This window comes from Populus trichocarpa, chromosome 5, assembly GCF_000002775.5.
Source record: "Populus trichocarpa isolate Nisqually-1 chromosome 5, P.trichocarpa_v4.1, whole genome shotgun sequence".
Taxonomy (NCBI): domain Eukaryota; kingdom Viridiplantae; phylum Streptophyta; class Magnoliopsida; order Malpighiales; family Salicaceae; genus Populus; species Populus trichocarpa.
This window is the reverse complement of record NC_037289.2, coordinates 23,672,733-23,902,882: the sequence shown is the minus strand read 5'-3', so window position 1 is coordinate 23,902,882 and position 230,150 is coordinate 23,672,733. Positions and strand designations below refer to the sequence as shown.

The 230,150-nt window shown below is 33.4% G+C and overlaps 24 protein-coding genes, 3 long non-coding RNA genes and 3 other non-coding genes across 49 annotated transcripts; 12 read left to right on the top strand and 18 right to left on the bottom strand.

Annotated features, from left to right (window-relative positions):
* Window positions 1–3,185: 3,185 nt before the first annotated feature.
* On the bottom strand, window positions 3,186–4,781 carry LOC7485607 (probable BOI-related E3 ubiquitin-protein ligase 2). The gene is made up of 2 exons (XM_002306910.3): window positions 4,200–4,781; window positions 3,186–4,070 (listed from the first exon to the last, which is right to left on the bottom strand). Exons 1-2 carry the CDS (start codon window positions 4,503–4,505, stop codon window positions 3,570–3,572), a joined length of 807 nt encoding a protein of 268 aa, XP_002306946.2. The 5' UTR covers window positions 4,506–4,781; the 3' UTR covers window positions 3,186–3,569.
* A 4,683-nt stretch (window positions 4,782–9,464) lies between these two features.
* LOC7493986 (uncharacterized) lies at window positions 9,465–12,602 on the bottom strand. Of its 3 annotated transcripts, none has more exons than XM_052452743.1 (6): window positions 12,195–12,602; window positions 10,994–11,128; window positions 10,749–10,827; window positions 10,417–10,511; window positions 10,031–10,272; window positions 9,465–9,949 (listed from the first exon to the last, which is right to left on the bottom strand). In XM_052452743.1, the coding sequence occupies exons 1-5, from the start codon at window positions 12,517–12,519 to the stop codon at window positions 10,076–10,078; spliced, it is 831 nt and encodes a 276-aa protein (XP_052308703.1). In that variant the 5' UTR covers window positions 12,520–12,602; the 3' UTR covers window positions 9,465–9,949; window positions 10,031–10,075. The 3 variants fall into 3 exon arrangements, with proteins under 3 accessions (XP_052308703.1, XP_024456538.1, XP_002306945.3); XM_024600770.2 differs by having other exon boundaries at window positions 10,105–10,272; window positions 12,195–12,601; XM_002306909.4 differs by having other exon boundaries at window positions 9,465–9,989; window positions 10,105–10,272; window positions 12,195–12,598.
* Window positions 12,603–14,830: 2,228 nt separating this feature from the next.
* Window positions 14,831–16,652, top strand: LOC7493985 (protein ALP1-like). The gene has a single exon (XM_002307703.4). It carries the CDS (start codon window positions 14,929–14,931, stop codon window positions 16,480–16,482), a length of 1,554 nt encoding a protein of 517 aa, XP_002307739.2. The 5' UTR covers window positions 14,831–14,928; the 3' UTR covers window positions 16,483–16,652.
* A 4,984-nt stretch (window positions 16,653–21,636) lies between these two features.
* On the top strand, window positions 21,637–25,619 carry LOC7493984 (uncharacterized). 2 transcript variants are annotated; one of them, XM_002307701.3, is made up of 4 exons: window positions 21,637–22,772; window positions 22,856–24,416; window positions 24,606–24,858; window positions 24,945–25,619. In XM_002307701.3, exons 2-4 carry the CDS (start codon window positions 24,363–24,365, stop codon window positions 25,343–25,345), a joined length of 708 nt encoding a protein of 235 aa, XP_002307737.1. In that variant the 5' UTR covers window positions 21,637–22,772; window positions 22,856–24,362; the 3' UTR covers window positions 25,346–25,619. The 2 variants fall into 2 exon arrangements, with proteins under 2 accessions (XP_002307737.1, XP_002307738.1); XM_002307702.4 differs by lacking the exons at window positions 24,606–24,858; window positions 24,945–25,619 and having other exon boundaries at window positions 21,639–21,893; window positions 22,472–22,772; window positions 22,856–23,586.
* A 557-nt stretch (window positions 25,620–26,176) lies between these two features.
* Window positions 26,177–29,293, bottom strand: LOC18099688 (protein kinase STUNTED). Its single transcript, XM_024601840.2, has 9 exons — window positions 29,149–29,293; window positions 28,998–29,053; window positions 28,695–28,809; window positions 27,740–28,437; window positions 27,412–27,598; window positions 27,167–27,327; window positions 26,840–27,025; window positions 26,582–26,731; window positions 26,177–26,329 (listed from the first exon to the last, which is right to left on the bottom strand). Exons 1-9 carry the CDS (start codon window positions 29,291–29,293, stop codon window positions 26,177–26,179), a joined length of 1,851 nt encoding a protein of 616 aa, XP_024457608.2.
* A 1,549-nt stretch (window positions 29,294–30,842) lies between these two features.
* LOC7485605 (vacuolar protein sorting-associated protein 35B) lies at window positions 30,843–37,696 on the top strand. 2 transcript variants are annotated; one of them, XM_002307700.4, is made up of 22 exons: window positions 30,846–31,134; window positions 31,212–31,308; window positions 31,376–31,499; window positions 31,590–31,775; window positions 31,933–32,020; window positions 32,224–32,280; window positions 32,374–32,463; window positions 32,587–32,709; window positions 33,087–33,161; window positions 33,236–33,295; window positions 33,592–33,708; window positions 33,896–34,135; window positions 34,215–34,280; window positions 34,427–34,516; window positions 34,912–35,001; window positions 35,425–35,514; window positions 35,791–35,859; window positions 36,225–36,305; window positions 36,447–36,554; window positions 36,655–36,758; window positions 36,953–37,066; window positions 37,164–37,696. In XM_002307700.4, exons 1-22 carry the CDS (start codon window positions 31,042–31,044, stop codon window positions 37,372–37,374), a joined length of 2,373 nt encoding a protein of 790 aa, XP_002307736.2. In that variant the 5' UTR covers window positions 30,846–31,041; the 3' UTR covers window positions 37,375–37,696. The 2 variants fall into 2 exon arrangements, with proteins under 2 accessions (XP_052308702.1, XP_002307736.2); XM_052452742.1 differs by lacking the exon at window positions 37,164–37,696 and having other exon boundaries at window positions 30,843–31,134; window positions 36,876–37,003.
* A 329-nt stretch (window positions 37,697–38,025) lies between these two features.
* LOC7485604 (rac-like GTP-binding protein ARAC1) lies at window positions 38,026–41,169 on the bottom strand. The gene is made up of 7 exons (XM_002306908.4): window positions 40,696–41,169; window positions 40,017–40,104; window positions 39,819–39,928; window positions 39,676–39,739; window positions 38,860–38,924; window positions 38,679–38,744; window positions 38,026–38,590 (listed from the first exon to the last, which is right to left on the bottom strand). Exons 1-7 carry the CDS (start codon window positions 40,792–40,794, stop codon window positions 38,489–38,491), a joined length of 594 nt encoding a protein of 197 aa, XP_002306944.1. The 5' UTR covers window positions 40,795–41,169; the 3' UTR covers window positions 38,026–38,488.
* Window positions 41,170–42,985: 1,816 nt separating this feature from the next.
* LOC112327449 (uncharacterized) lies at window positions 42,986–44,285 on the top strand. Its single transcript, XR_002981650.2, has 2 exons — window positions 42,986–43,933; window positions 44,047–44,285. It is a non-coding gene; the product is annotated as an uncharacterized LOC112327449 (long non-coding RNA).
* Window positions 44,286–46,703: 2,418 nt separating this feature from the next.
* Window positions 46,704–48,270, bottom strand: LOC7493982 (uncharacterized). Its single transcript, XM_024600841.2, has one exon. It carries the CDS (start codon window positions 47,802–47,804, stop codon window positions 47,034–47,036), a length of 771 nt encoding a protein of 256 aa, XP_024456609.1. The 5' UTR covers window positions 47,805–48,270; the 3' UTR covers window positions 46,704–47,033.
* A 13,528-nt stretch (window positions 48,271–61,798) lies between these two features.
* On the top strand, window positions 61,799–66,926 carry LOC7493981 (synaptotagmin-2). Of its 2 annotated transcripts, XM_052452741.1 has the most exons (13): window positions 61,800–62,085; window positions 62,598–62,690; window positions 63,157–63,255; window positions 63,360–63,410; window positions 63,519–63,642; window positions 64,138–64,256; window positions 64,414–64,515; window positions 64,611–64,685; window positions 65,070–65,146; window positions 65,230–65,476; window positions 65,698–66,048; window positions 66,271–66,399; window positions 66,594–66,926. In XM_052452741.1, the coding sequence occupies exons 4-13, from the start codon at window positions 63,390–63,392 to the stop codon at window positions 66,720–66,722; spliced, it is 1,374 nt and encodes a 457-aa protein (XP_052308701.1). In that variant the 5' UTR covers window positions 61,800–62,085; window positions 62,598–62,690; window positions 63,157–63,255; window positions 63,360–63,389; the 3' UTR covers window positions 66,723–66,926. The 2 variants fall into 2 exon arrangements, with proteins under 2 accessions (XP_002307735.1, XP_052308701.1); XM_002307699.4 differs by lacking the exon at window positions 62,598–62,690 and having other exon boundaries at window positions 61,799–62,085.
* A 13,764-nt stretch (window positions 66,927–80,690) lies between these two features.
* Window positions 80,691–84,180, top strand: LOC7493980 (receptor protein kinase CLAVATA1). Its single transcript, XM_002307698.4, has 2 exons — window positions 80,691–83,394; window positions 83,669–84,180. The coding sequence occupies exons 1-2, from the start codon at window positions 80,826–80,828 to the stop codon at window positions 84,019–84,021; spliced, it is 2,922 nt and encodes a 973-aa protein (XP_002307734.2). The 5' UTR covers window positions 80,691–80,825; the 3' UTR covers window positions 84,022–84,180.
* A 5,945-nt stretch (window positions 84,181–90,125) lies between these two features.
* Window positions 90,126–95,860, top strand: LOC7485602 (uncharacterized). Of its 2 annotated transcripts, XM_024601156.2 has the most exons (3): window positions 90,126–90,429; window positions 90,669–90,733; window positions 92,280–95,860. In XM_024601156.2, exon 3 carries the CDS (start codon window positions 92,386–92,388, stop codon window positions 95,401–95,403), a length of 3,018 nt encoding a protein of 1,005 aa, XP_024456924.1. In that variant the 5' UTR covers window positions 90,126–90,429; window positions 90,669–90,733; window positions 92,280–92,385; the 3' UTR covers window positions 95,404–95,860. The 2 variants fall into 2 exon arrangements, with proteins under 2 accessions (XP_024456924.1, XP_024456923.1); XM_024601155.2 differs by lacking the exon at window positions 90,669–90,733 and having other exon boundaries at window positions 90,127–90,429.
* Window positions 95,861–96,589: 729 nt separating this feature from the next.
* LOC7485601 (DEAD-box ATP-dependent RNA helicase 28) lies at window positions 96,590–104,330 on the bottom strand. Of its 3 annotated transcripts, none has more exons than XM_002306906.4 (19): window positions 103,943–104,328; window positions 103,678–103,860; window positions 103,525–103,593; window positions 103,307–103,413; window positions 103,129–103,207; window positions 102,735–102,908; window positions 102,201–102,349; window positions 101,901–101,996; window positions 101,393–101,495; window positions 101,154–101,216; window positions 100,778–100,839; window positions 100,525–100,621; window positions 99,359–99,477; window positions 99,229–99,271; window positions 98,884–98,985; window positions 98,277–98,378; window positions 98,088–98,171; window positions 97,508–97,788; window positions 96,590–96,914 (listed from the first exon to the last, which is right to left on the bottom strand). In XM_002306906.4, exons 1-19 carry the CDS (start codon window positions 104,246–104,248, stop codon window positions 96,899–96,901), a joined length of 2,235 nt encoding a protein of 744 aa, XP_002306942.1. In that variant the 5' UTR covers window positions 104,249–104,328; the 3' UTR covers window positions 96,590–96,898. The 3 variants fall into 3 exon arrangements, with proteins under 3 accessions (XP_002306942.1, XP_024457364.1, XP_052308699.1); XM_024601596.2 differs by having other exon boundaries at window positions 98,277–98,375; XM_052452739.1 differs by lacking the exon at window positions 96,590–96,914 and having other exon boundaries at window positions 97,551–97,783; window positions 98,082–98,171; window positions 103,943–104,330.
* A 1,280-nt stretch (window positions 104,331–105,610) lies between these two features.
* LOC7493979 (uncharacterized) lies at window positions 105,611–106,384 on the bottom strand. Its single transcript, XM_002306905.4, has one exon. It carries the CDS (start codon window positions 106,226–106,228, stop codon window positions 105,920–105,922), a length of 309 nt encoding a protein of 102 aa, XP_002306941.1. The 5' UTR covers window positions 106,229–106,384; the 3' UTR covers window positions 105,611–105,919.
* Window positions 106,385–121,371: 14,987 nt separating this feature from the next.
* LOC7484925 (endoplasmin homolog) lies at window positions 121,372–126,630 on the top strand. The gene is made up of 15 exons (XM_002307696.4): window positions 121,372–121,546; window positions 121,644–121,764; window positions 121,856–122,009; window positions 122,107–122,187; window positions 122,280–122,391; window positions 122,481–122,607; window positions 122,708–122,846; window positions 123,418–123,535; window positions 123,647–123,846; window positions 124,085–124,300; window positions 124,415–124,580; window positions 124,783–124,921; window positions 125,028–125,178; window positions 125,337–125,741; window positions 126,130–126,630. The coding sequence occupies exons 1-15, from the start codon at window positions 121,480–121,482 to the stop codon at window positions 126,403–126,405; spliced, it is 2,472 nt and encodes an 823-aa protein (XP_002307732.1). The 5' UTR covers window positions 121,372–121,479; the 3' UTR covers window positions 126,406–126,630.
* A 2,322-nt stretch (window positions 126,631–128,952) lies between these two features.
* LOC7477685 (thaumatin-like protein 1) lies at window positions 128,953–131,173 on the bottom strand. Its single transcript, XM_002306904.4, has 3 exons — window positions 130,795–131,173; window positions 130,009–130,681; window positions 128,953–129,628 (listed from the first exon to the last, which is right to left on the bottom strand). The coding sequence occupies exons 1-3, from the start codon at window positions 130,892–130,894 to the stop codon at window positions 129,412–129,414; spliced, it is 990 nt and encodes a 329-aa protein (XP_002306940.2). The 5' UTR covers window positions 130,895–131,173; the 3' UTR covers window positions 128,953–129,411.
* Window positions 131,174–140,360: 9,187 nt separating this feature from the next.
* On the bottom strand, window positions 140,361–142,880 carry LOC7477683 (thaumatin-like protein 1b). The gene is made up of 3 exons (XM_024600453.2): window positions 142,663–142,880; window positions 141,879–142,569; window positions 140,361–141,106 (listed from the first exon to the last, which is right to left on the bottom strand). The coding sequence occupies exons 1-3, from the start codon at window positions 142,724–142,726 to the stop codon at window positions 140,911–140,913; spliced, it is 951 nt and encodes a 316-aa protein (XP_024456221.1). The 5' UTR covers window positions 142,727–142,880; the 3' UTR covers window positions 140,361–140,910.
* Window positions 142,881–150,110: 7,230 nt separating this feature from the next.
* Window positions 150,111–152,751, bottom strand: LOC7477682 (uncharacterized). Its single transcript, XM_002306901.4, has 6 exons — window positions 152,335–152,751; window positions 152,190–152,238; window positions 152,020–152,071; window positions 151,483–151,646; window positions 150,927–151,040; window positions 150,111–150,505 (listed from the first exon to the last, which is right to left on the bottom strand). Exons 1-6 carry the CDS (start codon window positions 152,682–152,684, stop codon window positions 150,332–150,334), a joined length of 903 nt encoding a protein of 300 aa, XP_002306937.3. The 5' UTR covers window positions 152,685–152,751; the 3' UTR covers window positions 150,111–150,331.
* A 4,672-nt stretch (window positions 152,752–157,423) lies between these two features.
* Window positions 157,424–158,242, bottom strand: LOC7493978 (chaperone protein dnaJ 11, chloroplastic). Its single transcript, XM_002306900.3, has one exon. The coding sequence runs from the start codon at window positions 158,164–158,166 to the stop codon at window positions 157,639–157,641; it is 528 nt and encodes a 175-aa protein (XP_002306936.1). The 5' UTR covers window positions 158,167–158,242; the 3' UTR covers window positions 157,424–157,638.
* A 7,826-nt stretch (window positions 158,243–166,068) lies between these two features.
* On the top strand, window positions 166,069–166,175 carry LOC112327673 (small nucleolar RNA Z279/snoR105/snoR108). Its single transcript, XR_002982097.1, has one exon. It is a non-coding gene; the product is annotated as a small nucleolar RNA Z279/snoR105/snoR108 (small nucleolar RNA).
* A 7,548-nt stretch (window positions 166,176–173,723) lies between these two features.
* Window positions 173,724–184,634, bottom strand: LOC127905292 (uncharacterized). 2 transcript variants are annotated; one of them, XR_008059159.1, is made up of 3 exons: window positions 184,338–184,634; window positions 179,764–180,439; window positions 173,724–173,906 (listed from the first exon to the last, which is right to left on the bottom strand). It is a non-coding gene; the product is annotated as an uncharacterized LOC127905292 (long non-coding RNA). The 2 variants fall into 2 exon arrangements; XR_008059158.1 differs by lacking the exon at window positions 184,338–184,634 and having other exon boundaries at window positions 179,764–180,501.
* Window positions 184,635–187,211: 2,577 nt separating this feature from the next.
* LOC112327572 (uncharacterized) lies at window positions 187,212–192,869 on the bottom strand. The gene is made up of 3 exons (XR_002981882.2): window positions 192,252–192,869; window positions 187,969–188,029; window positions 187,212–187,767 (listed from the first exon to the last, which is right to left on the bottom strand). It is a non-coding gene; the product is annotated as an uncharacterized LOC112327572 (long non-coding RNA).
* Window positions 192,870–193,195: 326 nt separating this feature from the next.
* Window positions 193,196–198,595, bottom strand: LOC7477678 (protein PSK SIMULATOR 2). Of its 3 annotated transcripts, XM_006383681.3 has the most exons (12): window positions 197,889–198,590; window positions 197,464–197,789; window positions 197,267–197,359; window positions 197,092–197,182; window positions 196,562–196,655; window positions 195,955–196,052; window positions 195,542–195,611; window positions 194,571–194,674; window positions 194,352–194,468; window positions 194,140–194,216; window positions 193,904–193,948; window positions 193,196–193,813 (listed from the first exon to the last, which is right to left on the bottom strand). In XM_006383681.3, the coding sequence occupies exons 1-12, from the start codon at window positions 198,147–198,149 to the stop codon at window positions 193,348–193,350; spliced, it is 1,842 nt and encodes a 613-aa protein (XP_006383743.2). In that variant the 5' UTR covers window positions 198,150–198,590; the 3' UTR covers window positions 193,196–193,347. The 3 variants fall into 3 exon arrangements, with proteins under 3 accessions (XP_006383743.2, XP_024458090.2, XP_024458092.2); XM_024602324.2 differs by lacking the exon at window positions 194,140–194,216 and having other exon boundaries at window positions 193,635–193,813; window positions 197,889–198,595; XM_024602322.2 differs by lacking the exons at window positions 195,542–195,611; window positions 195,955–196,052.
* Window positions 198,596–204,216: 5,621 nt separating this feature from the next.
* On the bottom strand, window positions 204,217–204,937 carry LOC7493977 (peptidyl-prolyl cis-trans isomerase). Its single transcript, XM_002306896.4, has one exon. The coding sequence runs from the start codon at window positions 204,896–204,898 to the stop codon at window positions 204,380–204,382; it is 519 nt and encodes a 172-aa protein (XP_002306932.1). The 5' UTR covers window positions 204,899–204,937; the 3' UTR covers window positions 204,217–204,379.
* Window positions 204,938–206,420: 1,483 nt separating this feature from the next.
* Window positions 206,421–213,495, top strand: LOC7493976 (putative E3 ubiquitin-protein ligase LIN-1). Of its 5 annotated transcripts, none has more exons than XM_024602239.2 (17): window positions 206,421–206,613; window positions 206,690–206,721; window positions 207,022–207,998; window positions 208,163–208,223; window positions 208,307–208,693; window positions 208,786–208,871; window positions 208,979–210,271; window positions 210,498–210,642; window positions 210,730–211,002; window positions 211,095–211,404; window positions 211,489–211,613; window positions 211,702–211,821; window positions 211,924–212,055; window positions 212,289–212,411; window positions 212,512–212,766; window positions 212,853–213,104; window positions 213,199–213,495. In XM_024602239.2, exons 3-17 carry the CDS (start codon window positions 207,061–207,063, stop codon window positions 213,214–213,216), a joined length of 4,518 nt encoding a protein of 1,505 aa, XP_024458007.1. In that variant the 5' UTR covers window positions 206,421–206,613; window positions 206,690–206,721; window positions 207,022–207,060; the 3' UTR covers window positions 213,217–213,495. The 5 variants fall into 5 exon arrangements, with proteins under 5 accessions (XP_024458007.1, XP_052309265.1, XP_024458003.1 ...); XM_052453305.1 differs by having other exon boundaries at window positions 206,690–206,856; XM_024602235.2 differs by having other exon boundaries at window positions 206,690–206,949.
* Window positions 213,496–213,940: 445 nt separating this feature from the next.
* LOC112327666 (small nucleolar RNA Z105) lies at window positions 213,941–214,012 on the bottom strand. Its single transcript, XR_002982090.1, has one exon. It is a non-coding gene; the product is annotated as a small nucleolar RNA Z105 (small nucleolar RNA).
* Window positions 214,013–214,079: 67 nt separating this feature from the next.
* Window positions 214,080–214,177, bottom strand: LOC112327675 (small nucleolar RNA Z161/Z228). The gene has a single exon (XR_002982099.1). It is a non-coding gene; the product is annotated as a small nucleolar RNA Z161/Z228 (small nucleolar RNA).
* A 2,723-nt stretch (window positions 214,178–216,900) lies between these two features.
* On the top strand, window positions 216,901–221,011 carry LOC7493974 (uncharacterized). 5 transcript variants are annotated; one of them, XM_024600313.2, is made up of 13 exons: window positions 216,901–217,126; window positions 217,242–217,267; window positions 217,431–217,620; window positions 217,714–217,804; window positions 217,991–218,026; window positions 218,154–218,252; window positions 218,404–218,534; window positions 218,643–218,691; window positions 218,787–218,876; window positions 218,961–219,014; window positions 219,715–219,780; window positions 220,373–220,470; window positions 220,577–221,011. In XM_024600313.2, the coding sequence occupies exons 1-13, from the start codon at window positions 217,056–217,058 to the stop codon at window positions 220,641–220,643; spliced, it is 1,068 nt and encodes a 355-aa protein (XP_024456081.2). In that variant the 5' UTR covers window positions 216,901–217,055; the 3' UTR covers window positions 220,644–221,011. The 5 variants fall into 5 exon arrangements, with proteins under 5 accessions (XP_024456081.2, XP_024456079.2, XP_024456080.2 ...); XM_024600311.2 differs by having other exon boundaries at window positions 216,901–217,158; XM_002307692.4 differs by having other exon boundaries at window positions 216,902–217,126; window positions 217,242–217,332.
* Window positions 221,012–222,148: 1,137 nt separating this feature from the next.
* LOC7477677 (tubulin beta chain) lies at window positions 222,149–225,602 on the top strand. Its single transcript, XM_002307691.4, has 3 exons — window positions 222,149–222,705; window positions 224,231–224,500; window positions 224,600–225,602. The coding sequence occupies exons 1-3, from the start codon at window positions 222,303–222,305 to the stop codon at window positions 225,274–225,276; spliced, it is 1,350 nt and encodes a 449-aa protein (XP_002307727.1). The 5' UTR covers window positions 222,149–222,302; the 3' UTR covers window positions 225,277–225,602.
* A 2,175-nt stretch (window positions 225,603–227,777) lies between these two features.
* LOC7477676 (uncharacterized) lies at window positions 227,778–229,860 on the bottom strand. The gene is made up of 4 exons (XM_002306895.4): window positions 229,235–229,860; window positions 228,925–228,987; window positions 228,644–228,718; window positions 227,778–228,502 (listed from the first exon to the last, which is right to left on the bottom strand). The coding sequence occupies exons 1-4, from the start codon at window positions 229,646–229,648 to the stop codon at window positions 228,017–228,019; spliced, it is 1,038 nt and encodes a 345-aa protein (XP_002306931.3). The 5' UTR covers window positions 229,649–229,860; the 3' UTR covers window positions 227,778–228,016.
* Window positions 229,861–230,150: the final 290 nt, after the last annotated feature.

The window sequence follows — 230,150 nt, the reverse complement described above, 5'->3', positions numbered from 1 at the left end:
TTCTTCTTAGGGGTTTTTTTTCTTTTATTTTTTATTTTTAATTAATTTTATTTAGTTTATTTAGTTTATTAATATTAAAGTTTTTTCTAAGTAGTTCTCCGCTTATGCCTTTAGTTTTTCTTTTTATTTTTTTGTTGTTTTTATGCATTTGACTGTGGACTGCACAGTACAGTCCATAGTGAAAAGGCTCATTCTTTTGTTTTTTTTCTTTTTAATTAATTTTTTTTGTTTAATTTAAATTGTTAATGTTAATTTTTTTTCTATTTAGTTATCAAACTTTCATGACAAGGATTCCGGGTTTGACAGGTTAACCTAGTTTGACGAGTTAACCCAATTAATTTTGGGTTAACCCATTAGTTTGTTTTTTTTTCCTTTTTAATTATCAAACTTTCACTATGCGAATTCAAGGTATGACGGGTTAACTCAGTTAATTCATATTTTTTTTTCTTTTTCTTCATTAGTTTTTATTTTCCTGTTGGTTTTTTTTCTTTGTTTTTTTTCTTTTTAACTAATCTATTTAATTATCACACATTTATGACACGACCTTGCAGCTAGACCCACATCCAATGCTATTGGGTCTGGTGTTGCAGTCAAACCCACTTAAATTTAGGCCATGCAAGTTTAATGTTATTATTAATATTATAAATATTACTCTTCGATTAGACGTTGCAACTAAACCTAAGACTCTTGGGTATAACTTTGCAAAAAAACCTAATATTTTTAGATCTTAACTTTTTATAAAATGCAAAAAATAATTGACCCGCGGCATCACGCGGGGCATGTAACTAGTATCTTTCCTAAAATACTCAGACATATGATAATATGTTTGTCGTTAATTAAATAATATATTAGTTTTGATTAATTTTAGATGACTCACACTCGTATCTCCATTCTACCCTCTACCATCAACTATATTATACACACACAGAGAGACGTCTATCAGTTGTATAGTCACACCATTTTGTAATTTACTAGGTTTCTGGCCCATTGAGGGCCCACATATCACAGAACAAGTTCCAAGCCAGGGAAGCTAGTTGGGCTGGCAACAGCACCAACCTAAAAGCTGGGCCATGATAGGTATACGTGACCACTGCCCAATATGGCTCGCCCATCCGCATGACACATCGGTAATGCCAGCGAGGCCCACGCCAGCCGAGCCAGATATGACCATCTGACTTCCTCGATCAAGGGACAATCTCTAGTCCCTCCAAACCACTTCTTTTTTACGTAAGTCTGTGTGTATAACAGACTTTAAGATGTGAAAATATATATAAAAAAAAAACAGACTCCAGGGTACAGTAAAGTTGACCCAGATAAGTCTTTTAAGAATTTTTATTTTATTTCTAATAAATATAAATAAAGAGTTTGTAGATACAAAAAACAAGATAAAAAGATTGTTTTCTAACTTATTTTATCAATATTATATTAATATTTATAAATAAAATAATACAATTTCATATCAATATGCATGTATAGTTTAAATGCATATCTCTTTAGTGTGCTTGTGGAATTTAAAAACATATATCTTCAAATCAATATATTTATAAAATTCAGAAGTCAACTCTTGAGTCAAATTGACTTAATAACCTGGCAAAAAGTATCATGTATAATTAATTAGCTTAAATTAATTAATTTTAAAAATAAAAAAATATTTATTTTATATGATGCAAAGTGCTTAAGTGTCAGGTGTCATTTTATATATATATATATAGATTTTGGTTTTCCCTTTAATTTTTCCCTCCAGCATCTAAATTTATCAATATAACATCATAAACTGGCTATTTTATAACACAAATCCTTGGTATCTTGTACATGCTAAACCTTTTTCTTTGCCTTCAATTTTTGTTGCATTACAATGCCATGTCATTTTAAGAGGATGTTTGGGATTTTGGTAGATAGTACTTTTTAAAATAGTTTTTTTTAAATACATTAAAATATTTTTTTTATTCTTGACATTGACTTATAAAACACTAAAAACATTAATATTTTTTTCAAGTCAAAAACACTTTTAAAAAAGAGAAAATAAAAAGTTTTGTCAAACACCCTTTAAATTATTGTTATTAAACTTAAATAGACTCAAGTTTATTAGCCTCCTAATTTAGTTTGGGTCCAAGTAAAGGTTAATTTAAAATCCATTTGGTTTAACCTTGTTGACCTGGCATATCATTATATGATCAACAATATAGAAAACATGTAGATCTTTTGGCAGTGAATGTCTCATTTGTTTTTTAACAATGCTTGTGATCTACTTTGATTATCTTTGATGACATTATCTAGTGTGTTAAATTTATTTTTTGGTAATATTGGAACTATCGTTGCTAGAGTTTCAATGGCACTTTATTTATTTTTTATTTTTTTTATATCTCCTCTTTTTTAAAAAAATTATACGATTTTATTATAAAAATTATTTTTCAATGGTCATTTGGGTATTGCAACATTAATTATTTTTTAAAGTATTTTTTTAATTAAAAATGAATTAAAATATTTTTTATTTTTTAAAATTTATTTTTGATACTAGATATTAAAATGATGTGAAAATAAAAAAAATTAAAACAAAGAAAAAAATAATTTTTAAAATGTTTTTCAAAAATATTTTTAAAATATAAAAATAAATATATCAAACTATATTATTCTACCAAAAAATTTATACACAAACACTTCTTCCAAAACATGTTAAATAACCTTTCTTTTTTTCCGATGGGAGAAATCATGCCGCTGCCGTCCCATCACGAGTTCCAACTCAGAAAATCCCGACCAAACAGTCATTCCACTCCCTCGTAAACGCTTCCCTGGTAGCAGACAGAAGAACACTGTAGGACCCCCACGATACAGATAAAAACCAACATCAAAGTCCGCATCTGCAGTTTTGAGCCAACTCTTTTTTTCCACAGAGAGGGCTATGCAACGCGTAGCTTCTGTTGTTTCGCAGGTATACCCAATAAGTCTTCCCTTTGGTTTCTCAAGTAGAGGACAGCTAGATTTTTCCGTGTTTAAATTTCGGTACTGAGACAAGGCGTGTGCAGATCAGAGCAGTCATTTATGGTTAGGTAGTCAGTTTTTATCTTAGCTAGCTAGCTAGCTTTAATGGATAATTTTATTGGAATTAGCAAAAACAAGAAAAAAAACGTATAAATTTGTGGCGGTGACAGTTCAATTCTTGTGTCTTGATGGGTGTCAAACATGGCTTTCAAAATCTCTCTGTCAGTTAAAGTAGAGTACATTGTTACTGCTACGGAGCTGGCATTGCTTCCGAGTAAAAAGAACCAAATAAATAAATCAAAATAAACATAGAAAGTTTTTCCTTTCTGCTCAAGCTAAATCAGGCAAAATGTTAATTAATCTAGAAAGGATTAAAGCAGGGATCCTTTGCCATGCCTTGTACCAGATATCATCCATATTTGATTTCACTTCTATACGGGTCTTAGCAGTACAAAATAAAAAATCTGTAAACAAAGACCGAGAAAAGCCAAAAACATCATGTTGGACACTGAAGGTATGAACAGCATGTGATGTTCCCAAAGATTTTACCCTTTGACTATTCTGTTTTGCATTACCTTGTGCCCTCCTTGTTAGACCCAAAAAACCTCCATGCTTGCTTCCTTCACTGATTTACAGACAGGACAGGAGCCAAGAAAAGCGTCGCAAGACTTGCACGAGCAGAGGTGCCTGCAAGGGAGAAAGATAATGCACGAGCTCCTGGAATTGCACCCTTTGCAAACCATCCTTTTTTGGCTTTCTTGATCCTGCTCTCTATCACATGTGCCACAACAAAAGGACTCTGCATCTTGGACTTCATTGCTGGCCATGACCAGTCTTCCTCTGAGTTGTTCAAGCGACTTGCTTAAATCAACGACCATTGCTTCCTTTTCTCTTGCTACTCTCTGACATCGTTCACTCTCCAGCTCTACTTTTCTCAGGCAGACCTCAAGCTCCATGGTTTTCTTTGTTGCTTGTGCCAAGTCCTCTTCTTTTTGCCTTATCAAAGAGGATACCTTTGATTCTACACTCTTAAGTGTGATTCCAAGCTGTTGCTTCCTTTGCTGTTGCAAAATAGTTCTTAATCTCCCAGCCTGCATTTGATTAAGAAAATTATCGTTAGTTTTTAGAATTTAACCTTCATTTCAATAAAATCACACAAAAAAGAAACCAAAACCAGAACTTGGAAAAGACGAAACAACGAAGCCCAGTTACATTCTTACCTGAAATTGAAGCATGCAATCAACTTCTCGCCTTTGCATGTCAAGCTGGACATCCAAATATTGAGAAAGAGACATGGAGAGAGAACTATCACGAGTCGTAGAAGAAGCAGCGCCAATATTACAATCAAAACCAAAGTTTTGAGAGCTATGATGTTCAAGGAAGAGACTCTGCTGTTGAGTCTCTTGAAAAACAAAACCAAGACCAGGCTCAAGCCCTGAAACAGGATTATTAAAGAAGCAATCCTGCATGCCACACATAGGCAAAAGGCCAAGTCTTTCTGGATACAACTGTGCTTGAACAGCCATGACAATTACTAGTGAAAGAAATTGAGAAAGGAAACAACAAACACCAAAAACGTCCCCTTCAATTCACAGCTTTCATGACCAAGCTATTAATAAATAACAATACCATGAAATCACAACGGATACGCAATGAGGGTAGGTTAAAGCTAGAGGGTTCTTGCTTGCTGTTATATCAGATGAGATGCATGATCTTTCATCTCTCTCTAAAGGCACGCTCTCTCTTTATGGCATAACCTTTGCCTTCTTTTTTGCTTTGTTTTTTCCCCCCTCTGATTTAACTGAAAGAGACCATAAAGATTAAAGAGAGGAATCCGTGGATTGTTTATATATATATATATAGAGAGAGAGAGAGAGAGAGATAGAGACTCGAAAACTGACCAAATCTAATTAAATTTGATTATAATTAATTAATGAGCTTTATGGATATTATTTGTTTGTGATGGTGTAATTAAGGAACTAAAAATGGAAAACCAAAGAATTGATTGAAATAAGTGCCCATTCGGGAATCATTAATTTAACTAATATCATACTCTCTTATTTGTTATTCTCATAAATTATAATTTGTAGTCTTCAGAAACTATATCCAGCTAAAAATTATCCTTACAGCTAAAAACCACAGCCACAATATAGCCTATAACTTTCCCAAATTTAAGTTAAAACCTAAATAATTGCAAACCATGAATTCTTTAGGGCAGTGTTTAATATTGTGTTATTAATTATTTTTTAAATATTTTTGTTTTAAAATGTATTAAAATAATATATTTTTAAAAAATTATTTTTATATTAGCATACTAAAATAATTTAAAAATATTAAAAAAACTAATTAAAAAAATCTAATTTCTGTTAAACGCTACTTAAAAACTAACAACTTTCCCGGGGAGTAGGGGCTCTGGGATGATTAAAAAATTAGTTTTTAGGATTGGGATGGAGAGAAATGATTTAGAAAAAAAAAAAAAAAACATTAATGAGAAAGAGGGGGTGGGGGGGCGGCGCTAAGCAACAACGTACACATGCAGTTTTTTGACTCGGACAGGGAGTCGCAGAAGTATCGGGCCAGAGGAGAGAGGAGACGAGGTGGTGTTGAGGGAGAAATTCACTCCGATAAGGCGTAAAAGAGTCAGACTTTACGTTACTAGCTATTTGACATCTGTTTCATCGGGTCAAAAAAAAAATACTTGCATTTTTTTTACACATTTTTTTCATAAAAATATTAAATATAAATTAAAAAATTCATATATACAAATGATAAAATAAATCAAGAACTATATATATTAATAATATATATATACATATACTAGCGATACTAAAAATAAAATTGAAAAAAATCAAAAGACAAGTATAGATCAAGATATTTAATCTTGAAAAAACATGATATTCATCCAATTATGTTTATTGAATTTATTTATTAAATTATTTTTTTATTTAGTCAAATGATATTGAAAATAGACGTACATATTAAATTGAGTAAATAAAATAAAAATGAAAAAAATATTATATAAGACTAAACATATCAAAACTATTATTTCCAAAAATAAAGTTCTTATATACAAAATAATAATAAAAGATTATAGACAAATCAAAATGATATTTTCAAAAATTAAATGCACACACTAACACCAAAAAACAATATATATATAAAAAAAATAAGAAACAAATTCACATATGAGGGATATTAATCAAAACATAAATTTGAAGATTATTTCAAAAATATATATATAAAAGATATCCGTAAAAAAAGCAATATAAAAAAATAGTTCGATTGTCGTGGCTTAACTTATGAAACTCGTGACTTGAACCATGAATTCAATCAGGTTCAATATTTCTTTCCCTTAAATTTATATTATATATATTTTTTTAAAAAAGGAGGCACTCAAACTTGCGGGCCTATGGCCCAGTGCCCAAGCCACTGGAATGAAGAGTCCAAAAGCAGGGCGTGAGCTTATTTTTTTTTAAAAAAAATATTTTAAAGGGGTTGATGACTATTTTTTGAGAAATAAAGCAAATAGTTGACATGTCGCCTATCAAGGTATATGACGTGTCATTTGCAATCTCAGAATTCGACCACCACAGTGGTGTCTGAAAAATCATGCAGCTAGTATTTTGCCTAAAAAACCTAATCTTCAAGTTGTTTCAACAAAAAAAAAAAAATTTTATTAACACCCTTATAACACTCACAAACAATTCCATAAACTCCAAATACTCGAAAAAATAGTCAAAAAAACCTAGAATCAAACCGATTTAGTTGTCTTTCTCGATTCAGATCTAGTCTTTCATGCAACATCGAGACTCTTAATAACCACCATGAATCCTTTCTCATTTGACGGAACTCGTAGACACCAAGAAAACCCGTTTTGGTGGTTAGAAATTGAGTGAACAATGACTTTTCCTCTTATCAATGGAATTCAACAATCTCACTCTCCCCCATTTATTTGTCCATGAACCAAAAAATAACACAAGTGAATTTATGTATAACTTTTTTTTAAAAATAAAGGGACTAAATTGTAAACACCGTGTTATTTTTAAACACTGAGGACCTTGATGTATTTTTCATCCAATCTCTGGCATGCCACTAATGTATGATGTCTTTTTCATTCTGGTCCCTCTTCTTTTAGTTCCACCATTGACTGAGAATTCAAACGCAATTGGCCTTATATTAGGATTAAATCGCACAGAATAAAACTTTAAGGACCAAAATGAACTATTAAAAATGCATAGTATATCAACAGTGTGTTTATGAGTTTGTAAACAATGTCGGCTCAGCAATAAAACCCCATGCCTTTTAGGTTTTTACCTGACAAGGAGGAATCAAATATTGAAGAATTTTTTAGTGCCTTTTTTCATGGTGCTAACTTCTATTTTTTCAAAGCATTTTTTAAATTGTTTCTCATATAGAAAAGATATCAAAATATTTTTTTAATTTTTTTTTTGATGATCTCGATGTGTTAATATAAAAAATAAAAATAAAAATATTATTTTAATATATTTTTAATTAAAAAATATTTTTTAAAAATACATGATGCTAAAAACAATTCTCCACGCTAGCTTGTGGAAGTATTTTAAAAGTATGGTTGTGGTTGCTTTTCAATGTGCTTTTTCGCTCGGAAATGCATTAAAATAATATTTTTTATTTTTTAAAAATTATTTTTGTTATCAGCACATTGAAATGATTTGAAAACACCAAAAAAATATTAATTTGAAATAAAAACACAAGTCAATTTAGATTATTACCTTTTTCCAGTAATCTTATAAATACATTTTCTAGCATCAGACATTACATTAGCCGGTTAATTAATTAATCATAAGCATGTTTTAATTAATAATCATGTATTAGATATATCAAATCCTTTTATACGATTACAATGAATAATAATAAAAATTAAGAATTATGATTAAAAAATTCTCTTAATTTATTTGAATGTATACTGTAACCTAATCTTTTATTATAAAATCTTCTTGTAAATGGATAACATACAGATCTTAAAAATTATAAATAAAAAGGAGTTAATTATAAAAAATAAATAAAAGGATTTTTTTATTTGTTAATGTGCATTAATTATGTAAGTAAATAAAACACGCTCTTTTTTAGGATAAAAATAAAAACATGCCTAGTTGTGCATTGTGCATCAATAATGTAATAGATACATGAATTGAATCTTATAAATACAGAACCAACAATGATTTGAAAATTCTAGAAATACATTAAGTGTCTCTGATACGTGATGTATAATATTTTTTAAAATTATTTTTTAGTTAAAATATATTAAAATATTATTTTATTTTATTTTATTTTATTTATTTCTTATATCAGTACATAAAAATTAAAAAGTACTACAAAAATATAAATTTAATAATTTTTAAAAACTAAACATATTTTTTTAAAACATCCAAATAAATATTTAAACACAAAAACAAACCATGGCCACCACCAATGACATGATAACAGGTAATATAAGTCCGTGAGATGTGCAAGATTGGAGCTACTTGCATGAGTTGTCCGTTACAATAACTCTCGAGGAGAATAACAGCTGTGATGATGCCGCTAAGATAACGAACAGTTAATTGCCAGGATTCTTGTTTCTCGGTTTTTTTACTGAGAATCAATTCTGGCCTTCCCTTGATTATTACTGCATCGACAAGGTAATTATGAGAGAGCGTTCAGATAACACAGGTAGCTCAAGGCTCTGTAAATTTTTGTAAAGAGCCAGATGGCAGTTTTAACCGATGAATAGAATGGTGTGTTAGGCCTTTAGCTAACCCTTTTACACGCAAAGGCAAAGCTTTTTCTGTGATTAGAGTTGCCTGCCTAAACGGTGTTTAGCTGTAAAAGCACTCAATGATGTCGAACTGGAAAGTTGATTGACCAAGGTGAAAAGCTGGAGTGTACGGGTTTTCCAGAGTATCGTTAAGGCCTTAACAGAAACGCCGGCCCAACTGGCAGTCAGGATTAGCGTGGGTAAATTAATTAAATTACCCAAAAATATCTGCATGAATGTGATCTGAGATAAAAAAAAAAATTAATTTTTTTAATAACAGCATATCAAAATCATTTAAAAATATAAAAAACTTATTTAAAATAAAAAAATTTAAATTATTTAAAATATATTTTTAAAACACAAAAACAAATCAAATTAATAACCCGAATCCATAATATGATACATAGCTTCCAAACATACTCCAATCTTATTCACCACCATAAGCTTTTAGTCCTCTCCTCTTGAATTTAAAAAAACTAGAAAATAGAAAAAATAAATTATTAAAATTGAATTTTTAATAACTAAAAGAACTTGATCACCTATATTAAAAAAAAACCAAAATAATTTTTTTTTATAAAATTCAAAGTTACAACTTATTTTTCAGTTTTTTTCACTTTCGTTTTATATCTTTAAACCCAATCATCTCTTAAAAAAAATACAATTAGATGCCAATTTGAGCTTAAAAAAGCTCAATTGTGCAAAATAAAAATTTAAAAATCAAATTACAATCAACAATGATATATATGAATAAGAGAGTAAATAGTGCATCTTCAATAGTAAAAAGGTTACAAGGTTTAGTTTTTTTTAATGAAACAAAATAGTTCCTTCATGATAGTATATGCCTCTTGCTTGATGGATGGATGTTAGGGGAACTACCACGACGATGATCACCGAGAATGGCAAATTTATTTTCCCATATCCATAACATAATGATACGGTTCAAGATCTGCAATTTTTTAACTAGCAGTAAAACCAATTCTTTGTGTGTTATTTTATCTCATTTAACTCCCATCTGCGCCCCTAAGGTCGAACATCATTCATTCAATGAATAAAATCAACCATCTGCTATGCCTTTATGCCTTAATTCTACTAGGCTCGCCAACTGCATTTTCCATTCGAGAGTACCACTCACCGATACGGGTATGCTCCACCATATCTTTACCGGACTTCAAGTATCGGATGGGCCTTAGGACGCTGAAAACAGCAAGATCAGCTAGGTTAGGTTTTAAGCCACCTGTTAAGAAGAAATACAACAGACCAGTCAATGGTTCTCGCCAGAGAAAAATCTCACACTGTAACAAATTAGAATGCCGAGCAAGATCACCATTGATGAAAAAAGAAACACTGACCAAGATATTGGCGACCCTTCAAAGCATCCACCCATGTCTCTGCAGCACCATACAAGGCTGCACGTTCATCAGTAATGTTATGTCTCTTCTTCAGCTTCTTCGACACAAAGTACATTGCTGTAGCACCAGCATACTTGGCTACCAACCTCTCCGTGAAGCTGAAATTGCCTGGATTTGATGAAAGCATCATAAGAGAGAATCAGTTAGCTAAACTAAGGATTCATAACAAAATGATGTAAAAACTTAACCAAATGAAACATTATCGAGATGGATCAAGTGAAGAGTTATAATGAGATTAGCCTGCTATCCTACCATGGGTGGTGATATAGTCAAATGATTCAAGAGCTTCAGAAACTGATCGATATATGTTTGGTGACAAAACATGCACCAAGTGATTGTCCACCCACCTACATCACAAATTTTTGCAATATCAGTTTCAAGAGATTGTTTGCCAAAGCAAAGCGTGGCAACAAACGAAAACATGTAATAATACTAGAATGTTTGAAAATATGGCAACAAGCAATTTGTACAGACAAGGTACCATAGCACTGAGAAAATAACTTGTATATATAGTCAATTCTCATTTATGTATATTTTAAGCCAGTAATTGCCTAAAAAGTTAAGTGTAGGAAATGCAACCATACCCACGCCATTGCCTTTCTTCATCACTGTCTGTGACAGAATTGTCTGGATGTATCCTTTGAAACAATTTATCAACTATATCTGTAAGAGTATAAATAAAACATATAAGTTTACAGTTATAGTAAAAATAAATATGGCACAAATTTGGTGCTTGTTTTCTCTGCCATGCACCACACAGAGACTGAGCAGTTTAACCACAGACATTCTAGAAAAAAAAATAGTAATTGGCAAGGAAATGCCCAGTGACCTGAAGAATCAACCATCTGTTCTCCATCAATTTTCAGTATAGGCACCTTTTTGTAATCAGACCACTTGATCTCCTTTTTGTTGATGGGGTTGACTTCCACAACTTTGTATGGTATATTGTAGTAATCCAAAAACGCTGAGAGAAGAAAAGGCAAACAAAGTTAAGAAACTATGTACACAGTGTAGATAATAATTAAGGAGACAGAACTTAACAGCTCTGCCTAAACCCTTAAACCAACTCTATTACCTGCGTCAGGACAGAAAATAACTACCCTGTAAACCTTTTGAACTTGCATTCATCTTGCTCAATATGCTACTATTCATGGCAAAAAACTGTCTTAAGTATACTCAATTACCTCCACAGGAGTTCAGCTATATGCATTCGTTTCATAGAAATCCATTGTCTGTAAGAAGGCAAAATACTTCACCCCAACAAAAGCCTTTTAGTATATCTATTGCAAAATAAACCAATAAAAGCGAGTTTTAGTGTGTGTTTAACATTGCATTAGCTTTTGTAGCTGTGGTTTGAAAAAATAGGTTTAAGAAAGAGTTTTTTCATTAGGACTATGCAAAACTATGGTTTGTATTAATTAACCAACACTTTCAAAAAATTATGGTTGTGGTAAAATGCAATTTCAACCTCAACGGACTACAATGACTAACACACCCTTATAGTACTCAATTTTACCACATTAAGCCCCTGTTCGGAAGTTTGATCCAAACAAAATCGGCTAAAATTAATTTTTTTATTTAAAATTATTATTTTTTATGTTTTTTAATTATTTTAGTGTATTAATATTAAAAATAATTTTTTAATATATTTAGAAGCGAAAAACAAGAAAAACCAATACCACTGTAACACACTCCAGACACCCCCTACAAATCCATCCCTACCTGACAATTTGGCTGAATAGAACTGGAAATTGGATAGTGTATCAAATCGTTTATCCTCATTAATTCCCATCAATGAATCAGACCTAATTTTTAGTGAAAAAACTGGAAAAATCAGAACTAAAGAGGAAAATGAAAAGAACTCAAATTTTCAACACTTTCATGTTCTAGAGAATTTTCCCATTTTCTTAATGTAAGCTAAAAGCTCAAAACTTTAATTCATTTTGCTAGGAAAACGAAACAAGGCAAACGATTTTCCAAATTCTCCAATTGCAAAACCAATTATAGAACATAGCAAAAAAATAGAGTACCTTTCACCTTGTTGCAGAAAGGGCAAGCTTCGTACTGGTAAAGAACGACGTCCTTCGGCATCAACTTCTCCACCGGCGGCGCTTCCTTAGCTTGCGCCTCTTGGGCCAAAGAGGAAGCCGCAACAGAGAAAAACATAGTCCCAGTAACACCGCGTGCGACGGGGGGATTTGATATCCTAAAACTTTCAGCGATTCTTGATGCAAAACACTGAGAATTTGAAGCTGCGTATGTGCTTATCATTGCTGCTCCTTGAACCAGCCGCTGATGAGAGGCCGCGCCGGAAAAGGCTCGGCTCAGGGTGGCTAGGTGGTTAACTCTTCTCATCGTGGCAAATACGATGTGGCTTCTCTCGCTCTCTAGAAGCTCATAAATGATTAGGTCTTTGGGTTTAAGCAGGGTTTTGGACTTTTGGTGAGGGGTTTAAATTTAATAAATATTATTTTTTTACTATTTTTTGTGGTTTAATTTCATACACGATTCATAATTTACTTCCACAAAACAAAACAACTCAAAAAAAAAAAAAAAGGAAACGTTTTTCCAAGTAATTATAATTTAATCCCTCTAATTCATCAAAAATAAATAATCAATCCCTACTAATATTAACAATAATTGCACGGACCTTTGACCAATATCGACCATACTTAATTTTTTTTTTAAATTCAGAAATGACTCTTTTTTCTAATAAAACTTTACCACGTCACCTATTTCTCCTCGAGCTCTATTTTTTTTATAAAAAATATTAATTAAAATGTACGGAATAAAGATATAATTTAAGAAGCAAGGAAGTTAATTAATAAGTTTCATCAAATTAGGAAAGGGCTAACAATTGTAAAGATAAGTACACAACTATGTAAGGTAAGTTTGTTTAAAAAGTGTTTTTGAAAGAATTTATTTTTTTTTATTTTAAATTTATTTTTTTTTAGTGTTTTCAAATTATTTTGATGTGCTGATATTAAAAATAATTTTTTTTAATATTATTTTAATATATTTTCAAATAAAAAATATTTTAAAAAATAATTGCAATCACACTTTCTAACATCAAGCACAATCTCATACCATGAAAATGATAAGTCAATTGAGAGGTTATCTCTTTATGTGTATTCATCAAGATACTTCCCTGTCCTTTACTATTGCAGTTATTATTATTGATACCGAAACGTGTGGTGTTTTTTTTTTTTTATATATATATATATTATTAATATTAAAATTACTAAAATAACATTAAAATAACATTTTTTTAATGCATTACTAAATCGGAGCTAGAGACCTAAAAGTGCTTCTAGCTTTAAAAAAAAGCCTTTTGATTTGACGGTTTCAACCAACAATCATAATTGTCAAGTTCTTTTGGGAACTAACTCGGAAAAAAACTAAACCTGAATTAGAGCATGTTTGTCTACGTTGTTGCGTCTGCGTTTTGCTTAAAATGCAGATGCAACAATGTTTGGTAATAAAAAAACGTAAGTTTCTATTCATGGGTCTCACCAAATTATGCGTTTGAAACGCATGGAAATCAAAAGCAGGTCCTACTTGCTTCTCGCGGCTGCACCATGCTACACTGTTCAGTGAACAGTGCAGCATCCCTCTAACAGTGCGAGTGAATTTTAATTCACTCGCACTGTTCACTTAAACATGTTTTTTTTATAGAAAAACTAGTTAACAATTTTTTTTTTGAAAAATCAGTGCAGTTAATTGATTTCACTCGCATTGTTCACGTGAATGTGATAGTAATTTTTATTTTTTTTAAAAAAAATAGTTTAAGTTGAATTAAATTTATTCGTACTATAATCTCAATTTTATTCCTGATAATATTTTATCTAATTTTATTGCACGCTCTAAAAATCATTGAAATTGTAGTTCTTGTCGGATGAATTTTGTATGTAATAAAATTATAGATAGTTTAATGGAACAATAATTTTTTTTATATAAAGTATAATTTATTTCACGATGTAATAACAATAGTTAAATCTACAATATTTAAATTAAAAACCATTAATATTAATATATATATATATATATTAAATTATTTTATAACCTCAATTTCAAAAGCATTCTTAACCAAACACATTAAACTACTTTTTGTTCAACCTCAATTTCAACCACAGTTTTAACCAAACACCTATTTTTTTAAACCAACTTCAACTAAAATTACTTTTTATGAAATAATTTTTTTCAAACCACAACCACAATAGCTACCGCAATACCAAACACGCTTTTCATGATTCAATCCAAATAAATTATTTTTATTAAAAATGATATTATTTTAAGGATAAAAGCCTTTCCTATTCCTTAGAGACCATGCCACTGGGCCATGCCAATATACTGGGCTACAAGCATTCGGCCATGCCATAGACTGGGCTGGAGGAGGGAGGTTTTAACCCATCAAGGACAAGCGACGAAACTTCCACAAACCATCCTCTTATTTCCCAACGTTTTCCTTTGCTATTCCTTAGAACATTGAAAATTCTAAATCCATCAACGCACCCAAACGGCCACCAGCCCGCCCTCTAAGTCTCTAACGCGTAAAAACTTAACAGCATAAACAAATCCAAAAGTCAAGTCTCCGTCAAAAGCATCTGTCACCGCGTTCACACGCTCACCGTCCACCCTCCACTACAAATAATCCCTGGATCCCAGTCTGAAAACATCTGAATTCACATCTCTTTTCTCTCTATCGGTCAAGCATTTAATCAAACACTATCTAATCTTTTTTTCTCGCACCATCTCTTGTTTGTTATGGAAATATCGCCTTTCCCATTTCTTAATCAAGAAGAGATTTCACATTTGTACAGTCTCTTCCAAGACATTGACAGCAACACCTTGGCAACCAACAGCAACGCTCATTTAAAGAGGCGAAGAAAGGATGGCGAGGAGGATGAAAGTGGATGGAAGAAAATCAAGAGCAGCAATAATAATTCAGTAATGAGCGACATCCTCAGCTCTCTTATTTTATTGGATGAGGAGGAAAAACAAGAATACCAGCAGTGGGCCATTGAGTCGCAACTAGACAAGGCTGCTCTCGATTGGAATCATAAGCAAAAAGTTGTAGCAATGAATGACTACCGCTCTGACCTGGAGGCCAATTTTTCCGATCTAGACGAGATGGATCATACAAGAACTAAACGTGCTCGCCGTGCTGCTTCTGAGGTTGCGACTGCCGCGGCTGTAACTGAAACTGCACTGCCTTCAAGTGGGCCGGGAGGAGGAGGGTCAGGCCAGCAGCAACAACATCGGCGTTTATGGGTGAAGGATAGGTCAAAGGATTGGTGGGACAAGTGTAACCACCCTGATTTTCCTGATGAGGAGTTCCGAAAGGCATTTCGGATGAGCAAGGCCACGTTTGATTTGATTTGCATGGAGTTGGATTCTGCCGTGACCAAGAAAAACACAATGTTGCGTGATGCCATTCCGGTTCGCCAACGCATTGCTGTTTGTATCTGGAGGCTCGCTACCGGTGAGCCTTTAAGGCTTGTGTCCAAGCGGTTTGGATTGGGGATCTCTACTTGTCATAAGCTGGTTCTGGAAGTTTGCTCCGCCATAAAGAATGTCTTGATGCAGAAGTTCGTTCAATGGCCTGATGAGGAGAAAATGAAGATGATCAAGGGAGAGTTTGAATCAATGTCAGGGGTACCTAATGTTGGTGGATCAGTGTACACTACTCACGTACCAATTATTGCTCCGAAGGTTAACGTGTCAGCTTATTACAACAGGAGGCATACTGAGAGGCATCAGAAGACATCGTATTCTATGACAGTTCAGGGAGTTGTGGATCCTAGAGGTGTTTTCACTGATGTTTGCATTGGTTATCCTGGTTCAATGCCCGATGATAAAGTGTTGGAGGAGTCTGCTTTGTTTAAGAGGGCTAGTAGAGGGGATTTGAAGAATGTTTGGCTAGTTGGGAATTCTGGACTCCCTTTGATGGATTGGGTTCTGGTGCCTTACACACACCAAAATCTGACATGGACACAACATACTTTCAATGAGAAGATCGGGGAGATTCAAAGGGTCTCTAAAGAGGCATTTGCTAGATTGAAAGGGAGGTGGTCATGCTTGCAAAAAAGAACTGAAGTTAAGCTCCAGGACTTGCCTGCGGTTCTTGGAGCTTGTTGTGTGCTGCATAACATTTGTGAGATGAGAAACGAGGAGATGGGTCCAGAGCTGAAGTTTGATCTTTTCGACGATGTTATGATCCCTGAGAATAGTCTTAGATCCGCTAGTGCAATACAGGCAAGGGATCACATTTCTCATAATCTCTTGCATCATGGCCTTGGCGGCACTTCTTCTCTTTAGCCACCTGAATTACATTATGGTCTCGTAGCTGCTTAAACTATTTGTATTCTTTTTTTTTTTTTGTGGTGGGAGAGCTTTGGTTATCTTGTTGTCTATTTTTTTGACGGGTTCTTGTAAAATATAAATTTGCCCGTCCTAGCTAATAAACAAAACAAGTGTACTTGCTTCCATTTTCGTTTTTGCTTGTTTTGTGCATAATAAATGCTCCTCCTTTTGAAAATGCAAGGCAACGGAACAATAACAGACCTCCCTAGTTCTGATCAATTTTGTAATGGAGACGATGAATGGCTGGGCTTGTATGATGGGCCTGCTCTGTTGGCCTGTTCATGCGTCTGCATTGCTGCTGTGCTTATGCTTTTCAATTGCTGGGACCTTGAAATACGCCAAGCTGGTGCTATTTGCCTCGTTGGAGTTGAAGATGACAGAAATGGGAACATGCCCAATCGGCTCCTCCCCATCCTTTTCTTCTCATTTCCCAGATGTTTTAGGAGAGGAGACAATGCCCAATTTCAGAAATGCAATCTCACTGTACCTGTAGTTCTATCAACTTGACCTTCAAGAACTATTTTCTGGCCATGTTGCCTCCCCTTCTCGACATGCACCTCCATTGCCTTCTTTTCTCGAGTTACTATATTTCCTCTGCATTGGTGGCAACGTGGCAATCATCCCTCTCACTAATGAGCTCAAAAGATACATTCCAGAAAGAAAATATAGAAGAAGGAAAAAAAAGGAAGCAAAGAACTTTGTTTACAGAACACATGCTGCATTTCTTGGACCATGCCGAATTCAACCTGTTGTCCTTCAACTTCAATTCGTGTACCTCTACATAACTGACACAATCTTGTAAGAACTTTACAAGTTGGTCAATCTGGTGAACCGCGAGCCGCTGACTTAGAATATATCTTTTCTTATGAATGTAAAAACTTTCTTTTATCAAAACAATATTATTTTGGTTTACTTTTTTAAATTAAAGGTTGAGTTGACTCGGTTACTCCTCAACCTGCAATGAAAATTTTAGAATAGTCAAATCTTATAATTATGCCATGATATGTCCCAGATGTTCCACTCTTCTCTCCTAAAGAATTAGCAAGAGAAAAATAAGTCAGCAACACTGAAGACAATTTAAGATCTAGAAAAAAACAAAATCAGGCATCTAAAAGCATGACAAAAAATTGAAACACAAAGTATTTCCATATATGATAAGAACTACCTCCGTAAAAGGTCAGAAATTGAAATTCTAAATGTTTTTTTTTTCATAAGCCAAGATTTGTATTATCAAAATCAAAAAGTAGAAGCCCCCCCTCAGTATCTAGAGAGTAGGTTATAGATACAATGGTTTCAACAGTGAAGCAGCAGCAATCATCCAATAGACAAAAAGAAGAAATAGCCTATGAAGCAAGAAATACAGTGGAATGTGCAGGTTACAGAAGGAAAGGAAGGCAGATTAACTATAGAAGAAATCCGCTTTAAGAATTCGGGTAGAACAAGTATGATTTCTAACAGAAGTCATTGTATCAAATCAATTTGCATATATCAAAATAAGCAGCTGTGGAACTTGGATAGGGCAATAGTGCAAGTAACAACAGAACATGAGTACAATAGTCAATACCAGGAGTTCATATTTGCGCATCAGCATTGTACAAAGATGACATTATTTCCGTAGGCAGAGAGAGCAGAATTGAAATCAACAAGAGAGTTCGGGAAGGGCAATCAATTGTGGGGCAGCATAAGAACATTGGGTTATGACTTATGATCACAACAATAGCATTAGCTACCATTTCAGATGAGAAAAATGGAGCAATATGATGTAAAGATCGTTTTAGATACCCAGAAGAAAAAAAGCAAGATCTAGCAGAAGCCTAGAGGAAGTTTATGATGCCATCGACATGCTTGGAGATAGGCAGTTTTGGAAGAGCCAGCAGATTCTGGATAGAAATCGATGGATTTACATGCCTGATCATATGTGATAATCACAGCAACATAACTTCAAGATTAAGGGCAAAACAAAGGTAGAACCATTAAAAGAAGTAGAACAATTGAACCAAAGTAAATGGCTAGTTAGGATCTCCATATGCTCTCCTGAAGTGAAGTTAATTCACTTGTTTGTGTCCTCATCCCATTCGATATCAAATCTGTCACACCATCCTCTAAGATCAGCACATGAGATTATAATGAAAAAAGAAGAAGATTAAAGCTAGGGGAATCCCTTGTGAATCATAAGCTGAGAATTTTAACACCCGTTTACACAGTTTTACTGATCCAAACCACATGATGCACAAGCAAGCAGCAGCATGGTCGTAAAATGAAAAGCAAAACTAATTATGCAAACCAGAACCAACATTGCATCATGGCTGATTTTACCTTTCTAAGTGATAGCCTGACGTGAATTAAAACGTTCAAATAAAGTGATGTTATAGGGATCACCTGAAAAGGCATCATCACGGGTTAGCTCAAGAGAACATTACTAGCATGGCGGGACGCCGGGACACTCTAATAACTAGTCATTAAGCTTGCCTTCATATCTTCTGTCTTACAACATTTTGTACCGTGCAAGCTATTGTTTTTGGAAATATTTTTTGTTTGGAAATGAATTGTAGTAATATATTTTTTTTAAAAAAAATATTTTTAATATTAGTACATCAAAATAATTTTAAAATATAAAAAAATATTAATTTAAAGAAAAAAAAATATAAAAAAATTATTTCTTTTCAAAAATGATTTTGAAAAGAAAAAATAAACGGCCTCTTAAAGGAAACGTAGCGGGTCATAGAAAAATTCTTTTTAAGTGCCAAAAAAATCTAAATATCGGTAATATGTCTTCTAAAAAAATATTTTAATTGAATGATATTTTAATTTAATATTGAAATGGAAACAAACTTGATTAACTTGGGTTAACTCAGGTTGACCACCGAAACTTTGGGGACAATCTTGGAAAAAAAAAGAGAAGCTAAATCCTTGATTCATTCAAGATGAAATTGGTAAAAAATAGCAATTGATTTTTTTTAAAAAAAAAACTTAAGTAAACTCGAGTCAACCAAGCAAGTTCGCAGCACTATCAGATTCAATAATTTTTTTTTATCTCATTTATTTTTTTTCAATTAATTATATGATAATAAAGTGTATAAGAATTATTTTTTTGTACGAAATAATTTTTTAAAAGAAAAAACAACCATGGTAGGCGTATTGGACCAAGATAGCTAAAACACATCATTGATACTAAATGATGAAATTATAATTTTTTAGTTTTGAACTAAATAAAAAAAATAGATCATCAATAACAAAGGGTTAAATTGAATTTTTTATAAATTGAGTGACAAAAAATATATTAAAGTAAAAACAAATATGCCAGATGCTACACATTAATCCATCAAACCTGCAGCTTAACTCACGAAATCAATTGGATTCAATAATTTTTATTTTTTTCACAAAAAAAACAAAAAAGACAGATGAGCCCAGATGCATAAGCCTAGTGGCCCAATATGCCTCAGTCTTCATAAAAAAAACTAGGAGGTGGGCCTTCTAGCCCAGCTCATAAATCTAGGCCTAATTTTTTTTTTTTAAGGATGGACAACCTGTCATCCATTTTTTTAGGATAAATAAGCAAACGGGGACTAGAAATTGTTGGAAAAAATAGGGTCTCAAGTTTATTTTTGCTAAAAAACCTACTTTCAACCTAAAACACGTAGAAAATACATTGAACACTTTGATAAACCTATTAAAAGTCTTTAAAACCCCAAAAAATAGCTCAAGAAACCAAAATCAACTTGAACCCAAAATTATTTTCTTAGTCAAATCCATCTCCTTGGGTAAGGAGGTGGAAAAACACCCAAGGAGGAGGAAAAAACACTTATGTTAAACTTCTCTCATTAAATTAAACCTATGACACCCAAATCAATTATTTTTGTGGTCAGAATTGTCATCAATTATGACTTTTTCTCTCTATGCTGGAATCAACAAGACTCCCTCTATTATGTAACCAAAAAGGTCTGAAAAATAAGGGGAATAAATTTTGATATCAAAATTAAATCTCTGATAACTAAAGGGACCAATAACTTAATAATTAAAAAAGATGAGGGACTAAAATAAATTTTTTAAATAAAATTAAAAAAATACCATTTATTTTACCCGTCCTTTTCACTTTAGTTCTCTATTTTTCAATTTAACATTTTCTTTCAAAAAAAATTATTAATTAGGTGCTCATTTGAACTCAAAAGAGCTTAATTATGCAAAAATAAAATTTAACTTATTTAAAAAAATTAATTATTTTAATTCATAATAATTTGTAAGAAAATAACCTGTCCAAACTATACACAAACTCAACAATAAAACCACCCCATGATTTTTCTTTTTAACCACATAATACAAAACTCTGGTGTAATCTATGCAATTGTTATACATCCACAAAAATATAAGTATACTCAATCCAAAATTTGTAATTGTGATAATTTCTAGAGCCTTTTTGTGAACATGAACGCATGACGCAAATGTGGGGCAACATGTATTTTTTTTTTTTATAAATAAAATTATGCCTTTTGGTTTGGAAATGTAAATGGCATTGTAACTTCACCGATCAGAGATTAATCCTAAAATAAGTATATAGATACTTTAGTTTAAAATAATTATATAAATCCAATTAATTAATATAAAAATAATTTATAATTATCTAAACGAGAACTTTTAATAGAATAACCAGTAATATTTTACTAGTTATTATTTAAAACAACTGTAATAAATAAATAAAATAATAAAAAGAAATCTTAAATGAAATTATTCTTCTTTGTTTTTGCGGGTTACAGATTTTATTTTTTTGACCTTTTTGCTGTTTTTTTTTTTCAATTTAAGCTACTAGTTATTCTACTGGCCTTGTAAGACTTTTCAACACGGAGAGGTATCAACACGTGGTTCTTTTTCAATGGGTTGCCGTTTCTTGACTTGGTTTTGCTGTGAATCCGTATGTGACACGCTCCAACTGAAGCGCGTGATTAAACTTTTTGTTGTTGGAGATGGATCCCCAATAGTATCCCTGAAAGAGCAAGGATAACCAATTAAAAGAAGGGTATTATCGGTACAGAAGAGCACAAGGGTATTATCGGTACAGAAGAGCACATCAAGTAGGCGTCTCAAGTCGGCCTATATATATAGAGCACCCGCACCGTTCTTCGTAGTTTACAATTGTTAGTCAGAAGGGTTCGGAGGCGACGCCGTCATAAAAACCCTAGCGATTTGGTTCGATTCAATTAGGGTTTTTCTCTTAGATTTCTAGCGAAGCAGAGAAACAAAATTTATTTTATTATTTGTCAATACCCATTTGATATTCGGTCGGGTAAATCCGGTTTCAGATCCAGATTCATTAAACAATGTCTCGGTGCTTTCCTTACCCGCCTCCGGGCTACCAGATCGAGTCGATCAAGGTTTGTTGAGCAAATTTGATTTTTCCATCTAGTGCTCGACTTGCTTTCGTTGCAAAATTGCACTTGTAATTGTATTCTTGATGTGTACTAACCCTTTTCGCCCTCAAGACGACTTATCACTTAATTTGACCCGCTAGTTTAACTAATTTAGTTTAGTAATTAAACCATGTTTAAATGTTGTAATCTTGATTATTGCACAATCGTGTTCCTGATTCATGAAATCTTGATTGGGTTTTTCGCTTGTGGCTCTAGGGTTTGAATAAAAAGATTGTTAAGAAAATTGGTTCAAAAATAGTTCATCGGATAAAAAACCCATCATATTTTAGCAAATGGGCAAGTGATTTAAGCCTTGTTTTCTTGAAATAAATTTTAACCTAGCTTCTAACCTATAATGCTGTAGCTTTTCATTTCTTGAAATGAATGAGCAAGTGATTTGGATTTACAAATGAGCAAGTGATATGCATTTACAACTGAGAAAGTGGTTTGCATTTTGTGGGAAGGTGGAAGATTTTTTAATTCGTGAGTTGGGTAATTCATAGTACTTTGATTCCTAAAATTGTTCTTTTGGTACACAAAAGATCCGAAAGGAAAAGGAGAAGTCTATAACAGAAAGCCATAAAGATATAAAGAAGGAGAAGAAAGAAAGAAGGAAGCATAGGAAAGAAAACAAGGACCAAATATGTTATACTGTGGGTAAGTCTCATCAAAAGGGGAAAACCTTCCTTCCAAGGGAAAAAAAGGAAGAAGCTGAAAAGAGTGATCTTACTGAAGAACACAATGAGCCCGTATGCCTTCAGAATATTTGCTATTTGTCTGATGATGGCATTCGGAGCAACAAGAAGAGGAAATTGGAACAAGCAACTAATGATGACAAACCCCGTGAGTTGCTCTTTTCGTTTAATTAATTGGTCTTGTTATTTCTTGCAGACTCGTTTAATCTTTAACTTATGATCATCAATCAGGTAATGTCTTCCGCATTAGGTTACCCTTGACAAGGCATAAAGAGCCAGATGTGCCTCTCAATAGTGAAGGGTTGTGTTCTACTTCGGGAAGGGCAGATTCTGTTTCTGGGCAGAATGAAGGTGTCCATTTATCCCATCAAGAAACTGTCAATTCAAAGGCAGGTACTGTTGTCGGGGAACTTGCATCTCCAGAAAAAATGCCTTGCATTTCAGTTTCAGAGAAGAAGAGCACTGTTTGCCATGAATCTGGGATTTCTCGGTTCAAATTGCCCAATAAGAAGATGCGGAAAGCAGACTCACCATACAAAGTCTTAATTGAGGATTGGGTTTCACCACCTCCTCAGTTTGAGCTTAATGATTCTGATGATCAAGAATGGCTTTCTGAGGCCTCAAAGCGAGAAAGGCATGGGAACAAGATACTAAATGCTTGCCGTGATGTCTTGTGTCACGAAAGTTCTTTGTTTCCACGCGGGCATTACTTGCCTGAAGCTGATGTATACGCATTACCTTATACTATTCCATTTTGATGTGAAGCACTGAGCAACTGTAATCTGTTCATGGTCTGAAATTTTTTTGTGAGGTGGCCATGAGCCAATTTTGAATATGTAGTGCAGATGTTTCTATTGATAGGATAGGCATAGGATGTTGTTTAGAGAGGGAAACATGTACAGTAACTTCTAAATCATGGCGGTTTTTCTTATAAAAAATGTGTGCATCTCCCTTTCTAGCAATCTTTGCTCTTATTTCTTGCAATGACTGAAATTCATTCGGTTGGCCAAGCAAGCAGTAACAATCTATCTGAAATTCACACAGTTGCCCCCAAATTCAAGGCTGAGTTATGAAGGAGTACACATCCCGAATGTGATGTTCTGGAATAGCGTTTCTGTACTGCTCACTTTTTCAATGTCTGATGCAGAGTTTTCGCAGCCAGAAACATTCTATGCATTGGAACGTTTGTGAAGCCCCATCTGACTTGCGATCTTGTAAATCTTTAATTTGGCCATTAATCTATGCTTGTCTGAAGGGATTGGCTGCATCTTTGGCTTGTTTGCTTGGTTCTCAATTCTATCCCACAACTTGCACGAGAGTGTTTCGGAGAAAAAAGAAGTTTTCGGCAAAAATTAAATTTGCAACAGTGCCCCTCGATCTAAACACTGGACGATGGAAAAGCACCCCTAAGTGAAGGGCATTATCGGCATAAGAACCGATCTCACGCCTTTATCTATTCACCCTTTGCTCTCTGTTCTCGCTCGATGCTCGGACGTTTAGGAGGTTAAACGAAAGCCATTTTAGAAACCCTAACCCTAACCCTCACTCTGCGATTCGATTAAAAATCCTCGAGCGAGCTCGAGTGAGGTTAGCCCATTTAAGTTTTTTGTATATTCAATCAGTTTTCGATAATTTGCTATCGATTGATTAAATAAAGAGAACAGTTTTCCTTTAATACCCTTTACAATATTGGAGGATTGGATTTCAGTCACCAAGCATATATCTGGTGAATTAAGCAATGTCTCGGTGCTTTCCTTACCTGCCTCCGGGCTACCTTACCGAATCGATTAAGGTTTGTTTGAGAAAATCTGGTTTTCTTGTCAACTACTTTTATTTTTGCACTTGGCATGATGTAACCTACAGGATTGTATCAATTCATATGGTATTTTTTGGAATCTACAAACTTATTTCTGAGAAAAGAAAGGGGTTTGAATCGGGCAAGTGATTTCTATTCTAAAATTGTTATTTTGGTACACAAAAGCTCCAAGGGGAGAGTTTCGAGAAGGGAAAGCATGAAGGGAGAAAGAGGGGGGAGAAGAAAGAAAGAAGGAAGCATAGGAAAGGAAACAGTGAGGAAAGAAGTCGTGTTGGTGATAAGTTCCATCGAGAGGACAAAAGGTTCCTTCCAAAGGAAAGAGGAGGAGAAGATGAAAAGAGCGATCTTACTGAGGAAGATAAGCAACCTCTGTCCTCTCAGAGCCTTTGCTACCTGTCTGATGGTGGTAAAACTCATGGTGAGTTTGTGGGTTTTAGACTTTGGTGGGTCTTGTTATTTGCTGCAGCTTTTTGTAATCTTTAAGCTGTTGAAATGATCGATCAGGTACCATCATTCGGATTCAGCTGCCATTGAGAAGGCATAGAGAGCACGATGCACCTGTTAATGGAGCAGGGTTGTGCTCTTCTTTGGGAACAGCGGATTCTGTTCCTCAAAAGAATAAAATTGTTGAAACTTCTTTGAGATCATATGATAAGGAGATGCGGACAGCAGAATCACTTTACCAAGATTTGATTGCGAATTTGGAGGAATCTTTTCAGTTTGAGCTGAACAATCTTGTTGATCAGGAATGGCTTTTTGGGACAACAAAGCAAGACAGGCATGGATACAAAAGATTGAAAGTGTGCCATGATGTCTCGTGCCATGCTGATTCTACTACGAGGCTGTGTGCGCAATACTTACCCGAGGCAGATGTTTATGTATTACCTTATACAATTCCATTTTAATTTTGAGGAAAATATTAAGCATAGTCAAGAACTTGTAAGAAGTTCGTGGTGCCTAGTGCTTTTTTGTTGAGGTGTCCATGAATGAGCCTGATGGGGCAGTATTTAGAGTCGATGCAGGAATTGCTAATTTTGAGACAATAGGAGTTGGAAGCTGAGATAGCCGCTGTCATTTACTTGTATTTCATTTACATCTGATACAAGTTTCTTTCTTTTCTTTTTACGTTGTTGTGTTCATTTTTATTGAACCATCTTATAAAATTCATTATTTTGCTAATCTAACACGCCATTTATGATCAATCTTACTGACAGTTTAAAGACCATAGAGGCTTTCAAATACAATCAAGCCATTGTAACAATCTGGAGAGTATGTGCGACTCTTGGCTCCTCTTGGAACCAATTTGAATTCTCCCGCCACCCGTTGGTGACAATCCCCCCCAATCCATTCCTAAGTCTTGATAAACACTCGACTCACTCAACATGTCTTCCGAATGTACTTCGCAAATTCTTTTTAATGCTGGCCACTTAAGTTGCAGTGAATGGGATTGGGATTTTCTCATTTTAAAAGAAAAGGGAAAAAATTTTCTGTATGCAACAAAATTCGTGCTTTCGACTTCAGTCATCAACCAGCTTCCCTCCACTTGCGAACTCCACAACCTATATGCCAGCTTTTGGTCGCATTGGAATTAAGCATGAAGGGAATGTAGCAAAATTACACAAATACATTATGATCCATCCTGCTCTTCTTTCAGATAGTCTCTCAACATAAAACGGCTCTTTCGTCCTGCGCTACTTGGTGTAGAGACATCAACACTATCAGGTGATGCATCAACATCATCTAATTCCAGAAATGAAGGCTCCCACGCATGGTTTGCAGCCAAATTCCAGGAAAAGGTCATCAAATTCCTCATCACTTGACTTTTTTAAATCATTAGCATAGCTATTCACCCAGTCTCTTTCACCTTTCTCCCCTCTCAATAGCTCAAGCTTCAAATCTTTAATTGGCATGGTTAAAACGATCTTTGAATTAAAGTTTGTCATGTCTACTGTTTGTCAAGAAAAGTATGCTGGAGAAGAAGAGTGCAGGAAACGTTTGGCTGGCAATTCAGCCGGACGAGTCGGCGATGTAACAGATATATGGGTTATTGAACTAAAATTGCATGTGGTTTACAGGTTAAGTTAACTTGGAATTAATCACAATTATAACAGTACTATATCACAGTTCAGTAGCCGGCTCACTTTAGGACGTACTCTAGCTGTCTGTCCGACGCAGAGAGTTGCTGCAACAACTATTCTTTGCATTTGAACAATGTCGAAGTCTCTCTGCCCATCTTCGGGTCCAGCAAAGCTTTTAGATTCCCGCTCTCTAATAATGGCGTTGCCTGCAGGCTGCATTAGAGTACTTTGGTTATTCATTAATTTCGTCAGGTCTGGTCAGGGGACTAAGAACATAACTAAACATCGTCAACAATTCAAAGAGAGTGAGAGAACTCTTACCCACTTAACAAGGTTCTCTTGTTCTTTCAGACCTGTGGAAATGATTGGTTTCTTTCCGGTTAACAATTCAAGGCGAACTATGCCATAAGAGTACACGTCAATTTTGTCACTGACCCTCCCATACATGAAATATTCAGGAGCTATATACCCAAAAAGTTCCAACAACATCATTATGTGCTGCATAAGCTGAATCAGTAGGTCCCCATGTGGCAAGCCCAAAATCATATAACTGATAGACAAAATTAGAGCAGCATCGAGACTATGGTACTTAGAATTCAACTGCCTTAAAAGTTGTTTTCAGATGCAATAATTTGCTTACAGTAGTACCTGTGGCTGAAAATGATTTGATAGGAGAATGTTAGAAGATTTAATATCTCTGTGAATAACAGGCTGAGGACGTTCATTGTGCAGGTGATTTAGAGTCTCGGCTATCTCAATAGCCATTTTGAACCTCACTTTCCATGGCAATACAGACTTCCTGCTATTACCTGCATCACCATTGATACTTGAATAACGACACTGATCCCTGCATCGTTTCTAAAGAAGCAACCTAGATGCTCAAATACACTTGCCTTGTAGCCTTTCCTCTAAGCTCCCCTTAGACAAGAAATCGTAGACCAGAATTAAATGATCATCCTCGACGCATATGCCAATTCGAGGCGTAATGTGCTTGTGCTTTAACGAAGACATGATATCAACTTCCAAGGAGAAGTCATTCCTAGCTTCCTTGTAGTGTTTTAGGATCTTCACTGCCACTTGCTTACCACCAGGAAGATATCCTTAGTACACGTTGCACACCCTCCCTCCCCAAGGAAGTTTTCTGTTGCAAACACGTCAAAGAAATAAATTTATATCTATATGCCTTATCTAGCTACCCCTTTAAAAAGAGAGAATCAAAACTGAGGAGAAATGATGAGTTTCTCTCCTCAGCTCCTCATAACTGAACTGCTTGCAGCCGGATGAGCACAATTTAAAGAAACAGCCCAGCTTCTTCGGCAGCTTCATTGATGCTGCTAAACAAGCCTCACTGTGCTTATCCTCGTGTCCACATATATTGTTTTCAACGTAACTCTCTGCTTCTTTGGAAACAACATCAATTTGAATATTTGTAGTTGCTTCTTTGGATCGATTGGGTAGACTCAAAACCCATTGAACCACTGAAAGTCCATCAGCCTGAGATTCTTGCAGAGATTCTGGAGATGCAGAAGTTTTTATGCGGAAAAGAAGCCAGCCAGGCCCTGATCGTGTGGATTCTTTGGTATGTAAAAAATCAAAATTTGAAGAAACTTTCTGTTTAAAGCCAAAATTCTCATGTTCTCTATTGCTGCTACCATCTCTTGACTCAGTTTCAGAGGCATGAAACAATTGGATTACAGTCCCTTCAGTCTTGCATTTCTTGACTATACAATCATCTGTTTTGAGATCAGAAGAACTATTGTTTTCTTTTGAATTCCATTCTACCAGTGACATAGTCCTTACTTCTGAACTTCTCAATGCTTCCAGAGCTGGACGATTGGTTCTTTGAAGAAGAGGCCAGCCAAGAGCTGACTCTGGCAGCTCTCTACGGATTACAGAATTGATCTCAAAGAAAGGTTTTCCTCGTAACCAGTGCTGTCTTTCAAATGAAAACTGTCATCTCTTGGTGCTTCTTCAAATCTTTGACTTGTATCGAATGTGATTTCATGAACATCAGATGGCTCTTCTCCTGTTAAACTGTAATGGTTTATAGCAAGACAAGACATTGGATTTAACTTGAAACCTGCAAAATAATGATTGAAATTAGAGACAGACAGGTTTTTTTTATCATTATAACTTTCACGGTTATTTTTCCAGATTTAAAGGTGATGCTTCAAACCTTCTATCAGGTTAAGTAAATCCCTTTTGAACATAGTTTTTGCCTCTCGAACAGACAAAATAACCATAGTTGCTGGTAAGTGATGGGCAAAAAACTTATCCATGAATGCCGGTTCCTGAAAGATAAAATATCTACAAAATCAGAGAGAAATTCACAAACTAAGCCATTTTTTTGGGTAAATCCTCTATCTCAACTCACCTGGGAGAGTTTTCTGAGTTTATTTCCGTTAGCACTGACAAGGCTGCACAATGCTCCTCAGCTTTCATCAGAACCTTTTGGACAGAACTAAGAACTTGCACCAACCTTTTCCACCAAGCCCTTACAATCTGAACAATCTTTTGTGACTAAGCTGTCATTATCTTGAGAAAAACACATGAAAAGCAAAGAAGAATATCAGCCAGCATCAATCAAAAAGTAGTCAAAACAAAAAACATGTAGAAGTTGCTCTTCATACCTGAACTAACAAGTGCATGATGCACAAGTTCGGCAACCCTAGAAAGGTCAAAGTTGAGACATTCTACATAATAGTCATTGCCCTGTTTCTTTTTCTTCAACCCTTTTCCTGGAACTGCCTTACGAATGCTTAGTTCTCCTTTCATTGCGTTCAGGCCTCCCTAGTTCCAGCCTAATCTTACAACTCCCCTTAGCAAATTACGTATGTTTCACATTTCTGCCATCTATGACCATTCAGTCAAAACATTAGAGCACCGCATAAGCCCGCCATTACTATTCATTCCATCAATATTGTATTCTATCTTGTATGAATTCAAACAATAACTATCTGGAGAATTACAGTAGGAAAATAAATTCTAAAGAAGCCTCCTAGTCATTTCATGGTTAGATTAAAAAACCGTTTGGAACGCGGTGCAAACCGTGTTCTCAAAAAATTTAATTTTTATTTTTACTAAAATTTAATATGATTTGTATGTTTTGGATCGTTTTGATGTGCTGATGTCAAAAATAATTTTTAAAAAATAAAAAAAATCATTGTTATTCATCTCAGCACAAAAAATTATTTGAAAAATAACCACAACCACACTATAAAACATATTCTAGGAACAATACTAAGAAGTACAGAAACCCATATGATTAGATTCTTTGATTTTTTTTTAAAAAAAAACCATAGATAGTTTGAATATTTGACCATGTTATTTGTTTTTATCTAATCTTAAAGCATTTTTAAAATACACGGGCAGCAAGGCAGGAGATTGCCTGTGGATTTATGGCACCTCTTATGACTGAAAAAAAAAAAAAGAACTTGGCTTCACCAAAATTATAAAAGGTATGGACAGCATGACTCATTCATTTTTAATGCAAGTCTAACTATCTTCTGTTTTTGACTATCATGGCTTTTGTAACTATTTTTAAAGCCAAACTTGTTATCAAAAGTTTTACTTAGAAATGTGATTTTTAATTAAAAAAAAAGAAGACATTTTCCCTACCTCCAAGAAAGACTCACCTTGAACTATCATGACTCTGATAGCTTGTATGTAGATATAAGATAATTTATATTTGGGTATCCACGGAGCAATCTCAAGGTAGAATAAACTAATATATTATTATTAATCTTGATGGATATAACTCAACTGGTCAGGCTCTAGATTTATTCTTTAGAGATCACCAGTTCGAGTCTCACAAACCTCAAAGTCATTAGAGATTTATATAGTCGTTAACTTCAGGGCTCGTAGGATTAATCGAGATGTACACAAACTAGTCCGGACATCTACGTTAATATATATATATATATATATATATATATTATTGTTGCATCCATTATAAAAATTGAAATTGAATTTGTGGCATGCTTGGAAAAATCATAATTCAAGCCAATTGACTACGAAACTTCATTTTTAGACCTATAAACCTATAGTAGTTGATGATATTGTCAAGCTACTTAAAATTTATTGTAATAATTCCGTAGTTGTTTTATGACATTTTCTATTTCCTATTTGGTATATATAAGTGAATTAGCGTGATGATAAAACAAATTATTTCCTATTTGGTATATATTAAATCATAAAAAAGAAGAAGAAAAAAACACAATGTCACGTGAGAAAAGTAAGAAAATGTAAGACAAGAAGACCCTTATGGATGAGATAGTAAGCTCTTGTATGATTTAATAAATATTAATGGTAAAATTCTGTTAGCTAATTAGGAGAAGTAGTTTTCCATTTATTTATTATACAAGGAGATATTACTTCAATTACATTTAGAATTTCGTTCTTTTATTGAAAACTTGATATAGATGATGAAGGCACGTTTTTCTTAAATAATTATTCGAACTTGAAAATATTCAAACTCTTGCTCACTGCAACTTCCTGATCCAAAGAGGAATCGCAGAGAAGAGATGATCTTAGCCGGAATAGAAGACGAAGACAAATGGCTAGCAGAAGGAATCGCCGGCATTCAACACAACGCCTTTTACATGCATCGCGCTTTGGTAATCGATTAAACTTTGCAATTTCACATAATTTCCGATACAAAACCCCAATTCTTTTCTCAATTTCCAAATCTCAGGACGCCAACAATCTCCGAGACGCTCTCAAATGCTCAGCTCTAATGCTATCAGAGCTTCGAACTTCTAAACTCTCTCCGCACAAATACTACGATCTCTGTAAGTTTCTAATCTTAATCTCTGAATTCTTCGAACTCAATTCAATTGAATTTTATATATATTTTAGATATGAGAGCGTTTGATGAATTGAGGAAACTAGAGATGTTTTTCAAAGACGAGAGTAGGCATGGCGTTTCGATTGTTGATTTATACGAACTCGTGCAGCATGCTGGCAATATATTGCCTAGACTGTAAGTTACATAAGTAACTGCTGTTGTGATTATTTTTTTTAATTTATTGTTTGGTTAAAGTTGGCATTGTTGAACTTTTTTTTTAAATAGGTATCTACTGTGTACGGTAGGATCAGTGTATATCAAATCGAAGGAAGCTCCGGCTAAGGATGCGCTTAAGGATCTTGTAGAGATGTGTCGCGGTGTTCAAAATCCGATTCGAGGATTGTTTTTGAGAAGTTATCTTGCTCAAGTTAGCAGAGATAAATTACCCAACCTTGGGTCCGAGTATGAAGGGTAAGAGATGTTTGTTTCAGGAATTAGCTGTTTAAGTTTAGCTAGTCTCTTACTGTCATTGTGTTAGCAGTGTCTGAGGAATGGGTTTATTCATAATTTCGCATGGTTATAAGTTTTTATCAGCTTTCAATTTGAATTCAACGCTGTTTTTCTGCAGAGGTGAGGACACAGCAATGGATGCAGTAGAATTTGTGCTGCAAAATTTCACCGAGATGAATAAACTTTGGGTTCGGATGCAGCATCAGGTTTGATGTATATCTGCCAACACCTGTGTTCCTATGTTTTTATTTTTTAGACATGCATAGCGCCACAGTACTTGCACGCCATATGGGTAAAATGGATCATGAGAGCATGATTTTTGGCCATGCAGGTGTTTTGGTGTTTGTGATTATTCATACTCTTTGGTGATCCTGAGTTGAGGCCTTCAATTGGGCTTTCTCGTCTGCAGGGGCCTGTTAGGATTAGAGAGAAGCTGGAAAAGGAAAGAAATGAGCTTCGTGATCTTGTAAGCTTTTAATTTTTATCTATCAATGAAGAAGCACTCTTGTTGAAATGAACTTATAAGAATTACACGCATCTTATTTTCCTTTCTTCTTAGGTAGGGAAGAATCTCCATGTTCTTAGTCAGATTGAGGGCGTGAACCTTGAAATTTACAGAGACACTGTTCTTCCCAGAGTTTTAGAGCAGGTCTGATTCTGTCTGTTTTCTTTTGTAGGTTCATTTTCCCTTGTTTTGAAATCTACAACATAAATACATCTCTATGTCGTATCTGATGATATGTTGAATTTTCATGTAAATATGCTGTTACAGATTGTCAACTGTAAAGATGAGCTGGCACAGTATTATTTAATGGACTGCATAATTCAAGTCTTTCCAGATGAGTACCACTTGCAGACCCTTGAGACATTGTTGGGGGCCTGCCCCCAGCTTCAGGTAGATTGTTTTCCAGTTCAAGGACTGTTTTGTTCACAGACAGGACTAAACATTTCTAATCTGTGGCCCGTGACCATGATTTAGTTGCCTCAACTATTATATAATGTACAAGCAAAATAAATTCTTCATAATGGACATTTTTAAAGTCTGGATAGAAGTACTTTATCATGTAGTTGTGCCCAATTTCAACATCCACCCGCAACCCCAACCATGGCTGGGTGCCACATTGGTATCTATTTATTTAGTTTTTAATGATTATTAAGTTTAATAACTATGTTATTATAACAATGCAAACGTTGTATTTGCCTTCTCATTCCTCTTTTATTTAAGGTCTACATGTTGATATATTTTCTCTACGCAACCTTTTGTGGTTCCAGCCAACAGTTGACATTAAGACAGTGCTATCACGGTTAATGGAAAGATTGTCCAATTATGCTGCTTCAAGTCCGGATGTGAGTTATATTTATGACCCTGACCCTCATAAGTCATGCTTTTGCATTTTTGTTAATGATGCCTATTCTTCCAGGTTTTACCCGAGTTCCTGCAAGTAGAAGCTTTTGCTAAATTGAGCAGTGCTATTGGAAAGGTAAATTTCTCCTAAGTAAAAGTAACAGAACAGTGCTTTGCTGGTGTTTAATAGGACTCCTGAGCAGTGCTTTGAGAAATAGAATCATGGGTTGGCCTCTTGTAAAGGTGCAAGACTAAAAACCAACAGTAATGTATCATAGTGACAGAAGTGAGTGAATTTGATGACAGCCCCAGAAGTTAAACAGAAACACTTAAATCCTTTAATATTTCTCTTTTAAATTATGTGTTTATTTCTATTGGTCTTTAATCTGGAATTAATCCTTCACAAGTTGACTGGCAAGATTTCCATGGCAGGTGATTGAAGCACAGGTTGACATGCCTATTGTTGGAGCCGTTACTTTGTATGTGTCTCTCCTCACATTTACACTACACGTTCATCCTGAACGCCTTGATTATGTGGATCAAGTACTGGTATGCTTTCTTTTAATAAATGTGAATAATACACTCATTTGGGCACATAAGATATTCCCCGTTCTGCATGTTTTTTTAACATGATATCAGCTGGTCCAATTACCATACAAGCATACAGCATTCAAAATTGATATCAAAAGATGTATTCCATTGAACAACTTTTAATATTTTTTAAATTTATTTACAGGGGGCATGTGTTAAGCTCCTCTTTGGCAAGCCAAAGCTTAAAGAGGGCAGAGCAACAAAACAAATTGTTGCACTTCTGAGTGCTCCATTAGAAAAGTACAATGACATTGTCACTGCCTTAACGCTGTCTAATTACCCTTGTGTCATGGACTGTCTTCATGATGAAACAAATAAAGTCATGGCAATGGTTATTATTCAGAGCATTATGAAAAATAATACTTGCATTTCTACTGCTGACGAGGTAAAGTATTCCTACTTATTCAAATCTCATACATTATTTTTTGAAAATATGGTAACCTTTGCTGTTTTTCTCATTTTAGATTGAGGTGTTGTTTGAATTATTAAAAGGACTGATAAAGGGTTTGGATGGGACTGCTGCAGATGAGGTGCATGTTGAAAGTTTTTGCAGTATGAATTTCATGTTGTGGATACATGGTTTGCATTATGAATTTCATTTTAGAAAGATGTGAATGGTTACTATTATATTGATAGGCTGCTTTCTAACACTCCCTTGATCTGCAAATATAAATAGCTCGACGAGGAGGATTTCAATGAAGAACAAAATTCTGTCGCTCGCCTTATACATATGCTTTATAATGATGATTCGGAGGAAATGTTGAAGGTAAGCTATTGGTTTAGAGGTTTCTTTGCAGGCTTATTATGATGTTAACTTTTCTTCAATAGGTTTATAAATTGTTATAATATCGCATATATTATTAGTAAAGTGAGGAGCTTGGATGAGCTTCTCCTGGACAAATGTACCTTATATTTATTTAGTCTTATTAAAATTGAGAAGCCGATTGATTGCTGTGAAATTTAAATGTTTGGAGCCTTTGGATGAACTTCTCCCAGACAAATGTACTTTATATTTATGCAGTCTTATTAAAATTGAGAAACAATTGATTACTTTGAAATTTAAACGTTTGGAGCCGTGAGGTTTATACTGTTTAGGCCCTGTACTTTCATACAAGTTCACCTTATTGATTTTTTTTAATAAATAAGTCTCTTTTCATTCAGATTATCTGCACTGTGAGGAAGCATATAATGGCTGGAGGGCCAACACGATTACCTTTTACAGTTCCTCCTCTCATATTCTCCGCACTCAGGGTACGTTTCTTCCATTTGCAGATGCTGTAGGATTAATCTCTTCACTGTCAATGTATGCTTGTCTCTAGCGAGCTTGCCAGATTGTATGCCTGATTTCAAATTAAATGAATCAATTTAGATCTGAATGTGTGACATTGCATATTGCAATCTTTTCAAACCTGCTATGGTTATGTAGCACTTTGCTATTCACATAGGACAGGCTTTTGGATGGAGAAAAATTGGTCTTAAGGATTCTAGATTTCTGAGACTTAAGAGTTGTGGATGTGGTTTAAATTCGTGATCTCTGATCTTACAACAGGAGTTTTCTTTAGTGACTTTTATGTTTCTGCATAACCCTAGACAAACAATGCGGATGTTTGTCTACAGGAGTACTTAATATTCTCTTGAACTGAACTGTTCATCGAAATTCTGTGTGGTTCGCAGTTGGTGAGAAAGTTGCAAGCTCAGGATGGAAATGTAGTAGGAGAAGAAGAGCCTGCAACACCTAAGAAAATTTTTCAGCTCCTGGATGAGGTAAATTTATATCAGCAATTTTTTATTGCTGTTAAGATGTGCCATGACTGATGTCTTTACATGTTCCCTGCATATATTGTTTTTCACCCTGTTGAGTTTACCCATTATGGACAATTTCCTTGCCAAAAGCGTGCTCAAATTTTTTTTTTTTTTTCTTGCTTTCTTATCAGCCCATTGCTTCGTTGCTTGTCACATGTTCAATGTTATACGCTAATGTTCCTTTCTTTGATTTAATTCATCTTCTTGATGCTTATAGTATGCTATCTTTTTTATCAGACAATTGAGGCTCTTTCATCAGTTCCCTCACCTGAGCTGGCATTAAGGTTGTACTTGCAATGTGCTCAGGTATACCATGGCTAAACTTGGTATTTCAGAAAATAGACCTGGAAATGATCAAAGGAAAAAAAATATTTATGTTCAAAGTCCAAAAAAATAAAAAATAAAAAAACAGTTGTAAAATTCATGCACACGTGTATCCCTTACACAATGACATTTGAAATACGGCAAAAAAGGGCTTTTCTTTATTCTTTGAGCCATTTTCTGGTTTGAAAGGCTATAATGTCCCCTTACCTCCCTGGTTTCGTTACTAATATCACCATTGCTTTTACCATATCTTATAAGGGATAGCTTTTCTGCTCACACTTGTGTGCAAACTTATGCTTAATTATGCATTTCTGACCTCTTTTTTGTTGTTCTATGATCATAATCAGGCTGCCAATGACTGTGATCTTGAGCCAGTTGCTTATGAATTTTTTACACAGGCATTCATATTATATGAAGAAGAAGTTGTGGTAATTACTTGCAAGCCATTTCCTTCCACTCGAGCCACACACAAAGAGTGACCGTCTGTGCATGTTCTTGAAATAAAGAGTGTCGTGGGTCACATTTACCTAATTAATTTGTTTATTAATTACATCTATACACTGTTTCAGGACTCAAAGGCCCAGGTGACTGCAATGCATCTAATAATTGGGGCTCTCCAGAGGATGAATGTATTGGGTGTTGAGAACAGGGACACTCTAACACACAAGGCCACAGGAGTAATAGTGCTTGCTTATCCTGTTATTACGGTGTCATTTCCATGCAGATTTTTTTCAAAACCCTTCCTGTCTCCTTGACTTTTCTTTCGCCTTTTGCCAGTATTCTGCAAAGCTTTTGAAGAGACCTGATCAGTGCAGAGCAGTGTACGCTTGCTCACATCTATTTTGGGTTGATGAAAAGGATGGCATCAAGGATGGGGAAAGGTGCTGTACCTTTTTGCTTAAAACCATTGTATTCTACTTGAATAACTGTACAGTTTTGTCCATAAATCAATTGGTCCCCAGCCAGGTGTTCTTACTTTTGAATCTACATTATTCCAGGTTGTAACAAGTTTTAGCTTCTTATATATGTGAAGAACTCTTGAGAGTATGACTCCAGATGCCTTCTCTAATTGCAGGGTCCTCCTTTGCCTCAAGCGTGCCTTGAGAATTGCAAATGCAGCTCAGCAGATGGCCAATGCAGTAAGTGGTACAAGTGGGCCGGTCACATTGTTTGTTGAAATACTGAACAAGTGAGCAGCTTGAACCTGTAATTTTAAATTTCTGATCCCTATGTCACATATCGTCTGGCATTATACGGTAATTATGGACCCTCTGCACATGCTTCAGGTACCTGTACTTTTTTGAGAAAGGAAACCCACAGGTTACCAGTGCTGCAATCCAGGGGCTGGTAGAATTAATCGCTAATGAGATGCAGAGTGACTCCACCACACCAGATCCAGCATCAGATGCCTTCTTTGCCAGCACAATCCGGTACATTCAGTTCCAGAAACAAAAGGGAGGTGTCGTGGGTGAGAAATTTGGGCCTATCAAGGTGTAAATAAGATGTCCTGGAGTTGTTTGGGATTCGACGGGAGGAGTCGTCCAGGAGTGTTGGTTTTGTGTTCTTGAAAGAAAAAAAATCCGAATTTCTGAAATTATTATCTTTGGTGGATTCTTCTTGGGGGAAATGTTTCAAATAATTATTGGTCAAGGCGTCGTGGTGCCCAAGTGCCTTTTTTTCTCCGGGTACGTGTCATCTGTACAAGTGCCTATTATTCGGCTAAAGTGACTGAAATATTTCATTGCATGTATACTATACATTGGAAAAGTATCGGGTGGCTAAAAAACTAATGTTACTGCGAGTCACGTTTGCTGTGTCATATACCTTCTGAGGGAGACATTCTACTTGCACACACGAATTTTGTCCCAAGGCAGCATGCTTATGAAAGAGGGCAGGGTCGTTGTTTTACATGCACGCATTTAAAGCTTAAAAGGAAAGGGAACTCGAAATTACACGCTCCATGTTAACTGGAATGGCTCCTACTATGCTCCTTAGCACCTGTACGCTGGAATAAAATACCTTTCGATGAAATAATGATGTTTTTGACGATTCCATAACAATTGCCATGAATTATGACCTGTCATGGCCATTTCTTGAACTAAATTCAGTATCGGAAACTCTTAAAGTGTTTAATTCAATCCCAGTACAAGAGGTAAATAGCATGGAATTCATTATAGCTTAAACGGAATACAAAACAACAATCATATTGTCGTACAAATCTACTGCAGAATAGGGTACGAAGCAAGTGGCCAGAGATTCTGCGACCCTCGTATAGGAGGTCAGCTACATAGATTAATCACATCATCTCATGCCAGGATGTTAATACGCGAGACAAATTTAGATATTACAAGCCGAATTTAACCCAAAAAAAAACAGCGCATTTTGGACAAGGAATGCAATTCAATTACAGACCACGAGATTGAGGAAAACACGAAACAATCAATCTGGTGTTTTCATGGAAATCCCCAGAATGTCAGTCGGGACTATACAAGACTTCCTGCTTCCTTGAGGGGGCCAAAGAATGGAAAGAGGTGACACAGCAATGACTGACTGCAGTGAGTGGCAGGCAGGCCATCTTCTATTCTGTCAAACCTAATCATGCCTTTCTCAATTACAATATGGAGCAAGCCTTTTGCCCCTTTTTCTTCTTCTTCTTTTGCTTTGGAGGCTGCAGCACCACCTTTATGGCCGCATCAAAAACCCCCTTCACATTCTGAAATTACAAAACAAATCCCATCAATGGCAATGGCAAAACACAGTGCCCATGGAGAACAAAAAAAAAAAAAAGAGGATGTGTATACCTGCTGTGTTTTCGAACTACATTCAATGTAGAAAGGAGCTCCAATAAGTTTTTTCAGTTCCTCCCCCTTCAACAAAGGCAAAGCCAAGGCAAGAAATTAATTAAAAGGAACCTATACAAAGAAAGTTTTGGTGCGTGGTGTGTTGGGGGAAGGGGAGACACTCGAGGATGGTCATATTTACCTGAGCAGTAGTAATTGGCACTGCACCAGGATGGTCAACAAAGAACTGCTTGTCTTCTCGAAGATCTACAGATGGAAAATGATTATAACCGTAAGAGAAGTTTCGCTTTGAAAAACATTAGTTTGAGACAAATTTTAGTCCTCGGTTGATAATGGGAAGCGTCTCTCGAATTTTAGTCCTTTATTGGAAAAGAGGATTGTTTCTCATTTTCAACAATTGTGCATAACATAATCAAGAACCAGTACAAAAAACAGTACTTGATGAAATTGTGCATAATGGAAGCAAAGAAAGAACAGCTGCTAACTCTAGCTGGCAAACTCAGCTAATACAGAGTCGTTTTGCATCTCGATAAAAGATGATATAGAAAATGGATGCAAATAGTTTGGATGAGAATAGAGTACTAAAACCTAAAAAACATTGAGCTCCCAAAACAGTTGCACAATCAATGCCTTGATCCTAGATTCATTGCAACCTAACATTCTCAAAAGGCATTAAATAAGTACATATCAAATTTTCTAAATACATGCCAAAATGAAAAGAAAAAAAAGTGCACAAAGGAAAATAAGCAATGTGTTGTGCAGTTATTGATTGTAGTATAAGCTAGGACACGGTTGATGATTACTGATCAAGGTTAAGACTGGGCCAAGATCAAAGCCAAGTTGAACTGGTATGTTGCACAAAGGGACAGTGATTAGTCGGTTTAATATGATGCAGAAGTCCTATAACAGTAGCTTAGCCTAGAAAATCCAACCAGCTAGTGAGACAATTCAGATATTCCATTTTGCGATTAAAATGTGGTGATAGAGATAGTCTTACCAAGTTTTGTTCCAACGAGAATAATTGGAACCCCGGGAGCATAATGCCTCAGTTCTGGAATCCACTGAAATGGAAAACCAGCAAAAAGAAAATTATCAGTACAAGGAAATTAATCAAACAATTATTCATAGACGATCCATAACCTTTTTGGCAACGTTTTCATAGCTGGCCTTGCTGATTAAAGAGAATGCAAGAATAAAGACGTCTGCCCCACGATAACTCAAAGGTCTTAATCTATTGTAATCCTCTTGACCTGTTCAATGAAATTCTTTAAACTCAGCGCAAGAAAGCACCTCAACTTATAAACAAATGAATAACAAGATTTTGTAAAGAAAAATTACCAGCTGTATCCCATAATCCTAAGTTGACAGTGTTTCCATCCACAACCACATTCGCACTGAAGTTGTCAAAAACAGTTGGTACATAGTCCTGTTTCGCATCACAATAGCCAAAAACCAGATAATGACAACATTAATAACTGGTTATGTGTCCCCGGACATTATTTAACGAAAAGCAAAAAACACACTACAATACACACCATATAGACCTCTAGACTATTTTAAACTCCAAATCATTTCTAAAAATTCACCAACAACATCAATGTACATTGAAATCTGCCCAGGGATTCTTCGAAATTCAGCAATGAATAATTACCAATCTAGATAACCAAAATGACTAATTCTTACAAACACAATCAATTCAATGCATTTATCATGAAAAGTATACAACAGAAGCCCTAAATTTCAAGTTCAAATCTAATTTTGTAGCCTCAACTCTATACCAGATAAAAGAACACTAAAAACTGGAAGAAAAAAAAAACAAGAAAAATTCAGTAAAATTGCTAAAACGTATTTTCACAGATCAAAACAAGATAATCTCAGAGAATGATGCTTCAAACTAAATTCTACGATCAAGCAAGATAAAAAGATCTCCCAAAAAAGACCGAAATTACGAAAACGTCCATAGACAATGTGCAAAGTTACGATAGAGGACACACGGAGAGAGAGAAAGAGAGAGTACCGTAGGGAAAGTATTGCTGGTGTAGGAAATAAGCATACATGTTTTGCCAACGGCGCCGTCGCCAACAGTCACGCACTTAATGAACCTGGACGCGCTCATTTCAACCGTCCGATCTCTTCACTTATCACTACAACAACTACTACTTCTTCAATGCCTTCGATTTCTCCTTTGCCTCTCTTTTCTCTGATCAGAAATTGAAGCCGATGATAGTAACCTAGAGTTATGGTTGTTCATTACCAGTTCAAGAGTTGAAATAATCGTACGCAAAGACTCGATAAAGAACCCTAATTTGAGGAGTGAAGAAAAAATTGGAGAGCTAAATAACCCTAATTTTTCAATGCGAGAAGAGAGAGTGAGGAAGATAGGCAACGAAGAGAGAAGAGGAGAAGGGACACTATTTTTGCGGTAGAAGCGTATGTGCTGGGATTGGCTTACCTAGACAACCTTTTGCCAGCTAATCCCTATCCAAAAGTCTAACCACTCTTCCTTTTCTAATTGCCTAAAGTTAATAGCAAATCTTTTCAGTTAAAATATCATTAATGTTTTTCTTTTCCATCTATTATTATTTAACTTTTTTTGAATTTATTTATTTTTGTAACAGTTTTTATATATAAAAAAGTAATATTTGATTATTATCTTATAATAAAATAAATAGAAACAATTAAGACGGAGGGCCGCGTCTCTTCGTTACTTTATGTTTTGAAAATATAAAAAATTATTAAAAATTATTCTAGAAATAAATTTTCTTATATATTTTTTTAAGCCTTTATCTATTTGATCAAATATATTTTTGTTTTTATTATTTTTATTTATTATATTTTGAGATAGTAAATAAACACTATACAAGATACTATTATTTAATTTTTTGGAATTCTTTATTTTTTACAGTCATTTTTAAACAATTTTTGTATATGAAAAAATAATAAAATACTTTTATTTTTTTTAATTGCAGTTTAATTATTGTGAGTAAATCTATTTATGTTTGTTCGGGTATGTTAACCTAGGAGATTTCCGGCTTAATGTATGATTCGGGATTGGATTTCAAGTTGAGTAAGGAAAGATATTAACTTGGTAAAATTAGATTAACTTGATAAAATTTTATTAAATTTAGTTGGATCAAATGATATTATTTTAACTAAGATAGTTGATGTAGATTGATTAGTGATTTGCAAGTTAAATTGATAACTTAATGATGAAGGTTTTTTTAAAGTTAATACTGTGTGTGTGTGAATATATGTGAGTGATTGACTATGTGAAAATGACCAAATTCTGAATTTAAATTTTTAAAAATGGCGAAACCGATATATGTATGATTAACGTCTCATTAATGGTGTGGACGGGCAGAGCTGTGAAGGCAATAAATAGTAGTGATGGCAGCATTCAAGGTGCTGATAATGGTAGATCGATCTCTCGGAGAAAGCACCCACTCAAGCACCAAGTACCTAATGAGCAATTACGTTAATAATTCATCAAAAATCAATTCTGCCGTTAACAAAATAAACCATGCCAGTTAAGCCTCGAGGGATCAATGGTTGAATGGTTTCTAATAGAAAGTTTAAGTTCAAAAAACTCTAAAAAAGGATTTTTGTGTCTTTAGTATTAAGATATAAAATATTTTTCAATTAAAAATTTATTAAAATAATATTTTTCGTCCGTTATAATAATGAGCGAAGAAATTGCTATTTAAATAGGACCAAAATGAGAGTTCTCTCCATGAAAAATTTCTTGCCTTGCAAGGGATGCAACTAGACAAGATGATGCCCATGCTATAATGTGGTTTAGGTGGCATGGCCCTTCATTTTCCAGGCTGTTTGACTTGACAAACTCCAATCAAATGACTGGCTGTAACCACTAGTGCATGATCAATAAGATAAAACCACTAGTGCAAATAATGCAATAAGTGTAAAATTCATATGAATCTCCTAGCTAGTAGTATATATTCATGAAGACGGCATGCTTTCTCACGAGAGATTGGAAAAATAAACTTAATAATATCTCTCCATCTACAGTACCATTCACTGTAAAATCTTAGGTAGATTAATTAAGATTTAAGTCCCGTTTAGAAACGCGATTCAAACTACACGTGTTCCATTAAAATTTAATTTTTTTTGTTTAAAATTAATTTTTTTTTATATTTTCAGATCGTTTTGATACGTTGATATCAAAAATAATTTTTAAAAAATAAAAAATATATTATTTTAATATATTTATAAATAAAAAATATTTTAAATTTCATACTACCAAACCCTTTGTAACATTGCTCGGAGCCAAACAATGACCGATTAAACTAGTACATATCATCTTGGCCTTCTCGAGTCGGGTAAAATGAGCTGTGCTTTCAGCTATTTTTTGTCTCCAAAGTTTCAACCAAACAAGGAAAATTCTCACAGAAACAAAGACAAGGATATGGAGTGGCATGGAATGTCAATCAACGTGTCTGGCATTTTTGTACCATCAAATGGGTAGCGTTAAGGAATCAAAAAGACGTGGCCAGGTCTAATCCAGCCCCAATAGTCTTTGTACGAACATCATCTTTTATTCCACGTCAATAATAAATCAACAATCACAATTATGGATGCCCACAAGTTCTTGCATTTTCCTTCTGGCAAAAAAAGAAAAGAAAATGTTGTTGGAGTTTCATAGATCATGGCATCATGTCAAGAATTTTTGGTGATTTGATTTATCCTCGAAAGAAAGCAATCCCGCTCCACTAATTGCGTAATCAAGTATAATTTACCCATAATCTGCAAAGCACATGGGGAGAATTCTATTAGCAGATTCGAGCTTGTTGGATCGTGGCCTACCAAGTACCAACCCCTCCAACAACTTTCTTGTAGCTAATATATCTACTTTAATTCTAGTTTCTTTTGTATATTATATTGCTGGCGAGATTCCATAAGCTGATTACTTTATGCCCTTGAAAGTAAAAAGAACTTGAACCAGGGGAAAAAAATCAAAGATTGGAGCAGGTGTACAAGGTTGCTCGAAACAAGAAAGAGAGAGCTAGTATATGACTAGGATTCGGTGTAAGAACTTTTTCAGGCCTGAATCTGGACACGCAATCGCTCAGAAAACCAAACTGGGCACATCCAGCTGAAATTCCTAAGTTTCTGGCTGGTTTTAGCCCCAGCTTCTGTTCTAGGATGTGAATGAAAATTGGTGATAAAATGAGGCTTAAGCAACTGTCAGCTGATTCAAAATGTCTGCACACTTTCAGCTTGGTTAGGTTAAGTTATAGGTAGACTTTTTTCTTCTTTTTTTGGCTTAGATTCCTTGTAAAAGGGCCTATTGCTTATAATTATGTGTTCTTTTCCTGTTATAAACTGACTAGTTGTTTATAAATACCACCAGGTTTTCCGATGAGCTGGTTATGGCTTCCGATTTCGACCACCCTCCCATGTTGCTTGCAGAACTGCAATACTGTCAGCATCGCGAACAGTTGATAACCTGTGTGCGACCAGAACTGTGGCTCTGCCTTCCATAAGCTTATCTAAAACCCTCTTGGACAGACAAACTTTTCAGATTTTGTATCCAATGCACTTGTAACTTCATCCAAGAGAAGAATAGAAGGGTCTTTAAGTATTGCTCTAGCAATTGCTTTCTCTGTTTCTATACGTACGTTCAGTATATCTTGAGTAGAAAATGGTTAAAAACTTAATCAAGTGACGCCAACGGACAACAGGGAAGAGAGACAGATTTGAACTGACTTGGATTATAGATATCGGACCGGCTAGGGGTTTGACTTGACTCGAGGTCCAGATCGTGAGACCCGGTTCATCATAAATTAATGTTTTTTCATTTAAAAAAAATAAAACATCACCGTTTTGGATAAAAATTATAAAATAAAGTCTTTGAAATTGATCCGGTAAAGTCTCATTTAGTTTGATATAATTAACAAAGCTAAATATTAATTTTGTCGAGACATTTAAATTTATTTTCTCGAACAAGGAGCTGTGACATATTTGCCTCTTTGTTCAGGGGTTTATATTTTAAGAATTTTTTTTTTTCAGGAAGTGGAACCTTTACGGGGGTGCGGTTGAAATTTCACAAGATTACGAAATTGGCCTAATGGGCTTCACGATCCATAAGAATTTAATTGGATATCCAGGCCTGCTTAAACTAATTAAGCGAACGGAAGCCCAAACCAAATGTGTATCACCGTTTATTTAGGCCAGCTTAAACTAGCGCTTCAAATAGTTTGATGCTTATAATTTTTATCCAGCCCGTAAAACAATAATTTGATTAGATAAAAAGTTTTTTGTTTTTTTTCGCATTATATCATTCATGTATTTTAAATTTTGGTTTTATAGAAACTAAAATAATATTTTATTTATTTATTTTGCATTAAAAATTCATTTCAGATACTTGTGCTATATTTCAAGTTTAAATCTTGAAAAAAATATAGATGAAACTTGCTCTGTCATATCTAAAATTTTTTGTTTTTTTGAACATGAAAAGATTAAAAATTCATTGCGATTGTGAGAAATACTAAATCCACTTAAGGCAAAAATAGAGGGTGAGCTGCTAAGAATTGTTGTCAAATGGACACTTTAATTTAATATCTTACAGTTTTAATTAAACATATTTTTTAAAAAGTTACAACCTCAAACACCACTACAATACTACACAAATAAATATTTTCTGGTTGTGATTTTCGGAAAATTATATATATTTGACCATTATTCAACTCAAATTTATATAATTTGAGCTCCAATTAAATGTGATTTGAGCTCTTTCATGTATTTTTTATATGTATAGTAGATTGGATGGTGTACATTGAATTATCCGTGATTGAAAATAGAAAGGGACCACACTCGTGATGATTACTTGATTAGAACAAAGTTTATCATCATAGTTATTGATCACGTGACCTTTCCAATTAATCTCCCCGGGAAAAAAAAAAACACCCTACTTAGCTCCCTCGAATTCCTTCATGCTAACTGCTACCTTCGAAACTAGCAATTTGCAGGAGACCTTGCAAGCCGGCATAGAAATTAAGAAGCATGATCCCATTTTGTTGAGATAGTTGTATCCCTGCGTGTATAGATTGATGTTCTGCAATGAGATTCGACTATGATAATCACATACTCTATTATTATTGACCGGTGGATAAAGATATCTCGTTAAGCTATTTCTTTATTGATTTACAACGATTTAAACTCATATGTAATACTCGATTTGATATTGTGTAATTTATTTTTTATTGATTTATAATGGCTTAAACTTGTATATAAAACTCGATGCTATATGTTATTGCAGAAACAAGTCAGCTCAAGTATGAGGGTTGCATAGAGGATCTTGCATTTCAAATTGTTGAAATCGATAAAAGCAATAGTTGATACTTGAAATATTTTTTAATATATGTGTTATTGCAAGATCTATTTCAAGCAAATAAGATTTGCAGCATCGGTTCATATATATTTCGATGTTAATGTATTACTGTTTTTCATTAAAAGAAAAGAATGGCATTAATTTGATGAAATTTTTTAATTTGGAAACGTTGTCCACTATTATATGGCAGCAAATCAAAAGAGCAATTCTCCCCCTCCTTGCTATATCATCCATAATTATATTTCAAATCCCGTCGAATTCGAAGAGCTCGTTCTGGTTTTGTTGCTATATTAAACAATTAAGCTCCGTTATCGAAGTTACTGTTTTTTTAGCGCTTCTTCTTTCCCTTTTGCCATTCCCTTTCAATTATAATCTGGAAGTCGATCCAGGGCAAGTGTTCTGATCTATTATGACATAGCCACGAGGCGCTCAACGGATCAGGAGAAGTGATGAAAAGATGAATCCAAACCTCCTATGAATGTTGACGCTTGACAGAAGTTTCAGACCAATGTGAGTGACAGCCACCACTATCCAATCTTCCACTTGCAATCTCCAATTAAGTGTTTCTAGATAAAAAAAATAACAAGATTACCACTATCCAATCTTCCACTTGCAATCTCCAATTAAGTTTCAGACCAATGCCTCTGAACATTCAATTTCCTGGAAACACTAGGGGGGGAAACAAAATAAATGCTCTTTCAGATTAAAAACTAGGGTACAGATGCAATGCATATTTTTCTTTGTTTTTCCCCCTCTAAATATGGAAAAAGAAAAGGAAAAAAAAAAAGAAAACTACCAAGCTTCTTTCTGCTTGTAACTTGTTTGTGCACCCCAATTCAAAAACGCAGGTGGTGAACACAAACTTCCTTGAGAAACAACAAAGAGAAAAGAAGAAAGCCACAACCAGGCAAGCACATGCCTCTCGGCTGTGCTTTTTATTTACAGATATTAAAAGATCAACCTGCATTATCACCCACCACATAGTAACAAGAGGAAATAACTTCACTTCACCGGAGACGTAAAAGTCGCCGGAGATTATCTGTAGCTCCAGCATCAATCCCGGCAGCTTCAGCAGAACAACTAAGCTTTGGTCTCATGGAAAACTTGGGCAAAGGTAAGCTGCTTGGATGTGGAGATAGTGCAAACGCCGAACCTGAAAACTTCTCAAAATCTTCCATTAAAACAGTACTATTAATAACACCATTACCTGATACTGTCGCTGATGACGATGATAAAACCTTTGAAACATCTTTTGGCAAATCTTTTGGGTCAGGTCCTAGTGGTACAGTAGATCCAATAATCAGAGATTGTTCCTTTGGCTCTTCTACCTTTTTGGTGTTGGGTTGTTTGGATTTCTTCGGAGTGAGAGATTGGTCTCTGGGTCTATTAGTCTTTCTTGTAGCAGAAGGTGGGCAAGAGAGGCCCCAGCTTCGAGAAGGAAGAGAGTTGTGGTGGGGTTTAGAGATCGGAAGAGGAAAAGAAAGTGGCTTGGCATGCCTCTCATGGTAATAATTTTGCTGGTGTGAATTTAAAACGGACTGTGAAGATGGAGGAGGGTAGGAGAAGTAGAGGGAATCATGTCGAGGAGCAAAAAAGAGGACTCCATGGCTGTTGTTTCTGTAGTTATTGTGGTTCATAGGAGGCAAGTTTTCTACGGATCTTGAAATGAAACTGCGACTAGCAGTGTGGTTGATTTTCTTTGCTGGGTTTTTCATTTTCTTGGATGGAGAGATTGATTGATGACGATCTGCTGTTGATGGTGCAAAACGGGCCTCCATAGTTTCAAATTTCTCACCCTTGTTATATATATGCCTAAAGAAGATAAAGTTTATATGCACAAATTTAAACAAGAAAATAAAAAGAGGCAATGATCTTTAAATAACACGATCAATAGCCTTATGGGAACTCCTTGCTGCTGATTCTCTCAAGAAAATTACAGGAACTTTACTGGCAAGGATGAAGAAAAGATTTGCTAGATTAACAAGATTTACACAATTTTAAGCAAAGAAAAAGAAGGATCAATATAGTTTCATGGGATTCTCTTTGAGATTTCCTAGAAACTATCACCAAATAATTAAACAAGACCCTTGATAGATGAAGAACGCTATAACTCAAAACAAATTTTGCTCTAATAAAAAAAAAAAGAATAGTAGTATATGATAGATACACTACGGATCCTGAGAATCCCTGTTAGAATTGGAGGAGATTAATATTTTCTTGTTTGCAAGTTTCATGAACCTTCGGTCATCATAGTACGTCCTTTTATAGGAGGCATGCCGGCAACGGCTACTTTATTTTTTTGAGCAAACCTCATATTTATCCTCCAACTATATATATTTTCATAATTAGTCTCTTAACCACTGATTTTATCAACTGGGTCCTCTATCTATACACTTTCCTCAATTCGATCCTTAATTAAAATATTGGAGACAGCGTATCTCAATTTCAAAGTATTAGATGTTGAGGTACCCATTTTTCCTCCCATTTTGAAGTTGAACGTTCAAAACACACATATAGTTAAGAGTATAAAAATTGTTTTAGCTGTGTTTTAATATTTTTCTAACTTGTAGTAAATTCAAAAAAAAATAGTTGGGTATTTTCGTGTCGAATACTTGAAAAAATTAGGATACCTATACCACACGTAACTAAATTGGTAGTTTTGGGACTCAATCAAGAAACTATAAATAGTTTAAGGACTGATCTGAAATTTGCCTTTTATATAATTTTTTTGATTTTTATATATTTTTTTTTGGTATTTTAATGAAAATGTCCCGATTACTCCTAATTTTACCGACACCATGCGGTCTGCTACCTCTTTAGTCCAAGGCCGGGAAAACTTTTGGGCGGCAACCGCCGATGTGCTGTAAGCCATCTGATCATGATTTTTTGAAATAGCCGTTGAGGAGATTATTACCGTTGATTTCCTCCTCGGGTTCCTCGAAGTTTGTCTCGTAAGACAGTGACTAGAAGAATCCTAACCATACATAATCTAAGCATGGTGAGGTCCTCGTTAAATGAAAAAAGAAAGAAAGGTATTGTATTATTATGTAGTCGTTATGACCTCATGTGCAGAGAGTAATTTTGGCAGCACGAGAAGATTTTTATTATTATCATTAATGTAAATATTTAGATCAGTTTCGATTAATTTTACATATTTTAAAATTAATAACCATATAAACTTTTAATAACTAACATATTAACAATTACATAGCTTAAACTTGAAATTACATTAAAAGCAAATTCTTTAATTTTAAATTTTTATCATTTGAAGATTTTATTTTTACGGGATGGGGTGGTCCTAAAATAATAATACAGTGATAAATTCTTGGCTTGAGTACACGTGGCCAAATGAGATCCACTTGCCTTGGCAATCTGTGATATTTTAGTGCATGATGGGCAGGTCCCATGCCTGTCATTGAAGGTAGTAATTTAATATGATGTTAAATGATGCACGAGATCACTTGCGTTAATTAAATATGTAATCTTTTGATGATTTTTTTTTTTGTGAACGATCCTTGATTAAATATGTAATCTTTTGATGATTTTATTTTTTGAACAATCTTTGAGTTTGCTTTCTTGACATCACAAATCAAGTGAAAGTTTTTGTTAATAGATTTTTGTTATTTGGATTCTTCGTGTTTCAAATTTAATGGCGTCTTTTTTTTTTTCATCTTAAAAATATGGGTGGTGGTTATTTTTTAGCATTTCAAAATAAAATAGTAGTTGATTTTTAAAATATTTTTTACTCGAAAATATATTAAAATAATATTTTTTTTATTTTTAAAAAATTATTTTTTACACCAATGCATCAAAACGACCTAAAAACATAAAATTAAATTAAACAAAAAAAATTAAATTTTGACAAAAAAAAGGTTCAATCGTTCAGCCAAATACACCTTTAAAGTAATTTTTGCTCAAAAATATATTAAAATAATATTTTTTATTTTTAAAAAATTATAACAGCGATACATCAAAAATAATTTAGAAACATAAAAATATAATTTTTGAAGTTTCCAAGCGCTATCTAAATCTTGCAATAAATAAATATAATAAATAATTTATCATTTGCAACATACATTAAATCATGTCCATTCAATTTAAATTGAATTATTTATATTTAATAAACATGATAAAAGTAATGCAATTAAAACCGAATCTAAAAAAGATGACAGGTTGTGGTTCACCAATCTAATCACCACAAGTTACTAAATATATCTTTCACACATTTATTGTATTTTATATTAACGTGGATGTCTTTACCAGTTTATATGTATTTCAACTAATCTTATGGGTTCTGAAATCAACGATCATGTAAGCTTCCAATGGTCTTGGAGAACTTAAACTCGTAATCATCAGAAAACAAATATAAAACCTGATCAGTTAACTATCATTCAGGCTCCAAGGTAATATTTATTGTATTTTTTATGCACAAAGAAGTCTGATGACATTTGATCAAAACAATTGTTAAGCAATTCAATCGAAAAACTAGATTGGCTTAGTTGTGAAAATGAATACACGACTAATATCATAATCTTTGATATCTCAATTATATTTACAATTTCAGAATCTAAATGCTTCCAATTGGTTGGTCTGAATTAATCGTTGAGAAATTGATTACTCGATTTTCAGAACTAGACTCATGTGATGCAAGTTCATATTTTTTATAAAAGTAAATATTTTTATATTAAAAAAACTAAAAAACAAAGTTAAATAGAATGATTAAAAGCAAAACTTTTTTTTTTATAAACTGACACACACGCTTTAATTTCAAAACAAAGCAGGTATTAACTAAATATTACTTTTAAACAAAAAATAATAATTAAAAACAACTGTGTTTTAAAAACATTCGGATACCAAACAAGTAATAGCTATTTTGGTAGAGGGCTCAACAATGCAGGACAAAATACCTGGTTAAGGAATGGATCTCTCAATCAATTGCTTACAATGGAGTTAACTTGGGAGGAGGATTTAATGAATAATTTTTTCCAAACATTTGGTCATGAGAAATTGAATATAGTAATGATTTAATTTGTTAATGGTTTAGTGCATGTTTGATAGGTAATAATTTTTATTTTTTAAATTACTATTTTTTATTTTAATAAACATCAAATTTATGTTTTTTTATATGTTTTTGATGAATTTCACATGTTGATACGAAGAATTAAAAAAGTATAAAAAAAATAATTTTAATATATTTTAAATTAAAAAACTATCTTGAAAAGCATGCTACCAAACACACTTTTATATATATATATATATATATATATATATATATATATATATATATATATATAAAAGAAAAGATGCAAACAAAAATACTTTCACTTTAAGTTTCTTTTGTTCTTAACTTGCCAGTGGTGACCTTTCAAATTTACGCATGGTTGTTCTTTCCTTGATAAAGAGAACAAATCTTCCTTTCTTTTGCTCGACATTTTCTTTCTCGAGAATCACACAAGACACGAGTGATCACAAGACAAGGTATGGATGTCCGAAGCCCGAAGTTTCTTGCACGTGATGTTCCAGCATAATTTTTTTTCCTTCTAGAAAAAGGCTAGTACTAGTACTGCTTCAAATCTTTTGGCAAGGGAGGTATAGGAATATAAATCGCAATTGATAAGCTGTAGTGTAATTGACATAATATTGCAGGTATTTTGACCCGATGAATTACCCCGAACAAGAATAAAAACGATTGATAGTAGTTGGTTAACTTTAAACCAAAAAATTCATCAAAATTAATTTTTTTAAAATCAAATCAAATTAAAATAAATAATCAATTTAAATTAAACAATTCGATTCACTTTAATTTTATATTCAAAAAATCAAATTAGTTGATAAAGTTTTTAATTGAGCTTGTTTTTTACCATTTTAATATAACATGTGAGTTTTTGGGTTTTTATCTATTTTTTTTTTAGTTTGTTCGGTTTTATCTATCTTTAAGAACTATAAATGAAACCAAATTAAATTGATTTTTTTTAAATTTTCTAATCATTTTTTTTTTAATATCCTGGATTAGTTTTTCAACTAATTCAATTATTCAATTGAAGATCTAAATTAAAAGTCCCAACTTCCTAAATCAAGCTCTTATCACAACCTTTTCCTATTTCTTATATACAAAGCTAAACGGGCAAATACAAAATGGAGAAGAATGGTCGCAGCCCCATGAATCTATCCTCTCTTTCATACTTCTTTTTCTCCTTCTAAAATTAATTGCCCTGTTTTCTCAAAATAACAAAGAAAAATAAGAAGATTTTGTTGACTTTATGGCTCCTGTTCCCTAATCATACTACCTTTATAGCATGTTTGACATTACGAGTTTAACGCCCCGTTTGTTTGCTGGAAAGTAGTTTCTTTTTGAAAAGTGAATTTCGAGGAAAGTGAATTCCGGAAAAGTGAATTCCGGGAAAGTATTTTCCGATGTTTGGTAGTGTAATGGAAAATAAGTTGGAAAACACTTTCCAGTGTTTGGTTATGTCATGGAAAATGAGCTGGAAAATAACTTATTAATGTTTTATTTTTCTCAAGTTTATTAAAATAATGAGGAACAAATCTTACAAATTAAAAGGTTGAATAAGAATGAAATTGAAAAAAAATATAATTTCATAAATTATCTCAAATAAAATAAATAATAATCAAAATAATAGAGATCAAATCTAAAAAATTAAAAAAAAATAAAAGGTGAAGAAATTAAAATAATAATAATTAACATTTCATAAATTATTTCAAATAAAATAAGTAACAATCAAATTAAAAGAATGAGAATCAAATTTGATAGATAAAAAATTTCAATAAAAAAATGATAAGGAAAAAGCAAATATCAATTATAAAAATAAGGACCAAAATTAATATAAAAATTAAATTTTAAGAGATGAAATTGAAAAATAAATATTCAAAACAAATTATATATAACAATCAAAAGTTTGAGGATCAAATTTGATATAATCAGCAAATAATGACATTTCTAAATTTTTCACAACTTCCGGAAAGTGTTTTCCGCCCAAATTTTCCAGGAAAACACTTTCCTGAAAACCAAGCCAAATTTTCCTTTGATTGAAAAGTGTTTTCCGTTGACCAACTTTTCTAATGGCAAACAAACACAGGAAAGTTTGGAAAGTGGTTTCCCGGAAACCACTTTCCGGAAAACAAACACAGCTAAAAGGGAAAACACTTTCCTGAAAATCAAACCAAATTTTTCATTGACTGGAAAGTGTTTTCCGTTGACCGAAAAGTGTTTCCGTTGACTGGAAAGTATTTTCCGTTGACCGGAAAGTGTTTTCCGTTGACCAACTTTCCTAATGGCAAACAAACACAGGAAAGTTTGGAAAGTGGTTTCCCGGAAAGTGAATTCCGGGAAACAAACATGGCCTAAGATCACATGGAGTGACGTTCTAGTTACAACCTGTGGCCCCGTTCATTTCAGAAAATCCCACATACTTTTGTATAATATCAGTAATGTTATCTGGAATTTGCTAAGGTTAAATTTTTTTTTAAAAAAAATTATATATACAAGTTATTTTATATATATTTCTATAATTTAAGAAATTTAAGTTCAAATTTATATATATATATATATATAACCACAGGAACTACACATGTCTCTTAATTTTTCAAGTTTTATTTTTAGATATCGTTAATGATTTTACCAGTAATGTTATCTAGAATCTGCTACGGTTAGAATTTAAAAAAAAAAACAAAAAATTTATATACAAGTTTTTATACATATATATTTCTATAATTTTAAGAAATTTAAGTTCAATTTTTTTATATATATACATATATGTGATCACAAGAACTATGTGTGAGAATAAATAAATAAATCATTAATGATATCTAAAAATAAAACTTGAAAAATCGAGAGACAGATGTAGATCAAGATATTTAATCTTGAAAAATAGGACATTCATTTATTTATGTTTGCTAAATTTATTTATTAAAATATTTTTTTCTATTTGAGCAAACGATAATAAAAATAAACATGCAAATTAAATTGATCAAATAAAATAAAAGAGGAAGAAACATTATGCAAGGCTGCACATGTTATAAATATTATTTGAAAATATTTTTTTATTTTCAAAAATAAAATTCATTCATATAAAAAATAAAATAAATAAATATAGATGAATAAGAGAAACTCTGCAAAATTAAATGATCTTCATTTAAAAAAGGTTCTGCAAACAAAATGAAAGAAATAATAAATACTAATTTAAATATAAATTAAAAAAATTTAGAAACAAAAAGGATTTTTTTTATAGCTGAGGCGATTAGGCCCTTAATTTTATTATTATTTTTTTTTTTTGCAATTTGGGTGGAAAACATGTTATTCCCCCTAACATTTTTTTTTTTAAATCAGCAACGTGGACTATATTTTGTCTTTTTTTTCATATTCCGGCTATTGTGGTGACTGGAAAATCAGAGATTAAGTTTTTCTTTACTCAAAAAACTGTTTTTCAACCTATATTTTGACCCAAAACAATTATAAAACACCATAAAAATCGTGATAAACTTGTCTAATACCTCAAAAAACCCAAAAGACCGCCTCAATAAAATGAAATCAACCCAAATTCAAAAACCAAATCAATCTCAAATATGTTTTTTCTCTCCTCGTCAAATAAAACCATTTGATACAAATATCGTCCGTTTTGATGGTCTAAATCGATATTAACAACACTTTTCTCTTTACCACTAGAATTCAACGACCTCTCTCTCTTCTCTTTCAACCAGAGACTAAAAATAACAAAAATAAATTTTTGTACCAAAATTAAATTAGAAAAATATTGAGGTACTAAAATTGTATAAGTTGCATGATTTTTAAAATTTAAGAACCAAAGTGCATCCTTTGTGAGATTTATGATTGTCATCCATACTTGACATATTTTTTTATTCTGATCCCTCTTCTTTCAATTCCAACTTTTTATGAGAAATCAAAATCAATTGGTCTTTAATTAGAACTAAATCGCTGGGAAAAAAGTTTGAGGATTAAATTAAAAAAATATAAAATTTTGCACAACCCATCTATGATAATATGTATATAAAAAAAACAATGTAGCCTTGCACAGGAAACAAACTGACAAGAAAAGACTATAAAATGCTTTTGAATTTGTGATCCGAGTAAAAAAAATAAATTCAATATGTGTTCTTGAAATTTTTATTTGTTTTTCTATGATCTTTTGACTACCAAATAAAAAAGATTGAAATTGTAAAATACATTATCACTTAATCATATCAAACTTCAAAAGTGACAACTACAATTATGAGTGTGGAGGCGAGAAAAAAAATATTATTTATAAAAAGTACTCGGATTATTTACATTGTCTTACACAAGTCGGAATAAGTTGAGCGAGTTTTAAAATCTCAACCCGTGATATCTACTAATTAGTTTTTTATTCATTATAACCTGTAATATTTATGTTATCCAGTTTTAATGGGTTGAATTAAATTAAATGATACAAATATTGTAGTTGAGCTGATTTTTTTAAACTCCCACGTACAAAAAAAAACCATTGAGTATATCAATAGCAAAGAAGAAAATGACTGGTTAGGTGTAGTAGATCTACTAGGTGAATTAACTTGTTTCAATTTATATTTTTTTAAATAAAACTTAAAAATAAAATTATTTTAATAAAATAATTGTGTTTTTTACTGACCAGGTTATTGTCACACCTGTGCCAATGGATTATCGGGTTGTCTCATAGGAACGAAATATCAGTTTCAGCTAACTGGGCCGCATTGCCTTGCCTAGTCCTTAACTGGGCCGTCGTTTTTTCTTGTGCTTGTTCAGTTATGCTTCCTATCTTACTATTTGCCTCAAAGTTGATTACTGGGCCTCAGATACTAACCCAGTTACATTTCAAGCTACTCAACAAGAGAGTGTGAGTCAACAAAGAGAAATCAGGGATCCACCGGCTTCCAGACTAGTTGGTATTCTCGGTTAGATTTCTGTCTTAGAAACACCGATACCAAGTTTACCTTTTTTTGATAATGTCGTCAAGTTATCATTTTATAAGCTGGATTCAATTTCTTTCTGGCAACTTCGGTACCTTGGCATCTTGATTAAGCTCTTATAAGAATCCATGTGATGTCGAGCTTATCTAGCGCCTCATGTACTTAGTCCAATTGGGTTTAGTCTTCAGACTCCAGAAAGGTTTTCCTTCACCCACTGTGTCTGCTTCGTCTCTTATTGCCAATTCCGGAACCCTATCATGCACAGGTAGACATTTTACAGGAAAAGTAGCTGTAGATGACACATGATGACATATCTGCGCCCCTCAATTCTCTCTGTCATCTCTCTTTTATCGTTGCACATGTGGTTGCTTTCAAACTGAACGAAGTTCTACGTGACTTTCTCAATCAATATACACTAAGGGTCCTCTCTTGTCTCCAATCACACCACTACAAGACCAAATATATTTTCATTTCAATGGCCACCAAACTTGTCTTGCCTGAACACACTCGAGGGTGGTCACAACAAGCACATGCTTGACATAGAACTGGCAGGTAACCATGTTGCTGTTGCCTTCAGTGGTAGGGCAAGGGTGAGGGTGAATTGCTACAGTAGTAACCAAAGCATTTCCCCTTTAATGTTGGGCCTAGCCAGATCAGTCCAAAGTACCCACCCAGCCTCCTCCATCTAAGATCATGCAAAAATTGGTCATATACGTTTTATAGTTAGTCCATGCACAGAGTTTTCATAATTAATCGATCGATGTTGCTTTCAAAGACTTTCAAGGAAGCAATTAATTGAGCCCTCGATCTAAAGTAATCTGAGTCATTATCAAAAACAAACAAACAACACGAGAACAAACCAGAGCAAGCAATCTCAATAATTATAGAAACATACATTGAGATGGACATAGAGAATACTATTCGAGTCTCTTGTCCACCTATTTTATAAAGGGACTTTCTTTTCTACTCGAGGACATGAAGCTAATAAATGGTTAGCTTGAACCCTGAGTAGCTTCAATGTCCCATCCAACAACTAGTATTGCTTCAATTCGCTTTGTGTGGTAATTTTTTTATAACACGAAGACAGAACATCATCGGTTTAAAAGTATAAGGGTTCTTAATTTTTTGTTCCAAGATTTTGCGATTTATTATAGGTGTTCTTGTTTTCGAGTTGAATTCTTCATGCTATGTGAGTTTCATTGTCATTAGCCTCAGAAAGTTGAATACTCTAACTTAGGACCAAATCTAGCGAAGAAGATGATCATAGAGAACCTTGAAATTAATTTTACACCAAGTATAGTGTATCGCTCTACGACATAATTCTTTTATCACTCTATCACAAGATATTATTGAATGAATGAATAATTTATTCATTGTGTTTTCCTCCTCCAGTAGGAATTTTGTGATTACTATATTAACAGAGATTAATATGAATTATGTACTGGTTTGTGATTTTTTATTTAATAGTTTAAATTTTTTAATTAAGATAATTTTTTAATATGATATTAAAGTTTTATTAACCAGGTAGTTATGAGTTTGAGTTATACTATCGTTTTATTTAAATTTAATAAAATTAAATAAAGAATATGATTTTTATTTAATAAATAATAATATAAATTATATCTTAAAATCAATTAAAATACAAATTATTTAGCCTAGCAAACACTCTATAATCTATTAAAGAAAAAGTTGTGTGTTAATATATTTTCGTTAACTATTTTTTTTAGCGTGGATTTTATATTATTTTGTGTATTCGTTGCTCGAAGATGGAACATTTCTTTCATACATGATTTAACTTATTGATAGAGTAAGCTTACTGAATATGAACTCATTTGGGTAGGAGCTTTGGTTTTAGGTTTTTCATAACAAAACAAGAGAATTGAGCTCTTACTACTACCCAATCTCATCTAATCTCCACGTATTTTCTTTGGCAGTCTCCATTTTTCTTTTAATTTTGTTCTCTTGAAGATTATTTCATTTTTTTCCCATTAAAACATTCGATCAGTCATGTTATAGACTTCGAACTCTAATTATTTATTTCATTGATTATGAGTACTCGGAATGGTAGGCAGTAGTCTTGCGACCTCTTATTGTACTTCGAACTCTAATTATTTATTTCTTAGTGTGATGTACTCGGTGTGTTGAACATCTTGGCATGATTTATGACCTGAGTTTTTATAACATAATCACCCTCCATTATGTTCAATAAAAGACATGATGTGGAATGTCTCTGGTCATGTCATGAATCAACAAATAATGGGTCCAATATTGTTGGAAAATGGACATAATATTTTCCAGAAAGTCGACAAATTACATGTTACATGGAGCATCATTACCAATATCTCCAACATTTTTTATTTTATTTTTTTTATTTTTACATTTTGAAAGTGCTTTTAAAAGAATTTAATTTTTTTACTTTAAATTAATATTTTTTTATATTTTCAGATCTTTTTAATATGCTGATCTCAAAAATAACTTTTAAAAAATAAAAAAAAATTATTTTTAATATATTTTCAAATAAAAATACACTTTAAAAATTAACCGGTATAAAATTTCCAGCACCCCATGCCACCTCAAGTCCCAACTCTACCTCCCAAAGCTCTCTCTAAAGAAAATGCAGATGTCAACATTGAATGCAAACTGCCAACATACAAGCCTTTTTCTAGGCGAGATCGATATATTAGAGTATTATTTTGAGTCCCTTTTCCAACTATCTTCCAAAAAAACTTTTCTTTTTACTCGGGACAGAAAGATAGTAAAAAGTTGGCTTGTCCCGTGAGTGAGGAGCTGAGTCGAAAAGCAGAGCGTTGAGCCGCTTCTTTGTTTCACTGACAACTTGTATTGCTTCACGTAGTGGGGTAAAGAGGCAATACTGTAGTTAAGAGTTTATATTTGGGATGAGATGGATTGTTTTGATTTGTTGAAGAAGAAATAACGGATTATTTGATTATTTATGAAATAATTATAAGTTTTGAGACAATCTATTCTCTAGGGAAATGAAAAATAAATAAAATAAAATAAAAATTTATGTATGGGTTATAAAAAGGGTTATCATTTGGTACTAGAAAATAATTTACAAACCAAAAAATAACATTAAAACTTCATACAGATCGACGAGTCAAATGATAAAATATAATAAATAATGAATTCAAAAAATATAATAGATTAACGACACTTTGCATGAAAAAGTTTGTAAATTATTTATCCTCTCAATAAGATTTTTTAAACTTATCTATTGATATTCAAATATTTTCACAAATAATCAACCCTAAACCTTATAAACCAGATAAATGCAAAAACTTTATGTGCAAATACGTACGTGATCAATTTCAATGGTTTAACTTGAAAATCTTATCAAAATGATAGATTAAAAACTTAATATATATTTTAAAAAAATTAACAACCATTAATCCCAATATTAAAGAAAAACAAGGCAAGACCGAATCATTAACAAAAACTTAAAAGAGATTGGTACAATACTGTGCACCAAGATAAAAAAATAATATAAAGATGTTTTTGCCTGTCAAAGAACCATCTCAACCCAATAGCTTAAGCTGTTAGGTAAGGTTTCAGGATATGATTTATATTATTCTCTAACACACCCCCTCAAGTGAAAGCCCTTTGGGCTTGAAACTTGCACAGACCCACATTACTTGTGCTTAATTTTTTTATCAAATAAATAGGGATGGTGAGATTCGAACTCATGACCGCTTGGTCATTAAAGCTCTGATACCATGTCAAAAAACCATCTCAACCCAATAGCTTAAGCTGTTAGGTAAGGTTTCAGGATATGATTTATATTATTCTCTAACATTGACCTCCTCAATAAACTCAATGGCCTTGTTATCGGCGTAATACAGTTTTTTTCGTGTGATTCATTGAATATTATAAAATTGATTAAGGTAAATTCATCTTTTTATATTTTTTAGCATGATAAAATTATTTAATCATCCTTAAAAGTTAAAAATTAGAATCCAAGAGCTTCTTCGTCTTTTTATTTTTTAAGCACAATAAAATAGCTTAATTACTTTTAAAATAAAAACTATTAAGCTAGTGTTCATGAGTTTTTTCGTATTTTTCACGTGGTTTTTATTTTTGTTATAGTCAAGTTGATAAAAAAACAATTTGTTATTTTACTAAATATAAAATATTATTTTAAAAAATAATTAGAGCATACGAATCACATACCAGCATGTGGGAGGTGCCCATATCATTCAAACGTTGTGTGAAGTGTCGTACGATAGCTGAATGATGACTTTTAGGATCACGTTTGAATAATCTTGATGACCCTTTCATTTCTAGGTGGTGTGTGTGGCTAATGAGCTCCGGTTTAGTACCAACAGCCTTTTTTATTTTCTATCTCCTTCTCGGTTTTCATACCTCACCTTCTATTTTTTCCAAGCAACCCGTCAATTTATTTTTCTTTAAGATTTGGTTCGTGTTCTTTTGATTATTATTTGTTTTATTTGAAATAATTTATATATTTTTTTCAGTATAACTCTCTTTTTATTTTTTTGTTTGTCATATCTGGTCATCATTTTTTTGACTGTTTTTTTTTTAATTTTATTTTTCAATATTTTATTATATTTTTTTTTCAATTTGGTCTCTCGTTATTTTATTTCATTTAATTTTTATATCAAATTTGGTCTTTATTCTTTTGATTGCTATTTGTTTTGTTTTTAATTTTGGATGATTAAGAATTTTACTTCATGATTTTTTCGGGCTTGTCTTCTATGGGATAACATGGTCTCATGACTCAGATCACGGGTTTTGAAGATTAGCCTAATTTGATTTCAATTTGTTTTTTTTTAAATTAATTCAGGTTAACTCGAGTTTTTTTTTCTATTTTTTTTTAGTTTCGCCTTTCATTATTTATGATATGTTTGAGAGTACGATAGATGTTGTATTTCAAATAGTTTTTCGATTGCAAATGCATTAAAATAATGTTGGTTTTTAAATTTATTTTTGACATCGGCATATCAAAATGATCTAAAAATACAAAAAAATCAATTAATAGAAAAAAAAATTCAAAAAATTTTAGAAACACTGTTTGACCGCACTCCTAAACACACTTTTAGTTTACACGAGAGTTAACACCAATTATTTTATTCCTTTTTTTTCACGAGATTATCCTGACCTCATAACCGGGCCACAAATTTGGCACGATGACTCAAATAAGGTTTTTTTTGTTTTTTTTTAAATTGTTTTTTTTTCAATTTATTTTACAACATTTGATTTACTGGTAATTAAACTTAGATTTTTTTTCTTTACGAAGTTATCTTGTTCTTATTTAATTTTTGTTTTGTTATCAAATAAAATCACTAAGACTTTTAAAAATATTTAAATAGTATTTTTTTATAATATTAGGAAAAAAATAATTTTGAAGTCATTATTGTTTTTTTTGTCATTGATTTTTTTTTATATAATTATACTATTAAATTTATCAAACTTATTGAACTTATTTAAATCAATAATAAATTTTAGATCTTTCTTATTTTTTTTTAAATACTATTATCCTCTCATTTTTTTTATATTAAAAAAAATATTGATTCAGCCCCCGACTGAACACTGGTCTATCTATCTGGTGTATCCCAATTTTGGATAATCAAGATATTTTTCAGGCACAACACCACACTAATGGACTAAAATAGTCAGCAAGGCAACAAAACCTGGCCCTACTTTCTCTAAAAATTAACCAATCAACAGCTCACACCTCATATTTTAATGTCCAAACAGACGTTACCGACAGTGCCTGAATAACAAGTGGGTGAAACTTTCATTTTCAAGCCGTTGTCAAAATACATTAAGTCATTAAAAACATTAAACGTTAAAAGATTGGCCACAAGAATCAATTAATGCAAACTTTATTGCACTTACCTGATAAGACCAAGCTACACTCTATGATCACTGATTTTTTTTTTCCCACTTAGAAAGATTTAGTAGTGTCTTCTACTTCAACTACATTTCTCTTCTCCCCTGTTTACCACACTGGGTTTGATCTGTTAAGAGATGGGAATATTGAGTAGTATATTGGGATTTTGTGGTTTTGGAGTAGGAACGTCAATTGGGATTGTAATTGGGTACTACATGTTTATCTATTTTGAGCCAACTGATGTCAAGGTCAGTGTTTTTCTTCTTTCTTTTTTTGTTTTCTCTCATGTTTTTTCAGTTGTGTTGCATTTTCTTGGTTTTGTTTGGTCTGAATCTTGCCTTTTAAGATTCCATGTTGGACAACAATGTCTGTTCGCTATGTGCTAGTTGTGGAGACATGTAAACTATAGGAAAGAAAACTGCTAGGGCTATTTTAAGCTCTAGCAGGGATGAAAATATGGATAAGGCCATGTGTGGTTAATTACTCTGCAGTTTTATGGAACCAGTTTGGAATTTACCCTGCTTTACTGGGTTTTTTAGTATCTTCATGGTTTATTTTGCCAACATTTTCATTAAAGACGACTAGTGGCAAGTCCATTACAAGGTGGTCTTTTACAGGATTGTTTGTCTACTTGGATTGACTGTTGATGGGTTCTATTTTTTATTAGAGTAGGAGTTTTGCATGTATGGGGCTCCGCATAGAAAAAATTGCAGCAGTTTTTTGTACCTTTTGGATCTTACTACTGCTTTTTTGTATGCAGAATGTATGAGGTGTTGGGCTGTTACGTGGGCATGGCAATTCATGAATTTGCACATGCCTATATGTTTTCATAGTGATTGTAAATAGAATATGAGTGAGAGTTTCATCACTTAATCTGAATCCAGATAGACAGATGGAGCAGTTAATGCAAATGTCACTCTATTTTAGACATTCAAAGATTCGCATTTCTGCATAATTGCCACTAAAATCATAGAATTGGAATCTTAGGCTGCTTTTGGTTATAAAAAACACATACTTAAGGGATAAAAATATGTTTGGTTAGAAGACAATGATAAAGATATAAAAATAAATATTTATAACAGTTTTGTAATGAATTTTTGTTTTTGCAAAACAGAAATAATATGAGGATATATCTTTCTATCCTGACAATTTTTTTTTATATTCAAGACAGGAAATAAACGCACCTTAACTTATGTTTTTTCTAGTTTCTTACCATTAAAGTCACGGATTAACAAGTACTCCAACCATCATATAATTTGATTAGTTGGTATGTTCATCATATTATTTGATTGATTAGTTCTGGCTGTTGGCTTATCCAGGATCCTGTAGTCCGTCCTTTGATTGAACAAGACTCGAAAACTTTACAACGTCTGCTTCCAGAAATACCCCAGTGGGTGAAAAATCCAGACTATGATCGGGTATGCAATTGCCTGCAGCTGTCTTTTGCTTTTCAATTACACTAGAGAAATGCTGATTCTAAAGCAATCTTCTCATAGATTTTAATAAATTTTCTTCTGTGAAGGTTGACTGGCTTAACAAATTGATTGAGAACATGTGGCCTTACCTAGATACGGTATGGATGCCTTGATGATTTTTGGATGGGTTATGCATGGCTTCATTTCTGTTTGTGGGCATATTCATTTGCTTTTATGTACTTTCTTGATGGTTTTTAGTTTTCTAGGCAATCTGCAAGACTGCAAAGACTATAGCGAAGCCCATTATTGCTGAGCTAATTCCAAAATACAAAATTGACTCTGTTGAATTCGAAACACTTACCTTGGGCTCCCTGCCACCAACTTTTCCAGGTTATATTGCCCTCCCTCTCTCTCCACACTTTTATAGGCTCCTGCGTGCACACTTCTTTGTCATAGTGATCTAAGATAACTTTGTTGTTGAAAGAACTATGTGGAAAGTGTCAGCAAATTTCTCTGCATGTCTTTCAATCAACAGGTTTTAAGATTAGAGCTCTGCATTTCCCAGCACCCATTTTCCCTCTCAAGAGTAATCGTAAACTTTTCATTCTAAAGCTTAACAGATTGTAAATGATTTATTGTTGAATATGGAAAATACATTGCCTTCAATCCACTAAGCCAAGCAAAATGGAATCATCCCCTTGCTATTTAACATCATGTTTTTGCCACCCAGTAAAACTATCATACTATAGCATCTGATGCATTGAGGGGACTCTTCTACCTCACACTAATGCGGCACATATATACAATACAAGGTTGCTTTGAGGTACACACAGCATGGTAGTAAAGTCTTGAACAGTGCTGATTCTTGCTTTTACTGGATTCCAGGAATGAAAGTTTATGTCACTGGTGAGAAAGAGCTGATCATGGAACCGGTATTGAAGTGGGCTGGGAATCCAAATATTATCATTGCAGTTAAAGCATTTGGTCTGAAAGCCACAGTTCAGGTATTTTGATTTGTGACCGCTAATAGACAGAAAGACATTTTTGTTTGCCAAAATGAAGTTATTGGTTTTGCTTGAGTAGGCTATGACAACACTTGCACCTGCTCACACCCTCCTCTCTTTACAAGTGACATCATTGACCTCTTTGGACGATTCTCAGGTGGTTGATTTGCAAGTATTTGCCACTCCACGTATCACCCTAAAGCCTTTGGTTCCTTCATTTCCTTGTTTTGCCAATATATATGTGTCTCTGCTACAGAAGGTATGTGGTGTTACTATATCGATTGTTATGCTGAAGGATATTTTACTTGGCAGCAAGGAATCTGGCATCATTATACATTCTTTCTGATTTCGCAGCCACATGTTGACTTTGGATTGAAATTGCTTGGAGCTGATGCTATGTCCATTCCTGGCCTGTACAAATTTGTCCAGGTATTCTTCTTTTTATTTTTGTTTCTCTTTTGATGGTTGGATGGACTGGAGTGAGGTGGTTTCCTCTCATTATTAAGTCTCGAGAAATAATTCTCACGATCATCATTCCTAGGGATGCCTATTCCAACAAACAATATCTGCAACTGTTGATTATAAGTTGAGTTCCCCATTCATGATAATGTTATTTGTATGTTTGTTCGGAGGTTGAAGCGCATGTATTGAGGACAAATATTTGCCTTACAAAAGCATTGCAGCACAAGGACTGCAATTCCAAGGATCATGAAACTATCTATATGGACCAATTGATTAGGGGAATTTTTTTTTTATGAAGGTTTTCCGGTCCCTCATCTATTTTTCACCTCCTTTCCTTTTTTACCTGTTCAGGAGCTTATCAAAGATCAGGTTGCAAGTATGTATTTATGGCCAAAAACCCTAGTAGTGCCAATCGTGGATGCTTCAAAGTAAGTATCATATAACTCCTTTTCTCCATGTTATCATGCAATCTGTTTGCTAAGACCTTCTAAGTTTTCCTAAAAATTGTCAGAGCCATGAAGCGACCTGTTGGGATACTCACTGTGAAGGTTCTGAAGGCAACGGAGCTTAAAAAGAAAGATCTGTTAGGGGGATCAGACCCATATGTGAAATTAAAGCTTACTGAAGATGCGCTTCCTTCAAAGAAAACAACTGTTAAAAACAAAAACTTGAACCCCGAATGGAATGAGGAGTTTAATATCACCGTTAAGGACCCAGAATCTCAAGCCTTGGAGATTCTTGTCTACGATTGGGAACAGGTGTGTATCTTTGTGCATCTTCTTGAGATTAACCACGTGTGCTTCAGAAGTTTTTCCTACCATGAGTGGAAGTTGGATGGATGAGTGGTTTAAGATAGTCGATGACTGAACCATACAGGTCTCTTGCATGAGAAACTCTCTTTTGCTACATGGCTTATCGTTTCTGTCCTTTGGTTTCCCGACATTAATGATTGAAGAGCTGCATGTTTCCTTTTCCTTAGGTTGGCAAACACGACAAGATGGGTATGAATGTCATTCCATTGAAAGATCTGACACCGGATGAGCAAAAGGTTATGACTCTTGATCTGCTAAAAAATATGGATCCAAATGATGTTCAAAATAAGAAATCACGTGGACAGATTGTTGTTGAAGTGGTATACAAACCTTTTAAGGATCTCGAGGCAGAAAAGGATATAGTTGATCCAAGTGCAGTGGGAAAAGCTCCTGAAGGAACACCTGCTGGTGGTGGTCTGTTAGTAGTTATTGTACATGAAGCTCAAGATGTTGAAGGGAAGCACCACACAAATCCTTATGTTCGATTACTTTTCAAAGGGGAGGACAAAAGAACTAAGGTATGCCATAAACTAACATCATCTTACATGAGCATAATTACGCTGATTTTTGCCTTTCCATGGTGAAGACCCAATTTCTATTTACGTACTGTATTTTTGTTATCAAGCTGCTTGATTCTCCAATTATGATATTAATACAATTCTCTTTGTAAATTGGTATGTATGTTCAGTGAAAGAGTTAATGTTTAACAACTAATGATGTATGTTTTGATATTGATACAGCAAGTGAAGAAAAATAGAGATCCAAGATGGGGGGAGGATTTTCAGTTCACGCTGGACGAACCACCTACAAATGAAAGACTTCATGTGGAAGTTCTTAGTTCCTCAAAGATGTCTCTACTTCACTCTAAGGTATATACATTGCGTTAGCTAAATGCCTTGATACCATCGTTAGCATGCCTGATCCAACAATCGAACATAAACAAGAAGTTAAAACCATTATGGTTCCTCTGGAAATTTTGAGAAAAAAGTGTGTTGTATCCTGTTGAATGTTGATCATTGTCTAACTCGTTTATGTTCCTTCATTCTTCATAATTTCCAATCAGGAAAACCTGGGTTATGTGATTATAAACCTAGCAGATGTCGTGACAAACAGGAGAATCAACGAGAAGTACAATCTCATTGACTCCAGGAATGGTCAAATCCAAATTGAGCTGCAATGGAAAACATCTTGAGGGCACACTCATTTTGTTTTTTAGTAGGTATTGGTCAAAACATAAGACATTTCCTTCTGCTTTTTGTTTGTAGTGATTTCAGTACGAAAGTGTGCACTCTAATAATTGACTCTGTAGATTACCGGAGCATGAACTCTGTAAATCTAAGCTTGCCGAAACATTTCCAGGTACTGTATAGTAAAAATCTGTAGCAATTTCCAGCCATGTTCTTGTGTTTGATGAGAGCTATTTTTTTTTCTTTGATGAACATGTATGTATTTTAAAGATATGATCAGCAAAACTTTACAGATACGTAGCTTGTGAGGCTGTGACGAATATTGTAGCTTGAGTTACCATGTCCATCCCTTAAAGTTGGACACAAAATGCTAGACTCTATCAAAGAACTATCTCAATCCAATAGCTTTCTATTCACTAAACACCTCAGATGTTGCTGCTAATAGCAATCCCCCACTTATGAAAGCTCAATTAATTCCTTTTTTCTGTGGGCAACCTTGATGGAACCATTCTCATCCCACCCAAAGAAATTTTCATGGCTAAAACCTGCAGGTTTCAAGATATGATTTATATTATTCTCTAACACATCTCCTCAAGTGAAAGCTTTTTGGGCTTGAAACTTGCACAGACTCACGTTACCTTGTGCTTAATTTTTATCAAATAAATGGGGATGGTGAGATTCGAACTCGTGACCGTTTGGTCATCAAGACTCTGATACCATGTTAAAGAACCATTTCAACCCAAAAATTTAAGCTGTTAGGTGAATTCCAAGATATGATTTATATTATTCTCTAACAGGCTGGAAGAACATATTCAACAAGCCAGCAGCCCAAAAGCATCTGAACAAATAAATAAGTGAAGGCATACCCTCGAGCCCGTTAAACAACACACACACTAATAATATTCCCATTTAGAAGCTCAGATTTGTGGTTCTGCTATCGATTTCTTGTGAATCTTTTCATGTCTCCATGGGTTTTGATCAGTTATGTCGGAGCAATGGCTTCTAACCAAAGTCCGCTGAGTTCTATGGCTTCCTATCGCACCAATTCTTTGAATAGAGCTTTAACGTTCAATGATGAAGGCAAATTGGTGCCTGAACCCACTACAATGTTGCCGGATATAAGATCAATCCGAGATTTACCTGGACGGAAGTGATCTTCACCGAAAGAGCAGAACACCTTCCGTACCTGTAACATTTTTTGAGCGGGAAGGTCACGATAGCTACAAGGACGTGGCAAATGGTCATAGTTATTACTTATTAAACACCATCCGGCCGTCATATCGATCAGTAAATTGCCGACTCATAACCTGGCTACCTGGCTAGAGTCAGCTTTTATTTTGAATCATTTTTAAATATTTATATTTCAAATATTTATTTTTCATGCCGGTCCATGATAAAATCTAAAAAAAAATTAATTCGTTTTTTAAAATAAATAAATTATTTAAAAAACAAGAATGTGTCCTATCAGCTCTTTTTTTCTTCTTCTTGTGAATAAGAGTTTCGAAGTTTTCAATCAATCGGCGATCAGTTCTGCCCTGATATGATATCTTGCCAGCTAGTTGATTTGAAGAGTTGAGGGAAGGGTGGGCGAATCTATCAGCGTAATAAATAATAGCATGGTTGAATAATTACAGAGCTGTGCCTTGAAAAGTGGGCTGATGGTCTATCAATCACTCCAAATTCGAAGAGCAGGCTTCTGGCATTCAGAAGAACAAGTAAAAGCGACCATCATTACATAACAGTAGCTTTCTTATCGGCCCACAGCCTTCAAACTCTTTCATCCAAACAATTATGACACCATAAATAAAAAATGGTTTTCTCAGAATAAACATAGTGCTGATCATCCGATCTTAGATTATAAATTTATCATGCTTCTTAAGTTGTTATTTGGTTTTAGTGTGTAAATTATTTTTTAATTAAATATATAATAAATTATTTTTTTATTCTTATACTTAGATACATTAAAATTATTTAAAAATATTAAAAAATATTAATTTTAATATTTTTTTGAGTGAACAAACTTTCAAAAAAAAATCTAAAAGTAAAATTTACTGCAAATAAGAATATAACTTATTTTAAAGTTCGGATTACATGGTAACCACATTAACTTAAGTAAACCTTAATACAAAGTGGTGTTTATTTTTAAAAAATTAAGATAATCTTTTTAAAATAAAAATTAAAACTACACTATTTTAGATTAAAAAAAATTGACCAAATTAGATTTTATCTAAATTTAATCAGGTGAATTGAATTATAAATTAACTTCTAAGCCAGATAAATTTTATTATCTCATCATCTATCCAAATTAAAAAAAAAACATTAAATCCAAGCTAAAATATGACGAGGGATTTCAAGTTAACAGATATTGTATCAATTTTTTAGGTCATATTTGTTTCCTGAAAAGTGGTTTTCAGAAAATCACTTTCTAAATTTTCCTGTATTTGTTTGTCATTAGGAAAATTGGTCAACGAAAAACACTTTCCGATCAAGGGAAAATTTGACTTGATTTCTAGAAAAGTGTTTTTCTAGAAAATTTGGGCGGAAAACACTTTCTGAAAGTTGTAAAAAATTTAGAAATATCATATTATTTGCTGATTGTATTAAATTTGGTCCTCAAACTTTTGATTGATATATATATTTTATTTTGAATATTTATTTTTCAATTTCATCTTTTAAAATTTAATTTTTATATTAACTTTGGTCCTTATTTTTATAATTGTTATTTACTTTTCCCTTATCATTTTTTTATTAAAAATTTTTATCAATCAAATTTGGTACTCATTCTTTTGATTGTTACTTATTTTATTTGAAATAATTTATGAAATATTAATTATTATTATTTTAATTTCTTCATCTTTCAATTTTTTTATTTTTTAGATTTGATCTTTATTATTTTGATTATTATTTATTTTATTTGAGATAATTTATGAAATTATATTTTTTTTTCAATTTCATTCACATTCAACTTTTTAATTTGTAAGATTTATTTCTTATTATTTTAATAAACTTTTTAAAAATAAAATATTAATAAGTTATTTTCCAGCTCATTTTCCATGACATAACCAAACACTGGAAAGTGTTTTCCAATTTATTTTTCATTGCATTACCAAACATTAAAAAATAATTTATTTTCTTGAAATTTACTTTTTTAAAATTCACTTTCTAAAAAAATATTTTCTAGCAAACAAATAGGCTAAAAAATCTGTAAAGTTTATATGTTTAAAAAGCAGTGGAAATTCCCTCATCATATTGGACAGATCTGGGCACCTCGTTCTTTTTTCTTTTCCCTTGTTAAAAAAAATTGGGCAGTCTTCAGTTAACAATGAATGTTATCATATGCTTACTGCGCAATGTATTCCGATATCACTATAATATAATTAATTTAATCAATATAGAGTAGGACGATTCAACAGCATCTTTTTTTAAAAAAAATTCAATGGTCTTGATATTCTCAAGCCAAACCATGTAATAATATATAAATAAGGCACATTAATAATTTGTTGCTAGGAGCATCAAGTTCCTCGAGCGAGTTGGCTAGGAGTTTTGTAGGCATGGAACTTATTGGTTTATGCAAAAACGAATGTTACTTGTTTATCTTGAGATTTGACTCGGTTGAGGAAGACATCGTCGTGCTGGAAAGCATTGCTTGTGAACTTCAATGGAGATTACCCAGACTTTACTAAAATTCGTTAAAGACTTTACACCCGGACAATAATTCATATCATTTTTTTTTTTAAAAAAAAGCGACCATCATCACATGATCTATAATTATGATATAATTATCACACATAATCATGATCATCTCCGCAGCTCCATCAGACGACAAAAGTCCTCCAAGCACCCATCTCCATTCTTATCAACCAACGCCTGCAAGCCTCTGCTGCCCAACAATTTTGGGTTCGCCAACAAAATTACTAGATTCAATCGGGGGCAAAAGTGCAACCCCACAAGGTATGCCTCTGCTGCCTCTTGAAGTGCTGTCATCGCTAAGACAGTATAAAACCAACTCCACTTACTGTTCCTATATACACAAACACACTAACAACAAGTCACAACCAAAAGAATTGCCTAGCTGGTTAATTGCATGAACGAAGAATCCCCAGCTCATGAATGGAGAAGAAGTTGGGGGGGGGGGGGGCGGGGGGGGCGAAAACTTGGATATTAGCAGCAGGACCTCGGCAGGGAGAAGAAGAAACTTTCAAGAAACTTCCCTTTATTCTTCTACTCTGTTAAGTGTTAACTCACGAAAAGCTAATAGATATATATTTCTTCTTCGATTGTGATTTCAATGAAGAGTAAAGAAAAAAGTTGTGAGTTCATATCTTTTGGATCCCAGCAACAGAATAAAATTAAAGCAAGAAAAGACGATCTGTAAATCGAGGGGAAAACATTTAAGTTTTCTCCTCCTGGGAAACTCAAAGCCACGTAATTTTGAGAGGGACAAGAAGAGGATGAAATGAATCTTAAACAGTTGATTTTTAATTTGTGGACTGTGGAGATGGCGATCCGGGTGGATTGTGTGGTGATCGATAGGATTGCTTCCGTTGATACTGCCATACCAGCAAAGAATCTGTTTTGCAGCAATGGATTTTCAGTTGCTAATATTAAAAAAATAATATATACGCATTCCAGTGCTAAATAAATTGTTCTGTTGCTGAAATCCCATGCTAAAAACCTTAGTAGTGAGGGGTCATACTCCTGGAATGGCTTTGTGCATGCCTTATGGGTATTTGACCTAGTGGGTTCGCTCCTAGCTCCTTACAAGCACATGAAAGATGAGGCCGTGAGGAATGTGTTTTGTGGTCAGGTTATAAATCACAACAGAGAGATTCTCTGGAATATTTGATGGAATGAACTCCAAAGTACATTGAAGTGGAGTTCAGTAGACAAGTAGACCTAGTGCCTTGAGGCACCATGAATGGTAATTGTATCCGTCGAGCACTTGAAAACGTTTCGGAGAGGATTCTCTACCTTTTATCGCCAGAAACATGCAGAGCCCAATCATCGAGATAGTTGTCCTGCTGCATGTTAAAGATCCAATGGAGAGCCCCAGCCATCGAAATAGCATGTAAAAGCAGACATCTTTATTCCCCAAATCATCCACTTAGATACATTCCCCTTAACTCAAAATTCCCTGAGCCTTGATAGGGTTCATCGAAACTCCCACTAATCCCTTCATTAGGAGAATATGAATAAGTTCTCCAAGCGTGTTAACATCTGGGCAAACAAGAATAAATGCTTGTCTTTGTCGCCCAACTTGTGTGGTTCTCAAATTATCCAAGTAATCTACTTGAGAAGTTGGAACAATTTCACATCCACTTTAGGTGCTTTTAATTCAAGCATCCCAAAAAGTCACTTTGCTAAAAAACGGAAGTATATAAGAATACATTAACGTATATCATGGTCCACGGTTGGACTCCCTCGTGCTTTTCAAATAGAAGCCCTTTCCAAGGTTTTAATATTGTTTTTTTATTATTATTATTAACGTGGGTATTCGGTTTACCTTGCGTATACCTCGACTAATCCCATGAATCTTGAAATTAACGACTATGTAAACCTCTAATTGTCATCATATTAATAATCACAAGACTCGAACCTGAATTTAATATTGTTTTTACTCAAGGAGAAAACCTCTCTTGATGATTTTCCTATATTGGTTTTTAACTGAGTCATCAACAAATATACATTTAACTAAATTGTTAGAGATTATTTGGTAGTGCCGCCAAACACACGATTCATGGTTTAAAACGCAGCAAAATTCATAGGCAAACAAACACTTGTTTTTCCAGGAGTATTTAAAAGTATGGTAGTAATTGTATTTTTAAAATATTTTTTTATTTAAAAATATGTTAAAATAACATTTTATTATTATTTTAAATAAATTAATTTCGACATTAATATATTAAAATAATATAAAAAATAATATTTCTTCATAAAATGAAGTTTGAAATACAATTCTAAATAGCGCAAGTCTTATAGACTTATACAAACTCCTATAGATGTATTTAAAAAAAAAAAGATTTTTCATGACCTCTAATTAAACCCATATAATAACTTTGAACGAGAAGTTTAAATTACTTGCACAAGTGCATAATGAAATTTGTTGAGGATGTATGTTTGAAAGGATTGTATCAGATGTTTTTTATAGTATTTTTTTTAGATTTATTAAAAAAATATTTTTAATATTAACATATAAATTTATTTTTTTAAATAATTAAACTTTTAGAAAACATAGACAAAATGAAAGGACAGTACAAGCCATTAAACCCATGGCTCCACCACTGAACGGTCAAGACTGGTGCGAGCCGAGAAAAGAACAGAAAGGGTGGACTTTTAGCTCGCACCCAAAAGGAGTCAGAGAGAAAAGTGTCTGTTTTGGGAAAAGACACAGACAGCCTTTGCAACGGACCCGGCAAAATCACCAAAGCCCATCCATTGTTCATTATCGTTTCTTCCGAAAAAGACACTATCCACATTTATACTTTGTTCGAAAATGAGAAGTCCAGAAGCAAGGAAAAACAAAAAGGTGAGAACTAGATTGTTTTTTTTCCAAGGAAGATATGAATCTAACGATGCCGTTAGACACTGACGTTAGGATTTAAGACTAGTAAATAGCCACTTCAACCGTAGTTATCACTTGGTTCGAAATTGATTTGTAAAACGATTTACATCATTGAATTAACTTACATGTTATCAGGTAAATTTAGATTAATTATTTTTATTAAACTACTAATTTTTTTTTAATATAATCGGGTTTGGTCAGGGAATCAGGACCACATCCATTAGTTGTCGCTCAAATCAATATTTTGCCCTCTTTAACCTAAAATAAAGTACAAATCAAACTTCCAAGTACTAAATCTTTTTTATCCAACTTACCGGGCAAGATGTAACTACCTGAACTGCGATTTTTCTTCCTTTTCTTATTATTTCGTCTGTATTTGTTAACCAGATGTATACATCTGATGTTTTTTAAGAATATTTTTTAATTAAAAAATGTTAAAATATTAATTTTTTTATTTTTAACATAATATATCAAATTCATTTAAAAACAATATAAAATACATTAATTTTGATGTTTTTAAATAAAAAAATATTTTATAGCCAAAATATACACTTATAACGAGGAAACTGGTGCACTGGAAAACTTAACAAGTCATTCACAACTGGCATCGGTTGACACGAGAGCAGAGGGCATTGCAACATCATCATGCGCCTGTCTTTCCACTTCACGACGTCGAAGCACCCTTCAGGTTAATTTGCAAATCTCACCATATTACTCCGTTAACTTTTTTCTGACACCTGAGCTTACTCTTTTGTACTGAAAACTAAAAAGTAAAAACTCGTTTATTCTTATACTAAGATTAAAAATAATTTTTTATTATAAAAATAGACTTAATTTAATATCTAAAACTCGTAACTCATAAAATAAAATTTACTGAAAATTCAATCAAATTTAATTTTAAAAAATAAAATTATAAAAAATATATAAATTTAAAATACTTGATAAAAAAAATACTAATAAAAAGAATAAAAAACAATAGAGATCAAATTTCCATCAACAACCTCACCGGAAGATCCCAGGGAGTTTTTCAGATTTGAAAAAAATAGAACTGGACAATCAATTTCAAAACTAGCTGCACGGTCCAAACCCAGAACTTTTTGGTGATTTTTCAAGCCTTGAGGTGCTTCAGGTTCGGGGAAACAACTTCACGTTTGAGCTTCCTAAAAATCTTGGCTGGAATGGGAAGGTGATGATGCTGGATGTGTCTATTAATCAATCAACAGGATTGGTTCCGCGGGGTTTATGCAAATGAGGGAAATTGACCAAAATTTAGAATTATGTCCTTGACCAAAATTAGATCCCTCGTTATCAAGTTTAAAACTTATAAGAAACATTCATAGCACAATGAAAACACATTTATGGCAAATGTCAAAAATAATTGGTGAGTTAAAAGATGTGTTCTGTGATTAATACCACACAAACATCTAAGAGAGGTGAATTGGATATGCAATATAAAACTATAAATATAAATAACAATTATCTAATAACATACAATTTTAAACACTCAACTAAATATAAAAACAATAAACAATATAAATGTGGTGATTAAAGAGTGAGAGTTTAGAGATATTGCACTAAGATTTATAGAGGTTCAGTAAACTACCTACATCTCTTGAATTTTTGTTTAAAAGTTTCACTATCATACACCAGTATTCTTAGCAGGTGAAACCAAACCGTTATACAATCTTTTTACGGGTACAAGATCAAACCCATTCTTTTTGCGAGCTTATGATCAAACCATTATCCTTGATCTTTTTACGGGCTAAAAACTATAAATCCTTTCATTAATGCTTGTTGAATGACAAGTATTAAACCACTTATAATTTTGTCTCTGAGAGACTTACACAAGTGTTTAGAGTATCACTTACTCTTTTCATAATATATTGTTTTAGTAAAGTTGATTGGAATAACAATCAGACTCTTTGTGAGAATTTTTTTTTAATCCATACATAACCTTGTTTTTTAATGATTACAGGTGAAATAAGGATATTATAAGTTTTTTTAGAGGGAGTATGCTTAGATTTTTATCTTAGAGGTTCTGCACTTATTTTGGGCAGGTAAAATGTTGTTTATATGCCTAGAAAAGAAACTAACTGTTAGACACGGTTTTTTACCCGTTAGCATAATTAGTCAGACCCTTTTAGAATAGGTCAAACTATTTTGAAGAACTCTAATAGTTTCTAAATTCTTTCTAGAAATGAACTAGCTGTTTTGAGAAACAACTAGACCAGTTTGAGAAATAACCTAATCGTTTCTCAAAATAGTTGGATTGTTTTGACTATTGCCTTGTCATTTTTCAGACAATGAGATTGTTTTGGTTATTGTCCATATTTTTTTGTGTTTTGATTTTTTTTTTTTTTATATATATATATATAAGGTATCCTAAACAAGTCTAATGTTATTCGGCAAAACTCTCCTTTTTTGTAAAACTTATTCCCTTTTTGCTTAGAATTTTTGTTTGAAAGATTCTCCCCCTTAAAAAAAAAAATTGACATCAAAATATTAAAACCTTTTTCCACTCCTTTAACTACTAGTTGGGTGATTCTTGTTTTTTTTTTTAATTGATTAGAGTGAGTAAGCGAGGTAGTGTTTAATATTATGATAATAGTTATTTTTTAAAATATTTTTATGATTGAAAATGTATCAAAATAATTTTTTAAATTTTATTTTTGATATTAGCATATTAAAATGATTTTAAAATACAAAAAAATATTTTTTAAAAAAAATTATATTTTTTTTATAAAATAATTTTTGAACTGTGTTCCCAGTATGGCACGAGTATGCCTGGCCCAAACAATGGTAATATACAAAAAAGTTTCGGAAAACCTTTTAATTTATGAATATGAATTAATTTATAATTAATTGGCGCTAACTTCACCTTCACAGTGCCCTGATATGATCTCCTGCCAACTAGTTGCTTTGAAGAGTTGATGAAAGGGAAAATCTATCACCGTAATAATTGTGTGGTTGAACATTTACAGTGGAGTGCGTTGAAAAGTTATTTTTCCTATCTATATATTAATTTTCTACATTTTAATTTTTTTAATTCAGCGATAAATAAACTAGTTTAAACTAAAATCACCTGGTAGCTCCTTTACTGCAATGAATTCCGATATGATTTTTCATTGCTGGTAACTAATATATTTGGTTTAATCAATCTAGAACATGAATATTCAATAATATCTTTGTTTTTTTTATTCAATGGTCTTGATATTCTCGAGCCAGACTATGTAATAATATATAAATAAGGCATATTAATAATTTGTTGCTAGGAGCATCAAGTTCCTCGAGCGAGTTGGCTAGGAATTTTGTAGCCAGGGAACTTGTTGGTTATGCAAAAACGAAATGTTAATTGTTTATTTTGAGATTTGGTTCGGCTGAGGAAGACATCGTCTTGCTGGAAAGCATTGCTTGTGAGCTTCAATGGACATCACCCAGACGTTACAAAAATTCGTGAAAGAACCTAATTATAGCAACATGTAATTAAATGTCAGTTGCAAAAATTGGTTGGTCTGCTAGCCCTCCATGAAGAGGTTGTTTGATGTGAGTTTTTTATCTTTCTAAATTTAAAAGATATTTCCAATATAAAATTGAAGTTATAAGTTAATCGATTTTAACTATTTCAACTAAAAAAATAACTAGATAATTAAAACAATTTAAATGTAAAAGAAACTCAATAATTTAAAAAATAAATATTTATATTCACGGAGTAATTAATATTCTAACTACATCCATAAATTAAAACTTCTAGAAAATACAATATCTTTTCGATATTTTTGGTTTATGAAATTGAAATTATAAATTTATTAATTACAAAAATAATTACAAGTTTACTTGATTATCACTTACTATTCTATTACTTATTTTTATTAGTCTAGAATTAAATGCATACTTTGTAAACAAGTTTTGAAAATCCTGGGAACTTCGATTAAACCACGATGCAGTTGTTGTTATTGTTTTGTTGAGTTGTTATCTTTAATTCCTTTGCCTTCTTCTCTAAATAAAAAAATTCAAGATAACTTCTAGTAACTACCCACTCAATTTATTCAACGTAATTTGCGGTAATTATCTATTCAATTTATTCAAGATAACTTCAACTTCAAGTAATTATTCATTCATCATATTTAAGATAACTATTTACTTAATTTTTGTTTAAGAATCTCGTACCATGTAAACTTTTTATATATTTCATTTGCTATTTAAGTTAGAATCTGAACTTTATCGAGTGTAATTTGTTATTAGGCTAGGCATGTTTTTTCTCTTTTTTTTTTTATATCAATTTTAGTATATAACAAGGTCATACTCTTGGTATGGCTCTGTGCATGCCTTTTGGTTCTTTGACCCAATGGGGTTAGCTCCTAGCTACTTACAAGCACATGGGAGTGTCAATAAAAAAGCCATGAACTCAATTGTGGTCAGGCTAAATCACAACAGAGATATTCTCTGGGACATTAATGGAATGAACTCCGAAGTACACTGAAGAGGAGTTTATTAGACATGAGACCTCCTCCCACGAGGCACCATGCATAGTAACTGTAGCCTCCAAGCACTTGAAAGCATCAAGGAGAGGATTCTCAACCTTTATCACCAGATATGGAGAGCCCCAATCATCGAAATAGTTCTCCTGCTGCATGTTAAAGCAAAGATCTTTATTCCCAAAACCATCCACTTAGATATATTCGTCTAACGCAGAATTCCTACTAATCCCTTCATAAGGAGAATATGAATAAGTTCTCCAAAAAAGTGCGTTAGCATCTGGGTAAACAGGAATAAATGCTTGTCTTCGCCGCACAACTTGGGTGGCTCTCAAATTATCGAAGTAATACTTAAGAAGTTAGAAGAATTTCACGTCCACTTTAGGTGTTTTTAATTCAAGTATAAAGCTGCCCCAAAAAGCCACTTTGCTGAAGAACCAAAGCATATAAGAATACATTAACATTTATCAAAGTCTACGGCTGGACTCGTCGTTTTCAAATACAACCCCTTTCCAATATATTTGTGCCAGTTTGTACACGTATTAACTAATTTTACAGGTTCTGAAATTAACGATCATGTAAATTTTTAGAGGTCTTGAGGTTTGTGAAACTCGAACTGATAATTTCTAATGAACAAACTCAGAATCTGATCAATTAAATTATATCACTTAATTTCTTCGCTGTGTTATTTAATAGTTTCTTAGTGCTTGGATTCATTTATTTTCACGATAAAAATTGTTATCCGGGCCAAAAAAAAATTATTAGTGCAGCCCAACACTAGATTGGTAGAGATTATGTGGTAGTGCGACCAAACATGCTATAATGGTTTAAAACGTAGCAAAATTTATTTGCAATTGTAGACTTAAATTTCCAAGAATATTTAAAAATATAATAGTTGTTGTTTTTTAAAGTGTTTTTTTTTTATTTTTTTTGTAAATTAGTTTTAATTAAATTTAAAATAAATACACTTCTAGCTAAATTTTTTTTATTAAAGTGGGTATCCGAGCCAACTTGCGCGCACCTCGACTAATCTCACGAGTCATGAAGTTAATGACCATATAAACCTCAAGTGATCATCATATTAGTAACTACAAGACTTGAACTTGAGAAAAAAAAAAACAAACTTTTTGATCCCAAACTTTTACCTATATTACTTCTAACTAAATTCTACATGGTTGGTTGTGCGGTCAATCAAGCGGTTGGTTTTCGTATTAAACAACTTCTTAGTATTTGAAATTTAAAAATATAATTTGAAAATACAAATACACTTCTACGGTTTTTTTTCTTTTGAAATGCAATTTAAAATACGTAAACAAAACCGGCAATCACATCCTTGTTCAGTCTTATACAAACTAGATGTGTTTAAGAAAAAAATATTTTTTTCAAATAAAATCAAAATCAAACCAAATCACTCGTAAGTCGTATCAATGAATAAAATAAATTGTTGAGGGAATAGATAAAGATATTATTTGTATTATTAATTGTTTTTAAAAATATATTTTATTTATTTTTAATATAAACACACAAAAATAATCTATATATATAATAGTTTTAAAATAAAAAAGAAATATATTTTTTAAAACACTGCCAACTACGTTGCCAAACATGATCAAAATGAAAGGACAGTACAAGCCATTAAACCCATGGCTCCACCACTGAACGGTCAAGATTGGTGTAAGGCGAGAAAAGAACAGAAGGGGTGGACTTTTGCCTCACACCCAAAAGGAGTCAGAGAGAAAACTGTCTGTTTTGGGAAAAGACACAGACAGCCTTTGCAATGGACCCAACAAAATCACCAAAGCCCATCCTTTGTTCATTATCGTTTCTTCCGAGAACGATACTATCCACAATATTGAGGTTTGATATTTTATCGCTTCTGAAATTGAAATTAAAATTGTTTTTTATTTAAAAATATATTAAAATAATAAATTTTTATTATTTTTAATATAAGTATATTTAAAATATTTAAAAACAATAAAAAAATTAATTTAAAACTAAAAAATAAAAAAATTTAAAACCCAAAATGGCATCATGGGTCAGCTCGGGACTTAGCTGACCTGGAACCGAGATCGATTTAGATCGAAAAAATAGAAAGAGAAAAAAACTTGGCTAACTTGATCAAAAATCTAAGTTGACCCGATGACTCTATAGACCTGTTAACTTTTAAAAAAATCTTCTTGAAATTAAAATGATGTCATTTAAATTTAAAAAAACATACTGGATTGATTAATTTATGTTTTTTTAAATGATCAAAAACTATTTTTTAAAAAAAGAAGTCATCGGGTAAAGTCCGAGTTGATCAGTGCCTTATATCACCTGAATTTCAAGTTCTACATCGAATAACCAAGTTAACCAAGTTATTCTAGATTTTATTGCTATGTTTTTAATATGGTCTTGCATTGTTGTTGAATATTAGTTTTACATTTTACTTTGATGAATCTATTATTATAATTATTTTTCTCATTATTCCATCTTCGAATTTCGATTTATAGATTATATATAAAAAAAGAATAGAATAATTATAGTATTTCACAGGCCGAGTTACGTCTCAAATTTCTCAACGAAATCTTGCTCCTGTAAGATATATTTACGTGCTATTTTTTTTTTTTTTTTGTTAAATTGACGGAATTTATTTCAAAATCCTTTTCTTGGTTTATAAAGTCAGTCAGTCCATGGAAGACAAGCTGAAGGTCTAACTCCGTTAATAGATGGACTTACATTTCTGAGCCATGTAAAAAAATCGACCAATGGAAGCTAAATTACTGTTACTGTGAAATCTTAAACGTACAAAGTGGGACCCTAGCCATGATAGCAGGTGTGGTAGGGTCCAAGGCACACTAAACTCATGCAACCTCTACTACACTCTGTGACCCCAACTTTCTTAGATTTTTTTATTGATTCAAGTTTGATACTGCCAGAGCCAGTCATCGATTGCATACTCTACTTATTATAGCCTGCCATATCCCTGTTTGATTGAACGTAGCCAATTGTACCAAATACACTAGACTTCTACCTTTCCTTCTTCGCTACATTCTCCGCTGAAGAAAAGAGGCAAAAAAAAGCTTGACAAAATGAGAACATTTCTGTGCTTTTTTCTTTTACTAGTACTATTGTTCGCTCCTTGCAGTGGATACAGTGATCTTGAAGTCCTCTTGAAGCTGAAAACCTCCATGTATGGACATAATGGCACTGGCCTTCAAGATTGGGTGGCTTCTCCAGCATCTCCCACAGCTCACTGTTACTTCTCTGGAGTCACGTGTGATGAGGACTCGCGTGTGGTGTCTCTAAACGTGTCGTTTAGACATCTTCCTGGTTCAATTCCTCCAGATATTGGGCTGTTGAACAAGCTTGTGAATCTTACTCTGTCAGGTAATAATCTCACGGGGGGATTTCCAGTGGAGATAGCCATGCTGACATCTCTCAGGATTTTGAATATTTCCAACAATGTTATTGCTGGGAATTTCCCCGGAAAAATCACTCTTGGCATGGCACTGCTTGAGGTTCTTGATGTTTACAACAATAATTTTACGGGTGCATTGCCAACTGAAATTGTAAAGCTGAAAAATCTCAAGCATGTTCATCTTGGAGGGAATTTCTTTTCTGGTACAATACCGGAGGAGTACTCGGAGATTTTGAGCTTGGAGTACTTGGGCTTGAATGGTAATGCGCTTTCAGGCAAAGTACCTTCAAGCTTGTCCAGGTTGAAGAATCTTAAGAGCTTGTGCGTTGGGTACTTTAACCGTTATGAGGGGAGTATTCCACCTGAATTTGGGTCATTAAGTAATCTTGAACTTCTTGACATGGCTTCCTGTAACCTTGACGGTGAGATTCCTTCCGCTTTAAGTCAATTAACCCATCTGCATTCGTTGTTTCTTCAAGTCAATAATCTCACTGGCCATATCCCTCCTGAATTATCTGGTCTAATTAGCTTGAAATCACTGGATCTTTCGATAAACAACCTCACTGGGGAGATACCAGAGAGTTTTTCAGATTTGAAAAACATAGAACTGATCAATCTCTTTCAAAACAAGCTGCACGGTCCAATCCCAGAATTTTTTGGTGATTTTCCGAACCTTGAGGTGCTTCAGGTTTGGGGCAACAACTTCACTTTTGAGCTTCCTCAAAATCTTGGCCGGAATGGGAAGCTGATGATGCTGGATGTGTCTATTAATCACTTAACTGGATTGGTCCCGCGGGATTTATGCAAAGGAGGGAAATTGACGACGTTGATTCTCATGAACAATTTCTTCCTTGGATCGCTTCCTGATGAAATTGGCCAGTGCAAGTCCTTGCTCAAAATCCGAATAATGAATAATATGTTTTCAGGAACTATCCCTGCTGGGATATTTAATTTGCCTTTGGCGACACTTGTTGAGTTGAGCAATAACCTTTTCTCTGGCGAGCTTCCACCAGAGATTTCAGGAGATGCACTAGGCCTTTTATCAGTTTCTAACAATCGGATCACAGGTAAAATCCCGCCTGCTATTGGGAATCTGAAGAACTTGCAGACTCTGTCACTGGACACGAACAGACTTTCTGGTGAAATTCCTGAAGAAATCTGGGGACTGAAGTCCCTCACCAAGATCAACATCCGTGCTAACAACATCAGAGGTGAAATCCCAGCTTCGATTTCCCACTGCACATCACTTACATCCGTTGATTTCAGTCAAAACAGCCTCAGTGGGGAGATTCCTAAGAAGATTGCCAAACTGAACGATTTGAGCTTTCTTGATCTCTCTCGAAATCAACTCACTGGTCAACTACCAGGTGAAATTGGATACATGAGAAGCCTTACATCCCTTAATCTCTCATACAACAATTTATTTGGCAGGATCCCTTCTGCCGGCCAATTCCTGGCGTTCAATGACAGTTCATTTCTCGGAAATCCAAATCTCTGTGCAGCGAGAAATAATACTTGCTCCTTCGGTGATCATGGCCATAGGGGGGGGTCTTTTAGTACTTCAAAGCTAATAATCACTGTCATTGCACTCGTCACTGTTTTGCTGTTAATAGTTGTGACGGTTTACAGATTGAGAAAGAAGAGGCTGCAGAAATCACGGGCCTGGAAGCTCACTGCATTCCAAAGGCTCGACTTCAAGGCAGAGGACGTGCTTGAGTGCTTGAAAGAGGAAAACATTATAGGCAAAGGTGGTGCTGGTATTGTCTACCGTGGGTCAATGCCAGAGGGTGTTGATCATGTAGCTATCAAACGACTTGTTGGTCGAGGCAGCGGAAGAAGTGATCATGGCTTCTCGGCTGAGATTCAAACTCTTGGAAGAATCAGGCACCGAAATATTGTAAGGCTGTTGGGGTACGTATCGAATAAGGATACCAACTTGCTATTGTATGAATACATGCCTAATGGAAGCTTAGGGGAGCTTTTGCATGGTTCAAAGGGAGGCCATTTGCAGTGGGAGACTAGATACAGAATTGCTGTGGAGGCTGCTAAGGGACTCTGTTATCTTCACCACGATTGCTCGCCTTTGATTATACATAGGGATGTTAAGTCCAATAACATATTACTTGATTCCGATTTTGAGGCTCATGTTGCTGATTTTGGTCTCGCTAAGTTCTTACAAGATGCAGGCTCATCAGAGTGCATGTCCTCCGTTGCTGGCTCCTATGGTTACATTGCTCCAGGTCTGTGATGTTCATAATTAAATTACTAATTCTCTTACTTTATTAGCTTATTATGCATGTTTTGACACCATTGCATATGAGCCTGTAGATCCAACAGTTGAGATTTTTTCTGTAGGTCATTAGAGAAAAGATTCAGTAAGATTGAACACAATTGTTTATGTTCATTTACAATAGTCACAGCTTTTAGACAAGCCTTTTGAATTCAATGCAACTACCTAAGATTTGGAGTAAAGGCTCCTTTACTAACATCTCTGATTGGTCTGATGTGCTACAGAGTACGCATACACACTGAAAGTGGACGAAAAGAGTGATGTTTACAGTTTTGGTGTTGTGCTGCTGGAGCTGATAGCAGGGAGAAAGCCAGTCGGGGAGTTTGGAGATGGGGTGGACATCGTGAGGTGGGTCAGGAAGACCACATCAGAACTCTCTCAGCCATCTGATGCAGCTACAGTCTTGGCAGTTGTGGACCCCAGGCTTAGTGGGTACCCACTTGCAGGTGTCATTCACTTGTTTAAGATAGCTATGCTGTGTGTTAAAGATGAGAGCTCAGCCAGGCCCACCATGAGGGAAGTTGTTCACATGCTCACCAATCCTCCACAATCTGCCCCCAGCCTACTCGCCCTTTAGACTTATCTTGATGCGCATGCGCTCGACTCTTGACTAATGTTTCTGGACGAATAAAAGCATATAACCAATTTGTAATAATTTTGTGGCGAAATGGTCGGTAACACGGATTTCGCTGGTGTAAAAATGTCATGTTATGTGTTGGTGTTAGCTGATTTTCTATGCTTCGCTGGGTTATGAGTTGATTTATTGGGTCATTTGAGTTTGATTGGTTAATTTGAAAAAAATACGTGGCCTTTTAAAGGTTATTGTAGATACAGGACACGCACGTCATCTAAAGAGTTTTGGGCCATCAGAAGGTTCATTGGGTCTACAATGTTGTTGGTATCAACATAGTGGTCTATTAATTAGGGTTTTTTAAGAGACTGTTTGATAACAGAAGTAAATCGTGTTTTTAAAAAATTTAAAACCTTTTTTTTGTAAAAATATTATTTGAAAAGTCACAATAACCTCGTCATCTCTTCGAGGATCCAATCGAGGAACCGGTGGATTTGAGAACGAGCTGGAGTTGGGATTGGAATTGGGCCGCAGTCTAGTTTGGCGAGTGAGCTTCATACTCGTTCAAAATCAGGCCTTTTCCTCTTCTTATGCTCTTGGAGAATTGTAACGAGGGTCAACGAGGCATGGACAATCAACTAGTTTCTGGAAACGAAAAACAATGATGATGTGAGGTTTGGAATTGAGATCAAGTGAAACGATCAAAATGATTAGGAGAATCGTGCCTTTTTCTCTGTTGGGCTCGACAATTAACATGACCAAATTTTTTTAAAAAATAATTTTTATTTAAAAATATATTAAAATAATATATATTTTATTTTTTAAAATTTATTTTTGACATCAAAATTATTTAAAATTATACAAAAACAATTAATTTAAAGTAAAGAAAAAAATAAAAAATCAAACTTTCTTAAAAGTATTTTTAATACATAAAAACAAACAAAATCTTTGTATTTCGAGGAATTTTTTGATAAGAGATTCAAGCCAGATGGTTTGGAACTTAGGGCTAATGAGTGGGATGTGCACCTTCACTCAATGTCTATTTCCAACTTGCATGTCAAATTAGATACATCAAGTAAGGCATAATCAAATAAAAAGAGGCTGTAATGACCCTATTGTCAATGAGTTGAAGCTTGACTGAACATCCTTGCAGCGTTGAGTTTTGAATATGATATGAGCTGGGGGGAAAAGAAGTTGCGTAATGGTTATGTCGACAATGAGAATCGTTGACTGAAATAATCAATTTTGACTTGGGATTCTAATAGCCTTCTAAGAGGACTTGATCAACCTCTGATCTAGAGAATATCTTATTTGTGGGTTTGAACAACAGAACATTCTTCAGCGGCTCCCTGCCGATTTATCTCCCGATGTCATCGAATTAACCACTAACCAATACTATTCTTTCTTTTTCTTAAAACCACATTAATCTATATTATTCTTGCAGTGAATAACGCGCTACCTCGAGAGTCAGGATTCAAATAGATTGCACGTTTCGTAGTGTGTGTGTGTATAAATATATATATATATATATTTTAATTTATTTAAAAATATATTAAAATTTTATTTTTTTATATAAACATATTAAAATAGTTTAAAAATATAAAATATATTAATTTAAAGCTAAAAACATATTAAAAATATGGTTGAATCACAGTACCACACACCTTTAAAGCTAATTTAGTTGTATTCCTTAAAAAAACAAGAGAGGTAGGTCTTAGACTTGAGTCCATTGTTTTAAAACTCGAACCAGCTTAATAAGTTGGTATGAACCCAACCAGCCTGAGTGATGGATCAATCCAAGTTAAAAAAAAAAATTGATTAGTTTAGTAACCTAACCCAATCAAAACCCTAATCCGATCAAAACAAAACTATTAAATCATTAATTTATTTTAAAAAAACTAGAGTTAATCAAAGTCTATTCTCCTATATATTGACTGACATGGTTTTAATATTATTATCATTTTTGTAGTAAAAGGTTTTAATATTTGTTAAGTCTAACATGTCCATAAATAACACTACGGCCATGTTTGCTTTCTGAAAAGTAGTTTCCGGGAAATCACTTTCCAAACTTTCATGTGTTTGTTTGCCATTAAGAAAGTTGGTTAACGGAAAACACTTTCCGGTCAAAGAAAAATTTGGTTTGGTTTTCAGGAAAGTGTTTTTCCTTTTGGTTGTGTTTATTTTCTGGAAAGTGGTTTCCGGGAAACCACTTTCCAAAATTTCCTGTGTTTGTTTGCCATTAGAAAAGTTGGTCAACGGAAAACACTTTCCAGTCAAAGGAAAATTTGGCTTGGTTTTCAGGAAAGTGTTTTCCTGGAAAATTTGGGCGGAAAACACTTTTCGGAAGTTGTGAAAAATTTAGAAATGTCATTATTTGCTGATTATATCAAATTTGATCTTCAAACTTTTGATTGTTGTATATAATTTGTTTTGAATATTTATTTTTCAATTTCATCTCTTAAAATTTAATTTTTATATTAATTTTGGTCCTTATTTTTATAATTGCTATTTGCTTTTTCCTTATCATTTTTTTATTGAAATTTTTTATCTATCAAATTTGGTCCTCATTCTTTTGATTGTTACTTATTTTATTTGAAATAATTTATGAAATGATAATTATTATTATTTTAATTTCTTAATCTTTCATTTTTTTTAATTTTTTAGATTTGATCTCTATTATTTTGATTATTATTTATTTTATTTTAGATAATTTATGAAATTATATTTTTTTTCAATTTCATTCTCATTCAACTTTTTAATTTGTAAGATTTGTTCTTCATTATTTTAATAAACTTGAGAAAAATAAAACATTAATAAGTTATTTTCCAGCTCATTTTCCATGACATAACCAAACACTGGAAAGTGTTTTCCAACTTATTTTCCATTACACTACCAAACATCGAAAAATACTTTTCCGGAATTCATTTTCCCGGAATTCACTTTTTTAAAAAAAATTACTTTCCAGCAAACAAATGGGGCCTACATACATTAATTACAAAAAAAAAAAACCAAAATCTGAGTAAAAGAAAACGTCTATGATTAATTAAAAAACAAAAAACTGATCTGGAAACAAATAAAAAATGGGAAATATATATATAAAGACCTAGAACTATTATAAAACCCAAACAAGATAAGAACTCGAACCCTCGTGTATTCAAATTGTTTGGTTTTGTGAGATATTTTAGGTATTAGTTCCCATTAGGAGTCAAAAACAAACCCATTTATCTCCATGCCTTTGCCCACATGATGACTTTACACGATACATTTAACTTCCTTTATATGATTTAGGTAAGGCTGGTTACATGTATTTTTTATGAAATAATTTAATGATACATAACATGGCATTTGCTAGCTCTGGAATTTCTATGGATCCCACTTGTTTTATGCATTTCTGGCACCTTAGGACATGAATATGTTGTCCAACTAACCTTGGAGAAGCGTGAGCTACACGAGCATCTTGAATTCACCACTCACCCCCTTTTATTTTCCTTTTTTTTTTTTTTTTTTTACTTTACGAATCATTCCTTTCTTTTTTCTTTTTTTTTTTTTTTTTTTTTATATTTATTTATGTTTTTGTTTTTTTTTTTTTTTTGTTAATGAAGCAATATCCATTTCCTTTTCTCTTTCATTTTTTTTTTTATGATAATACTCTAGGTTTTGGTTCTGTTTGTTTTTGTGATTAGAGATGTTTTTATATGTTTATAACTTTAAAAGTTATTTGGTTATGATAAGAATTTGTAAAACTTGGTAAAGATTTAAATTAAAAAAAACATAAATTTATAATTTTTTAAACTTATTTTTCTAATCAAAACTTAAAAATTATAACAATATCAAATAAATATCAAATACATACGGTAAGTGCAATTGTGACTTGCAGAAAGGTGGAGCGACATGGAATGGAATGAGCCATGGTGCTTGGCCAGCCCAGAATGATGAAACAAAAAATAAAGGTGTAATAATTAATCCTTGCTTATTTTCATAGCTACTTTTGATGTCAATGTGTAGGTTAATGATCTTCAAATTTCACCTCACATAGCTGCTAATAGGAAGGTCGTCTAATCTCTACCCTACCGAAATCCTGTCTGCAAAAACTAGATCCGTGTTTTGTGTCCTATAAAAGCTTAAATTAGTAGCTAGCATTCAAATCAGAGTCATCTCAACAGGCAAAGAAAAGGTTTTTTTTTTCAAAGAGTGTTTCCCTTTTTTTTTTTTTTTGAGATACATATAATTCTTCCATTTCTTTTTATTTAGTTATTATTGCACGAGTCAAATTTCACTTTTAATCCTTGAATATATCAGGAATCTCACTCTTAAACTTTAAACAAGTTAGGCTTTGAATTGACCGAGAGTCTCGAATCAATTTGTCAAAGTTGGTTTGAGTTTAATATGGCTGTTTTTATTTATTGTATTTTGGTTTTTTTTAATAACCTTTTGTAATGGTTGACATTTTCTATATAAAAAAAAAGTACATGGATTAAGAAAACAAACTAGTTGGTGTCCAAATTCGAAGCGAAAGAGGCATATTTCAATGTCAAACATGATAGGTCAAGCATCTTGGGCCCTAAAATAGATGGATTTTCATTTTCACTCGACACATGGTGGGGCTTTCAAGTTGCACCAACATTAGCATGCAGAGCACATGTAGTAGTCCCTTGCTCGGTTTTCATGAGCTTTGGTGCACAAAATCCCCCCTCTTAACATCATCAATCGTGCATACCACAAGTGACTGATAGAGGGACACAATTGACAGAGACAACGATGTGCCTCCTCTCAATTTTCTGCTTCTACACTTGTCCGTCTCCTTTCCTCGGATCACATCACACATAGCCCACCCGATGTAAGTTGATGTTAGTAAGTTTACGTTATTTCAAATTGTAATAATATTTATTTTAAAATATTTTTTTGTTTGAAAATTTATTAAATAGTTTTTGTTTTTATTTTTTTAAAATTTATTTTTCATATTAACATGTCAAAATGGTTCAAAATCATAATAAAATAAAAGAAAAAATTCAAAAATATTTTTTAATGTAAAAATAACCACTCTTAAACAACTTATACTAAACTTGATTTCAGCCTTCAAAGATGTTATAATTTTCGCCATCACTTCTATACTTAAAATTTTCCTACTTCAACTTCATTATAGTATATAGAATAAAACAACACTTATCTTTAGAATAAATACTATATTTAGTCCTGTAGATTTTATAATGTTATTGTTTTGATTTCTATACTTCGAATTTTCTTACTTCAACTTCATTATGGTATCTAGAAATTTCTAACATGGCATTTGTCATTAGGGCATGACTATAACATCCAGCATGGTGTGCATACTTGTATATCAGAAGCAGCATGTTGATTTTATTGTGCAAACTAAATAAAATAGCTAATATTTAATTAAAAAATAACCAGTCACTCGTATTATCATCAAGCTTGTATAATTGTTCCTGTCAAATTGCTAAAAATGGCCAAATTTTTATCTTTTTCTCGCCATTTCATCTTAAAATCACAACAAGTAGCATTATTTTAAGACCCTAAAATTAAAAAATGAACAACAATTTTTTTTTTTAAAAATTAACACACCATTTGTGTTATCACGAAACTCTCATAATATTAGAAATAATTGTTGTTGTTAAATAGCTTAAAAGGGTCAAATAGAATATCCATTTTTTTTCAAATTTTTTCAAGCATTTATCTTTCTCTCACCCTCTCATCTTAAAATCACAAAACAATTAATACCACTCTAAAACCCTTAAAAAAAACAATAAAATTAAAAAAAAAAACCCATTTTTTATTTGTTGCAGTCAACTATTTGACAACCAAAGGCGTGTTGAATTTATTTCAATATTAAACACTAAAAACACCCAATTAAAACGTTGTAAAAATGAGATTAAAATATAGTTTAGTGGAGTGCTTACGTGTTGATAAAATGTAAGTAACAAAGGACATTCCGTATAAGAAATTAAAACAAGCTGCCATCGTCACCGGTTGACCAGATAAGCTGCCTGGCCCGGTCACTAATAAACCGAACCGGCTCGAAGACATACCGTTCCATCGCACGCATCGCACGTGCATTTACCCAACTTTGAGCTAAAACCAACCAGAAAATTAAACAAAATAATTTTCAAAATTAAAAAGAAAAAACACAAACTCGAAGAACAACATGACTCTTCTGCCCTGTCCTCTCTCCTCTCTCTCAGTGGTAACCTCAAAGAGAACAGCAAGGCGAGGGTTTTATTTATGTTAGAAACCTTAGAAAATAAAGACAAAACACTTCCGTTTTAGGGAGAGAGAAAGCTAAAAGACAGATAATTTTTTAGAGAGAGAAACACACAAAAAAGTTTGAGTCTTGGAGCTGTGTCACTCACCAGCTAGGGTTTTAATTTCATTTTCTCCTTGTATTAATTTATCATCAAGGTAAAATCTCTTTCTTAATTTATTTTTGAAAATTTAATTGTTTTTCTTTTGTTGTTAATCCATTTCCATTTATGAGATTTATTGTTATTTAATTACATATCGATTAGCATTAATCAGGATAATCTTAATTTAGTTCACAAAACCTCCTTAAGTTTACTCCGTATCTTTTAATATTAAGCAATATAAAAAACCTAGGGTTTTCTTTTGATTTCTTCCATTTTTGGTATTTTGAATTCTAGGGTTTGATCTTCTCTCATTGCTGTTACTGGGTTTTTGAAATGTCATGGCTGAAATTGATGGAAAAGTAAGTTCTTTTCTATTGTTTCGAGCTGATTGTCTTTGAAATTTGGTTTTTTTTCCTATTCAGTTAGTGGGTTTTCACTTTACTGTTCCTTTCTCTGATTATGAGTCTATCGGTTTTGAAATGGTGTGTAAGTGGTGGATGCTTTACAAAAGCTTTGATCTTTAGATAGTATTACTATTGGTTTTAGGGTTTGCCATTGTTTTCCTGTTGTTGTTGCTTGTCATCAAGTTCATATACTGATTATTTTATGTTTTCTACATCAGTAGGTTTACGTGATCAGTTCTATCACTTGTGTTTTTATTGGAAATGCTGTTAGTGTGTTCTCTTTGCAAGTGTTGGTGAAGGGACTCCGGTATATGTTGAACATGATTCACTATCTGATCTGTGCACATGAAGCAAATTGCCATACAGCGGTGCTGGTCATAAAACTGTGTTTCTGTTATGCTTCATGAAATACATGCATACCACATACTAGTTGTGGTGACATATGCCAAGCATAATGTAAAGTATGCTATGCATGTCATGCATTGAATTCTCTTTCCTGGTTAGGCATTTGAAAAAGGCTGGTCTGTGCCAAGGACATACGAAAGTAACCATGCGTGCTTTCATAAAGCAATGATGAGTCGATTGATTTTGTGTAGTTCATTGGTGTTTTACCTGTATGTTTGAATCTTATAAAATGTTTATTCGATGAATGTGTTTCTCAAAGTAAAAACAGTGCAAGAAAGTATCTCCTTAATAACCATGTAATCTTTTGTTTTGTACTATTTTTGGGTGCGCGATGAAAGAAGATAATGGTGCCTTACCTTTACAACTGCTATGCACTTTCTGCTTAATGTTCTGATGCTCTGGTGTAAGTCTCCTAGTGTTGGGACAGTAACAAAATACTTATTTGGGAGTGGTGAGTGACCCAGCCCTGCCAAATTCTGCATTAAAAATGGTCAACTGTTTTATTCCACCCTGCACAAACAATATCTATCAGTTTGAGATTCCAAATTCAAACTAATTATATGATTTGCCATGCATTTGCCATTATTTGTCCCATGATTACTAGTCTAAAACTTGTCAGATTCCATGCAATCTACCATCCGCATGTTCTAGTGTACCGTATAACCTGTGTTAGAGGAGGAGGCAAGTATTTGCTAAATTTGATAATGGAATTTATACTCAACATGGAAGGCCGATTAACTTTCCCTTTTTGTATTGTTGTTCTCAGTGGGTAACCATTTACCGTTTCTTTTACATCCGTGCTTCCATTCTCTATGAATAAGAGTATTTTGAACCAAGGGCGAATTATCCTTGACACATTCTCTGGATGTCCTTGAATTTATATTATATATTTTTTCTGGTTTCTACTTACACTGGATGTTCTGTAATGAGTGATTTAGCCCATGTCATGTGTTTATGTGGTTTTAGTTAGTCTTCTTTTAGTTTCTGTGTACATGTTTTTTAATGAGTTCTAATGTGAAGTATAATAAGTGTTTGTCAGCTAATATATACTGTCTCAAACTATCTGCTTAGGAATTCTATTTCATTCCTTTTGCAGGGAATCCTGCAAAAAGTTCTAAAAGCCACCGTGGCTCTTGATGGAAAAGAGCAGATTATTATGCCACAAGGACTTCTTCAATGCTTGGAAGTGCATGTAATTCATTATGACTCTCGAGGATTTCTTTACACTGACTGAGATGAAGGATGGGCTCACAGCCCCATCACGAGTCCATGAGTTGGTTGCTGTAATGAAGAAGGAGAAATTTACTGTTGTGAAAAACATTGGAGATGCAACCAGGCAATGGGCAGCTGTTGCAAGCACAGTTGCTGCTACAGAGAATAAAGATTGTCTTGATCTTTTTATTAACTTAGATGGGCTGTTGTTTTTTGATAGATGGTTAAAGCTCGCTCAGAAGTTCAGTAATGAAACAGGTGAAGGCTCTGTAGAAGAGTCAATTACTGCATTGTTAAGAGCACTGGAAAAGCTGCAAATAGACAAGGAGAGGTCTATTACTTCAGGGGTCTGGGACACTGTCAATAATTTACTTGACCACAATAGTTCTCGGGTTCAGGATAGGGCAAGGGCACTGTTCAATAGCTGGAAGCCTGGTGAGGTCAGTGATGCAATTCACCATGATGTTCAGAGCGTTGGGGCATTTGATAATGTCGGAATGAAAGACAGTAACACTGGCAAAACTGAATGTGTTGTTCTTGATGTTCCCCTTTCAAACAGAAGGGCTGATGTAGAAAACAATGCTGCAGAACAAACCGGGGATGAAAGTTTGCAATCAAGAAGCTCAAATTGTCTTCCAGCAGAAAGCACCCAGGATGTACAAATTCAAACAAATGATTGTGATCATCAAAATTTAGACCATAGAAATTTGGAGAATAGAACACAAGATCCTCTCACCACCTCTGTGGATAGATCATTAGATCCCCGTTCCCCCCCTGTTGTGTCAACATCTGACCAGGAAAGCCCACCATTCAAAGAAAAATCCCAAGTGAGTAGTACTGTAGAAGGGGCTGCTTCTACTGAGACACATAGTTTAGCAGTTCCAAAGGGACACACAGCTGAACCAGACTCGGAAGCTCCAAAGATGCTTACTGATAAATCAGCTGCCTCTAGTAACGTGGAAGCTGCAGTTATTTCCTTGAGTAATGTTGCTGGCAATGCTCAGGAAATTGTGACAGGATCCGCTTTGCAAAATAATATTGACACCAAAGAGGATAATTGCCGTACAAGTGCATCTGGTGATGTGGCAGCACCTTTATCTACATCAAAGGTTGGGACAGATGAAGTGGAGAATAGAAATCAATGTCAAACACCTATGTTTAATTCTACTGCCAAAGATGGTGAATTTTCTCCTGACCCTTCACAACACTTGTCTGGCAACAAGAGTGTGTTGGAAAAACTTGACAATTTAGGGAGTCTCTATCCACGGATGGAAGACATTGCCAGTGATGATGATAGAGAACATGGCAGTGATGGAGCTGAGGATAATTCTGATTTCTCTAAACCAACCACAGATAAACGTAGTCCAGATTTGATTGACAGAAGAAGATCTAATATTGAGCTTGAGTATGGCATAGTTGATGCTCTCGAAGTTGCTCGACAAGTTGCTCAAGAAGTGGAGAGAGAAGTTGTAGATTTCAGAGAACAATCCTGTAGCTCATCTTCGGAGAAAATCATGGAAAGTGGTATTAAGCAGCCAGGTAGCCCAGACTCCATAAATGCAAAACAGGACCTATCCACTGAGATCCCTCCAGAAAACGTGCCAACCAGACAAAATCAGCCTTTTGAGACACATGCTGAACAAGAGGGGCGCATGATTGATTCAAATAATCTGGAAAATGAAGCAGAGAATGGCATGCATGACCTGGAGTCCTCTCAGGTTACTGAAGTGGCCCAAGAACCAGAAGTTAACACACAGAAAGGCTTTTGTGATTTTGATCTGAATGAGGAAGTCTGTTCTGAAGACATGGATCGCCCCGTGAATACCATCTCCACCCCAATTTCTGTTGTTTCAGCTTCAAGACCTGCAGCAGCTTCTGGATCACCTGTAGCTCCTTTGCGGTTTGAGGGGACTCTTGGATGGAGAGGTTCTGCAGCTACTAGTGCTTTTCGTCCAGCTTCCCCACGCAAGACTTCTGATGGGGACAGGACACTTGAGACTGGGGGTAGCGGCAACAGTTCAAAACGAAGGCAGGTTTGCTTTGATATTGATCTCAATGTGGCTGGGTGTGGAGAGGAGAAGGTCATGGATTTGATTTCGTCAAGACAAATGCCAGTCTCATCAGGCTTCCATTCCGGGGAATCTTCTTTGGAAGTGGGTTCAAGAAGACCAGAGAGACCCAACCTGGATTTAAATCGTACCAGTGATGATGGTGATGCTACACCGACAGATTTGAGATTGGAGGGACGGCTCTTTTACCAGTGGAATGGCCATCGCAGTCCATCTCCTGCTTTGTCATCGTCTTCAAGGCAGCCTTCAATGAGGAACTTTGATTTGAATGACAGTCCTTTCTTCCAGAACGACTCCTTGGATCAAGGGCTCTATCATAGCAAGACTTCCCAAACTGCAAGTGCTTATGGAGGACCTAAACCAGGTGATCCTGTTATTTCTATCATGGGTACTAGAGTAGAAGTGGGGAGTAGAATGGAAGTTGACAGAAAGGGTTTTATTCCTCAGACTCCATCCATGCCAAATGGCAAGCCTCTGGAACATGCAATGGACGCAAATCTTACAAGAATGGGAGCTGTTTTGGGTATTGTCCCCTCTGTGTCATACACGCACTCTCCTGTTTTTGGGTTCAATGCACTGGCAACAGCACCTGCCATGCCCATCTCTTCGGCCATGTATGGCCCTACTGGCTCAATCCCTTATATGGTGGATTCAAGAGGAGCCCCTGTCATGCCTCAAATAATGGGCTCTACACCAGCTGTTCCTCCTTACTCCCAGCAACCATTCTTCATGAGCATGAGCGGAGCACCCCTAGGTTTAAATGGTGCTGGGCCCTCACGGCCTAGCTTTGACTTAAATTCTGGTTTTACGATGGAAGGGGGAAGCATAGGTGGTTTGCGGCAGCTACTCATGCCTGGCCAAGGCAGCTCACAGCCTTCTTCAAGCTCTGGGGTGGGTGGGAAAAGGAAGGAACCGGATAGTGGGTGGGAACCCGCTTGATCTTTACAACATAAGCATCCTCAACCTCCATGGAGATAGAAACTTCCTCATTGTCAGCGTGCCAACTCCTGGAATCAGTTGATAAGTCTGATCAAGCTGGTTCATACTTGGATTGCGAACGAGGCATCCTAAGCTGATTGGCCTAAGTGAGGGAAGCAGAATAAAACCGGGGGCATTGTGAATGTAAAATGATTCATGAGATTAATAGCTGAAGCAGGAGAAAAAAAGAAGATTAGGGTTTTTATTTGTTCTTCATTTTGGTTTAGTTTCTTACTTCTCTTTTCTGTGTTTTATAGAAGGCAATTGCAATCATAGAAACTTTGGTACATGTAGCTGTAATTTATCTTCGTCACATAGCACAGAAATTTAAAGGAACTAATTGTCTTTAGCTTCATTTTTTGAAGTTTCTTTTTCCTCTTTTTTTTATATATATATTTTCTAGTTCTCTTGTATAGAAGGGCGTATGTTTAATTTCAGTAGTTTACTATTCCCTGTTTTGACGAACAGAATCAAGGGTACGTGAATTCTTTGCTGATTTTCTATTGCAGAATGGTGCGTGCAGCTGAGGCCCAGATTGGTGAATTACATAAATCTCTTTATGAAGATCTGTGAAAGCTCCCAACGGATTGTGGAGGTGTCAATTTGCAGCGTTCTTGGAGGAAACAAGACTAGCAGCTTCCGTTGATTAATCAAAGCCAAGCAACGTGATATTATGAGCTCAAAAACAGAAAACCCTCGAGGCCACAAATATAAAGACTCAAGTCACGTAGAAAGTTTAGTTCTTACGGGTCGGTATGAGTCACGGTTCAGAAAGATGAACTAAAAAATTGTTCGTTTTTTTTTGTGAAAAAAATAAATCAAAACAATGTTTTAATCAAAAAAGTAATTTTTTTTCTAAAAAAAATTAACGTATTGAGAAGCAAGTTTCGCCCATATCAGAACTAGTTGTGGACCTGTGGCCGAGAGACCTTATAATTCCTGATCCCACGAAAACCCATTAAAAATTCAAATAGAAGAGCAGGTAATACTGACAAGAAACCTTATTAACCGGCTGCTCGCAAGTAGTATTTTTTTTTAGCAAGCATTTCCTGTATCATAAGGTAAGTTGAGTTGCATTGTATCAAAGATGATAATCAAGAAACCAAACGCAAATCAGGAGGAGCAGTTAGGCCCAGAGACCAATCGATACCACAAGGCAGCATAATAGATCAAAACTTTGTGGGCCAAATACCAGAATATTGCGACCCCGGAAAACATTTGTTATTAGGTCTCGATACCTCCTAGTAATTATACAGGAAAAAAAATACAGGAAGGAAATTTAAAACATCGGGGGAGATGATGAACAAGTCCTTTGCAAGGATGCTTTCACATACGCACCATCATCGGTTACTGTCTGCCTGCCTGCCTCTCTTCCTCTAAAACCGGCAGCTAAAGGACAGAACCTTCATAATATAGAGGTAAATGACCACATAATTTGATGGCCGACTTGATGGTGCTACTTGCGCTTATACCTGAAAAAAGAAAATGGGTATCGATGAGTATTGAGTTCCAGTAATTGGAATGATAAAAAAAATATATTATTTTGATACTTGTAGGTAAAAAGTCTGAGAGTATTATTCTGGAATGTCCTCTCTAAAGCAATCCATAACATCTAAAGTCCACTTTTTGAGAATTTCATCAATGCAAGTATCTTTGCTGGCATCGGGAAGTGGCAAATCAGAAATCTATCACTGAGATTAAAGCTGCAGTAATAATGCATTATATGACAACGCAGGTAGCATAGCGTATTTTATGGTTGGGAATCTTAGGATGGTGTAAGCTCCAAGAGTACTTTTATTCACACAACATAGGGCATCTATGACATCACATACATAACGCTTGTGCAAATATTAGAGACCTGTGTTATGTGGTAAACTATTTGTGAGTCACCCTACAGTTAACTGCAAGAGATATTATGCTGCGGCTTAACCAAGACAACCTATTTATCTAGCCTGCGTTGATTGAGATATGTCTCCTGTAGCTTTGATTCTATGCTATAGACAGTATGTAGGAGATCTAGAAACATAAAAGCCAAGAAAAGAAGAAATATTAAGTTGATTTATACCTTGATTTGCTTTTGAATGAATTCTTGGACTTCTTGTTTCCTGTTCCGCTACTTCTTCTCTTCTGCTTTTTCTCACTCATATCGCTCTGGAATAGCTCCTGCATTTCTTCTGTCCTTGATTGAGTTCTTTCAGGAGGCTGCTTTGATTTCTTACTACCCTTCTTCTGCACAAACTTGCCCGCATCCATTGCCTTCTTCACAGCCTTCGCTGCTTTTGCCCGCCGGTAACCCAGATCGACTAGTGATAGTCCAGTCTTTTCTTTCTTATTTTTTCCACTGCCCTGCAGTATGATATAAGCAACACATTTCACTTTGCAAGGAGCATAAAAGAAACTTTTGCAAGTAATAAAATGTTAGCATTGAAATACGTTGGCCTGGTTTAATGATCTTATGAAAACCTGAAAAGCACTGACAAATTGACATAAAAATTGCCACCTCAAAATCCTACTACAGAAACATCTTTGCACATATCTGCCTTATGGTTTGATATTAGCCATTCAAAATATCTAGTGCCATAGACAACAGAACAAGATTATATACATGCATGATATTTGCTCACAGAAAATGAGGGGACACATACTTCTGATTTCTCTGTCAAATCTTCATCCTCTAGCATCTCTCTGGCTGCTTGTAATTTTCGACGCTTTTTACGGGGTAAATTTTTCTGTTCAGCAGAAATTAGTTATGTTTGTGAGAATAATTTTTTTGAATCAGAAAATAATAGCATTAAATTGCAACAACAAAAAAACAAGACAAGAACAAAAATCACCTCACGCTCTCGCTTCCTCTTTTCCTTCATTTTAAGGTCTTCGGCTTGTTGGGCACTCATCACCTCATTTCCAGAACCTTTTTCTTTTTCAACTGATGACTGCTGCATGCAATTGAAGACACCATTTGATTAATAGGAGAAACTAACCTCATACTAAGATTGCTTCATATGAAGTGCTGAGAGTGAAACTGAAAGAGGTAAATCATTTAACACAGGAGGAAATAGCTATGGTTGTGTGTATTCCATTTATAAAGAAGAATAGCATTATTGCTTAGGAGGCATATCTCCTCTAACATAAAAAACCATCTTCACGTGATTCCCGTCCCCATAGAGGATAAAAGTATAAAAGGAGATTAAGAAAATATACTAAATGCATTATCCAGCCTTGCCATATGACAGCAGATAAAACCTAGCATTATTTATCAACACCTTCCAGAAATCATTATGTTGACAAGGTTTGTGTCTTCTTCTGAGTGGCTATGGTACTGGCAGATCTTAATGGCCAGAAAAAATAAATTCAAATTCCAGCTTATGAACATCTGGGACAGATTTGTTTTGAACAAACAAGGCATATAACATAAAACAACCGTGATAGTATATAAAACACCTTTGCTGCTTTTGCTGCGAGCATTTTCTCTCTCTCTGTTACAAACCAAGTCCTTTTGGGACGTGAAAAGATTTCATCCTTGTGTGCGATCATATTTTCTGCCTGCAAGAATCATAAAGTGTATGAACTTAATTTAGTGCTTTCTCAGGTTAACAGTTTCCAAAGTCACAAAATACTTTTACACCAATAGTAAAGACTTTCAACACAATGTGATGGCAAAAAAAAAAGAAATACAAAATAAAAATTAGAAGACTAGTACTCAAGTTATAACTATGGACTATGAAGTACACTATATCTCTGACAAGATCAACAGGCAAGAAGTCTAATTGGAGAAGGGTTAAATACCTTGGTTGCTTCCATTTCAGCTTTTCTTATTGCTCTCTCTTCCCTGCAGGTATTGAACATCAAAAACTTAAGCGTAAAATAAGAAATTTTTTTGTTTAAAAGAACCACGAGAACATAATCCCATCAAGACCTCTCTTGTTGAAGAACATCAGCCACTTGATTTTCCATGTTCTCAATCATCTGAGACCACTTAATAATTGATTGCTCTGCAACAATACGGCTCCTCAACTTTGAACCAGCTCTCTTTGCCTGTTAAATGAACAACACGAACAACATGGCCTCTGGGTGAGTCATATTCCACAACCACATTGGTGAAACTTCTAGTTTTAACATTAGCAACTTCATGCAGAACTAATGAAGAGTTGGACTATCTCCAAATTCTCCTTTCAAAAACCTACTTAAATGAGATCATATAGGATATGGCCTTCTAATGAGAGAATCCATATATAATTTATATGATAAAATATTTAACTAATACTAAGGGATCTGCTTTCAAAATATAACATAATTGAACATTAAGAGCCTATATAACTAAAAACAGGATGTTTCATCCATGTCTCTGTATTTTTATGTCAATTTAATACATTCCTTCCTACTGAAGCCTTGACTATTGTTCTGGGAATATATTCAATTTTCTAAGATGCAACACAATCTCTCGCCCAAACTATTGTGACAGCTAAAGGTTAATTTAAATTTTAGGACCCAGGAAATCCTGGAAAGCCAGTGCATGAAAGTGCAATTTGACATCTCCATGGCTATGAACACACATGTTTCACCCATGTGTGTGTATTTTTATGTAAATTTAACCAGTGATATTTAGTCCAGAAGCCATAAACACGCTTTAATACATTCCTTCCTACTGAAGCCTTGACTATTGTTCTGGGAATATATTCAATTCTCTCAGATGCAACACAATCTCTCGCCCAAACTATTGTGACAGCTAAAAGGTTAATTTAAATTTTAGGACCCAGGAAATCCTAGAAAGCCAGTGTATGAAAGTGCAATTTGACATCTCCATGGCTATGAAAACATTCTCTTCTTAGGTATTTGGTGCGAAAAATGTACATGGTTTCTCCTACAAAGCCAATACAAAACACCTTTCATACACTAAGAGAAGTAATATCAGTATTGCTTGAGTGAATGGAATAGCCAAGAAAGAATTACTATGCCAAATTAATGGTTCCAGATTAACAATATCCAGGACAGGTGGTGGATGTAGACTGTTTATCTCCTGGGGTAAAATTAGCCAGAAAAGTTAAACCAGTCTTAGAAGATGAAAGGAAGAACATGGCTCACAATGGCTTTCAAAAGGGATCGATCATTATCTGTCACAAATGTAACTGCATATCCTTCTCTACCAGCTCTCGCAGTACGACCCACTCTGTGAATGTAACTGCACAGAGAAACAAAGATAGAGGTGATACCACAATGCACTGTGCTCATTCAACAACCCAAAAACAGCATTCAAATGTAGGATGACGAACAAATATTCAGAAAAAGAACAGGCCTGTCATAATCAAGCAACATCAGAAAATAGTTCAGTATTTACCTAGTAAGGTCACGGGGACATGCATAATTGATAACTGTCTGAACACCAATAATATCAAGTCCCTAAAAAAGGCAAGAAAAAGGTAAAAAGGTACACATTATATCATCCAACCTCCAAATCTATAGCAAATAAAAAGAAGAGGAAAAACAAAGAGGTGAGCAAAAGAGCCAGATGTTGACATAGAGGCTGAATTCTCCCAAGTTCCAACGAAAGAAATATTTGTAAATTATTCAAAACTTGCCAATTCTTGAACACCCCAGTACAAAAAAAAAACCCTTAAATCAACAAAATAAAACTAGAAAAGGGCCAAGAAGGTGATATTGATATAATAAAGCAATATGAAAAGGAATGTTTTAAGTCTCATGTTTCCACTCACTCGAGCAGCTACATCCGTTGCAATCAAAAAGTCGACTTCCTGCTTCCTGAAAAGTTCCAAAGCCTACAGCATGTAATCATGAATAAGTCCGGGAGGCAACTGAAGATCTAAAATTACCAAGCTAAGCACTATGCTATCCCCAGAGTTCTAACATTTTGGTAGCACAACAGGGAACAATATCCAGGCACTGCAAAGACCCAAAACTAGCAAAACACAACTTCTCAAATTAAGCAACTCACATCAAGACGCTGGGCCTGTGTAAGATTTCCATGAAGCTCAGCAGCTTTAAAACCCGCTAATCCAAACAAAATCTTCAACCTATGTGCAGCTTGCTTGGTTCCACTGCCAAAGGAAATTGAAATTGATCATTAAATTCATGTAACTGATAAGTCTAAATACAGGGAGGACATGCTTGATCTGTGGAAAGCTAAAGTTGCCAGTCAGCCAGTCAAACAGTATCAACTTTTGCCATGGTCCCCATGTCAAAGACCCAGATAGAAACAGGTGTTTGATTATTTTATTATTTTCATTTGCTCTATTGTGGAATTTTGATAATCTGTTGGTGGTTACAACAATAAAACAAATCCAAATTGCTGTTACTTCAACATTTCCATATGCGCATCAGCGAGACCGCACATCTAGATTCATTACATGATAATTATTGGCATTTAGATAAGCTATTTAAAAAAAAAATCATTCAGAAAACAGAGTTTCATGAAGAAAATGACAATATAATGTAATAGCAACCTGAAGATGATCGCTTTAGATGTAAAAGTTTTTGAGCACAATGCAAGGAGGACTGCCTCCTGGTTGACCTCACGCATCCTGCGTAGTCTAAGCACCCTGTGGAAGAGAACCATGCTTCTTGGTTAGTTAAATCAAATTAATAGAGGGTATATCCAAAAATAAGTTGAAGGCCATTTTCCCATGATAACTTCAGTCAAAAATACACCCTTGCCAATACACATCTGACATACAGATGGCTAACACATTGTAGTCAATATAAAAGAAAAAAGAAATAAAAAATGCAGGGTCAGAATGACTCACTCCTCAGTCAATGCTGCTGGTCGTTTTGCAGATGGATCAGCAGAGAGACGCAGTGGTTTGGTTAGAGAAAGCTTTATAAGCATATCAACTTCTTCAGTCATAGTAGCTGAAAATAGCATGGTCTGCCTCCTTTTGGGACAAAGTCGAACCTGCCAATAAACCAGGAACTGATTATAAAAGACTAAAAGCAGCAATAAGACCTTCAATTGAAACTACATACAACTTACAACAACAAAATTGATTACTGAAATGCAGAAGCAACTAATGGCTTTTTTGTTCTACATGTGCCCAACTCAGTGAGACCTAAAGTGATGTATTCCTAAATTTCAGTTAGCACAATTTTGATGTATTCATAAATTTCAGTTAGCACAATTTTGTTAACTGTAGGAGATATGGATGCTGTTAATTCCTGGAGCTATGTTTTACGAGATCAACTGTGACTCTTGACAATTAAGCTTACTAACAAAACTATTAACAATGACAGAAAAGCCATCATAGATCTTATGTAATAAAAGAAGAAGAGGTCAAAGGTACCAGCTCGTGAATTTCAGCATTAAATCCAAGCTCCAGAAGTCGGTCTGCTTCATCAAGGATTAAAACTGCTAGATCATCCAAATCAACTGACATAGAATTGCGTAAATGATCTATCATGCGCCCTGGAGTAGCTACAACAATATCTGGCATTGATCTCAAGGAAGCTTCTTGCACCTAAACAACAATTACATCACTTCTGATTTGTTGATGAAAGAAGAACAAGGAATTCCCATTTTGCAAGTATATGATATCAAATTAATTGTACACTTCCAACCGTGTCTAATCAAATAATAGGTGTTATCAAAAGCAACAAATTAAAAAACACTGGTGTTATTCCACCACAAACAAAATGTGCATGTTTTTATGCAGTTGAGTAAATTGAAAAGATAAATACCTTTGTAGAAAGCCCTCCAACAACCAAGCAACATCTTATATCCGTAAATTGCGCAATTTTCTCAATCATACTGTGAACCCTGCAACACATGCACCAAGTACAGAATCAAATTCGATCAAATATTTAAAAATGAGATACACACACCTTTAATTAAAAAGATTAGCGCACAAGCACTCACTGAACCGCCAATTCTCTGGTAGGAGTTAGAATAAGGACTCTTATTGCTAGAATACGTTTTGGACGAAACAGTAATCTCTCCAAAGTAGGTAAGGCGAAAGCTGCTGTCTGTAAAATAAAATCATCCAGAATTAGTCCTCGCATTTCTATTCGATCAACTCATTTTTTCACTAAACACAAAATGCACCAATTTTTCAAGTTATTAACAAAAGCTCATACCTTCCCTGAACCAGTAATAGCACTCCCGCAAATATCACGCCCGGTGAGGGCCAACGGTATACAAGCCGCCTACAAACAATCCCTAAAATTCAATAACCTAAACTACAATGTAAGTAAATGTATAACAGTAAAAATTGGGGTGAAATTGGAAACCTGAATTGGAGTAGGCTTAGTATAACCTAAAGCCTCGCAAGCTCGAAGCAGTGGCCGAGATAGATTAAGCTCCATAAACGAATTGGCATGGAAAGAAGTTCCTTCTGAAGGCGCAAAAAATGACTTCCTTTCCTCTACATTAGTATCCTCATCACCCTCGTCATCTTCCCCCTTATACACTTCCTAGAAAAATAAAATAAAATAAATTACATGAAACCTATAAATTCCTTAATAAATGCAAGAAGTTAGTTAGTTAGCTAGTTACTTGTTTGTCAGGTTCGGAATCCGAGGAACTAGCATCGTCGGCGTGTTCAGTTAAAGGAGTGGAGTGTTGTTGGCGAGCTCTTGAGATTTTGTCATCGATGGAAGTTGTGCTTCGACGAGCGTGTTCTTCGGCGACGGATTCGGAGTAGGAAGCAAAGTCCCAAGGCGACTGCTTCTGCCGCCGTTTTGATGGTTTCTCTTCTTCTCCTTCTCCTTCCGCTTCTTCTTCCTCGTCTTCCAGTTCTTCTGCTTCTGACAATTCAACTTCTTCGTCGCTAGGAGGCTCAAATACGAAGCTTGGAGCCATTGATTTGACTGAGAAGAGGCAGGGAAGTTTGTGGTGGTTGCTTTTACAGAAAAGGGTTTTGTGCTGTTTGTTAAGGGTTTTGGAAGGAAGAGGCATTTTCCTGCCTTCTTTAGACGGTGTCGTTTCTCCTCCTCGTACAGTCAATTGAGGCCCAATTAAAAGATACTGGACTTTTTGAAATGGGTTAAACATTGTTATTTTTACTATCGACTATCAAGGGGTCCTTAGGATTTTCTTGGGCTATAAGGCCCGGTGTACTGAGCTTCTCCAGTGGGCCCATATTTCGGACTGGTTATTTTTACTATCAAGGGTCCGCATTTGCTTGAAATTCGTCCTGTGCTTATTGATCTTCAATGATATCCTTTTCAAATTCTTTAGATGATAACAGCAGGATTTGAAGTTCAAACCCAGATCGTCACCTGTTTTTTTTTGGAAAAACTTGTTTCTTTTTCTAGAATTATAAAAATACTTATTTAGTGTGCTAGTAAAAACAAACTAAGTGTTATTAAATATGATTTAACCTAGCAAGTCAATCTATCGACTTGTCGACCTGAAAACTATTGCGAGTTAGGTTTTATATCAAACTAGGTTGGAGTTAATCTAATCAGCCTGATAATTTAATCCATGACACGCTCAACCCGGTTAGAATATGAATGAGATTTGATTTGATTTTTTTAAAACCTTAAAAAACATTATTTTAGATATAACCGGATTAATACAAGTCGACATATATAGTACCCGTAATGAAAAGAAGTGGATAAGCCAGAAGTTAATGGAAAACGTTTTTTCGGCTACCAATTAATAGGGCTAATGAAAGACGTTGCATGGTATTGAAAGCAGAATAGAGATGTTAATAAATGCCATTAAAACTAAGATATAATTCAATGTGAAAAAAATTTAAAACCACAATAAATGTATAATGATAATAGTCTATTAAGGTGGTGTTAGGTTTGGTGGTTAATTTTATTTTTTAAAGTGTTTTTAAATTAAAAATTATTAAATTAATATTTTTAGTTTTTTTTATTTTTTATTGGAAAATGTGAAAAAAAACTTTAAAAAATCACTATACTTTTTAAAAAAAAACACCATGTGACACACACCAGCTACAATAGCCATTCGAGTCTCGGAGAGAAAGCAAAACTTCGCCGAAATTGAGATGCAAAGAAACCCAACCAAGCCACTGGCCCTGGAAATTCACTCCGAACTTTTTTTTTCAGCTGAACAGTTCCCTTGTTTTTGCTGCTGCCGGTATCAAGTATGACCTCCAGGCTCCAAGCCAGGCTTTTCAGCAAATGCAACGGCTCAAAAATAAGTTGACGTGGCAAAGCTTGAAACAGTTACAACTTACAAGAAAACAAGATGTATGACTTATGAGACATTTTTATTTATACTCAAAAATAAAATACTCGTCACTCTTTTAACTTATCTATGCACATTATTGTATCTCCTCCCTCTCTGGCAAACAAACAAACACCTCGTGAGTCACTCTTTCATGGAAAAAAGGCTCATACACCACGGCAAGAACCACCAAAAACCAAGAAAGAGACTCTACCTGGCATTTTTAATCCCTTTTCTTTATTCTCATTCTTCTTTTCGTACTTTTGTTATGGCGCTGTCTCTCAAAATCTGTCTTTTTTTTTACAGAAAACCCGTATTGCTTGATATTAATTGCTAATGCTGAGGAAGTCTAAACCGGACCTGAGAAGCCGGGGACCGGACAGCCACGCCGTGCCAGCAAATACCACCTTTGCACATCTCATGAACATTGACATGATCCCGTGAAATCGCATACGTGGCCTTACGAGAAATATCCCAAGCCAGCGTCCCAGTCAATATCAAACCCACTACGATAGTAGACAGAATCAGCACAAATCCACCACTGAAGCTCCTTCCACAGACCAGCCCATAAACCTTAATTCCAGCTATCACCGCCACGTAGATCGTCGTTAAATTCCCTATCACCGCATCGGATAGCGCCATGACAGAAGTACAATACAATTGCTTTTCTTGTGAGTCTATAAAGGAGGGCAGGGGGGTAGAGGCGAGGAGCTGAGCTTATCTTGTGGCTGTTGGAAGGTAAAGTGGAAGGTATCAGTTTCTTGACGTGCGTCCTCAAAAATTAGCCAAAGAGATCGTACCACGTACATTTCTTTGCTTCGAGATAGAGAAACCTTTAACGCGTCGCAAGATATTTTAGTATTTTTAATAAATTAAATATTTTTTTATTATTCTTTTGATAACGACGTCGTGGTGGATGTGGGGATAGCCATGACAGAGACGTTCTGTCTAATTGGTAGTGGACCGAGTGAATACGAGCGATGGCCAGTTCCAAGGAGTTAGATTGTTATTTAAGAAGAGAGTACAGGGAATTTTTTTAATGCATCGGTCATGTGAATAATTTGTTATGGTCGTGTTTATTTTCGATGGTTTTTAAAGTATTTTTAAAAATAAATTAAAATAAAGAATTTCATATTTTTTTTAACACATTAAAATAATAAAAAATACAAATTTAATATTTTTTAAAAATATAAAAATTTAGAAAATTATGATACAACCGTACTTTCAATGACTTGATATCTTATAAAAAATAACTTGTTTAAACAATTATTCAATAAAAAACTTGATTGAAGAACAATTTATACAATATATAAAAAAATATAATTTGTTTAGACCATAGTTTTGAAACCCGACCCGGTCATTGACCCGGTCCAGTGATCGGGTCACGGGTCAGATGGGTTGACCCGGATTGACCCGGGTCAACCCAAAAAAAAACAAATACCTATATAAAACATTTAATTAGTTACAAACTTACAATGCAACACTAACAACAAGAAATGAAGAGACATATCATTTAAAGAATGAAAAGATTTTCGATCAACAACGATCGATGAGGAAAGAAATGTGAATTCTCATCATTATGTCTCGTGATGTTTATTAATTACAAGACCTGTAACATATGTCAAAATTAAGGGTTTAAAATTCCAAGTGAATTTCATCAAACCATAAGAGGGAAATAAAAAGGAAGACTCAAAACACTTATATATTAACCACAATCATTCATTGATGATCAACTATATATTTATAAGTAAAACAGTATTGTCCCCCTAATTCATCTACCATGCATGTTGCCCTTGCTGGAGGCTATCTACTCTGAAAGATTTCACATACATGTCTTCTTTCAAATCTGAGGATTTCTAGCTAGCATCTTCAGTTGAATGTTTCAAATTAATTAAGTAGGATAAAAATATAAAATATTTACTACTACATATAAATATATAATACAGGGGCTAGTACCAAGTTGTGTATGATAACTGGATAAGGAGCATAGAGACGAAGAATTCAAGAGAGAGAGGAGCTTTCAAAGATTCCATTAATAGACTAAAAATAAGTGAATTAGCTAAATTATGATTCTTAACTGTGGTATCTGCATCAGCAATGGTGACCCAGGCAATTGCAGCAATTCTGCATCAGCGCATCAGTGCATCTCATTGTTTTGGTCTTTTAACCAAAACGACGTAGTGTGACTTTTACACATTAAAAAAAAAAGGAGGCCAGGTCTCATCCGGGTCGACCCGCCGGGCCGGTCCGGGTTTCAAAACTATGGTTTAGACAATTATTCAGTCAAAATTTTGATAGAGTAAAAAAAATTAATTGGTTGTTAGTTCAACTAAGCATGTTTATCAAACCTAAATTAGTTGGTTGACTTACTCACTTAAAGCCTTAGCCAGGCTATTTTTTTCAACTGTCTCGAAAAATTGGTATGGTTTGACTCGAGTGACTCGGTGGATTAATTCTTAACTTAGATAATCTGATCAAACCTAGTTAATTTATTTTTAAAAAATCATGTAAATCAATATCATTTCAGTTTTCTTGAAAAAATTATTCTATATAGCATCGTTTCATTGAGAAATAAATAAATTCATGTTAATATGTCTACTTCCTAGTTAAACTTTCTAGTTCACAATCTAACCCTTAAACCGGATCATCTAATTATATGATTAGGTGTTGCGTGGATTGATTTACTATATATATTCAAGATTTTATTAATTTTTTGAATTCAGGTTACGGATGACAAAGTAAAAAATATATTTATGAATTAATTTATGACATGGCAATGGATGTTTCAATCTTTTAATTCCAATGTATATTTAATCTCCAATCCACTAAAAGTTATGTATGGTGGGCTTAATGCTGATCATTGGCCAAGGTAATCCAAAGTTATCACTCAGAGAAAAAAGAAGGAAAGAAATCAGTGAATGTATAGTGACCCAGCAACCTCCCAAATTACCAGCTTTTAAATTTCGTTGCCTACCCGTACAAGAAAAATAATAACATGACTGACTCCACCAATAGACTCTCCTCTTGAATATAGATCGAGGTGGACCCAAGAAAGAGCGTCTAATACCTTGGTTGAGTTTCGTGGATTGCACCGGTTTTTTTATAAAATTTTATTTTTTTAATTATTTTGATATACTAATATTAAAAATACTATTTTAATATATTTTTAAATAAAAAATAATTATTACCACACTTTTATACCTTTCATACCCCCCCTTAATTTCAAAGGAAAAGAAATCTAATAAACCAAGACAATGATGAAACTAATTATTGTATTAAACTTAATATTTTTGCTCTGTTGATCTAAAACAGGAAATACAAATATAATATTTCAGCAAGAAACAATGTTAATAAATAAATATTATTTTAAATGATTTTTTCTAAGTTCTTACAATAATTTTTTAAAAAAGATATTAACCTACATCATTAATCAAATAATTAGCTTGTACATTGAATATTATTTTTCATCACAATGATTTCAATTTCCTAGGCAATCCATTGGTATTGGGTCGGACTTTTTCTAATTTGATACGAGTCAGAATTAAATATAGATAAACCCTGACTATATTTTATTGGGCCATCTAGCCCTTTCCATCACCCAACAAAATATTTTTATTATCATTTTTTTGTGATGCTTTTATTTTATTTATTTTATGGATGGATGGATTTTATCCTTTATTAATGGTTTTTATGATTTTACTATTCAACAACTCGGATATGTTATTTTTTATGTTTTATTTTTTTTAGAATGTGATTTTTTGTAGTTAACGATTTATTTCAAAAGTATCTAGTGAGTACTAGAAAAAGTAGAAAAAAAATATTTGTTACCAAACATTTCCCTTTATCATCTTAACACAATATTTCATAAATTTTTTGGATATATAATATGAATTATAAAACCTTTTTAAAAAATAAAACAGTTTGAATACAACTACTATTAAAATAATAATTATTTACAAAATTGATAGTTAAAAACATGATTGTATTTAAAAATAGTATTTTCCAGATACTTTTTTAATATATCTATTCTCTCAAAGCTTTTATTTAATTGTGTCCTTTCAAAAAACAAATATACCAAACAATAGGTATTTTGAATTGTAGGCAAATGCATATATATATATATATAAAAAAAAAAAAACACTAGCCGGACCACAGGAGAAGTATCATCATTGCATAGCTTGATGTCCAAGCAATTCTTTCGACGAATTTAAGAGAATTATTTCTTCCCACAGTTGTGGTTATGATTTAAAAAAAGTTGTTTTATAAAAAATATTTTTAGTTGAGGTTGGTTTGGAAAAATATATATTTGGTTAAAACTATGGTTGAAATTAAGGTTGAACAAAAAATAGTTTAATGTGTTTAGTTAAAAAAATGCTTTTCAAATTGAGGTTATAAAATAATTAATATATATATATATATATATTAATGATTTTTAATTTAAATATTGTAGATTTAACTATTGTTATTACATCATGAAATAAATAATATTGATATCAAATATTTTTTGCAATGTCATCACATACAAAATTTAATAACAAAAAATTTAGTTTTGATACATATATATAAACTGGTTTAAAGTTATTTTTCACTATTGTTAATGAAGAAAAATTTGACAAAAAAAATGTTTTGTAACATTTATAAAAACTTGGTTGAACGGAATAGGATTGTGGTTAAAAAAAATGATAAAATGAATCTAATTTCGGGCATTCTTCTTTATATATATTAATCACAAAATTACAATTTGCAATACTATATTTTTTTTATAGTGGATGAGGCCGTTTGAATTGATTTGCTGGGAGAGGAGTAATTAATTATCCAACGGTTTTTTTTTTTTAGGAGTTTAAAAATTTGTTGACAGTGTTGGTGGATAACAAAAGTTGAGGTTGCTGCTGGTTAGAAGCAGGTATTGCCAGCTTTTTGCTAACCACAGGTTCGCCCACTATAATGATGGGTCCCACCAATTTCAACCTACGTTTTAAACATAACCAAACAGATATATATTGCGGTTTGACTGCACCTCAATTCCTGCCGCATTACCAAACGGACATCTTCATTGACGGGATGCGTGGTTTTGGCGTATATGGAAAGAAGTTTTGGCCAATGCCTCCACGGGATCAATATTTAGAGTGTTTTTGGTATTGTTGCTGTTGTGGTTGTGGTTTTAAAAAAATTGTTTTATAAAAAATATTTTTAATTGAGGTTGGTTTGAAAAAATATATGTTTGGTTAAAACTGTGGTTGAAATTGAGGTTGAAAAAAAAGTAGTTTAATGTGTTTGGTTAATAATGTTTTTGAAATTGAGGTTATAAAATAATTTTAAAAAATATATATTAATATTGATGGTTTTTAATTTAAATATTGTAGATTTAACTATTGTTATTACATCATGAAATAAATAATATTTTATATAAAATATTTTTTATTATTCCATTAAACTATCTACAATTCCATCACGTAAGAAATACATACGACAAGGACTACAGTGTTTTTTGTTTTTTAAGCACGCAACAACATCAGGTAAAATATAATCAGGAATAAAATTGGAATTGTGATCAAATTCTATAAATGTTACGTCATCAAGCGATCTCTGTCTAATTTATACAGTGTCATTAAATAATGTTAAACACTAGTTTTTTTTTAATAAAACACAATTAAAAAATAAAAAATAATTTTTATTTTTTATTTTACTGGGTCGGACCTGGTTCAATGCATTTTTAAGCTTTGAACCGGAACCGGTCCGGCCGGAACAGTGTAGCCATGCTACACTGTTCAATGAACACTGTTCGTGCTAATTAATTAGCATGAAGGGCGCAGGAAGCAGGACTCATCTGCTTTTTTTTGTCCTGCGTTTTGGACGCTGAAATGCAATGGGTCCCATGAATAGGAAATTGCTTTTTACTTTACCAAACAGGTTGCATCTGCGTTTTGTTAAAAACGCAGACGCAACCTCGCTACCAAACACCTTTTTAATGGCAAAATCCAATCCCTTGCCGTTGGGTGAATGTTCAATTAATTACATAGACTAAAGATTAACTTGCACCCGTTTGTTCACTGAAAAATAATTTTTTTTTAAGTATTTTTTTTTTTGAAAAATAAATTTTAGAAAAGTGAATTATTTTCTGATGTTTGGTAGTGTAATGAAAAATAAATTGAAAAAAAATTTACAGTATTTGGTTATATCATGAAAAATAAGCTGAAAAATAACTTATTAATGTTTTATTTTTCTCAAGTTTATTAAAATAATGAGGAACAAATCTTACAAATTAAAAAGTTGAATGAGAATGAAATTGAAAAAAAATATAATTTCATAAATTATTTCAAATAAAATAAATAATAATCAAAATAATAGAGATTAAATATAAAAAAATGAAGAAATTAAAATAATAATAATTAACATTTCATAAATTATTTCAAATAAAATAAGTAACAATCAAAAGAATGAGGATCAAATTTGATAGATAAAAAATTTCAATAAAAAAATGGTAAGGGAAAAACAAATAACAATTATAAAAATAAGGACCAAAGTTAATATAAAAATTAAATTTTAAGTGATGAAATTGAAAAATAAATATTCAAAACAAAATATATAGAGCAATCAAAAGTTTGAAGACCAAATTTGATATAATCGGCAAATAATATGACTTTTCTAAATTTTTTACAACTTCCAGAAAGTGTTTTCCGCTCAAATTTTTCAGGAAAACACTTTCTTGGAAACCAAGCTAAATTTTTCTTTAACTAGAAAGTGTTTTCCATTGACCAATTTTTCTAATGACAAATAAAGACATGAAAGTTTGGAAAGTGGTTTTCCGGAAATCACTTTTCAGAAAACAAACTCATTTTCTATGATATAACCAAACACTAGAAAGTGTTTTCCAATTTATTTTTCATTACACTATCAAATATTAAAAAATAATTTATTTTTCTAAAATTCACTTAAAAAAAAATTATTTTCCAGCAAATAAATATTAATTAAACAAATATAGTTATGTCTCGTATAGCTGTCAAGAAGGCTATAAAGATTTTGGCTGTTTAGTAGGGTGAGAAGGTTTTTTAGTGGGTGTTTAGCCACGTGGTAGTTTTTCTTGTTGCCGTTTATAAAAATAGGTTTAAGAGAATTTATAAATTATAGTTTTTCTGCAACTAAAGTTTCAAAGTAGAGTTATCAGTAAGATCCATGCAAATATATATTGTGGACTGATTAATCAAATAATTTTAAAATTATGGTTTAAACAAAACATAATTTTATCAATATTTAAGAGGATGTTTGAGAGTGTAATAGATGTTATTTTTTCAAAGTGTTTTTTATCCATAAATGTATTAAAATAATATTTTTTATTTTTTAAAATTTATTTTTGATATTAATATATTAAAATATTAAAATAATATTAAAAATAAATATATATATTTTAAATATATTATGATGAAAAATAAATTCAACATCAAAGTCAAGCACTGCTTAAGTCTGTTTGTTTTTGCATTTTAAAAGTGCTTTTGAAAAAAATTAAATTTTTTATATTTTTTTATTTACTTCAAATTAATATGTTTTTAGTATTTTCAAATCACTTTGATGTGCTGATATTAAAAATAATTTTTAAAAAATAAAAAAATATTGTTGGCATATATTTTGGCACGAAAAATTATTTAAAAAATAACCGCAACCACACAAACAAGCTTGAATGAGTGGGTCAATTTCACAACTCGTTGATTATGTACTCGATTAGTGTCGGGTTATATATTAAATTATATTAGGAGTTAATCCAATTACATTCAGTTAATTCAGTCAACTTAGTTTACCAGTCAATCAAAATGTGTACGTGTCATGATTTGATTATTTTTTTAAGATACAAAATAATATTATTTTACTCGCAAGGAAAATATTAAAACTATATAGTTTATATAATTTCAAATCGATAAAACTGACCTGAGTTGATCTACTCAGCACAAGACCCGCGCCTCGTATTGGTTATGGACCATGATTCAAAAAATCTGGAGGCATACAAATATGATATTCGCATACTTGTATCTCGTCCGAATCATTGAGTTGAGGTTATTAAACTGTCTTAAAAACCACTCGAGGTCTCCTGCTTATTTTATTTTAGGAATCCAATTTATTACTTTAAAAAAAAAAACATATAAAAACACACCACTTCCAGTTCTCCTTGTTTGGCTAAAAAGACGTTCCACGTACAAGAATAGTTGGAACCACACCTGCCATAACACATTCCATGTTTACCTCTGGTTAAATGACTAGATCGGATCACGATTATTTTTTTTAACTTGAAAAATAATAATTTTGGAAACGACCATGTCTCGTGGATTTAAAGAAGTGAGATAAATTTGATAATCGAATTAAATTTTGATTAATTTGATAATAAAATAAAAAATAAGACGATAATAACAATAAAAATAAATTAAAAAATAATATTGTTCCAGACAAAGTTGCGCCATCACTTGAAATCCATGATTTGGACATGAGATATGTCCAAATTACATGACATATATCGTGCGTCCTATATCACGAGATCGAGATGATTGGATAGAAAAAAATCGATGATAAATAAAACAAAACTAGAAAAAAATAATTAAGAGATAAATATAAATTAAGATATATGTCTTGCAATTCAATATTCTCTCATAAAAAAACTATGTAATTAATTGCTAATTTGAACTTAAAATAACTAAACTGTGTAAAATAAAAATTCAAGAATAAAATTAAGAATTGTTTTTTTTTAAATCACTACTCTAATTTGGGAGATCAGTGTTCTGTGCTAAGTACAAGCATTCTTCTAGTTTGATTAGATGAATGCCACGTGTTATTGTGTAACTGGATATAAGATTTTAACTGGATGTTTTAGGCGTAAATGCGTCTAATAGGAGACAGGGTTGATTTCAATTGAAGAGGTTTCGTTTCACTGACTTGCAAAGTGATGAAACAGTGCTTGATTTTTTGGTCCCGTGGAGAGGTATGCCGCCTCCCGTGTGTCGCCGCTGGTATTCCGATGCATGAAAATATGGATGCATGACTTTATTGCCATTTGTACCTCCAACACCGCAAGGCCCGTCCCATCCCGCAACAGGATGAATGATTGGAACATTTTGCGTAGAAAAAAGTCATTTGCGTGTTTCATGGTTGGGTCTGGAATTTAGAGTTTGTTGGTTAGAAGGGTAACGGTTGATTTTCAAATAATTTTTTATGCTAAAATATTTTTAAGTGTCTGTTTAGTATTAAGATTGATTTTTTTTAATATACTATTATCAAAAATAAATTTTAAATAATAATAAAATATTATTTTAATATATTTTTAAATAAAAAATACATTAAAAATAATATATATCATACTCTCAAACACCCTCAAAATTCTTTCCGTCATGTACTCACGCATAATTGTAAAAATCCAACCGTTCTTATAGTTCGATTAAAAAACTTGAGATCCATATCCCAATCCGAGTAGAGTAGATATGTGAGATTTTTATCCAATTGAATTAATTGAATTATGAATTATGAATGATACGGGGATATGACCAAACTTGTTCTGATCAACTATAAGCATAAAAAAATCTCCTTTAAATATTTAATAATTTGATGTATTTATTAAACCGAATTCTACCACTGGAAAATGAAGAAACTTGTGTTTTTCTATTTATAGATCGTGATTATAGCTATCTAGATATTCGAGGTTTTAAATTTAATTTGTATCTTATGTATTTGAATTATATTTGTCTATTAAAAATTTTAAATTATTATTTGTATTTTAGAATAATTAAAAATTAAGGTTAAAAGTTAAACGTGTTTAGATCCAACAAACTAAATTCTTTTTAATATAATATATCATTCATCTGCCAGATTAAGGGATTAGCCACACCCTTTTCCAGGCATGTGCCGAAATCAAATATAACAATCATGCATTTAAGAGACAAGAATGAGATGACAGGTACTGGCCCCGGCATACACTCCACGTCGAAGACTTTGGAAATTTGGAAGTCGAAGTGCTGGACCAAGACTTGGTTCTTGGAATTGAATTCCACGGTATTTTACGTAAGAGTTTGGGAAGTGGTACCACATGTTTTTTTTATATGTATTAAAATATATATTTTTAAAAATTATTTTGATAATATCAAAACAACTTAAAAATATAAAAAAAATATTTTAAATAAAAAAATTATTTTTTAAATACAAAAACAAATAGACCCACTCAAAATAACAAAAAAAAAAACTCGAGAAATTTCACGAGTTGATGAAAATTTAAGTGGTTAGGTGAGATGATTAAAGTTAATGTTTGTTATTGTGGTAGCAATTATAATTTAAAATATTTTTAAAAAAATATATTAAAAAAAATATTTTTTATTTTTTTAAAATTTATTTTTAACAACAATATATATAAAAATTAATTTTTTAAAAACAAATATTCAAATAGTTGTATAGCCAAACAATGTCCAAGTCTAGTTATAAGATTTCACTTGATCTTAAACTTGATGATTTGTTGATTCTAGACTAACTCGTGACTCTATAGGATTTAATTTGAAGGGTTTACGAAGAATTTTTTCCCCTCATAGTTATGAAGTTTTAGATTTAAAAAAATAAATAATTTAGCTTGATTTATCTGACATGACCTGTGATTTAAATTTTAAATAAAGTACACTTCTAAATTAAAATTTATAACTACGAAATAAAAAGGAAGACACGACCTCTCAGGTCCCAGCCTTATTTTAATATATACGAGAAAAAGGCAAAACATTACTAACGGTACGTGTGATACAAAGAAAAAAAAAGGGAATAGAATTAATTATTACATTGTATTACTGTATTTAATCAAACATCCTTAGTGGTATGAAGAAAGTTTTTATAAAGTTTCATCTCGGTATTTCTCTTTTGCAAAATATTTATTATTTATTTCAGTCCCTTTGTTTTATTTCCACTTACAAATTGGTCTTTGTTTGTATTTTTTTATCCTTGTATTTTTTTTAAAAAAATTATAATTTAATCACTTTGTTAAAACTTTTTGCAATTAGGTATTACAACTAATCACGCAATGACTGTTTACATAACTTTTTTTTAATATAGAATAGTATTAGTGTAATGAGTTATTCATTGCATTATAATTTTCAAAATTATATAATAAAAAAAAAACATGCAATGAATTATTACATGATCTATTATATCTAACCAAATATACTATAACTGCTATTTTTTTTTTTTTCACTTAGCTCTAGCTATTGAATTTTTTAAAACAAACGACAAGATTAAGAATTTTTCTGTCCTGCAAGAAATCAAATCCCTTGCTTTCATTTTTCGGGACTTTTAAACTTGTTTTCCATTTTCAATTGACGTCGAGGTATTTATTTATTTATTCGTTTTTATTTGAAAAAAAGGCCTGGGCCTAATAACTCAAGACTGTGAGTAGCCTGGGCTGCGCAGTGTTGAACTCTCGGGTCATAGAGATTTTTGTCGAAAGCTCGTCGTATGATACCCAACTTTTGCATTGTCCGGCGTTGTTAGCTCTCCGGACTTGATTGGTCATGGTTTCATTTGGGAGGGTAAAATTAATAATATAATCCATGCAGTTGTAAATTAACAATAACAATAATAATCAGTGGATTTTAAGAGATAGATGTTTATACGAAGAAGAGAGAAAGAATAATATTTCGATTTTAGTATTTTGTATTATTAAAATGTTAATGTCGATTCACGTAATGCTATAATAAATAAATGCGATCAGACTTGGCCGGTAAAAGAAGAGGGGAATTTACTGTCACCTTAGTCACGGAACACTGATTACTGGATTTGTTTTTTTTTTAAAAAAAAAAACAGTATGGTTTAACAATAAATTTATTCTTTCGTGGTTTTTTCCGAATAACTTTTAGTGAGTTTATATTGGGTTCATGATTTTAATTATTGATTTGACGAGTTAACTCAATTTATTCAAGTTTTATTTTTGATTTTTTTTTATTATATTTTTTTTATTTCATCATTTAACATTGAGTTAGTTGATAATTAGATTTCATGACTTGTTTCAATTTACTTTCTATGAGGCTATTATTCTTTCTTATGATTTGGGTAACAGATTTAACAGATTAACCCGGATTGACTTAGGTTATTTTTTTGGTTATTTTTTTTAATTGATTTGTTTTGAAATTTCATTATTCAACATTAGATTTATTTAAAAAACAAGTTTCATGATTTGTTTGATTTGTTTTTTATGGAGTTATCACGGTCTCAAAACTCGGTGTATGAACTAGTATGTTAACTCGAATCCATGACATATATTATCATCTTAATGTTTATAAAAAAAATCTTATCTTGAGTATTTATTTTAAATCAAGTTTTATTTGTATTGATTGTTTAAATTATTTTTTAACTCGTTGAGACATTTAAATTATATTAAATTAATTTTGATACAATGTTTTTTATAAAATAATATTAATAATAATAATTTTTTTTTATTGCCTCGCATTGTAGCGTAAGACAATGACATCGACCCCATTTGTTTGTTGGAAAGTAATTTCTTTTTGGAGAGTGAATTCCGGGAAAGTGAATTTCATGAAAGTGAATTATTTTCCGATGCTTGGTAGTGTAATGGAAAATAAGTAGGAAAACATTTTCCAGTGTTTGGTTATGTCATGGAAAATGAGCTGAAAAATAACTTATTAGTGTTTTATTTTTTTCAAGTTTATTAAATTAACGAGGAACAAATCTTACAAATTAAAAGGTTGAATGAAAATGAAATTGAAAAAAAAAATTCATAAATTATATAAAATAAAATAAATAATAATCAAAACAATAGAGATAAAATCTAAAAAATAAAAAAAATTGAAAGATGAAGAAATTAAAATAATAATAATTAACATTTCATAAATTATTTCAAATAAAATAAGTTACAGTCAAAAGAATGAGGACCAAATTTGATAGATAAAAAATTTCAATTAAAAAATGATAAGGGAAAAGCAAATAATAATTATAAAAATAAGGACCAAAATTAATATAAAAACTAAATTATAAGGGATAGAATTGAAAAAAAAATATTCAAAACAAAATATATATAGCAATCAAAAGTTTGAGGACCAAATTTGACATAATCAGCAAATAATATGATATTTTTAAATTTTTCATAACTTCAGGAAAGTGTTTTCCGCTCAAAATAAAAGGAAAACACTTTCCTGAAAACCAAGCCAAATTTCCCTTTAACTGGAAAATTTTTCCGTTGATCAAAAAATATTTTTCGTTGATCAACTTTTCTAATGACAAACAAACACATAAAATTTTAAAAAATAATTTTTTTAAAATTAATTATCAAAAAACAAACACAACCATAATTTAAAATTTAAAATTTAAAATCTAAAATCAAAGGGTATAAGAAAATAGCAATGATTACGCCGTCCCACTCAAGTTCAGAAGGGAAAGAGAATTCGAATTCATGGTGTTAAGGTTGCTTATGGCTTGGTTTGTTAGGCGGAAATTTAACTTTTTAAAAATTAATTTTTAATTTTTTTTATATTTATATTTTACTAGAAAAACTGGTTAATAAAAAATATTTCATAGTAAAAAAAATTAGTTTTTTTTTTAAAAAATATATATATTTTTTATTTTAGGCAGAAAATACTTTATAAAAATTATAAAAAATTTAGAAATATCATATTATTTGATGATAATAACAAATTTGATCTTCAAACTTTTAATTGCTATATATTTTGTTTTAATTTTGTTTTAATTTCATCATTTAAAATTTGATTTATTTGATTTTTATTTTAACTCTGGTCCTTATTTTGATGATTGTTATTTTCTCGTGTTTTATTATTTTTTTAATTGAAATTTTTTATCTATCAAACTTGATCCTCGTTATTTTGATTGTTACTTGCTTTATTTGAAATAATTTATGAAATTGTTATTATTATTATTTTAATTTCATCATCTTTTAATTTTTTTATCTGTTATATTTGATATTCATTATTTTGATTGCTATTTATTTTATTTAAAATAATTTGTGAAACAAATTTTTTTTTCATTCAACTTTTTAATTTGCAAGATTTGTTTCTTATTATTTTAATAAACTTGAAAAAAAATATTAATAAGTTATCTTCCAACTTATTTTTTATGACATAACAAAATACTAGAAAATATTTTTCATGATATTACCAAATATAAAAAAATTATTCACTTTTCATGAATTTATTTTTTTAAAAAATAAATTTTCATACAAAAATAACTTTTCAGTAAATAAAGTCAGCCTAAGAGTCAATAACATATTATTCACGTAATGATCACTGCTGGCTTCTAATGATGCTTCAATGTTTTGTTGAAGTGGTCCACCGTACCGTGTTTGTTAAGAAACTGGGAAGTAGAAGCGTATTAATGTATTTTTGTGTTTTAAAAATATTTTTTAAAAATTAAAAATTTATTTATATATATATATATATATTTGATATTTTTAAATTATTTTAATTTATTAATATAAAAAATAATTTTTTTAAAAATAAAAATATTATTTTAATATATTTTCAAGTAAAAAACAACTATAAAATAAAACTTTTAAAAAATCAACTAAGCATGGCAGAATTGCATATTTACATTTACAGAAAATATAACACTCAGCTCAAAATCTACATGGAACAAAACGTGTAGGTAAGTACACGTGGATTAATCCGATTTCTTCTTAATAATGTTTTAATAAAAAGAAAATTAAGTGTTTTTTATGACCTGAATCTAAACTAGGTTTTAAATTTAGAATTCAAGGAATTAGTCGAGATACATGCAAGCTAACCCAAACACCCATATTAATAATAATAAAAAATATCAGGTAAGTCCATAAAAATAAATCCAAATATTTTTTAATAATGTTTTAATTTTTTTTTTCATTACCTGAATCTAAACCAAGTTTTAAATTATTGAATCATTGAATTGAATATAATTTTATAATCATGGTTTTTTTAAGTATATTAAAAGTTATGTTTTAAATTGATTTATATTTGGAAATATATCAATTTTTTTAACATTAATACATCAAAATAATAATAAAAATATTAATTTAAAACTAAAAAAAATTAAATTTAAATCACAATTTCTCCTTGTAGCCTTAAACTTTGTTACAAGCCACAGCACGATTTTCGTGTTATCAGTTATATATTTTTTAACAAAATCCCGTGATTGGTTATTGATAAAGTATAAAACAGGTTAGTGCTTGAATTTTAATTTGAAACCTTACTTGTGATTTCATGTCTGTATAAAAGTGTGATAAATTTATGTTTTAAAATATATTAAAACAATACCTTTTTGTTTTTTTAAATTTATTTTTAATATTATAAAATTAAAATAATTAAAAAATACAAAAATAATAATTTAAAATAAAAAGTATATATTCAAAAAATAGCGAAACAAGCCCTTTCTTCCAATAGTGCACAGAAAGTTATCCGCGATTGAACTACCGATATCCTGGAAACCCAACACGAGTGCAGAACAATCTAGACACTCAAGTCTCATGCCTCCACTCTCCACGTCAATTGAAGAATAAAACCCAATAACATTCTGCCACGTTTACACATCACACCCCGTCCAGTCATCCACCGTTCCAATTTCAAGCCACCCAGAGCGGTCAACCACACTCCATTCTCGAGTCGCCCCGCGGGGTCGTCCTGCTCATTTAGCTCCCCACGTCAACTTGCGAATCAATTACCAATAAAAACAAACCACGTGTCAATTCTGATACCTCCAGCCGTACGATCATCCACGTTGGCACCATCACAACCCGATGTAAACAAATTTCGCTAACAGAAGTCAAGTCCTGCTAGATCTAAACTAAAACCCTCACTAACATAAAACCACACTCCTATATAAACTACTTGATAAACAGATCAACGCATAGATCTCTTAACTGAACGAAGCTACTAGAAAAAAAAATCAAGATGAGGAAGTGGACAGTCCCTTCCGTTTTGCTACTACTGTGCCTTCTTTCTCTCATTTCAGATCAAGGTGCCTTGATTCTTCATCATTTTCGAATCGATCTCTCTCCGGATTGATCTATTCTCAGTTAGTTACCGATTTTGTGTTTTGATTTGTGGTTTCACAGGTCAGAAGTTACACGCAAAAGCAGAGGATGATTCTGATTCGCTTGTAGATCCTCCAAAAGTAGAGGAGAAACTCGGTGCCGTTCCAAACGGACTATCAACGGATTCTGATGTCGTCAAGAGGTTTGCTCTCTCATTTCTGCCTCCCGTTTTTTGCATAAATAGCATATTTGCCACTCTCTTGCTCATGGATTTTACTCACCTTTCGGTTTAGAGAGTCGGAGTCTATTTCGAAGAGAACACTTCGCAACACTGCGGAGAAATTCGAGTTCCAAGCTGAGGTGTCTCGGCTTATGGATATTATTATCAACTCTCTCTACAGTAACAAAGATATTTTCCTTAGAGAGTTGATTTCCAATGCATCTGATGTGAGTATTCATTATTAACTATTTACCTGATTTAGAATTATTTTGATTGTTGTCGCGGCGGAGTGGATTTAAATAAAAAAACTCTTGTGAATTTCAGGCGCTTGATAAAATTAGATTCCTCTCTCTCACGGATAAAGAGGTTTTGGGCGAAGGCGACAATGCCAAGCTTGATATTCAGGTGAGTGATTAGTTGATTTTGTAGTATTTGGAGTTGTTGAGATGGTGATTAATGCTATGGTTTGATTTATATGCTTACGTGTGGTAATGCAGATTAAGTTAGATAAAGAAAAGAAAATTCTATCAATTCGCGATAGAGGTATTGGCATGACAAAGGAGGATTTGATCAAGAATTTGGGTACCATAGCTAAGTCAGGAACTTCAGGTATCTGTTGAACAGAAGTCGAAAAAATGTACACATTTTCAGAGATATGTTTAGAATATTTATGTAAATTGTTTATGTTCTTGGTGCAGCATTTGTGGAGAAAATGCAGACAAGTGGAGACCTAAATTTAATTGGACAGTTTGGAGTTGGGTTTTACTCTGTATATCTTGTTGCTGACTATGTTGAAGTCATTAGCAAGCACAATGAAGACAAACAGTAAATGTTTTGGGATTAGTTTTTCAGCTTCTCATTGAATTGGAGCTTTGCATATGGGAACTTGAAAGGTGGTCGTTTATGCATTGTTTGTGTATTTCAGGTATGTATGGGAATCAAAGGCCGACGGAGCATTTGCAATCTCTGAGGATACCTGGAATGAGCCTCTGGGACGTGGAACTGAGATTAGATTGCATCTCAGGGAAGAAGCTGGAGAGTACTTGGAGGAGAGTAAATTGAAAGTGAGTGCCTTTAATATTTGATGAATAATGTTATGCTTTACTGTTTTGTGCTATTTTCTGCACTTGTTTATGGTGTCTGAAGAGAAGGCGAACCTATCAGAATTGTAAAGTTGAAATGGTTCTGGTAGTCATGGCATGAAATAAGGACATGGGAGAAACTTTTCGAGAATTTGGATAGTGATAGTTGTATTTAACGTAGAAAATTAAGATGATAAGCTTGTATGATAGTTGCATAGCTGCCAAGTTAATTGCAAGGACTGGTGTTTTTTTGTTCTAAAATTTAGGATGGCAATGGGTTACATTATATTTTTGTTGTTAATAATTTTATATATTTGTTGCTAGGGAATTTTTGAATCATATCGATGTCCATTTTTGAGGAAATGTTTTTTGCTGGCATTTCTTTGCAATTCATAGAGAAAAGTTCCAGCTTCTGATGGAATCTTTTAGTTGATCACTGGCTTTAACAAATCAACTAGAGTACTAGTAATCCAGTACTGATAGAATCTCAATTTTTGTGAGGAGCTGGATTGCTTGTTGATAAATAGAACCTCTGTTTTTTTCCTGCTTCCAGGATTTGGTGAAGAAATATTCTGAATTCATCAACTTCCCAATCTATTTGTGGGCAAGTAAAGAGGTTGACGTGGAGGTTCCTGCTGATGAAGACGAGTCTAGCGATGAAGATGAAACAAGTATGCATTGTCTTATAGCAGTGTATAATGCTTATTATTCTAGCACTTGAGTTTCATGATGTGCTATAATTTAATTTTGTGGTTTGCTTTTGTTTACCCTGCTGTTATCAGCTGCTGAAAGCAGCTCTTCTGATGATGGAGATTCTGAGAAAAGTGAAGATGAGGACGCAGAGGATAAACCAAAAACCAAAAAAATTAAGGAGACTACTTATGAGTGGGAACTTTTGAATGATGTTAAGGCTATATGGTTGAGAAATCCAAAGGAGGTGACAGAAGAAGAGTACACAAAATTCTACCACTCTCTAGCAAAGGTAATTTGCCTTCATCACACTTGTGTATTGCTCCCCCCTTTTATATCCTGGATGGGCATCCTGTGGAAAACTATCAATCAGGTCTACATGGATTTGAGAGGAAGGAGTGCCACTGGATATGCTGAATAATTCCATATTTTGCCACATTGTGGTGGCTTGTCATTTAATAACCCGATAAATTTGTAAGTTGTCTGTTTGTTTATGGTTTTTTCAATGGTACTTTTTTGTTGCTCAACAGGATCTTGGTGATGAGAAGCCACTGGCATGGAGTCACTTCACTGCTGAAGGCGATGTTGAATTCAAGGCTGTTTTGTTTGTTCCACCAAAGGCTCCTCATGATCTATATGAGAGTTATTACAACACTAATAAAGCCAACCTGAAGCTGTATGTTAGACGAGTCTTCATCTCAGATGAATTTGATGAGCTTTTGCCAAAATATCTGAACTTTTTGATGGTAATGGACGAATGCTAAAGAATTCTTGTGCTTTGCTTTATACAAAAAAAAAAAAGAACAAAGAAAATGAAAGCACTGTATATATTGATTCCAAATGGGTGATATTTTGAGCAGGGTCTCGTTGATTCTGATACTTTACCGCTCAATGTTTCACGAGAAATGCTTCAACAACACAGCAGCTTAAAAACAATCAAGAAGAAACTTATCAGAAAGGCACTTGATATGATCCGTAAAATTGCTGATGAGGATCCTGATGAGGCAAATGACAAAGACAAGAAAGGTATTGCTGTCATTAACTTAGGTTCTTGCTAGTATTTGGCTTGTTTTTTTTTCTCCGGTTAAAGATGTGTTACTGTGTCTGTCTATTGGCTGAATCATCATACTGACATGTCTTAGTTGTTATGGTGTGACCTTTTTATCCCCCAAATCTATCTGCGGAATGTATTTAGTGTTGCTGATGACTGGTGTAATTATGGATGCAGATGTTGAGAATTCCAGTGATGATGAGAAGAAAGGTCAATATGCAAAATTTTGGAATGAGTTTGGCAAGTCTATCAAACTCGGCATTATTGAGGATTCAGTTAACAGAAATCGCTTGGCAAAACTTCTCAGATTTGAAACGTAATGTCCTATTCTATGAATTTTGTTATCAAAATCTTTTCTGAAGCAGTGTCAGGTGTAGTGATTCTTTTTTCATAACTTATGGTATTTGAACCTTCTCTTACAGCACCAAGTCGGATGGTAAATTGACATCACTTGATCAGTACATATCAAGAATGAAATCTGGGCAAAAGGATATCTTCTACATAACTGGACCGAACAAGGAGCAAGTGGAAAAATCTCCTTTCCTTGAGAGGCTGAAGAAGAAGGGTTATGAGGTATGATAGAGAAACATTTCACCTCCGGATAAGACATTAGATTTCACGTTATTTTCTCCAGCATTTGTTCCTTTTGCATTGTTTTGTATTCTGGAAACTGGAATTGTTTTCTTTCTTTATTTACTGATTAATTATCGCCGGGTTTGGCATTTTGCCAGGTTATTTACTTCACAGATCCAGTTGATGAATATTTGATGCAATATCTGATGGATTATGAAGACCAGAAATTCCAGAATGTTTCCAAGGAGGGTCTGAAACTAGGGAAAGACTCAAAAGCTAAGGAGCTAAAGGAGTCATTCAAGGAGCTAACCAAGTGGTGGAAGGGTGCTCTTGCCAGTGAGAACGTTGATGATGTGAAAATTAGCAATCGTTTGGCTGACACACCTTGTATTGTTGTGACATCAAAATATGGATGGAGCGCAAATATGGAAAGGATAATGCAGGCCCAAACTTTGTCAGATGCAAACAAGCAAGCATATATGCGTGGCAAGAGGGTGCTCGAGATTAATCCAAGGCATCCAATCATCAAGGAACTCCGTGAGAGAGTTGTAAAGGACCCTGAGGTAAATTTTTCAATTTTTGTTAGTTATCTTGTGTTCATGTGTTTCGGAAGCATGAATTTGGACATGTGGGTTTGCTTATTATATATTCTGGGTTTGTCATCCTGCCAGATCCTGGTTTGATCTTTTCTGACTGTACACAACTTTTTAGATGGTTCTGGGGCCTGTGATTACTTTGAGCCAGTGCCTCTTAGGAATTTTGCTTTCGGGTTTTTGGTCCATAATTAATCATCATCTTCACACTCAGCTACAGCTTTTCTGTTTGCCAGTGGTAGCATGTCCTGAATGATTTATGGAAGTGATTGTTTCATGTCTTCAATTAAAAACATTTTCGGTCTTTGAGCAATATTTCTGCTCCTGTTATTGACGTCATGGTGCTTTCTCTCTCCAGGATGATAGTGTTAAGCAAACCGCCCACCTCATGTACCAAACAGCGCTCATGGAGAGTGGCTTCATACTCAATGATCCCAAAGATTTTGCCTCTCGTATTTACAGCTCCGTGAAATCTAGCCTAAGCATCAGTCCTGATGCTATCATCGAAGAGGAAGATGATGTAGAAGAAGTTGAAGTTGAAGCCGAAACAAAAGAAGCCACTTCCAGCAGTGAAGCTGAACCCACTAGAGATGACGAGCTTACGGAACCCTCTGTTGTGAAGGATGAGTTGTAGATTGCCCAAAGAAATGTGCCACGACCATCCTTTTCAAGGCCCTCCTCTTTCCTGTAATGCTGTTTCTTGAGAGAAGCTGAGTCGCTTCCTGTATTTTTCACTTTGTCGAACTTTAAACATTAGATCGTGTAGAGGTAATGAATACTCAGGAATTTTACCTTTTTAGCACTTGGTTAAGGATTGCGTTGCAGCAATGAAATGATAAACAAATGGCATTTTTGTTTCCCTGCTTGTTTCATAATCCTTACACGGATACTGGGTTTGGAGCTTTCGGTCTAATAAGCCCCAACAAGTGATTGTAGTTGATAACATTGATCTGACCTTTCGCCGAGATCAAGGATTTGTTGTAGCTTAGCGTGCCATCCCATTTCAATTTACGAGGGACTCCGAATCCTTTGGATCGTTGATCATATGGTAAATTTGGTAATTTGATTTATTTTTTTTAAAAAAGTATTTTTTTGTTTAAAATATATTAAATTAATTTAAATTTTTTTTTTTTGAAAAGAGCACCACTTGTTGGATTGCGGCAGGATTTATGTAAGAATTTTGTTTGTGGTTAAAAGGTATTTTTTTAAAAGACATATATATATATATTTTTTAAAATAATTATTTTTTGATATTTTTTAATGTGTTGATTTTAAAAATAAAAAAAATATTAAATTTCCAAACAAAAATATAATTTTAAAAATAATCATTATCATAATACAAAACATGCTTTAAAGTTAGTAAAACATAATTTTAATTATATTTTGGCCAAGTTTTATTGTGGGAACTATAATTTTTCAAAAGAACTTGAATTTTTTTTATTTTAGATTATATTTTTAATATATTTTAATGGGTATAATATATTGCTATTAAAAATAAATTTTAAAAAATAAAAAATAATTTTTTAAAAAACGAAATAAACTAATTTTATAGTACTGTTAACCGCCGATAAAATAACTGCGTTTTTTCTTTCGGTAGTTGTGTTTGTGATAATTTGGGCTGACAAAGTAAGGTGGGCTGGGACAAATCGGAGGTATCCAAAGCGGCAGAAAGGAGAAAGATACGAAAATGAAAAGCATTTCTTTCCCGCGTACATTTCAATGCAGCTCTTTTTTTTTCCAGCCTTTTCCCCTCGTCCTCGCCATGTTGTTAACAAATTATACGAAAAACAAAACATCATTTGTAATTTGTGGCTGTTTCTGAATTTAATTTTTTAATGATTTTTTTTTTTTTTGCCTACTACTAATCGTTGAACTTTGTTTACCAGAGAGGCCCACTGAACTCCTGACAAAAAAACACAAGATTCCTCATTTTATAAAGCTTCTGTAAGGAACCAAAATCCTTCATCCCACTCTGTTTCATGGCAGCCGTCCAAGAATAAACAATAGAACCCACTTCCAAAAGGGGATGATTAAAGAGAGAGACTAAAGAAAGAAGATTTGATTCTCTGGAGATTGCAACTCTCAGGTTTTTAATTTTTGTTTGTCTCAACACAGATTTCTCATTTCATGACCAATTCACTTCATTATGGTTATCAGGATGATAAAGAATTTTCCTGTAAGGTTACCAATCATGGCCCTTAAGAAAGTAGATACACAAATTCATTTCCACGTTTCTCTCATTGCTGATGATTACAAGAGGCTCCAGAGTCCAGATGATAGATGTCTCTGATGATTTCCCACTGACAGAAAAATCTTGTTCTGCGATGTGTTTTTGAGAAATAAGAATTTCTAAAGCCGCTAATGTCTCTCCGAACTTGGTTGTGGACATCTTGGACTACATGACCAACTACACCATCTTTGTGACATAATTATATATATTCCAAATCATGGAGGGACCAAATCCTACTTCTAGCCATTGCCCACTGGGGCTTGGATTTGGGACCCTTGTCCTTTCTGGTAGAGTAAAATGTACATTCCATTGAAATAGAGCATATCCCATTAGAAGAAAAGCTTCTTTTCCTGGTGCTCGTGGAGGTCTTAGTTGCACCCATGAAAACTTTTCTATCCATACCATTCAAAGCCCACCAAATATAAAATCATTGCATAGAGACCTTCAAGTTAAAGCAAGAGTAACCTTTCAGGTGCATGAATTTTGATTTCTCTACTTTCACGAGCCTCTAAACTACAAATCAGGAAGATCACTATATCTGCATAGAGTTCCTCATTCAAGAACAACTGTCTGTGTCACTAGCTCTCACATCTCACATCACGTTTCTCATCCAATTTCACTAACAAATTAAACACAAGATGGGAATCCATACTTTAAGCAGTTTGGGTAGTGGCTATATTGCATGCATATGTAATTTATTTGACAGCGTGCTAGTCTTTTCCTTCTATGGAAGATATAAGCGTTTGCCATCTACATCTTATGGGCCGAATTTTAACCTTAGGACAGTCATTGATGTTACTCTTACCGCCTTTGGAGAAAGCTGATGTTTCTGTTAGAAGGAAAGCTAGATTATTTAAGGTTAACATATATGAATCTCAAAAGTTGTCTGATTTTGACGTTGATCACTTGATTTTTGGTCAGTATCAAGATAAGAACAAAGGTTAATTTCATGGATTTAAGGAAATGATAGGTGCATATCCCTTTATTAACAGCATCATTACCCTTCTCATATTGCAGCCAAAATCATGACAAATCTACCAAGCTTGCAATTCCAGCAAAGTGGGGTTCCTATGGAGGTTCTCACCAAACATATTACTCAAGATTCACAGTGAAGCAAACACTTTTTTCCAATGCCATCTAAATCAAATTGAATAATGATTTTGCCAATCTCGAAAGTCTCTTCCTTTCCAGTTCGTTGCTTTAGATTACAAATGGTTCATACTCTAAAGTAAAGGTTAACATACAACACACACACATGTTATTTTCCGTGAAGAAAAAAGATTTAAACTTTCTATACATGTGGCCTGGAAAATTCTCTTTACAATCTGGATTTGTTCAGCCTTTCCTTCCAATGCAAAACGAATTCTGAGTGACCACTTAAGCTGCATGTGCATTTGTCCGAAGTTGAGGCTATAAATAAACCAAAAAGAGGAATAGACAGGGCAATGTAGAAAAAATCAAGGTAAATTGCCAAGCCCAACAGGGAAAGGCACTGGGTGAGTCCCCAGTGAGAAAGTTCGGCAACCATGAAGTGTCAATTCCAATTGGCCCATCCCCTGATCCTGATCCTGTTTCAGCCCCATTTGCAGTGCTTGCTGGTGGAGTCGTGTCTCTTGCAGATTTTTGACTGCAGGATAAAAATAAAGAAATGATCAGAATTTAATAAACATATATAAATCGCAATTTGCTCTTTACAAAGCCTGAAAACTAAGATATTTCTGCAGATATTCCTTTTCTTTTTCCTGTTTTCAATTTGCAAATCATTTCCTTTCTGTACTCCACATGCCAATGGCAATGGCACCCTGTTAGCTTGAGGCATACAAAAGCATAGTATAGTTGGAAAAAAGTAGAACGCATGCCAAATCGATTGCTCAAAAAGAAGATAACATTTACAGATAAGAATCCATAATGGAAATGCAGGCAACACCTACAATATAAAATAGATACAGAATAAATCAAATGCAACATAATAAAGTGAAAAATAAAACAGAAGCATACAATCCTTACCTTGTTGATGAAGGGCAGAATGTGATAACATAATCTGCTCCTGTACATGTAAATGTGCTAGTGGCATCATCGTAAGCATAGCTATATGATCTCGGACATGCGGTCTTAAACATCTCCGAATAAGCAGATGGCTTACATGTGTCTGGTGCTCCATACGCGCCGCTGCAACAGTACTCAGGGCTCCCAAAGGCCTCACATGCACTCTTACAGGCCTGCCCTGATTCAACCCGTAATTCAGCTGGGCATTGCTGGTTCAAATCTGTCATACACCCGGTCGACAAGCAACTCCCTGACCCGCCATTTGGTTCGACAATCATGGGTAAATTGTAGCCGTCAACCAAACTAACATCGTAAAAATCCTTTACACCTGATCCGACAGTGAATTCGGCTAGAGTGGCTGGAGGGTTTGCATTTTTGCCATTGCATTCAATTTGGTTGGAGCTGCAGTCACCTGTTATGCAGGTGCCCTGACCGGTATTCGGGTCAAATGTGCAACCAGTTCTGCCCCAGAATCGACCTGACCAATTTGGTGGTGCTTGAAAGGATCGTGATTCACCTTGTGGAAGTTCAAATCCTGTGCTGTCTAATGGAGTGCTGCCTGCATTGGAAAGAATACCTGGCCATACTGTGTAGTCACATCTGTTTATGATTGTAAATTTAGCCCCTGATATTCCTGTAATAAATGTGCATGTCCCAAATTATTTAAAAACATCTGCAATCTACAGAACTTTAAGGAAAGAAAGAAAAACATCAAAATTAGCATGATCATTAGTTTTCAAATAATACCTTTGCAGATTGTAAGCAAAATGAGAGTGATGTGTAGAGCAGAACTGGAGAAGACGTGATCCATTTGGAGAAATCTAAGCTGTAACATAAGGATATGCATATAAATCACTGATGTGTGATTTTAAAAAATCTTCTTTTCTAGCGACTAAAATGCTAAGCTGTCTATTGATGAGAGGACGAAGAAGGAGAGTGAAAGGAGAAATTAATGATAGGAAACTTTTTCCCATAAAACAACAGAAATAAAAGGGCACTTGCTTGGTATGAGAGAGGTCAGAAATGGGAATGGTAGGAGATCAGAGTTTGATGTGAAGTTAAGAAACTTATGTCACTTACTCCATGCCTCAATTTATAAGGTGGTTGTCCGAATAAAATCTAATCTTTGTAAAGACAAAAGTAAGGAAAGTCACAATGCCCCATGACCTATAAGATACTCAAATTTGGTAAGGATGTGTTAGCCTGGAGAATTTCAATAAATAATTTATTACATAAGAAATACTATTTTGTTTTTCTTTGGAAAAATACACTATTATAAAATTCATACTAATTTTTTTGTCGATTTAAGACTTGACTGATCTAAAATTTAAACTAGCTCGGGATATGTTGAATCTTTTTTCTTTTTAAAATCAATAGTATTTTGATATATGTTTTTAAAGTTTGGGTTTTATAGATGAGTTACTCTCATGATCTTTAATTTAAATATTATTTCGGGTTAATTTTGGATGAGTTTTAAAATTATAAAATATCACTCTCTTTCTCTCTCAAAGAAAAAAAAAAAGTAGCAGCATGTTTTTTCCATAACCTTCCTATCTACCTAGCTGCCTCGATCAGGAACTGATAACCTAATGCGGAGAGATTCCATCAAAATGATGAATTTTCTATTTTGACAATTTTACGAAATTCCAGAACAACGCTTTCACATTGCTATGTCATGGAAATTTGCTATCCAATGCAGGGGATGCGTACATGTGCAAGGTTTATCAACATATATATATATATATATATATATATATATATTTTACTTCTTGGGCATGGCTCCTTAAGATCCATTGCAAAATCAATTGATTTTAGAGAGAGACAGCTAATTCTTGATGCTTTCAGGTCCATGTCTTCAAGAGGATCTGCACATTGCTTTCTTAAAGCATCTTTAAATTTTATCTTCGTCAACTTATTCTGCCCTATATATATATATGACCTAGCTAACGTGTGAAGAAATTAAAATGTTCACGAATCTCAGCCTTCATGTTTTTAGTAACTGATGAATGTAGATAGCTAGGTATCTTACACGAATTTTCCTTGATCTTGACATCTCTTAAAATAGAATTAGATTCCTAAAATCTGATGAATGCATTTTTTTTTAATTGAATTTCATGCAACGATATTCGTATCACGCAAAGGGTTTGTTTCACATTAAAGTGAGAGTTTCAAAAAGCGATTGTCCCATCGAATGATAAATTATATATTAATAAAGCACACCCCAAAGCTCCTTTGCTCACATTACACCAGTCAAAACATGGAGGATAGAACTTTGCCATGAATGCAACAGTACTGATCAATATTCTGATTGTGATTGTGCCTAACTCATTGATGATTTGGGAGAGATTACTATAAATTATTTAGTAATGAATTCTATATATTTTTATATGATGTAGGATTGTAATCCAGATATGTTATATAATTTCTCTTCTTATAAGCATGAGATTCACTATAAATATCGTTTATAAATTCTGTTTTTTTTAATTAAAAAACAGAGTACACACTAACTCTTAATATATTGAAAAATCCCTGCTAATTCATGTGTTTATAAGCAAAAATTACCGTGGGACTTATTATTCAATGACGGCAGATTTTAAAATTCTGCATTTGATTTTGTGTTTCCTTGGCATTGTCTACTTATTACCATGGAGTGGTACTTTATTTTTTTCATGGAGTTAGGACTTAGGAGTGCGTGGGAGATGGAGAAATTTTGCATGGATCAAGAATCTGGCTCGTGGGACGGCTGGAGGCCTGGAGCTCTATCGATATCTATTATTAGTCTGCAATGTGTACTGAACATGACAGCCGACCAATGAGACACTGTCTCCTTCCAGTGCCGGCAAACACAGTAAAGATCCGCGTACTTTGCTGACGGAATTTTAAGGTTCCTGATCAAACTCGGGCTCACTTCGCAGATGCACAATCCTAAATTAGGGCTATGGTTTATTATCATTTAATTACCAAAAAAAAAGAAGAAAAAGAAAAAGAAAAGCTATATAAAGTTATACAAACCAGCACAAGCCAGTTGACAAAATTTATTTATAATATTAATAATAAATTAGGATATTCTTACATCATTAGTTGATAGGATTTACTTCACTGATCGTTACTTCATGTTAGCTGTCAAACAAGGTTAAAATAATAATAATAATTATTAATAAATACACCAATCTAGATACAGAGATAACTATTTTTTAGCAAGTGTTTAATATTGTAGTCCATCATGGTTTTTTAAAATATATTTAACTTAAAAATATATTAATTTTTTTTTAATTTTATATATCCGATACATTATAATCATAAAAAAATATTTATTTAATATCTTTTCAAATTAAATTCATTTTTGAAGTTCACCTAAATATAATTTCAAATAAAAAAAAAATGGTTAATAGATAAAAAAAAAAACTTATTTGAAAACTTTGCACTTTTCTTCGGTGGATTTATGAAAGACTCTGACGACTATACATTTACTATCATTATGCATTAATTAAGAACTGGATTAGAACAGAAAAGTCGAGAGTCTATTGGGCCGAGCCCGATCACCGAAACATGGGGCCTAGTGTGGAACCTTTAAAGCAAAAAGAAGGTTTTAACTTTGAGGAATCGCCTTTGCTTTTGAAATTTGCAAAAAAAGATGCCCCGATTTTAAAAATGTGGATGCTCATCCACGTCAGTGAGTCCATGGTGCCGTGGAAGTCACTTGATCGAGGGACCCTTTCTCTCATCTTTCCTAGCTGTGCTGACCGATCATTTTGATCAAATTCCGCGTTACAGGCACTGCACTCCTCCTGTATCAGACACACCTTGTTTCTCTTGATTTAGCTTTGCCTCGATCGGAAAGGCTAAATTTATTTATCAAAATGTAAAAATCTTGCAGCCAACAAGTCAGGATGACCGAGTGGTCTAAGGTGTCAAACTCAAGTTTTGGAGCTTTTTTTAAACTTGTACAATTGCAAAAAATATATTTTACAAACTAGCACACTTCAAAAAATAATGAAGAAAATAGCTAGTGCTATCAACATAATAAAAATTTAAAGGGTTGATTTGCCAGGAGTGGCTCAACTACTTATGCCGTGCTACTTCTAGGTAACACAACCGGTAAAAAGAATTTTGGTGCAGGGAGAAGCACTGGATATAGAAAGAGAGAAAATGAGGAAAAAAGAGGGGCAGTTTTTCATCGAGAGGTTGCGATGCTCCCAGTAATACAACTCATTATCAAATGAGTTGCGGTATGCCCAATAATTCAATCCTTTTATTATTATAAAGGGTTGCGTTCCTCGGAGTAGTGCAACCCGGCCCGAATAGTTGCGCTGTTAAGGGAATCGCTAGCACACCTGTTTGATTTTTCTTTTCTATTTTTAATTTTTCTCTAGCCGTGACAGTTCCTTAATTATTTTTGTGACAACTATGCTAGTTTAAAAAACTCCAAGTTCATGTCCTAAAAGAGGGCGTGGGTACAGATCTCACTTCTGACAATTTTTCCCTACTTTTTTTCACTTCTGTCTTCCCAATTGTTTTTTTGGGGAGGAAAGAAAAATCCTAATATTGGAATACAGGCATGGAGTTGTGGTTAAGTTTGCGACCAAGCTAAAGCTGGCGTACACTACAACATGGTACCAAAAGGAATCTGTGTAGTGGCAACCAAGTTGTTAACCAGGGATGCAATGGCGCCTTTGGACAATCCATGCCCGTAATATTCATATATAGAGCACGCTAATGTGATGAGAAAAAGGTGACTGTCCATATTGTATATAAGAAAGTCGAGTGCTTTTCATGCAAGGGTTTACATGGCACTATAGCTAGTTTGATTCAGACATGCATGCTTTATCTGACCATATATGTTAACTATGGTTTGTAAAGAATCATTCGATCCCTTCAAATTCAACATGAAATGAAACCTCCAGCGTATGCATGATAATCACATTAAGCCAAGATAGAATAATAATAAATATGATGATGGCAACAAACACTTATTTGCTAATATTCTCCCTACGTTTTACCAATACGAGGAAAAAACTCGACATGCTTTTCCCATTCTTATGTATAGTTGCTGAATGCCAATGGTGATTGAAACCTAGCAGCTTATTTGATGAAAATTTACTGTTACAGTGTCTACAAGTTATCGAAAAGATTTTGTTTTTATGCTAAGCATGAAGAGCTACATCTATTAAAACAAACGTGCTGCGGTCAGTCGAACAAAGCAGAAGGAAAGACTAATTAACAAGCTATTCAGTGACCAATTGCCATTACGTGGTAATCGATTAGAACACAAGTGTGGCAAAAAAGTTGGTCATTATTCATTGAAGTGGCGCAGATGTTTGTTTTTTATGTTAATATGAGGAGAACGATAGGATCATAGGCCACAGGCCCACAAGAGAGGATTGAATATATTGTTTGCGGCTGACGTTTGTTGAAAATCTAGCTGCCAAAATAAGTGCTTTGACCATGCAATTCCTTAATACACATTTTATGGGGTATTAATATACGTGCTGACATGCAAAAGCGGAATGTCTACTCTGCAATTTTTTAGGGTTTGACGTATACGTTACCATGTGCAAAATTACAGGAACTTAGGAAGCATTTCCATGTCAGGCGCAGTACGTATCTCTAATTAGACAAGGAAATCATCCTTCATATTTATGGTCATACAGATCGGTACTTGACAGTCTCTTTTCTGCGTGTACATGAGGTGGAAGCCATTGGGAGAAATGGCACCGCTGATCACAGCATGGTTCTTACTTCTTACACTTGAAGATATATATATATATACATGTGTGTGTGAGCGCGCGCCGCGCAATGAATTTTGAAACTAAACTATAAAGCGTGGATAATTCTATGGATTGTACAGTGCATAGACTGCTACATATTGCCGTACACCAAATTGATAGTTTTCTCACTTGACGTTCCTAGAATGAGCATAATGAGATCAGGAGGGTCAGCAACATATCCAAATAAGAAAAGGAAACCGATAATCTCCATCTATTTCGAATGTCCTTTTAATATATAGTTCTTTCAGCATTTCAGAATGTCCTTTGCCACGTTTTATGTCGTGTAAAGTACGTCTGGATAATTGTCATTATCACAAAACAGTCCTCCCAATTCCTTTTACTATTTCCTTTTCCAATCTTTATAAAAGATTTGCGTCACATTAACAATAGCTATATCTGCAATTCGAAGACCTTAAAAGAAGTGTCTGCTTTTTCAAATTTTGTATTGTCAGTTTTTAGCAATCTTTCAAGCTTTGCTTCTTTTCTTGATTTGGACTTGGCTTGCTTCTCAGATTTCTGATAAGTAAATTGAAGATGACCAGCTAGTGAAGAATTATATATATTTAAACAAGAACCAATAAGAAAATCCAACTTTTGGGGTCAATTCAACTATTCAGAGCATAGCATTGCATGTACATACATGATTTCGTGCATTTTTATAAATAAAAATTTACCGTGAATCTAATGAATATGTTAGATAAAAAAAACTTGGATTTTACAGTTAGTCAAGTTTAATTTAATGTAGATCTAGTAAATATTCTAAACCCAAAAAACTTGAACTTGACATTTTGTTAAGCCCAAAGTAACATGAGTTTAACAAATATTCCAGACCTAAAGTACTATTGGACTTGACAGTAAGTCAAGCCCAAGACAACATGAGTCTGACAAACATGTTAGACCTAAAACACTTGAATATTACCAAATTCTAAGGCTATATGTTCGATCCTAGACATTAAAGACATGACAAATAACCATGTTTATACTCATAGGTATATATATACAAGGTTTCTTAAGAGACTTAATATATTTATTATCTTATTAATGATATGCAAGAGACATTTGTCTCCCATTAATATAGTCTTTTCTTTTTCTAAAAACAACAAGGTTCACAGGGTATAAATACCCCTTGAACCATCTAGGTAAAATGTGAGAACTTTTTATCTCTTAAAATAAAGATACGTAGATTTCAGAGCATTAATATAGATATATAGATTTCAGAGTATTAACTAACTTAAAACTAAAAAAAAAAAAAATTTATTCCTTAAATTTAAAGCTCTTTTAAATCATTTAATATCTTTCACATAAATATATGGACTTTATTATTGGAGGGTTTTTAAGTCCCTCTAATTGGAACTATTTTTGTAGGTATTCAAGCTTCTATCATAAGCCTGAAATTTCTTATATTAAAAAGAAAAAAATCCAAGTACTGGAACGTATTGAGGAGCCACTATCCCAAACACTAAATAATTTTTTATTTATATATCTTTGATTTTAATATTTGGACAAAAACAGGATCAACAAACATGCTTTTATCCACCAACTTTAGATTAGAATGAGCTTCTTTAAAACATTCAATGTCTCACATGAAGTAATCGGAAAAAAAGAAATAAAGGCAATATCAAAAGGGAAATATGATCTATAAAGTGCTTGAAGGATTTGTTATTTTAACATTTGGGCATGTCATTCCATCTTTTTTTTTTCATTATCTTCTGGAACAGTGAAATGTTCACCACTATCTTCAAAGTTAAGGTTTTGCCTCTATAAATAGAAAAATCAAAGTTATAGGAGGGTTGCTGCTTCGAGGATAATTAAATATTTTTGCTTGACCTACTATACATTCAATTCTAACCATTGATATATAAAGACATAACCAGCATCTTCCACAGATTTTGGCTTTGAAAATTACTTTTGACACGAGAAAATAGTAAACATATTTGTGTTGATAATTCGTTTATGATTTGCGCATGCTAATTTGGAAATACTCATCTACTAAAGGAAACAGTGTGTATAACCTTTTTGAAAATCTATGGGGACGCAACATTTTCTGAATTTACTTGGACAGCATAGTCCGATCAGTGGTGGGCTTCGTTTGAATGGAACATGGAGTTTGCTAATCGGCCAGGTTTATGAAAACCAACTCTAGCTTGGCACTTCCTCGAAGTTAAAAGGGTCGATCATGGCATGAAGCCTCACGGGAGATGGGCCGAATAATTGATCGGCCCCCGTTGAGTGCCTTTTCGGATCAAGTGAGATGTTATCAGTTTGGATCCGTCATCATTTCCTTTAGTAATCTGGTAAATTCTGATAATAAAGTTTTTTGGCACATTCTTTATAGATGTTCCAAAAATCTATAAAAACCCTCAAAGTGATGAGATTTTTTTTAAAAAAAACCTAGGATTTTCATTTACGGGGCTTGACTTTGGCTCGAGTCAATAAATTCACTTAATGACGTGATTATGAATAAATTTTGCTCGATAAAATTTTCCACGTAAAGTAAATAGTTGTTTTTTTGAAGTAGCAAACAGGAAATGTTCATGCAAGCACACGATGTCTATTTCAATGAACAAACAAAAGAATAACTGTAATATTCGTTTACACACAGAAGCATTTGAGCGACAAATACTTCTCTCCATCTCTACGGTTTCAAAATTTCTTTTAACCTTATTTTATGCCATTTGCTAGCTTGTGGCGGCCATATTTTAACAATACCATTATTTTACTTGCATGAAGTTTACCCCTTCCCTTTGACAAGAATTTAATCAAAGGATGGATATTAAATAATTAAGGATTCGTTAACCACAAAAGGTTACGAAATGGAATCATTCAAAAATAATTTTTATGTCTACTTGTCAAAAGTCGGTATTGTTTTCAACTAGGTTTGCGAAGTTTTAAAAGTATTTTTGAAAAATATTAAAATATTTTTATTTTATTTTTATTTTAAATTAATTAATTTTTTATGTTTTTAAATTATTTTAACGTGTTAATGTCAAAAATTATTTTTAAAAATAAAAAATAATATTATTTTAATATATTTCTAAATAAAAAACATTTCAAAAATTAAATTAAAAAAACAACTACAACACTCCTGCACTCTCTTTTTCACAGCCTGTCTTGCAGCCATGCTCGTTCTCTTTCTTCGACAACGAGAGGCACGCATTCGTGGCCCATGATACGGTCGAGAAAGTTAACATGGCATGGTGCATGCGTGACAGGGTGGATCGACAATATGCTTGATGCTTACATGTTATTGCAAATCCATTTTGTGCCGCTATAACTAATCCATTATTGAATTTACGGTGTCCAAAGTCAGGGCCACGTTTTAGGTTGAGGGGCCATGGCCCAGAAAATGTTTTGAAAAGTTAATTCGGTCCTTATTGTTAGTTTTCTATGATCAAGTCCCTGTAAAATGTTCACATGTTACACTTGTGATCCTTTATCATTTACTTTAGTTTGAATCTTACCCTTCATGTTCTTCACATTGCCCCCCCCCCCCCCCAATCGTTTTTCTCTAACCCCATCACTGACCGTGTCAGATCACAGATCATACATGCCTTGACTAAAAAATGACCCCCTAGGTTAATTTCTTACAATGAGGGCATATATGTGGTGATCCACTGAAATTGGAAATTAGTGTAATGAAGAGTGATAATCGAATGTCTTGCCTACTGATGTTAGAGATTCAAGCTAAATCATAGATTATAGAGAGATCAGGTGCTGATGTCCTTTTAGCAGTGTTTTCTAGAAGCCGAAAATGCAGTGAAAAAAAATGAAGATTAAGCTGCGAGTTGTGATAATGCAAGTAATCAATCAAGACTAACACCCGGCGGAAACTTTGCGTGAGCCGATGGCATTAGGTCATTATCATTGAATTCTCTAATGTGCATGGCTGCTGAGCTAACATGTGATGTTCCCAGCATAGAAGAAACAATTTAAAAGACAAAACATGGCCGGTCGAGATGCTCATGCCTTCAATATTCAACGAACTTGCAGGTATGACATGGGAAACACTCTCAATTAAATTGGTTGACTTCAAACTTCTCCATCGATACTAAACTATAATGATTTTCGACGGTACAGAATGTTCTATCGCTCTTTGGCCAGGTTCTTAACTTCGCGCCCTCTTCTCCTGGGCAAGAGAATGGCCTGATCTGCCACTGGTTGGATCAAGAAAATTTTTAATGCGATTCTTTCGGCAATATAGAGCACAATCAACACCGCCGTGGTAACAGTAGCATACCCGTTGAAATTGTGTTGGATAAAGGCCTAAAACTAACTGTTCTCTGCAATCATATACATAAACGAAGTCAATAATACTATTACAGCTGAAGAATCATTTTTTTGTGGGGCACTCGAATATGCCTTCGATGGTTTGGTGGGTTACATCCCACAATGTCTATCTGCTGCCGGCAGTTACTAGCATTATCTTCCACGCTTAAAACACTACCGATTTCTTTATGTTATCCAATCTACAAATACATAAATATTTAATCCAATTGGAGGACTGTTTGTGTGTTGCTTAAAGGATTCAAGTGGCAACATGACATCAAACATGAAGACAAACATCAAATTAGCTAGATGAGAATTTCACAATCTTGGCACCAAATGCAGTGGTTACATAATATAACTCATACAATATCGAAACCAACAAATGAATCCGATCCCTCTTTTTAAAAAAAAATAATAATTTCCTAAACTAAAAAAGAAAAGGGAAATTTCTATTGCAACTTAACAGCTCAGTTTCATGCATTCTGCCCCCACCACCACCCCACCACCATTTCCTCAGCCTCTGGCGGACAGCACAGCAGTATCTAGTGTTTGATCTCCGGAAGATTTTTTTTCCTTGTTTATGGAGCGGCCTTCGATAGACAGTTGAGCTTTTCCATCACAGCACAACTCCACGTCACCTTGGTCAAACCTCTGGGTCACATGAACCATGCTAAAAAAAGCTTAAAGGGTCCGCCCCATAAGAACCGACGACCTCATTTGGGTCAAAATTTAGATGGTCGATTTTTGTAAGTTGATGCCCGATAAAGAGCCTAAACTAGACTGGACTATATTCTTTATGGGCCTACTACCCGAAGAAGAGTTAGAAGAGCTATCCCAACTGCCAAATGGCTACTGTTAAGCTGACAATTCCCGCAATGACATGTGATCCTAAGACCTTGCTGTTCATAGATGGCGATGCTCCATTCTGGTTCAACGCACCTTCATACACCATTGTACTGTTGACGAGTGGTGTGTAGCTGTTTGTGCTTGTATTCTCAGTGTTCTGCCCTTGTGATGCTTTTTGGCTGCACAGTTGACCAAAAACATAACCGTTAGTACCCTCGTTATTGATGCAATATTTACAAAAATCTTAGTAAAAAAATTGACTTCGCTGTGGGGATTTGGAAAGATGTATTATTGTTTTACGTGGCTATGCTAAGTGTACAATGAAGCTTAATGCATTTTTCAAATTAGTTTTTATTAAAAAAGATATCAAAATGATTTTTTTAGATGTTTTATATTTTGAAATGTAGATAAATAGACGCGAACCCCCACCTACTGCAAAAGACGTGCATTGATTTAGGCAACATATCTTGCTTTATCATACAGTAATGACATACCACCGAATTTTCAAGGATTGCTTGCATAATATAACTAAGATTCCTATCTGTAAATTATAAGATTGTCTATGAATTTTCAGGATTGACCAAAGCATTCTGCAGCAAACGTGGGCAAGATGTGAGACAACATCATTTCACATGGGTAGAATTCCCAAGCAGGGGGGGCACTAACTCTAGGTCACATGTGACATGTGACATGTCCTTGATACTGGCCTATCTTGGGATTACCCAGATGCATGTTAACGTCGAGCTAAAGTGACATGATTTATCAACGGTCCCCCTCGCAAATGTCAAAAACTGACAACGTTTCTCAAACATTTCTTTATGTGGTAGTAACGGTAATATCAGGTGGTAAATAAGGACAAAACGGTCATATTGGCAGGCTTTTTTTAACGTCTCTATTGACAAAACTACTTTCAGCGTTGTGAGAATTGACAGCAGTGAAAAATAATTTTACCTGGTGTTAGGGGAGGGGCAGAAGGTAATTTGGTAATCAGCGGCGGCACAAGTGAAGGTACTAGTCTTATCATCGTAAGCATAGCTGTAAGCGCGTGGACAAGCGTTCTTAAAAATCTCAGAATACGTAGAAGGCCTGCAGGTATCAGGTGTACTGTATGCTCCATTGCAACAATACTGTGGAGACCCAAAAGCTTCACAAGCGCTTTTACAGGCCACGCTTTCCCCTTCCGTACTAGTAACCTTAAGCTCTGAAGGGCACGAGTCGTTCAAATCCACAACGCATCCTGTGCTTGTACAATTCTGACCAGAACCTCCTTGAGGGACAACAAGCAATGGCAAGTTGTACCCATCAACAAGACTCACATCAAAATAATCCATCCCTCCATAGCCGTCAAGCTTGAACTCTGCTAACGTAGCTGGAGGAGCTGCACCCGTGCCTGAACATTCTAGTTTTCCTGAGCCACAATCACCTGTAACACAAGAGAATTTTCCTGTGGAGTCTTGAGAGCAATATGTTCGGCCCCAGAAACGTCCACCCCATGAAGCTGGTGCTGTGATGGTTTTTGACTCACCATTTTGAAGGGCAAAGCCAGTTGTGGAGAGAGCTGGTGCGTCTGCGTTGGAAAGACTTCCCGGCCATACTGTGTAGTCACATTTGTTAGTTAATGTAAACGTTGTTGAAACAACAGCTGCAAAAACATAAAAAAAATATTAATTTCAAAAATTATATATAAAAAAAAGAACCAATTGTGTCAATGGATTTCTTGAAAATACTCAGTTACCTTGAATGAAGAAATGGGAAATGAAGAAGGATGATAGAGGGATAAGTAATGTTAGCTGAGACATTGAAGAAGAAGAAGAATTAAATAGAGAAATGTTGTTGAGGGAGAACAAGAAGAAGAGAAGTGGTTCGGAATCTAACTGGCAAAGACACCAAACTCTTCTTCTTGTTGATGTGTCCTGAAAAGAGGTAATGTGAGATTCCAAATTGTGTTGACAGGTTGGGTATTTATAGCAAGAGAACTCATTGTGTTTTTTGGATTTTAGAAGCCCATTGCTTGCTTTATTTTTTATTTTTTTTCTTTTGGTATTTGATGGGTCCTGAGGGCATGTGGGAAGATGAGCCTGCCAAATTAAGCTGAGGAGGAGCCACATCATTTTTAAATCAGTGCTTTGTATTGTTTCGTTAATTAATTAAGAATTTATTAAATGACCTTTGTTTATTTTATAGATGTTGTAATTAAAAAAGAAAAAGATTAGACTTTTGGTTCTGCTTTTATTTTAGAAGTTAAAATTAATTCTTCTGAATAAATTATTAAAAAATTTTAAGTAGTGGAATAATGGGAAGCAAGCAATCATTTTCTTAAGTTATATTAGGCCTCTTTTCATAGTTTGACCAACCAATTAGGTGAGTGAAAATTGTGAAGATATTCGACCCTGTAATAGAATTTTTTTTTTTTTTTTTTTTTTTTTTTGGTAATAGCTTGATATTAAGCTAGATGAACCTCTTTATCTGCTGGCGAACACCCAGCAGGCCAGCACCCTGCTTGTTTGGGCACGGATAATGAAATAACTTTCGGTACAAGTACCTTAACCATGATTATTTCTCTAGAAAAAAAATAAAGATAATTTTTTTCGAAACAGGGAAAATGAAGATAATAAATAAAAATATATAATACATGTTTTTTTTATCTTTTATGTTTTGAAATTATAAAAATCCATTCTAAAATTATTTCAGATATAAATTTATTTTAGTTATTACTATGTTTTCTTTTACTATTTGTTTATCTATATCAAGATATATATTAAACAAATACGAACAGATATTAATTTAAACAAGCAGTTAATGTTTTCACTAAAGACATCTTTAATAGTCAATTTAATTACCTTCTAACCATTATTAGATCATTTAGGTTGTTTTATATTCATCTGGTAGCAGGAGATGGTCAGGGTACGAAGGGCTGACATTTCATTTTATTTAAAAATTACATAAATAAAGCATTTTTGTCTATGTAATTCTATTACATAGTCAATTTGTTTTTACCAAACCCACGTCCTTAGCAAGAAGTTGTTGAGCAGAACTCGAAGCATCTTAATTAGGATGTGGGATTGTGAAATTATTATTATTATTATTACTACTACTGCTGCTATTATTATTATTATTATTATTATATCATGAAGATATTGAAATTAGTACATTTCAATGATTATATAAAGAGGAAATTGCATGCTATCCTTTTCCTCTTTGTTTTTACATTAGTGTTTGATAATGTGCGGTATAAAATGTTTTTTAATTAAAAATATATTTAAATAAATTTTTTTAATTTTTTTAAAATAAATATATTAAAATTATTAAAAAAACATCTACTTTCATTGAGAACAATTTAAAAATTATTTTGAAAAAACAAAAACTATCAACACTTGTACTTTTCTTATAGCTATAAGAGATGCATGCAGTACGATAGTACTAATTTGGGAAATCTCTGCCTAGCATGAATGAAAGTTATCCTACCAAACCCCATCAAAAAAAATTTGAACTATGATCATTATATTTCTCGTTAGCACCACCCTCGTAATTGGATCGAGTTTCTTTCGTTAAAGTTTTTTCTTTTCCTCCAAGTAAGTCATAATTAGGAGAAGATGGTAACAGTTGATCGACCGTTTCTTCGCTGTTCTAATAAGAGAGCTTCTGGCTTATGATAGCATCGCTGGCAGTATAAGTGGGAGACACGAAATATAAATTAAGCAAAAACATTGGATTCGAACAGTTTTGTAACTTTGATTCATCAAAAATAGAACAGAGGAATTAAAGATAATAAAGCTATTTATGGTATTCCCATTAACAATAACTGGAACAGTGGATTCGTGTCAAGTTACTGAGGAAACGGTCTTCATCTGTCAACTAGTTACCAAGCTATGGATATGGTTATTAGTTCTAGCAGTGTTTCTTTGTGTAGCTATGAAACCCAATTTAGCTCGACAATTCAGTGATTTGTTAATTGGATCAGGTTATATTTTGAATAATATTTTTTAGTAAAATGATATTATTATTTAAAATATATATATATAAAAAAAAAATTTAGTTAACCAGCCAAATAACTATTGAACCCGCGATTTGAGTATTGAACTAGAGAGTTAGAATTTATAATTATATTTGTTTTTTTTTTTCTGGTTCATGTACAATTCAAATGTTTTAGACTTGGTCCAACTGACTATATATGCATTGCAACGGTCAAGATCTTGCATTTATGTAATCTTCAATTGAAATAAAGTTTAGTAAGAGAAAAGAAAAAAAACAAGAAATCACTTTCTAAATGACCAGAATGAGTTTTCAAACGGTAAATGGTGCGAGAAAGTTTCGATTGTTTCAAGTGTTCAAATGGTTTCTGAATATATATACTAATCGACAGACAATTTCAAGAACAAAGAATATTTTTCTATCCCAGATTGTCCTATAAAGTTATACCGATTCTCCACCAAGATTAACTAAAAGAAAAAATTTTAAAACTGAACGCTTGAAACATGTGGAATTTTGGACCTTCAGAGATAATGGTAAATGGGAATGAAGTCAGTCAAAAGCGGCTTGCAGCCTTTCTGGGAGTTTTATAATCTCCTAGTATTAATTATGGATAATGGGAGTCATCCTTGGTTAGCTTTTCAATAAAGAGACGTTTTTGTTCTTAATACCACGAGGTCAAACCTTGTATTAATCCAATTTCTTCAGTTCTGTTGACCAGTACTGCTCACTAAACGGAACCGATAAATTTCATGGTGCTTTCTGAGCATCCTAAGATTATCGATTTGCCAGACAAGGCTACAAATCTGTCTGAATTTCAAGAAAGACAGTTAAAGTCGGGTTCGACCTCCGACTGAATTTAAAATCCCAGATCACATGTCTTCAATTCAATGCTTTTAGGTCCTGTATCAATCACAGTTTTTCAAGGAATTAGGTGGCGAATACCAGAAATTAGTCTCACCAGAAAGCAACTACTCAGGCATGATCTTTGGCGTCAAGAAAAACCTACATCCCTTAATTTTAAAATATCTAATCAAGGGCCATCCAATACAGGAAATATGTCAAACATAATTCATAGTAGTAGTTTAACTGTCTTTTAAACATGAGAAAAATGTAGCAGTAGTCTTAATTAGAATTTTCACATAGAAGCCACCACCTTGGACTGGACTGGTTGTGTTCATCCTTGAAAGTAAGATAGCTTGGCACGCTAACTCCATCCACACATATAATGATGGTCAGCCTGGTTATGGCCAAGCTGGGCTGAGTAATTGGTTGTTTCTTATTGGCCATGGGGTCACCTTCACCTGGAGTAAATCTATATGGCGGCCCTAAGACCCTTCAAACCCAAGAGTGCAAGCATGCAGTCAAATTAATTAAAATAATATATACGAGGGCTATGAAGGTTCTTTCTTATAAGGTTCACTTGATTAGTTCATATGTCCTGTCAAGATTTTAACCCTTTGTTTTGGACGGACAGACAGACAGTCCCCTGGCCTCTCGAAACATTTTTTTCTTAAATTGGGACAACCTTAGATATAGTGAACTAGAACAGTGTCTTCGACGCACTCCTTCGGTTTCTTGAAGGGTTGCAAAGGGATAGCGGTTTAACGACTCGACATAGGCGAGAGAAATATATATATTCTTCCAGCAATGTTTTCTCATAAACAACGTAGCCCGTAGGGAAGCACACGTGAGTCTCTGAGTATTACAGATATCTAAACAAAGGCCAAGGATATTTAATCGTTTAAAAAACAAAACAAGAAGGCTGCTCTTCGATCGCTTTCGCTTCATATATTGAAAAATCTGAAATAACTTATTGGAGGGTGTGACACACACTTTTGACTTCAACTCTAGGCCATTGCCTCCCTTGATGGGTTGCCTTCAATTCTTCTGATTTTTGAAGATGGACGAACACCGAATTAATGAGAATAAAGTTTTGACTAAAGAATAAGTTTTAAGAAGATTGGGAAGCTTTGGGCCATGATTTCAATGTTGAATCCAACGGCAAGGATTGTTAATTTAATTTCTCATGTGTATTGTTAAAACTCATTCTTGAAAAAATCTCTTCAGAAATAGCACTTCTGGTGCCAAATACATCATAGTCGCCCTGTTGCTGCAACTTTCCGTGACCAGAAGTCACATTCTATGACGTCCTGCTGACACAAACTCCAAATTGATTTGGCATCGGACACACAAAAAACCAAACTGATGGAAACAATTCCCTTGTTTCGCATGGTGAACACTACTAGACTGTCGCTGGTTTTTTCACACTTAAAAAGCATATAGATTTCTTTAGCTGTTTTTTTTCTTCTCCCTTTGCCATTTGACCACCGCCGGCCTGAGTCCCCTGCTCTGATTTGTAACTTTGTTCAACTTACTTTTTAAAATATTGATAATAATTTTAAAAAAAATAATATCAATACAAAATATATCAAAATAATATTTTTAAATTTTTTTTTTATTTTTAATATTAAAACATCAAAATTATTAAAAAAAACATATAAAAAAATTAATTTGATATTTTTTTATGTCACTTTAAAAAAAAATTTGAAAAGCAAAAACTATTATAATACCAAACATGCACAAAGTGCTAATTAAACTATTTTTCATGTGAAAAGATATTAAATTAATTTTTTAAATATTTTTTTTATAATTTCAATTTACTAATATAAAAAATAATATATATATATATATATATATATATATATATATATATATATATTATTTTAACACATCTTCAATTAATAAAAAACATATCTCATTACCAGACACGCACTTCAAATCCAAAAAGAACAAGGCACGCATTTTTCCTTCGTGAAAGTGTCACCGTAAAGGGCATCCCAAGGAGCAACCTATTCCCAGTCTAGTTCATTTGGATTTCCAAATGTTTCTCTTCCACTCGTCCTAGTTAATTCAACAAGTAGCCCCGGGCAGAGAAGCTCCATCTCTTATAGGGTCAAGTTGTTTAGAGTAATGGTAACGAGTTAGAATCTTTTTGAGCTATTAAAAATTTATATAATTATTAATTTTATTATTTATAAGATTAGTTGAGATATATACAAATTAACTCGAATATTTATATTAATAAATAAATAAAAAATTATTTCGGAGTTAGGTTATGCTATAGGATGGCATGCTATTCTCTGCTTGTTGGTACAAAATCAGAATGGTTGTTGGGGCACTGCAATGGGATGAAAATGTTAGCTCTTCAAAGTGAAGTGCCATTATTTTCAGTCAAACAGAGTTGCTATCTGCATTCTGCCGAGGGAAAATTAAGCATCTTTTTCTCATTTAATATTATGACTGAGTTAATATATAGTGAATGATATCGACATAAGTTTTGGGACCATACAACTTTGTCATAAAGCACTTTAGCTTTTATGATAATCAAAAAAAAGTTTTTCAACAGCTGGCACCCTAATCTTCAGCAGTGTCCTTTTTATTTCTTCTTGTTAATTTTTTTTTATTAAAAAGTTGTCCCTCGTTTGGTATTCGTTAGTCCATCTTCGAAAATCAAAAGAATTGAAGGGGCAACCCATCAAGGGAAGCATTGGCTAGAGTTTAAGTCAAGGGGCGTCACACCCCTCATTAAGTTATTCGAGAATCTCTTTATATGAAGCGAAAGCGATCGAAGAGCAGCAGCTTCTTGTTTTTTTAACGATTAGATATCCTAAGTAAAAGTACTACAAGGATGTGATCGTAGCATGGCCATATATAATTTGTATTGGTATCTTTTCCAGCTGAAGGATTAGAGCTCGCAACACTGAAATTTAGGCACTCGAGAAGGTCTTTTCACTCGAGAGACTATGACATTCTCTGGGAACCTCTTGATTGCCGAAAATGTTGAAATTAGCCACTAAAAAGATCCAGGAAAACAACTTTAAAGGTAGAAGTAATAGCATCATTGTGATATATAGCTTATGATACAAGACAACTACAGGCTCGGGCTAATATGTATGGAGATGATGCGGGCGTATAGAAACAAAGAATGGGTGCCGTCCAATCTTGTTGTCAAAACAAAGATCACCTGCCACTATAAAGATCTGATTCACACCATTTGAAAACTGCATATCAGTTCCAAAAACAAAATATGGGCATTATCACTAGCTGACTAAACGCACTGGAAAGATATAGGCATCTTGCTATTTGTACCTTTACAGAAGGATAACAATGTTTAAGCAATGTGGATGATATAGCATCAGCTGATCAAAAGACAAGTAAAATTAGAAAGCTTGGGCATCATTATTGAGAAACAGGATGGATTAAGCTGTGTTTGAAAGTGTAGTAGCAGTTACTTGTTTTTTTGCTTGAAAATACATCAAAAAAATATTTTTTAAAAAAATATTTTTGACATCAACACATCAAAATAATCTGAAAACACCAAAAAAATAAATTTAAAAAATAATAATTTTTTTTAAAAAAAAAATTTTTAAAACGAAAAACGATTCCTTCTTAATTTAACAACTCATTTTATAGCTTTCTATCATGTCATACACGTTAAATCTTAAACTATGTATTGCTTCATGTCCTACGAGACTATGACCCCCAATATCCCTACTTGTGTCCTAAGTTGGGAAAGAAAGGAAAGTAAAAATAAATAAATTAAGGTGCATATCAAGTTAGCTTCTAGGCGATGGTTATTGAAGAGCCTGTCCTGTGGGGATAAGTAATGAGCCCACCCACCTAAAGATCAGTGCAGAGTAAACGCGAGTGATTATAATTGCTATCTGCCTTTCTAAAAAATGAGCGATGGTGCTGGACGGCCATATACGAGACAATAATAGCACGCTTATTAAGATGATTCAGAACTTGAAATAACTATCCTGCTCATGTCCAGTTCCATTATTGAGTGGCGGTATAGCCCTCAGCAAAGACAGAACCTTATCTAGAAAATGCAAAATGAACCACCTACGGATCTTTTTCTTAGGTCTAAATCAGCTAAGTGTGTGTGTTTATGATGTGATGAAGAGTATTTTTAAAAATATTTTTGAATTAAAAATATAATACAATAATAATTTTTTCATGTTTTTTTATTTTTAACATTAACATATCAAACTATACAAAATCTTCAAAAAATCAATTTAATATTTTTCAAGTGAAAATCAATGCATAAAGCTTTTTTGAAAAGCATAAACTAACACATTACCAATCGAACTAGTCCCAATGGTCCTTACCATCCAAAGTGAAAAACGAAGGAGAACAAAAGGGAGAGGATGGAGAAAAAAAAGAGGTGGGAATGATATTCTGTAACGGGCCTGGCCTAGAAAAGCAAAGAATGTTCTAGGCTGCTAGCCATGGTTACATCCATAAGCCTAAGCCCAAGATATTCGGTAACTCTATGACGAGCCCCGTCAATTGCCCTGCTTGTTACCGAGATGAATGTTATACATATTAGACGTTTTGTGAAGGAAATATGCAATGACAAGATACTTATCTTACAAATAAATACGATTATGTTCCCTTGGCATCTGCTTAGCAAGATCATGGAGGAAACGAGTGAGGGACTTTTTGGCAACTGTGATTGCAGCGTCCACTTCTTGCTCATTTTCTTCCGTAACACCCTTGCGTTCTTGAACTGCATGCACTCTCCGCACAAGTTTACGTAGTTCCTGTTCAATAGATGTCATGCCATCAATATACACAATAGATGATGAGCAATTAAACTTTACCAATGAAGGCATTCATGCAACTAATTATTCAAGCCAACCATGGTTCCTGCTGCTTGGACTACCTAAAAGTGCATAGTATGGGTTAAATATGCTGGATTCACAAGAGCTAAGTAATCGTCTGGAAGCAATAAGTCTCGGCCTATTGATTCTTTTTGTTTCTTTGGCTGGAAATAAATGACAGGTTCCTGTTCATCTGGTGACTTCATAAGAATACTTGCCCCCTCATTTTTTTTTCTTTCAAGCAATATGTTTTCATCATCTAACTTGCAGTAGAAATCATTAGCCTATAATTAGCTTGAGGGGTCTCATGAACAAATCAGAAATGCAATGATTCTTACACTTGAGGTGACATTTCACTAACCTGACGGTCAAAATCGACGTTGCGAAGTGAATAAACCTCGTTGGTAACTTTTATGTCCCTATTAATCAGGCCTTCAAACCATCTGGTTGCTACATCAATGTACTCGTGCGAACCCTGAAAATTGTACAAATAACAAAAATGTAGTATGTCAACATGGACATTGTATTCTAATTAAGCTTGCACTTTAGTAAGTAGAGAGGAATTTTTTTTTCTAGATAGATTTAACCTTCTCCATTTTCCGTAAGCATAATTATCATAAAGGTCAAATATAGCATATTCCATTTACCACACCTCTGCAAGCTTCTGGTTATGGCAGCTAAATGCCTTACGACATATCAACTATCAAGACTAAGGGAGACCAGAAACAGAACTGTAGCAATAGATTTGCATTCAAAACCAAAATGGTAATGCAGAAACCTTAAATAAGGTCAGTGTCTCCATTTAACAGAATTTATAAAAGGAGTTAGACTGGAAGAAGATTGAAGAATTTGGCACAACCGTATAACCACTCAAAACTCACACAATAATAATTAAAGGAAATAATTGTTCAATATACCTCCTCTTCCGATTCGTATTCCCTTTCTTCACATTCTTCATTTTCCTCCCCAGCAATCTTTTCCTCCAAACCAGAAAAACCCTGCAGCCTACTCCAATCACCATCTTTTGTACAGTGAATCAAAGCATCCATCAATTCAGGTTCCATCTCCCGCAACAATTTCCCTACCAATACATTTCACATAACAATGAAGACTCAAGAACACATTTATAATGCCTGAAACATTGATCTCAAAGATTCTCTGCATGACAAAATATACACCTAGCATGGCGCACAGTTTACTGGGTTATTAAGAGAAATAAAATCCACGTCATGAAAATAAAATCTTTCTCATTAAAATAAGCAACGAGCCTTGCTCCATGATAAGTAACATCAAATGTATTAGCACGGATCACAAGTCCAAAACAAAGAGTACTTGCACGCATGATGTCAATGTTTCTCAGGGAGGAAATCGAAAAGCGTAGCTATGAAACCATAATGTTTAAGAGACAAGTTACTAAACACTAATGTTTAAAAGATACGGAGTCCGACCAATACCAATATAATTATATTGCCTCCGCTTTCCTTCCCGAACATCCGGTCCTAGTCTCTGCGACCAAAACACAAACACCTTAGCTTCATTTTTTTCTCTCGTTCTGAAACACGAGATAAACGAAAAATCATCGCACTCCGGAAGAGTAATAGACGTTATATTACAACAGAGGTACCTTAACTAGCATTAACGCATCGAATAAGTCTTTCTCAAGTGAAGCCACTCTAAAAAATCCCAAGCAAAAACATAAGTAAACTACAAAGAAAAGCTTTAACATTGTTGGTTTGAGAAAAATAAGAAAGGGAGTCTGTGTTCATCACTTGATAATGCGTTTGATTTGAGGCGGAGAAAAGGAAGCCAACTCCATGCCCCAACGAACAGAGCGTCGAGCCTCGCGTTTTTTCTGGTTGCGGCTTTTGTTTGCTTCTGAATCCGAATCGCTCACATTTCCTCCTTGTTCGAAATCATACGGTGTTGGAGAATTGGGTAACTTGGGACCTCGTGGACGAAAAGGCACGCTACGATTAGCAGCTGCAACTTTAGTGAAAGAAACACGATGTGAGGTAGCTTTGGTAGATAAAGTTAAAGACTCAGAGAGGAGGTAATTGAGTGCAGCGTAAGAGAAGCAATGGTGATGCAACAGCGGCCATTGCCGGATCAGACGAGCCATTGCTACTTCTGCTTCTTTGATGCGCTGCAACAATGCTGCAACGGCAGGTCATTTTTGAAAGAAGAGATCGAGCCTGGCTCGGTAATTTCAAAAGCTCATTTCATTTCGGCCTGTAGCTCTAGCCCATTGGAAATAGATCTATGAAGAGAAAAGGGCCCGTCCAATATTCCCCAAGATGATTTAACCTGGTCCGACCGGCAGTTTGATTTATAAAACCCAAACACTCAAAAGATTCGTATTAAATTTTAAATTAAATTAAAAAAAATACTGGTCTAGTTGATGACCAAATTCTATGAGGTAAACTAGATTAACCATAAAACAAAATAATATTATTTTAATAAAAATAATTAAACCAGGTTAGCTTAATAAACTATATTATGGTATATTTATGTTTATTAAAAAATTTATTGTATATTATTAGAGAATTATATAAATTATATTTTTAAATTTCATCTAAAAATTTAAGTTATTGAGTTGAATTAGTTTTTTTACATAATATAATAGACTAGTTGACTAAGTAGTCACGAGTTTAAATTTCATTACTCTTGTTTTTTTTTATTAAAATCAACTAATAGTATAAGATGATATTAGTCTGTGCATATTTTAAATTAATTAAAATTTTAAACTATTAAATTAAAATATTTCTTTAACATATATCAATAAATATTTTAAATTAATAATACACACGATTCATCAAAAAGAATTAGCAATACACACACACACACACACACACACACACACATATATATATATATATATATATATATATAGTGTTCCTTAACGAGTCAAGTGAGGATGCGTCAAGGAGCGAAATTGGTAGAGGTCATGGCCGTAAAAACCCGACCCTGCCTCGTCCTCCAGCGCCTCAAGTAAAAGTAAAAATCGAGTTTTTCGGGTGGGTAGGGAGGACATACATTGGATTGGCCCATTTTGCCAAGATGATCTTGAAGATCATTTTGATAGGCCTATAGACTTTCTACACAGGCCTCGAAAAGGCCTATGTCAAGGAATCAAGCTTCTGTCCCATTACACCAATTTGTTTTTTTTTTCACGGAGGAAGCTTGACATTCATATGGGTTTGTTTTCTCGTCTTCTTTCGAGTAAGAATTTATGTGTGCGGGATCAGTGCGGTTAGTCGGTCGCTATTTAGACTGCTGATTTGAGCAATAAATTTTACAGGATTGTGTTAGTTTGAATGCCTTGTCACGCTTGTTATACAGTTTGCCGTCAAGTCTTACCGAGATAAATTTCAAATAAATACTCGATGGTTGACGTATCTTTGCCTATATTTGCTGCCTTGCTTTCTATGTACCTTGAGCTGTTCTTACCATTTACAGTTCAATAGAAAATACATGACGGCTTCGAGGACATTTGATTCTGTTTGATCAAAAACCTCAGTGGCAACTCCACGAAAGTATCTAAACTTCTACGCATCATGTTTTGAACAGAATCTGTACGCTGTTAGCTTATCCAGAAGGACATGTCCATTATCATAAACTGGTGTTAGCTTATCAGTGTAATACTGTCGAGGGATGGACACAAATTTTATGGTTTGATTTTTGTTATTTAGGATTTGATTTTATTTGCTTTACAGTAGATTTATGCATGTCAAAAAAAGCTAAAAATGATTCTGATATCAATAATTCTGGGCCGAATCCAGCCAAACTACTAAATAATTTAGCAGCTACCCAGCATTGTTAGTTTCCCATTTTCCCCAGGTGGAGGCAGGAAATCCAGCTGCTACAGAATTTGTTGCCATTATTGTTGCAGACAATACAGAAGGAGAGCTCATTTGCCTTCCAGGTCAAAAAAGCGAACGATCATAAGCTGCACGTTTTGATGAAATTTTAGAGCCAATAAAAGAGGGGTAGCTTAAAGATGCTAGAGAAGATTTGGAGGGCATGATTGAAAATACGCTGGCACTGGTTTTTCTTGTCTTTATGTGCTGTGTGGTTTAACATGTGCTGTGTGGTTTAACTTGATGGGTGTGTTTAGCAACGCGGTGTAAATCATATTTTTTTAAATTTTAATTTTTTTTATTTAAAATAACAAAAAAAATTTATGTTTTCATATCGTTTTAATATGCTGATGTTAAAAATAATTTTTGAAAAATAAAAAAAAACTTTATTTTGATACATTTCTAAGCAAAAAACACTTTGAACCGTCACCGCTACCATAATCTCAAACACACCAAACAAAAAGTATTTTGAAACATAATTTTTACCCTACTTCCAAATAGATTCTTAAATAATTTTTTGAATTTAAATAATGGTTATTAAATCTCACTTGTTCAGGTTAACTGACGAAATGTCTCAATTTTTTTAGTGTAGGTTCGAGTCAAATAACAATAAATTCAAAATATTTTTTTATATTTTTAAATATTTTGATATATTGTTATTAAAAATAATTTCAACAATTAACATCGCGTGTGTTGTGTGAAATTTCTCATGCTTTGATTTTTAAAAAAAATTATATTGACTTTTTTAAAAATTAATAATTCTTGTTTGTTCGTGATTCTTTTTAATTATTAGGTGGGGTCTGGTTATTACAGTTTTGGTATCTCGATACGTATTAATACAATAAACTTATTTCAAAAGCTTAGATTTAACTTTTTAGAATTTGTAATCAATCTTGGTTATAATTTTTAAATTTATATATTCACGAGGTGGTTGACATAAGTGATTACCATAAAAAAAATTCCATTAATGAAATACAAATCACTTAGATTAAATTGTTATATCATCTGCTGTTCCAGTCCAGTGAAATGGATCTCAATTAAATTAAGAACAAGGCCGAATATTTTGATGTCTCAAGCCTCGAGCCGAGGATTCCCTCTCTAACTTGTTAAGACTTAGTTTGGGCTTTTCCTTAGTACTTGGATGTCGTGGGCTTTTAAAAGTCGAGCCTTGCATAGGACCGGGCAAAGATTTGTTAAAATCGCTGCCATTAGAAACTTTTTATGCCGAGACAAATCTCATTTAATAGTAAGAACTAGCAAACGACAAATTCCTGAATTAAATCGTCTCATTGAAGAAAGCTTCCAGTAAAACATAATTCGAGTATCAATTATTCCAACGCTATACGATAGGATCATCCAAATAAAAATGTGAAGTCGACTCATAGATGAATGAATAGATTATTTGTTTGTGTTTGAAACAATGTATTTTAAAAATATATCTAGTTTGAAAAAACATTAAATTTTTTTATTTTTTAAGAGTTTTTTTATAATTTTGACGTGTTAATATTAAATTAAAAATAATATATATTTTTTAAAAGTAATTTTTATAAGATTCAAAATTCTAAAAAGTATTTTGATTTCTGACATAGCAAAATTGCACTTGATGTACGAGCCTGAATTTAATCAAGAAAAAGAAATTCGATGGCTGTGATTTGCGGGTTCATGAAAGTGGATAAGAGGAAAGATATGATGGTCCGGTAGAAGAGTGGCAAAATCCCCAGATAAGAAATGCTGACAGGAAGAGTAACAATGTCCCATCACTATTTTGCCTTGCCTTGGACATGGAAAAAAGAAGAAGAAATCGGCTAGAAGGATCCATGTACTTATACGGTGTGCATGTGGTGCTCTGAAAAGCACAGAGCATTTGCGGGCTTAAATGGCATTGGCTGGTTATTTATATATATGTTTTTGTGTTAAAAAAGTATTTTAAAAAAAAAATTGAATTTGTTTTTTCTTTAAATTAATTTTTTATAATGATTTTAGATTTATTTTGATGTACTATGTCAAAAATAAATTTTAAAAAATAAAAATATATATTATTTTAATGTATTTTCAAACAAAAAAAACATTTTGAAAACAATTATTACTGTAATCTTAAACACCACCTAAGACTGTGTTATACTTGCGAAGCTTAATTTTGTATAACTGTAGTTATAATGTTGTAAATAATAAAGTTTAAAATATTATTTCAGAAGATTTTTTAATTCACATTGAAAAAATTATTATTCTTTTTTTTTAATTAAAATATTTAAATTAAAAAAAATCATATCCCATATTAAAAAACATAATTTATATATGTCAATAGGCTTTTAATTTTATATTTTAATATTTATATAGTGAACTTTGATAAAAAACTAGTAAGAAAAATAATTATTTTCTAGTAACTTTTTAGCTCTAGGATTAATTTTCTAATAACTCTTGAAATTAATTCTCTTAAAATTTAGGCTACTTGATACAAATCAACTCTTTAATTTATTTTAATTTATTTTTCTTACTAGCTGTTGTATACTGTGCTAAATTTGATTTTCCATCCACTTTTCCTACCCACCTCTCTTTTTCTATCCAAACTTCCCAATAATTTCTTAGAGATCGGAGAGTGTCCACTTTACAAGTCCTGGAGGAAATATCCTGTTCGTATTTTGAAAATCGAAGCCAATTGTTTCTGAACTCCAAGAAATTTCAGAATTTCTAAACCTCTCTTCCAATCATTGAGCAAAAATCATCCATATGGCTTACAGCACATGGGACACTCCATCGACAGATAAGTTTGAAACTGAAACTCTGTTTCAGTTATATCTATCACTCCAGATACTTCTCAAACCAACATAGATAAATCTAAATTATCAATAAAAAAAGAATCCAGGTTTCACTCCATTTCCATTTGTAAATGAAGCATTCTTCACGAATAAAATTCAAATTCCTTGAAATTTATTCCAGTACAAGTATTATGAGGACGAAAACAGAGGGCTTCAATTAGTACTGTTCCAACACATCCATATCATTTGCATAAGTGAGAATTAATAATTCCAGGCTGAAAAAATGCCGCCTTGGGACAATGATACAAGAGATTGAGGTCCAATCTTGACTATTTACAACACTAAATAATCCCCAAAATGTGAGGAATTGGGGATCAATACTGTATCATACTATTTCATCTAGCAATCTAAGGGGGCTAAAATCGATCCTGATCTATAATTTTACGGCCTCTTTTCCCATCTACCAGCACTGATCAGTTTCCCATCTCCGCCTTGTATAGCCAGAAAATCCAGCAGCTGCATAACCTGTTGCCATTGTTGTTGCAGTAGCAGCGGACATTACAAACGGAGAGCTCATTTGCCTTCCTCGTCTGTAAAGGGAGCGATCATAATCTGCCCGTTTTTCAGGATCGGACAGAGTTTCGTAAGCTTCATGGACTCTTATGAACTCATAAGCGGTGTCCTCCCTTCTACCGTTAGCTGCAACATCAGGATGCAAAACTCTTGCTAGTCTTCGATAAGCAGTCTTGATCTCTGTACACGTGGCACCCATTTGAATCCCAAGAACTTCGTAGAGAGACGATGCTGATGTTGGTGTCGCAGTGTATGATGTGGGTCTCTCGGCGGTGGTAGCGCAGGCGGCGCGTACTCGAAAAGGGCGGAAGCTGACACGAGATGGTGATGTATGAGGCTGATTGGTGGAGGTTTTTGAGCCAGTGAAAGGGGATATGGAGGAGCTAAGAGATGCAAGAGAAGATGTGGTGGCCATGGTTGTAGAGCAAGCTGTTTTTACTATGCTTAGGAGTTGTGTGTGGTTGACGGATACTGAAGGTTCGAGGAACGGGTGGCTTCCTAATTTATAGAGAGGTCAGGGATTGGTTAACCATGGTTAGTTTGGTTGGTTAACGAATTACGGGCTTATCCATTTGGATATTTTTGGATCATTCACATGCTGACTCAGAAAACCGTCGACGTATAGGAGAATCTCGTACTCCACAGGCAGGCCAGAGCTGACACTGTACATTTGCAGTCCATGGTATCTGTCGTATCTGTCGGAAGCCTGTGAACCTGTCTCTAGAAACCTCTCCTCTTTCAAAACTTGTGCAGTAAATTTTTTAAAATCCCTGTTTTGAACTCAGTTATAATTTATTCCTTTAATTTTTGTTGGTAGCTGTGAAGTTAATTGGCTTTTCTCTAACTGTAGTGGGTTTTTCTAATCATCAAGTAATAGATTTGAGATTTAAGGACAAATCAAAAGATGTTTTAACAAAACAATGGTCAAGAAAAGTTGAGGGGCTAAGTTGTAGACTCTCAAAACATGAAGTACTAAGTTATAATCTCTGTCAAAATACAAGGAATGGAGAATAATTGGCTCCACCTTGTTGGGGTTTCAAATTATAATCTTCCAGTAAATGTTAATTAATTCAAGATTCATCCCCCCAAGAAAGTGTTGTTCCTTTCATTGCATACGCTGCTTATAGCAGCTCTTGCAGCCTTCAAGGTGTTCTTGGCTCATCGAGATATTTAAAGGGTGAATTTGCTCACATAAGCATGTTTCATAAGATATAGTTCACTTGGTATGCTTGGTTTTGATCATTTTATTTACTTTAATGTTTTGATCTCACTTGGGAAACCGTTTGAAAGGCATCTGGCAATAAAAAATACTGGCAAGTAACTTTGGCGTCTAGTAAAGGATACCTTGTCTGAACATGTTCAGACTTTACTAGTAATTAGCAGTTTGATATTGTGGTCTGGATTCTTAAAAGTTAAAAGAGCTGGGCATAAATTTAAGCTTTGTTTCGGCATTGTTGGCTTTTGGATCTGTTACTGGGTTTTTAAATAAAGTTGCTGTGTTAGTAAATCAAGACAAATTTAATTTAAGCAGTTTGAATTTTTTTTGTTGTTTTTATTTTGAATTATTATGTTTTTCTAGTTTTTTATTTAGTGACGAGACTGGAAAGTATATATGTAAAAAGATTGAGGGTGTTTTTCATGAGTCGATAAAAATACAGTCATGGGATTTGGCGGATCCGATGACACCGGCAAGAAAAACACCCTGAAACTTGAATTAGTATAGTATTTGTATAGATGAGAGAAAGAATAAATATTATCTAGGTTTAAATGTTCACCGAGCCTTTTTAAGTCTTGTATTAAACTTATGTTGTATAGAGAAATCACCATTTTTATTTGTTTCTATATATATATATATATATATATATATATATATATATATATGTTTATATAAAATTTCTCAAGATAAATATCTTAAAAAATATTCAAATTTTAATATATTTTACACAAATATATAATAAATATCTTATAAATATCCTGGATATTTATAAAAATATGTATAGAAATGTTTTAGAAATAAATATTTATTTATTTATTTTCATTATCAGGATTTTGTAGTTTTTTTATAGCAAAAAATTGTAATAGTTTTTTTTCAACAAGTAAGGAATTAAATGAATAACAAATAAATATTTTAAATTTGTTATTCTTTTAAAATTCTGACTTGTATAAATTGTTATACTTTGCTTGTAGTTAAACCACCTAGCTCGTCACCCTAGGAACTTGTCTAGCTGACTCAGCGATGACAACATGGCAACGACTTAACAGTACCGCTATTGTATACAAAGTCACAGGTACGTACTCATGCAACCACTGTGCCCGAGAGAAATTATACAGACACTGTCGTCGTCATACGACGAGAAATCAATTATTATACAATGTATCAAAAGAGATTAACTTCTTTTGTTACTATTTACTCTCTCACATAAACATTAGATTGTAGCAATGTTTTTTTTTTAATTTTCAATATGTTACTCAAACTTTTATTTTATGTGATTTGGCTTTTTTGAATTCAAATTAATTCTTAATTACATATTTTTTAAAGATAGAGGTTAAATTGAAAGACACGATATTAAAGTGAAAAAAAAGAGTAAAATACTTTGCGAGTTGAATTGAGCACCCCGTGTTTAAAGTTTGTTGTGAAATTTCATTTTCATCTCTTATCTTTTTGAGATATTAGGTTACCAGTCCTGTAATTTTCAAAATATTTATTTTGACACTGAATTTTATTTTCGTTATTTTTCAGTCATTTTATGACCGGAAAAAAGAGAGGGAGCCATTAAATTCTAGTGTAAAGAGAAAAAAGTTGTTGTTGCTGAAGATTTTTGTGTCAAATGATTTCATACGACGAGAGGGGTACAATTAGGTATTGTTTTTTTTGAAAACACCTAAAAACAAATTTGGAACTGAGAAGATTTTGGGTTTCATGTGGATTTCGGGTCCTGAACCCTTTTTTTTGTGTGTGTTTTTAGAGGCCACGTGTTGGTTTAGCAAGGTTCATAAAGTGCTTTTTAGGTTTTTTGGGTAAAAAATGGGTTGAAAATAAATTTTTAATTGATGCCTTATTTCATATGAATTTTTAAAAATAATTTTTTTTTGTATATGATTTAATTTTTTTTTCACTTATTTAGCCTTTTTTAGATTATGATTATTTTTTTTATAACAATGGGCGTGTTTAATTTTTAAAGAGGTTGATATGATTCATTTGTGAGTTTTTTTTTTAAATGTATATAGATTGATTTTTTTTTTTAAAAAAATATTTTTTATAAGATTTTTAATATATGCAACATTGTATAGTATTTTTTTTTCTTTTATTTCATTCATGCAATTTGAAAAGTTAACAAGGATTAGATTTTTTTGTCATGTTTTTTCTCTGAAATTCGTGGTTCCACAATGTTTTTTTAGTTTTTTTTGTCTTATATTTTTATCATATTATTAAATTAATCAAAATTTAACTTGATTATCAAATTTCTCTTCTTTAAAAACACAAGCGTTTCTTAAATTTTTTTCTTTCCGGTTACAAAAAATTTGGAGCTTGGATGTTTTATGAATAATATACAAATAATATCTTTGAGACCTTTTATGAATATTGTACAAGTATGTTTTTATAATATTAAAAAACATTTATTTTTTGTATTAAATCGTTGTTTTTTTTCTTTATTTGTTGTTGATATCTTGTTTTATAATCATGTTATTGAATTAATTAAGTTTACTAACCTTATCTAACTTAATTACTAGAATCTTATATTTTTTTTGAAAAATATTTATATTATTTTGATATCTTTTTTACTATAAAAAAAAATATAAGCCGCCTAGTGAAATGCTACAGTCCATTTGAGTTGGATTATTTACCCAGGAAGGGTTGACTAGAGAGGCTAGAGGGATTATTATACATTGTAAAAAATTTATTAACATATAATGTAAATCAATACGTGCGTTGCCACGTAATGTAAATCAATAAAGTCGCAGGTGAACTGTATAATACTATTGGATACGCAACAACGTCACTGTCATTTCCTTTTCTCGTTATAAAAGTCATAGATTTTGGAGCTAGCAAAACTTTGTTTTCTGGGTTTTTTTAGCAGATAATGAGAAAGAAAAGGCCTTAGGGGCACATGAATATGGATAAGATAGAAGGCATGTGGGACCAGTAGACAGTAGTTTTTATTTTTTTAAAAAAATTATTTTGTATTTTTAGATTTTTTTAAATAATAATATAAAAAATAAAAAAATATTAAAAATAACCGTAATAATATCAACTGTAAAAATATGGCCTCGCCAGTAGCATCCTTGTAACTCGTGATGCGTCTAATACAGTGCATTTGCCAGCTTGAATGAGGCTGCAATCTCTGAGACATTTTTTTTATTACCACCTGAATTCGGATAAATTGTACAATTAACATATAAAAACAGTGAATAAACATAATTTTAAAAGTCGCTATTCTGAACATAATATTATAGTTTTAAAACACATGTAATGAACCACGATAATTAATTAATACCACGGTTCTCAACGCGTCATGCGTCATGTTTTTTTTTATTTTTTTTTTATTTTTATTTATTTATTTTTTTCTACGACATGCACCCCTCGTTTTGCCATACTCCGTACAACTTTGGACTCTATTGCAAGATATTATTACTTGGCTCAGGCCAATGGCAGTGTGTGGATGAGCAGCCCCACCAGTGGAGGTGGGTCCGCCAAGTTTCCTTCTCGGGAGAAGCCGGGTCGCCTTTCGCCGGGAACTCCTAGTGGACGAGCAGCCCCACCAGTGGATCCCAAGGTTGGGAAGTGAAATAATTGCCAAATCTATCAAGAAAAAAATTTAATTTTGGTTGGTGCGGTTTTATATCTTGATTTTTGTTTAAATCTTGATTTTTTTTTTATATATTTTGTCAAATGAGCGTGCAAGGGAAGAAGCCGAAGAGCAGAGTGTCGAGAATGAGCAAGAGAAGGATGATAATGTTGAGCCTCCATCTAAGGAGGTACCGGAAACAACTGATAAAGAAGAAACAGATGCAGATAATCTGGAGACTGATAATACCGCCCAAGCTACTGTTGATGGTTCCAAGGCTGAGGATGCTGAGAAGCAGTCTTTAGAGGCAAGTTTATCTACTAATTCATATTAAATTATCCCGCTTATCAACTGTAATATTTTTTAATCGTGATTGACTAATTCATATTAAATTATCACGCTTCTTGTAATATTTTTTAATCGTGATTGGAAACAGAGAATTTTAAGTATATATTGTGTTTTTAAAGCACAACAAGGTAAAAAAAAAAAATACTATATTATTAAAAAATTAAATAATATTATTTTATTAAAAATTTTAAATTACTATACTAATTAAAAAAAAAATCCCCTGAATTCCAAGACTCCCGCTTGGAAGGTTTAATCTTTTCAACCATGTGGTTGTCGACCAATCAGGATTAAGCATGGATAAAGAAACCTGGTAGAAAATGTAACCTTCGCTTGATACGTTGTGTGTTCGTGTCGAAAGCACGTCGAGGTTGTGTTTATAATTGTTATAAAAATTATTTTTTATCTAAAAAAAATATATTAAAAAAATATATTTTCAACATATCAAAATAATAAAAAAACATAAAAAATAAAAATAAAAAATAAAAAATAAAAAACACCATCAAACCACGCAAACAAACAGTTCCGAGAATTCTAGCGTGGAATCTGCAATTTTGCCTGGTCCTGAAAAAACAAAAACTAATAACCGATCACGACGGTTTGATGACTCACTGATTCTAGAACTTGTTTGGGATAAGAATAAAAAAAACCCAATATTTTTTTATCTTAGAAATCGGATCTGTATCAAGCGCCCCAGGTCTTGAAATGTCACATTCTCATATCACATGGTGAGAATGTGAGGACAGAGGGGGTGTCCGTTGCTCTGCAGAGCATGGACGCGTGCCTGGCTCTCGGGCAACGGACGGTGGACCACCGCCATAAAAGATAACATGAAGATAAGTCAGCCATAAATGTATGCTTTACTTTTCTAAGCAAATTCATTGTTGATAGCAGCAACTTTTACGCTGAAATTGCAGGCAGACCCGCACCGCACGGCTTATAAAATTTATCTTATTGATTTATAGTGTAGAATATACGTAGAGATGGCTGTAAAAGTAAAATACATTCCAGGGGAAAAATAATATTTGTTTTTTTTTGAAAGTATTTTTAAAAAAATTTATTTTTTTTCTTCAAATTAATATTTTTTTAATATTTTTATATTATTTTAACGTGTTAATATCAAAAATAATTTTAAAAAAATAAAAAATATATTATTTTAATAAGCAACCGTAATCACACTCACAAACACACTAAAAATAATGTTAATCCCATGTAAACTTTTATCAAGTTGATTCAATAAGAAATTCGAACCAGCACCGAATTCATGAGATTCTTGCTGTCGAGAGTCGATTCAATGTATTAGATTCTTGAAGAAAAAAATTATATAGTATATATTAAATTTAATTTTAAAAATATAAAGATATTTGAAGATTTAGTCACCGAAAATAGAAAATTACCGGGGAAATATTGATTCGGATATCTCTCAGTAGAAGAAGAATGATGAGATCTTAATTTCAGAACAGAAGATTTGCAAATATAACATTCCAGACACCAACAAGTAACGTATTAAAAATGTAAATTATATTAATGTATGTATATTGCTAATTTTTATTCTGTTTATTCATTTTTAAGGATATTATTATTTTTTAAATATTTTAATTGATAAACAAAACTATAAATCTTTAATTTGATCTATCGAGTATATCTTGACTTGGATAGATATAATAAAAAACGAACTTGATTCTATAATTAAATAATTTAAAAAATAGGGTTACATGTAAGTTTAGAATTTAGATTTTGAACAGTTAAAAGATTTGAACATCAATTGTTTTTGTTTTTTTTTTTAATTTTCAATCCAAATTATTTTTTAGCTAAGAGATTAGGACCTGAGAAAAGAGCCCACTGAATAAATAGGAAACTGGCTAGCCCACTCTACATTGGATCCAACTTTCTGATCAGGCTCAGGCAGAAGCAAGGTAATCTCTATTATGTCCACGTATTGCCCGAGAGAGGACATGGTGCGAAAAGCCCATTTACAGTTCTGAAGCCCAAGCAAACTCCATCACTTCATCCATAGTAATCTAGTTACTTAGCTATCTCTAATACCGATTTAATCAACTATTATGTCCACGAATTGACAGAGAAAAAAGACTCGTAGCTAAATTATAGTTATGATAAATTAATAACATTGATATATATATATATATATATATATATATATATATATATATATTTTTTTAAAAAAAAAAAGTTTAAATAATATATTAATTAATTTTCATGATCCTAAAGGTATTAACTTATAGAGGTTAATTGTATTTCCAACCTTTTGGGCCTTTGTTTTTGAAGTATGTTAAATTAACAAACGCATTTTAAAATAACAAAAACAAATGAATTTATATCTGATTTTAGGAGTTTGCTTCTTTAAGTTAAGTTCTCCTTGCTAAAATATTGATCATATTCCATGGAGTAGTAGAAAAGAAAGAGGATTTAAACACAAATTATTTTAGTCATGTGTCGCCGGTATTATGATATAATATGTTTTTTTAAAGTATTTTTTATTTAAAAATATATAAAAATATTTTTATATTTTATATCATCATATTAAAATACTTTATCTTGATATCTTTTAAAGGCAAATATATTTTTTTAAAAAACTTATCCTAAAGACTTGCTGTGAAATTCTTATAAACGGACCTATCCTAATCAAACAATTTTTTTTAATCTGCAGCAATGAATTCACATTTACTTTACTTTATGCTTAATTAATATTGTTCTGAATATTTTTTTTTTCTCTTTAACCTATTTGTTAAACAGGTGTGTTCAACGAAGCTTGGATATTTATTTTTTGTAGATAGCAAACACATACATAGATATATAAAGAAAAAAAACATGGAATTTGAAACTGAGGTAAATATTTTTAATTTTTGTAGACAATAAACACTAATTTTAGATAGATATAATTCCAATAATAAAAAGAAAGACTTGCTGTCCCACCATCTCTACCTCTTAATAAGCATAATTTAAATACATCAAAAACTTATGCTCAACCAGTTATGTGAAAGACATGTCATTTGCTATAAAGGAAAACCTAGCAGGGTCAAAAAGGGTATTGACTCAATCACCATCCAGATATGCGAGTGGGGCTTTATTATCCCACATCGACAAGATAGAAAGGGAGGGTCTCAGACCTTGCTATAAAATAGAGAAAGTAATCCACTACAAATCATGATCCTTCAGGGTTTAACGGGATATGATGAGTGGTCAATGCTCGCATATAAACATGCGAGATGGGTGTCCAGCCCACTCCCTGGTTACGACAACAGGGCACTCCCATCTTCACCTATCTGATCCCTAGCTGAAGGCATCCCATAAAATCTTAAAAACATTATAAATATTTGCCTCGGAAATATTTTTGATTTAAGTTAAGGGTAGAACTTATTTTATGTTGGGTATGGTTGCGTTGTTTGATCTAAAAATAAAACAAGCTTGAAAGATTTGTGAAGTTGTACGTTTTTCTTGCGATTAGGTTGCCTAGCTCGGGTTCTGGACTGAAGTTTTTGCTTTCCTCTTTCACTTGCTCGACTAGTCATTGCCTTGGTCGTGTTCTATTGAGGTCTGGTTCACTGGGCCGGGCTAGCTGAATTGGGGGCCGAGTTTCAGATGACTGTCGATTTCGGCTTGGGGTGGGTAAATGTGGGTAGATCCTGTACGAATTACAAGGCAATAACTACTCAAACCTTGAGCCCAAATACCAAACTCGGCTAGCTGCTACAATTATGAAGCTATTAATGGCCCAAAATACTGTAGGGGAGTGACAACAACATGCTCACTTGTTTTTGGTCAACAAAAATCAGAACAATAAATCCTATTTTACTTTCTTTTTTCTTTTTGGAGAATGATCCCATGTAACTTAGATTACAAACAGTATAAAGTTCGATGTAGTCTTGTGACAGATTAGTGGCTTTTATTGTATTTATTAGTCTAAGATGCTGTTTGAAATTTCCACAAAAGGTACCTCTGCTGCAGCTAATATTTTGTTTCATTTCTTCTTGCCCTAGCTCTTTGCAAATTCCTTTGGGTTCAAAGAATGCATTCCTAAATTTACATCCCATAAATGATTATTCCTCCTCCTTCCCTCTTAGACACTGAGCCATCCTGGCTTTCTAGGAAATGCTAATGTTAGACTCCGTTCTGAAAACTCTGAGAAATATCCCAGCTCACAAGCCTACGGAAAAAATTCAAAAAAGGAAATGAAAATTGTAAGCATTATAAAAAAATTCAACAAGAAAATGAAAGGAATTAAACAAAATCACTTAAATGATAAAATTCCTCCCCTGTTTGATACAAGGAAAGGAAACCGAGATGACACTATGATCTTTACCGTACCTGATCTTTTCCGATAACAAGATAATACCTGATTACAGAAAAAGGAGACCAAGATGAAATCATAACCATTCCTTTCAACAAATTCTTTCGTTCCCTGTAAAGCCATGCCTTTCTAGATCTCAGATGACATGGATGGGATTGGCCAGGGACAAAAACGCATAGAAGAGGGACAGTAGGAAGTAATAGAAGATTTTGAAGGAATAAGATAAAGAATCAGTAAAACTAATCTAATCTCCTAGCAGAGAGCTGCAAACCAACTTTGGCTTGATGTCATGTTCCAAACCATGTAGATGTTGGTTGGCTGGCAGGACTTTGCTAGGAGATCAAGCCAGTTTCCTTGGTGGTTCGGTCTTCCTTATAACTTGTTGGTTTGTTTAACACACAGTCCATCAGGGCAAGGGTTCAAGGCTAGTTAGAGAGAAGGTAATTACCACAGCTTCCTCTCTTATTTTTTCTCACTGCCTTTCCCATCTCTCCAAAGTCTTCTCTTGCCTTCTCTTTATCCTCTACTATGGATTTTTGTCCCAGCTAATCTCACCCATCTATTATTCACAGAGGACTGTTCTTCCTCTCTGTTTGCAACGATAATTCAGAAATCAGATGTCAGAAATCTCAAATAAAGAACGTAAAATAAACTACATCACAATTCACAGGGAACAATGAATTGCAATAAAAAAAACCTGTCTATAACCCATTAATCATGTAATGAAACTTAAGTAATATGTACCTGACTCCTTCTTCTTTTAATCCATGGAATTCATGTTCCTCGTCGCATATGTTAAACTTCAGTATAATGCTGTATTTTATAAGAGAAATTACAGCAGAGGAGTTTCGGTTAGGGCCGCGTTTACTCAGGCCTCTAGCACGGTTTCTTGGAAATTGCATCGTAATCACTTGTATTCCCACTACTTCACGCATAACTTGTAGGAAAATGAAAGGAAAATGCTGTGGTGTGAAACGAAAATTAGGTATTTCTCTCTCTCAAAAGAGTAATTAGTAGGATATAATATAACTAATTACTATTCATGCATTGAAAAAATTACTAGAAAAAAATATTAGGTATATATAATATAATATAATTATTTATGATATACCGAATAATTTCTTCAAAACAATAACATGCACGACTGCTCTCCGAATAAGTCTCGTGAAAACCATGTTGGATTTAATTTTAAAGTTAAAGTGGTTTTTAGTTTTTTTTGGGTGTTTTCTAGGAGTATATAACTATTAAAGATGTATTTATCTTTTAAATTTTTTAAATTATATATATATATATATATATATATATATATATATATATATATCTTATACTAGTATAAATGTATATGTTCAAGTATTGTATAAGTCCAGCAAAATAAAAGTTTCCTTCTTACGTACCTTCTCCCCTAGTTATTTTCCAGCAAACCAAACTTAAAAAGAAATGGCAATGTTGTTGATTCAAAATCTTCAAACTCAGAAACCACTAGGAAATTGCAGGAATCAAGTAAACTGTAGATATGCCAATCATGCACGTAAAAATCAAGGTGAAGCACATTTTGATGGTATAGTCTCCAACTGTTCTACCGCAGCTGCAATTGTTTAAGAAAAAAATTATCAACATCAACTTTAATTTGTTTAATTAGTTTACTCTGATGTGCACCCGCGTACGTACACTATATATTAATTACTCAATTTTTCCTTTTTTATTCTTAAACATAGATTCAAGTTTTAATATAAATATAATTTATTTATTATTTGTATTGCCACATGATAGATGGTTTTCCAACTTATTATATATTTAAATTGAGTCTGCGAGTCAAAACTAAAATTCTTTATTAGTAAGAAATAATGTAGAGCTCACAATTTGTAGACTTTTTCTATAAAAATGGTCGCATGTTCGTGGTTTTTGGAAGGGAAGGAGAGATAAAATAAGATGAAATCAGAGAGAGAGAGAGGGAGGGAGGGAGGGAGGGAGACTAAGCTAATATATTAGCAGTTTTGGAAAAAATCAAAATATTAACATAGGATTGGTTTATTTTGAATTATTAAGCATAATATGTTAACATATATGCTTCTTTTGGAAGACAAAAACTGAAAAGCAATATATAACACGAAATATTTTACACGAATCTTACTTCACTGCCATACAACCAGTCCTCCTCTCAAGCTGTTTCATCTTTTTCTTCCCTTAATAAAAAATATATCTGCCCTAATTTTATTAACCCATGCCTATTTTTGTTTTAGACCTATTTTTTTTTAATAAAAAGTAGAATTGGTAACGAAAACACACACTGATTTTAAATTCGATATATTTCAAGTATTTTTTTTCTACACACATAGAAGAAAGGTTTTGAATCATAACAATATTTATATGTGAAATGTTATCATATATGTATAAATATTTCCTACAAAATTCAGTTTAGAAACCGACTAAAAAGTTGATATAGCCTCGATAATGATGGGTGAGAAAATGATGGGGAAACAATAATTAGTGAGGATATGGTGACGGCTTCAATTCCCATGAAAAGACAGTGCGTCACAACCCACAAAAAATAAAAATTAAAACATTAAGAAAAGAAATTTTTTAATTGTTGACTGAGTGTTTGTTTTGTTTTGTAATAGTTTTTACAATTATAGTTTAAAAAATTAGGTTTAAAAATATACTTTTAGTTGTGGTTTTAAAAAAATATTTTTTAAAAATACATAGTTAAAACTACTTGAGATGTATTTTTACTTGTAAAATAAATAAAAAAACATATTTTTTTGAATGAAAAACATATTATTTTAATTTTTATAAAATCAATATTTAAAATATAAAAATTATTTAATTAACCAAATATTTTTTTTTTCATGATGAAACACGATACCAAACATTCTCGAAGTTGCGCAACAACCTCAGCTTCGCATGGCATCCTTTTCCACTATCCAATCGGACATGCTTCCTTCTTGCCCCTTCCATACTGTTTTTGCAAATTCTTTCCACCTAACAAAGAACCCCTCCCCTTTTTGAGAGGGAGCAAATTATAAACATCTTTAAAAAAGAAAACCAGAACATACCTTATTTCAGTGGATTGCACCGTGGCCTTGTCAGAGCAAATTAACAATATGGGCGAGACTGGCGAGGGACAAAAATGCATAAGAGAAAAAGAAGGGGCGTAGATATCGATCTTTCTCTTCCCCTTCCCTACCCCTGTACATCTCTCTTATGCCATTTTTGTCCCTTGCCGGTCGCATCCATGAATAGGGCACAAGCACTGAGACCAAGGAGCATGCACACCAGCAGTAGATCCTCCTCCTCGTTGCATGTCGAACTAGGATTAGACGTTCTTTAATAGAAGGAAATTGGTGCCCCACCCGCGTTTTTTTAGAAAAAGGCCGGCAGTTGTGGTTGCCATGAAAGTTCTTCGATATTACTCTCCAGCCTATGGATGCAAATCATGCAATACCAACCACGGAAACGGAATTACTTTCTTTTTCAATATATATTTTCTATACGTTGAAGGAAAAGAGTAAGAATTAGGATATTAAAGATTATTTTAATAAAATCGAAAATAAAAGAAGGAAAAAACATTAACTTCCTCCAACAGCTGTTAGGAATTTCCTCGCAAATTAACCGAGCAGACACGGGAGCTACGCGGGTATTATACAAGACCAGACAATTATGATAAAAGTCATACAACAGGAGGATGCCCGATCCTCTCTTTTTTTAAGGTTGGGTTTTGGACCTCACGACCCGTCAATGAGCATTCTCAGAAGCCTCTCTTTGTAACTAAAAAGAAAAGAAAATAAAAGAAAAGAAAGTCCCCCGCCAGCAATTAAAGTCCGCTCACTCAACCACTCTTTCCTTTTCCCTTTCCTCGTTATATTTTACAAATTCTTTTTAAATTGTGCATTTGACAAATGAAACCACAGGGAAATTACTAGAATTAAAAGTCATGTAGACATCGCCAACGTGGCACTAAAAAATCTTCTCTATACTAAAACAGTGCAAACCTTTTTTTTTTTCTCTCCTTTTCACAACCTCTTATTTTTTTTCTTTTTTTCATTTTGTCATATTTTTTCTTAATTTTATAATTAAATTTTTTTAATAATCATCTGAATTACTTTTAAATTAGTCAAATCAACTGAATCTCAACATACCAACTATCGCATGTTTAATTTTAGACTTGGGTTATGCAAGAAATTCAGTTTCTAGATTTTAATTTCATTCTTTTTTTTCTCAATCTCATCCTCGATATTCTTTTTTATAAATTAGCCGGGTTATTTTTGGACCGACCAAGTCGATTGAGTCATGTCGAGGAGACACTCATACAATTTAATATAAAACTCAGGTTAAACAAGGATTTGGGTTGAATTGTTTTTTTCCCTGTCAATCTAGTTTTTTTTTCTCAATTTCATTTTCATTTTTTTTTACTGATATGTCAAGTTACCATTGGATCGGCCAAGTCGGCTAGGTTACGCTAAGACAAGTACCATATGACTTAATTTTAAATTTGGGCTAAGCAACAAGTCGGGTTTAGAGGTTTCAAGGTTATCTCAATGGACTGAGTTTAATAAAAATAAAAAATAGTTCTTCATGGCTTGAATATTTTTTGTTACGTTTATTTTTTTTATCTGACTTGCAACTTAGCGCAAGGCTGTAAACTAGTGAAACCAAAAATACAATTTGGACCTGTAGTTTTCAACAATTATAACGGAGATCTTATTGTTTAAAAAATCTCAAAATCAACTTTAATTGTTCATTTCACCTAATTAATTTGCATATCTTGCTATTAATTAGTAACAATGTATATATAGTTAACAGAGAACTCATTTTCTATTTTTCCCTGAGCTCTTATGAATTTCTTTGAGATATTATTAAGTGTTCCCGATGAAGTCATTTTGAAGTTTTGGATGTAAAAGATGAGAGAAAATATGATAAAGAAATAAAAAATAAAGAAACGAGTGATTTTATTAATATCATTTAGCAATTTTACTTCGAATTGCAAAGCTATAGACTGATATTGATGCTTTTCGGCTGCCGTGTTTGATGGAAGCATACAATAGAGAGGGCCCTAAAAATTCCTTCTAAAAGTTAGAAGTAAAATCACTTGAAATCCCTTGTAAGAGGCAGCTGAAGGTTCCTAGCAATAACTAATTCTATTAAAGTATAATTTCAACGGTATTTATGTTTTCAATCACTTGTGGAGCTAGCGTACGTTGACGGCTTCAAGTCTCTTGAAAAAGACAAGACTTAATCACCTAAAATTAATCCCTTTTATTTATTTATTTTTTCAAATTAAGATAAACTCTTAATTTTTAAAAATCTTAACTTAATTATTTTAGATTAATTTCTAATAAAAATATATATCATTTTGTCAATCTTACTGGGCATGAAACATGACATTTGTCTTTAAACAAGCGTTTAGAAACATGAAATTTATATATCATAAGAAAATTAAAATTAATGTCTTGGAAAAGATAATAAGAAAAAACTACAATTAATTCATTTACGGCAAGGAAAACCGATATTGAAAAATAAATAAAAAAAAAAAGTTAAGGACATGATCTTGAGGGAGGGGTTTCTTCAATAATATTCAGAGCTTAATTTTCCGAACAAGTTGCAAGCAATCCGTCTCCAAATCTACAAGGTTGAAGAAACCCTAAACAATTTCTTTCTCCCTTTCCAGGTTCCTTCAAACCCACATATCCCACATAAACCCACTTCATGACGGTACTGATTTGATGTGGGCAACCGCAGCTGTCGTGGCGGTGGTTATTTCCCGTCCTTTTCTTTTCTTCCATCTGCTCCTCTTACTGTGACGGTTTTTGATGGGTTTTAACGTTGGTCATGGCGATTGTAGATTCAAAATCTTCGAACCCGGTTTTTTATATATTTTATGCTCTCGCTATGCATTTTATATATTCTGATATCAATATCAGCTTTATTTAGTACGGTTTACTTTGTTGCGCACACATGTACAGTAGTAATTACTTGAAGAAATCAAGTTAAAAAATATCTTTTTTTTATTCCAACAAATACCTTCATGTTTTACTGCACATATAATTTATTTATTTATTTTTCGTCTTGCAGCATGATAGATGGGTTTTTCAACTCAATAATATATCTAAATTGAGTCTGCGAATCAAAACTAAAATACCTTGTTGGTAAAAAATAATTAATGTAGATATAAAACTTGGTCGTATATCTGTAGTTTTTGGAAGGAAAAGAAAGATAAAAAATAATGTGAAGATGGAGAGAGAGGGAGATTAAGCATAGGATTATATTTGTTTCCTTTTAGCAGCTTTGGAACAAATAAAAAAACATAGGAATATTGTTGTTCAGGTTTTTTCTTCAAAGAAGAATGTCATGGACCATTTGGAAACCGTGCAAGTTACCATATACAGATGCTTCTTTAAGAAAACATTTCCAGTCCTGCAAAGGGTTAACTGGTCACTGCCATACATATAGATATTCCGTGCAAAAATTTGGTTCAAACAGCGACTAAAAAGTTGCTGCGGCCTCAATAATGATAAATGGGTGAGAAAATGATGAGGAAAATAATTAAACCTTTGCAGCAAGGTTTCTCCAAAACCCTCCCTTTTATTATACTCGTATAAATAAGATAGTTCGTAAGAAATACTGGTCTAAGAAAAAGAAAAGAAATTAATAAGAACAAAACTAATTAAATAACATTAAAAAATAATTTCTTCTTTCTCGTCTAAGCTGTGCAACGACCTCATCTTCCCGGGACTTCCTTTTCCTCTCCAATCCCACAGGCTTCCTTCTTGTCCCAGCAGAACAAACACCCCCTTCCATATTGTTTCTGCATGTTTTTCCACCTAGCAAAGCATGTCTGCCCTGTTTGATAGAGATCAAATTATAAACATCTTTCAAAAAGAAGACAAGAACATACCTCATGAACAAGACGATGCAGTCTAGAGAAGAAGATTGTCATGTGAATTGGGTCAAAGAATCATATATATATACCATGGCCTTATCAGTTATCAGGGCAAATTAACACGGGTGAGACCGGCGAGAGACAAAAACGTATAAGAGAAAAAGAAGGGTAGCAGAGATATTGGTCTTTCTCCTGCCTCCCACTGTACCTCTCTTATGCCATTTTTGTCCCCTGCCGATCCCATCCATCAATAGCACAATAACTGACACCAAGCAGCATGGACACCAGCAGTAGATCCTCCTCATCATTGTATAACGGATGTCGAACTAGAATAAGACGTTCCTTTAATAGAAGGAATTTGGTGGCCCAGAGTAATATCCTCGCAGATTCAACACATGAGCCCCATCCGCGTTTTTTTAGAAAAAAGGCCGTCAGTTGTTTTCCATGAAAGTTCTTCGACATTACTCTCCAGCCCTTTGATGCAATACCAACCACAGTTGCTGAATTACTTTTTTTCTTTCTTTTTTTTCTATACGTTGAAGGAAATTAAAAGAGTAAGAATTAGGGTTTTAATAATCATTTCCTCCCAGGGCTAAGATGAATTTCCTCGCAAACTAACCGAGACAGACACGGGAGCCACGCGGGAAGAATTTAGACAATGGCATTTTATTGCTTTTTCCCCGGCAACCGAGTGCAATTTTTATTTTTTTATTTTATAAAATTTCCACCTTAATAACTAAAAAACTAGAAAACCCCCCAACCTAACTATTTATATATCTAACGTGTACCCGGTAAAGAATGCAACATGTTAGTTTTGGTTTTTTATTGAGAAAAATAAAGTCCACATGCTATTGATTAATACCACCTAATTATTAATGTAGAGTTCATTTTTTAAAATTATTTCTATGATTTTTGTCACATATTTGGAGTTTTTGGAGGGAAAGATATATAAAAAGAAAGAGTTAATTAGGATAAAGTTTGAGAGAGAGACTATATAAGCAAGTTAATTATAATTAGTTTCATTTTGAGTCCTGTAATATAAATCATAGTGAAGATCGAAATTGAGCATGACGGTGCTTGCTCAGAAATTTCGCCCAGCGGGTGGCGCAGGAACCCACCATTATTAAAGTATTTGTGTCACCATCATATTCAAGCCTCGATGATAATTAAATTGCCATCAACCCAAAGTAAACTAACCACACTATAAGCGACTAATTACTTTAATTTCTTCATTTTTGTTAAATCTTATAGTGAATCTGTCTTTACAATAATTATAAAAATAATTCAAGAGGATGATAATTTATATTGGTATTATGAAACTCCTTAACTGATATATATATATATATATATATATATATATATATATTATGAAGAGGATGATAATTTATAGTATTTAATAAATTTAAATTTTAAAAATTCAGAAAATCATCTAAATGCACAAAAGCTCACTGTCTCAGACAACATGATTAAATAAACTTAGCTTAAAGAAATAATTCAACTCTTATGAGCCGGTCTAAGAAAAGAACTCAATTATCGTATGCTTACTTGTATCAATTATTTTGGTTAGAAAATATTAATTAAATCAGAATCAATAATTTAACTGATTATCTAGTATATAAATTATGATTCCAAGCTACTTCAATTTTTTTTTACATTATATCATGTTAACTATTTAAAAAATGTTCAATATAAAAAAACTGATCATTTTGACAAAATAAGATTATTAACAGAATGAAAAAAAAAAGTGTTATCCTAAGAAAATAGTCTGCAAAAGATTTTCCACTGTCGGTCATTTTCTAATTGGCTATCATATATTAAAATAATTATTGAGAGACTGATGCTTTTCGGCTGCAGTGTTTGGTGGCAGCATACGGTCGAGATGGCTTCTCATAATGGCTCAAAAGTCCTTCTAACAGCAACAGGCAGGTGGTTGATGCCGAGTTACTTGAGATTCCTTCTAACAGGCAGCTGAAGAAGGTTCCCAGCAATAACTATTTCTGTAAGAGTATAATTCCAATTTCCAACGCTATATGTTTTCATCACTTGATGAGCTTTCGTTGACGGCTTCAAGTCTCTTGAAAAAGACAAGACTAAATGACCTGAAATCCTTTTTATTTGTTTTTTTTTTATTATCAAATTAAGATAAACTCTTAATTTTTAAATATCTTCGTTTAATAATTACTTTTTAATAAATTATATATATTTTTTTAAATTTTAACTGCACACGTACAATCATCTAATCTGATACTTGAAAAACATTACATATGTACTCAGACAATGATGCAGGAGTAATCAAACTCTACTTGTTTTTGCATTTTAAAAATATATTTTAAAAATTTTAAATTTTAATTTTTTTTTTATTTTAAATTAATATTTTTTAGTATTTTTAGATTATTTTAATGTGGTAATAACAAAAATAATTTTTAAAAAATAAAATAATTATTATTTTAATATATTTTTAAATAAAATATACTTTAAAATACCATTACAATTTCAAAATAAGTTATTAATTTTTTTTGGTAACCCAGGGTGTCCGGACCAGCTTATGCGCACCACAACTAATGCTAATGGAGAGTGTTGCGGGCTGGGCTTCTTGATCTGTGCTGTTTTCGTAAACTTTTTTTTTTCTTTTTTTGTCTTGCAGAGCTGAAACGAAAGGATAATTCTCAACCCCAAATTCTATAACCGACTCAGATAAGTCGACTATTTTTCCTGATTTCAACTTAATCAATCAGACCATTAATTGAGTTTTACCAAATTAATATTTTATTAAGAATCTAACCCAAATCAGCTCTAAATCCTGTATTTCGGAGACCAGCCGCCGAACAGGCCGACTATAACAACTTTGTTATTTTTGTCAAATTTGTTATTTTACAGGTGTAATAAATCTTAAACTTTCTTACACGATTTGTAGATTAAATAAAAATAGATAATGAAATTCACAACAGAAAAGGCTTTTGAAATTGAGTTATTTTCGGATTTCACGAAATTAATGAAACGGAAAAGAGAAAATTCAACAGAATTCCAAAAACAAAATGACAATATTTTCCCAGTTTGAAGCAAGACCAGACAATTACAATAAAACAGGAAAAAAAAAAAAAAGTCCTCCGCCAGCAAGTCCGCTCACTCAACCACTCTTTCCTTTTCCCCTTCCTTGTTACATTTTACAAATGAAACCACAGGGAAATTACTGGAATTAAAAGTCAAGGAGACATCGCCAATGTGGCTCGAAAAAAATCTTCTCTATACTAAAAAAATATTCATTTTTGTTACGTTTAATTTTGTTTAATTTTTTTTTTATCTAGCTTGCAACTTAGCACAAAGTGTAAACTACTCAAACAAAAAATACAATTTGGTCCTATAGTTTTCGACAATTATAATGGAGATATTATTGTTTAAAAAATCTCAACATCAACTTTAATTGTTCATTTCACCTAATTAATTTGCATATCGTGCTATTAATTAGTAACAATATATAGTTAACGGAGAACTTATTTTCTAATTTTCCCTGAGCTCTTATGAATTTCTTTGAGATATTATTAAGTGTTCCCGATGAAGTCATTTCGAAGTTTTGGATTTAAAATTAAGATGAGAGAAAAATATGATAAAGAAAGAAAAAAAATAAAGAAACGAGTGATTTTATTAATATCCTTATTTAGCAATTTTACTTCGAATTCACAAAACTATAGACTGATATCGATGCTTTTCGGCTGCCGTGTTTTTTGGTAGCATACAATAGAGACGGCTCTAAAAATTCCTTCTAAACGGCTGAAGTAAAATCACTTGAAATCCCTTGTAAGAGGCAGCTGAAGGTTCCTAGCAATAACTAATTCTATTAAAGTATAATTTCAACGGTATTTATGTTTTCATCACCTGTGGAGCGTAAGTTGACGGATTCAAGTCTCTTGAAAAGACGAAGACTAAATCACCTAAAGACAAGACTTTTAATTTATTTATTTTTTATCAAATTAAGATAAACTCTTAATTTTTTAAAATCTTAACTTAATTATTTTAGATTATTTTTCTAATATATCATTTTTTCAATCTTAACCAGGCATGAAACATGACACGTGTCTTTAAACAAACGTTTAAAACACGAAATTTATATATCTTCAGAAAATTAAAATTAATGTCTAGGAATTAAAAGATAATAAAAAAACACTACAATTAATTTATTTACGGTAAGGAAAACCGATATTGAAAAATAAATAAATAAATAAAAGTTAAGGACATGAACTTGAGGGAGGGGCCGGTTTCTTCCAAAATATTCAGAGCTTAATTTTCCGAACAAGTTGCAGGCAATCTGTCTCCAAATCTACAAGGTTGAAGAAATCCTGCTTGCTAAATAAAAAAAACCCCTCAACAATTTCTTTCTCCCTTTCCAGGTTCCTTCAAACCCACATAAACCCACTTCAAGAAGGTGATTATTTGATGTGGGCAACTGCAACCGTCATGGCAGTGGTTATTTCCCGTCCTTTTCTTTTCTTTCATCTGCTCCTTTTACTGCGATGGTTTTTTTTAGTTTAATGTGGGTGTTCGGACCAGCTTGTGCGCACCTCGACTAATCCCATGGACCCTGAAGTTAACGACCATGTAAACCTTCAGTGACCATCATATGAGTAATCACAAGATTCGAACCTGAGACCATAAAGGGAGCAAACCTCTTGGTCCCAAGCTCTTATCACTAGGCCACCATCTAGATGGTTACTGTGACGGTTTTTGATGGGTTTTAATGTTGGTCATGGCGATGTTGTAGATTCAAAATCTTCGAACTCGGTAACCATTTATATATTTTTTGATCCTATAATTCTTCAACAGTTATACCCAGCCGCTATTGTTTTAAAAAACAAATATCAATATCAGCTTTATTTTGTTCAGTTTACTTTGGTGTGCACACGTGTACACTATTAATTACTTAAAAAAAATCAAGTTAAAATATCTTTTTTTTATTCCAACAAATACCTTCATGTTTTACTGCAAATATAATTTATTCATTTATTTTTCGGCATGATAGATGGGTTTTTCAACTCAATAATATATCTAAATTGAGTCTGCGAATCAAAACTAAAAAACCTTATTGGTAAAAAATAATTAATGTAGAGCTCACTTTTCTGTATTTTTTATATAAAACTTGGTCGTATATCTGTAGTTTTTGGAAGGAAAAAAAAGATAAAAAATAAGGTGAAGATGGAGAGAGAGGGAGATTAAGCATAGGAGATTAAACAAATAAAAAAAACATAGGAATATTGTTGTTGTTGAGGTTTGTTCTTCAAAGAAGAATTGTCATGGAACATTTGGAAACCGTGCAAGTTACCATATATATATATATAAGAAAACATTTCCAGTCCTGCAAAGGTTACTGCGGTGTATATATAGATATAAAACACGAAATATTTTACACGATTTTTACTTCCCTAGCCATACATATAGATATTCCGTGCAAAAATTTGGTTCATACAGCGACTAAAAAGTTGCTGCGGCCTCAATAATGATAAATGGGCCAGAAAATGATGAGGAAAAGAATTAAACCTTTGCAGCAAGGTTCTCCAAAACCCTCCCTTTTATTATACTCGTATAAATAAGATAGTTCGTAAGAAATACTGGTCTAAGTAAAAAGAAAAGAAATTAATAAGAAAAAAACTAATTAAATAACATTAAAAAATAATTTCTTTCTCGTCTAAGCTGTGCAACGACGTCCTCATCTTCCCGGGACTTCCTTTCCTCTCCAATCCCACAGGCTTCCTTCTTGTCCCACCAGAACAAACTTCCCGTTCCATATTGTTTCTGCAAGTTTTTCCCTCCTAGCAAAGCATATCTGCCCTGTGTTTGATAGAGATCAAATTATAAACATCTTTCAAAAAGAAGACAAGAACATACCTCATGAACAAGACGATGCAGTCTAGAGAAGAAGATTGTCATGTGAATTGGGTCAAAGAATCATATATATATACCATGGCCTTATCAGGGCAAATTAACACGGGTGTGACCGGCGAGAGACAAAAACGCATAAGAGAGAAAGAAGGGTGGCAGATATTGGTCTTTCTCCTGCCTCCCACTGTACCTCTCTTATGCCATTTTTGTCTCCTGCCGATCCCATCCATCAATAGCGCACAATAACTGACACCAAGCAGCATGTTCTTGTCTTCTTTCCACCTAACAAAGAACCCCTCCCCTTTTTGAGAGGGAGCAAATTATAAACATCTTTAAAAAAAAGAAAACTAGAACGTAGCTCATTTCCGTGAATTGCACCATGGCCTTATCAGAGCAAATTAACAATATGGGCGAGACTGGCGAGGGACAAAAATGCATAAGAGAAAAGGAAGGGTAGTAGATATCGATCTTTCTCTTCCCCTTCCCAACCCTTGTACATCTCTCTTATGCCATTTTTGCCCCTCGCTGATCCCATCCATGAATAGGGCACAAGCAGTAGATTCTCCTCCTCGTTGCATGTTGAACTAGGATTAGACGTTCCTTTAATAGGAAGGAAATCGGTGCCCCATCCGCGTTCTTTTAGAAAAAGACCAGCAGTGTGTTTGCCATGAAAGTTCTTCGATATTACTCTCCACTCCATTGATGCAATACCAAACACGAAAATGGAATTACTTTCTTCTTTTTTTTTCTATACGTTGAAGGAAAAGAGTAAGAATTAGGATATTAAAGATTATTTTAATAAAATCGAAAATAAAAGAATGAAAAAACATTAATTTCCTCCTACGGCTATTAGGAATTTCATCGCAAATTAACCGAGCAGACACGGGAAGCTACGCGTGAATTATATAATTTGCTAAACTTTTCCTTATTAATTCTATGAATTTTTGTCACGTAGTTGGAGTTTTTGAAGGGACATATTAAACAAAAAGAAGAGTCAGGATGAAGTTGGAGAGAGATTATGTGTGAGTTCTGTAACTTGTAATTTTTTAAAATATTTTTTAATTAAAAATATATTAATATAATATTTTTATACGAGCACATTAAAATAATAAAAAAACCTAAAATCAATTTTTTTTTATAATAGTTCTAACCAGAAGATTCATAACACCCGACAATATTTCTCCAATCTGAAACAAGACCAGACAATTACAATAAAACAGGAGGCCTGGTGGAGATATATTATTGTTTAAAAAATCTCAATATTAACTTTAATTGTTCATTTCACCTAATTAATTTGCATATCTTGCTATTAATTATTAACAATATATAGTTAACAGGGAACTCATTTTCTATTTTTCCCTGAGCTCTTATGAATTTCTTTGAGATATTATTAAGTGTTCCCGATGAAGTCATTTTGAAGTTTTTGATGCAAAATTAAGATGAGAGAAAAATATGATAAAGAAAGAAAAAAAATAAAGAAACGAGTGATTTTATTAATATCCTTATTTAACAATTTTACTTCGAATTCACAAAACTATAGACTGATATCGATGCTTTTCGGCTGCCGTGTTTGTTCGTAGCATACAATAGAGACGGCTCTAAAAATTCCTTCTAAACGGCTGAAGTAAAATCACTTGAAATCCCTTGTAAGAGGCAGCTGAAGGTTCCTAGCAATAACTAATTCTATTAAGGTATAATTTCAACGGTATTTATGTTTTTAATCACTTGTGGAGCGTACGTGTGGCTTCAAGTCTCTTGAAAAGACAAGACTAAATCACCTAAAGACAAGACTTTTAATTTATTTATTTTTTTATCAAATTAAGATAAACTCTTAATTTTTTAAAATCTTAACTTAATTATTTTAGATTATTTTTCTAATATATCATTTTGTCAATCTTAACCGGGCATGAAACATGACATGTGTATAAACAAGCGTTTAGAAACACAAAAAATTTATATATCTTCAGAAAATTAAAATTAATGTCTTGGAAAAGATAATAAGAAAAAACTACAATTAATTTATTTACGGTAAGGAAAACCGATATTGAAAAATAAATAAATAAATAAAAGTTAAGGACATGAACTTGAGGGAGGGGCCGGTTTATTCCAAAATATTCAGAGCTTAATTTTCCGAACAAGTTGCAGGCAATAATGTCTCCAAATCTACAAGGTTGAAGAAATCCTGCTTGCTAAATAAAAAAAAACCCTCAACAATTTCTTTCTCCCTTTCCAGGTTCCTTCAAACCCACATAACCCACATAAACCCACTTCATGAAGATGATTATTTGATGTGGGCAACTGCAACTGTCATGGCAGTAGTTATTTCCCGTCCTTTTCTTTTCTTTCATCTGCTCCTTTTACTGTGACGGTTTTTGATGGGTTTTAATGTTGGTCATGGCAATATTTTGTTAGTTTAATCCGTTATTGAATTGAGTTTAAACTTTACAGGAGATCCCTAACAGAAAACTGGACTTGGGTTGAGCTTTCCATTTGCTTGCCAAGTATCTGCATCATTTAGATTCGTCAAATTCTACTTTGAAGGCTATTAAAATTGCATTTGAAGCTTGAGTATGTATTTTAGGCTTTTTCCTTGTTAATTTTATATTTAAGCTTTATTATTTTTCATCATTGATTGTTTTCTAGTTATTGCGGATATTAAGATATTTAAGCTTGTCTTTCAGATTTTATAGGACTTTTTATCAAATAAAAAACTATAAGACTTTTACAACTGTCTTTGTGTTGTATGTGTTCTTAGAGTTTATAGTTTAGAGTTTGGATGTGTGTTAAACTTAAATCCATAGCTTTCTCTGCATCATGCATAAAAATAATCATGAGATGGGTACTTGATGAATATATGCTTGCTCGACACTTTCACCTGGCAAGATGGGTACTTGATGTGTATTTGATCATGAGATGGCAAAATGCTGCCCAGAAACAGAGTGACAAGCATCAAGCGAGTATTGTGTAGAAAAACCTTATTGCCAGTCCAAATTCCTCCATACCGTTAGTAGAACCAAAGCCGAATCACAATTAACAAAAATACTTGCTTCGGTTGACACTTCAACATACAGGAAAAACAAGGCATATAACGGCTCTTAAAGGCCATTTCTCTAGCTAGCGCTTCAGCCTGACAGTTCTACCCAGATGCTATTGTTTTAAAAAACAAATATCAATATCAGGTTTATTTTGTTCAGTTTACTTTGGTGTGCACACATGTACACTATTAATTACTTAAAAAAAATCAAGTTAAAATATCTTTTTTTTATTCCAACAAATACCTTCATGTTTTACTGCAAATATAATTTATTCATTTATTTTTCGGCATGATAGATGGGTTTTTCAACTCAATAATATATCTAAATTGAGTCTGCGAATCAAAACTAAAATACCTTGTTGGTAAGAAATAATTAATGTAGAGCTCACTTTTCTGTATTTTTTATATAAAACTTGGTCGTCTACCTGTAGTTTTTGGAAGGAAAAAAAGGATAAAAAATAATATGAAGATGGAGAGAGAGGGAGATTAAGCATATGATTATTTTTGTTTCCTTTTAGCAGCTTTGGAACAAATAAAAAAACATAGGAATATTATTGTTGTTGAGGTTTTTTCTTCAAAGAAGAAAATTGTCGTGGAACATTTGGAAGCCCTGCAAGTTACCATATATATATGCTTCTTTAAGAAAACATTTCCAGCCTGCAAAGGTTAATGCGGTGTATATATAGATATTTTACACGAAATATTTTACACGATTTTTACTTCACTGCCATACATATAGATATTCCGTGCAAAAATTTGGTTCAAACAGCCACTAAAAAGTTGCTGCATGCGGCCTCAATAATGATAAATGGGTGAGAAAATGATGAGGAAAATAATTAAACCTTTGCAGCAAGGTTTCTCCAAAACCCTCCCTTTTATTATACTCGATCGTATAAATAAGATAGTTCGTAAGAAATACTGGTCTAAGAAAAAAAAGAAAAGAAATTAATAAGAAAAAAACTAATTGCTTCTTTCTCGTCTAAGCTGTGCAACGACCTCATCTTCCCTGGACTTACTGTTCATCTCCAATCCCACAGGCTTCCTTCTTGTCCCACCAGAACAAACCCCCCGTTCCATATTGTTTCTGCAAGTTTTTCCAACCTAGCAAAGCATATCTGCCCAGTGTTTGATAGAGATCAAATTATAAACATCTTTCAAAAAGAAGACAAGAACATACCTCATGAACAAGACGATGCAGTCTAGAGAGAAGAAGATTGTCATGTGAATTGGGTCAAAGAATCATATATATATACCATGGCCTTATCAGGGCAAATTAACACGGGTGTGACCGGCGAGAGACAAAAACGCATAAGAGAGAAAGAAGGGTGGCAGATATTGGTCTTTCTCCTGCCTCCCACTGTACCTCTCTTATGCCATTTTTGTCCCCTGCCGATCCCATCCATCAATAGCGCACAATAACTGACACCAAGCAGCATGTTCTTGTCTTCTTTCCACCTAACAAAGAACCCCTCCCCTTTTTGAGAGGGAGCAAATTATAAACATCTTTAAAAAAGAAAACAAGAACGTAGCTCATTTCAGTGAATTGCACCAGCCTTATCAGAGCAAATTAACAATATGGGCGAGACTGGCGAGGGACAAAAATGCATAAGAGAAAAAGTAGGGTAGTAGATATCGATCTTTCTCTTCCCCTTCCACACCCTTGTACATCTCTCTTATGCCATTTTTGCCCCTCGCTGATCCCATCCATGAATAGGGCACAAGCACTGAGACCAAGGAGCTTGCACACCAGCAGTAGATCCTCCTCCTCGTTGCATGTCGAACTAGAAGGAGACGTTCCTTTAATAGATGGAATTCGGTGGCCCAGAGGAATATCCTCGCAGATTCAACATGAGCCCCATCCGCGTTTTTTTAGAAAAAATGGCGTCAGTTGTTTTTTCCATGAAAGTTCTTCGACATTACTCTCCAGCCCTTTGATGCAATACCAACCACAGTTGCTGAATTACTTCTTTTTTTTTTCTTTTTTTTTCTATACGTTGAAAGAAAAGAATAAGAATTAGGGTTTCAATAATCATTTCCTCCCAGGGCTAAGATGAATTTCCTCGCAAAGTAACCGAGATAGACACGGGAGCCACGCGGGTAGAATCTAGACAATGGTATTTTATTGCTTTTTCCCCGGCAACCGAGTGCAATTTTTATTTTTTAATTTTAAAAAATTGGCACCTTAATAACTAAAAAACTAGAAAACCCCCCAACCTAACTATTTATATATTTAACGTGTACCCGGTAAAGAATGCAACATGTTAGTTTTTGTTTTTTTATTGAAAAAATAAAAGTCCACATGCTATTGATTAATACCACCTAATGTAGAGTTCATTTTTTAAAATTATTTCTATGATTTTTGTCACATATTTGGAGTTTTTGGAGGGAAAGATATATAAAAAGAAAGAGTTAGTATAAAGTAGTTTCATTTTGGGTACTGTAATATAAATCATAAGTTGCTCCTCGTGAATATCGAAATTGAGCATGACGGTGCTTGCACCGGAATTTCGCCCAGCGGGCGCAGGAACCCACCATTAATAAAGTATTTGTGTCACCATCATATTCAAGCCTCGACGATAATTAAATTGACATCAACCCAAAGTAAACTAACCACACTGTAAGCGACTAATTACTTTAATTTCTTCATTTTTGTTAAATCTTATAGTGAATCTGTCTTTACAATTATTATAAATATAATTCAAGAGGATGATAATGTATATTGTTATTATGAAACTCCTTACTTAACTGATATATATATATATATATATATATATATATATATATATATGAGATAATTGATAGTATTTGATAAATTTAAATTTAAAAAATTCAGAAAATCATCTAAATACCTAAAATTTCACGGTCTCATATAACGTGATTTAATAAATTTAGCTTAAAAATAGAATCCAACTCTTATGAGCCAGTCTAAAAAAAAAGCTCAATTATCATGGGCTTACGTGGCATCAATCATTTTGGTTTAATCAAATTAACAAAATCAATAATTTAATCGATTATCTAGTATATAAGTTATGATTCCAAACTACTTGAATTTTTTTAACATTATCATTATTATTACCATCATGTTAACTATTTAAAAAATGTTCAATATAAAAAAAACTGATAATTTTGACAGAACAAGATTATTAACAGAAAGAAAAAATAAAAAAGTGTTATCCTAAGAAAATAGTCTGCGAAAGTTTTTCCAATATCGGTCTTTTCTAATTGGCTAACATGATATTAATAATCATTAAAAAAAAAGATATTCCAATATCACCACACTAAGAATCCTGATGATAACCTCGTAATTTTTAGCATTTACATCCTGCTGGTAACTAAAAAAAGTCATGAAACAGCAAGTCCGCGCACTCAACAAATTCTTTATAAACTGTGCCTTTGAAAACTGAAACCGCAGGGAAATTCCTTACAGACATTGCCGATGCGGGACGTAAAAATCAAATGTAAAGGACAATTTAGCCCTTTATATAGTTCCCACTAATCATACTGCAGGTCTTGCTGTTTAAAAAATCTCAATATCAAATTTAATTGTTCATTTTAACTAATTAATTTGCGTATCTTGCTATTAATTAAAACAGAAACAAAAATCAAAACGTGTGCTCGTTGAAACGGATGCAAAACTATTGAGAGATACTGATGCTTTTCGGCTGCAGTGTTTGGTGGCAGCATACGGTCGAGATGGCTTCTCATAATGGCTCAAAAGTCCTTCTAACAGCAACAGGCAGGTGGTTGATGCCGAGTTACTTGAGATTCCTTCTAACAGGCAGCTGAAGAAGGTTCCCAGCAATAACTATTTCTGTAAGAGTATAATTCCAACGCTATATGTTTTCATCACTTGATGAGCGTTCGTTGACGGCTTCAAGTCTCTTGAAAAAGACAAGACGAAATGAACTGAAATCCTTTTTATTTGTTTTTTTTTATCAAATTAAGATAAACTCTTAATTTTTAAATATCTTCGTTTAATAATTACTTTTTAATAAACTTTTTTTAAAGTTTTAACTGCACATAAAACCATCTTATGCTTGAAAAACATTACATGTCTGCTTAGACAATGATTTAGAAACACGTCCTTTGTCTTTAGAAAATTTGGGGTGGGGTCAATGGAATCTAATGCTAATGGAGAGTGTTGCGGGCTGGGCTTCTTGATCTGGGCTGTTTTCGTAAACTTTGTTTTTTAGTCTTGCGGAGCGGAAATGGAAAGCATATTTCTCAACTCCAAATTCGATAACCGACTCAGATAAGTCGACTATTTTTACTGATTTTAACTTAATCAAGCAAACCATTAATTGAGTTTTACCAAATTAATATTTTATTAGACTTAATTAAGAACCTAACCCAAATCAGCTCTAAATCCTGTATTTCCCAGACCAGCCGCCGAACAGGCCGAGTATAACAACTTAGGCTTCCTCAGATTCGGTGGGCACACGTAGGCTCTTGTTTACTTTACAGTTTACATGGAGCAAATTGGAAGCTCTAGCATGCTAGTCCACAATCACCAACCAATACAAGAGCGTAAACACCATGTTTGCCTTTTTTTCTCGGGGGCAAAAAAAAAAAAAAAAACTATTAATTCACAGGAACTGCACCGCTGCAGTGTTGTTTGCCAGAATCAATTCTCTTTTTTCTTGCACATGCTACGTAAACCGACAAAAAAAAAAGGAAATATTGTTTTCACAGAAAAAAAAAATTGTCCTTTGCGTCTTTCCCTTTTGTCCCACCAGAACAAACACCCCCCAATTGTTCTTGATTATTTGACTTCAAAAGGAATATCCGAGTTCCTGACCACAGAATAAAATTTCATTAATATTGACATCATGACCCCTTTGATACAGAGCAGCGAATCATAGAAATCTTTGCATGCTTTCAATTGGACAAGCTTGTTGCAAATTATAAAAATCCTTGCAAAGAACACAAGAGCCTACCCTGTTAACCAAAAAATAAAAGAATATAACGATGATGATGATATATATATAGCATACCTGATTAACTAGTGATGATCTATGAAGGATGGAACTCAGCTTCAATACCAAGATGACAGGGCTGCAGAGAAATAAACCATGCCCTTTAAGAGTTCTAATAAATTGTCTGATGAAAGGAACATGGTGGAGCAACTCAAGAAAGAGCCTGGTATGCACTTCAAGTGCAATTCTTCAATATTTAATGGCTTATATTAACTTAAAAACAAAATGATGGGGAAGATTAGCGAGGGACAAAAGAGCATATATAAGAGAGGAGCAAAGGGAAGGAAGAGGAAAGTTTGAGGAAATAAGAGAAGAGGCTGCCAAACTAAAAGAGGAAACTAATCTAATCTCCCAGCAAAGTGCAGCAAACCAACTTCGGCTTGATCTTATATTTAAGATCTAGACGATGTTGCTTGGCAGCATTTTGCAGGGAGATAGATTAGTTTCCTCTTTTAGTTTTGCTCGACTCTTCTCTCATTTCCTCAAACTTTCCTCTTGCCTCCTTTCGGCCCTCCCTTATGCCTTCTTGTCCCCTGCTAATCGTAACCCAAAAGCGAAAAAAAGACAGCGACAACTACGTTAGAAAGAAGAATGATTAATTGTAACCAAATCAATATGCAAGCTATTAATCATGGAATGACACCCATATATATATAAGTTGCTCAACGAAGGCTTCTGAGTTTCCTGATTTTGGGGCTTTCCTACCAGACCTTGTCGAACCACATGCATGCACTGTTTTTTTAAGAAAATGCACGTCGTCTTCTCCTAAGAAAAAAGCGGCCTCTTCTTTCTCAATGATGTAAGAGGAGGATCAGCATGACCGCATGTCGACGCCCTTCTTTACAAGTTAACCGACTTTTAGGCCGCCACGTGAACGGACTTCAATTTTTTTTTTGTCATCTATATGCAATTTGCAAACCAACAATTTAAAACGAGGAAAATTTGAAAGATTCATTGATCCTTTCTCTATAGCTTGACGAAGTTGAGTTGTAAAGTTCATGCACCTGTTAGGTAAAAATATATGTTGTTAATAAATGTTGAAAATTTATTTTAATTAAAAAAATTATAGATAAATAAAAAAATCAATCTAAAAGAAAATTTGGTTTTTTCTATTAAAAAAATCCTTGATTTTTTAAATTTAATTATTTTATAATGACTAGTTAAAAGTTAATAATAATAGAAATCAATTCTTTAATTTTTTTACTTTCACTGTAAAAAAAAAGAGATGAATGAATAGTTTTTAATTTAAATTTTTTTCTTCGGATTTTACACTCTTTATCTCACCTTATTTTTAGTGTTTTTCTTCAACTTTTTATGCTTTGATTTTTTTTTTTTCAAATCTAGAATATAAGTTCTTCTTGTTGAGATATATATGAGTTACATAATATTTGATTTAAAGACCTTATTTATAAGTGCATCTAAATCATTATGATGTTGTTAGAATCATGAGAAACATATTATAAACATCTTAGTTATACAAGTTATGAGTAATAAAGCTTTAAAAGTAAATGATTCATAATCGACAACAAGAAAAAACTCATTACTTTAAAGTACTTCAACAAGTAATTATTCTTCTTGTTTTAATTTAAATATATTTAACTTTATTATTAGTATTTATACTAGAATTCTTTATTTTATATCAATTATAAGTTTGAATATATGTTTAATACACATGCTAGTATTTTATTATTATTTTTATGTTTAAAACATGTTTGCCATTACTTATACTTTTACAAGCTTATAGTTTTTAACATGTATAAACTCTAAGTTTTTGTTAGATATTTTTTGTTTAGCATGTCTGTGTGATAATAAACTAATTATATTTTCTTCTAGTCTAACATATAAATATTTATAAACTTTGATTTATAATAATATACAAAATAAAATGATTGTTTTATATTAATTTGTTTTGTTAAAAAATATGTTTTGTCTTTTATATATATTATCATCAAACCGAACAATAAATAGAGATCATTGCTTTTGCTTTGATTTTTAACTAACTTATAATGATAATAATATAATATATTTTTGAAATAGAAATATAATTAAATTATGACTTATAAAATCATTAAATCATTTCTTCAATCATATTTAATAATAAAATAAATAATAAAACTAATAAAACACAAATAAAATATTTGCACCAGTACAAAGTTAGAACTTAATATAGTTTGAAAAACGAGATAATAATTTCGTCACAAATGTATTTTTTTTATCATTCAATCCTCACTTCTTCATCATTAAATCAATTTTTTTTATAACATAACCAAATTTCATTTCTCTATATTATATATTATATGATTTAATTATTATAGTAATTTCTTAATAATATTATTATTTTTATTCATAATGTTAAAAAATTCATCCATTCAAAAAACAATTCTTCTTATATTTATTTTTTTATATATAAAACACCCTTTCGTTAATTAATTTACTCTAATTCATTCATTTTTTATTTTTTTATAAATTATTAAATTGTATAAAATAATTCAGCGTTTATTTCAAGCAATTGTAAGTGTTTATATTAATTTGATGAAATAAGAAAAACCAAACTTTTAAAACAGTCAGCTCTTGAAATTTTTTTTGAAAAATAAAACAAAACATATTTAAAATTAGTAAAAAAAAAACTTGAAATTATAAATGCTTAAAGGAACATTTGTGAAAAGAAAAATTAACTTAGTTCTATCTCCGTTTTCTCTAATTAATTTTTCTTTTTAATTTTACCATTGAATTAAAAAAAAATAGTTGTCCTCTAATTTATTTTTTATTTTCATATTGAACCTTATTTTTTAATTTTTTTTGTTTTGAATTCTTTTGTACAGTTTTTTTTCAATTTCATCTTTCAATTTCTAATTGGTTTAATTTCACCATTCAATCAAAAAAAATTAGTTATCCTCTAATTTACTTTTATTTCAATATTGATCCTCATTCTTTAATTATTATTTGTTGTTTTTTGGATCCTTTTATATAGTTTTTTTTTTCAATTTTATCCTTTAATATTTAATTGGTTGGGGACTGAGTTTTGTTATTTTTTCAAGTAGAATATTTCTTGTCTAATAACTAGAATATTTCTTGTCTAATAACACTGGTTATAGGTTTGTAAAGTTAAATGTATGTTGATATTATTATTTTTTTTAATTTCTAATTTCATCATCATTGAACTTTGATCCTTTTATTATTGGCTTATCGTAAGTTGGCTCGATATTTTTTATGAGGTTGATTTTTTTTATAAAAAAAAATCAGAAATTTTAATATTTTTTTTCTAACATTATTTTTTATGAAAAAATAATAATCACCCGATCCCACGGCGTAGGGACGTCTGGTTATATACCAAGTCTGATGTTGCTAGCTGTCGCACCCGACATCGCGGCAGCCTTAAAAAATTATTAAATCTTTGAAAAGAACGGATTTCTGGCATCTTATTCTTTAATGGGGAATGATCTTTGTTTAAGGAGTCGCCACCTAGTCTTATGGTCACTAGGAACCCTAACTGGTCAACAGAGATTCTATGGTACGAGACTGGTTACGCAAAAGGAAAGATATTATCACCCCTTAAGCGTCCTGCCTAAGGCAGGCTGCATTGCTGACTTTGTCATAAAATGCTAATGTTTTGTTGGTTTATGCTACGGTGGTTTTGCGTGTAATATTCCTGACTCTGGCGTCAGTGAATATTTAACTACAGATATTTCCAACTCTGGCGTTGGTAAATATCACGTAGCTATAAAAACAAAATAAATTTAAATCAACTATTTTTTTATTCCTGACTCTGGCGTCAGTGAATAAACAAATCAAATAAATTTATTTTTACGCATCACACAAAAAATAAAATAAATTTAAATCAGTATTTTTTTTATTCCCGACTCTGGCGTCAGTGAATAAATAAATAAAAATAAATTTATTTTTACGCATGCGCATATTTTTTTTATATTTTTTCTAGCTAAATAAAATACAACGAATAAAAATAATATAAATTTAAACCGGTATTTTTATTCCTGACTCTGGCGTCGGTGAATAAACCAATAAATTTACATTATTTTTATTCATGCATACACATTTTTTTATTTTTTTATTTTTTGGGCTGGGCCCAGCTCAGCCCATGTGGGCTGGACTCAGCCAGCCCGGCCTGGTCCCTGGCCCAAAGCCAGTGACCCGGCTGGGCAAAAAAATCTAAAAGCACGCGTGAAATGAATTCACGCGTGCATGAACACTGTGTGAAGGTAATTAAATTACCTTCGCACAGTGTTCTTGTAACAATTCAATTTGAAATGAAGATGCAAAAGGGGATGAAGAAACAGGCGTACCTGCTGGCGAGGCGTAGCTGAAAACGATGGCGCACTGTGCTGGACGACGACACTGCCTCCTCTTGCTTCTGTTTCTTTTCTTTTGCTTTCTTTATTTCCCGCTGTGCCCACGGTCCTCTCTTCTTTTGTTTGCTCAGTTCTTGAGATGAACGAACTAAGAAGGTAATGAGTATACCGGTTTTCTCTGACTGATTCCGGGTCTTTCCTTTGTCTGCAAGGACAAAAGCAATGGCTAAGCCAATACTCCTATCTGTCCTGCTCCTTTACTTTTCCTTCTCTTTTCTGTGTTTTGGTTTTTTGCTTTGTATTTCTGCTCTCTGTTTTTGCTCTCGTTTTCTCTGTTTTTGGGTTCCCCCTTTCCTTCTGCTCTGCTCTGCCTTTTATAAGGCCCAAAGAGCTTGCCCCTCAAACCAGTCCTGGCTTTGCAGGACTGTTATCCCTCCACGAACGGGATTGTGGGCAGAGAACGTGGTCACGATTGGGTCGGCTTTGCTGCCGATTTTCCAGCTTCCCTGTTGAATCGGAATGAAGAAGATGCACGACTGTTCCCCAGCAACGGTGCCGTTTCGATGGAAATATTCACTTTGACCCCTAAACAGTTTAAACTTAACAATTGGGATCCTAATCAGTAATAATTGATTTCTAACTGTGCCCTTAGGTTAATTTCAATTAAATCCCTGAATTTATTTAATTAATTAACTCAAAACTTATTAATTCTTCTAATTTTATTAATTAAACTAATTCAAATTTTAATTAAATTTTCAAACTTATTAATTCTTCGATTATTGATCAATTAACTCTCAAATTTAATAATCTCATTGTTAACTATATTCAATTTTTATTATTTGTTCAAAAATTGGGTTATGACACTAGTTATTATAGAAGAATCGGCCACCATCTCTTCTAAGACCCTCCAGAAATGGAACTGAGAGATAAGTAGACTATACTATTAATGCCATCATTACATATATTATTACAATATATAAGGGTATATACAATAGAATGGGAATTTAACAAAAGAATATACATGAAAAATGAGGTTCATAATTCACTAGGGAAGTCAAATGCCTACAAGGTAATTCCATGAAGCATGGTCTTATATTGTGTCATCTAGGCCATCCATGACATCCAAAATATTAGTTTTTTTATGCTCTAATTTTTGTCTAGCAGCAACTGGTGAGTTTCCAGTGCTCCTGCTCAATGTCCAGACCTGTCCTCTTTTCTTGTCTACAAGAAATTCCTGACTTTTGCTTCTTCCTAGAACCGATCTCCTCTGACACACATTGGCTAACAAATCTCGATCTTCTTGAGAAAGTTGGGCGCCGTGGTTCAGAGATTGAAGTCGTGGCGTCGTGGCGTGAAAAACCGGTCCCTTACGAGATGGAGATCTAACATGCATGGATTTGAAACCATGATCTCTCTGTCTCACTAAGTTTATCAACCGGTGAAGCCATGTCACTAGTTCAAGAATGTATAGGTCAGTCTTCTGCTTATCTGCGTGATGGAGTGTCTGGAGGCGGATCAGGTTGCTATTTCCGGCTGTATTCTTGCCAAATTCGATTCTGTCAAAAAGAAAAAAAGCGTCACTCATCCGCTACTAAGGTGCATTACACTTGTCACAACACAAAGACAGCACAAAGGCCTTCACTAACCCAGTGTTTGCCCATTCTCCAACCCATCCAAAGCCTTGGTGTGCTCTGTTGCCAATTCAAACAAAAACAAAATAAGTGTTAATAGCAAAGACAGTAATGAAAATTCTCAAGGAAACAAAAGATAAAGAAAAAGAAAGGTCAAGCGTAAAAACCACTGCCATATGAAAACACCATCTTGTTTAAACATGTTTACAGGAACATGAGGAAATATCAAATTAGATTGTCATTTAACATACTTGGTTGTGTTTGTAGCAATAGGCGCAAGCCAATGGAGAGTCTTTTCCATTTCAGCTTTCACCAGAGCTATCGTGAGCTGTAGAGAAAAATAGTGGAAAGCAATTATGTATTGAGGAGGTGCAAGAGCAAAAAAGTAAAAACAAACACCCATCCTCAATCTCCATTTGGAGAAAAAGTAGAAAATGAGCAGCACAAAAATGAGCACACATACCTCTTCCTTGGTATCAACCATCTGCAACCTTGAGCGTAGAGCTGCCTTAACACTGTTTGGTATCCCTCGATATAAGCTGTCCCTCGTATTAGGAGGAAGGGAGGCAGGTCGAGAAGTCTAATAACATGTGATATTTCAGTCGAACTCATCCCAATATAGGAAAACTAAGTGACCTATAATAACCATGTGATTAGTGAAGAAGGAAAGAGCTTCACTTACAATATTATCAATCTGGTTGATTAAGTTAGCATAATGCAATGCAAGACCAGATGTGCCAAGTCTTTGACGACTGTTGCCAGGCTCCTTGTCAACCAATATAACACCTGCCATGAGTTGTCAATCCCTACAGATTAATATTTGAAGCACATCTTCAAAGCCAGAAACATTGAATTAAATCTTAAATCTTGTTATGATGTGCATAGATAGCAAGGAGAGGGAAATAAACAAAAACAGACTCTATATTGGCATGTTTCTTATATGTTGGCCTTGACCAAATCACCACAGTAAGGATTATAATGTTCTTTCGCAAGCACAATTCACTAAAATGCTTGAATCTTAATAAATTAAAGCTGCACTTCAGATTAGAATCTTGTTGATACATGGAATTAATAGTCCTTTTTAAGATAGCTCATGCCTGCTAATCATGGTTTTACCCAACCAGAAGGATGTAAGTGCATACACAGTTATCGAGAATGAACTTATATGGACAGATCAATTCAATGCAGCTGAGCCTAAATTCAGTATGTCCATCAGTTTGCCTACACAAATCCTCTTGATTCCACCCTTTCATATATATACTAGCCTGTTTGTGTACTTCAGAAATAGTGGAACGATCTAGCTAGAGCTGAGACAGGATCTTCGGACATGGCATTCACCTCTTTTATTATCCAGGCACTATAAACGGTCTTTCATTTCTAATAAAGATAATTTCTCAGACACAATAGAAATACACACATTTCAAGGACAGCAGTTTCAGATAATAGACTCCCCACATGAAACCCGTTCCTTCACTAATTATCTACCATATATCATACACAAATGAAAAACAAGGTGGTTCGCATCTAGGAAAACAAAAGGAACTCATCAATGTGTCTTGCTGATATAAATGAATGGAAATGTATATGCACCCATTTATGATATTCATGCAAATTTGCATCTTCTAGTTTCATCGCAAGACATAATGGTCATACCATTATTTCCAAAAGCTTCCAGGATCGCTTGTTGTAAGTAGGTAACAATATCAACAAGTTTCTCCATGATCTGCAGTTCACAAAGAAAGTTATAGAACATTCTATTGCTTGAGACAGACAAACTAATATTCTCATGGGCTGAAGAGTAAAAGTGAAAACATGTCAACCACTCTAATGGAGTAAGCTACATATTCATATAAAATAACAAGTTATCTGATATGTTAACTGCCATCTATTACATAAAACCGCTACTGGAATCAATCAAGGCTGCAAAGCATTCATGTTGAGTGAGGGAGTTAAGCCAAACTAAGCAATTATGAGGCATGAAAGAGTTCGGAATTGATAGAAAATCCTTCAAAGAGACTATGGTGCAACTTTTCAGCAGATGTAACTAGTGGCTCATAGACATGTACCTCCTCCACATTTTTAGACCAAAGAGATTTCTTTTTCAAGCTCCTTACAAGCTTTCTTTGTTGTTTTAGCTCACTATGTAAAATTGTGAGACATTCTCCTACAATTACAAAGAAAATGGCCCATTAATAAAATATCTGCTTCACCATTGCTTGCGGGGGGGTATCAAGCAGATACTGGACATGATGCCCAAAAAATGAAAGAAGAAAAGAAAATCAGCACCTAGAACCAGTTATAAATGTAATGGGAAAAAACAAGTAGTTGACTATCAATGAGAACTGATAGTTATTCATTATAGATAGGCATGTTATTCACTTTGAAGGACATATCCTTGAAGCGAAAAAAAAAAACATTGAAATCGGAGCTGTAGAAAATGTTATAGTTTCAGCAACAAGAAGGCAGCCGAAATTGTACACATAACAATCGAATACCTCGACAATGCTTGATCTTTGCAAATATAACTCACAAAAAAGAATTCTATAGATAACCTCAGATATTGCTTATTAGTCAGTAGTCACAAATATGTAAGCATCTCGATATCATCATAAAATACAGTCTACCACATTAAAAAAAAAATCAAGTGAAGAGAAAAGATTCGTCCATGCCAACCTTTTACAGAGAGATTTAGGGACTGCACTTCTTCAACCTTTTGCCGATAATCTTGTTCAAATCTGTCCAAAGCATTCAACTCATGATATAGTTCCTGCACAAGAACAGAGATTTGTAAAGCAGGATCACAGGAACACAAGCTAAAGCTTTTGAAGACCTCCAGCATTCTTCAACTGTAGTAAAATAAGCTGAAAAGGTTGCTGGGATTCGTGATAATTCTTAAAAAAAAAAAATTGCATATGCCAAACACAACTGCAAACTGCTCAGCATCACAATTTAATACTGTAAATGATCTAAATTCAAAGCTGCAACGTTCATTGGATCAAGCATAACAAACTGAAATGAGTGATTAAAAGGAAATTAGCAATGCTTTTTTCCGAGAATTAGATGGAATTAATTAAGGAAGCAAAATACAATAGTGTTCATAGACGAAAACCAAGTTTCAGCCGTGGCATTGTACAGGCATTTGATCAACAAGTAGCAGCATGCAAGCATCTACTTGATGTGGCAAAAGAAAATAAAAAACTTACAGAAGTGTTCTGCACCAGAGTAATCAGCTCTTGCATTGTCACTTCCGCCTCCGTTCTATGCTGCCTCTCAATTGAATATTCTGAATCCAATCTGATGTATTACAGAGATAATTGCATAGTTAGAAAACAAGAAGAACATAACCAGGAAATAATGCATAACAAAAATGCACCTTACTTTGAAAAATATCGACCCAAATTGTGCCATTGGGGGTCTTTACATAAATCTCCAAACCGAATCACTTCTCGCGAGAAAACATCAAATTCCTCTCTACAAAAGCACCCAGTTATTTTCTTTTTAAACAATACTAAGATGACAGAACATGAACTATGTTAGAATTAAACCAAGGCAAGGAATTTGTAACAAGCAACAACCTTTTATCAGCAGCAGCAATTATGAGCAACTCTTCCATATCAGTAGAAACCAATTTGTGTACTCCTTCTGAATGCAATACCTCTTTTTTCAAGGACTCGACATTTTCCTCTGAAAGAGAATGAAACAAGTTTGCACCTTTGGCTATTGTATTAGCTACTTCAAATGCCAATATTGATATCCTATTCCCTCTAGAACCAATTCCAGTGGCAAATCCCCCTTTGGGATTCAAATTTGACATGCTACTTCCTAGAGTATCCAAAACTTCTACTGCTTTCTCTAGTCCCACCGTCCCAGCTTTTCCTAAAAATGACTTCTTTTGATTAATCTACAAAAACCAAAGGCACAAAATAAACCATCAAAACTGACAGATTGGACATCCAAAGCGAAAACATGATCAAGAAAACAAAACATAAAAAGAACATACCTTGTCGGCCTCTGTCCTAACAGGCGTTGATGGCTTGAGCTCCCTTGAAAAGGATGATAAAAACTCACCAGAATTACTCCTCTGTGGCGTTGTTCTGCCAAAATCATCCCCATTATTATTCCTATAAGAATTCTCTCTTTTCTTGCATGTGCTATGTAATGACCTTAGCTTCCCTGAGGTATTGATGCCACCGTTATTATTCTCCTCCCCCCCAACTTTCACACTTTTCCTTTTCGCTCCGCCAGAACAGACCCCTCCCATTTTCCCTTCTTGCAAGTTCTCTCCCAGACCACACCACTAACAAAGAATTCAAAATGATCCCGTAAATGATAAAAACCCCACTTCAGAATCAAGAAGAAGAACCCAGAAAAAATTCAAAAGTGAAGACAAAGTCAGAGAAGGTATAGTAGTAAGCACGGAAGAAAAGATTAAATGCAAGTACTAGCAATCTAAAGGCGGTGGTTGTGATTAATTTCGGTTCATGAATGCAACAAACGCGTTGTTTTTATTATATTTTTCTTTCTTTCTTTTGGCAATAAAACGGAAGTCTCGTGGGCAATGGAATTTTGAATGGAGAAATGCCAAACGGTGAAGGAAGGGAAAGAAACAGAAATTGTTGACTGCTCTCTTGTTGTTAGAAGCGGACAGATGCGAAACTGAGCCGTCCCTGACCGCCTCCCTTGTCTGAGTCCTTCTGACTCGCTAAAGTCTAACCCCCCCGCTGTTCTTTTACTGTTCTGTCCCCATTGTCATGCTTCATGACACAGAGCTGGAAAGATTAAAATAAACCACAATTATGGCACCTTGTGTTTACTATTCTGCCTTGAATTGATGTTTATTAATTAATATTCTACATTTCTTGGGTGTTGTTTTTTTTTAGATCTTGAATAGTCAAATGCTTTGGAGGTGTGTTTTTGTTATTGTAATGAGGGGTTGTTTTTTTAAGAGAAAATAAAGTTGTTTTTAAATTTTTAATCTTTTATTATTTATATCAACACATTAAAATTATAAAAAAAATAATTTAATATTTTTAAAAATTAAAATATATAAAAAAAAAAACAGAAGGTACCGTAATTTCAATCATTCAAATTACAAGAAAGATAACTACTACTAAGAGATAAAGATGAGAATCGGTGATGGATTGGATGATACTTGACCAGAGATTTAAAATACAAATTGCAATTTTTATACTTTGAATTTGGACAAAGTTAACCTTTCTATATAATTCAATTTATTATTTTGTGATATATTAGAATATTATGACCTCGAGAATGATATGTGATGAACTTTGATTAGTTGAAAAGTTTGACATTCGACTGCTGAGCTTTAATTCGAACCTAAATTGATAATGGAATTAAATAATGAAGGATTAATTTTGCTACGAAACAATAAATATCATGGATCCAAAGTTTTCTAAATTGAACTAAGAAGTAATTCCAAAAACATCCCTTTCCCATTGGATCATTGAAGATGTGATTTAGACCCGTTCCAAACTTGATTTTATTTTTTAATTATTTTGATGGGTTAATATTAAAAATAATTATTATGTTCAATTTTAGATTTGCATCTCAGAATTATTATATTCAATAATGCATCTCAGAATCCTGCGTGAAGCCTTTGCAGGCAGCTCGAAGGCACGTGTAGTGTAGCTCACGAATTCTGCAATTAAAAAAGAAAAGGAGGGGACCGTGTAAATGTATCTGTGAAAGCAACAAAAACATGATTTGACCCTTTCCAATCAGAAATCTCAGATCAATGGCGTACGGAAGGGGGAATGAGAGAGGGCTCTCTCAAGTTCTAACTTCAAGCTGACACTTCTCCTCTACCGGGACAGAGCTCGTCCCTTGTTGCTGGTCCGTGAAGTTATTGTTCGAAGATTAAATGCATGGTTACTTCGTCAGAAAACCTGATGCCGTGAGGACCTAAAATCGACAACGTGGATGTTTTTCACTGGCTAGGATACAACGACCTCTATTATATTTCTTCCTATATGGGCAATTTACAGGTGGCCACTGGATCTTTAGATATTAAATTATCTCTATTTGAGTACGGATTATTCTGCCTCGGATTATTTTTTTTCAAACGGTATTAGAATTGGGTGTCGTTTGCCGTGCGATTCTTTGACTGTGGTTGACACGGCATTTAAAAGATCCATATCCAGTGTCGGTTCACCGACCCATGTCCAGCAGGGAAAGCCTACTCGAGGCCAATTCCTCTCTGCCTGCTTGAGGCCAGTTCCTTCCGTGCTCGGAAGCGTCATGACTTTTAAAAAATATGTGTGTATTTTTAAATAAATAATATTTTTAAAAAATGATATGCATCGCAGCAGGGAGAAGCGTTTTGGTCCAATTTTGCTCAACGTAGTCCTATTTAAAACTTCTTTATCCTTGTTTTAATCAAATCCAAGCTAAAACCTACTGGTACTGCCAGTATGGGTGCCGAGTAGTACGGTTTGTGTAATGCGGTTGTTTAGTGTGGTTTGCATAAGTTCGGGCCCCATATCCAGTATGGGCAATAGAGCATTGAGAGGACCGGGAAGGATGCAGCTCTGGTGTACTTGGTTATTGTGCCCAGGATGTAGCCAAGAGCGGGGGAGCATCTTAGATAGTGAGCCAATGAATGCTCTCCTTCTACCTCAAAAAAAAAAAAAAAAAAAAACTAAATGACAGGGTGTTTTATTATAGCTCAATCCACATTAAAATATATCTTAGGCTAGAATAAAATTATCTCTGTGCTATTTGATCCAAAAACAATTGAGTGTCTTGGGTGGGGTGCTGATGTTTTTTTTTTTCACGGTTAAGATATATTTTTGTCCCCAAAATTAACAAAATATATAACTATTGATCAAGAATTTTTTTTTAATTTTGCATAAGTTTCTTAACAGTAAAAATATGTATTTGCCTTTAGAGTCAAAAAAAAAATTATTATGCTGCTAGATAAAAATATTTTGAGATTTTCAAGTTTTAATATACTGTGCAATTTCATCTTTAACCTTAGAAGAAATAAAACATAAGCTTAACATATAAGAAGTATTTTTATACTTTTCACATGGGTATTTGTGTCATTGTCGAGGTCATAAGAGCATTTTGGTTTTTTTTTTTTTTTTGGTTTTTTTTAATGCTTAAAGTTGCTAGAGTATGTTAGGCATGCCTTAGCGCGTCGGTAGCATCCAAGCCGTTGAGACAGCGCGTGTGACGTCACCCGGTGGATCTAACTAGCATTTCATCATCTCTCTAGATGCGCTGTCGTGTCTTCTTATATTTGGAATGGCGTATGACAGCTTACTATGGTTGGGTTGTTGTCGGTGGTCATTTGATTTTTTTCCCTTTCTTTCCTCTCTCCTGACAAGTAATGTACACTATTGTCCTCTTTGTTTCTTACTTTTCAATTTCAGTCCTCATTCTATTAATTTGTTATTTCGTTTCTTTTTCATTTATAGAAGTTTTTATTCTTTTTAATTTAGTCTTTCAATTGCAATTTCTCATATGTTTTATTTTTCATCTTGGTTCTTATTTTTTTAAAAAAAATATTTTGTCATTGACACTTTAGTTGAAGTTTTTTCTCTCTCAATTTCATCATTCAATTAATTTTTTTTGTTTTATTTTTTTCAATTTGACCTTTGTTTTTTTTATTTTTTTCCTTTTATCAGAGCTATTTTTCAATTCAATTAAATCCTCAAATTGAAAATTTTTATCCCTCTAATTAATGTTTTTTCTCACCTTTATTTTTTTCAATCATTTTGTGTAATTAATTTTTTTCCCAGTTTGGCATTTAATTTATTGGCAATTCGAATTTATATGATCTTATTGCTCTGCATTAGTTTTTTTTTTCAATATTGCTTTTGTGATTATCTTCAAGTTTTTCTTGTGGATTTATCTTAGTCTCATGACTTAGGTCATAATTTTTGCATGTCTTTTTTTAATATAAGTTTTTTTAGTTGTTTTGTTTCTATTTTATTTTTCAAGGTATTATTCTAATTCATCTATAATTTTTTTATACAAATGAAGTTAATTTTTTAAAATAAAAAATATTTGTTTTTAAATTATATTGCTGATATGTTCGGCTTTGCTTAATAATTTTTATGACATAGGTTTATTCAGTCAGTTTTATTTGTGTTTATCTTTTAAATCATGGGTTTTTTATGGTGTATATTTATCTTTTATTTATTTAAATAAATAAGTTCAGCAAACACAATTGGATACATGTTTTCATTTTATATTATGGAATATCTTAATCTTGATTGCATAGATTTTTCAATTTACAATTTGAATTTTTTATGTGAAAAAATACATTGAAGTAACCTGCATACCTGAAATTGTTTTGGAAAAAAATAATTATAATTCTCGAAGAAATGCAGGTTAAATGGCTAGTAAGCATCTCAATAGTAAACCCACTTCAAGATGAGTGATCTCCTATTTCGAGCCTCTGATAACACAACCAAGATAGCGACAAGTTCTCTACCATATAAGAATGGAGCGATGGAAGGTCACTGTATAGAGCGGTACTAGTTATGTGATTCGCGCTCTACTAGGAGTCATATTTTTTTTTTCATATGAAAAATTGTGTATACAGGTTTTTTCAGTGTATTCATGTAATTTACAAAATTTAAGTTCAAATAAAAAAAATTATACACGCATATAATCAAATAAATTGAGAACCATTTGTGCAGATAGATAAATAAAAAGTCATTAATGATACATAAAAATAAAACTTGAAAAACGAGAGACAGATATAGATCAAGATATTTAATTTTAAAAGACGAGATATTTATCCGGTTGTATTTGCTAAATTTATTTATTAAAATAATTCTTCTTATTGATATTTACTCAATCCATTTTATCATGCCCCATGCGACTGGGCCCTTAATTGTTGTTGGTCCTCCCCAAACTTTTTTGGGGAAAAAAAAAAGATGACTCATTGTCTGATTTTTCCAAACACAATGCTTGGAAAAATCAGGACTTAAGTTTTTTTATCCAAAAAAATGTTTTTCAACCCCTTTTGACCTAAAAACCTATAAAACATCACAGGAACCGTGATAAACTTATCCATGACATCAAAAAACCTAAAAAATCAAAATCAACCCGAAATAAAAAATTAATTCGAGCTCAAATATGTTTTTTCATTAATTTTAAAGGTAAAAAACATGCAATATGAACTCTCATCGTCAAATGAAATCATTGAACATAAATATTGTCTGATTTAGTGGCTTAAAATGATATTTTTCTCTGTACTGCCAGAATCTAGCAACTTTCTCTCATCTCTAAACTAGAGATTAAAAAATAACAAAAATTAATTTTTATAAAAAAATTAAATTAAAAAAAATACTAAAATTATATAATTTACGATATTTTTAAAGTTCAATAAACAAAGTTTTTTTTTTTTTTTGCAAAACTCACTGTCGTGTTTCATATCTTTTTCATTTTAACTTCTTTTCTTTTAATCTTATCATTTTATAAAAAATAAAAATTAATGTTTAATCAGGATTAAATCATTGAAAAAAAAATTTTAAAAACCAAAATTTTAAAAATTTAAAATTTCACAACTCATCCATAATAATAATACGTGATGGAACAAAGAGTCTTGCACTGAGAGAATCTAAATAGTAAGCCGATGAATGCTTCCTATGAGCATCTAAAAAGTAAGCCCACTTTGAGATGAGTGCTCTTCTATTCCGAGCCTCCAGCAGCACAACCAAGACAGAGACGAGTTCTCTGCCCTGTAAGGATGGAGCGACAGAAGGTCACGGCACAGAGCGTATTTTGTCACACCAACAAATTTAATTTAGATACTGTTTATTTTTGTGTTATTTTTATTAAAAATATTTTTATATTTTAAAAATATATTTAAAAAAATTAATTTTTTTTATTTTAAACTAATATTATTTTAGTATTTTCAAATTATTTTAATATACTAATATTAAAAATAATTTTTAAAAAATAAAAAACAAACAACTTAATTTTAATATATTTCTAAATCAATTTTAATATATTTCTAAATAAAAATCATCATAACAGTACTCCAAACAGATCTTAACAGAATGTCAAAAACACGCTTAACAGTTCCTGTCTAATGTAGTCAACTTCAACTACCCCTCAAGACAGACCTTAATTATTAGATGCAAACTTAAGCCCTTTGGTCTCTCACCGAAGTCGACCGATTTCCATGGAGTGCAAGAATGCTCAAATTCTAAAAGCGCTGACCAAACCGCTTGCTTACCTGGTATCATGAAAACCCCAGTAGAGAGGGGCAAAAGCATAGTTACAAGAACCGAAAATCAACCCGACTCAAGGCTCGAATCAGATCCAAGCAGCCCATTATCACACAAATCGAAACAAAAAGGTGAAATGATTCATTCAATTATTATATCTGTAAATCTCATTAGGATCATTAAAGGACAGCAACACTTGAAGAAACACAATCAGAGTCCAATTAAAGACTCGTTATGTAGATAGATACATAAACACACCAGCATATCACAAATCCTGTGTCCCTCAAGAAAGCTGGCCGCAATCAGCAACAACAACAGGCCTGGAGGTCCTTCCACCACTAGATCCAACCTTCTCTATAGCCTTGACAACATTCATACCCTCCACAACTTTTCCGAACACCACATGTTTCCCATCAAGCCATTCAGTCTTATCTGTACATATGAAAAACTGAGACCCATTAGTGCCAGGCCCAGAATTTGCCATAGATAGAATTCCAGGCCCAGTATGTTTCTTTATGAAATTCTCATCAGCGAATTTCGCTCCATAGATTGATTCTCCTCCGGTTCCATTCCCCGCAGTAAAATCCCCTCCTTGACACATGAATCCAGGGATCACTCGATGAAAAGTCGAGCCTTTGTAGTGTAAAGGCTTGCCGCTTCGGCCTTTGCCTTTCTCTCCAGTGCAAAGAGCCCTGAAGTTCTCTGCGGTTCGTGGAGTTGTGTCCGCGAACAGCTCAATCACGATCCGGCCGGCTGGGACGCCGCCGATTGTCATGTCGAAGTAGACCTTAGGGTTTGCCATTGAAAATTTGTGGACTGCGTCAATGGAAGGGACTGAGGCTTGGTTTTATAGAGGGAGGGAGGTAGTGTTTCTGGATTCTGTTTTGATGTTTCATCTTGGCCGTTGGTAGTGGGCACGTGGATGGATCTGGTGGGAGTTTGGAAAGAGACTTTTAGAACTGCGTATTGTTGACGCGAGTATCTTTATACTCTACGTGGTGACAGAGGACAACTGACAAGCGAGGTTTCTATCTCCCACGTGGCGATATTTATTAATTTTAATTACTGTTTGTTTTTTTAGTGAGAGGCGGCCTGATTTTTTTTGTTTAACAATATCCGTTGGATAGCAATTTGACCCAGCATGGATTTTACCCGTTTCAGCCCATCTAAACGAGACCTAATTTTTTTTTTATTTGGATGAAAAAACAAAATAATATTTGAGAAATTAAAGCTAAAAAGAATTAAAATTAAGAATTTACTTTTAAATAAAATATTTTTATATTTTAAAAAACAATATCTCAATTTTTTAAGTTTATATTGATTTTGGAAAACACATTTTAAAAACTATCTACAGCTTTTTAGTTACAAACTTTTTCTATATACAAACACTTTTTAGTAACGTGAAATATTATTTTTTTATATTTTGATATTTAATTAATTTCATGAATTTAAATTTTATTATAAATTTAGTATATATTTTTTATAATATAATTGTTTCATGAGAAATTTTAATTCAAATAAAACAAGAATAAAATTATATTATCATGAATACAAAAAATTAAGATAGAAATTATGAATTATAATTTTGAATCCTTATGAAAAATAATTATAATCTAGATATATATTTTATTATTTTTTTAAAAAATAAATTTTTTTCAGCAAATAAAAAGCTTTGCTAATTTTTTATTAAAAAATAAAAATTAATAGAAAAAATGGAAAACTGTGAATAAAAAAAAAGTATTGTTTTTATTATTACTGAACACAACCTAAATTTTTTCGTTTCTTACGTATATCGGCCTAGTTCCTCCACCATAATATAGGGTACAAAGTGGATCCGATGTATTGCCATCCTTTTCTATAAATTATACAAATTAGCTTTGAACCATTTAAGGATTGGGCCATGGGCCAGCGGATCATGTGGACTGGGTTCCCGCCAAAAGAAGTTAAAAACCATGCTAAACGATAATGAGCAGATGGAGAGTGGTTTTAGAGCTGTTTATCTTTGCTGAGTGTTCGTGTTTTTAAAATATTTTGATTTTTTTTGCTTTATTTTTTAATATTTTTATTATTATTTTAATATGCTAATAGTATATTTTAAAAAATAAAAAATTGTTATTTTAATATATATTTTTTAAAAAATAACCTTGTAATGTCAAACAAACACCGCTATGATTGAGTATGTTTAGACTTTAGAGGTGAAAAGATAATAGATGATCAGACATGTCCAATGATTAAGCCAAACGGCAAAGTTGCTTCTTCTTGTCATCTACTCAAGGAAGGCAATATATATAATAACGATATGAACTGTGATTAGTAAATATAAAATGAATAGTCCACATTTTGCTTTGATCAGCACACAACAACTATCAAAGCCGGCAACACCAACTAGAGTCTAATGGGCCATATCTCTTCGTTGTGTTAATTTCATGTTTTGACGCAATAATCCCTTTTTTCCTTTTTGATAATCTATGTTAACGAAGTAATCTGAATTCCTATGAAGTTGCCTTGCACCTTACTGTAAGAACTTTTCTCTAGAACGATCGCACTCTTTATTTATTTCTTCAAATGAATGTTTTGTTCTTGTTGTTGACAGACTGCCATCCTTTGTCAATGCCAGTGCCAATGGTGCGTGTAATTTTTGACGGGGTGTTTACGTCTTGAGTTACTATTGTTTTCATAGTGTAATGTCTATGAAGTTTTGGTAATTGCTTTTAGATTGATGATGCAATAGAATTATAGATGGAGGTTTCCAGGTTGTAGGTAGATCAATCCTTAACCAGTCCAAGCAGTGCTGCTACATTTATAGTGCTAAAAACTAGGGAAATTTGAAAACTTATGAATTTGAAAAGCATGGTATTTTTTCCTTGATTGATTTACTTCTGACGAAACTTGCTAGAGGAAGATGACGATTGTTTGCTCTTGCAGTTGATTGGGAATCTGTAAGCTGGGATTCTCTCCTCAGAAATGGAAGGAAGCTATAGGTTTGCGATGGACCAAAAGGATATTGTGAGGTTCTTGATTACCACCGTGGGAAGTTTCACACAAGATCGTTTGATCAATAAAGAGCAAAGAACCCAGCACAAAGAACAGTGTGCTGAGAGATTAGCAGCTGAAGATGGGAGCTGTTACAAAGATACAGAGGTTCGATACTCCGATCAAGCAGTATTAGCAAATTTGGATTGGGGTATAGAAGCCCTTGAAGAAGCCATTGACACCTCCAATATGGAGACTAAGCTGGCACGATTAGATTATGCAGAGAAGATGCTGCAAGTTTGTGCCTTGTTGAACTCTGACCAAAGAACAGCTGGGGTCCCAAATTTCTACCTCTCTGCTTGGGCCCGCCTCTACCTTTCATACCTATGGAAAATGCGTAACAATGATGAGAATTCTGTTCTTCATGTTCTTGAGATGTTTATTGTTGATCCATTCTTCTCGAGAATTGATTTTGCCCCTGAACTCTGGAAAGACCTGTTTCTTCCACAGATGAGCTCAATTGTTGGGTGGTATTCTGAAGCTAGACACAGACTTATGGTGGAAGTAATTCCTGATTCTTCTGATTTGTCATTTACTGCTGACTTGGATCAGTTCTTCAATGAGTCTTTGATATATTCAATGAGGCCAGATCAGGTGGAAAAATTGCAAAACCTGGAGGAGCTTTACAGGGAATCCTTGGATGAAAATACGCGGCTTTTTGCTAAATACTACAAGGACTGCATGAATTCTGACTCAACAAGAAGCAAGAAGATGATTCCAATGTTGCCGATAGCAGATCCACCAGTAACTCCTCTGCATGAGGTTAGCCGGTCGATTCCTGATTATGTGAAATTTGGTCCCATCTTGCCTAAAAGTGCTGGTTTCTCTCCAGTTCTTAGATCTAAACATGGTGTGAGAGCAGAAAGCAGGTTAGTCTACATCCAGCATCGAAAATGAAATAGTACTATTCAGTCAGGAACGTATGAATACAGCCATTTGCATGTTCTGGTTCTTATTTTATTGTACTCGCTGAAAATTTTCTTTTTTCAAGGCTCTAACTTGTTATTGTTATGATGGATGTGGTTGTGATCAGATTGAGGATAATTTCAAACCTGTCACCTAATTTGGAAGAGTCTGATATATGTGATCATCAAGTAAGACTGATAACTATATTACAATTGTCACATTGCGATGAACTATAGTTGATTCTGTGCTGTGTTCTTGTTTATTATGTCAGGAGGCCATGCCAGAGGACAGAGAAAACGATTCTGATTGTGAGCGGAGTGATACTTATATTGATTCTGAAGATAAAAATCAGAAGTTAGTAACTCTTCGCGGCATAGAATCAACTGAGATTAAGGAAATTGGACTAAGCAAAAGGCTAGCTAAAGCAAAGAGCCAAAAGCATTCTCCCAAAATATTCTCTCCTATAAATTCCCCTAGAACTTCGCCAAAGATTAGTTCTCCTGATCCAGTTGTGCAGTCTAAAAAACAACCTACAACAATGTTACGGCTTCTGTCATGCCGTGCTACGGATTCTGTTAGTGCTACCTCGTTACCTGATTCTCCACGCTTGAGAAAAGATTACAGCAGTAGCTCACCAGACTCAGATGGTGAAGTGATAGTATGTCTTTGCCTTGTATTTTGATGAGTTCTTGCCAATTCCATCCGAACCTGGAACGTTTCATTTATACTGATAGCATTTTTGCAATCTAGGGTCTGCTGAGAAGTGCCAGGAAGAACCGTAGCCGAACAAGGAGGATGAGTTATGACAATGTCGACAACCATATATTAGAGAATAGGTAGCTAAAAATTTCTCCCTTTTCTTTAGGCTATCTTTTACAGTATTCAAGCTGTTCTTTTCCTTTCAGTATTGATAAATATACATCTTTTTATTATTATTATGCAGTTCACTTATTGAGAGTGATGAAGGAAGCCAGAGCTACATCTCACTTCCTACATCAGAGATGCTGACTCCCCGTTCAAGACCACCAAAAGATTTTGTTTGCCCTATCACAGGCCAACTTTTTAATGATCCAGTTACCCTTGAAACTGGCCAGACTTATGAGAGAAAAGCAATTCAAGAATGGGTGAAAAGAGGAAACACGACATGCCCTATTACTCGCCAACCTCTCTCTGCAAACTCACTGCCCAAAACAAATTATGTTTTGAAGAGACTCATAACATCTTGGAAAGAGCAGCATCCAGAGCTTGCTCAGGAATTTTCGTACTCTGAAACACCAAGGAATTCATTCAGCCCCTCCTCCTTAAGAGAAAATTTGTTGGTGTCTACTGCATCCAGAACATTTTATTCTCCCAGTCATACTCATACTCGTAACAGTACAGATAGTCACATGCATCAGAGGAGCAAAAGATTTGCCCGAGCAGAAGTATCCACATCACCAACCAGTGTAATTTCTCAAGCTACCATTGAAACAATCATCAATGGGTTAAAACCTTATATTTCATCTCTCTGTACTTCAGAAAACTTAGAAGAATGTGAAGCAGCGGTGTCAGCAGTAGCCAAATTGTGGAAGGACTCAAAGGGTGATCCTGCAGTTCTTTCATATTTATCCGAGCCAACTATTGTAAATGGGATTGTAGAAATACTCTCTGCTTCTGTAAGCAGAGATGCTCTTAAAACTTCAGTTTACGTTCTCTCTGATTTAACATTTTCAGATGAAAGTGTCGGAGAGATTCTAACCAGTGTAGATTCTGATTTTGATTGCCTAGCTGCTTTGTTCAAAAATGGGCTTGCTGAGGCTGTTGTTCTGATATACCAGCTGAGGCCAGCTTTTGCTCAGCTTTCAGCTCACAACTTTATACCCTCACTTGTCCAGTCAATCCAGAGCAAAACTGAAGATTTAGATGATTTTCAATTTGCAATAGAGCCCAAGGACGCTGCTATAGCAGTGCTTGAACACTTGCTTACGGGTGGGGATGAAAACAGCCGGTCTGTCAATGCTTTTGATGTTATCTGTGCAAATGGAATTCCAGCGCTAGTCAAGTGTTTGGATAGAGTGGAAGGAAGGAAGTCAATTATTTCGATTCTTCTCTGTTGCATGCGTGCTGATAAAAGTTCCCGGAACTCGATAGCAAGTACAATCGAACTATCTCCTGTTCTTGAATTATTTCACTCCGGGGATGATAGCGTGAGAGGCTTATGTATTGACTTCCTTTCAGAGCTAGTTCAGTTAAACAGGTACACATCAAATATTCCCTTCTGTAATATACTTTGAATGTTGTTTATATTTTCTTCCAGCAGCTAATAGTTGGATGGTTGAAGGTAAAAATGTGCTCCTGTAATGCTACAACTTGAAAAAGTAGAAAAATCAAACACAAATGTCTAAAGATTTGCCTGTTTCTTCTTTTTCAACATCATCTCCAATACCGACACTGAATGTTCTGCCTTTTCCATGGTGTTTCAGGAGGACATTCTGTAATCAGATATTGCAGATAATTAAAGATGAAGGAGCATTTAGTACCATGCACACCTTTCTTGTGTATCTCCAAATGGCTCCCATGAGGCAGCAACCTTCCCTTGCCACTCTTCTTCTTCAGCTTGATCTCCTGGTTTGCTTTGATTCTCTGACATCATTCACTTACTTTAACAGGAAAACTTGGATATCTAACCATGGTTTCTATGGGTTGAATTTCCAGGCTGAGCCGCGAAAGATGAGCATTTACAGGGAAGAAGCTGTAGAGGCTTTAATTGAAGCGCTGCACAGAAAGGACTTCTCTAATTCTCAGATGATGGCTCTGGATGCTTTAGTTTCTATTTCTGCACGTCGGACTTCATCTGGGGGTACTTACATGGAAGCCTGGTTACTGAAGATTGCAGGATATGATCTACCTTACAATGCTTTGATGAAGGCAGAGAAGCTGAAGAAGAATGAAAATGATTTAGCAGAAAATTTTTTAGCTGAAACAGTGGTTTGCGGTTTTTGCTTAAGTTTAATATGGAACATGGAACCCTGTTCAATTAAATTCTGTGATGATTCTGAGCCTTGGATGCTTTTGTGCAGGAAGATGAAGAGAAAGCAGTAAGTTCTTGGGAGAAAAGAGTGGCATTTGTTCTTTGCAATCATGAAAAGGGCTCTATCTTTAAAGCTTTAGAGGAGTGCTTCAAGAGTAATTCCTTAGAGACGGCAAAATCATGCCTTGTCATCTCCACATGGCTCATATACATGCTTTCAGTTCTTCCTGATACTGGTGTAAAAAGTGCGGCTCGTAAATCCTTGCTTGATGAATTTATAAATGTCCTCCAATCAACTAGAAACATGGAAGAGAAGATTTTGGCAACCCTTGCATTAAGAACCTTCGTAAGTGACCCAGGTAAGATTAGTGTAGGTGAGAATTCTTACCAAAGTTTTGAATATACACAAATAATTGCTGAACTCAAACTTTCCTGATTTTTAGCTGCACTTGAAGAGCTCGGAAAGTATGCTAAATGCATCTACAGCACCTTGAGAAAGCTGAAGAAAAGTTCACCAGTGATCACTGATGTACTGAAATCCTTGATGAATTTGTCATCTGTCAATGCAGTAAGTGGGATTGAGAAACTATGTCCTTGGCTTCTTCAGATTAGCTATAAAAAAATGAGCTTATTAGGCCTTTTAATCTGTATTTTAGACAGAGTTGTGGAACTGCACCGAAGTGGTTGAGGTAGAATCATGCGCCAATGGTGAAGTGCTGTCTCTGCTTCATTTTAAAGGTCGTGTTATTAGCAGCCATTCCGACGGAACCATCAAGGTACAATCTACCTGACCCTCTTCCCCGTGCATTAATACAATTACCAGTTGCATATGTATTAATGAATCCTTGATGTTATAACTAACCAACACTCGCTTTTAGGTGTGGGATGCTGGAAAGAGTGTTCTAAGGTTGATTCAAGAAGTTCGTGAACATACAAAAGCTGTCACATGCCTCTATATTTCATCTTCAGGAGACAAATTGTACAGTGGTTCCTTGGACAAAACCGTTCGGGTACTTTCAGTTTTTTCCCTGCTTTCTAGCTATTTGAATCTTAGATTACTCCGTCTCCTGCAAGAACATATGTTGCTATCTCATGCGTTGTAGTTGTAGCAATGAACTCATATTTATGCTACCCTTTTCAATGAACCACCGAAAGAAGGAATACCAGACTGCATAATCCATTGTCTGATAAATTGTATACCTTATCATTTGAAACGGTCATTTTCCTGCATTTTCTTTTGCAGGTTTGGGCAATTAAACCTGAAGAAATTCATTGTATTCAAGTTCATGATGTGAAAGAGGCAGTATACGAGTTGACAGCTAATGGTAAAGTTGCATGCTTTGTTTCTCAAGGAGCAGGAGTTAAGGCAAGTGACGCCTACCCATCATGTTTCAACAACTGAAACCAAACTGTGCAGTCTTTAGCGGTTGACAGAATCCGGTGTCCTAAAAATTGTATTTTCACAGGTATACAGCTGGTCAGGTGTTCCAAAGCATATAAACTTCAACAAAACGGTGAAGTGCCTTGCTATGACAGGGGATACATTATATTGTGGCGTCTCCGGTTACAGTATCCAGGAGGTGGATTTGATCAAATTCACATCAACTACATTCTACTCTGGAACAAGAAAATTGTTGGGGAAACAAAGTATTTATTCCCTGCAAATCCAAGATGGTCTTCTGTTTGCTGGTGGTTCAGCGGTTGATGGAACAGCAGGGAAAGTAAGCAGCAACAACTGATCTGATTGTTCATGGAATATGTTTGAACAGATCATTTAATCAAGTGAACAAATTTCCGTGCATGGCAGGTATTTTCTCACTCGAGCAAAGCTGTAACAGGATCCTTCTCAACTGGATTCGACATTCAGCGAATTGCTGTCAACAGCGACTTCATATTCACAGCCACGAAAAGTGGGATCATTGAGGTTTGGTTAAAGGAAAGAGTTACAAGAGTTGCTTCGATCAAAGTAGGAAGCGGGTGGCACGCCAGAATTACATGCTTAACATCAGATATGGACGGTGCAATGCTTTATGCTGGCACTTCTGATGGCAAGATACAGGTTAGACGACTCGTTATCATTGTTTGAACAACTTAAATGGAAAAAGGTATAGTTCTCGAGTGAATCACTCATTTTCCCTCCTATCTGGTTGCAGGCTTGGTCATTGGACTAGTGGATCTCTGCTCTTTTGGAAAACAAAGACACGTAGAATTTCATGTTGGGGATTTCTTTTTTCTGATAAAGGAAGCAAAAGCAATGAAATTTGTCCGAGTTTTCAATTGACTTGAGAGTTTTATTCACCGATTTCCAAAGAGGACATCACTGAGGAGGGTAATAGTTACCCATAGATCTGTTTTTGTTCGTGATTCCGTCTTTCTTGATAGAATCAGTATTTAGAGTTTTATACTATCCATACCAAAATCTAAAATAATTTTACTTTCAAACTTTTTAATTTACGTCTGAAAATTTAATGTTCATTCAGGTCGGTATCCCATAAATTGTAGTCCCAGCAGCTTGGCTACATACCACATTGTCCTATCAATTTACTTAACAAAAAAGCTTCCTCCAACTTTTCTGAATAACCAAACATGCCCAAAAACCAGGTTATATGAAGAGAAAAGAGGCAATATCTCTTGAAAACAAATTCGAGGCCTTCTGGGTATAAGCAAGATGCATAAACAGATTGAACTGCGCACTCAGAATGAAAAGGACTAAGAGTTACAAATTTCATAGATCTTTCGACCTCGTACCACATTAAATCCTCATAGTGCCAGTCCAATTTGATCGTTCTTAACAAAAGGAGAAAAGGAGCTGCTGAAAAGCTTGATGATAAAAGAATTATCAACCCATAAAATACAAAAAAAATATTTATAGAGAAATCAGTGATGAGCGAGCATTCAGTATGAGTAGGAGGTTAATAATCCTGTCATGAAATTGATCGGACAAATTCAAATTTATCATCACGATGCTCGCCCCATCACAGAAAACTAAGTAGCAAAAAACTTATGATTACTTAGAAGAACAAGAGCAGGTTGAAATCATCAGAAAACATTGGATCATTACATCAAAATTGACACGATGTGTCTCAGACGACCGTCGTGAGAAATTTGTAATCCAAATTCATCACTTGATTCCACAGCCAAAACAAGTAATGAAAATAAAAACAAAAGGCGTAAAGAGAAGAAAGGGATGAAGATGTGAATGGAGGCGTGGAAAAACTCTACTCTTAAGTAAACCGCAACGGTACGTCTGAACTGCAGCCAAGCAGCTGGTGCTGCGCTTTATTTATAGGAAGGAGGCTGGAGCTTTTGTTATTAGGGTTTTTATCTTTGTGTTTGACGATCCTGTCCCTCTTCTTTGATTTCTATCATTTCGAGGATCTATCGCCTCATCCGCTCGTATCACGGTATTCATAGTTTTAATACCCGGCCTGATTTAAGATTTGAGTTTCGGGTTTTGATAGAATTGACCGGGTCAGTCTTTTAAAAAAAATTAAAATTATGTTGTTTTAGTAAAAAAACAAAAGCCAACGGGTTTGCAACCGGATCTTATCAGGTCAACTAGCCGACTTAGCGGAGTCACACCAGGTTTTTCATTACCCTGTTTTTTCTTCAACCGGCCTGGTTTCAGCTCCGGATCGACCCGTCGGGCTGTGCCGGATTTTAAAATTATGATGCTAACATTTGTGGACCCCATGCATGGGTTATGATTGAACATTAATATAATCTTTTTTTATATTATTATTTATTTAATGTTTTAAAATAAAATTTTTTATTTCTAAATAAAAAATATCTATTAACTTGTTTTTTGAATTTGAAATATTTTTTTAGAGGGTGTTTGAGAATAAAAATGTTTTTTATTTTTTCTAGAAAAACACTTTTATGAAATTATTTTCTCCACTTTTCATTTAATATTTGGTAATCTTAAGAAAAAATAATTGAGAAAAAAATATTTTTTGGCCGGAGTAAAAATTGGTCTTAAAAAAAAATGTTTTTATTTTATTTTATTTGCAAAACACTTTCAAAAATTTTTTTTTTAGAAAAAAACAAACACTGTCATTTTTTTTTATTTGTTTTATTTTAAATAATTTATAAAATTAGAAAAGAATTTTAATTTCATCCTCCTTTAATTTTTTATATATTAGATCTGGTCATTTTCTTTTGATTGTCATTATTTTTATTGAAAATCATGAAATTAAAATTGTTTTTTTTTTATTTTATCATCCTTCAAATCTTTTTATTTGTTAAATTTAATTTCATGATTTTTTAAATTCTTTTATCTATTAAATTTGTTCATTTTTTTTATTTTTTTTTATTTTTATTAAAAATCATGAAATTGATTTTTTTTAATTTTATTGACCTTTAAATCTTTTTATCCGTTAAATTTGATCTATATGTTTTTAATAAACTTAGAAAAAAAACATTAATGAGTTAATTTTGGGTAATTTTTCTTGGCATAGCAAAATATTCAAAATTATTTTTCAACTTATTTAACATGAAATTACAAATAATCTACTTTTCAATAATTTATTTTCTATAAAAACTATTTTAAAAAAATATTTTTCAACAAACAAAGATATCCACTTGTTTTTTTATAATATTTAATCATCAATGATGCAAGTTTGAAATGAAATTACTTCAAACAAAAATCTTCAATTGATTTAAATAAAATCTAATACGCAAGCTTTCCTTCTTTTGGATAGTATTTTCTCTCTCTTAGAATATCAAAGCTCATGAATTTTATAAATCCTATCCACTCTGAACTTTTCAAAAATTTCATATATATTATTCGTGCTCATAGCTCTTAAAATCTCTTGGCTATCTCGAAAATATCGACTGCTCTGAATTGAGTTTAGTTATGACTAATAATATTGTCAATTACTTTTTAAACAATAAATTTATAATTTTTTCTATGTAAAATATGAAAATAATGATGTATTTAGAATTTATTTAGTATAATATTTGCACGACAAGCTTTCAACCTTACATTGGTGGGACACATTTGCACGACAACATTCACAAATATAAAATCAAATGAAGTTTTGTGAAAAACAAGGTATTCGTGTATTCTTTTTTTCTCTCTCTCAAAATAATGTCACTCATTTTGTAAATTAGTATATGGTTTATAAAAGACGTGGAAATTTTCTCGATTTTTTTTCCCAGACACACAGACTAATTTTTATTAATCGAATATTTTTTTGGAAGTGAGGAAAAATAGAAAAGAACAAGTACAAAATTATTCCTAACAGGACAAAATGGTTTTAATGGCCTTTGCTTCATTCAACGATGTCGTTTGTTACCTAAATAAGCCAACAACGTTGTTATTAAACCCCGTCTATCATGTTAGGTATATTTAAAATCTTATCAAAGTTGAGTTTTAATAAAATAAAATGAGAATTAGTCTAGTTAAAACCAAACAATTACATGGTCAACCATAATCCATTCAAAATTATTTCTTATCTTTTTTAAAAATTCAAAATAATATTATTTTAGCTTAAAAAACCAAAATGAAATCATTTTAATTTATTTAAGTTAATTTACTTATTATAAAAAGAAACGGATCATATAGCATTCAAGTTTAGATTTTGTTTGATTACGTCATACAAATTATGTTTTATATTTAAAACATAATTTTTATGTTCCTTTAAATGAAATGAAATTTACATCACACATGTATGATATGTTTTTTTATATAATGTATATGTTTTTAATTGAAAAATATTAAAATATATATTTTTAATTTTTACATAGAATATCAAATTATTAATAGAAAAATTAAATATAATCTTAAAAACATTAAAAAATAAGAAGCTAAACGGAAAATAATTAACTTTGGACAAGAGTCACACACCACCATGTCTAGAAAGCCAGTGGGGCAGCAACGTACGCATTTCACTAGGCAGGCTCACCACCGCATAGAGGAGCGAGTGAGCACCGTCCCCAATAAACGGCAACGCAACGAATTTACTGAAACCAACCACCCGACAAATTGCCTCCAAAACCACCATGTCATATGATGGATTCCCTCCTTTCATCTCCGCCCAACTCCAGTACCTCCTCAATCACTATCCTCACACGATCCAGGTAAAAATTGCCTCGCAAATCCCTAACCCTAGGTATTATACGAAACGCTAATCCGATTTGCAATTATGCGATTTTCAAATTCGGGTTATGTTGGCTTAATTAGCTTGTTTTGCAGATTGAGCAGGCACGGTCAGGCACCAGGTACTTCCCTGGAAGTCTTGATCGATTCACATTGCTCATTCCTTACTGTTTAGACTACATGAAATGTTAGTATCATTGTTTTTGTTTTCTTTTATCAACTGATCGAGTGTTTACTCATTTATTGTGGTTAGGGTTAATTTTGATTTCTTTTTATTTATTACAGGGGATGTTATATACAATGCTGAATTTCCATTAGCTGCACCGGATGTTATATTTGGTGCTGAGGATGAAGATTTCCATCCCTTTCATGTCCTATGCGGCGAGGACGGGGATTCGAGGCTAGTTAAGAACAGTTTGACCGATTGGAACAATAAAGATCCTACGCGGCTGTTGGCTCTCGTAATTGAATTGAGGTTGAGGACCTGAATGTTTTAGGAGTGGGTAGTGTTGACACTTTTTTAGTCTTGGTTGTGACTTGTGATTGGATTTTGAATTCTGTTTTCCAGGGATAAATATAGGTCTTACCAGGAGAAACGAGTGGGAGAAGTTGATGATGATAGGTTGAAGTTTGAGATTAGTACTATTGTGTCCAGGGAGGTAATTTTTTGACTTGCATCTTTTGTATAATGCTAATGTCTTGACATTTGGCTAGGACATCGTTGGTAGTTACTTGTTTTGTGTAGAAAAGATTACTGTATTGTTACTTTGTTGTCACTGCTTTTCTTTGTACTATTGGTGATTAGTTTTCTGCATACCACTGAAACTCCAGTCATTGTGCTGCAGGGAATTGAAATGCATATGAGTTCCGGTGTTGAAAAGGTATTTGTTGAAATGAAAACGTTTTTATTTATTTTAACTGGGTTCTATGAAGTGATCAAATATATCCACCGCTTGGGTTGGTATTTAACTACATCACTGGTTTCTATGCCTTTGAATTTTAGTGTAGCCAGAAGAGGTTAAGTTTGCAGTGCCTTTAATGAACATGAATATAAATAAAATGGTGCCTGCATGCCCCTGGAGACATCCACAAAAGATATACTTACAGGTTGGATATTTCTTCTGCTATCCTTGTATTTGAAGTTTCCCTTGAATTCTTTTTATTTCCTTCTTTCTGTCCCATTTTCTCCCTCTCCCTTTCCTTTTTATTTTGTGTCACAACTGCAATAGTTTTGTGAGTCTTTTCTTGATCGGTGCAGGTTATATATCCTGTTGGTAGAAAGTATGCACCTTCTCCCTCAGCACCTCGTCTGAAATTAATGTGCACTCCTGAGTTGAAAGCCCTGTTTTCCATTGATGATGTCAAACTTCCTTCATGGTTGGATGGAATGTAAGCTATGCATATAATTTTTTCTTCAAGTCTTTGGCATGTGTACATGTTGCTTTTTGTATGAAGATTTGCATGACTTGTTTTTATTGGTTCTTTTCTTCTGAAAAGGTGCATGGCTGAATATCTTCCCCACCTGGAAGAACTCCTTCAGAGACAGGTTAGCTTATTTCTTCCATCCAGTGATTCCTTTTAGTTGAGATATTGCTCGCCTACCATTTTTGCTAATAAAAGATTTTCTTTCCCATTTTGTAGGTCTTGGAGGCAGTTGCTCTAATTGATGTTAGAAGGCAGTTTATCGAGGCATTAGCCCCACTGCTTGGAAGGCCACTAGAAGCTGATCCAGTAAGCATCCTAGGCACTTTGTATACAGACATTTTTTTTAATCCATCAAGAGTGACTGGTGTTAACCATTGCTTTCCTTGTCAGGTTTTTTGCAGAAAGGCTTCTTTTCTTGTCTGCTCTGGACCCTTTACGATCATGGTATAGTAAGATCTTCTCCAATTGTAAATCATATTAAAAGGGGTGGGGCAAGTTTCTGTAATATTATATATAAACATAGGGAAAGAGTGAATGCCAAACCTAAATTGTTTCAGGAGGTAATTTACCCCTGATCTTCACTATATCATATTTTCAGGCCTGTATCAAAGGAGATTGTTAGCTCTAAGTATTTGAAGGTTTTCTTTTTGCCACAGCACAGTTAAATTTTCATCAAACACACGTTACTTTTCATTGTCTGGCTGTGAAAACTACTTGACAATAATTGTTTGGTGTTTGGCTTGTATTGAAAAATAAATGTTGAGAAAGAAAAGATAAGAATTAATTAGTGATGGGGCCAGGATTTAACGACAAAGGAAGTCTTGTAAAATATTTTCTTCTCTTAAGAACCTTGAGTTGTTTTTCCTTGTTTTAAGTTTCTTTTCCTTTGACTGTAAAATATTTTCCTTTGACCATGTTTTCCTAGGTGAGCCAAACATGGAAAATGAGAAAAATATTTTGCTGAAGGATATTTTACATGAAACAAATGGGAGCCTAAGTTGAGATCAAGTTTGGTAGTCAGTTGTATACTGGGGATGTAGATGATAGGAAAAGCTTAGAAAGTTATTTCAATGGAAATATTTTTTTCTGTGCATGTTTTAACATAATTTGGCTGTTTATATGAACTTGATTTCCTAAACTGCAGCTGCATGTTTTCCTTTCAACCAACTTTCCAAAACAGCAGCCTTCTCTGATGTTTCAAAGTACACAGGTGATCATATTTCTTTATTCCAGTTTAAAATTTATGGATTATTCATCTGTGAATGTCATTGTCATGCTCTTTTGTGCATGCAAGTGTTGCTAGAAGGATATTAAGACATGAATCTGGTGCAAATTCCTTTTATATGTGCCATTTACCAAGAATACTTGTATTGATCCTTGTCATGGGAGGAGGCAGGATCAGGTCCCACCAGATACTTTCATCTATTACGTGCTTGATTTCCTATTTCCCACTCGCAGCATGGCCTTGCTCTTGACTAGATTTAGAATTGATCTATCATCCTGAAGAATACAGGTTGATTTGCTTCACAAAGGGTCGTATATCTTTTCTGTGTGCCATTGTATGATGTTTTTATACTAAAATTAAGCATAAGAAGCTTGCTGTTTTTGAAAGTTCCCCGTCAGAATCAAGTCGACTGCTGATGTAGTCTCTTGTATTATCAAATGCTCAATTTGGGTATAAAACCTTGCAGTAATGATTGAAGCTCATTTAATTTATGGAACCATTTATTTCCTATCATTGACTGAGCAAATGGTTTGCATGCAAATACTCTCCTTGACTGGCTTATAATATTTGTGTATAGCATTTCAATTCCCTTGGCATGCCAGTCAAGTCGCCTCTCATTACAGAGTATCCATGGAGTCCTAGATGGGAAACCTCACAAATGGCTGACCGGATCTCGTGAGTTCAATTTATTTTCAACTCTTAATCTTACTTATTTTTGTTAGTAACTTGTCCTTCTAATCACATTCGTGTGCTATTTGCTTCTGTGATCCAATTTTACCAGTGACTTTTTGGTGGATGAGTCGCTAAATTTCAAAAGGCACTGCAACGAATCTCACCTTCAACACTAGAGCAATGTGTTGAGAACCTGTTATCTTTCCTTGATGCACAGCAGCCCACACCATTCAAGTTGTCCAAAATCGCTTCATGAATTAGTACCACGTTCAATCATGGTGGAGTAATACGGTCATCACTCATCCCGTGTTGTAATTAGTTCGGTGTTAAGTAACCTTTTCATTTTATTGTGAAAGCATTGAAAAGCCTACTGGTACCATCCTCTTTTCGTTTTATAACACATGATTTGCACTGTAAAGTTCAGTGGCAGACTGTTGAAATGGAAAAGATGGCCATTCATGGTGTCTGCATTAAAGTTTTCAACGACTTCAGAAGTTGTCTGATTCTCTGGATATAAAATCACCAAGCACTCTTTATAACTTCATTGATTATCTCCATGGCGACATGTTTTAAGCTTCCATGCATGGTAAAAAAGGAAAGTCGGGGTTTCCTAAATAATCATGGCGCCCCGTGGAACCCAGCTGGAGGCAACAATGATGAACATGCTACATTCCTCTGATCCATTTAAATCTTGTATTGTTTAGACTCTGCCTGTTTGTATTTCTATGTGGACCCAGATCTGCATCCACTTGGGGATGATAATTTGGCCCAGCACAGTATAGAAGTGATCCTGTCTAAAATATAAATTTAGTTGAATTATCATCTCTACTACTTAATTATTATTATCTTATTATTTAATCACACGCATACCAAAGGGTTGTTTGTTGTGGTATTTGGTTTTTAGTTTCAGTTTTTCTTAGAAAAAAAACTTGTTTGTTGACTTGATTTGATTTTTTTATTATTATATAAAAAAAACATCATCAGTGTTACCATAATTTTCAAAAACCATTTTCTTTGGTTTTGAAAACTAGCCGCCGGCTTGTGTTTTTTTTTTTTTTTTTAAAAAGAAGTGTTATGTTTCTATTTTCAAATTTGATTCTTAAATATGAAAAACTCGAAGGGTATCACATGACTTACATTTAACTCAACTACCAAGTGTGTTTATTTATTACTATTAATTTAAATTTAAAAATTATAAAAAAAATTGTGCTTATTTCTCGTAAAATATTTTACGTGAAAATTAATTAATAAAAAATATTTCACAATCAACATTAAAACTTAATTCATTCTATTTTAAATTTAAAATTTTTATAAAATATTTCAAAAATAATAATACAATACGTTTACAATTAATTATTTCAACCACCTCTTATTTTAGCAACAACTATCACTATTTTTATTACTTTCACAATTTCACTATCACTACCATTATTTTTTAAAAAAATTATAATTATTAAAAAATATTATTTAAATTAAATATTAAAAACACATTTTATCAAAAAGCATTACATGTAAAATATTTTACACAAAAAAAAAATTCTTAAAAAACAACCGACATGCTTGTAAGTTTTTTTTTTAAATCCAGATCGCTGATCCCAAACAGCACAAGTGACGGGGCCCCACCTTCTTAACGTGCCCACCCTCCCTAGAGGTGGTTAGTAATTAGTTAGTATCCGCCTGTCCCTCTGCTCCCTCACGTGAACAACACCTGGAAAATATCCTGCCCGCTCTCCTATTTGTATCATTTTAACCCCCGCCTCTCCCTCTCCCTCCATATATTAACTCCTCCCTCTCTCCTTCGTCACCCGTTTCTCTGTACAAATTAACGAAACAAGATGAGAGAGATCCTTCACATTCAAGGAGGCCAATGCGGAAACCAAATCGGTTCCAAATTCTGGGAAGTTATTTGCGGCGAACATGGAATTGATACTACCGGGAAGTACTCAGGCGACGCCGCGTCGTCTGATCTTCAACTGGAAAGAATTAATGTATATTACAACGAGGCTTCCGGCGGAAAATATGTGCCGAGGGCGGTCCTCATGGATCTTGAACCGGGTACAATGGAGAGTATTAGATCCGGACCGTACGGACAGATCTTTAGGCCTGATAATTTTGTGCATGGACAGTCTGGTGCTGGTAATAATTGGGCTAAAGGTCATTACACTGAAGGAGCTGAGTTGATTGATGCTGTTCTTGATGTTGTCAGAAAAGAGGCCGAGAATTGTGATTGCTTGCAAGGTATTTTTTCAACTTTTTTTTTTTAAAAAAATCTTCATTTATTTTTTTTATATTAGTTTTCTGAATGTGATTAACAGATCGATCGATTATTAGTTTTTTTTCGTTGATTTTCTGAAGAATTATTTTAATGATTTTGTGGTCTTTAATGTGCCGGATTCTTCTCTATTATAATTTATAACTGGCAGAATTCGGAAATATCTCCAACAGGGTTTTTTTATTTTTTTTTAATTTATTGTAGTTGTTGAATTATGGTGGTTCTGCTAGCCATGTTTGTCAGCATTGATGTTTTGGTATTACTTTAATTTTAGATTTTTCATTATTTAATTAATTTCACTTTGCGAATCTCGTAATCAAGCCTTGAAATCGGAATGTAATGTTTTTTTTTTCAATTTGTAGAAACTATGAACAAATAATTTTTTAGTTATCTCAATTTTCAATTTCGTGTTGTAGCTTTCTCATTGTTGATTATCTCATTCTCACCTATATTTTTTTTATATGCTGGTGGGTCATTACTCATTAGGGCTGTTGCCATCCTTAATTAATTATTCCTTTGTTTTGGTTGTTTTTATATTATGGGTTGTTGATAAGGCTGATGAGCTGTATCAATACTTCAATAGACCCCATTCTTGTCTGGTGTGGATACTGAAGGATAAGAATCTTGTTCTACTATGTAATTGGAGAAAAAGATACGATGGTGTCTGATTTTTATGGTATCATGGACCAGCAGGACAGTGCAGCGACTTGTCTTTTTACATTTATAATGCTGACACTAAAAAGTAGATCTTGGAGTTAGAGCACCGCACCCAAAAAAGTAATAATCATGTAAGTGAGCTTTAAGAGACAAAAAGAAAAACAATCAAATCATTCATTTAAAATTCCTTTCCCATGTTTCATGATGAAGAGCACCATTAATCATGTCAAAATGGCTGGAATCATGCCTGTAGTTTATGATCTGGATCTGGATCTGAATTACACATGGGAAAGGAATTTTTAACAGCGGCAACGACAATTAGTGCCACATTTGTCTTCTTTGATGTTAAATGTTGATTCAAATTATATATATATGTATGGATGTCTGATTGTCATTAGAACGACGAAAAGGTGGACATGTAAAATTGCTATTGGTGATTAGCCAAACGAGTAAATCATGACTTGAAATCACGAGTTCTTTGAGACAGGTCAGAGGAGGCTATCTGTATAAAGCCGTAGTTAACCTTTGGTTCTTGCATGAGTTCATGTCTGGATCTTGCATAACTTCATGCTCTTCAGGATTTTGCTGGGAATGTATGACTGCTTGGCATTTTGACTGTTTTGAAATTGCTATTGTTTGGGTATGTGCTAGCATCCATCAACAACTTCTTTGTCACGAGGGATTTAAGGAGAAATAATTATCAATCCTCCAACCTGACTTTCCCAAGAAAGCTGATATTTTACAGTTTGGTTTTGGTGAAAGCTGGCTATTTATTTTTCTTGTTTATTCTGTGTTGGAAGATGGAACTCATTTGTCTCAATTTTTCTTGACCAGGCTTTCAGGTATGCCACTCGCTTGGAGGTGGTACAGGTTCTGGCATGGGAACACTTCTGATTTCAAAGATTCGAGAGGAATATCCTGACAGGATGATGCTTACATTCTCTGTTTTCCCTTCACCAAAGGTCTCAGACACAGTTGTGGAGCCATATAATGCCACCCTCTCAGTGCATCAGTTGGTAGAGAATGCTGACGAATGCATGGTTCTTGACAATGAAGCACTTTATGACATCTGCTTCCGGACTCTAAAGCTTAGCACTCCAAGCTGTGAGTTACTAATTGTCCTTTGGAGTAACTATCGTTAGATAGAATACAGTTCTATTTCATTAATGCTAAACCATAGCTTCTTTCTACCCAATTTTGCAGTTGGTGACCTTAACCATTTGATCTCTGAAACTATGAGTGGTGTGACATGCTGTCTGAGGTTCCCGGGCCAGCTCAACTCTGACCTTCGCAAGCTAGCTGTAAACCTGATCCCATTTCCACGTCTTCACTTCTTCATGGTAGGGTTTGCACCTCTCACATCTCGCGGTTCCCAGGGGTATATCTCCCTCACCGTCCCAGAGCTGACCCAGCAGATGTGGGATTCCAAGAACATGATGTGTGCTGCTGACCCCCGCCATGGCCGCTACTTGACAGCTTCAGCCATGTTCAGGGGCAAGATGAGCACCAAAGAGGTGGATGAACAGATGATTAATGTGCAGAACAAAAATTCATCGTATTTTGTGGAGTGGATTCCAAACAATGTGAAGTCTAGTGTGTGTGATATTCCACCAAAGGGTCTGAAGATGTCATCAACTTTTGTGGGGAACTCCACGTCAATCCAGGAGATGTTCAGGAGGGTGAGTGAGCAATTCACAGCCATGTTCCGTCGCAAGGCCTTTTTGCACTGGTATACCGGGGAAGGGATGGATGAGATGGAGTTCACTGAAGCAGAGAGCAACATGAACGATCTAGTGGCAGAGTACCAGCAGTACCAGGATGCAACAGTTGAGGAAGATGGTGAATACGAGGAGGAAGGTGAGGAGAACTATGATGACTGAGAAGCATATGAATTGTGGCTATTTCCTTAACGCTGGAATGGGGTTTGACGAGTCTGCCGCCCTTGCTGGCTGTCACTATATTCTTTGTTGTTTTGAAATTCTCAGTTCCGCAAGGTGATCTCGTTAGTTTTTCCTATTGGGCACTCGAATAAGAAATTTCATGTTTGTTGGTTCCTCCCCACAAAGGGGTCCCAATTGTATTGTATTTCTTTCTATTGATGTTTCTCAATAGCGCTCAGGAATTATTTCCTGGAAGTGCTTGGGGCAGGGTATTGTTCATTTTGTTGTGAATTAATTACATATGAGAATGGATGTGATACTACCAATGCAGATATTATGTATATATATATTATACTTTTTGAAAGAAAAAAAAGAGAGGAGAAAATGGTCATAAAGTTACCTTGAAGCTCCGATAACGATACTACTATTATTGCTAGAAAAATCATTTAGCTTTGACAAATCAAATTCAATGATACAAAAAAAATCACAAACGATAAACATAATAGGGTAAATAAATTATATAAAGATATCGAAATTTATTTGCCTTTAAGTTTTTTGTATGGTCCACTTTGATTATTGTCGGTGATTTTTTTTAATATCATTAGATTCGTTTTGTCAAAATTTTTCTAATGATATCAATTGTGTTGTTATTAGAGTTTTGATATTTTTTTTTCTCTTTTTTTTATTTATTAAATCTTATATACAATAATTTTTTAATTTAAAAGAGATCAGAAATGACACTCAAGACTCATAAATTATATATATCATTTTCAACTTGTTAATTTATATTATTTTTTAAAATATTTTGTACATTGTATTATTTTATCAATATGATTAAATCTTTTAAAAAAATCGTTAAAATAAATGCGTGCTTTCCATAATCCAATACAATCCTCATCATTTCTTTTCTTTAATTTATCCCACTTGCAATAATAAATTCACAAATACAACTATGAAATCACTTCACAGATAGGGATAAGGAACGAGTAAGAGAGTGAGAGGGTATACTATTATTTGACGGAGTTCATTGCATAAAAGTAAAACTGGGTATGAAAGCAGGCACCTAGAACTGAGAGCAGCTTGCTTCGCTATCTAATTATAAGAGCAAAAATCAAAGTTATTCAACCCGGATTAGCTCATGATTTGACCCAAGATTTAATAAATTAATTTGAATTAATTTAAAATAATATCTTCTAACATTTTCTTAAGTTAAAACAATGTAGCTTTTAAAAAAAAATTAAATTGAATGAATTAGCCTGTTTTACCGATCGGGTTTAATAAGATCAATTTTCATTTAGTTTAATTTAAAATTTGAAATAATTACCGAATTGTTAAATTAAATCAAAACCCTAGAGTTAAGAGTTTCGGTGCCAAAACTTAAGTTGATTGAGACTTCTTAACCATTTTACTATATTGTGAAAGATCAAGATTGGATCTACACAAGAGAAGATTATTATCTCTCTAATGAAATTTCACATTTTAGATCAAAGTCTTTGTGTTAACACTGACTAAACTATATCATTCAGCCCGACCTACTACTATAGTAATTAATCAAGAAGCATAGGTAAAAGAAAAAAATATTCCTGCAATAATTGTATTTTAGCCTATTTTCTTTATAAATTTTGAAACATTTCGTGTCCTATCTCAGATTTTCATGGACAAGATTTCACTCAAAGTAATATAATTGTTTGAATCATGGTTCGAGTTGTTCACTAATATAAGACTATTATTCTATTATATTTTTATTTTTTCAATAAAAAAAATTAAAAACATGTTTTATTTATTGAAAATGTAGTCAAATTTTTCAAAAACAAAAAAAAACACTAAGATTACAATTATTTTTCATAGAAAATCAAAACTATAATTTATAATAATCATCTTAGATAATTTTAGAATGTTATTTTTATTTTATTTAAATTAAAAATTATAATAAAAAAGTTATACTGCTAACTCAAAAAATATATATTAAATCTATAATAACAAATAAATTTATTACATTATCTAAATATAAAAATAATAATTTTAATCTTTTCCCTATATAAAAATTGTAAAATTACAAATACAGCTCATTCACTTGTGTTAAAATTACATTACATATCCGTTTCGAACTCTTTTCTTTTTTTACCTCCAATTCTTATTTTCTTCATGTAATTTTGAATCCATGTTGCTTGTCAATCCGAGCCATCTAATTAAAATTAATAAATTAAATCACACCATTTTATAATTTACCCAAATCATAATAAGCAATTAAAGAGACTAAGAACATGTTTGGAAACGCGGTTCAAACCGCGTCCCAAAAAATTTTTAATTTTTAATTTTTTACTAAAATTTAATATGGTTTGTACGTTTTGGATCGTTTTGATTTTGCTGATGTCAAAAATGATTTTTTAAAAATAAAAAAACATCATTGGCATGTATTTCAGCATAAAAAAATTATTTGAAAAACAACCGCTACCACACTGTCAAGCACTCTCTAAATAAACAAAACAATACTTAAAAAATAAAAAATAAAAACTACCTTACTATTAGCAATATTGACCATAAATGAGAGCAAAGACGAGCGGGCCTGGGGACCCTTGAGCCTTTCAACTCTTACAAACCTAAGCAAATAATTCGGGAAAAATCATCTCCTTGGGAGATTTTCTAATTTACAGCTAGATACCGCACTAATCACTAACATATCTCATATTAATTACTATATGGATTAAAGGGGGAAATGAGATCAAGGAAGAAACCAAGATCATCTAAATGAGAATCGTGATTTACTAGAGGAATTAAAGCTCTTATCCTTGCAAATGAGCTTCCTTCTTTGTCTTGCTTGAGCAGCGATGGCCCTTTTAACCGCTGCACTCCTGTCATTAACAAACAGTTGTTTAGAGTCCATCCAAACAGGCTCCCCAACAGTTAGATTCAGATCAGGGATGCCACGGGGGCCCGTGCCATCACTGGCACTGGTAGATTGGAACAAGGACACTCTTTGGCCATACGGGTTTGGATAATTACAACCCATTTCTTGATTGTTGGCATTCCTATCCACCATATAGGGCGGCGGCTGCGGCGGCTGCTGCTGCTGCTGATGATGATGATGATGAACTCTGATGCCAGGCATAGGTCGAGGAACATGGTTTTGATCATCAACAACAGGAGGACATTTGACAGTTGATTGGACTGAATTCATGCGTGGAAGATTCAACTGATCTTCTCTTTTAATAAAACCCATGTTTAGCTGTAATATTTTTTAACATAAAACATAAGTTAATAATATAATTAAAGTAGAAAAGATTTAGAAACCCAACAGCATCAAATAAAAGCAATGAAAAAGACTAAAAAAGGAGCATTGATTCATCAGGAGGAAAAGATAGATTACCTCTTGTTTCCTTGCTTTCAACAAAGAATTTCTAGCTTTCAAATGCTCATAATATCGAGTCACCTTTTGAATCTCCTGTTTCAAACAATTCCACAGAATCATGAAGGATATATTAGTACCCACACCATCTGTAGTTTTGCTTGCTTGAAGAAAGGAACAGCAAAAACATAATTAAAAACAGAAGATAACGTAGCAAGCATGCCATGTATGGCAAAAATCCAAGAAAAGGACAAGATTTGTTCCCAGAATCTTGAAATAGTAAGAAAATAAAGAAAACTCACCCCTCTTAACAATTCATTGCTATCAATAATTTGGTTTGTAATCTTCAGCAAATCCTCTCTTCTCTGCATATATTCAAGAAAATAAAAGAGAATCAGCAAACAGAGAATCTTTATTTTGGTAAAAGAGAAAACATGGTCAAATCTGAAGAACAAAAGGAATCTAAAACCCGTTAAAGAGCTAAAATTGCAGATAAATCCCAGCAATCAAAACCCATTAACAAAAAAAAAATCACCAAGAAAGTGCCACGTATCATATCCAAACAGGGGATTGAAAAGGACAATCAGAGAAGCAGAATTTGAAAGAACATACCTTTTTAGTGTAGACTTTCCTCTTCAAGCGCTTAGGCCTCTCATCGGATTCACTTGGAGAGAAAGAAAGCGGTGTTGCAGGGCTAGTCGCCGGTTCAGCTTTGACGGTGATGGGTCCCTCTGGTTCAGTAGCAACAGCAGGAGGAGGAGGAGTAGTAATAGCAGGGCCCACAGGAACGGATAATATCGGTGTTTGGGAAGGCGACGCTGATGTTGGTGGTGAGTGAACGGCGCATCTTGGACCCAAATTGGCCTCCGCAGATCTCCTCCTTGTACCACCCCATGAGAATGGAAGCAGAGAACCATACTTAGATACAGCAATTAAACGAGGGAAATCTAACAAGATTTCAGCAACCTCAATTTCATCACCTCCGAAATCTTCGTAAAGACTACAGTAATCGTGCTTGAATGCCATTGTTTCTCTGCTTTCTTTCTATCAATTCAACTCCCTTTCTCTCTCTCTTTTATTTTCTTTTTTCTCCAATAGAGAAAAAAATAATAATGGGGGCCTCTCTCTTTCGCCGAGAGAGAGAAATCAAGAAAGAAACATTGGATTTTTTTAAGAGGAGAAGATACGAGGGAGGTGGGGGGAGAGAGAGAGGTGGGGGGGAGAGATTGTGTTACTTGGAGACAGGGTTTCGCTTGTTTATGAAACAGGAAAAAGGATGGCAACGTGCCACGTGTCGTGACAAGGGAGCATGAATTTCTGTTCTAGGGTTTTGATGATGAAGAGTATTGATTTTTATTTTTTTTTTCTATTTATTATTAACAGATGAGTGGGACAGTATTGTAGAAGGAGGAGACTTGAAAGTGGAAACCATCTAGCTTCCTTGTATCATGGATAGAAGGGGCGGTAAGAATTGAGGATTAGTTGCTGTCACTGAGCCACTTCCAGTGAGCTTCCAAGGGTTAAAATT

Excerpts from the sequence above, each read along its gene's own strand:
- LOC7485607 (XM_002306910.3), bottom strand. The coding sequence starts at position 4,505 with ATGGCTGTTCAAGCACAGTTGTATCCAGAAAGACTTGGCCTTTTGCCT. Across the intron at positions 4,071-4,199 it reads ATTGCATGCTTCAATTTCAG|GCTGGGAGATTAAGAACTAT; the intron begins GTAAGAATGTAA and ends AATCAAATGCAG.
- LOC7493986 (XM_002306909.4), bottom strand. The coding sequence starts at position 12,519 with ATGAGAAGAGTTAACCACCTAGCCACCCTGAGCCGAGCCTTTTCCGGC. Across the intron at positions 11,129-12,194 it reads TTTCTGCAACAAGGTGAAAG|CGTTTTTGGATTACTACAAT; the intron begins GTACTCTATTTT and ends TTCTTCTCTCAG. Across the intron at positions 10,828-10,993 it reads ACAGATGGTTGATTCTTCAG|ATATAGTTGATAAATTGTTT; the intron begins GTCACTGGGCAT and ends ATACTCTTACAG.
- LOC7493985 (XM_002307703.4), top strand. The coding sequence starts at position 14,929 with ATGGAAATATCGCCTTTCCCATTTCTTAATCAAGAAGAGATTTCACAT.
- LOC7493984 (XM_002307702.4), top strand. The coding sequence starts at position 21,840 with ATGTCTCGGTGCTTTCCTTACCCGCCTCCGGGCTACCAGATCGAGTCG. Across the intron at positions 21,894-22,471 it reads ACCAGATCGAGTCGATCAAG|ATCCGAAAGGAAAAGGAGAA; the intron begins GTTTGTTGAGCA and ends GGTACACAAAAG. Across the intron at positions 22,773-22,855 it reads AACTAATGATGACAAACCCC|GTAATGTCTTCCGCATTAGG; the intron begins GTGAGTTGCTCT and ends ATCATCAATCAG.
- LOC18099688 (XM_024601840.2), bottom strand. The coding sequence starts at position 29,293 with ATGAAAGGAGAACTAAGCATTCGTAAGGCAGTTCCAGGAAAAGGGTTG. Across the intron at positions 28,810-28,997 it reads GTAAGGGCTTGGTGGAAAAG|GAACCGGCATTCATGGATAA; the intron begins GTTGGTGCAAGT and ends TTTATCTTTCAG. Across the intron at positions 27,599-27,739 it reads AAACTCATCATTTCTCCTCA|CAAGTGGCAGTGAAGATCCT; the intron begins GTTTTGATTCTC and ends CCTGGTGGTAAG.
- LOC7485605 (XM_002307700.4), top strand. The coding sequence starts at position 31,042 with ATGATCTTAGCCGGAATAGAAGACGAAGACAAATGGCTAGCAGAAGGA. Across the intron at positions 32,464-32,586 it reads TTCCCAGAGTTTTAGAGCAG|ATTGTCAACTGTAAAGATGA; the intron begins GTCTGATTCTGT and ends ATGCTGTTACAG. Across the intron at positions 34,281-34,426 it reads ATGGGACTGCTGCAGATGAG|CTCGACGAGGAGGATTTCAA; the intron begins GTGCATGTTGAA and ends AAATATAAATAG.
- LOC7485604 (XM_002306908.4), bottom strand. The coding sequence starts at position 40,794 with ATGAGCGCGTCCAGGTTCATTAAGTGCGTGACTGTTGGCGACGGCGCC. Across the intron at positions 39,740-39,818 it reads ATGAAAACGTTGCCAAAAAG|TGGATTCCAGAACTGAGGCA; the intron begins GTTATGGATCGT and ends TTTCCATTTCAG. Across the intron at positions 38,591-38,678 it reads GTAGTTCGAAAACACAGCAG|AATGTGAAGGGGGTTTTTGA; the intron begins GTATACACATCC and ends TTGTAATTTCAG.
- LOC7493982 (XM_024600841.2), bottom strand. The coding sequence starts at position 47,804 with ATGGAGGCCCGTTTTGCACCATCAACAGCAGATCGTCATCAATCAATC.
- LOC7493981 (XM_002307699.4), top strand. The coding sequence starts at position 61,975 with ATGGGAATATTGAGTAGTATATTGGGATTTTGTGGTTTTGGAGTAGGA. Across the intron at positions 63,256-63,359 it reads AAAATCCAGACTATGATCGG|GTTGACTGGCTTAACAAATT; the intron begins GTATGCAATTGC and ends TCTTCTGTGAAG. Across the intron at positions 63,643-64,137 it reads CCTGCCACCAACTTTTCCAG|GAATGAAAGTTTATGTCACT; the intron begins GTTATATTGCCC and ends ACTGGATTCCAG.
- LOC7493980 (XM_002307698.4), top strand. The coding sequence starts at position 80,826 with ATGAGAACATTTCTGTGCTTTTTTCTTTTACTAGTACTATTGTTCGCT. Across the intron at positions 83,395-83,668 it reads CTATGGTTACATTGCTCCAG|AGTACGCATACACACTGAAA; the intron begins GTCTGTGATGTT and ends GATGTGCTACAG.
- LOC7485602 (XM_024601156.2), top strand. The coding sequence starts at position 92,386 with ATGACTCTCGAGGATTTCTTTACACTGACTGAGATGAAGGATGGGCTC.
- LOC7485601 (XM_002306906.4), bottom strand. The coding sequence starts at position 104,248 with ATGGCTCCAAGCTTCGTATTTGAGCCTCCTAGCGACGAAGAAGTTGAA. Across the intron at positions 103,414-103,524 it reads CTATTACTGGTTCAGGGAAG|ACAGCAGCTTTCGCCTTACC; the intron begins GTATGAGCTTTT and ends TTTATTTTACAG. Across the intron at positions 101,496-101,900 it reads TCTAAAGCGATCATCTTCAG|TGGAACCAAGCAAGCTGCAC; the intron begins GTTGCTATTACA and ends TTCCTTTGGCAG.
- LOC7493979 (XM_002306905.4), bottom strand. The coding sequence starts at position 106,228 with ATGGCGCTATCCGATGCGGTGATAGGGAATTTAACGACGATCTACGTG.
- LOC7484925 (XM_002307696.4), top strand. The coding sequence starts at position 121,480 with ATGAGGAAGTGGACAGTCCCTTCCGTTTTGCTACTACTGTGCCTTCTT. Across the intron at positions 122,188-122,279 it reads ATGCCAAGCTTGATATTCAG|ATTAAGTTAGATAAAGAAAA; the intron begins GTGAGTGATTAG and ends GTGGTAATGCAG. Across the intron at positions 124,922-125,027 it reads AAACTTCTCAGATTTGAAAC|CACCAAGTCGGATGGTAAAT; the intron begins GTAATGTCCTAT and ends CTTCTCTTACAG.
- LOC7477685 (XM_002306904.4), bottom strand. The coding sequence starts at position 130,894 with ATGCATATCCTTATGTTACAGCTTAGATTTCTCCAAATGGATCACGTC. Across the intron at positions 130,682-130,794 it reads TTTGCTTACAATCTGCAAAG|GAATATCAGGGGCTAAATTT; the intron begins GTATTATTTGAA and ends CATTTATTACAG. Across the intron at positions 129,629-130,008 it reads TTCTGCCCTTCATCAACAAG|TCAAAAATCTGCAAGAGACA; the intron begins GTAAGGATTGTA and ends TTTATCCTGCAG.
- LOC7477683 (XM_024600453.2), bottom strand. The coding sequence starts at position 142,726 with ATGTCTCAGCTAACATTACTTATCCCTCTATCATCCTTCTTCATTTCC. Across the intron at positions 142,570-142,662 it reads TTCCCATTTCTTCATTCAAG|CTGTTGTTTCAACAACGTTT; the intron begins GTAACTGAGTAT and ends ATGTTTTTGCAG. Across the intron at positions 141,107-141,878 it reads TGCCCCTCCCCTAACACCAG|CCAAAAAGCATCACAAGGGC; the intron begins GTAAAATTATTT and ends TCAACTGTGCAG.
- LOC7477682 (XM_002306901.4), bottom strand. The coding sequence starts at position 152,684 with ATGGCTCGTCTGATCCGGCAATGGCCGCTGTTGCATCACCATTGCTTC. Across the intron at positions 152,072-152,189 it reads ATGCGTTAATGCTAGTTAAG|AGACTAGGACCGGATGTTCG; the intron begins GTACCTCTGTTG and ends TTTTGGTCGCAG. Across the intron at positions 151,041-151,482 it reads AATACGAATCGGAAGAGGAG|GGTTCGCACGAGTACATTGA; the intron begins GTATATTGAACA and ends TACAATTTTCAG.
- LOC7493978 (XM_002306900.3), bottom strand. The coding sequence starts at position 158,166 with ATGGCCACCACATCTTCTCTTGCATCTCTTAGCTCCTCCATATCCCCT.
- LOC7477678 (XM_006383681.3), bottom strand. The coding sequence starts at position 198,149 with ATGGGAGGGGTCTGTTCTGGCGGAGCGAAAAGGAAAAGTGTGAAAGTT. Across the intron at positions 196,656-197,091 it reads CTCTGGTGCAGAACACTTCT|GAACTATATCATGAGTTGAA; the intron begins GTAAGTTTTTTA and ends GTTCTTGTGCAG. Across the intron at positions 196,053-196,561 it reads CCTAAATCTCTCTGTAAAAG|GAGAATGTCTCACAATTTTA; the intron begins GTTGGCATGGAC and ends TTGTAATTGTAG.
- LOC7493977 (XM_002306896.4), bottom strand. The coding sequence starts at position 204,898 with ATGGCAAACCCTAAGGTCTACTTCGACATGACAATCGGCGGCGTCCCA.
- LOC7493976 (XM_024602236.2), top strand. The coding sequence starts at position 207,061 with ATGGAAGGAAGCTATAGGTTTGCGATGGACCAAAAGGATATTGTGAGG. Across the intron at positions 208,872-208,978 it reads AACCATATATTAGAGAATAG|TTCACTTATTGAGAGTGATG; the intron begins GTAGCTAAAAAT and ends ATTATTATGCAG. Across the intron at positions 210,272-210,497 it reads GAGCTAGTTCAGTTAAACAG|GAGGACATTCTGTAATCAGA; the intron begins GTACACATCAAA and ends ATGGTGTTTCAG.
- LOC7493974 (XM_002307692.4), top strand. The coding sequence starts at position 217,049 with ATGTCATATGATGGATTCCCTCCTTTCATCTCCGCCCAACTCCAGTAC. Across the intron at positions 217,805-217,990 it reads GTACTATTGTGTCCAGGGAG|GGAATTGAAATGCATATGAG; the intron begins GTAATTTTTTGA and ends ATTGTGCTGCAG. Across the intron at positions 218,692-218,786 it reads AAGAACTCCTTCAGAGACAG|GTCTTGGAGGCAGTTGCTCT; the intron begins GTTAGCTTATTT and ends CCCATTTTGTAG.
- LOC7477677 (XM_002307691.4), top strand. The coding sequence starts at position 222,303 with ATGAGAGAGATCCTTCACATTCAAGGAGGCCAATGCGGAAACCAAATC. Across the intron at positions 222,706-224,230 it reads GAATTGTGATTGCTTGCAAG|GCTTTCAGGTATGCCACTCG; the intron begins GTATTTTTTCAA and ends TTTCTTGACCAG. Across the intron at positions 224,501-224,599 it reads AAAGCTTAGCACTCCAAGCT|TTGGTGACCTTAACCATTTG; the intron begins GTGAGTTACTAA and ends CCAATTTTGCAG.
- LOC7477676 (XM_002306895.4), bottom strand. The coding sequence starts at position 229,648 with ATGGCATTCAAGCACGATTACTGTAGTCTTTACGAAGATTTCGGAGGT. Across the intron at positions 228,988-229,234 it reads GGAAAGTCTACACTAAAAAG|AGAAGAGAGGATTTGCTGAA; the intron begins GTATGTTCTTTC and ends GAATATATGCAG. Across the intron at positions 228,719-228,924 it reads GCAATGAATTGTTAAGAGGG|GAGATTCAAAAGGTGACTCG; the intron begins GTGAGTTTTCTT and ends TGTTTGAAACAG.